Consider the following 251,243-nt stretch of genomic DNA (forward strand, 5'->3'; position numbering starts at 1 on the left):
AAACATCTCTCCCAGACAGTGAGTATTGACTAGCACTTCACATTTAGCTTCTGATTTCCTTTCAAAGGGCTCGTCATTAAGCCCTCCTTACAACACAATATTTCACTCAGATGGATCGAAGCGCTTGACCGTTCTTTATGTCGAACAAGGTGCCCCTCTTGCTAGAAAGTCATTTCATTTCCACAAATGGCTGCATCACACTGTGACGGCGGGTTAAAAAAGATGTTTAAATGGAGCTGAGTCTGTATTGATCCAGGAGACGGCAGAGCTTTCACATGGCCTCGCTATGACACCAGGAAGGACTTGGAGACCACTCTATTGATTAGCCTTGAGTCAGTGTGTGGTGGTTATATTGAAACGTTTTCTTTAGACTGTCACCTGACAGGTGCCACACTGAGGATAATTAACCAGAAAGTGCTAATGATTTGCCTGAGGTGAGTCTGTACACAGCATGACCGTACTATGCACATGTTTCTAAACTGAGCTCTTTAGGTTTATTAAACTGAAAATTTAATTATGTAAGCACCCAGAGAGATCTGGATATATGTAAATGACTCAGTTGTGCTTCTTAATTTTTTTTTTTGGGAACCTTTGATACTTTTTACAGGATCCTTTGGTGAAAAGTAGAAATAGAATGATATTTCTTTTTAACAATATAATCACTTTTTATCAATTTAACATATTTTTGCTGAATTTAAAATATTAATAACTGACCCCAAACATTTAACGTTAGCGTATATTGTTACAGAAGATTTCTATGTTAAATAAATGCTGTTCTTTTGAATATGATATGCAAATAGATATGATAGATTAAAAAAATAAAGAAATAATAATTGCATCACAATATGTATGTAAACAGAAAACCGTTATTTTAAATTGCAAGAATATTTCACAATGTTACTGTTTTTTTTTCTGTATTTTTGATCAAATAAATGCAGCCTTGATAAACACAAGAAAAACATAAAAAATAATATTGATCCCATACTTTTGCTATGTACAGTATATCACAATATAATATATTATTTAAATATCTAAAATGTTATTAAGTTACAGAATAAAAGAAGCCTAAAACATGAACATCAATATTATAGCTAATATTATTCTTTCTTGTGTATGTATTTTTGTTGTATTGAAACGTGTATAGCAGATCCCACACATTTCTTTCATCTAGTTTTTCTCCAGGTTTGTGTCTTGTTAATGTCCAGTGTTTTGCGGTCTGCTAATGTGAAAGACACAAACCAAGAACATACCAGACCCCCCTTTAACATCAAAGCTGCATCTCAGTGATGAAAGAGCACAGAGGGGGCCGGGGGGACGGGACCATTTATGTGGCAAGCTAAAAAGAAAATAGAAAGCTAGCAGGATGGTGACAAAAACGATGGATACATTTATGTTTGAAAAAAGAGAGAGACTGTGTTTTTGTAGGTAGGATTGTGTGATACTGGGGGCAGTTGACCATTAGAAGTGACTCACCGCAGACAGAAAGACATCAAGAAGAAGAGAGGATCAATTAGAGAGAAAATGTCTATAATGACTAGCAGGAGGGAGGAAGTGGAAGGCAGGAAGAGGAGATGGGGGTGAGGAAGAGCAAAGAGAAAACAACAAAAACAACAGAACTATTTAGTGTCTCGCTGCTGTCAGATACAGGGACATGAGCCAAGAGGAACGGCGGCTTTGTTTGTCTGAATGTGCGCTTAATGGCTTCCTTTCAATTGGCTGTCGTCATCTATACTTTTGATCACAAGTGTCTGTCAAATATCACGGTACAGTTTTTGCCTCTAATTGCAGGTCTGTTTAAAATCTAGCGAGCCGTCTGCTTTATATTCAAAAAAAGGACATTATGCTGGCTTTTACAATTTGTTCTGTCAAATACAAAGAAAGTACCGTTCATAGAGAACAGCAATCCCAAAATGCACTGCAACAACAAGTGAGAGAAATTATTATTATAAACTGATGCAACTGATTCAAACGAATCAATTTAAAATAGTTCTATAGTCAAAAATGAAGTAGTGTATATGGCTCATTATTTCACTCAATATTTATCAAGTCAAATAATTATTTAAAAAAGTACCTTGGTAAATGTGTAGTTCCCTTTCAGTCGGTCACTCTCGACGCCACGTCGGATGACCGACGAATATGGGATATCGCTTCGATAGACCAATCTACTTCGAGTGTAAACTAAACGAGCCAATGCACATTGGCATGCAATTATTGCATCCAGCTGCCGCTGATCACTGCGTGAGTATAAGAGGGCAGCAGGTGCAATGCATACCAGCTTTTCAGAGAGAGGTAGCTGCTTTCTGGGGGATGGTGTAGGCACCTCTCCCTCCCCTGGAGGAGGGCCAGGCGGAGAATTTGGAAATCTCGACAGGAGAGTAGTTTCCTCCCTCTCTGGGTCCCAGGAGGGCATGGAGAGTTGCGGACGGCCAAGCACCGGACCTCACTCATCCTCCTCCTTCGCCAGATGGCAGCTGCGGGCGGTTCGAGAGCGTCAACAAAGGCCCTACTCACGCACCCTCTGCCAACCCGTGGAACCAGGTGAGCCCTGCACCCCACACTCGCACCACACTCCGGCCTGCTCACAAGCCGCCCGAGTTGGGCCCCTGTGTTCCACCTCGCTGCCCCACTGCGGGTACGGCTGTGGTTCTGCTGGTCCCGCTTGTACGGTTCTTAGGCGCCTGGTCAGCGCTACCCAGCCCGTCTCGCTGGCTTCTGCGAACCATCAGCCTCGGCTATGCGATTCAGATCGCCCGGCTTCCCCCCAAGCTCTGCGGTGTCCGCTTCACTACAGTGGAAGCGTCCGATGCCCCTGTCTTGCGGAAAGAGATCGCAGTCCTACTGGCGAAGGCCGCGATAGAGCCGGTCCCTCCAGCCGATATGAGGAAGGGGCTTTACAGCCCGTACCTCATTGTACCCAAGAAAAGCGGTGGGTTACGACCGGTCTTGGATCTGCGAGTTTTGAATCGGGCCCTCTATCGGCTACAGTTCAAAATGTTGACACAGAAACGCATTTTCAGGTGCGTCCGTCCCCAAGATTGGTTTGCAGCGATCGACATGAAGGACGTGTACTTTCATGTGTCCATACTTCCGCGCCACAGACCTTTTCTGCGGCTTGCGTTCGAAGGACTAGCATATCAGTACAAGGTCCTGCCCTTCCGGCTGTCCCAGTCTCCCTGTGTCTTCACGGAAGTCACGGAGGCAGCTCTCGTTCCTCTCAGAGAGCAGAATGTTCGCATTCTCAATTGGCTGATACTAGCACAGTCTCGAGATCAGTTGTGCGAGCACAGGGATGTGGTGCTCTGGCACCTGAGCCTGTTGGGCCTTCAGGTCAGCTGGGAAAAGAGCAAACTCTCACCATTGCAGAGGATCTCTTTTCTCGGTATGGAGTTGGATTCGGTCGAACAGACAGCACGCCTCACAGAGGAACGTGCGCGGTCGGTGCTAGCCTGCTTGAATACGTCCAAGAGCAGGACGGCGGTCCCACTGAAACTCTTTCGGAGGCTCCTGGGGCATATGGTGGCCACAGCGGCACTTACACCGCTCGGCCTATCACATATGAGACCGCTCCGGCACTGACTTTATGGCCGAGTCCCGAGGTGGGCGTGGAAGCGCGGCACTCACCGGGTCCAAGTTACACCGGCCTGTCGCCAAACCCTCACTCCGTGGTCAGATCTGGCATTCCTATGGGCAGGGGTGCCCCTAGAGCAGATCTCCAGGCATGCTGTGGTTTACACGCATGCCTCCACTACCGCCGGGGGGGCCACGTACAACGGGCATGCAGTCTCAGGGGTTTGGACGGGCCCGCAGCTGCAGTGGCACATCAATTGCCTAGAGTTGTTAGCAACGCACCTTGCCTTGAACCGTCTCAAAGGTCTCTTACGAGGCAAGCCTGTGCTGGTCCGATTGGACAACACTGCGACTGTTGCGTACATCAACCACCAAGGTGGTCTGCGCTCTCGTCGCATCTTGCAACTCGCCCGCCACCTCCTCCTTTGGAGTCAGAAGGTTCTGAGGTCACTTCGTGCTGTTCACATTCCAGGCCTGCTCAGTCGTACAGCCGACGAGCTGTCTTGAGCAATGCTCCCGGGAGAATGGCGACTCCATCCCCTGACGGTCCAGCTGATTTGGAGGCGGTTCAGAGCCGCTAAGGTAGACCTGTTTGCTGCTCCAGAGACCTCTCACTGCCAGGCTTTCTACTCCCTGACCGAGGGAACTCTCGGCACGGACGCACTGGCACACAGCTGGCCGCGGGACCTACGCAAGTATGCGTTTCCCCCAGTGAGCCTTCTCGCACAGACGTTGTGCAAAGTCCAGGAGGACGAGGAGCAAGTCTTACTAGTAGCGCCATATGGGCCTACTCGGACCTGGTTCCCCGAACTAGTGCTCCTCTCGACAGCCCCTCCTTGGCTGGTTCCTCTGAGGAGGGATTTACTGACTCAGAGACGGGGCACCATTTGGCACCCGCGTCCAGACCTTTGGAAACTCCATGTTTGGTCCCTGGACGGGACGCGGAGGTTCTAGGTGACCTACCCCAAGAGGTAGTCAACACCATCACTTCGGCAAGAGCACCGTCTACGAGACACGCCTATGCCTTGAAGTGGAACCTGTTCGTTGAGTGGTGTTCTTTTCGCCGAGAAGACCCCCGAAGATGCCCGATTGCGGCCGTGCTATCCTTTTTGCAGCAAGGGTTGGAGCGAAGGCTGTCTCCCTCCACCCTCAAAGTCCAGGTTGCCGCTATTGCTGCGTACCATGACCCTGTGAATGGGAAGTCTTTGGGTAAGCATGACCTCATCATCAGGTTCCTTAGAGGGGCCAGGAGGTTAAATCCATCCCGGCCCCCCTGTATACCCTCTTGGGACCTGTCTCTAGTGCTTAAATCACTACAGCAGGGCCCATTCGAGCCTTTGCATTCAGTTGAGCTAAAGTTTCTTTCATTGAAAACTGTGCTCCTGCTTGCACTGGCCTCCATCAAGAGGGTAGGGGACCTGCATGCATTTTCGGTCAACGATTCGTGCCTAGAGTTCGGGCCGGCTGACTCCCAGGTAATCCTGAGGCCCCGGCCTGGCTACGTGCCCAAGGTTCCCACTACACCCTTCAAAGACCAAGTGGTGAACCTGCAAGCGCTGCCCCTGGAGGAGGCAGACCCAGCCCTGGCTTTGCTTTGTCCTGTTCGAGCATTAAGGTGCTACGTGGACCGGACGCAAAGCTTCAGGACCTCAGACCAGCTCTTTGTCTGTTACGGAGGCCGGCAGAAGGGGAATGCCGTCTCTAAGCAGAGGATGGCCCACTGGATTGTGGATGCCATAACCCTGGCTTATCAGGCTCAGGATGTGCCCTGCCCGTTCAGGCTTCGAGCTCACTCAACTAGAAGTGTTGCATCCTCCTGGGCGCTGGCTCGGGGCGCCTCGCTGACAGATATTTGTAGAGCTGCGGGCTGGGCGACCCCTAACACGTTCGCTAGGTTCTATAGCCTTCGTGTAGAGCCGGTATCCTCCTGTGTTCTCACCTCAAACGGGTAGTGGCACTGAGAGGCCCCGGTTAGTGTCGGCTTGCTAAAACTGCTCCAGAGTGTCCGAACTGTAGACCCTGTTGAGTTCCTCCATCACCCTAGGCAGCTGGACGCGGCGGAACGTCCGGCGCCAGGCCTTCATGATGAATCCGTGAGAACCATGGAAGGCTGGGCTCCATATTGAGACCTAAGCGGTACTCGTATGTGTATAGTCCACGGTATAGCCTTAGAGCCCGTGTTTCCCCGGCAGACTTCTGCCTTCCCAAGAGGGTTTTAATCACCTCAAATTTCTCCGTATACTCCTAAACGGATGCTATATGTGTATTTGCCTCCGAGACCTCCTTCGGGAAGGATGGGGCTTCCGCAGCGTCCCGGCTCCAAGCGGACCGGGTACGTTTTCCCAGTGTTATCCAATCTCACCCAGTGAGGTAGTGCTTTGACAATGGTGAGTGGAGCTACTTGTTCTGAGCCCTGGCCTACACCTAATAGGGGCGCAGGCGGCTCGCACAGGGCACTGGAAGGGGCAGCACCCATGGCGCTTTGATAGGGATCCCATATTCGTCGGTCATCCGACGTGGCGTCGAGAGTGACCGACTGAAAGGGAACGTCTCGGTTACGTATGGTAACCCTCGTTCCCTGAAGGAGGGAACGGAGACGCCACGTCCCGTCGCCATGGTTGCTGTACCGCCGCTGAGCTGCCGGGTTCCCGGCTCGGCTCCTCAGCGAAAAACTGGTATGCATTGCACCTGCTGCCCTCTTATACTCACGCAGTGATCAGCGGCAGCTGGATGCAATAATTGCATGCCAATGTGCATTGGCTCGTTTAGTTTACACTCGAAGTAGATTGGTCTATCGAAGCGATATCCCATATTCGTCGGTCATCCGACGTGGCGTCTCCGTTCCCTCCTTCAGGGAACGAGGGTTACCATACGTAACCGAGACGTTACTGTTACTGTGGTTAAAATATTGAAAAACTCTTTTTTTAACCAAATATTTGAAATTAAAATAGATTATTTAAAAAATGCAATTATTACCGTTATTTTTTTTCTAAATTAATAATAATAAAAAAATCACTGTCTGTCTCCATTATTTATGTGATTTCAATAATTATTTAAAAATATTATTTTGGTAATGTCTAGTGTCAATATATATATATATATATATATATATATATATATATATATTGACAGAAAAACACAGAATTGTTGACATTTATGCAGATGTATTAAAAATATCACATGGTCCTAAGTATTCAGACCCTTTGCTGTGACACTCATATTTTTAACTCAGGTGCTGTCCATTTCTTCTGATCATCCTACACCTTCATTTGAGTCCAGCTGTGTTTGATTATACTGATTGGACTTGATTAGGAAAGCCATACATACACCTGTCTATGTAAGACCTTACAGCTCACAGTGCATGTCAGAGCAAATGAGAATCATGAGGTTAAAGGAACTGCCTGAAGAGCTCAGAGACAGAATTGTGGCAAGGCACAGATCTGGCAAAGATTACAAAACAATTTATGCTGCACTTAAGGTCCCTAAGAGCACAGTGGCCTCCATAATCCTTAAATTGAAGATGTTTGGGACGACCAGAACCCTTCCTAGAGCTGGCCGTCCGACCAAACTAAGTTATCGGGTGAGAAGAGCCTTGATGAGAGAGGTAAAGAAGAACCCAAAGATCCACTGTGGCTGAGCTTCAGAGATGCAGTCAGGAGGTGTGGAGAAAACCAGGCACTGCTCATCACATATCCAATACAGTCCCAACAGTGAAGCATGACAGAACTGGAGAGGATCTGCAAGGAGGAATGGCAGAGGATTCCCAAATCCAGGTGTGAAAAACTTGTTGCATCTTTCCCAAAAAGACTAATAAAGATGGCTGTATTTGATCAAAAGGGTGCTTCTACTAAATACTGCGCAAAGGGTCTGAATACTTAGGACCATGTGATATTTCAGTTTTTCTTTTTTAATAAATGTGCAAAAATGTCAACAGTTCTGTGTTTTATGACAATATGGGGTGCTGTGTGTACATTGAGGAAATGGCTGCAATATAACAGTGAAAAAATTAAAGGGGGTCTGAATACTTTCCATACCTACTGTGTGTATATATGAATTAAATTACTACTTTTTAAATTAAATGTATTTTACCCAACATTTGACATTACAATAGAACAAGAAAATGCATTACTGCTATTTGTAAATTAATTATTTAATCATAATTAATCTGTATTAATCATTATTGGTGTGTGTGTATATTTTTAATATATTAATTAAAATGGTTTATCAATCAGTTATTTTTTTTATAATTTTAAAATGTTTAACCTTTTTTTTTTTTTTTTTTTTTTTTTTTTATACACACACACACACACACACAACCTGTAGTATTATCTGGTTAATGTATGGTTAAAGTGATATTTTGAAATATTGTTTTCATTATTTACAAAGTTACTAATTGGAAATTGCTTGGTTTATCCATATTTGTTCAAGCTGTGTATTTTTATGCTTATTAGAGTTGATAGAATTAGATCTTTCAGTATCTCACATCATGATTTTAGATGCTGTGTCCGGTTTAAAAAAAGGAACCTAAAAAAAAAAAACTCTAAACCAGAGCATTTTATTCTATTCCACTGCACTTTTCTTTTTAGCACATATATGCATGCTGTGTGATCAGCCCTTTTGAGGTGTAGGGTTGCTCACTGGTTTTGTACCCGTGTGTGTGTGTGTGTGTGTGTGTGTGTGTGTGTGTTCTCATCATTAGTGAACTCTATTTAGTATCTCTCCTGACAGATTTGTCAGGTTTAGGGGGCTGGCTGTCCCCCTTTTTGTGTTCATTAAAAAGTCCCATCTATGCTCCACTACGGTTAGTTCTCTGTGCTGCTCAGATGACTGCATTAGGCAGCACCTTTAAAGATAATTGCTTAATTGGGGCCTTTTTATTTCCTGTCAGCGTATGAGAGGCCATGAATGGCTAAGATAAGACCGTAATTATGTGGCCAGCTTCGATATCCACTTTCGCCAGAGAAGGATGCTGACAAGTGGCTCTCGTGGTCCAGGATCGCTCGCCGTGGCCTGTCAGAGAGCCCCAGACACAAAAGAAGATGAGTGGGAGCGAGAAGAAAGGCTTCAGGGAACATTAGAGAGAAAAGGAGGAGGAAAAAGGGAGAAATGTGGTTTCGTAGACGTATAAAAACACATGTGATTAGTGAGAGGACAGACATGCTATTAGCCGAGATCATAAAAGGCAGAGGGATCGTATGGTCAGACAAGCTATTACAAGGGATCGGATGGTCTGAAAACACGCTGTGATTGATTAAGACTGCAGGAACGGTAAAGGGTTGCATTTAAAAGAAAGAAAAAAAAAGTGGAGTCTAAAAGTACTTTTATCCTGACAGCTGTTAAATTGATGGAGGTCACTAAGTCATTGTCTTGCTGGATGCTAGCCGATCCAATTGGTGGCTGCTGCATTGCACCACTGCGCAAGTCATTTTTAAGACATTTATTTAGTCGTTTGGTTGGTTATTTAAAGCTCAATAAAGCTTAAACAATCAAGGAAAGAGTCACTTTGTTTGTACATTATTTATAGAAAAACCTTAAACAATATGATAAAATAATAATATATATATATATTTTGAAAAAAATGTATACTCTTTTTCAGGATGCATTACATTGATCAAAAGTGACAGTAATAGCATTTGCAATGTTGCCAAATATTTATATTTCCAATAAATGCTTTTTTTTTTTTTTTTTGAGCTTTCTATTTATCAAATAATCCTTACAAATGTTAGGGTTAGATATAATTATTTTATCCAACATTTGTGTGATTTTTAAATCATTGTTTAATACCAAAATTATTATTTTTGTATTATCTGGTCCCTTTGTGGTTGAAATTTTCATTATTTGCAAACATAATAATTGAAAAGATAAAATTTTGCTGGTGCTGGATGTTTTGATGCTTATTAGAGTTTAGAGAATCTGATCTTTTAGCATTTTCACATTATGAGTGCTACAATTTGAGATGCTTTGGAAGTAAAAATTTAAAAGAAATTAAAGTATTTGTTCTATTCCATTGTGCTCTGTCCAGTTTTATTTAAACGCATATTATTAATATGGAGAATATTTAAAGTAAATGTTTTCTATTATTTCTATTTATTCCACATTATTCTTTCTTTTTCAATATCTATATGTGGTAATGCGTTTTTGATTTTTTTTTCTTCTACATGTATCAGGCAGACATCTTTGGCTCCACTAAAAACATCAATTTTGTCTAGAGTTTTAAGCGCCCTTATAACATACCAAAAATCAACCAGTCAACAATCACCAATTTAAGACCGTCAAATTGAAAAATATATATATTGCAGGGGATTTTCAGGTGGTTTGGCCATCAATAGACTTGCACGAATTGATTTGCAAATTGATTGAGCAGCTGGATGGTGACGGGCTTTGGGGATGAGAGGTGCTTTAAAAAAGCCCAAAATATGGAGGTGAATTTACTTTGTTTAACCAAAGATGACGAATGCGGAACAGGTTCATAAGCTGTTTAGGTCACTGATGTCATACATGTGGAAGGATTAATATACATCGAAGTATGAAAGTTAATTCTTTAATACATAACATCAATTTATTTTAAGAACTTACACACTTTTTAAGCATTTACAATTTTTTTTAGTTCAGTTTATAATCAATAGTTTTTGGAAATTAATGTTTCTGAAACTATCACTACGTCTGGAATATCATTCATACTGTGAGAGCAGAGAAGAGGACGAGGGAAACTGAGAGATAAGGGTGAAGAGAGAGACTGATGCGCAACACAGGAAGTGGATGGGGGCAAGATTAGTTTTGCTCTGGTACTGACAGATCAGAAAAACAGGAGAGGCAAGAAGAGAGATGAAACCAGGAGAAGAGGAGGATTAGTGCCACTTGAGGGATGCTATGTGTGTGTGTGTGCACATATGGGCTTTACCGGGTCGGGGGATCCTGGAATATGAGGAATTCTGGGAGTTCAGTAGGGATTAGTCTTGCTTGAGGAGTGAGAGCTTGAGAGGAGGATGTGAGAACATTTCTTGATCTCGGCTTGCATCATAACGTGGAAGAGCCACGTATTCTTACACTTCCAGGGTGGCACAATACTGAAGAGAAAAAAATCTTTTGAGCAAGACCAAAAAACTTCAGGTCACGTACAAAGCACCTGATATTGATTACTGTTTCTAAGTTATACCGGAAAAGTGGAACATCAATCAGTTGATGGTTTGGTTTTGTTCAAGCAGTTGTAAGCAGCCTATCACCTGAGAGATCTGAGATCTATTTTTCTGTGTTTCTTGTACTAGAATGTGTTTTTCTTCATTCACCAGCAGGGTGATAATGTTCACATCCTTACACAGAAGCACTAGAGATTTTATGTCTGTATTGTGTGAAATGGATCATCCAGATCCAGAATTGAGATGTTCTGTATGTGGGTGCCAGTCTGGTGTTAGTGGTTTATTTAAAGCTTTCTACAAACTGGATGATTTTCGGCTGTCCCAGATGAAAGATTGGCATCGTGAAACAATTCCTGTGATCGTGGCTCCTAAACTGTGCTCCTATGTTGTACTGTATAGGGAGAGAGGTTCAAAGACACCTGTTGTCACGGTCTTGTGACCAAAAATAGTCTGCAATCATTTTCTAACAGTAAGTGGGTTCAAAACCGGATATATCGCTCTCTAAAGGGCATTTCGGAGTGAAAACAATCATGGCCGACACATTATAGTGTCGTTAAAAAACCGAAGTGCTCCAAACTGGCCACTTCAATTTGTCCTTAGGAATGAAGGATTTCGAAGAGTACAACTAATGGACACTTTGGGCCCCCATGATCCTTTGCGCTGATTCTTTCAATGATGAAGGCGCCTCCTTATGGGCATGGGATGAATGGCACTTCAAGAAACAGTCGTTTGGTCCCCTACACCCCTCAACCCTCTCACTCCAGAGGGTAAACCCTTTGAAGGGATTAGGGCATAGAGATGAGCCCTTCCGAATGTAACGCAGGGAGTGTCAGAACTTCAGCATGATCATCGCGCAGTTTGTTTGCTGTTACGATCCACGTTTACTGAGCAGCCAATAAAAATGCTAAAATGAAATGGCTTGTTGATCAATTCAACATGGCGCTAAACTGCTAACCACAGTTTTTTTTTTTTTACTTCCTCCTCCACAGATCTTTTTGAGAAACTGATTTTTTCAGTAAACATAAAAAGCACAACGAGCAAACTGTGAAAATTCTAATATGCTGATTTGGTGATCAAGAAACATTTCTCATTATTATCAATGTTGAAAACAGTTGTGCTGCTTAAAGTTTTAGTGGAAAGGGTGATACTTTTTTCAGGATCCTTTGATAAATAGAAACTTCAAAGAATAGCTTTTAGTTTAAATTAGTGCTGTCAAACGATTAATCGCTTCCAAAATAAAAGTTTTTACTTGCATAATATATATGTGTGTTCTGTTAATATTTATTATTTATACACACATAAATACACACATACAGTATATATTTTGAAAATAATTACGTGTATTTACATGTCTATAATTATATTTATATAATTTAATATATAAAAAACATATTTTTCTGAAAAATATACATACATACAATGATTAATCGCGATCAATCGCATCCAAAATAAAACATTTTGTTTACATAATATATGTATGTGTGCTGTGTATATTTATTATGTACATATAAATACACAGTATTTATATGTACATAATAAATATACACAGCACACATACATATATTATGTAAGCAAAATGTTTTATTTTGGATGCGATTAATCATTTGACAGCACTAAACAGAAATCTTTACTGTCTTTACCGTCACTTTTGACAAATAATAATCTGTTTGATGTATCCATGTTAAATAAATATACTTATGTCCTTAAAAAATAAAAATAAAATAAAGTTTATACTGACCTTAAACTTTAAAATAGTAGGCCTAGTGTATTTTCTTTCCTATTTATTTGCCATTTAATTCGGACTGATCATTCATGCAGAAGAGGCAAATTAACACAACAATAAATCAATAAAGATATATTAGATTTAAAAAATATTTAAATTCACTGCAATATCATAAAGTGAGTTTTTTTTTTAGATCAAAAAGATCCACTTTAATATGGCACTTAACATACAAAAAAAAAATGTTGACAATAGTTTACATCCCCATGAGACACAATTACCGTCCGAATAGAGCTTAGCTACCAATGTTTTTTTACATGTTATTTTCATGCATTTTATGATGTTATTTATGGCTCCATGAATCACCTCATCTTGATTTCCAGATTACTCCCTCAGTAGTAGACGGAAAGCTGTGTCTGTTGTGTGTTTCCATGGCAATGTCCTGTCTGTCTTTTAACTGGGAGCACTGGAAAGGAAGGAGACAGGTTGACATGATACAAAACAACTTGCAAAACAACAGATCAGTGTGTCTTGTTTATTATAATATATTCACACAAATGTGAAACTGATGGAGAGAGTGATGCCGAGGGGAAAAATGAGAAGCCAGACAAACGGAGATGGGGGAGGGGGAGGAGGAAAAGAAAAAGTGAAAAGAAAAGAAATGGCCTGTGTTTACTGAGTGACCCTTGAGAGGCACAGAGGAAGACTGGATGGACTTTAATTGGCCCTGCACATAAAGGGGGCGGGGAGAGAGACAGGAATGAGTGCAAATGAGGGAAAGGTTTGATGGAGGATTGTACAGCAAGAGCAGCCGAGAGGCAGCGCCGGTGTTTGTCATCATTTTAAAATGGCAGGGGAGATTAGAGAGGAAAAAAACAGTGATATCTCATTAGTATTCACAGATATTTCTACCTCAAGTATGCTCCAGGCCCACATATGCTTTTGCACATGTGAGTAAAACCTCAACAATACCACAATATTCACAAAATAACAAGTTTTTTTTTTCAAAATTTCAAGTTTACAACTTAATAAATTAGATTAAATGTCTATATTTACAAAAAATATTACTTCTATTTACACTTTGTATAAACACGATGCTATTTCTTGCTATGTTTACCACTATTTATACTAAGTACAAATGGCATGAATTTTTAAAATAGTCTCTTTATCAAACTTTTAGTAGTCTCAAATTTGGAAACTGACACTTTTATCTTTCTGACAGCATATAAAACATGAACACTTTTACAGTTCACAATTTACTAACTAATTTCGTATTAGCATGCCTGGTATTAACATATTGGCTGTGTATTAGTACTTACAAAGCACATATATATATGACCATATTATACACCCATAATCCTACGCAATACCTAAACTTAACAACTAGACCTACCTTATTAAATATTAATAATTAGCAAATTAGGAGATAATAGAAGCTTAAGTCAGTTAAAAATAAAGTGTGACCTAATGCAGTGATGTACAGTATGTTTCAATATCTAAGCATATCAAATAAAAATGTTAACTTTATGATACCTACAAATGCGAATGAGTTCAGGCTTAAAAAAGACATTCAAGAGAACGAATTAGGAGGTACTGGCAGAATAAAGCTTGAGCACATGGGAAGAGAAAGATGGATGATGGTGGACAGAATGGAAAGAGTGAGACAAAGATGGATGGATTGGGACTAGTACACCCACACACACACACACACACACACGCACACGCACACAGAATGAATGAGTGACCAAAGGGAGGGAACTTCACAGATGGACTCAATAAAGCTGCTGGAGTCCTGAAAAATCAAGTGGAAAAGCAAGAAGAACTTAGAAAGGGCTTATATAATGAAGAAACAAATTTTCCATGATGTTCCACATACATGCATCAGATGAAAACAGCGTCAAAATTTATTTCCCATTTATTTGTTCTGAAATCTTCTGTGGAAGGTGTGAAGTTATTTCGAAGAATGTGGGTAACTAAAAATGTTTGGTTCCCACTGACTTACATTTATTTATTTATTTATTTTTTTGATCAATGGAAGTGGCAAACAACAACATTCTTCAAAATATCTTCTATGTTAAACAGAAGCAAGAAAGTCATATAGGTAAAAAATGATGACAGAATTTTTATTTTTGGGTGAACTAACTACCCTTTTAATGTGCAAAACAACAGAATAGATGTAACGGGGGTGAATAGGAGAGAAGGAAGTATCAACAGAGCTCGGCAGAATTCCCCTTCCCGCCAGGGCTGACAGCTATTACTCCAGCCAGAATGAGCTTCAGTCAATACAGGTGACTGGCTATCGGTGATCAATTACAGTGCAGGGACAGCATTGATCATGCTCAGTCAAATGTGACACAAACAAGATGCCAGCGATCAATAGCGCTTCGCAGCGTTCGGCTCCGGACAATCGCCGTGCGTCTCAATTAAGCGAATCCTGAGCCACCGTGTGCGCTTTGATAAAGAGACTCATTTAGCTGCATCACTGTAAGACAATAGAGCACGCCGCCATCGTCCACTGAGCGTGTGATACCGCCGCTGTGCCTGCAACCATCAGGGAGCCTGCCAGATCAATCATCTTTTGTTGCTTATTGGAACAAAGGGAAAGAGAGAGATAGACAGACTGGCAGAAAGATGGCGAGACAGCCTGATGAATGTTGTGGCAAACAAATGAGTCAGTGTTCTGGCTCAAGTCGTGGTTCGTAGTGGGGTTTATTATTATGATTATGTCAGTTTAGGAGTCATAAACATCATATTTTTAGTATACGTCCACACTACTTGATGAAATAGCTCATGGAATGATGTAATACAAAATAAAAGAAAAACTAATTCAAATCTTATATCAGGGCCAATTACGATCCCCTCAAATTGAAAAAGTGAAAATGTTTCATGAATCCAGCTTGTCACATTTGACAATCAATTACTGATGAATTTATCCACTGACCTATATAATCCAAAGACTGGCAGTAGCAGAATGAAGTTATCAAATGAAGTATGTCACAAGTTCATTTGAGCAGTTGAATTAGCTGTCAAGCTTGATTGATCCTTCAAATCACTGGGTAATGAGAACATCACTTACATCAAAAAATTAGTGACCAAATTATTGAAGTTGAAGATTGTTTTTTCTATTTGTATTTTATGTTACAATACAAATATACAAATATGCATGATATGAAAAATAATGTAGTTTGGGGTTGGTAGGATATTTTTAAATATTTTAAATATTTAAATGCATGTTTCTAATAGTATTTATTTTATGTATTTTTGTATTTTATATATTAATCTTATCCAAAAAAATAAAAATACACAAACAAAAAAGTTGTTTGGGGTTGGTAGGATTAATTAATTAACTTTAAAAATAAAAAATAAGTCACTTATGCTCACTTAGTCTGCATTTGCTTGATTGAAAAAAATAATAATATTGAGAAATATTATTACAATTTAAAACAAAATTGTACATTTTATTCTAAAATTTATTAAATTAATTTATTGAATTTTAAAATGTAATTGATAGGTGTGAAGGCAAAGCTTAAATTTCATCTTTATTCCATTAAAATCATTATTCCAGTCTTCACTGTCACCTGATCTTTCAGAAAAAAAAATAATATGCTGATTTGTTGCTTAAAAAAATCAATTTTCATTATTATCAATGTTAGAAATAATTGTGCTGTTAACATTTGCGGAAAACATGATGCATTTTTTCAAGATTCAGTGATAGTTAAGTTTAAATTAGTTTGATAATAAGATAAATTACTAACCTTTAGAATGGTAAAGTCTAGGTGTGTATGTATGTGTATATGAATTATGAATGTTTATGAATATAAATTAAGTTTATATATATAAACCTAATTTCTATTCATGAGCTAAGCCGTCACCATGTTGTGACCTCACAACTGTCTCCTCCACTTTTTAAAACAAAGTGACACTCATGATGATTGCAGCCATAGTGGTCTTATCCTCACTTTCTAGTCTCTGAAATCTCTTTATTATTTCTAGTTTATGAACGGCACTCACTAATGAGGTCCTCTCATCTTGACCCGAGAGCTGGAGGAACAATCGACTCAAACGCTGCTGAATAGAGCTGATGAAGTGGGAGTCAGTTAGTGTGACTTTTGGACAGTGCTGCAATGGTGATATAAGTCAACCACATACAATACTAATTTCCATATGGCATTATCAGCTCTGCTTTTTCAGTTCAACTTAAATCTATGTTTGTTATCTGATATGTTAAAATAATCACAGTCCAAAATGTCAGAGTCCGAGACCCAAGTAGCCCATCCCTACTATATGCTGATCCTAAAACTTGATAATTACTTTTGATGCATTTAAATTCACATTCCCTTCTGAGCACATTTTGTCATAACATTTGAAATAACTTCAGAAACTCTTGAAAATATGAGATTACTAGCGTCTTTTTCTCAGGAGGAAAACCTGACAAGCAGCTGACATGAGAAAAAGTCTCCATTTGCTCTTCGTTTAATCTCACTGCTGTCAAGGAAAAACAATTGAGGTATTAAAGAAACTATTTTTCCAATGGGAACGGTTAAAAGAGCTGCTCTTCACCCGCCTTCACCTGTACACTGAAGTACAGCACACATATGCTGACGGTCTGATGTACTTATGTGTGTCTAATGGTGCACTCTGATCTGATGATGTCCACTAACACATATTTCAGCTCACCTCCTTCAGCCAGACCTCAGGCACCCATAAACAGCTCCCCAGCTTCATCAAAGCCAAGCCACGGAAAGAGAATGGCACTTTAGCAGGAGATGCAGTATTATCTCAGCTAATGGCATTGTGTCCCTCAAATATGTTCTTGCATGAACTGTGCTCTAAAATCGAAGCTTTGCGTGTGCAGTGTGCTTTCATCTCTAAACTCTTGTTTGGGGATCACCATGGTATGGACACATCAGGAAGAATGATTCAATTGTTTTTAAAAGGATTGTTCAACCCAAAATGAAATTTTGTCTTTATTCACATATCTGTATGGGTTTCTTTCTATCATTTTAAGAATATTTGGCCACTCTCATTCCTCTACACTCCTAAAAATAAATGTTCCTTATTGGCATTGATGGATGAAGATTATTATATTTAGATTTTTTTCCATACTCTTAAGAACTGTTCACTGAAAGGTTCTTTTGGAACTTTTATTTATAGGAGTGACTTTGAGACCTAAAAAGTAGCATCTGAACGAATTATCTTCAGCCGATTCTTTCACTGTTTACTGATCCATATCGCTAAATAAAAAAAAGATATATTACATTTTCCACAAAAAAAAAAAAAAACATTAAGTTAATATTATGTTTTCAACATCGATAATACTTAAGCCAATTAGAATGATTTCGTGAAGGATCATGTGACACTGAAGACTGTCATGACAAGAAAAAAATAAAAATAAAAAATATTAAAATAGAAAACTTATTTTAAATTGTAATCGTATTTTGTAATATTACGTTTGTTACTTTTCTAGCCATGTTGCCTTATTGAGTATGAGACACGTTTTCCAAAAATACAAGAAAATCGTACCTACGAAAAATGTGCATGTTTATAATTTTACTTTATATAATGCTTCTTAAAAAAAAAAAAAAAAAAAAAATATATATATATATATGTAATATTCTTCATAGCATATAAAAAGTAAGCAACCAGTACATTATTTCTCCAAATAATACAGGCTTGGAATGATGACAGAATTTTCATTTTTGGGTGAACTTCGGGGTCCTTTAGGCAATAACCTAATGCAGAATTTAAAAATCCATCTGGGTTGAACACTCTGCCAATAAATTTGATGCTGTGAAGTTATCTGGAGCCAGTGGATGGCAGTAGAATTGAAAAAATCCAAAGCCTGACCTCAGCGGAAACTAACAGCTGGAGTGCAAGTAGCTTATTATAGAAAATATAGAAACTTATCTAAAATCTCTAAAAGTTGTATTTTTCAGACATTTATTAGTAGCACAATCAAGCAAAGAACATGCAGGCTACAACAACCTCATGCCCTTAGCATCAACCATCTAATTTATTCATTATCCTGATTGCCCACTATTAAATTCAATTTGCTACGTATAAATGACCTCCATACAGAAACTAAAGCCATCACATTGATTGACTAGTAGGGTTTGCCCATACACAGACACCATTAATCTTATTTAAGCTGAACCTCGATGTTCTCAATGTGAATACTATTAAAAGCCTGGTTTTATTAAAGTGAAGTGCTCTCAATGAGAACAAGCAGCAGTAAATGGCACTTAGAAACAAAGAAGAAAGCGCCGGAAATAGTTAGAAACCCTGACTTCGATCACAGAAAGTGTGCTTACCACGGGACTTTTGTTTGTTTCATAAAAGGTGAGACAATTACTGATTTCTCTTCTGAAAGGACTGGAACAGGAAGATATTACTTATAAGCATGAGTCCATGCAGCACAGTCACATACTGTAAAAAAGAAGCTTTTATGAAGTATTTCTCAGAAAGACTGATCGTGCGGCATCACAACATGGTTCTATTCATTTACATTGTTAACATGAACTATAAATGGAAAACTAACAATTAAGAGTTGTATTTTTATTAACTAACATTAACAAAGAAAACTTGGTACTGTAGAAAATACATTGTTGTTAGTTAATGTATTAACTAACATTAACTTGCTGTGCATATTTGTAAAGTGTTAGCATACAATATTTAAAAACAGTGTAATACTTATTTTCAGGAATTTAGAAATGGATAAATATTGCCACCCTTATCTTTAAACATAAAACACAAGATTGTGTCCTCTGTGTTTAAAATAAGAAATAATGCATGTGCACTGAGACTTAATAAACTTAATATAAGATAAAAATAAAAATCTGTTGTTGCTTTGCTTTTAAAATAAAACGATCTATTTTTAAGTATACTAAAATAATCCCTTTTTTGTCTTTTTTTTCTTAATGGAAATTAAGAAAATGCTTTTTATTCTTTCTTTTCTTTTTTTTTATTACTGAAGCACAGGCTTGAATACAAAGTGATGCACATTTTGTCCTTGAAACCATTCTGTAATTAGCTTCATCGCTTCTCAGCGCCAACTGCCCTGACCTGGGAATGATAAAAACACAAATTATATCGGTTCAGTCCCCTGACACAAGAACTGCAAATGGACACACATGAAAAGATGAGAGCAACATATGTTTTCATTTCAGTAAGTGCTAGCCGGTTGTCTAGTGCTTCAGCTCTGATTAAAGTAAAGTTATTAGCCCCTTTGTGGTCAATGCTGAAAAGCCACTGCTCTCATAAAGCCGAGAATGATTTATCCTTGACCTACAGGACTATGATGAGGACATGTGCCCAGTAAAGCTCCATTACGGTATTAATTCTTAACCCAGGACAATAGCAGATGCTAATAACAGTTAAACTCACAGGGGAATGATAGCGGAAGCTAAGTCTCCTTGCTAACAGCTGCTTTCTGAAGCTTAAGGCTTGGGCAGGTACTGTTAATATGCTAAAAGGTGATAATGAGACGGATAGAAAGAGCTGGCAGCACTAAACAGCTGTCACTTCCTCTGGACTTTCTTTTAATTTGTCTTTGTTATGGGTTAATGAGTATTAGGGATGTCTGAGATGATGAACAATGTTTGAAAGCAGTGTTTGTTGGTTTGATCAAGTGTATTATTTTGATATTTTCTATATGCATGACCCTCATTAATACCTCTGCCACAGTTATTAGTGCCGGTAACAATGTTGAGAAAATATCAACTATTAGTTAACATGAGTTCTGCAACAATGTTTGGATGTGACCCAGTTTTGCCGGCATGAGCTATCTAACGCTTGCAGTTGGCCTGAACACCAGCGCTGCGTTTGACTGACAGCTCTAAATACTGTTATCTGAAGCGCCATTTGTCCATGTAGCAGTACATTTAGCTCAAATCAATGCAAGCAAAAGATTCTGCAAATGAGGAGAAAAATCAAGGTGCTGAATAAATTCAATTAGAGTGATAGGACGTTTGTTTAGAGCCGAGGCTGATGAAAGTGTAGCCGAGGGCAGGAATCATGTGGTAATCATGTTTACCGAAATGATGATGATGGAGTCGGGCTCATGGGATTTAATTGCTGGAAAACAAAACATTATGGAGGTGTGGGTTTAATTATAATTATAGTAACTTAACAAATAAATAGTACTTGTTAACAAAAAATCTATAGTTAGGTAATATAAAACAGTCAAGATATCCACTTTTTCTAACTAACACTAGGGTGTTGTGATCGGTTGCCATGGTGTTGCTATGCAGTTGCTAGGGTGCTGAGTGGTTCTAAGTGTCTAGTCTTTAGGTCTAGCTTGGATCATCATCATCCTCATCATCATCATCAAAATCAAGTGATTCATCACTTGAGATTCATTTTGTGTGTTGTAAAATAGCTCTTTTCACAGCACTCCCAATGAATGGCGCTAATTGAAAACAATAAGATTATGATGAAGATATTCTTGTTCACATGATTTTCACAATCATTTAGATGAGGTTTCTTATTCAAATATGTAATGTATTACAAAAATATTTGAGTAAACCGAGGGGCAGTGTGTGTTCGATTTTTGAGCAGTCATACATCATTTGTAGGTGCAGTAGCTGAACAGTGATATTACACTCATGTTGCATTCAGGTGATGAATCCACCGTTATATTCATCACACCCCTGTAGAGGACAACTGATGAGAAATGCATTAGAAATCAATAGACCAGTGTTTTAATGCATGCAAAGGACTAAGAATAGGAATAAAAATAAGAAATATATAGTATTTGCAGTTTCATTCAATACTGAAACCATTATAATATTACAAAATTAATAAATTTATTAAACATGGGTCTGTGGCATGATTTTTATTTATTTACTTATTCTTCCATTTTTTTAATAGATTTTCAACAATTACTGTCATTAGCTTTAAGTTAAATGAACAACAGTAATTGTAAGGTTATTTGAGTGTTGTGATTTTAGTTTGGTGAACGCTAGCTGTCTATGACAGCAAGGCAGTTGCTAATGTGTGTCACACCTTCAAGAGGCCATTTCACGTCACTGCTCCCCCATTCCACAGGCTTTCTCTCCATCACCATGTCAAAGAGCGGAATAGACAGAACTGCCTAAAGCCAGCCGAGCAGTGGAGTGAAAGAGAAACACTGACAGGAATAAAAGAGAGTGGCAGAACGAGGAAACAAGGAAATATAGCAGGCCGGCAGAGGGATATAGAGAAAGTGCAAACGAGAACAAGGACGAGAATGATTACACGTGACCGTGGGCCAGGGTCAGAGAGGTCACTCTACGCCATGCTTTCACTTACTGCATTCGTGTCAGAGTATGTGAGTGGAATAGAGCACCAGCAATTTCCCCTTTCCACTAAAACCTGTAACCCGTAACCCTGTAATCCCTCCGCTCTGAATCCAGTCCAGATTTTCCTGCTCCGAGTTCACTCTATAACAACATTTGCACCGTCACAGCTCCAGTGCAAAGATCTGTAAATTTCGAAATGGTGTTATGTTACAGTCCATGCTGAAGCCCAGAGGCTTATGTCAAAAAATACAACAAATTTCACAGAAGGCACTGCATCGGAGCTTGGTTTGTTTTCGCCAGAAGCATATGAAGTCTGTGTAAAAAAACAGATTGCAGGTTTCATGTGTTTCATTTATTTTACTTTAGTGAATATACTGACACAAATTGATCACTTTGACAATTAATAAAATTAAATAAAATAAAATTAAATAATAAAATTAAATAATCAGTTGTGAAACCAGATTTGAAACCAGCATTTGTAATGGGATAGAGCAGACTGATAAGTTATTTTGTCCACCAGATCGTTTTGACTACAACAACATACACTGTTAAAAAAAAAAAACGAACCTGTTTACTGTAAAGTGGAGAGAAAAGCCTTTGTGCTTTTTAAAGCCTATATACATATAATTTAGAGCTTATATAAATGTATTATCAAAAACGTTGGTAGTCAAATGAAAGTGTAACAATTTAACAATTTTACTGAAATTTTAAAATGTCATTTTAATAATTCATTTCATTTTTGGTAAACCGAGTATACCACAGAGATTTACAGTTTTAATTAAAACATTGATGTGTGATATACCTTAAAAAAATTAATCTATTTATTATTATTATTAATTTGAGAAGTACATTTGCTGTACTTTAATAATATATATATATATATATATATATATATATATATATATATATATATACAAACACACACACACACACTTTATATATATATATATATATATATATATTTTTTTTTTTTTTTTTTTTTTTTTTTTTTTGTATACAAAACTTTACTTTGGAGTTTGAAGAGCTTTAGTTTGGGTGTATTTGCAGATATTTTCCATAAATTAAATAATGAAATGCTATAGTGAAAGTGACTCATCCATACAGAGACATGAAGAGCATGCAGACTTGACTTGTAAGTATGAATATTAAACAATTTGTGGTTTAATATTCATAAACACTAGTACATGTTGTGATTTGTTTAAGTGAACAGTCCTGCTTTTGATTTATTAATCCAAATTTTGCCAAATACCATGATATTCCAAGTTACACAACAAATTTAATTTTAAGAGTGCATTTTTGAGATTCTGTCAGCATTTTACACATTGTTAAACTCGTAGGACCCTAATTATAGTATTAGCAAATAGATGCATATTTTATTGTCTTCCTAAGCTCCACATTTCTTACATTCTGACTGCTGATAATTTATGAACACACATGGGCTGTTAATATGTTCATGATGGAGCAACATCATGGAGTGGGAGAAATCACCAGTGCTTTGAGTGCCCAACAAACTTCTCCTCGCTCCAGGCAAAATCTCATTCCCCAGCTTCATGCATACTCCAATCCATGTTCCTTGCTCCGGAAATGAAGCTGTCCCTTAGCCCTCCCCATCTCCCCCTGACCTCATTGTCATTGTCTGTCAGTCTTTTTCTCTCTGCTCTGATGCATTTACACAGAAGACCTGCCCGACCGCAAATTTAACACGAGCTGTGTGTGACAGCTGTGGCTTTGACCCTTGACCTATGAGATGTACATGAACCACAACATGGCCACACATTCTGATGTGCGCAGCCAGACACCAGCTGGAGCTTATAAGTTAATTAACATAAACATTTCTCTGTGTATTGCTATGCATGTTTGTATGCGCAGCGATGAGTGAACAACTTCTCATAATATCTTTGTCTGACTGTATCGCTCTCTCAGCCTAGACTGACATTTTACTGCACATTTCTTTTCATTTTATGATGCCACGAATCTAATTTAATCAACACAATTCAGTGACCACAAAAACGATACATTTTGTAGTGTAATCTATCTTTTTTCCTTTTATTTCTTAAATAATAAAAAAAAAACTGTAATGCGTTAAGCTAACTGAGACTTGTTATGTCCCTTGCATATCATTGATCTTTTGTTGATTTTGATTGCTTCCATTGTCCTCATTTGTAAATCGCTTTGAATAAAAGTTTCTGCTAAATGACTAAAAGTAAATGTAGCTAATATTACCATATTTTTGGACATCTAGCATGATAATTCATGGCAAATGAAGACAGTAATAATATCAATAAGAATATTTCTAAGTCTTGCACCATTTTATATATATATATATATATATATATGTATGTATGTATGTATATATGTATATATATATATATATATATATATATATATATATATGTATGTATGTATGTGTATATATGTGTATATATGTATATATATATATACGTATATGTACAATAATTATATTGTACAACAGTGCTGTTGTACAATAGGTTGATGTGTGATGCATATTGGTTGAATTATGAATGGTGAGAGACTATAGTAAATAAAAAAGTACAATAAGTTTATAAAAATTGTAAATTTAATTTCAAAAAAATTATTGTAAATTTTTTTTTACTATAGTGTCTCACCATTCATAATTCAAACAATATGCGTCACACATCAACCTACTGTTCAACAGCACTGGCCATGCCTCATCCAATCAGATTCTAGAGCCATAACTATCTGTTTCAAAAAGCTATTTTGCCGCCATGGTAGCAATTTCAGAAGTCCCGAGAGTGCTAAATTTAGTTAATTGCAGTCCAGTGAATTGGTGGTGTCACCATTTTCAAAACGGTTGTTCCATTAACATAACACATTTGCCTTCACTTGGTCTAACTTCCTCTCTCCTAATTTGTCCAGGCCGTCGCTGTTATTCATTCCGGCCAATATCTGATGATCAGTCTGAGTGTTACAGTCGTGTTTGTATTTTCTTTCTCTTCCCTCTCTCTCTTTACAGTCTATTGCTCTGTCTTTTCCAACCCCCTGGCTCAATTTGCTGGTTCATCTCTTTATCTCGCCTGCACTCTCTTTTCCTCCTCCTCCTGCGCTTCTCCTCTCTTGCAGTGTTTATTTAAGCACTTTCACGGTCACTGCACTGTGCTCCCTCTCACAGGACAGAGCCGTCCTTTCTCTTGTTCTGCCTCAGAAACATGCTTCTCTCATGCATTTGCACACCATCCCTTTGTTCCTCTTATTTACCTCCCCTCAACTATCTTGAAATCCTCTCTGACTAAATGTACATCCACTCCCATTGTCTTTAATGCAGTTTCCCATTCTTTTATCCCCCCAACACCTTTAATGTGGGTTGCACTCTCTCACTTTTTCTTTTTCTTGCTCTCATTTCATTGGAAAAAAGAGCTCTGAAATTCTGTCATGCTTCACAGACATCGCTGGCTCTCCTCTCCTCACTTTTGAGATCTAAGGCTGAATGTGAGCCAAATATAACTAGAAAAAAATCTACTACTTACACATTCGCTGCCTCGTGGTTGTTTAAATGAAAAGAAGACTTTTCTAGACAGCAGATGATTCAATTCAGTTTTTACCTTTCATAATAACTAGTGCTTTATTTAATGAATGAACCATTATCAAGTAAAACACCCAAATTGCAGATATAGTCTAATTCACAATTGGAAATAATTTAGTTTGAATATGTTTGAAAATCATATTTCAAATGGTATGCTTAAATTTAAACATATTTTCTATGTATGCATGTGTCTTATAAACCAACACATAAGTAAAAAAAGATCAACATTTTAGTTTTGACAAATTTGAATATAACAGCTGCCAGTATTAATGATTTCAAATATTCATTCTGTGTGCGTATAATCATATGTACGCATACACACACACACACACACACACATGCATCTACAAACAACAATAAACAACGAAATACTGAAATAATAGATAGATAGACAAGACTGCGAACAAGATTGTGCCCAAAGAACATCGATATTTGCTCTATTCAGTGACCCTATGTAGGCCATCACACAGATTAAAGTGAATCACAGTGTGCCATTAATTCATTGTTTTCATCATTAAATATTGAAATGCATCAAGAGTGATACATAATATACAAATACATAAAATACACTGTCCAATTTTAATGGCGATGTAGGGGAAATGTCTCAGGTTAAATATGTAACCTTGGTTCCCAGAGAAGGGAACGAGTCACTGCATCCTCTAGAGGTCATGATGGAGAACACCTTCAGCGATACCGGTGTCTAAAGAATACATCTAAACTTGACAATAACATTGGCCGGGGACAGCCTGTGACGTCATCATCTGGCATGACCACAGTATAAAAGGACCCCAGGAGAACACCACATTCATTTTTTTGACTGAAGCTCACATCTAAGCATTGCTAGGGAACTAGAGGACACAGTGTCTCATTCCCTTCTTAGGGAACCAGTTTCCCTTCCAAGGGAATTTCAAACTGCATTCTCTAGAGGTTGCTATGGGGAACAGTATACCCCCAACCATGCTGACGGGAGAGCTTGCCAGAAACCATGGCGATCACTAAGTACCAACTCTACCATAGCTCACAGATGCCCAGAAGGAAGTGGTGCACTTGCAAGAAACGCTTCATGGTGAGGGGAGCAGAGCTAGCTCTCTTAACAAACAATCACCAGGGAGACAGGAGATGGCCCAGCTGCCTGGCATGACTGGTATACAGAGCTCAAAAGAACAGAGGCCCAACTTCAAAAATAGAAGGGGGACTCAGATGCTCAAATCGAGAGGGGCATGCTCATATGCAACCCCCAAGGGCACTGCTAAACTCAACCCACTAGAAGAGTGGCTCAACAGGCCCAACTAGGCCCAACTACCTGATGTCACTGCCGTGGAGCTCAAGAGCAGCCGTAGTGAGGAGAGAGAGGAACCCAGCTCGACCAAAGTGATTAATAGCCCAGGGTCAGAGGACCTAACTCCCAAGTTGAGAGGAGGACTCACCCAGTCTGCCCAGGACCGGCGAGCTCAAAAGGACCCTCCTGCAGTGAGGGGAGCACAGCCAAGTCCGAGGAGCAGAAGATCGCAAATGGGACATCAGAAATGGGATCCTGCTAGAAGGGTATCACACATTTCTACAGGGAACAACAGGGTTCCAAGATAGAGGCAACTGATCAAGGAGGTGACAGAGACGGGCCTAACACTCAGTTTCATGGCAAATGTAGTTTTTTGGGAGCAGTGCTCTTGGCTCTCAAACTGAACCTGCCTGATTCTCAGATCGAGACAGGCCAGGACCATTTTGTTATTTAGGCTCAGACCTGGACGTTCGTGGAGTGCAAGATTTAAAGGCAGCCGAGCACGTCTTGGCCTCCTTAAACTTCTCGATCACCATCTCCACAGAAGTGCTGAAAAGCACAGAAGGGGAAACTGGCGCATCAAGAAGAAAGCCTTGCATGGAGCGCAAGATCTGTGGTGTGACGCAACTCAGTCACCTCATCAGGGTATAGACCCTGACCTTTATCCAGGTCTTTCAGCAGATCAGCCTGATAAGCCTGAAGCACCGTCATGGCATGCAACGAGGCTGCAGCTTGACCTGCTGCCACACATGCCCCGCCATTCAAACGAGATGTATCATGAAGGGGTTTTTATGGGTGGGAGGGAGCCTTAAGAGAAGATGTCTCCCCCTTAGAGAGATAGCAGGCCGGCGTCTCTTCAACTGGGGGCATCTTATCTCAACCATTCTCACACATCTCCTCAAATTTGGCATAACTAGTATGCTGGAATCTAAGGATGTGAGACGAGAATGGATTTTTCCAAGCCTTGAAATGGAAAAAGAAATGTAAGGCTCACCCGAGCTGGGGGAATATGGCTAAGAAGAAAATGCTTATCGAGGTGGTCTCGAAGTATCCCTTTCTTGGTCTGCTTCTATGGCACATCAAGCCTCGCCATAGCGGGATACATAACCTCAAGCAGTTCATCATACGTGGGGCAAGAACATTGGGAGGACTCAGTCTCAACTGCTCTTTGTCCAATCTAAAGATGCAAAGATCATCAGAGCTTGTCATCAGGTATCAAATAATGAGAACACAGATTCACACACTTCTTAAACACCTTCCTAGTGCTCTCCATGGTTTAAGAAGAACAATCTTTCTCACCGGAATGCTTCAAACAAAACAGTTCTTGAAAATGAAGAAGAGGATGACGTTTTCTCCCGGCACTCTTTTATACTGTGGTCATGCTGAGTGATGATGCCATAGGCTGTCGCTGGCCAATGTTATTGTCTTGTTTAGATGAATGCTTCAGACCCTGGTTACACTGAAGGTGTTACCCATAGCGACCTCTAGAGGACGCAGTTCGAAGTTCCATCGAAAGGCAACTTGGTTTCCTATCCAGCAATTACCATAATGTCTCCAAGCATGCCTTTCTACACACTCTGCCTTTAAAATAGTAAGTCAACAACAACAGCAGTGAAGTCAAGCCCCATGCTCTCTCTCTCTCTCTCCGTCAATTTTCCTCTCTCATTCCCAAAGGACCTTTTTAGTGTTACGAGAGTTCTGGTCTGATGACTCGCCCTCAACCTGTCCACCTTCTCTCATCTCATCTCTAATGTGTTGTCTTCCCTGTTGATCCCACAGGTGCACATATACATGCACATAGACACATAGTTCCCAGTTATGCTTCATAAATATAGACTTTTGTCTCAGATGTTTCTCCTAAAGAAAAACAGAAACAAATAAGACCATTAATCCTTCATTAACCCTACTTTATTATAGTTTAAACTCACATCTGAGGTCTCTAAATGCTCAGATAGTCTGAATGAATTTTTTTTTTTTTTTTTTTTTTTTACACTTTTAACATGTAAAAGCCTTTTAGTATAATTGTAAAATTGTCAACTTTCAGGTCATATAAATGAGCTTTTTTGCAGTGAAATCTTGATTGATTTATAGAAAATCAACATAAGAATATCTTGTGTATATTAGTAATATTTCAAGATGAACACTGAATGAACTAAAGTTTAGTTCATCAAGTTCTTTTGCTTATTTAAATTTTCTTGATTATCCACATATTTTTTTATCCACTGATTTTTACAGAATCAGATAGCATTTTATGTTTATTCATCCACGGTAAAAACTACAGAGCTTTGATCATAAGCATTTAAATATCATCTTAAGACATTATTTGGAGATATAAAATGACAACTGATATTTATATGCATTTTATACAAGAAATCTGCTATACTGTTAAAAAAATCTATTTGGTTTACATTATAAGCACAGAATTTCATCTTTTTGGTCATATTATTATCAGAAACTGCTATACATTGCATATTTTTGCTCAGTTTCAGCCTCTGAATGAGGTGTTTTTTTTATCTCTGCAAATGTAAGCTTCTTTTTATGACTATATCATACTATATGCCATAAATCCATAAAAGTCAAATGAATCAAATTTGATGCAGAACAAAAAACATCTGCAAACTTTTGCCAGAAGTTTCATTAAAGGATTCCACTAAGAATTATAATTTTTTGACTGTTAACAATATGTCAGACTTTGCAGGGTTAAGCTATGCTGCTATTGTGGTTTACAGTAAAATGTGATGATAAAATGGTAAAAATAAATAGATTTTATTCTTACATGGGTTAGAATGAAGGTATAGGTCAGCTATCATTTTCTTGGAAGAGCTGGAAGAGAAATTACTTTAGCTGTATTGATGTCTAAGAGAAACATTTGTAATTTATTCAGTTGTTATTTATCTTTACAACAGGCAGGCTTCACTAGTACATGCACACACACACACGCAAACACACACCTTCAGTTCCCTTTGTTGAGCTGAGAACGTGTTCAAAATGTGGATGAACTGAGGGAATACATGTATGTGGAGATACAGGAAGACTAATGAAAGCATTTCTCCCCTCACTCTCTCTCTCGCTCTTTCTTTTCATGCCAGTGTTGTTTCCTCTGCCCTGTGTTTGTCCTCCAAATTGAATTATTCCTTTGACGTGGCGATATGGGACGGCTTTAGTCCATTATACAGAGACCATCTGCATTTCTGAAATATGTTTTGCTAAGGCACACACTCGTACCTGAGGGGGATCTTATGAATACACACACACATACACACACAAACACTGAGCGGACTCTCTCTTCATTCTCTTACTAGCTCAGCATCACCAAATGTTAGTCAAAGTATTCCCAGATCCATGTCAAGGCTTTTTTCAAAAGACAGCAACCTGCAAACAGCCAGAGGGTTTAGTAATGTTTCCAACCAACAGTTGAGTGCATCTCAAAAAAACACCATAACATCTCAAAACGCATCCGAAAAGCAGCATCTAGCCAATGTCTCCCTCCCTCCTGGTGGACATTACCTCTGAAAGCTGCACAGATGGTTTTCTGTGGCTCCTCTGTGTCTTCATTACCCGCACAATTACTAAGGGAGGACGCCCGCAATTATAACCAACAGCCCGAGCCTGTGCCGCAGCGCTCAGTATTTATTACGGCTGCACCTGCACCAGCGCGGCCCAGGTGTTCCCTCTGTCACAACACTGGCCATGTCATTTTCAGATTTTAGTCTTTGGGTTTATGGATAAAATATGAAAATCTATGGCAGACCTTGACATTCCAGCATTGTTGATTTTGTAGAAAGTATTGGTGCCATAATTTGGAGATTATATGTACTGTTAGTTGCTGATTAGTTGACAGAGAGACATAAACTTCACTCTATTGGGAGGAGGTTCTGCTTCCTGCTGATTTATTATAATTATTGATATTACAAATGTGTGCTAGTATGGCAGCTAATTAGAATTTTGAATCACCTAAAAGCTCATAATTTTTGTGGGTAGTGCATCTGTTCCTCTTAAAAAGAAGAAAAGTAAAGAAAAATTGAATAATATTCACAAAGGCAGTAACTTGACTGCATAAAACTGATCAAAAGCGACAGTAAAGACATTCAAAATGTTACAAAAGATATCTGTTTGTTATGTTCTGTCCTTTTCAACTTTCTACCCATCCAATTTTCTTTCCATTATGTATTTAAAAATGTACAGTTATATACATATATGTCAGGCTCATGATTGTTAATTGTGAGCACTCAAATCACATCTGACATAAACTGGATTTCATATCATCTAGAGGGCTATATTAGGAAAAAAAAAAAAAAAAACGACAGAATAGCAGACAAACTAATTAACTTTAAATTAACATCAACACCAACAACACCGTTATTAACACCTGAATCCATAAAGCAGTCTTAAATAGTATCCTATCCCTTCAAGAATGATTACCAGCAACGGTTTAGCTAATGACTCTGCAGTTGTGTCACTAATGAGATTCCATTGAGTCAGACCTGAGTAGATCATTCAGTTGTTCAGCAGACAGACAGATCTTGAGGTCTCGAGCGCTCATATGGAGGAACAACAAGTCCATGGAGTGCTTCTTCAGCAGCAGTACTCATGACTTCAATATGCTAATGCAGTCACATACTCATGTTTCTAAGTGAAGCAGATAGTACAGCTCAAACACACACATACACCAGCACAAATATTCACAATTACCAGACTGGGGAGTAACTTACATTGTGGAAGATTATTGTTTTAACACCAATTTTAATAAATTAATGATGAAAATACTAAATCTGGGATACATTTTTCAGTCAATATGTATTCATATTCCCACTTTCAAAGTATACATCCATTGGCACTACTAACAAGTTACAAATATAAAAATATTTTTTGCGTTTAATTGTTCATTTGTCCATCTATTTCCACTAGTTTGATGAATTCAGGTCAGGCAGTGAGCCTGTTGCAGGAATGAGAGATAAGCATTATCTAACCAAACCTCACCTGACTTTTCGCCACTGTTCCCCTCTTCAGATTTTTGTTGTGTAGACTATTTTCCCATTCGAATTTTGAGATAAAGCACTGTCTTCCTTGCCTCCTCAGAGAAAACGCCCCTGGAACAGGGACAGAAACAGAAAAAAGTGAGAGCAGAATAACACAGAAGAGAGTAGCTATCTCTTCACTCTAGAAAGTTGGTGTCAAACTTTTCACTTCGATGGAAACAAGAATCTATATTCATGCAACTTGAAAAAAAAAAACACCTAAACAAGCTTTCCCATGTTTACTTTACATGGCATCTACTGTAAATGGAGACTATATTGTAACACACACACAAAAAAACGATGACCTGCAATTGTAAGCTATTTCTACCCGATTTAACCCATAACATGTAGTTATATATATATATATATATATATATATATATATATATATATATAAATTAATGCATTTAGGTTGATTCCACAGTTTTAGATAATATTTTGACTTAGAGAAAAAAAAGTGAACATACTAATTATAGACAATTAGGAAAAATTAAGAATTTTTTTTATTTTTTAACTTTTATTTGTTTTTCCAGATTATGAAGTACTCGTATATCCCCAAAGGAAATCAAACTTCTGCACAGCAAAAAACTATTGTATTCGTACTTTTTTCTTGCCAGAAACATCCTTTGCAAAAATCATTGAATCAAGATCAATTTACTTGAGAACATGAGAATGCATTATTATTATTATTATTATTTTATCTTTTTTTTTTACCCCAATTTTTATCTTACTTTAAACAACTTCACAAAATTTTGTTCCGTAAGAAAAATACATCTCTCTGAAGTCTTAATATCTCATGCAATCAAGCATCTTGCTTAAGGTTTGTTTACATATTTCTACTCAATAACAAGAATACGATTAAGGAAGTAGAAAACACTGAAGAAAAATTACTTTTTTGTGTGTTGCAATGTAGTGAATTTAAGCCTAAAGCTAAGTAAACCAACACGCATGCCTCACCTCCACCGACTGGGCCTTTCTTTTTGGTCGAACCATGTCTTTATACTCTCAAGTCTTATAAACAAGTTAATTTAGCAAAAAATGGTTTGCAGTTACACTCTTGAGATGCAGTAGCCTTTGTCACTAAGTAAAAAAACATAACGTCTGCTTATTAGGCAAATGAACCAGGGGGTAAATTTAGTGGACTGAGCTGAAAAGAGAAAATTATAAACCAAACACACTAATTTCGCTTGAATATTTAAATAGGCAGTGAAGAAGATGAAAAAGATTTTTAAAAACTTATTTTTTTACCCTGAAATATTAATGAGTTGTTTAATGAATAACTATTCAAAGAATGGCAATGAAATAAAGGATCCAAGTTTCTGAAAAATGAAATCATCTTAAGTTGAAGTGGAGCATCTTAACTGACCTCAGAAAACAGATTAAGTCCAGACGTTTATATTTTTGCGGTGTGTGTGTGTGTGTGTGTGTTTGAGTAGGTGTGTGAGTGGGTGGATTATTGAGTGTTGGAAGTACGACTGCAAGCGTTTTGTCTTCATTTACATACTTCACCTCAACTTGTGGCTGCATTCGCATATTCGAAAACAAATGGGATTTCCATTCAAGTGCTTGATGTCAGGCCAATCAGAACAACAACAACAAAAAAATGTATAACTCCACACCAGAGTTAGAAGTAAATAGCTATTTTTGGTTGGCCCAGCCAAGAAAGAAATATTCCAAGGTCATGGCGAATGTGACCCGAAGAAATGCTCTCCTAACATGATTTAAATACTTCTGTAGCCAGAAGGCACCGTCTGCCAGTTTCTGCCTCTCCTTGTGGATCATTGGAGGGGTGTTGGAGCCCCAGCCTGAGCTTCAGTGACAGGGAACATGTTGGGATGGCTTTTCTGCAGGAAGCAGATCAAAGCCAAGTAACGAGATTCCAAGAGCCGCATGTGGAGAGATGCTGGATTAGCAGGATTAAGTGGGAACGCACCACTGCTTGGGGAAACGCTTCCTTCAGGACTCGAACGGGGAAGCCTGAACTCACGGGGGCCAGCCAAGAGCCAGAGGAACCAGGGCCAGGGCCACCTTCTCCGTGAATTTCATCACGGTTTGGCGGGGGACAATATAAGTCTTGCTTTATCTCAGCTCTCCGGTGCTTATGTTTGGGTTTTTTTTTTCTCCTTCTGGGGAAAAGAGGATTGTATTGCTTTTCTTTCTTTGTTGCATTTCTGGTCTGCCTCCACTTTTGTTCTGCTCGTTCCAGAGACGGCCAATAAGCCATCCGAGCCATCGCGGGGTTCTTAAATTTGGCTGAGACGATTGAGAGCGATGTACAAACACACTCGTGCACATAAAAACTGTGAAACGGCACTTTATTTTTTCCATTCCACCGAGTCATAATTGCCAGAGGAATAGAGTAACAAGTCTACGAGGGCGTTTAGAAATGATCATGGCTAAATAATGTCGATATTTCTGCGAGGCAACAAACACTGTGAGAGAAAAGGCTAAAAGCATTATCTGGACACATTTAAGTGTTGTGTTTCACGAAGATTGGCATCACTGGGAGCTATTTGGACTGGAAGCAGGAACAAGAGTTGGCATTTCATCTGCTACAAAAGCGAACAGAGTACACATAAACTACTGCTGTTGCTCTATAAAGTGTTATTGATTGTTTTTGAATTGAAACTTGCTAACCTCTTGCTCAGGAAAACGAATTTGATAACACTCTACACTCAGAATTAATTCATTAGCACTAGTTAATGTGTTAGATTTCACAGATTTCAGAACATTAAAGTGTACTATAATAATCAAGGAAGGCATAAATGTTAATTAATTAAACAAAACGATGTCAATTACATTTGTCAATTTAGAATTTAGTGATCTAGTTAATTTACAATGTTAATTTGTATAGTGTACTACAGTAAAAAATACATTAAATGTAGAAAATAATTTACTTCAATTTGATATGCTCAAATGTGGCAAAAACAGAAGCAGAAACAAATCAAACTTTTTGAACAAATTGAACAATTGTAAAGTGATACAGAGAATATGTTCCTTAAATCCGGGGATAAAACACTTTCTCCACACTTTTAGTATCATTAGTGCTGTCTTCTTTGGAGGAACAACAAGTCTATACTTAAACAATGGCTCTTTATGACAGCTTTATAAATATAACAGTTGCAGTTACTATGAGTGTCATATCAGACAACCATTAGTTTCCCATATATTTCCCTATGGGCCTTTCCTACAATGCAACAGTCAAAACATATAAGAAATGTGGTACCTCAAGGCGACCTCTGGTCAGGGCACATACAGGATGCATATAAGTAGATTTGTTCTGCCCATTAATCTTGACAACGTGCCTTTATAGGTCCATGGTACCCTGCTGGGCTGGGATGTGTTTTGTTTTGCTCACTGTTAGTGATATTAGTGTGACATTGGGTCCCATTCCACCTTCTCCAGCTTATGAATTAGGGAGAAAACTCCCTTTAGAGGGATCCACCATCACTCACAGAGACAGTGGTACACGGCTGTTAATACTCTACTCACTGTGGTTCAACCCTAGCAGTGCGACCTGGCTAGTCCTGTGGGACTGCATATGTGATTAATGTAGCATTCTAAGCTGGGAGTTTTCATTTTCCCCCATCAAGGGAACCAGTCTCTGGGGGTCTAGCTGGTGCGGGTGAAACTGTGTTCTTTTCTGTTATTCTCAGGTGTCCCATATGTAAGACACCCAGAAGGAGAAACAGCACCCACAGTGTATTACCCCAGTGTGGTTGCCATGGTACATTGACGCCGGGGTTGAGAAGCTACAAACTACTCATAATTTAAAGCCACTAATAATAAAAACTGCTTTTAAATGTATTTTTTTATTTTCTCTTAATTTCTTGCCAACTGGGTAATATTTATCTATATCACCAAAACACTAGAAACATTTAATACAAGCCTGTCCTTGAAAAAAAAAAAAAAACCTACCATATAGGTAGTTTGTGCAAGCACCTTATTACTACCTACATTTATGTTTTAAAGTTAAGTGCCTTCTAGCGGGCATAACAATAATAAAGCATCATGTTGTGTCTGTTGTCATGAAATGAAATATAACTGTCATTACCAATCAAAATGCATGTTTATTTAAATGCAATGTGTGGACTTTTTACACCGATCTCACAGTAATTCGTACATATTTTACAAGGTGGCTTATTCGTTCGAATGACCACACCTAACCCCACCACTAAACCTACCTAAATTATGATTTATAGAGCATATACATTTTATGATCACGTGTGTTCTCTGGGATCAAACCCATGATCGTATGATTACATATCGTCGTACAACACAATTCTCTACCAACTGGGCTACACAAAACCCAAATTACAGCTCCAATAAACATTAATAAGAAAATGTCCTGTTGCCAATAGGGGCGAAATTGTAGTATACACTATGATGGGTCGTATTTCAGGGATTTGGACAAACGACCTATACGGGTGTATTCGTTGGAGTACAGGTTGAATAATACTGATGAATTGAAAGTAAGCGAATCGTTTTATTCGAACAGTATAAAGAACCGGTTTAGTGATTCTTTTACATCTTCGTTCTTTGAGTCACTGACTTGAGAATCCTTTAGACTGATTCAGTTTGTTTCGTTAATGAATCTAAACATTCATGATGCTTATAAGTAAGACCCTGTCCCAAATGGAACACTTCATGTGCACTTGTGGTCTTATGGACTTACAATGGCCACCGTGTGCGGGTGTCCGTTAAGTCCACAAGACCATAGGGTGTCCCAATTGCACCCTAGAGCACCCCCTTTGAGGCCGTTTTGCACCCTCGATCCACACTTCTGCCGAGCCCGCACTGGAGAGCTCCGCAGCAGACTTCTACACGACATTCAAAGCGGCACTACATCATGAAAGTGCGGACTCAGAGGAAGACCGTGAGGGTTTAGGGTGCCATTTGGGACTGGGCCTAAAACGCAATCCAGACGTGAACTGGTTCACTGAAAAGATTTAACCCAATTCACGAAGTGGACATTGCCAGTACTGATGAATAATATGATTTAGCAAAAATACTGTGCTATACTAATTTGCAATGTTAAAATAACAAACGACAGACATCTGAATCGCATCATTTTAACAAACTGTCCAAACAAACAGATTGACTAAAATGAACTGGCTCCCCACTACATTGTATAAGGGAATGAATGCATAGGCGTATTTTAGTCAAACAAAAGTTATTATCAAGTTAATATGCTTTGCCACAGTTAGGACTACAGTGTACCATTTAATACTGCTGCATAGAAGATTTCAAATACAGTACAACTACTTTGATATACTCCACCTGCAGAGAGCATGGTGAAGGGATAGTTCACCTAAAAATGCAAATGCAGTAGTCATCTTTTATTCACCCTCATGTTATTCCAAACCTGTATGCATTTCTTTTCTAAGAATGTTAGTAACCAAACAGTTGCCCGTAGCCGCACTTATGTTGTAAGTAGGCAATTTTTTTATTGTTCTTTTAGGATAACTATATTAACTAATCTTAAAGGAATAGAACCTTGTACTAAAGTGCTGCTTGTCTTTTTACACTTATAAGGCAAAGTCCACTGGTTATCAAATCCAAAGCCACAAAACACGAAATATGCAGGAATAAAGCAAAGCGTGTGTTTGTATCTGTGTGATGGTGCACAAAAGTATGGAACAAAATCACTTTGGCACAGAAGAGGTCAATTCCAATACAATTTTGAAATTTGGGGCAGCAATTGGCTTGGAAATTGAAGCAAAAGACTGTCCAATTTACAGACCATTTCAATTCCATCCCCATCTCCAGCTGGAGGGCTATTCTCAAACCAGAACTGCCACAGAATGCAACTTCCTTGCGAGACTTGAGTATGTTTATCACGTAAAGGATCTACCACACACAAGCAAACACTAACCCACCTCAGTGGTGTCTCAGCAGAGCAGGCCCTATTATCGGCGCTCTGAAGCTTGGTCATAAGTGCTGGTGATTGTTCACACTGAGGCAGAGAGGGCACAGGAAATGTGTCATTTACTTCACTGTCAGAGACATGATCGCAGCAAAACTTCCCAGTGACAGAGAATGTAGCCACTATAGCCACTGTGCTTCTGATTCCTTATATTCCTTAAATTATGCATTAATGATTCTTGGGGAAGCACCAAAATACTTGATCGTAACTATGTTTTACGCTCTAAATTCTAATGCCAAAGTGTTAAAAAAAATTAATTATTAATTTGGTTACACTTTATTTTATGGTTCAATTCTCACTATTAACAAACCATTAACTATGATCTTGCCCCAATAAACTCCAAATTTGCTGCTTATTAATAGTCCGTAAGGTAGTTGTTAAATTTAGGTTTGGGTTAGGATTAGGAATGTAGAATATGGTCATGCAGAATAAGTGCTTTATTAATACTAATAAACAACATATATGTTAATAATAGACATGCTAATAAGCAACTAGGTAATAGTGAAAATTACAATTACCAAGCGTTACCATTTATTTTTGTTCAGTATTTACCATATTTATCAAAAGCACCATGGCTGTGTTTATTATAACACAAACTGTGCTTATAATGTGCATTTTTAACTACAGTACATGTTGTCAAATGAACATTAATTGCTTTAATTAACAATCACAAGTACCACAAAACACGGTAATCGTTCTTAGTTTATGTTTAGTATACTACATTGCATTACATACTACATTATTATTTGTGAACTTTTAAAGCAGTTTTTGAAAACTGCTTTAAAAAATCAGTGTAAAGATGTTTACAGTCTTTAATATTTAGAAAGCTCATAACGTATGTTGCACTTTATTTCTAAATTATTGAACTGAATGTTAGATTTTTTTTCTTCTTTTAAATAAATAAAAACTAGCTCTTGATTTCCAACCCCACTGTACCACAAGCAGATTTGTACTGAAATAAAAATAAACGGAATTTCCTTAGATGAGCACAGTAGAGAAACTATTTACCCAAACTGATGTTTTTCGCTCCCTTGATAGCTCTTTGTTTCTTCCAATTGTCAAATTTGACAAATTTGATTGGTCTAACCTTTACATAGTGACTTAAATCAGATAAGCGCTTTCTGGGGCTCAGCGCTGACAGATCTTGAGGACCATTGCAATTTGTTTGATAATCTCTTTCTCCTTGTTTTTTCCACCCTTAAAGCTTGTCTGTTTGTGTCCTATTACTCACCTTCATTTGCTATTCTACGCTCTTCCCCTTTTCATTAATGCAGCCCCTTCTCTCTATCCCTCGTTTTCATATTACCGTCTCTCTAGCCTTGTTTTATCCCTTTATTCCTGGCTCTCTTTCCCCTCTCTCTCTGTAATAACAGGCCTATGGTAAATGCTGCTCCCTCATGCCCTCCCTTGCTCTCTCCCTCTCCCACCAGCCAAATTACCAGTTGGTTACTATAGAGACGTGTTTATAAATGCTCTTTCCTCTTTTTATGATTCCCAATCTCCCCTTTTTCTCTCTCCACCTCCCCTCCTGATTTTCTCTGCCAGCATTTTCTGCCCTGCAAGGCGCCTATTCTTTCCCTTTTTTCCTTTTGCGTTCTCTTATTATCCTTTTTTTTCCCATCTCCATTCAATTTTTTGCCCTCTCAGTTCATTTTTATCATTATTCGGACTGTGTTTTTCATAAGTTGTCATCATCGCTTGAATCTCCCCCATAGTTCCCGGAGAGACCGATCGGCTTCTGTGACACATTTTGATTTGTTGTGCAGCTCTCGCAGTCTTTCACTGCAGAGAAGCCCTCGGTCCCATCTCAATTAAACAGCTGCGTCAAATGACTAATAATCTAAGATGTTTACCTCACAAGCTGACTTTCTGTACTGACACAGATCTCTTGAAAGAAAGAAAAAAGAGGACTGTGTATTTGCTAAAGATGTTAGAGGGAGATTACAAATTGAACTGTATATCATTTATCAAATTACACTGAGGGGACCTTTTCACTAATCAAGTTAGGAAGAAGGGAATAAAAATGATAAATACCAAATACTGCATCCATCAGTCAAATTTTATCTAGAATGCACATTTCAAATGCAGCTTAATATGTTTAGAGCAAAAGGTCAAAACAATTTAAAACAGCAAAACGTATAAGTGTCACGGGAGACAAGTAGGCCTGCAGTCTGCTGTAAATTCAGTCAGCATTTATTCACCTATATTCGTTCCAAACCTTTAGAAAAAAAAATTATGTTTTGAGGAAATTGACATCTACAGGTGCATCTCAATAAATTAGAATGTCATGGAAAAGTTCATTTATTTCAGTAATTCAACTCAAATTGTGAAACTTGTGTATTAAATAAATACAATGCACACAGACTGAAGTAGTTCAAGTCTTTGGTTCTTTTAAATGTGATGATTTTGGCTCACATTTAACAAATTCACTTTAACATCTCAACAAATTAGAATATGGTGACATGCCAATCAGCTAATCTACTAAAAACACCTGCAAAGGTTTCCTGAGCCTTCAAAATGGTCTCTCAATTTGGTTCACTGGGCTACACAATCACAGGGAAGACTGCTGATCTGACAGTTGTCCAGAAGACAGTCATTGACAGCCTTCACAAGGAGGGTAAGCCACAAACATTCATTGCCAAAGATGCTGGCTGTACAAAGAGTGCTGTATCCAAGCATTTTAACAGAAAGTTGAGTGGAAGGAAAAAAGTGTTGAATAAAAAAATTCAGAAAACCGCAGCCTTATGAGGATTGTCAAGCAAAATCGATTCAAGAATTTGAGTGAACTACATAAGGAATGGACTGAGGCTGGGGTCAAGGCATCAAGAGCCACCACACACAGACGTGTCAAGGAATTTGCTTAACCACAGACAATGTCAGAGGCGTCTTACCTGGGCTAAGGAGAAAAAGAACTGGACTGTTGTCCATTGGTCCAAAGTCCTTTTTTCAGATGAGAGCAAGTTTTGTATTTCATTTGGAAACCAAGGTCCTAGAGTTTGGAGGAAGGATGAAAAAGCTCAAAGCCCAAGTTGCTTGAAGTCCATTGTTAAGTTTCCACAGTCTGTGAGTGGAGTGCTTTGACTTGATTCAGTTTGTTGACCGTTCTACACATAACAAAGTACATATTTTAGACCTGGCGATTTCAAGTGGATCCCTTGTGTCTCAGTTGTTTTTTTATCTGTATTTACCTGGTGCCAGTATCTCCTCTTCTCCTATTGTGACATATCGGAAATGGAGATCAATTGAGCTTTCTGACTTTTCTGTTTTTATTGATTCCACATTAAGTGGTTTCTCTTCATCTGATCCTCTGGAGACAAAAGTTTCTGTTAAATGTTAAATTCTGTTATCTTATCGGAGCTGGACTCTTTTGCTCCTCTAAAGTCATGCTTTGTTTCATTTGTACATCCTGATCCTTGGTAAAATGACGATTTGCATATGATGAAGACATCTTATCACAAAATGGAGCACAAGTGGCATCTTACTGGTTTGACTGTTAATTATGAAGCTTGGAGAGATTGTTTGCAACAATATAAGGCTAGGATTGTTTCTGTTAGATCTGATTATTTTTCTAAGATGATTGGTGACAAACAAAGAAATCCGAGACAACTGTTTAATTCTATAAACAAATTGCTGAACTGTAATACTTTTTCGCATGTTACTGCTTCAACTCAACTTTGTAATAACTTTTGAGATTTTTTCGATACCAAGGTTGATAATGTACTGTATGCAAGGTTTTTTGTGCTTCTACTTCACTTTCATCTTTTTCTGTTAAATGTTTCTTATTCTGGTACTCCTTTTTCAAACTTCTGCACACTTGATTCATACTCTCTTCAAAAGGAGGTTTCTCAAATGAAGCCAGCCACTTCTTTACTTGATACCATACCTACTAGTCTGTTTCAGTCATATTTAGTTTCTTTTTGTCCAGTTGTTTTGAGTATTAGAAATGACTCTTTGTGTACTGTGGTTTGTGTACTGTGGTTATCCCATCAGCTTTTAAAATTGCTGCAGTTACCCCAGTACCAAAGAAGACAAATATTGTATATAAAAACCTTTCCTCATTTTCGTCCCATATCCAATCTTACTTTTCTTGCTAAAATTTAGGAGCAAATGGTAGCTTCTCTGTTAATTTTCACTGGTCAAGGTTACTAATGATTTGTTAATTGCTTCAGATTCTGGTTATCAATTTTGATCCTTCTTGATCTCAGTTCTGCTTTTGACAGTGTAGATCATTCGGTTTTAATTACTCAGCTAGAAACTGTTTTTGGGGTCTGTGATACTGCACTTAATAGGTTTAAGTCCTACCTCTCTGATCGTAGGCAATTTGTGTCTATGGGTGGATTTAGGTCTAAAACTGGTGCTGTGCAATCTGGAGTCCCTCAGAGATCAATTTTGGGCCCCTTGCTTTTTAACATCTATATTTTTCCACTTGGTCAGCTTTTGAGATCTCTTGGTCTAAAATGTCAACTTTATGCAGTCGATACTCAGATATACATACTCACTAATCCTAATGACACTGTGCCTCTTGATTTTATTTCCACATGTATTTCTAGGATAAAAGAATGGATGTCACAAAATGTTCTTTGTCTTAACATTGAAAAAACTGAGGTTATGCTTATTGGTTCACCCCACCAATTACGTAAAGCTGGGTCGGTTACTTTCCCTGTTGATGGTTCAATTATGGAGTTTAAACTAAAACTAAAGAATTTAGGGGTGATTTTCGATTCAAATTTAACTTCTGAGCTACATGTTCAAAACACTGTTAAAACCTCCTTTTTCATCTTAGAAATATTGCTAGACTACGTCCAATGCTGTCTTTTCCTGTTGCTGAGAGTTTGATAAACACTTTTGTGTTTACCAGGATTCATTTTTGTAATGCCTTGTTGGCGGGGGTGTCAAAAGCTAGCTTAAACAAATTGCAGGTAGTGCAAAAGTCGGCTGCTTTAAGACTGATGGGCGATAGGGATTTTTCTTCATTAGCTCCAAAACTGTGGAATTCTTTACCTATTGAGATAAGGCAAGCTAAAACTCTTAGCATTTTTAAATCTCGCCTTAAAACTCATTTTTTAGGGTAGCTTTTAATTAAACATTTGTATTGTTTATTTATTTTAATAGTTTTTATTTGTTGTTGTTTTGTTTTGTATTTCTTTTCATATCTTTCCTTGTTGTATTATTTTATACAGTGTATTATTTGTTTTTGTTCAGTGCTTTGAGATCTACATTTAAAAGGCGCTATAGAAAATAAAGTTTATTATTATTATTATTATATGGGGCGCAATGTCATCTGCTGGTGTTGGTCCATTGTGTTTTTTGAAAACAAAAGTCACTGCACTCGTTTACCAAGAAATCTTGGAGCAATTCATGCTTCCTTCTGCTGACCAGCTTTTTTTTCAGCAGGATATGACACCTGCCCAAACTGACAAAAGCAGCAGAAGTTGGTTAAATGACCATGGTGTTGGTATGCTTGACTGACAGTAATTAAAGCAAAAGGAGCCCTTACCAAGTATTGACAACATGCACAGTAAATGAACACACTTTCCAGAAGGCCAAAAATTCACTAAAACCTTTTTTTTATGGGTCTTATGAAGTATTCTAATTTGTTGAGATTTGTGTTTTAATTTTTTTTTTTTTTTAATGTGAGCCAGAATCATCACAATTAAAATAACAAAAGACTTAAACTACTTCAGTCTGTGTGCATTGAATTTATTTTATACACAAGTTTCCACAACATTATAATTTATTGAGATGCAACTGTATATGATTTTCCTTACAATGTAATTGGACTGTGATTGTCACGACACACATCTTTACAGAGCGTATTTAAATAGGTGACCATAAAGAGCATCTGAGATCTGTGGAAATGACAAGATTTTATGTGAATAATGACTTGAGCGAAAAAAGTCAAATAAACCAACCGGCTTTTAAACAATACAAAGATGATTAAATTGTGATAAAAAATAAACTAGCTTGTTAAAGATCCATAACTAAAATACATTAGGTTATGAATAAATGCATTTCAATTATTTCAGCAAAAGATGTACCCAAATTAGTTTTAAAAGGAACCATTGAATAAAAAAAAAAAAAAAAAAAAATACATATAGGGTGTATACTAAGGTTATATAAAAAAAGAAATAATATTATTATTACCAAATGTCCTGTTTAATCTTTTTGTCAGCTCGTTTTCTCCTAATTAGCACAGGTGTTGTATTTCTTTTTTGAGACTGATTGATTGTAGGCCGCATTGATCTAAGCTTTGTACTCAACAAATTCCAAAATAAATCACAAATAACTTTTTTCCACTCAAGAACTGAGGTGCATAGAGATCAATGATGCCTGTGATCAGTCCGTTCCAAAAAATAAAAATAAAAACCTGTGCTAATTGAAAGAAATCAAGTTGACAAAAAGATGGAATCCAAGATTTGATGTTAATATACCATAGTGACAGATTTATAAGCCATTTTGAAAAGGCCAGCCATTTTTCATCTAGGAACACCAAATTAGGTAAAGGATTTTCAGCACAGCACAAGGATAAATATTCTGTCTGTTTGCTAATTGTAGTTAACTAGCTAAGAACAGAGTATAATTGTCTTTGATTCTTGTAAAAGAAAGACATGTTAGCCAGTAAGGTTATTAGTTCAAGTGCTGTTGGAAATGTCGTACCTTAGCAACAGTCTATAGCACTGGACCTGATGAACTAGTTTTGCCTCATTACGCAAGGACATTTAATTTGTGCTAATGGCAGGGTAATTTAGTGCCTAGGCACTTTTTGTAAGTGCATTACAATAAGGTCTTATGACTCAAGCAAAGAAAGTCAATGATGAATTTGTACAAATCAGACCAGAAATATTCAAGGACAAAGCAGGGAACAGGTAAATGACCGCACCAGGCTTAACACCCTCTAAGATTATAATTTTTTTTTGCACGGGAAAATCAATTCAGCCAAGCTAATGCACACTGAGCACGACATATTCAGACCAGCAAGGGTTGCACTGCACAAATGACTTGTCATTAAAGGCCATTCAGGCTAAAAGACAGATTGATTTAAGCACCATGACGCACTCTATTGCTGAAATGTGTTCTGACGGGTTGTAATTGGCGTTATTTACTTTGTGCAGCAGGGCATCTTAAATTCAAGTAAAATTGTTTTTGCATGCTATGCAAGCAGATTTCTTTTTTTGAGTGCATAACATAATACCTAGCAAGTTTAAAAGAAGTAATTTATATAATAGTATAATAATTCTATATAATAAATTAATAAATTATTTGACAAATGCAGTTGAGAATGTTACCCTTTTGAATATAAGAAGAAACGGAGATAGCACTTCCACTCTGGAAGAGAGAAAAGTAACAGAAAAAGTCATTTACTGTGTGTACAACTGAACTGCAAAAATAAACAGTGTTTTCACACTCCACAATATTGAATCAACTAGAGTTGGGAACTGGGAATAAAAGCCTGTTCACACTAAAAACAATATTATTAAGATGACTATTTTAACATCTACAAAGGACAGTTTTGTCTGCCACATTAAATGTTGGAGCCCTTTAAAATCTGATTGACTGAAGGGAGGAATGAAATGTTACGATAATTTATCATTTTACATTTATTCTTTAAATAATCCCAGCTTTCGTGCAACAGAATTGCATTTCTGTATCCCAAATCATTCTTACTTTATAAAGTATCGTTGAATAGAACTATTAAGTAACCAAAATCGTTCAGAGGATCGTTAAACTTGTTATGAATCCCAGCCCAAGAACCAACACTGGTGTCTTTCACTCAAAGTCTGTTTGACGGCCTTGTTGCCGCCTTCAGTCACAGCGTGTCTTGCATCAATTTTGCAGCCCACTTTTTCTTTGTCCCAATCTGCATGCAGCAGAGGGAGGAAAAACGATTTGGACGCAGAGCTAAACACATTCACACACCTTCTGTCATCCTTCTGTTGCTCCGTCGTTCTCCGTGCCTTGTTACCCGGCTGTGCAGAGCCAGGGACGGGAACGCTCGTGTGATGTCATAGACACGGGGAAAGAGATGATGGGACGCAGAAGCGTGACACTGAAGATGTAAAGCTAGTTTCCTCCTGCTGCGTTTCCAGCGCCAGTTAACTGTCAAGTGCCTCGTGTACGGCCGAGGCTTTCTGTAAAAGCTTCACCTACTGTAAGACCAGAATTCGTGCAAGCACATTGCGGATGTACAGTTTGAATCTTGTGTTTGTGTGGCCTTCATTCTAGGTTAACGTAACAGTACTCTGTCAATTGCTCCTCTAAAAAGCCTTGGGGATGCATGAGTGCTTACCTGGTAAACATTAATTAAAATGCTTACATGCAATATGAAACAAGAGCTAATGAATCACCTCAGAAACAAATACAGATTTCCTTGAGCAGTTCGGTCAGATTAAGTTCAATATATGCTTAGGTGCTTTTGAAGGCTATATTTATTATATATTACCTGCAGATTTCAGGGTTGCAAGCATTAAACATTTCCTTTTGCACAGATGACTCATTGCAGAACCTGTCATTGAGATCGTGGGCATCGGGGGCAAACAACAGCGCTCCACCGTTGTGGCAGAGAGTTGATTTAAAACCTGAACTTGTCCTTGAAATAGAGCAGAAAATAAATCCAGTAGTGTTAGTGTGAGAAAGTTTCCATTTTTTTTAACATCTGAGACTTATGTAATACTACTGAAAACCAAACTTCTTTTCTACTTTGTGTTAACTCAGCTTGCTAGATGGATGTCAGTTGCACCGACGGATAAAAATGGTCTGTTTATTATAAGCGTGAGCTGCAGTCATGTTGTCTGCCATGCTCTTTCATCAGCTAGAAAAAAAGCATTGTGAAAGTGATCCCAACAATAGTTTCCTCTGTGTTGTTATTGTTATAGCTGTAGACTTTAACAGCTTTTACATATCTGAATTCTGATTTTATATCTTACAATTCTGGTTGTGCCTTTTTGTGTTATCAGAATGATTATAAATATTAGTTTCCTAGTTGGAAATTGGACATATATGGCCTCTCTACGGTTGTACATGTCCCATTTCAGATTAGGAAACTCATATTTACAATAATTCTGATAGCACATGAAGGCAGCATGATTTTACACCTCGCAATTCTGATATAATATTTTGCAATTCTGACTTCCATAAGTTGTCATACTTGGCGTGAATGGGTTAATACAAGAATACAGAATACCAGAAATGTGTTACATATTCGTCTCCTGATGTGGATGGAACATCATCCCTAAACTCTGAAAGTGTTCGTTGTAATGCTTTTCAGTGTGTTTGCGCAACCAGTTAAGTCTGATTTTTGAGCGAATGGCACTTATGAGACCTTTTTTGTTTGTGAATCATGCATTTTAATAGAGATTTAACCTGAATTAAACTTGAGCTTGTTCTTGAAATAGAACAGAAAATAAAACAAATAGTTTTAGTTAAGAAAATCTCCATTTGTGACATCTGAAGCTTAAGTAATACTCCTGACAACAACTTTTGTTGTACTTTGTGTGAACTCAGCTTGCTGAAGACTGTTCTGAGAAGGATGTCAGTTAACACCTTTCCTTTGTGTTGTACACAGAAAAGAGGACAGAGCGTTCTATTTTGAGCGCCATGAAAATGCAGACGATCTTATTAAAGTCCTTATGAAGTGACAGGAGAGCATTTTATATCAAATTTTGTCATGACATGGTGTTATGACAGAAATTTGTATAAGTGCTTTATTATGTCAGATATTGCAAAATTTGCCAGCGAGCTCAAACTTTTTCTGTCATGGTTATGGAAATTTCAAGGGTATGGGTAATTTAAGTCATAGTTATATCTGGGATTTGTGTCAATTAATGAAGTATTTTGGTGAGCTGCAGGTGTATTAGTCCTGACGTCCTGCCGTTGTCTCTCAATAATTGAAGCCTATAATAGTTTGCACTAACTTGGCACCAGAAAAGTCCATTGCTTCAATACCAAACCGCTTCCTCTGACCGACATAGCCTGTCAGATATCCGTGCAGGCGGCGGTTTATTAGCCGGGCCAGGGCATTGGGATGTGCCAGGATACTGGCACCGCTGCTGTAGGTAAGGAACATTTGGTTTTTGTTACCAACCTCAGCCGCCTCCAGTTGAGTGGAGACACTTCTCCATTTCTTTTCCACTTCAGAGAGGACACCTGGGGTGAGAAAAAGTTTTTATCAGTACAATTTCAAAAACATGGTGATGGAGAAAAAACTCACTCTGATGGATTTCTAAAAACAGTTGACAGATGAAGATTACACTCTGGATACTAAATATAATTAGTCTCCTAAGGATCTTAGTAAGTCTGTTTTCCAGAACCCTTTGAAATGACTCAAACATTTAATTTAATATTTTGTCTCCCACCCCATTGCTCGTTTTCCTGGGATTGGCTACTTTTACAGTATGTTCCAGCAGTTGATTTATTATTATTATTTTTTTTTTTTTCAAATTTTGGTTATATGAACATGAAAACACTAAATATTAAGACTGAATTAAAAACTTGGAAGCTACCTTTCATGGCAAATAGTTATAGAATACATTTTAATATTTTTTGTAAAATTATAAAAACCGTGTTAAATAGTTTGGGATCAGTAAGAGTTTATAGATTTGGTCTCTTGTGTTCACTAAGGCTGCATTTATTTGATTAAAAATACAGTAAAAACTGTTATTTTGTGAAATATTATTACAATTTAAAATAACTGTTTTCTATTTAAATATATGTTAAACTATAATTTATTCCAGTGATGAAAAAGCTGAATTTTCAGCCGCCATAACTCCAATCTTCAAGTGTCCAATGATCCTTCAGAAATCATTCTATATATGGATTTGCTACTCAAGAAATATGTATGTATTATTTTTATTATTATATTGATGTAATTATTAAAAATTGATCAATCATTGTTATTAATGAATGATAATATATTTATAATTTTTTTTATACACATTGCTTGAGATATGAAATATGATGTGTAAAAAAACAATGAAAAGCACTTGTAGTCAATATCACTTGTGAATAGAATATTTTATTTGTCATTTCCAATCAAGTCATAGTTTTATCAAATTATGCAAAAAAATTAATAAATAATGAATTATTTAAAATGCACAAAGCAACTGTCAGCTATTTTATTCCAAAAGTGTGTAAAAAGCATTTCCATTACCATCGTTTATTGAATTTCATTCAGTTGAAATGACATTTGTTGGATCAGTAGTGTCTTCTAAGAGTTAATTTTCTCCAAAAGCTGAAAAGTCCCTCCCATATTCACAAACCCATCACTGCGTCCTTACCTTCCAGTCATCTGCTAGTTATAGCACATGCCCAGTTTAGGGCCGGTGAAGTCTTGAAGTACCATCAGCTTTCCCTGCGCCGCTCCCATGCTGGGCATCTCCCAGTGTGCATAATCATTAATATAGAGCTCCACTGCATTGTAAAAATACTGCGTGCCGCTCAACTCCTCTTTCAGCCTCATCAACACCATTTCCAAAGGACACTTCCTTAGGAAAGCCACCACGTCCATTAACACGTCCCCAAAGTGAGCATACTGATACGAGATGCCATGGAGGGTGAGGGACCAGGAGTTGCATTCGGCCAGTGTAGGGGCCATGATGTTGTGTGTCCCGGCCCCCGGGCATTGACACTTCTGATAGGGAGTAGACATCAGGGATAGTGGCCATCCAGGAAGGGTTCAGGATCTCAGGCATGGAAGTGTCATCATAGTAAGGGGTCTGGATGACCCTGGGTCCCGGGATGGTTGAGCTATGAGATCAAACAGAAGTCAGATCATCATCAGACAAATAATACATCCTTATCTGTCTTCCTAAAAAGATACAAGATTACTGTGAAAACCCTCACGCTTATCTATAATGGATGGATATAATGAAATTAGATAATTGGTTCATTTGCTCATGATAATACCAGGTAGACAAAGAGACACAGCTCCATTTGGGCAGTCTGAGATAAAAGCACTTGTTCAAAAAATAGATAACAGATGGAGGACTTTTCTTTCAGTGAAATGGATTTTGCTTTACTATAAATGGAATAAGAACTGTAATTTGTTATATAAGATACTATGAAAGAGGTTTGGGAATTATGGATATTACGAATCTCACCCCAGAAAAATGCCCATCATCATTAGCTGCAAAATGCGTCTTCTGGTGCCTTCCATAATGAGCCTTTTCAATGGCCTCTGATCCTTTACTATAAAGATAATCATTAGAATAATTCAATTTTTTGGAATGACATCATCCTACATAAAAACCAGACACTTGGTAATTATTTTATGGGGTCCAAAGTCTGCTTATGTTTGGAGTCTTTTGTAATGTAATCATTTTTCTTCAATACATATTCTATTATCCAGAAAAATATAATTGAATTTAAAAAAGATGAACATCTGTATGAATTCCAGATTTCCCAGTATTTGGTTTATCACCCTTTTGCTTCAAACTATGTGAACGAAATCTGATGACCATGTTCTCCAGCATAATTTCAGATGTTCCAAAGAACATTTTGTGCCTCAGTTGGAGCAAAACAAAATCTGGCCGCCTATACAAAAAAAATTAATATAATCAATGTCAAAAAGTTGTTTATTTGATTAGTTATTTAGTGCAGAGTCTGACATATTTCTACACTGTAAAAACAGATTTTTATTTCTTTAAGGTTATTGTTTCAGATGTTACTATTTAATTCTTCAAAAATTCATATTTAATTCAATGTGTTACTTGCTGTTTCTTAGTTCTTGTGAAATTTACTAGCAATCTCTGAGTGAAAGATGTTTTCATGTTATTCATTTTGTCATTGAATCATTTGATTGTTTTGTTTTTTAGGTTAAAGTGAAAAGCATTCCAGATTTCCAGACTCCACATGTATGACTTGTTGCACTGCAAATAGCTAAATTAAACCCTTCTAACATACATTTTGTTGGTAAATACAACTTTTATATGCAAATTTATCTCAATCCCAGCTGGAGAAGTCATCTCTTACCGTGTAAGCTGGGTTTGCAGTTGAACCTGAAGAGGTCAGACAGAACCAATAAGAACAAACAAATCAGGATAGCTGAACGGCTTACTGCTGTTTTTGTACCTTTTTTCCATGAAAGTACACAGTTCTGACTTGGGCTTGTTGGAGGCACCAATGCAAACTGACTCTTTTGTTTGAGGGGTCATTGTGCCTATTAATAGAGTACAGTAAAAAGCTGACTCAATGAGAGTGGACAAAATGTAAAAGTGAACTCCAAAGCTCCAAAGCAAACTCAGCTGCCCTGCACACCAGATGTAGTTATAGTACATTATATTCCCAAATCTTCAGTACTCTACTTTAAGGTTCCCTTAAAGTTTACTTATGTTTATTAATGAGCAAACAAAGAAAAAGAAAGGCAGAAATAGAAAAGTTCTACATACTGTAGAATAAAATAGCTAAAATAAAATACCCTGCAGCTGTATACTGTCTATATGTATTTTAAATATACATTATCTACCAGTATATACAACTTAGGTACAGTGTGAATAAACATAAGCCTGAACCTACAATAAACATGGTCAAAGTTACCTTTTTTCCAGTGTTTGTGGGAAAATATAAGTTTACATTTTCTGTGAGCTATCTACAGTTCTGTATTTCCCCCCCAGGGATGAAGAAAAAAAAAGGCTCACTTACTTCCAGAGCAAACATCTTTGTTGTTGTGTACAGTACATCGTTAAACCTTGGAAAGTTTCATTTTCTGAAAAACAAAACTGCCTTAGCATTAGCATACTGCATTTGTCATTTGAATGTAAAAGCGTCATTAGTTTTCCACAGAGTTGCTGTCTTTATTCTTGCCATGTATCATGGAGAGTTTGTGTGTCCAACCAGCGAATGCCCCTAAAGGGACATGATGATGGAAGTTACTGTAGGTGGGAAAATTATATTTCAGTGCTTTTGCGTTGACTCACAAAAACCCTTGCAAAGTTTCTTGTAAGAATGCAGAGCTTAATAACAATATACATTTCCCTTGTTTGAGCTCATCAAAATAATTAAACCAGTTTTTAAGTAACTGTAGATGACAATCAGATGTTATTCAGAAGTAAACAAATAGTTACATGTATTTAACAGACACTTTTTAACCAAAGCATGTGATTTACTTAATAAACTGGCATCAACATTGGAGGGAAAAGCATGTAATCTCGTGTAAACACATTTTTAGCATAATAAGGTTCTAATTAGCTTAATTTTAATTTTGATGTGCATGTAAACACTCTCAAGTAAACAAAAAACACTCCAACAAATCAACTTTCTTTCTTTCATAGCCCTATTTGTGTTTAGCTACAATATTTTCGCTATTGCACTTCACAATAGAAAAATTATTTGTCAAGTTTAAAAGCTCAAATGCAGTTAACAGTGAAACACTTATACTCAGCATGATGTTATCTATGCATCTCACTTCTGCTTCTTCTATTCCCATCACACTTTTGAAATCAGCTGGTTACTTCAACCCCCACACTCCGTGAGCCATATCTTCTGAAATAAATAATAAACATATTTAATTAAAATGAAAATGTGCCTTGTTTCCCCTTTAATCCTAATGTATTCTTTGTAATTGTGCTTCTATTAGCTTTGCTTGTATGGAGTGGGATACTTTATATGTTATTGTTTTGAGGCCATCAAGCATTTAACAAAGCAAATCTTAATACACTGATCTTGACTTCACCTGAATAAACAATATTCAACACAGTCTGCCAATCTGCGATGGATGTCCAAAGTGGTGTTTTGATTTTTCAACAAATATCATCTCTACAAAGTCTTTTGTCCCACCTGTAGCACACAAATTCCCTCATCACATTAGTCAATTAGGATTTCTTTTCAAATCCAGACTGGACTCTGACACCAATTATGAAGACATAATACAGTCCACGAAAGCTGGGAGTTTTGTAACAAACGCTGATAATCATTTTTTTCCTTCATTTGGTGCTTTTCTAAATGAACAGACTTGAGCTTTGCCGTTTATCTTTCCCGTCCCCACGTTCTCTCTATCTGTTTCCCATTAGTGTATGTGGTGACAGAATGTGTATTGTGATGCTTTATATCCTTTTTTTTTTTTTTTTTTTGTCTCAGTCTGTTTAGTAATTACAGGGAAACAGTCATTTTCTATTGGTTGATTTATTCTAATCTGTCTCTCTATGGTGGAGTAATTACAAGTTCAAAGTGTAGCTGTGTCTTTGAGTGTCTTTGGTCCCCACGTCCAATCCTTCAAACAACCTTTGTTAGAACTTGATTTTAGCGCTCTATCCATTGCTCTCTTTGCTTAAACATACTTAGCACAAAGCGAGCGGAGATAAGCATTCATTTTCACTTCATTCTCTAGGAAAACTGAGCGGGGCGATTGTGAGATTGACAGCAGTTAAAGAGACAAAAATGTTATAAATACCAGACGCCAGTCACTGAGAGGCGAAGTCAGTGACATCTGTCAAAATCTGCTGATACTGCTGGAGTTTCTGGTGGATTCACATCATTGCTGTGTATGTTTAATTCAGATTTTAAATGTGTATTGCACACTTTCCTTATGGCTAAAAAGTGTAATATATTTACATACTTTGGGCATTTGGAAATAATTTATAGGATGTCTTTAGTGACAGTGTATTGACATCACTCATAGACCACACTGTTTTGATGCATTTATAGACATGCATCTGGCAGATGCTTGCTGCATTCAAGATATACATTAAGTTTATGCATTCCTTGGGAATCAAACTCATGATATTGCTGTGTCTAGCAGCATGCGCGACTGTTCAAGGTACAGAAATACTGCTAAACTTTTCTAGACTCTTGTGAAATTTTATATTTTAGTTTTACTAATATATAGACATAGTTTTGCTTTGATTATATATTATATTAGTAAAGTTATGACATTGACATATGACAGCTAATTTCAGTGTTTTTTATTTCAAGTTTTAGTTAACTATAACAACCCTGCTTTAGGAACCTAGAACAATGCTGAAGGTCGATAAAAAACCTAATAAAATATAGTGGCATATCTACATTCCCAGAAGGAACAATGTAGCTTAAAGGATGATTTTATGTCAGTTTATATTTATTAAAGTTGAGAAATCTTTGAGAAACCTTTTTTGATCATGTTCTCCTTTTAGGCCTGCTGGGAAATGAGCAGGTGTCTTGGGAGCCTGAGACAATACAAGAGCATCAGATGCTCTAGCTCTGCTTGTCTTATCATTTGTCTTTTCAAACATAAGACTCTAAGGGCAAGTATCAGATGAACATCATTATATTTCAGGAAACAAAGAATTGCATTTGTTCCTTGAATATACATTATGTAAAACAAGCATGTTTAAATTTGGTTCCTGATCTGAAAAAACTACATAGCACCTGAGTTCGGTCAGGTGTGATGCAGGCAGGTTCCTGTACATCAGCTCCTGGAGCAATAGTGCTAGCAACACCAAGGTCATGGGTTGAATGCAGTCTGATAAAAATGCACCTGCAATGAACAGTAAGTCGCTGTAGATAACAAAACCCTGCAAAATGAAAATGATATGCACTGACATAAATGCAATTACATTATAGCAGAAAGATTATGGGTATGGTTTGTGCTAATCAGGCAAGCCATTTGGTTTACATTTATGCATTTAGCAGATGAATTTACTCAAAGCATAGAGAAGCATAAGCGATATACAGTGCCACATTTATTAGACTGCTGGATTAGGTAACAAGTTAGAGCAGATGAGTTTTGGTTTAGGGTTGTGGTACTCGAATGAGCGCCAAGAGAAGAATTGTTGAAAAAAGTGCACAAAAAGGTTTCTCATGTCTTCATAAAATTATGGTTCAACCACCGATGTTAGATGGACTATTTTAACAAATTTCTGGGCCTTGAACATGGTAGTTGCGTCGCTGTCTATTGAGGGCCAGAAAGCAATCTAATTTCATCAAAAATATCTTAATTTGTGTTTTAAAGATGAACAAAGGTCTAGTGGTTTGGAACAACATGAGGGTGAGTAAATTAATGACAGAATTTAGATTTTTGGGTGAACTATTTCTTTAATTGCTAGCGCAAAAATTGTGTATAGAGTTTTTTTTTTTTAAATTTGCGATGGTTTCTGCAGCTCGGGTGGATGTTGGTGGCCCATTTCACCAGCGAGGAGCGGAGAGAGTAAAGGTTCTGGAAAACGTTCTGAAGGAATAACAAGGCACTGCTTTTTCCATAACCACAGCTGGCAGGAGGTAGAGTTAAACATTTTTTTTTAGGTTTGAGCATCCCAAACAGCAATATCAACATTGCAACCAGTGGTGCGAGTTAAGGGGTTTTATTTTAGGGAGTTTATTGGGAAACCAAGCAATTATCCTTCCAATTATGTCTTGTAATTTCACATTTTACATTTAAAAAAGGTCCAAGACTCCAAGGGTCTTCATTGGTATCCATGACCCCTATCATGGTGCATCATGTGAACATCTGGTGCCGGTTTGCTCCACCCTTCCATTCAGCCTTGGGCGATGCATCTGCAACCGTGAGAATCCCCCATCGCCTCGTTATCTTGCACTCAGCATCTCTGTGATTTACTCACCTGCTTCGAAATACGCCGCACAAACTACAAGACGAATGAGGGGGGAGGGTGTGGGAGGAGAGGAGAGGAGCAGAGATGCTGGGAAATGTAAGAAGCTGACAGCAGCAGCAGAGCTTTTCAAATGGAATTGTTTATGGAGATGGAATATGTGAAAGACAGGGAGAGGGAGAGGGAGAGGGAGAGGGAGAGGGAGAGGGAGAGAGGGAGAGAGAGAGAGGGGATGATAATGACCAGATGTCAGATTGAAATCTAATACACTTAATGCGTAGAAGCTCCATGCTGAGCTGTGCATGTAGCTCACACTGTGGAATTAGAGATTTGACACGCATTTGCAATGATGTGAGACATCTACATCATAGCGATACATAAGATGTGCAGGTATATAATAGAGTAGGAATACATCAGAATGCATTCCACTGGCTTATAAATTATTAAAAACCTGCCCGGTGTCAAGAGATATTTATAAAATCATAACCGTTTTATTATTTTACAGTTACAACTGTATATAATTTATTATTTAAACAAAGCAGTTTGGTCAATTCAATCAAAAGCATAAGCCACTCATAAGTTTTGCAAGACGAAACTCCCAAAAGAAATGTCAGTACTGAACATCAAAATATTAAATGTATGAGATCACGAAAAAACAACAGCAGTGAACAAAGAGCTTGCACAATAAATCATAAATAATACTGTAAAAACTTGATTTAGAAGCTAAACAGAAGTCAAAGAGATGCACTGTAATGCAGATTATAATTATTATATTATACTATAATCACATGTATATATGTATAATTAATGGTAATTATGGACAATAATAAAGTTACAGAACTCCAGTTTTTAACAATAAATAAAAATTAAAATGTTTCCAGAGCACAAAAACAGCATATTAGATTTCTGACACTGAATACTAGAGAAAAGGCTGCTGAAAATTCAGCTTTGCCATCAAAGAAATAAATTACATTTGAAAATGCATTCTAGTAAAATAATAATAATAATAATAATTGTAATATTTCACAGTTTTAATTTTTTTATCAATTAAATGCAGCCTTGGAGAGCATAAGAGACATCTTACCAACCCAAATGATACTTTTGTATACAGTATGTAATATTATTACCTATTAATTAATATAAATTATTATAGTTTTTATATATTTTGTTATCTAAAGCAACTAAAAGTGCATTTTATCAGAATGTGCTCCCTGGGCGTTGAGCTTTGTTTGCTATCTTTTTACTGAATATAAATAGTCATACATAGTGTGTAAATGACCATTCGAAATAAATGTGTCCCTAAATAGTTAATTTCAAGTCCATATTCATTATCAGATGTATAACATTTGAGGCAGGGCGAAAAAAAAGCAAGTTGGAATTGAAGTTAAGCCTGGAAGCCTTTCTGAAGTATGACTTTGCCCTCTCTATCAATGATTACACTCACAATAGCCGGAGATCTCCTCCACTGAACTCTCGCCTCGTTCTTAAAGCCACTCCATGTCTCTGTTATCTCTCGGCTTAGCTAACTCATCCGTGTAAGCATGTAGCCCATCAGATGCCACCCACCTCCCCCCTCGACACAAGCGCATAGACGCGCACCTCCCACCCAACCCGAGGTGGTCTCTGAGGAGTCCCTGTCTGGCTGGTTCTCAGAGAGACATCCGTGCCACGCTCTACCAGCCGCAGCAGGATGGCAGGCAGGCAGGCCCAGTGAAGTTGAGCCTCATGCCTCAGCGCCCGCCCTCTCGGCTCTTCCTCCCAGAGTCACTGCCTGACTTAATCTGGGTGGATGTATTGTAGTCCATGCTTCATAGTTTCGGCGACACTGGCCATATTTCAGTGTCGGACCCTCATAACCAATTATGGCTCTCAATCTCGAGTGCTAAATGACCCTCGTAATGTCACCGGAGATAGAGCCCGAGTCGTCTCCCAATTTCTGCAGCTCTCGCTGACTGAGAGAGAGGAGTGATTTCACGGTATTCGGGGAGTCTCGATGCAGCAGGAAACCTGGTGACCTTTCCACGTTCCTGACAAGAGGACTTTGCTGCCCTTTTGTGAAAATGCTAATTCCAAACGTTTGCCTTATAAAAGCAGGTTCCTCTGGGACAGGCCCAGCATGTCAAACAGAGGCAGGAGCAAAGCCCTAGTGGCATGTGAGGTCGGCTGTCTGATTGGTCCTCAGCGTGAAGTGTTGTGCTATCGCACGCATTTGTCACTGTGTTTGTGTACCTCTGGCCTTATTTACATGTTTGCTTCTGGAGTGATATTTACAGCAATGTTTGAGTTTGACCTTTTAGTTAGAAACAGTTTGCTCTAATCAAATGCAAAATGTTTTGATTCAAAGGATGAAAATTTGGGAATAAAGAACACAAAGGATCATTTATAATGAGTGAAATTCAATAATCGTAATATTGCTATTCATCTTCAAAACAGGTCAGTGAAAAGGTCCAAAATTATTTTTAATATATGCTTACTACACAACTAAAAAAATCAAAAGCGTAACTAAAAATTACTATGAAAATATTTATCATAACTATTTAGCAATGACACTACTTAAAAATGGCATGTCAACCTCACAGACACCTAAACAGCATTGGTTCTGGCATATGTTGTAACTTTCAATACCATTTTAATGCTAAAATATTGTGTTAAAAAAATGCCTGTTCATTAATAAACGCTGTTCTTTTGAAGTTTCTTCAAACAAACAAAAACAATAATAATCATGAAATAGTAATAAAAATGAAAAATCACGTTTCCACAAAACTATTAATATTTCAATAATAAGAAATGTTTTTGAGCAGCAAATCAGTGTATTACAATGATTTCTGAAGGATCATGTGACACTGAAGACTAATGCAGGAGTAATGATGCTGAAAATTCAGCTGTCAAAAGTAATAAATTACATAAAACAAATACTAAAATAGAAAATGTGTTGTAAATCGTCATATAAATTGTTTTCACTGTATTTTTGATTAAATAAATAGAAATTGGTGAGCATGAGACTTGTTTCAATCAAACATTTTAAAATCGTACCAACCTCACACTTCTGAAGCTTTTGAGGAAAGCAATAATGACTTTATTATAAGATAATAGTCTTGGTCACAATGCACCATAGTTGTTTGATAAAATCTGCGTAAAAAATATCCTTTTTTGTTCCTCTGAAAGAATAACAGCTTTTAGGTTTAAAACAACATGATGGCAAGTAAATACAGACAAAATGTCATTTCCTAGAACTGTTAAATTAAAAGCACATAGGTATGGACATCAGTTTTTTTTTTTGAGTTTCTGACTAAACATTTGCATTTTTATCCGGTAATGAATTCTGTTTATGTTTGCCCCTTAGGGCATCATTAGGCCTGCGTATCTTTTTGCAAGGCACCATCATCAGCATTAAAAAAGGACAGAAGACAGTTTTAAACAAAGGAGAGACATTACTGTCACTGTTTATTCATCGCCAATGCCAGGGCTGATGCGACATGTGATCCACAACGCAATTATCGTAATGGAGGACCGAGCACCGGCTCTCGTTGCACAAGGACCTCTTCACAGGCCAATCAATAGCATGGTACGAGTCGGCTCGCTGCAAAACATCGTCCTCCTCTGTGTCATCGAGCACTCCTTGTAGTAATAAGCAGCCGTTGTGAGGCTTTTGATATCACTGCATAGCCCACTCAGTTAAATGAAACAGATTTAGTTTTCTCAGTGTGTCACTATGACAACTTTGAGTGTTGAGGTATCCGTCACAATTTGCGACCGAACCGCTTCGTATTTGCAGAGTGCACGAGCAAACCTCTCCACTCTTCACCTCTCTATCTCTTAGATAAAGCAGAGATAAGCAGTCTCAAAAGAAGCACTTTCCCTGTGACACCGCACTCAAAAACTCATTAAACCCAAACAAACACCAAATTCTCTGTGGAATTGTTCTGGTTTTCTCTGCCGGGCCGGTCTCTCTCACACTACTTCTTTGCTAAGCAGAACTGTTTATCCCTGGCTGTTTATGTGATTAAAGTCTGAGTCCTTATGTCTTTACTTTGCATTTTCATTTGGCTCTAGAGCCGCCGTGGCAGAATCACTGAGGTAGATTTGGATGACCCTCATTCCGATTAGCCATTGATTTCCCATAAGGTTAGAACGACACTGCTACAGATCAGAGCTCTGCTAATAAGCAGCGTAAGCAATAGAGGAAGTGCAATGAAGGCAACGATAAAGCCACACAATCTCAGCACAAGAAGTGTTACAATTGTGGGTGATGTGAGGGTTTTAAAAAAAAAACTGGGAATTGACAGTTTACGAATTCTGGTTGGATACAGAATGTGACTTTCTAATTACAGAAAGACAGATCTCAAGCCTCAATCCAATATGATCGATATAATGGATCACAACACAAGCCGTTTGGTCTTGAATGCTGCCAATGCTGGTGGCAGTTTCTAAACTTTTATCAGTACGTGGGCACAAGCCCCCCCCCCATCAAAAAAGCCTGTATTTTGAATTGTTTTGGATATACAGTAAATGGAAAATGATCATCTTTACCTTCATAGAGTTGTTCACAAGCTGCACACGCAATAAAAGCTGCTTCATCAATGAAAAATGATAAAATACTTCTGCAGGTTTAGTTTCCTACGATGAAAATATCAAGCTCAACCGGTGCTCTCTTTGTTTTCCGTTTTAAAAAACATCCCAATATTTCTATGAGAGAATTTACTACAATCGATTCAGTCCGTGAGTGAACTGTCCTAACAAATCAAGTTGTGAACAGTTTTAGACCCTTTAGACACTAAATCTGTTTGACCGATCAGATCAAAAGACTGATTCATTTGTGAATCTGGCATTGCTAGTTCTGATATCAAACAGCTGACAGAAAACACACATGACTTGACTGAGAAAATGATTCTCATGTTGATAGTCACATTGGTATTTCACTGGGGCTCTTGTCCGTAAAGGGTCTATAAACAAAGAGGAAAAACACTGGCTCATCTTCTTTAAATTTACCAGCTAGGTCCCTTTATACTGTAAGTGAAAAAATAAAGGGTATACTATATTAAGCACTCTTGTATCAAGACACATGACTGAATGAAGCTATGCATAGTCCCTCATGAGGTAGCACAAATTCACTACATTGCAACATTTTTGCTGCACTAACAAGTGTGTAAATGTCAGTAATCCACCCAGGAAAACACACAAGCTCTGTTATGCGACTAATCTGATATTTAGACTAATGTCAAAACATTGCTCAATCCTAATTGCTGTTTTTCTCACCACCAGAAGCACCATGCCCATTCAAACGCGCCCCCTCAGAGTTTTGAGCCAAGCGGATTCTGAATGCAACTTCCAAAAATACAGTTACAAAAGCATGTTTCTTTTTCTAAAATGTCGTGGTGGAAATCACATTTTACTTGTATAAATCTGGTCAGCCCCATATGTGGACTCTCCACAGATCATTTGCTTTAAATTGAAAAATCTGCCATCATCTGCCCACCCTCATGTTGCTCCAAACTTGTATGCCTTTCTCTCGTAGAGGATGTCAAAACGTCAAAGCTGTTCTTTTCCATTCAAAGAAAATGCATGATGCTCACTGACAGTCAACTATGATACATTAGAATACCTTTTATGTTTTTTTGATTACTATTCTTAATTTGTTCAAAAGTATATTTTTATGTGTATTTGAAAACATTGCTATGACAAGTCGAGAGCTTTGTAAACAGCCATTCATTTCCAATCTTTGTGAGCAGGACAACTAGCACACTCGATTATCCCACAATTAATTTTGGGGTTAGCAAGTAGCTCAATTCAAAACACAGAAGCACTGTATGTAGACTTATTGAGTCAAACATTGTACTTTCCATTTGATTTCATAATACAGTAATACCGTTTGAATAATAGATGGATTCTTTTTAGCTGAGATTGTCACAATGTATTATGGGATTGCCTTATCCACAAAAAATATATATGCAATCCTGCCTCAGCCAAAATAAGGTATTTCAAAAGCATGTCTAATGTTCAAAAATTGTGTTTAGGTCAGCAGTACACACTAGGTTTTGAAGCACAGCCTAAAGTCACAATCTGATTCTAAAATTTCAACTAAACTCCCGTGAGAGACACGGCTTGGGAAGCCGGACAATCTCAACAGGTGGGCTGTAGGCTTACTTTTCTGATGCAATAGCGAAGCAGTTTTAAGAATGAAGCCATGAGATATTACACCATAAAATCTGTGCGGTTCCACAATGGCAGAATTGGATCAGCCACACAGCCTGAAGCTGATGTTTGTTCTGCACCAGAATCGGGTTAAAAAATGGACTTATGCGTAGTATCTCACTACTCAGACACACCGGCGGCGCCAGGGGGGGTCCTGGGGGGTCTCAAGACCCTGCCAAAAAACGCCTTGACCCCCCATTTGACCCCCCACCCTCTTCCTGATTATATATATATATATAATATAATAAATAATAATTATTCTACATTTATTCTTACACTGAACGAGAATCGTTTCTGTCAGACGCGTCCGATTCGAGAACCGAGGAGCTGGTGATACTGCGCATGTGTGATTCAGCATGAAGCAGACTGACTCACAGCTCGCCTGAACTGATTATTTTGATGATTGATTCTGAACTGATTCTGTGCTAGTGTTATGAGCGCGGGTAAATCGAAGGCTTGAAAGAAGGGCAGTCGTCGCGAATGACATTACATCGAGCGCAAAACAACCGGTGAACCGTTTTTTTTCCAACTAGTTTTATTTGATCGAACTGTCCGAAAGAACCGGTTCACTTGAGCACCTGCTCCTTTGCCCCTTAAGTGCCCTTTTGTCAAAGCAAAATCTCCTCGATTTTTTTTGTAATAACATTCCCTTTTGTGAATGCCTGCCCACGCCCAATCATAATATTAGTACAATTTATTAATAATAATTTAGCCGTAAATAAAATGACCAACATGATGACCTTTCACCTTACGACGACCTCATCCGACGCGCATTTTTAATTGCTAAAGGATATTTTCAACACAGCGGCAGCTGGTAAGCGGTGTTTCATTCTCAGCGAAGCGATTTTGATGTTTATTTACTTATTATTATTTTACAAGAACGATGTGATGTGAGAACATGCAGATATGTTGCTGTGTGTAGAAGTAACGCTAGCGTGCTGTTTGAGGGAGAAAAGTTTCACAGACATCGAGGGGTCTGGTCTTTTTTATGTTATTTGACTACACTATTATTATATTACACTAACGTTACTTGTTTATTTTTTAACAAATAGAGTGCCTTAAAAATAATTATCACAACACTGGTAAGGCTTATTCAGATTTTCTCATTCTCTGAATTATCATTATAAAAATAAAAACTATTCAGAAATGAATTAAAATATAATTATATTTTAAATGTGACGCAAATATTATTATTTTTTCTACAATAGCAACAGTGTTTACAACAGCAAGACCACATTAGCCTGTAAACTCAATAATATCTATCTGGAAATAAATGTAAAAATATCAATGGCAATAAAAAAAATGCATAATATACCTGACATCAAAGTGCAGTGTGAAGGATATGAATAACAAATGTAGCCAGTCATTTGTTAACATTGCAAAGGTGTTCGATTTTAGGCAACAACAACTACAACAGTAATAATAATATGAATCACTATATTCCAGTGTATCAGTTTTTTATATTTTGTATCAATATTTAAGGTGGACTTATTGATTAGGTCCAACCCTTTAAAGTTTGAGCATATTGTTTGCAAACTGCAATTGATTAATTAATTATAAACAAAGTAGTTGATGTGCTGTGTTGTTTTTGTTGTTTAGTAGCAGTAATATGCAGTTATTAGTCGTGTGCACTGTATTTTTTGTTGGTTTTCATGAGACCCCCCTTGAAATGACCAGGACCCCCCATTGCCCCCCCAATCAAAATTGTCTGGAGCCGCCACTGCTCAGACATGCTTCCTTAGGCCTAGACGGTTGGATGACTCCTGCAGCTTTCTCAAACACAGCTGTCTACCAGGCTGGAAGAGAGATAGAAATGGAGGTGGACATCATGGCTCCAATCCAAATCCTAGTGAGCTGCCGACATAGACTAAGGATCGCACTTTTGGTCAAATTCTAAGCCAGCCTGACATGAATCCTTCATGAAGAAGATTCAACGATTCAATAGAAGTCGCATCTCCCAAGATGGGGGGTAAAATGAGAATTTTTTTTATTTTTAATATAACTGAATCAAAAAAATAAATAAAATAAAAAGATAGAATACAATACAAATTAACTATTTTAACCAAAAGCTGTTTATGGCATGTCATTTTATGCTTATTAGAGTACATGCTTACCTAAACTACTAAAATCCAAACCAAGTCTCACAAAAATGGAATCATAAATCTTCAGGTACTATTCCAGTTGAAAGATTGGAAAAAAAATATTATATGCAATGATATTTTTAAATAAATGCAGACTTGGTGAGCATAAGAGACTTCTTTCAAAAATATAAGAAAATGTAATTGTTCTAACCTTTTGACCGGAAGTGTAAGTATAAGTGATTATATAAGGTTTTATGATCTCCCTTCCTGATGATAAGAGAGATAAACTTCTTTCAGGCTTTTAACTAGCCACACACACATACGCACACATAACTGACCCGCTAGACCTCATGCAGACTTTCAGGCAATTATTCAGACAGCTAATTAGGTCATTTGCCTCCTTTAGGCCCCGACAGTGCAGAGGTATGAGACGCTTCAGACTGACCCACTGACCCTCCTGGCCCAAAGCTCAACAACAGAAGCCATGATTGGTCCAGTGCTTACCTCAGCGGTGGATGTGCCAGCCACAGAAAGCTCCTGAGGTGGTCGCCAGTCTCTAGAGTTCTCTATAAATACCGGGAAGCTTCTGGAACCTTCTGGAACCGTGGAGTGAGATCTAATACTCATATTGTGCAGTTAAACATTTGATTTGGTGTGTGATAGATAAATCAATCAAGATTTTCACATACTTTGGAGGAGCTTATGAAATCAATACTGACTTTAATTAGTAAAGTGTATAATAATTTATTTTTTTTTGTCAATAATGTTTTAGCAGATTTCAGTGGTATAAAATATAGTAAAATTTACTTACATTTTAAACATAATACTTAATAAAGTGAGTGAATAAATATTTCTAAACTTTAAGTTCATAGAATAAGTTTTACTTGCAGATCGAATGCACTAGCACTTAAAATAACCTACAACATTTCACATTATATATATATATATATATATATATATGAATGATAATGTCTGGCAATGTCCAAATCTGATGATAACAGAAAATGACAGGTACCTTTTCCATTGATTGTATTGGAAATGGAAAAGGTACCTGTCATTTTCTGTTCATATTAACAGATTTTTACAGATTTTTTGTAGAATGTTTTAAGATACTTCATACCATCCAGTTGAATATATGTTGTTTAATATGTGAAATATGTTTTCTTTTGCTATATAAGTTTAGGAAACATATACTTAGTGCACAAAACACAGTAAGGGTAACACTAACTGTATATTTTTTTTATTTCTGTACTGTAACACAAACAGTAGAGACAGCAATGCCAAGGTAATATTTTTGATTCCCAGGCAACGGAAGAACAAACAAAATATATACCTAAAGATACCTAAAGGCTACCGGCAAAATGCATAAATGTAAATGCAATGTAAATCAGAGAAAAAAAAATTATTCAGCACAGAAAAACAACTTACCAAACTTGGTAACAACATCAACAATGGCAACAGTGCAAATAAACCTGGCAAAAGTGGAAAATATGCAACCTTATTAATTATTCATGTCCCACCGCATCCTGGGAGCACCTGCATTGTAAAGCATAGTAGATTTTACTCAACTTATATATTTTATGTTTACTAAAATCTATGCATCTTGAAATAAATATTTGAGAACTCCTAAATATAAAGATTTTAAACACTAAGATAAATATTAGCAGTTCATGCTTTAACTTACTGACAGAAGTAAAACAGATTGTGGATGTCATTTCATATTGGCTTCAAACCACAAAAAAGCCCAAACGGCTGCCTTACCTCATCGATAATGAGGTGTTACACAAGCATACGGGATAAAAGAGGCTGGTGACCCTGCACCAGCATTCACATACTGTACAATACATACACACACACACACACACACACACACACACACATACACACACTGATTGAGTCAGTAGGGGGCAACGCGCTATGCCTACCTCAATCAGCACCTATTGAATTCTCCTATTCCTTTCAGGAAGGCAAGATGAGTTGCCCTTTGCACAATGTTTTGGCATAACTGAATATAATTCTTGAAAAAAACACCCAAATGACCACACACGCCAAGTGAACAAATGGGGTTTCTAGTTCACCCAAACTCAGACACTAATATAATTTCTCAGACTTATGAAAAGAAAGAAATATATAGTCTACGGGAACACATCTTCCACATAAAGTGAACCCTTTCTGTGATCGCCGATGTGACATTTCATCTATTCTTCCTCAGGGTTCTGTTGATCCGTTTTGTTACCTTTGCCTCTTACGCAGGAGTCTCTCTCTCTCCCCCCTTCTGCCTTCATCTATCCATACCAGGGCAAAAATGTCAAGCGCACCATTATTTTATCCTGAACCTTTGGCATAACATTTATACTGAAGGCAAAAAAATATCCACCAAAGTGAAATATGAAGGGAGGGCAAACAATGAGAGAGCACTATTGGTTAAGGCCAACTGAAGCTTTGAAGCTGAAGCTAAAGAGTTCAAAAACTCATCGTGCTGTCTGGCAATTGCTTTGAAACACTAAATATAATTGGAAATCAGGTCTGAAACTTTCCTTTCCATTTTATTGAAAATAGAACACTAAAAAGGTTTATGAAGTTATATTTTGTCAGTACAAGAACTAATCAGTGTTGAGTAAGAGTGGTCTGCTGGCCTGGGCCCAGTGTGAGAGATCTGGCACTGAAAAAATTTACATTCATTGATTTTGTGCATTCTTTTTATCCCTTGCAAACATAAATGATTGGGTTTCATGTGATGTATTTTACATATGAAGAGTTTATATGCTAAATGTTTTTTATTATGTTATCATGTTTTAATTGTGATTTCTTTTTGTGTGTGTTAGCTTGTATTTTTTAGTTATTTTTCCTTAATCAAAATAACCCAACTGTAGTTTGATTGAGATTAATTAGAATGCACAAAAAATATTATTTTTGAGAGAAAAAAACATTTAATTATTATGTTGCGAATCAGCTCAAATGGGAAATATGAATAATCAATCATAACTAGTTATGAGTAATAATAAATATTTAGATTCGCTGTAAGTTTTTACTTGACCTCTCAGTGTCATCTGTCTGTCAATTCTAAGAACGTTAATTTCCTGGTTAAGGAAAATAACTTCCTTACTGTACAATATGACTCAGAGCATGTCGCAAAAATATGCATGATTAGGGACTTCAGTTATGAGCAAACAATGAACAACCTCAAGTGTGATACAAATAAGACACACACACACACACACACACACACACATACATAATGTTGTCATAGGAAAAAGGTTAAAGCTTAAGCAGTAAAAAGAAAATAAATAAAATACATGAAGGTATGGTACAATTTGATATTCATCAGATCTACAGCCTGAAGGAAACATCAGTTTCTTAGTTCAAACACACCTTTGTAAAAGGTGAATATGATACATAATGTATCAATTAATAAGACCAAGTTTGATACTTGCAAGTCTCGTCTATTTGATAAAGAGTCCTGATGCACTTTGGGGCTCCAGTTGGTCTCTGCTGAAGTGAATAGATGAGACCAGTTCGAATCAGAGGATCTTGATGAATGAATTGTCAAGGCCGAAGCCTGGCACAAGCTTAGGGTGGTTTTTAAGGCTCTTAGCTCAGCATCTTCTCCTGAATTCCTGAATCTAGAAGAACCGCCTGATCTGGTGATCAGTGATCTATATACATATGGGGATGATGTCACACCCTCAGGGTTTGAGTGAGCCAATGAGGAATGCTACCTTTTGGAGGGAAGTTTTACAACTCTGTCTCTAGTATGGTGTCTTGCATATGAAATTAGACTGGGGGGTTCAAGAGAAGAATCTTTAAGATTCTTATAAAACGAATGTGTTGCATAGGCATCAACATATAATGAACTCATAGATACCAAACATCATATAGATGAGGTTATATTAACTAGTGATCCATCATAAGCATTTATAAAACATATATGATACACAAAACACAATATATACAAGAACAGTAACAGTTTACAGTACACAATTCCCTAAAGTAAATGTGAATTAATTCAAAGATAGGTTTTCTATGAATTAATTAGAGAAGAGTCCCTTTTTTGTGTGCATGATGTGTCTGTTTCTGAGAGACTTGAGTTAAGAGTGGCTTGGCCACTTTTTTGGGCGTCGTAAACCTAGTGTTATCAGATAGTGGGCCTTTGGTTGCTAGGGAACCAGAGGCCTGTTCTGTCCATTTTGAGGATGATAGCTTCCTTTTTGGGGGAAGGGTCCATAGACCCTTTGGTTAGATGAGAAGGTGTTAGATATTATTTGTTAAATGTTACAAATAGTTGTGAGTCTGATTGGTCCAAATGCTACATTATGATAGTTTTACATCATTTGTTAAAGGATCAGTTCCGATGTTACAGGATTATTAAAATGGGCTAAAATCAGCCAAATATAATCAGATAAATTTTCTAAAATAAAGCTATGTTTTTGCAGTGATGCTTTAGAAAAATTTTGGTTCCCCCCAAAAAATGTTTCTTTGAAAAAAAAATTTTTTTTACATGTGATAAAACAATCGTAATAATATGAAGAATTTATTTTTTCACTATCAAGACCTTTTAGTGCAAAGGTTTGGATGTTAACGATTCTTCATGAAACCATCAATCTCATTAGGAAACTTTATTCTTTTTAAGTGTGTACATACAAACTATTTTTAAAATTATATTACTTTTATTTCTACAGCAATAATTCGGAGGGCTCAATGACACAAACAAAACAAAGAGCAGTTAACTTTAGTTAAGGCTCACATATTGTGCTGCTTTGAGCTTTAACCTCTACAAACTTTCTTTCAAAAATCAAGGAAAAATCACTTGAAAATAAGTGATTCGGTCAAGTTAGCAGACTACAGCTACTTTTGGTCTGAAATCAACGGAGGGCATTTTCCTTCAAGTGTTCACATCTTCCTGAGCAGACAAATCAACGTTAGTGCATTGTAGTACAATAGCGTGACCTTATCAATCAGTGCAAGTCATCAGTCACCCTCAAACACATCTCAGACTAAATGCTGAACCAAGTTCAGCAAAGTCATACCAGTCTGGTGTGTGAGACAAGGCCAGACTCAAATGTCTTTAAATCCTTTAGGACTACTCTGCTTATCTTATCAAAGCAGGCAAAAGGAGCAAACTCAGTGTAAGAGATAATGAAAAAGGTAAGGAGAAAGACAAAGACGTACCAGGAACAACAAAACAAGGGATGACCACCCATGGATTCATTTGGGGGTCTTACTTAATTACTTCCCTAATCGATCGTGCTCGTTGCTGCTTGGTCAGTAAAGATGCCTGGTACGTGGCCATTTATTGACCCGCATGTTGATTGTGCATTTGCTTTGCTGTACATAACAAACATGTATGGCTTATGGCCCCATGTAAACTCCATAATACAGTGGATTTAAAGAGCTGCTAACCTGACGGTCTAAGTTTAGTAGCTAGAGATGCAAACATATTGCGATGATGGAGGTAAATGATATTAACAAATTCAGTCAATTAAGGCAAATTCAAAGGAAATATAATTATAGAGTGAGTTTCAGGTGGCCACTTGTCCTGAGCTTTACTTGCCTTGCATTCATTTTCACTGGCCTCACCACAAAAAAAAAAAATATAGTTTTTTTGGACAAAGAAAATATGCAACAAGGTAAAAGATTATACATCTATAACTTTTTTCTGGAAAATCATAGCATATGAAAAAACACTACTGAAAGGTTTGTAGTTTCTTACAATTTCACCGATGCTTTCAAGACCAGTATGTGTTTTGTAAATATATAAATAAAATAAATCAATAGATTTTGGAACAACAATGTAAAATGCGTTACAGAAAACCAATGATTACATTTGCAAGTCATAAAAATAGATGTAAAATGTAAAATATTCAGGGCAACACAGCACTGGTTTCAAAATCTTTGTGGGCAATTCTTAATGTAGGTATGAAGTGAAAGTTATGGTCTTTTCTTTCCTATTGTGATGCATGTCCAAGTGAAACGGCATCTCAAATGCGAAAGAAAATGTTGGATGTGACTTAATTTCATCAATCGGAATAAAACACTCTTATCCAGAAGATTTTGTATTACAGGTTACTCATGACCATACTTATTTAAAACAACTCATTCCCTCAATGTCCTAAATGTGCACACGTTTACTATTACGTTCCCTCTATTTACTAATTAGTTCACTCAATTTATAAATTGTTGGCACAATTTAGCAAATCGAGGGAACACAATAGTAAATCAAGGGAACAAAATAGTAATCGTGTGCACATTTTAGTACATTGAAGGAACGAATTAGTAAATCATGTGCACAATTTATTGATTTTTCTTGCATGTCATGTGCAGGGCTCCGTACTGGTACAACTTGTTTTCTGAAAAAAAAAAAAAAAAACAGCATGCAAGTTTAAATGTGGTAAATTTTGTAGAGGAAATATAATTATGGAACCTAAATACAGATGCAGTCCTCCTTAAAAGTGTTTGAAAATTGTAATTTAAAATATGTCTGTATTTATGTTTTAACATTGTCCTTCAGTCTCTCTGAAAAGCTATAAAAACACACTTTACAACTTTTTACAGCCTTGGAAACACCAAATCCAAACACCTTTCTCTCTGCTCTCCCCAAAACCTTCAATATCAAGTCTTTGAAAGAGCATTTATTCTTGGCCTTGCCATCTTATGCAAAGACTCTTCTGACCGTAGAAAATTTTTATGCCATTGGACTGCATCATCATACACTTTGAGTCAGCTTTTTACAAAACTGCCTCAGTCATCTCATACTGAATAATCTGAGCAACCTGCCAAAGACTGAATTTCATTTTGGTTTCTTTTCTTGTTCTTCTTGATCTTATTTGCTTTTACAGATGCAGTCTATTTCTTCTTCTCTCCTTTAACTCACCTTTGTCATCCATCTTTGTAATTCAATTTTAAATGTCTCGCTACATATTTCTTTTTCACCATCTTCTTTCTTCATCCTTCACTCCACGCTCTAAATCAGTCTTTAAGTCGTGACACTGCACAATATTGCCAGCGATTTGCCTGGCAGATGCCTTTATCCAAGGCCTCGGTTTCCACAATCACATTAGCCATTAGTACAGCTGGGGAGGCATTGGAGCGAATCAGGTTAAGTAGCTGCTCAAGGGTACAAACAGTAGAGGCCCACCTGGAGTTCAGGCTTGTCTGACTCACTTAAAAGTACACATACTCACACACTTGTGCATTTACATGCTTAGATATGCACACTCATGCACGCAGACGTTTGCTAATTCATATCAGATTGCCTGGATGAGAAAGTAGTTAAAACGGACAGTAGAAAGAGAGAAAGAGTGGACTGAATGGAACGTAGCTGCCGAGGTGGCACTGTCAGTTCAGTTTAATACACTTATGTAACACTGAACATGATGGAGTGAAGAAGAGAAAGCAAACCCCTATTGTCTATAGCATTTCAGATGTACTGAATAGGCCCTAACTATTCAGTACAATTCAGCAATTCAGCACCATGGAACAAGACAATTCAGCACCATGGAAGATAGAGGAAACTTCAGGACCACGGATAGCTCTCTAAACTAGTTCAGAGCATTCAAATCCTTCGTTAAGACACCCTTGCTGTCTTGTTGCCTGTTCAGAAAAATCTGGAAATGCATTAGATAAAAGTGAAATTTTGGACATCCACATATATGTTTCTAAAAGAAGACATTTTTGATTAAAACAAGGGTGAGTAAATGATGACAGATTTTTCGTGTCATCTAATAATTTAGCATAAATGCATTAAAATAACTGTCACTGAACACCAGTGATTATGATTTATTTTTGATTACACCTTTATTTTAATTACAGCAATAAAGGAATTGTTTGACAAAAAAATAGAATTTGCTTACTTTGTACTCACCCCTCAGGGCATCTAAAATATATTGAGTTAGTTTCTTCATCGGAACAAATTTGGAGAAATGTAGCATTACATCACTTGGTCATTAGTGGATCCTCTGCAGTGAATGGTCGCCTTCAGAATTAGAGTCCAAACAAACAAACCAAACTAGCAAATAACTGTTGTTCCTATAGCTAAAATATGAATTCTCTATCCATAGTATTGCTTAATCTAGTAAAAAAATAGTGTCATCTTGATTTTTAAATTTAGATTTTTTTTTTTTTTTACTAGAGGAAGCATTATTATGCTTGCCCAGCATTTTACCCAGAAACAACAGTTAACATTTATTGTTAGATTTAGATTTGTTTCATACAAACACACTTATTTTCACTTCACAAGATAATAATTGATGGACATGAAATTTGCTAACTAGTTATGGGTTATTGTCATGATTTTATCAGATGCTTCGATTATAATTCTGGTGGAACCCATTCACAATTTTTTTTTTTTATTAGGTCAGGCACTTTTAGAATTTCCATGATTGATTGACAGAAAAATTGACCAATCAGAATAGAGATTAAAAATGGATTATAAATAGCTCCAGTATATTTATGTTCTGAAGTTTTACTTTTTTTACTTTTTTTTTTGTACCTTATCAAAAAGTCACCATGATTTCAGAATTTACCTAGAGTATTTCCTAACTTTTGTTGGGCATAATAAGAAAATAATATTGAAAATATTTTTCTTTTTTGAAAATATTTATTTTCATTCTTTTCAGAATTGCTTTTTATATTTAACCTACTGTCAAGAAAATGTAAGCAAGAAGGTTATGTCCTTTGCTTTATGTGTACAAACATAAGCAGCTCTTAATAGGCTTGCTAACCAGCAAACATTCAAATAAACTGCTATTTAAGCAACATCTCTTGCACTGACTGAAACTCATTTTGTTTTTTTGCATCCGAGTCTGTTGAATATACAAACTTCATATTGTAACAATAAATAAATCATTGCTATAATACGACGAAGCAAATAAAATTTGTGACCAAGATTGAAACGTTCACATAAATGGTGTGACAGCAGACGGGGAGAATATGGGAGGAAGAATGAATTAGTTGACATAGAAAACGAGATGGATGAGGGATGGGTAACAGAGGGGGGAGGAGAACAGAGAACAGAACGCACCCGTCTCCGTGTGATCTCGCATGCCCCGTGAATAAAAACCTTGGGAAAAGCAATTAAACACCAAACAAGGATACATGACTGCAGCTATTCACATTGATGATAATGGATTATCTGGATAATCAATGTGCCCATAGCAGGGCTACTCATGAATTAATCACAACCAACACGTGAAAGCAAAACGACACAGCCTAGTTTTACTAATGTCTCCCGCTGCCTAGCAACGTCTCAGCCACAATGTGCACATCAGCACTTCGCCATCACTCAAAACCCCAGCCAAATGTATCTGATTACAGAAGACACATAAAAGTACATGCAAACATGCACGACAAATATGATGCTGAGGCATATATAAGGAAAGCTTACTTCTTATCAATAGATATAAAACCATTTGAAGGGTCAGACTTAGAATAGACATTACTTTAACACACATGTTTGGGAGAAACTTTGATTTTGGGACAAGACGATGATAAAATTAGAGTCTTGAAATACAAAGATATGGCTACGGCGATTGAAACAGTCTAATACTGGATAAAATATGGACTTTGGGGGGAGAAAAAAGAATGTGATTGACACCAGAGGCAATTGATGTGGCATAGTATGCACAGACAAGTGCAGGGACGGTAGATACAGCGAGTTAAAGAATTGATAGTTCTCCCTCTCTCTCATCCCTTTTACTGCTGTCACCACAGCAACATGCCTGGAGGGGACACAAGAGAGGCAGCATCCCTGAGAAAAACAACAGAGAACGGGAGCAGGGATTGAAAGAGGGAGAACACAGGAAAGAAAGAAAGGCAGAGCGGGGAAGAGTGATGCTGGGAATGACAATAGGCCAACATACGAGATGAGAGAGGAGGATAGTGCAATTAGTCATACATCACTGGTTCATTTTCAAATGTGCAAACCTAGAGGTTTAAAGACCCTGAATGGTGTTCACAGAAATTCCATTTATTTATGATAGAAGTAAAGTTTTGTAAAGTCTAAATCTATAATTTATTAAAGTAGGCCTAAACAATGTATACACATGAGCATTGCTACCTACTCAGTAAAAGACTTTAGACTACCAAACAAAAGTTTGGAATAATTCAGATTTTTTATTTTTCTATTATTTATTTATTCGTTTTAATGTTTTTGGTTAGTCTCTTATGCTCACCTAAGGGGAATGTATTTGATAAAAAAAATACAGTAAAAATAGTAATAGTGTGAAATATTACTGTAATTTAAAAAAACTTTTTTCTATTTGAATACATTTTAAAATGTGATTTGTTCTTGTGAAATCATTCCATTTATGCTGATTTAGTGCTCAGTTATTGTTAGTTTATTATGGGTGCTCAATTATTAATAATGGCTGTGTTAAAAACAGTTTTGCGGCTTAATATATTTTGAATTTTTATTTGAAATAGAAATCTGTTGTAGCATTATAATTGCCTTTACAAACACTTTTGATGTATTTATGCATTCTTGTTTTTTTAAATCTTTTTTTTAATTCACCCTAAAACTTTGAATTGTCATGCATCATGAATCATGGGCATAACTCTTTTCAACATTGATAACAAAAAATTGGGGGGAAGTTGTGGCATAATGGTTAGAGGTTTGGACTCGTAATATAAATGTTGCGAGTTCGAGTCTTGGGCAGGCAGGAATTGTAGGTGGGGGGAGTGAATGTACAGCGCTCTCTCCACCCTCAATACCACGACTAAGGTGCCCTTGAGCAAGGCACTGAGCCCCAACTTGTCCGCCTGTCCCTGGCGCCGCAGCATAAATGGGAGCCCTGCTCTGGGTGTGTATTCATGCTGTGTTTGTGCACAGATGGGTTAAATGCAGAGCACAAATTCTGAGTATGGGTCACCATACTTGTCACTAATAAGAAACGTTTCGCGAGCAGCAAAATTGGAATGAATTCTGAAGGGTCATGTGACACTGTAGACGCTAAAAATTTAGCTTTGCATTAACAGGAATTTATTATATTTTCAAATATATTTAAATAGAAAATATTTTAAATTGTAATAATATTTTGCAATTTAGTAGTTTTTACTGCATTTTTGTTTAAATGCAGCCTAAGTTAGCATAAAGAGTTAATTATTCCATAAAACTTATTCCATTGTGTTTTTGTTTTACCAGTAGTGTGGGTGCATGCAATTTGCATATTTATGCAAATTTTATGCAATTTTGTAGTATAAATAACATGAGTTTACACTGAAAATCCAACAAGTCTACTTCAAATACTTAAATGAAGGTACTGTTATCTACCTGAAAAAAATAGTTTGGAATTTTGGACACTTCATGCACTTAACGTCGCATTTAATAATGTAGCAGAGGTGGATGGGCTCCAATGCTGGATAGCAAATTACCAGTCTAAATGTCATACACTAGAGTACATAGAGTACAGTAGAGTACATACAGTAGTGCACACTTCAATATGGCAAACAAGCATTTTTTTTAAAGCTATGTCATAAGGAAACAGAAGGTCTTTTCACATTTTGAACATTTTACCCTGGTAATTTTAAACTCTAGTAAATCCTGTGTTATCTTGTTTCACATTACACACTGTTCATACATAACCCAGGTTTTAACAATTAATCCTGGGTATTCATAATCTGATGCTTCACAATTTTTTTATGGTAGAAACAACCATTATTGGATAAATACATTGTGTAAAGTATAGTGTGACTTTCAAGTCACTGTACTGTAACATCATGTCTAATGATCCAACAATAAATTCAAATTATATTTAGAAAGAACCAAGAAAATATTTAGTGTAGTATGTAATATTTCAATACCCATTTTTCAGTAGAAACTGAACAAAATGTATTTATATAATCACATTTTCTTCTTGCAGTCAGCTCAACAGATCAGTTAAGGAAATATTATATGATATCACAGGCAATAAAGCTACAATCTGTTTTCCAAACGTTTCCCAAAAGCAATAACTATAGCCACAAGTTCCTTCATTACCAATAGAGCTCAATGGAACTTGCGACCATGTAGCGATGTTGGGAAATACACCCCAGGTTAAGGTCTCTTTCAAACATTGGATCTGAATGTGCATCTATGCCTTTTATATAAATTCATTCAAATAATTAGTTGATTACACCTCTTCTATGATGAATACAGTGGCCACAGAACATGTGTCCATGAAAATAATAGGATTGGAGGAAACTGATATATTCAGAGACTTTGAATAATCTGTCTCAAGGGAAGCCCAAAAAATTGTAGCCGATGAGATTCAGATTTTGAATGATGAATTTTAACTTCTTACTCTCAGGCCGACGGTTTAGCATCCCACTCTTTTGTGCCAATCTCAGTCAGACTTTTGAATAAGTTCAGCTTTTTGTGTCCTTTGAAATTGTGTTTATTTTAAATGAAGCTGTTTTTGTATGTTTTATCATATGGTTTTGCTTGTCAAAAACATCCAGTCCAAGAAAGATTTCCCTAACTGAGACAATTTTGCATAACCAAAGAAATGTCATGTCATTTTAGTTTTTTATTTGGGGGGTTGCAACAACATTTCGATGGTGTAACTGTATAGAGATTGTATAGAGATTTTTTTTCAAAGCTCCATAACTTGTCATTGACCCGCACTCTGTTTATAAATGTAGTGGAGGAGAAAAGCTCAAAAGGGGCAACATTAGTCCACAACATAAAAAAACTGCTCAACCAAACAGTTAAACAAAACAGGTTTATTATATATACACTGTACATGTCTTATTAGGTGAATGGGCGGTGGGGGCGTGGCCACCACTCAGGAAACGCAACCTGTCAATCTTTTACTGTGGCGGGAGCAGAAAACGAATGCCAGTGAGGACGCCTATGATTGCCTTACTTTTTCTATTACTGTTTGACATCCTGTGTGCGTTTGGACGAACCCTCTCCTCTTGTAATCTCGACCGTCCATCGACAGTTTGTCCAACCATTTTTCTTCTCGAGGAGGATTTTGTCTCGGAAAGGAATTATTCAGTAACTTGTTCAGAAAATTCCAACAGACCTGCTCAGGATGACTGGGATGAGCGTCTCTCTGCCATGGAGTTGCATTCGGGGAAGCGCGAAGCTCTGTGACTGAACAAACTAGCCGTACTGCGGCACGGCTTCGCAAAATAAACGCTTTGCGACTGTCTATCCACTTGCTAAGTCGCAGAAATGTTGTAAAAACCTCTAGTTTTGCGTGGGACTGGGGGACTGAGAGTCGAAGAAGGCGAAGAGACCACAGCAGGTGCACGTGAACACAGGAATATTATAATGGCTCTCGCGGCGGTTTCCCTCTACCTCCTCGCGCTCGCCTGGACGAACTTGCGCCCGGTTCACGGGAACAACCGTCACGCCGTTTACTGGAACAGCTCAAACATCCAGTAAGTGGGTTCATAAGTTTTCTTCGGCGGGTGTGGGGAGATTTAGCTTCCGTGCAACGGTAAACGCGTAGAGAACGAAGGAGAAAAGACCGGTGAATCTCGCGGATGAAATGTCCGGGTCTTATTTAACCAGAAAAGCTATATATATATATATATATATATATATATATATATATATATATATATATATATATATATATATATATATATATATATATATATATATATATATAGATAGATAGATAGATAGATATATTGCTTAAAGCTGTTTAAGCACAATTAAGATTTTGTGTTTACATTTATTTTAATTGCAAGTAAGCACATTTTCGTCCCAGATTCTAACGTAATTTGTTTGATTTCACACTATTCTTTATCAAAATGAAAATATATTTTTAATCAAACAAATGGCGCGTTTATTTTAATTGTGGGGTTGATTCATAACCCGAACACGTTCTTGACAGGTTGCACGTGATTCACCTGAGAGTTTTGATTTAAGTGACAATTGTCTGGTCACGTGCTGCAAATTTCGACCGCTGAGGAAGAAGTTGATGAAGTGGCTCCTGATTGAGACATGTTTGCTTCAGCCTCCAGATTGATTTATTTCTTTTAGTGTCACAGGACTTGATTGTGTGCTGACAGGTGATAATTCACATTACCTGACATCCTAGACTGGATCGTTAAATAACATGGGAGTAAAAGCAGTGTGCTTTTCTTCACTTTTTATTTTTATGTCTTTATATCTCACCATATATATTTTTCTCCTCCTCCGCTGCCCTGTTCTCTTGTCTAGAAGTGTTTCTATACTGTAGCTTTCTTCAGTTGAATTTCTTGTCTGTAATTACATGAACTGTAGTGATGATGAATGAGAAATCTTGTGCCTTTAGTGTTATTATCTTAAGATTAATCACATTTATCTCTCCTCTGATAAAAGGGAGGGCGAGCGGCTCCTCCCCGCCCCCCATGTCTATTTGTATTCATCTCAGCCACTTATCTCCTGGCTATATTCTTCTTACCCGTTTTCCTCTCATTTCTGTATCACTTTCAGTAGTTCTTTTTGCTGTATTTCCACTCTTTCATCTTGCTATTGATATGCATTACTATATGTGATGGAAATATTACTCGTATTCAAGCTGAGGGTCAGAGTATGTGGCATGAATGTCAGCGAGCATTGCACTCCAAACATGGCTTTAGCATTACTCAAAAGCCTCTGGAGCAAGCTATGGGCCCAACAAGCACCAGCTGCAGAAGCAATTAAATGTGTAAAGAGAGTTTGTGTGTGTGTGTGTGTGTGTGTGTGTGTGTGTGTGCGTGCGTGCATGCGCGCGCGCGCGCGAGCGAGCGTGTAGAAAAGATGAGAAGAAAGCCTCATTAATACCCAGGTCCTCATTATCTTAACCACAGCATCTTCAAAGTGCTTCTGTTGATACTGTTATCTATTACCTTTTAATTATCCTTTTGAACGCAAGTTTTGGTTAGATGTCTACAGATGTCTGCTTATCTGCATTTATACAACAAAATGAGAAGTAGGCTGTATGGAATAATTCATTTTGTAACATCAGTGATGATTATGCATGGTTCATGAAATATGAAGTGGAGAAGAGTGAAAGGTTTGTGTGTCAGGTATGAAAGAAAAATAGCAAAATATACTTTTCGTATGTTTTTGTTTTTATAAACCACAATTTTTTTAGTTTACAGGAGTGAAATCTGCATTCTACAACTGAATTAACTCTGCATTAAAAATGCAGGTGGCAACAACCACATTAACAAAAATTCTATGCAATGGGGACGGAAATTAATTGAACAACTAGTTAATAATGTACTTAAATGCGGATCAGAGCTTTGTCTCGCTTCTCGCAACAAAATCGCCGGGAAAGAGTGAGGTACGAGCCTTGACTCATTTGGGTTGCCAGGTCCTCTTTAGAACAAGGAAAAGACTAATAATCCTAAATAAATCCAAATGATTATTTGGGAAATAAGACCAAAGCATTGATTTGTACCTGCCCACTTTGAAAACTCCAGGAACTGGATTGCTTTATGAGGCCAAGGCCAAAGACACTTATACATGTACATTTAAAGATACACTTTATTTCAGAATCAAAGGTCCATATCAAAAGACATACAAGCCTATAAATTAAAAAAACTTACTGAAAACCATAGTGGGTAAGTGGATGTGGCAAAATTGCAAGAACATGCTTTGTGAAACAGATTTCTGAATATAAACAAAACAAATCAACTCTGTAGATGGTGATTTGGTTAAAATCGCTGAATGTAAGTATTTGAAATTTCAGGAGTGAGTTGTGTTCCTTACACACACGGAACAATATTTTAAGAGACTCATTCCTGTCTTTAAATGCACACTTTACAGTGTGTACATGGCTTTTGTGTATTGTCAGGTGCACTTAAAAAAGTACCATTTCTGAGAAGTAGTGGTATTTTTTTTGCTGTTGTTGTGCATGAATGTTTCTTAGAGTTGTGCTTGTTCAGAATTCAGTGTCAGGGCATTTCTACCTGCATGTCTCTGTTAGCACTAGTCTATTTCTACTCCCACACTGGGAGAAAATCTGTAAAATAATGCGTAAACTGACCCAGATTGCAGGTAGCCGAGGAAATCTCGGAGGCCTTACGGCATGAATACTGATCCCAGATCAGTCCTGAGAGGCTCTAAGCTTCGAGCCACACACTTCTCAGAAGCGCATGCAGGCATGGTACAAACTGGAGCAACAATCTCCCAACCAACGGGTTCCCATGAGCCCCTCAAGGGCATGAGAGTGTTTATGGCATAGTAGGTTGTCACAGTTCTAGGTGAGACCCTTCTTTCACTATCCAGGAGCCTACATCTTGGTCCAGCTGAGGTAGACAAGGTAGCGCTCTAACGCTTTATGTGGGCTAACGTAACCGGGCTCATTCTCACGCTGCATCCCAATGTTCACATCGCCAAGACAGATAAAAGCACAGACTGATAAAAGCTCTTTCATGGATGCTGCGAGAAAACCTTGCTCACTGAATCTGTTTGAAGTTTAACTGTAAAGTCAAGTGAATAGAGGATCATCAATCATGTGAGATGATGTGTCTGGGGAAAATGCCAAATCTGAAGAAGCCAGAAAGAACGCGACTCCCAACACAAATTTGCATGGAGTGCTTGAGATATGTACTGTACAAACAACCAAAACGAACACGTATGGGCTGTTGATTCGGATGGCGAGGATGAGTCAGTAGCACACGGCTGGGCTTTGATTGCATCTGCACGGCCCCATTAGGTGGCAATGCTCTCAGCTTCTGCTTGCACTGGCACTGCAACCCAAGCTCATTACAGCTGTCCCAGCTAATGGAACACACACTCACACACAAAGTCATTTAGTTGCGTTCTGTCCAATGCTCATGCAAAGTCCCTCGCAAACAAGTATGCATACTAATGTACTTTATGCGGATCAACTGACTTGTAAGCAGAATGAGAAGAACATTCATGCACATGTGTGACAAGAAAAATCCAACCTTTTAACACACACACACACATCATTGCTGCTCCCAGATTCTCTGCTAATTAGTGAATTTTGATGTGGAACGTGTAGCTGAGCAAGGTGGCCGTAGGGTACATTTCCTGTGGCGCCGTGGCCTCTTACACCCCACACCAGGTTGGTGTCACGGCCTAGTATCAGAGCAGGGCCCTTTAATTGGTCAGCCTCTGTCAACATGATGATAACAAAAGAGAGCCCTGCTCTCAGAGCTCTAGGCCACAGTGACGTGCTTATGTAAGGGGAGATTTATCTTACAAGAAATACAAAATGAAATGTAAATGTACTGTGAAAGAATGAGCATGCAGTCTAAAGCACATTGCAACCTTTAAGAGTTTGGTCAAATTAATTTGAAACTTGCTTGTAATGAATTTATACTCTCCTGTGGTGCGTTGCTAAATTCAATTTTTGTTCCTGTAGTTGTTTACCCCTGAAGTAGCTGTGAGACTTGATGACTTGATTGCTTCAGCCAAACCAGCTGTGGTCCTGATTTATTAAAGGTCCAGAAAGCAAAGTAAGATTATTTTCTAACAAAAAATCTGAAATTTGAACACTTAAGTCACACCTAAATGTGTTCACCTAGAGTTCATGTTAAAATGAATGAAGACTTAAATATTTAGTTATATTTAGTAAATATTTTGTTACTACAAATTATATAAAACATCTCAACATCAGTTGCTTTAAGAGGGCTAAGAATCAACAGGTTTGAATGTATCATAATTTTGAATATATTTGTAGATGGACTTGTTTGCAGATGCCCTTGGTTTGATATTTCTAATCAAGTGATATTCAATTATGCATTTTTAGGTATAACCAAAGTGTCACTATGGCTTATATATTATTGCCAGATTGAAACCCTAAAATGACATATTTAAAGCTGCAGTCCATGAGTTTTGCCTCTTTGTCGCCATCTCTGTTTGAAACCTGCAATTGCAGTTATTTGCGTAATAATCATCTTTAATTGGGTTGTGCATCAGCACGGCTCCTCATTTGTTTTGAGGAGAATGTATGGCTGTTAGTCACCGCACTGGTGTGGATACTGTACTTTGGAATAGGGATGTAACGATTACCGGTTTGACAATAAATCATAATAAATTTCCCCACAGTTAGTATTACCATTTCATCTTTTAACTATCATTAAAACAGTATTAGATCCAGCATAAAGCACAGTTTTCAGTAAAAGTCTCATGCGTGCACAGCAGTTTTTTTTTTTGTCAAAACAGGGCATATATTCAACTGAATATATAAATTAATTATATGAATGTACCTCTGAAGGTTCTCACTGTCTTCAGAAATTATTCGATGGCATTTTGTTTTCATTTTTGCTCCATGTAATAAGCAGCGGTTATCAATTCCAGTCCTCGCGTCCCCTGCTCTGCACATTTTGTGTGTTTCACTTATGGCGTCAGAAGTTTGTTCTATTACAAAAAAAAAGTGCCCAGTGAAGTGGACACCACAGGATATTGTGCCATGAATCCAGTTCGAATCGAATGTATACGCTCCATTTAAAGTGCACTGAAGTGTGCGAGACTTGAATTTAAATTTAATTTATTTACAGAGGTATATATATGATGTCACACTTGTCCATGTGTGAAGATGTTGCGCAGCGCAAATCTGTGAATTAATGTTACGAAGTGAGGTAAACTTAAACCGATTTCCCCTGCTCAGGGAGTAGGGAGCAATTAACACTTTAGAGACCATGTCAACGGGAACACAGTTCATGCACGGAGCTCACTTCTAACAAGCTGATTATCTGAATCAGGTGTGTTAACAAAGAGAGACCTACAAAATGTGCAGAGCAGGGTGTCGCGAGGACTGGAATGGAGAACTGCTGACCAAAAGGAACAGCAATGCTGTTTTTTCCATAGAGGTATGGGAAACAGCTGTAATTCAGCTTTTCCATAAGCGCCACCTGCTGTCAGAGAGTGGATTTACAGTCTATTCACAGTTTACTGTTTACAGTTAGCATCATTGGTAATGTTACTGTTTTAGTGCAAAAAGTCATTTTATTTGTTGTTAGTTGATTTTTAAATATAAGACTTGAAGTGATCTGTGTGTCGTACTTTTTTTAACATCTCCAGCACATTTTAACAATACCGTGATAATACTGATAACCCTGATAATTTTGTCACTATAATCATAAGAAATTTTCATACTGTTACATCGTTAATTTGGAATCACAGATTCTACATCTTAGATGTATAACCCAAATAAGAATTTTCCTCAAAAAATGTCATGCCGAACAAGTAACATGTCTGCCACTTTTGTTCTGACCAACAGAACAAACAGAGGAAAAAATAAACCATTACAATACATTGTGCTACCAATGGTGATTAAATTATAACAATTATAACAATTATTATAACAATTTGATCTATATTTAAGCCTGGTATTCTATATTCTAACCTGTACTCCTCTGAATAACCTTGTAACTTTATTACAGCACTTCTCATGTTACTGCCTGCTTAAGATGAATCGCTTTGTTGTATTTCGCATTGTAAGTCGCTTTGGATAAAAGCATCTGCTAAATCAGTGGTTTTGCTCATTTTGTACGTCTCCCTTTTCTGACAGACCAAGTTCAGATCATGCAGCTCTCTGTAACAAGCTGATTATTTAAGTTGTGTAAACATAGGAAATAAAAAATGTGGTGCTGGGAGTACCCACAGCTGTTGAGCACCATCATGCTAAATTAATGTGCTAATATAATTTATTATTATTATTATTTTATTTTTTTATTCACTTGAAAATGATTGACACAAACATACTGAGGTAGTTAACTTGGAAGTGTTAAAATACTCCCACTCTGTTGGCAGTTGATGTATTTGAGCGACTGGAGTGTTCTCATGTTTTTCTGTAATGGTGGTATGATTCCAGGCATAAAGCTTTGATTTTCTTTTCTTTCTTTTTTTTTTAAAGCATGAAATCAAATTATAGAGGTGACACTGCGATGATGCTACCATTATGGATTGTTTTTTTTGTATTAGACCAGACCAAATGTATTCTTCTTCTGTTCTACTAGATTAAACAGGACTAGGGGTGGGAAAGACTAGGAAAGTTTTTATATTTAGTGCACAATCTTATGTGCTACAGAGCAAATTATCATCTTGACAAATGGCTTTCCTGGGAAATGGAGGCATTGGGTGGAGTGATCAATGACCAGCCAAGCAGGAGGCTTCCTCCTGCAGCTCATTACAGTCACATATCCTATTAATAAAAAAAAAAAAAACAGACAAAACTCACACAGAAAAACAAGGTCACATGCAGAGTACAGTTGCTGACAACTAAAAATGTCCGCTCTGGTAAGCAATGCATATTAGCACTTGCGTTATTCTGACTGTAGCTTTGCTTAGTACGTTTCCAGAATCATTTTAATGCTGTGACATTCTTCTAAGATGTCAGTTTGATTGAATGCTTTCCTTTACAATACCCTCAGACACAGGTCAAAAATACATTCACTATACTGAAGATCAGGGAAGAGTACAAGCATGATTTTAGGGATGTGTATTTTGGTTATTTTGAATGCTTTTGTATAGTATACTCATACAGACGAATCAACTGCAGTGGGATGTTGGGCAAAGAGTAAGTTCTGCCTGAGCTATTTTTATAACATTGGTCAATGTAGATTTGCATCAAATGCACGCTTAGTTTCTAACACCAGGGGTATTGCATATTGAAGAAACTGTTGAGTTAAAATGTTTCAATTTTAAAAGCATGTCTCAGGACCCCTGCATGCCTTCCATTTCATCAGTTTTACTTCATTAACTATTAAGCTGTTGTCACATGTCTCTCCAAATTGAGTCTTTAGTGCTGTGACCGTCCCAGACTGAAAGTCACCATGTAGAATGTCAATGTACTATAGCTGGCCACACATAATACCACCATAATCAATCACAAAATTAATAAAGAATTATAAACAATTATTGTGTTTCCATGGATTCATTGTGTATGGGCATTTTGTTTTATTATATGATTGCTTGTTTAATTCTGCGATTTTCTGCTTTGGATGATGTAACTTTAATTTAACATATGTAATATCAAAAAAATCATGTACGTGTATTCTTATGCCCTCGAATGTCTTACTTGGATGTAAAAAAAAAAATGTAATGAATTCAAACCTTGGCTCTTCAAGTCAGTCCTCATGCCAAGGGACTTAATTTGTGCAGGTAGATAAAATCTATTTCAGTCTTTGAGCAATTTTTTTGTGCCCAAGAACAAGAGGAAAGTCAGTTATTGATGGAATGGAACGAGGAATAAAAATATTACTGGAGCAAGGAATTATTCAAAAGATGTTAAAAGAAAGCGAGACTGGCAAATTAATTAACACAGAGAAATTAGGAGCAACAATGAAGATTAGAAAATTAATTGGAAATGGGGGCTATAGAATGGGAAGTTTAGAAGTATTTTGTTCCCCTGGAAAAGAAGGTTAAATTGAGGATGGTTATTAAAACCACATGGTTTTAGTCATGTGGATTGATGCACTGAGGTAAGTGAACATGTGCTGTGCTAGTCTGTTGCCGTTATTCGGCAGCTACGCTCTTAAGGAAGGAAAAAGACAAGTGGATTTGCCAGCTGATTACATGCAAGCCTGTCCATCTGGCTTGGCATGATGGCAAAGTCTCTGTGATTCTGCATATCAAATGCACCTTTTTCCAAGCATTCAGTATTCAGTCATTCATTGCCAGTGAATTACTACGGATTCAGAGGAAGTAGGAAATGCCTATTTAAAAAAAAAAAAGATTTGAATGTATATGTACAAATTATGTTTTTTCTTGCTCACTAACAAAATTTCTGGAAAGCCCAATCAATTGCAATGTTAATCAATGTGTAATGTACTTGAGTGAAGCTTTAATGAGCTGGAAGCATGATAACCTGTTTTCCCATTGCCCCCAACAAGGCTGGATCATTCCTGTAGCAATGACACATCTGTGCTTAACATCCCCCTGGTCCTGTGCCTGCTGCATGCATAAAGAGAAAGACTGCCTCTGCTGTCTGAAAGAGCGTACGCAGAGCGCTTTGGTGGATGTATCTGTCCAACCTGTTCCTTCTCTTTATTTTCGGCATGGAGGATGACAGTCTGTAAGGACTTGGGTGAATTCCCTGCCACTGTGTGACTCATGCCTACAGCCTTTGCCAAGTAAAACCAATGGCTCGCTGCATAATTTCTTGGCGTTCCCTTGTGAAAGTCAGATTGAGGAAAGGGAAGGTGATCGATCTGGACTGAATGCAGGAATGGCCTCTAGTCTCCAAATAAATATATAACCATTAAATATGAGGCCTTTGGTGCCTGAAGAACGGTCGATTTCAGGCCTTGTGATAATCAATGTGCAAATTCATTTTTGCTTGAATGTGACAGTGTGAGAAATACCAATTAGAATTGTGAGCGGAGTGGGAAGAGGGGAGGAATTGATTTGAATTTGAGAGGAGAGGGTGTAAAGCTTGGCTCTCTCAAACCCTCTACCCTGAGGTCAACCCCTTCAGATACCCAAGGAATAGAAAGTGAGAATGCTTGAGAGGTGGAAAGCTGGAAATTATGGCCAAATGGAAGTCATCGGAGGAGTGGATGCATCGAAAGTGTAAGGTTTTCACATATATTTTATGTGTGTTTGCCAAGTCAAGCACCACTTTTACTATTACTCATACTTTTGGGTTAAGGATTAGAAAAAACCTCTAAACCTAAGTTTTACAGTAAATTCAAACGATATCTCAAACAATGGAGCTTGAGAAGTGTGTTGTTACTTTCTCAAGTGATCTGGCTGCCAGACAATAAAATTGTATTGAAAACTTGGCTACATTATGGCAATGCCTCAATCACTGAGCGTTTGGTATTGTGGCCAGCCTAAGGCACACCTATGTAATAATCATGCTGTCTAATCAGCATCTTGATATGCCACACCTGTGAAGTGGATGGATTATCTCGGCAAAGGAGAAGTGCTCACTAACACAGATTTAGACAGATTTGTGAACAATATTTGAGAGAAGTAGGGCTTTTTTGTACATAGAAAACATCTTAGATCTTTGAGTTCAGCTCATGAAAAATGGGGGCAAAAACAAAAGTGTTTATTATTTTGTTCAGTGTATATAACAGCAATAATTATATTATAGCATTAGAAATAGGCTACTACTGTAACTCACAGTATTACGCATGTTGGAGGACTAACCGATACATAAAGCTAGCTAACAAATGATTTTGGTAATTACCAATACTTTTAGTTAAGAGCAGCAGTGGCACAAACCTTACAAAATTGGTTAAAAAACTTTTTATAAATTAGTTTTAATTAATTTGTTAATCACTGTAGGCAATATAGTTTAAATCTCTAGATCAACATTTTTTTATTAATAAAGATAATTAAGACATAAAATCACAGTAATGTTCTACAGGAATTCGCGTCGCATACACTTTGATCACAGTCAGTCTCCTCTTAAAGGGGGGGTGAAATGCTCGTTTTCACTCAATATCCTGTTAATCTTGAGTACCTATAGTGTAGTACTGCATCCTTCATAACTCCAAAAAGTCTTTAGTTTTATTATATTCATAAGAGAAAGATAGTTTGTACCGATTTTTCCCGGAAAAACACGACCGACTGGAGGCGTGACGTGTGGGCGGAGCTAAAGAATCACGAGCGCCAGTAGGCTTTTGTGTTGAGAGCGTTTGGAAGCTGTGACATGACCCAGAGCCGTTGAAAAACATATTTAACGGCTCTGACATTACCTTGAGGAAAAACCATCATCCAAAATAAACCATGGCTAACAGTCAGATTCAGCCGTTTATTTATGATCCAGAATCAGATCCCGAGGCTGAAACTGAACGAGAGCAGCAGCAGCAAGGACTCGCTCCGAGCGGGGCTCGAACCCGGGTCTCTGATGGGAGGCGGACGCGCTAACAAGGAGGCAGAGATATTTTAAGAAGTTTTACTCACCGCCTGCGGTTCCAACACACGATCGTGACCCTTTTTCGTTGGGATTGCATTATCCTTAAGAAATAAACGATATGCAAATCCGTCGTCAAACTGGGCCTTGTTTGTAAAACAAGCATCTTCGAAATGCAGGGAACAAACACAAACACTTGCACAACTCCGTTGATGCTCTGTAAAAATAAACTCCATCCACTGGTCCCTTAATGCTGTTTTTTCTTTGGTAATCTGTGCAGGGTTGTCTTGCCCTGGCAACCAAAAACACTCCTTTTGTGACATTTCGCGACGCTTTCGCTCTGATCAGTGAACGTCTGATGTGCTCTCAGTGCTGTGCTATACGGGAGCGCGCGCTCTTCCGGGAGAAGTGCCCTCAGGACCCATATAAGGAAATTCCGCTTCATCTAACGTCACACAGAGCCATACTCAAAAAAAAACTTTCCGAAACTTGTGACAAACCGGAAGGAGTATTTTTGGAACAGAAATACTCCTTCAAACGTACAACCATGTTTAGCATGGGAATCCAACTATTTAACAGTGTAAAAAACTCAGTATGCATGAAATAGCATTTCACCCCCCTTTTAATGACATTTCTTTATCCTGTAAAAATGTCTGATATTTATATTCAAATGAACGCTGCTGTCCAAAGGAACCAATCACATTTCATTTTGTGCCACGTCAAGTTTAGGGCTGTGGAAATGTTGCCACAATAACAGGCCTGTGTAAAAAATACATATTTTTAAGAACCTATGCCACAAACTTTAAATATTTCACATACTTTTGAAAAATCAAGCGTTTAGCGCTCATCATCACAATTGTAAACATGACTGCTTTCTTCTTCCATGAGGGGATTTTGCGTCACGGCATCTTTGTTAAAGAATGTGACACACACGTCTCATAGAAGTCTTGTATTATTAAACCAATCCAATGACAACTTCGAAACTCCTGAAGTGTTTGCAATTTTGTGTGCCGTATGCATTAGACGTTCAGCCAGCAGTCTGTGGGCGTGACATCTGAGGCTGAGACAACAATTCATGTTGCTATAAAACACACAGAAAAGCCAAGTGAAGTTTGTTTAGGCTCAAATATATGAGCTCATAGCCAGGATTTTGTCATCTGCAATATTTTGCTGTATTTATGCTGAAGTCCACCAATACCTGTATATCTCTTTACAAACTCTGTGTTATGGTCTGTAGTGATACTTTATTTTATTTGAACAAAATTTAATCCGTGAGGGATAGAAATGCATTATGTTGTAGTTTTGTGTAGTTTTAGTGTTGATCTTTCAAATCACAAATGGTTGAAAAATTCATTTTTAACAACAGCAGCAACAACAAAAAAGTCAATACTGATGGTGAAAATTTAGTTTTTGACTATTTGTTTTACATTCAGTTCTATTTTAAGGCAAGAAAAACAAAGTGTTTATGACTTATTTTTGGCAGTTTGTGAGGATTTAGAGTCGTTATTACGGTATTTCTCCATCGTTTACTGATGCGTCATTTACCTGGCTATGGGATAATTAGCTCAATTAATCATTCACAGATAATCTAAAAGTGTTAAAGGCTCTGAATTAGCTTTGACAAGCTTCATTTTCTGCCCTGTGTTGACAAAATTCCTATTCAAACAGAAATCTGGGGTAACATATTTCAAAATGCTAGTCTATTCATATATTTATTTGTTTTTAATTTACATCACAGCTGTGTACGAGCTTTCTTACTATTGCTAGTCAGAACTTGCTGGTTTTGGCTGGAGGGACACTCTCATTTTAAAGAGCATTTCATTAGACATACATTTGGATACAGGGGTGCACGATGAATCATCAGTATTTCTGGTCCTAAAGAGAAGAACTGCTTATTACAGAAACATATTGCTGAAATATATTTGTATTAACTTATATAATGTTAAATAGAATGTAATGGCCTCAAAGCAAACAGAAATGGACTAAAAGAAACAAGATTCTGATTTCCCGCCAGGGTCTATATCAAAGTGTTTTTAAGGATTGTTTTGAACCATATCTTTTGTTTCACTTCAGGTGTGTTATGTGAAAGAGAAAAACATGTTCCAGTGGCTCTGTTTGTTGTATGAAAGGTACCCATGTGTGTGACATCACTCCCTTGAGTTCTCCTGATTGCCTCCCTGGAGAGTCACTGTCAGCACTCTGACCTAATCACTGAACTTGTCACAAGGTCAGGTGATCTGTATGCCATTACCATGGTGACCACAAAATAACAAAAGAGCCACATGTGCCTTGCACTTGTCGTCTTAGTCATCTGACAACTGTAAAGGCACTGTATTCCACTACTCAGCTATAAGTGCAGAGGAATGCTTGAAAAAGTCTGACAACGGAAGTGCCATTGGACGTTAATGGCGGAAGAATAGCAACAAGACGAGTGAGAGTGCACACGAGTGCACAATTGACTTCAATCGCCATCACAAGCCATTAGTATTCCATCAGCTCCAAGGTTATGGAGTGTTCACTTAACCGAAGCGCCAAATCCTGTAGAGATGAGTTTCCCACTGCTGACAGGTAAAGCCAATTCCAGACTCAATGATTTGAATGCAAATGTTGTAGTGGAGAGCCACCCCAACTTCAAGTCCCATTGCATTGTTGTACAGTATGTCTGTGACACTGAAGAGTTACCTATTATTTTCACTGGCTAGATAAATTGCTTTTGTTCTCAAGATGCAAATGTTCATACATTGTAATGTGATGGAAGTCACCGGTACGTGGAGTCCAATCGGTTAGGTTCACTTGAGGAAAACACAATATAATATTCTAATATATGTTCGGTATGTATATTCATTCTCTTTTATTCACACACACACACACACACACACACACACACACACACACACACACACACACACACACATATATATATATATATATATAATGTACATGTTAAGGTTTCACAATCAGTACCATATATAAAATACTTGTATTTAATATTTTTAAATATACATTGATTATTTCATTTTGCATGCTCATTTTAGTTGTTTTGAAGTATTTTAAATGAGGAAATAATCTTCAGTTCTTTTAATCTTTCAATTATAAGCATAGTCTTTTAATCTGAAAAAAAAATGTATGCTCTAAGTTATAATGTTGTGATGCTGAAATTCACTTGTGGAATTTTAAATAATTTTAGTTTTTAGTAAATATAACATGAAAATAATTGACAATGTTATCAGACAGAATTTTAATATTAGTGCATAACTAGTATTTAGGTTAGTAATGTTTGACAAGATGAGGTGAGATTGTGAAATGTCTTGAGGAAATTCGATGAGTACATAAAATGTACATTTAGAATCACATAAAAAAATCTTTCATTTTACATCACCAGCAAATTCATTCCAAATGTATTGTTACTATCAGTAATATAGGGCTTTCATTTGTTAAGTCTGTTTTTGGATTGCCAGAGCTTAAATTCAATGACTGTACCACTGGGTGCCATGTCTGAGATTTTCTTTGTCCTGAAGTCAAAAATATTTGATTTTAATAAAGAGACAACCACCTCTGACTCTCCCTTGAGCACAGTTAAAATGAGCCATTTCAGACAATTCATCAAGAAAACGCTATTTTGAATCTGGACGTAATAATTAGTTATTCTGTTATAATTGAGAATTTGCCTATTGATGCAGTAATTATAAGATCTCAGACCCTTTGGCTGCCATCAGCACAGTAATGAGAACATCAGAGAGAAATTGAAATCTCTCTCCAGTGTTTTGCACATTCACTCATGCAAAAATGTAATTCGACTTCCCTTCAGTGGCAGTCAGGGGCAACCAGAAGTTAAATGCAAATACTTCAAACATCCAGGAAAGTTAAAATCAGCGCAAACTTCCAAGCGAAGCGAATCCATTTCATTATGGCACGAGGCCCAACGTAGTTCGACTCCAGACGCTCGGATTAAGTGGTGTGGACGGGACGACATTACATAGGAAATTACATACAACGTTACTACTCAAGGGCAACAGAGTAGGAAGCCTTGGTGGAACTAATGCCTACTTCATTTCTTAGGTCTAAAGAGCCTTCATCAGTGCTCACTCCATCGTTCTTATCACCCTACATTTGTTCGGTGATTGAAAAACAAGACTGCAATTATCCTCAATGTGTCATCCTTGAGCGAGCGAAACGGGAAACGAAACCTTCATCTCCATTGATTGAGCTCAAGCTGCCTTGAGTCTCTCAATGTTGCCCCATTTCACGGCTAAACTTGGACCAGAAAGCACAAACGGGGATCGATACTAACCCCCTCCCCTCCTGACATCGACATGGGCAGCTCGGGATTGTTGTGCCCGCTGCTCCTTGCACATTTCAGCCTCATCATTTACTCTTGTCTCGTGTAGGCCTGCAGAAATCCATTTGGCCGCCTTGATGTGTAAATTTCTTTATGGTTAATAGATGAGCTTAGGCATCATCTGGCTACCTTTTACAAACATTCACAAGTTTTAATCTCTGCTATTTCCATTGATGCCGCCGTTGCCATACGTGTCTGACCAGTCATTTAGCTTACATGCCTTGCGCCGTGCATCTTGATGTGGACGGCAGAGAATTCGGTTGTTTGTGCATAATAGAGCATCATTCATGGGTTCATCCCAATATGTTTGTGGGGGGAGCGAAACCTGTTTGTGTTTACAATGCGCAGAGCAATTTGGTTGGGAATAATGCCATGTGCGCTTGAGTAAATCTGTGTACATTGCGAGCGAGTCTGCCTAATGATGATACTGCGGAGTACTGCGGCGTGTGTGTGTTAACTAGGAAACTCTCGGAGAGTCCAGATCTCAGATCCCAACCACACTGTGTGTGGGTGTTCTGAATATCAATGTCCTGCTGTGCTCTCTTTTCGTCCGCCCCTGAAAGTGAGCGAGAGAGAACGTGTGCGTTGTGTATTCTCACACATAGGTAGCATATGCAGTATCATTGTTTATTAAGCATACATGGATTTATTGTTTATTTTGCTGCTTATTGTGGGTTTTTTAGGCGCAGACCTTGTAGGTACCTCGGGCAGGATGTGTGTTGGTGTGCGAGTAGGTGGATGCATCACCTAGTTGAGTGTTTACAGTAGCCTGTGTGGGTGAGGTAGTTTGTACGCAATGTCAGGGAGTCATTTAGCTCTTGGTCTTTGTAGTCGTCCACTGCCCACAGATAAATATGTGTGAGTGTTTCCCGTTAAAATACTCACTTGATACTGGATACCTAATGAGCAATTCTGTGTGGGTATGAGAGACAGGAAGTGGTTTATGCAGCCTTTTAGAATAGTACTGCTGAAGCCCTGCGTCAATGGAAAGTCCCAGAGGAAAGGGCATGGATGTGGGAGGTGTGTGTTTTATCAGCGTTTGTGTGTTGGGAATTGGCTTTTATGGCCAATACAAAAGGCTATGTTCTGAATTAAATATTAGCATACTGCTTGCCTCATACCACTCACATGCAAGGTGGTTGCAATGTGACAAATGTTACTTACTTTTGTTTGATCATTGTCCTTCTATGCACTCTTTCTGGAAAATAACTGTAAACCTTTTAGACTGTAGTATGCTACGCTGTTGCGTGTTGCATCCACATTCCATGTTTAGGCCTAATTCAGGAAATTAATTCACTTAATAAATACAGGTATTTTGCATTTTCATTTAATTTTGGCTACCCAGTTAAATAAACCAAGTAGATTTTAAAACTTGCAGTTGTTATTGCTACCAGTTCATTTCTCAAACTGGAAATGGAGGGTCCAGTTCAGATGCAATATCTCAAATGGTTTGCCTCGGTTGTACCCTGCAAGTTTTAGCGATTAGGTAATCAGTTTTTTCCATGCATGCAGAATGGTATGCTAGCATACTACTGTCTCGTCAACTTTTCTTAAAATAGTACAGTATATAAAAGTGTATGCAAGGATAAAAATTTAAATAAATGCTGCATTGTCACATGACCTTACTGTTGTTTTGTGTGTGTGTGTGTGTGTGTGTGTGTGTGTTAAATTCAGCTGATATTGTAGGTGCTAATGGGTGTCCAGAGTTTGAATCCTACCTCATGGACCTTTCCCAATACCCCCCATTCACAACTGCCATTCAGCATTCTGAGCAAATACCATCTTTCTTTATTGACAACCATTCAGAAGTAGCTATACCCTTATGAAACAAAAATATATTGCAGTATATCGGAAAATATCATGTAATATATTAGGCATATATTCTTATATATATTTATTTTTTCCAATATATTGCAATATATTGAAAGCGGCAATCATTTGTATATTTTGCAATATATTATATAATATATGTGTCATCAATATATTATTAAATGTATTCAAATATATAAAATATTAGAAATAAAAAGGGAAAATAATATATTACGATATATCACAATATATTTTAAGAAATATATTGGTAATTTTGTAATCAACATATTGTGAATTTTTAAATTGAGATGAGAAGGGGAATGCTAGCAGATGGCTCTCTCTAGGCTTTGCAAACTTCTCAGTATGCAATGCAGAGTGCCCAGGTTGAATACAGAACATTTTGGGAAACTTACCAATTCATCAGGGTATTCCATGCTTACAGATAATTTCATACAGTACCTGTTTCAAAAATAGTAGGCAGCGTGCCGTCCATAAGCCAGTGCATTTAAATGTAATTCAGAAATGCAGGGGTGTGCAGGGTTATGATGCATAGATTTGCTTTTACAGCAACTTAGATATTCAAACCAACTTCCTTAGAGAGGGTGAGTGAGAGAGACAGGATAACATATAAATAAAAGTAGGGGAAGTAAGAGAAATTGAGAGAAAGAATACAAAAGGGAGCTATAAACACATTTTTTTAAATAATGAGAGGCAGGAGGTGGTAGGATTTCTGATAAGAGGGAAAGAGAGGAGATACAAAGATTGATGGAGAGACAGACAGAGCGGGGAGGGAAAAAGACAACGCAGGCACTGAGAATATTAATGTTGTGTCAGACAGTTGAGATTCTTCATAGGCCACAAGCATTTCTCCCTCAAGACATCCACAACACACACACACACACACACACACACACACACACTGAGAGGTACTCAGACAACAAGGACCACCTATCCTCATGCATTCATAGACAGACCTTCCAGATTCACATTGTAAAATAAATCACGAGCGCGCACACACACACACACTTAACGATGAAGTATACTCTGCCTAATGCACAATTATGGAATATTTTAGTTGCATCACCACTGCAGTAGTCTTCAATTTGAATTCATCAGCATCTAAAACTCTGGGTGCCCTTCACTGATTGTGGATCATTGTAATTGTAACAAACAAATCTCCATATTCATCGGGAAGAAGGAGGCGGGAACCGGCGCACAATCAAAAAGCATTTTAATAATTCATAAATAAATACAAAACGGCGCACCAGCCCCTCACGGACGACTGGTGCGCATAAATAAAAACCAAACCATAAAATAATGTCCCAGGCCTGGTCCTCTCTCGTCCTTCACGGTCGTCGCTCCAGTTTTATATCCTTCCATCTCCTACGTGGGACTCGATACTAGCGGTGGGGCTCAGGTGTAGCTCATCTCCAATCACTACACCTGGCCTCACTCCTCGTTCCCACGCCTCTCGGCCCCGCCCCACTCGCCACATACCCCCATCGCCCCTCGCAGGCCGGGGGGTACTCCCGAGACTGCGCTCTACTCCCCCCCCCCCCTTCCCTCCGGGGGAGACCGCTCACGGGGACCTGCGGGAACCTGGGGGTAGGACAGACGAGGCGAGAGAAAAGGAGATGGAAGGAGGAGCGACAGGGACGAGAGAGGGGAGAGAGAAAAAAAAAAATAAAAAATCCGGTTCCCAGACGCACTGCTGCTCGGCCCTCCACCGGCTGGGTGATCTCCTCCGCGGTGCCCGGCGGTGGCACTGGACGGCCCTCGGCGGACGGCACGACACTCCGCCGCCCGGTGGACGGCGACGGCTCCTCCGATTTTGGGCAGCGGCAGGAGTCCCCCGTTCCCTGCCCCTCCGGATTCCGTCACGGAGGCGGCAGGCTCCGGCCCCCTGGCGAACGGCGCCGACTCCTCCGCTCCCTCACGGACGGCAGCCGCCCCTCCTTGTCGTGGGCGGTCGGCAGCGAGCTCGCCCGTCCCCGGCAACTCGCTCCAGCCCACCGCCTCGAGCGTCCATGGCGGCACACACCTCGCCAGCTCGAGGGCACCGCGGATTCACCACAGCGGCGAGGGATCTTCAGCAGCGCGTCCCTCCTTCTCCCGGGTTTCGGCACCACTGTAACAAACAAATCTCCATATTCATCGGGAAGAAGGAGGCGGGAACCGGCGCACAATCAAAAAGCATTTTAATAATTCATAAATAAATACAAAACGGCGCACCAGCCCCTCACGGACGACTGGTGCGCATAAATAAAAACCAAACCATAAAATAATGTCCCAGGCCTGGTCCTCTCTCGTCCTTCACGGTCGTCGCTCCAGTTTTATATCCTTCCATCTCCTACGTGGGACTCGATACTAGCGGTGGGGCTCAGGTGTAGCTCATCTCCAATCACTACACCTGGCCTCACTCCTCGTTCCCACGCCTCTCGGCCCCGCCCCACTCGCCACAGTAATCAAGCCTTGATGGTTGTCCATAGCCTGTTATGCTGCCATCACGCAAACCTGCTCATACGCAATTTTGTTATGACATACACACACATCCATTCTTACAGGTGCTTTCCAAGTTAACGCTATGTCAGGATTGTGAAATCTCTGACAAGACCTGTCACAGGGCACATTCAGCTCACAGACAGAATAAAGAAGACAAGCAGGAGAAATAGGAGGCGAGAGAGAAAGAGGAGGGTAAGAAAAAATAGATTTTTTAGATTTTCATGATTGTAAGAAAAGAGAGAATGTGTCCCATTGTTCATATATAACTGTGTGAATGGACAATGACAGCTAAGGTTATATCCATAGAGGAGAGAGGGAATAAAGCAAATATAGAATAATGGAACAGGAGGGGAATCTGGATATCACATCATGGGGAATACTAAACTTAAAAAAAAAAAGACTTGGAAAGAATACGGAGGAGATTTTCAGAACAAAACGTCAATATTACCTCAAGCTATGAATCATCAGTAAGCCTACGTGGATTGTATTCTTAAAATTCAACATTGGGGCATTCTGGAAAATGCATTTTGTTCACTGATCTATATATGATTGAATCGCTCATCACATTATAAACGGCCAACAGGCAGTGAAGCCACCGGAAGTGTTCGATCTGCCAACCATTCGATCAAGAAAACCATTGAGACACATGCACACCGCTGACCTAAAATCACCCGAATTAAAGCAGATCAGTCTAACGGGATTATTTTTGATGTTGTGTGTAGGTAAATTCATTTTAACTTCAGGTGTTAGCTGCAATGTCTATGGTCTTTTTGGGCAGGATAAGAGATATATTTAACCCGTTTAGGTGGGTCTGTCTGCTGCGCACTGACGACACCGGTAACTGATCCAACACAAAATATACCCAATTTCTTTATGAACATAATTATTCAGGAATTATTAAACATAAACGTATTAGTATCAGAACTTGATTTGAATATATTACAAAGAATAATAGAATAGCATCTATTAATATTGCTGTCTACTGAAATGAAAAGCTTAACTTACTATCTTGGAAATAAAGCCTTTAAATGTCTTTAAATCCGTACTGTATATAGTAAGTTATTTCTCTGAATAAATTATGATGTGTATATTTTCAATGTCCTGATTGAGCAACATCTATTTCAGATTAAGATCGCAAAAATATGTTTACTAGCATTACCGTTTCTATGTAAAATATTGTATGCTAAATTAATAATTAAACCACCATTTAAATCATTATCTGCTTCAAAATGAATGCTGTTAATGAAATCATTGTTGAAACATTTGCACTTAGCACTAAATTACAAATAAAAACACTGTAACAAAATTATATAAACAATGAATAAATGTACAAGGCAAATAGAGGTATACAAAGCATCAATCTTTCTTCAGATTTCAGACTAAGCACTTTTTTTGTTTGTTATAGGCTATATGTTGAGGTTGTGTCCGTCTGATGTTCATCATGTTCATGATGTTCACTACTGTAATGAACATTAAACATTCCTGACATTAAAAAAATAACCGTTTACATGTCTAGGGTGTGTGCATTGTAAGAATGTACACGGATACTAGTTTGAGTTATTACATCTAAGACATACTGACTTGGTTCACACAGGGTATAACAATTGTATAAAGTTTAGTTCTTGTTCTTTTTTAGTACTTTTTTATTCTTTTATAGTAACGTATAGCGTACGAGTCAATAGGTGTCCTCATCGCACAGTCTACATGCATGTCATAACCAAGTTTATTAGATCCATGTTGCACATGTGTGATCTGCAAAGATTTTATAGGATTGCTAAAATCGTTCAATGTGTAGAAGGCTTTAGGCCTGATTGATCGTAGGCTTCATTAATCTGTGTTTATATTGCCTAAATTATCCACAAATAATGCATTTTTCACTCAAAAACTAAGATGCACAAGTTCTGATCATTGTTGGCTGAATTCAGTCAGTAAAAAAAAAAATACAAAACCTGTGCCATTTGAAAGAAAAAAAGATGACAAAAAGATTAAATCCATGATGTGGTGGTGATGTAGCATAATGATAGATCTGTAAGCAATTTAAAAAAAGTCATTTTTTTTCCGGGAACCCCAAATTAGGTAAAGGATTTTCAGCACAGCACAATGGTTAAGATGATTTATAAATAATGTTTTTTGTAAGAATAAAATGCTCTGTGTTTAAGAATGTACTTATGTGTACCTAAATTGCATTGTGCCATCTCATAAATTTCAATTTATATTGGGACATAATTATGCCTTCAGACTGCTAACAGGGGTGATGGTTTTATTTGGCATTACAAGCCTTGTGCTCAAGGTTGTAAAACTACAAGGTGCTTGTTAGGGAATTTAATTCTGATATTTCCACACGTATACTTTTTAAAAAATATATTAATTATAAGTAATGTTAATAGGGTTGACATTTTAAATCCCTATTGAGAAACCTGACAAAACATCATGTTAAAAGAACATTAATTTGTTCTTGAAGCCTCTTTTGAGAGTGATTGATTACGCTCTTGAAAGGATGATGTTGTCATTATGGCAGTTTTTATTTTTAATTAACGTGTTTTACTTAGATGGGAATCGTTTCTCCTTTATATGGTACTAATTCTTTTAGCTGTCAGCAACAGCTTATGTTTAAAGAATTCAATGCAGTAGTTTCCCCCTAACTAGTTAAAATGCTTCTGACTTAGTTGTTGTTAGCAACAATATTAGCAATCGCCAATCGTCCTTCATGTCAACTTTGAGCCAACACCCTAGCGATTAAAAAAAGATACAAAATGAAATTGAAGGGCATTAAAACTTGAGACAGCTGAAGGAAAATACTGGATATCCATAAAATGCTTTTCTCACAAAGTGATTTGATGGCTCATCTGTATTTCGTTCTCAGGCAGAAGTTGAACAATATGAGTTTGCAGTGAAGGTGCCATCACACCATCTTGTTTGTGAATGGAGAAATTTAGTGCTGCCCTTTCTCAACTAATCTCAGTTCATCTTAACACATTTTACTGTATTTAAATCGGTTCCACAAAATTCTGGACGTGTTTTCCCAGGCAAGCCAAAGTTTCTTTTTTTGTCAACTTTAACATGATTTTTGCATTTCTCCACTTTACTGCCCAAATCTCTCAACTACCCAAAGGTGCAGCTAATATCCATTTAAAATGTGATAACCTGAGGCATTATGCTTTAATTGGCTGGTTTTATTAACTAATTGGCTCCCGTTTGGCTGTAATTTGTGTAGGTAAATCCAAATTACTTCCGAATGACTGGAGTTTGCAGAAATCCCCGTTTAGAGTGTCAGAATTGCATTATTTTGCACTGATTTTTAGCATGTGGGTAATGGCAGTGCAGTATGAGCGATGGAGAGATTAGCATTCCCATTGCACAGATTGCCTGCGTAGTCTCACTTTTTAAACCCAACACGAAATGAACTGTTGTCAGCAGCCCCACCCTCTCCCCTCATTAGACATCTCATCAGCAGTCAGTCGTCTCATGGATAATTTATGAGTGCGGCGTTTTGGTTAATTTCGCAGGCAGCGCAGGTTTGCTCTTTAGCTCTTGCGCCACACAAGGGAGGTTAGCATTAGCTCATTGTCTGCTCTGATTTTACAGCCCAGAGCAACAGTGCCATTTAGAAAATAAAATCAATCCCAACAGATACTGATGAGGTTTTAGTCGCAGGCGCTTGATGGCTCCAAGATACATGTTTCTAAACAACCTTTAGCAGGATTCGGTAAGCCGCTGGGTTGCTAAATGATTTATCCAGCTTTCGACTGACCCACAGGGTAACCCTGTTAACAATCACGCCTTTAATCATTGCACTCCTGTTGAGATTGTCTGGATAGACTGGTGATCGGCTGAGTGGATCAGTGTCGGGAAAAAGAGACTTGATACCAACAAACCACAATGCTCCGCTCACACGCACAGAGCCGCTACGAAAGATGGTGTTCTCTGACAGTCAGGTGAATGGTGCTGAAATCATTTTACAGATAGAAAGTAAGTTAAGAAAGTACACTTATCCTTGCTCTTAAAGGGTTAGTTCACCCAATTTGCTAAATTATGTTATTAATAACTCACCCTCATGTTGTTCCAAACCCGTAAGACCTCCGTTTATCTTCGGAACACAGTTTAAGATATTTTAGATTTAGTCCGAGAGCTTTCTGTCCCTCCATTGAAGCTGTGTGTACGGTATAGTCCATGTCCAGAAAGGTAATAAAAACATCATCAAAGTAGTCCATGTGACATCAGAGGGTCAGTTAGAATATTTTGAAGCATCGGAAATAGAATTTGACAGTTCAGTCAGTGTACTGTTTGAGTAAATGAATTACTCCGGGATATTGGTTTGTTTAATTCAGAGGGAGTGTCAGCCAAATTAAACAAGTTAAAAGCTTCAGTCAAGTCATTTGTGGATTAATGCGTATTGGAGACGCGAACCGTTTAAAACGATTCAGTTCGATTTGGTGACCTGGTTCAAAAAGTTCCGGTTACATCGAAAGATTTGTTCGTAAACCGGATATCACAAACTGCTTTGTTTTGAACTGTCTTACAACAAACACGGAAGAGAAGACAATTCTGAATAAAGTCGTAGTTTTTGCTATTTTTGGACCAAAATGTATTTTCAATGCTTCAAAATATTCTACATTAACTGACCCTCTGATGTCAAATGGACTACTTTGATGATGTTTACAGAGTATTAGAGCTTACTGTACAGAGTATAGATTCAACTCAGGAAAGATGTGAATGTAACCATTGTAAACAATGTCACGTAATGTCACATTTACCTATAATTTTTACTCTTCTTCCCTGTTTACTTTGAACAAATCTGGGTAACACTAAAATAATGGTCCGTTGTTAATAAGTAACTACACAGGAAGTAATAGGTAGTACTACATTAACACTTAACTTAATACTATTAACTAATATAGAAGCAAGATTAACTAAGCAGTAAGTAATAGCTCATTTAGGACATAGGTAGTTCCTTATTAGGTATTTGATAATTACTAAAGAAAAATATCGTCATTGAGAACTACTTTGGAACTATGGCCAACTAATGAAGAATAACTAATTAATTACTAATCACAACAGCTACGTCTATAAAGTGAACAATTAGCTTCTTTATGGAAACGTATATATATATATATATATCCATATGATATATTTTATGAGCTCCATTAAGTTCAATGTCTCCAACTCTAATAACTTTAACACTAGTGATATTATGCTGGGGAGGGCTTCTCTTTAGGATGTGACAATAAATAATGATGTTCTCTTGTCAAAACATATTTGCATGCTTCATGAAAACATTGACTGCATTTACAGTGTTAAGCACAAAACAACATCTTCCAGATTACAATGTCTGGTAGAATATCACTAGTTCCTCACAGAAATATATGGCTATACAGTATACAAGTAAAATGACTTGTACTTTCTTAAGTTAATTTCCGATGAAAATGTTTTTCCTGACATAATGTAATGCAATACTTATAAGGAAACTTATAAGTAAGAATTTTTAGATTGATTCCTTAAAGCAGGGTTTCCCAACGGGGGTTCGCGAGTTAATGAAAAGACAGTAATTTATTAAATTGGATGTGAAATTAAACTAAAGTAATGCGGCTGCACAGTTAATTAAAAGACACTAAAGTCACAGTATCATCATGAAAATACTTTAATTAAATATGCAGTTTGATTTTGATGAAGGTAAAATCTACAACTACTTTGTTGGCATTTTGCTCTTTTTATTGACTATAGCTAGATTTCCATCCATACATGAAGCGAGTCTTTTCAAAGTTCACAAAGACCGAAAAACAAACAAACTAATTAATGAATTGGGTGTGTCCATCATGTTGTTTGAGAGGATGGCGGTGGTATTGATAACCTGCTAACCAACAGTTATGGAGAAACCGGTGAAACACCATCAGTGCAAACAGCTGTTTAGTCACATGGGTTTAATGTTCTCTACATCAGAATTTATTCTGCAAATGCATTTCCATACATCATTATTTGGATTAACTCTTTTCAAAAACCACCTCAAGCAGGTATATAAACTTTTTTGCCACTTAAGGGAATTTGGCATTTCCTTCACTCATTTACGATGCGATGCTTGAACATGTGTATAAAAAAGGTGATGGAAACATACTGTGGACAGTAGAGTGAGGACAGGGAAACCGGAAAAGTCCAAGTCGCACTCAAACCTGTACTGCCAGTATATATGAGCATATGCGCTAACCTCAGGCCACAGCTCAAGTCTAGACCCACTTTTACATAAGGCACCTGCACCTGCAGCGGAGCACAGAGGTGAAGAATTACAACCCATAGCTTGAGTATTTCATCAACCTGCAAGCTCATTCATCTTCCCCTGCAGATAGCATATTGCAAGCAGATTGTAAGGGGTGCATGTACCTTGCAATATACTAATGCATGAGTAGGTGTAAATCCAGCAGGACCTCTGTAGTTCTTTCTTCTTGCATCTCTTCCTCACCTAGATCTGGCACGTGTGGTCCTGACCTATGAAGTGGGGTGATTAGCATTAGCTATCATTGGTATTCATTTCCAGCTCTTAATTCCCCAGTCTTACTCAACCTCCCACTCCCAACTTGACAGAGGGCCGCAGGTTAAACGCAAGGGGGAACGCTCCATCACGACTAGATTTGATTCAATTAAGTATAGATTTAATCAGGCTTTGTGTTTCAGGAGGTGAATGCGCAATGTGATCTGCACGGTAACCGCAGACTCCTCCACATGGGCTTTCCGGCTCAGTTTGCCATGGGTACTGGCTGAGATTACGGGTTGGTGTGTTTTTTTTAATTTTTTAGTTACAGTTTTTGACAAATGTCCAGAGTTCGTTAGCTCGCTAGAGAAATTAAGTCTAGAGAAGAGCATTTTGAAAAATATTAGACTCATTATGTTTCACTTTGCCTGTCTTAGTTATTTAATGTAGGTTGAAATAAATTTGTTATGAAACAAGTTATGACAGCCACTGTGTAAAAGAATATATTGCCATATATAAATATATATATATATATATATATATATATATATATATATATATATATATATATATATATATATAAAACCATACCGAACCATATGAAACTATACCAAACAAGTTTACAACAAGATACATATCAAACTGTCATGTTTGTGTACTGTTACACCCCTAATACAGTATGATAAATTTGATGCATTTATCAAACATGGTTCAGTTTATTTCAGTCAGGCCAGTTCCAATATGCTTTGAATGGATTATTGAATCAAAATGTATTACTTTTTTTTTTTCTGAAATATTGTTACATTATTAGTTTCCTGTAGAGTTGTATCTTCTTGATAGATCTTTTCCATCTTTTATTTGTTATTGATGAAGAAATCAAAACACAAAACAAATACTCTTGAGACTTTAGGCGTCTTGTTCAGATGTAATGAATGAGGAAGTTGGACAGAACTGAGCTTAAGAGGAAGATGATTGAAATGTGAATGGCAGGAGCAGCCGGGAAATGACATCTGTAATTTTCTTTCTTTTTTTTACTTCTGAGTGGAAATTAGCCTAATTCACTTAGCAAGCAATATCCAATCTCCCACTTTCGCTATTCCAGCAAAAAAAAGAAAAGTCTGTGCTAATCCTTTCATTTTATAGAGAGAAGGAGCATGGGAATGATAAAGCGTGTTATCGCCTGACTCTCTTCGCCTGAGTTAGCACATCTAAACACAGCGGGTGATTATGCAAAAAGAGAGAGACGAGCACGGATTCTATGTTGACACAAACACTCGATTATTTAAATAATGAAACGATTGAATTATCGGCCAGCGAGAAGACAAAGGAGCGGCTCATCTTTCATTACAGGCGGTGAATACAAGCCTTTGTAATTGAGCACAGAAAGAGGAGACATGTTTGCGTGTGAGGTATTGCTAACGGTTGTGGCGAGTTACGGAGGGTCTGTGAGCTTCTCAAAGTAGAAACTGCATCGCTGTTTGAAATATGGCTCCCTAGTGGCACATCTTTCCCTTGCTTTCTGTCTCTACTAAAAGTGCAGCGTCACCTTTACGGTTTCTGGACGGGGTGTCTCATTAATGAAGGTTGAGTGATTTAAAGGGATATTTCACCCTAAAATAAAAGTTGTTTACGTTTACTCATTCTCTAACTGTAAGACTTCCTTCTGTCGACCATAAAGTTCCTAGGGTTTGGATGGGTTTAAAACAACGTGAGGGTGAGTAAATGAGTTTTGGGTGAACTGTTCCTTTAAATGGCAGAATGTTGAGATCATATTTCGGCTCATCCTCAACTCTGTGAGATCATCAATCAAGACAGACCAATGTAACCACACTGGACTTAATTAGAGTATCTGCGATATGAGTGTAAGCAGTTTAGAGAGTTCTTCTTTTAGTGCCATCTGTATTTATGGATGTAGTATGGACTTTATGTAGTCTTATGGTGATTAAACCTGACCAGAAAACAATGGAAAGATGACATGATCTGTGGAGCGATATGTAATGATCTTGCAACTTGTATGGGATTTTAGGAAACTCTTTTAAAATTGCAATAGTTTGGTGAACCCTTCAGTTCTTGTTCACTGTGTCTGTACAGTATATAGTTAATTGGGTCTGTGCCCTTCTGTCGGAAAGCAAGCATTAATTTTACTCGAAATTCAGAGTCAGTTCCCTTCCGTGTATTTTTAAATTAAGGGCTCAGTCTTTTAAAAGTCCTCAGTTTTCTTTTGGTCCCTCAGGTCTTCTCTCTTTAAGAAAATGACACAAAGCACATTCAGAGTGCTTAATTTTTGCCCTCAAGTGAAACAATCATTGGAGAAATTGTATTAAACGTCATTGAGCTCTCAGTGAGCCAGTCAACAGTATCCAATAGCTAAGAGACGAAGACTTTAATAAATGTTTTGAAACTGTTTATCAACAAAATATTTGTTTGTTTCTTTTTTTCCTTTCTTTTAATAAAAAAATAATAAAAATTATATATGCTGTCATTCAGGAAGAATGCCTTAAATTTAACACAAGCGACTTTTCCATTATAACAAAAGATATCTATTTCAACATTCATAATAATAAGACATTTTTCTTTAGCAGCAATTATTTTAAAGCCTTGGTAAGCATAAGAAACTACAGCACACAGAGTAGTTTCGTTTTGAGTGAAAACAGGGCGGAAAAGCTGGGAGGTTTTAAAAGAGTATTAAGGGAATTATTCAAATGAATGTATATGAATTATATGAATGTATCTCTGAAGGTTCTCACTGTCTTCAGAAACGATTTGATGGCATTTTGTTTTAATCTTTGCTCCATGTAATACCTAAAGGAAGTGTTCTTAATTACAATGCTGTTTTGTCTACAGAGGTTACAGGAAACAGCTGTAATTCAGCTTTTCTGTAAGCACCAACTGCTGTCAGAGAGTGGACTTATTTTTACATTCAGTTTGTGTGAAGATTCTGTCTGGCCAAAAATGGACCAAATTTGCACGGCCTGCTTTAAATTTTGACTGGTTGATGAAAAACAGGCTTATGTGGATTCTACACATTTAAACAATTCAGATACATTATCTAGAATTATGTAGGAGTGATTTATGAGTGGTACTTAACATCTCCAGCACATTTTAAGAAAACCGGGATAATACTGATAATACTGCGATCATTTTGGTCACTATAATCGTGATAAGAAATTTTCAGACCGTTACGTACCCAGTTGAATATATATATATATATATATATATATATATATATATATATATATATATATATATATATATATATATATATATATATATGTCACCAGAGCTGTTGCCGTGAATTGAATGTTCATTTCTCTACCATAAGGCGTCTCCAAAGGCGTTTCAGAGAATTTGTCTGTCTGTATATCCAACCGGCCTCACAACTGCAGATCACGTGTAACCACACCAGCCCAGGACCTCCACATCCAGCATCTTCACCTCCAAGATCGTCTGAGACCAGCCTCCCGTACAGCTGCTGCAACAATCGATTTGCATAACCAAAGAATTTCTGCACAAACTGTCAGAAACCGTCTCAGTGAAGGTCATCTGCATGCTCGTCATCCTCATTGGGATCTCGACCTGACTGCAGTTTGTCGTAATTAATTTACTTGATTGGGTAAATGCTCACATTCAATGGCGTCTGTCACTTTGGAGAGGTGTTCTCTTCAAGGATGAATCCCAGTTTTCACTGTACAGGGCAGATGGCAGACAGTGTGTATGGCGTTGTGTGGGTCAGCAGTTTGCTGATGTCAACGTTGTGGAACGAGTAGCCCATGGTGGTTGTGGGGTTATGGTATGGCCAGGCATATGTCATAGACAACAAACACAGGTGCATTTTATTGATGGCATTTTGAATGCACAGAGATAAAGTGACGAGATCCTGAGGCCCATAGTTGTGCCATTCATCCACGACTATCACCTCATGTTGCAGCATGATAATGCACGGCCCCATGTTGCAAGGATCTGTACACAATTCCTGGAAGCTGAAAATATCCCAGTTCTTGCATGGCCAGCATATTCACCGGAAATGTCACCCATTGAGCATGTTTGGGATGCTCTGGATCAGTGTATACGACAGTATCAGTGTTTTCCAGGTCCTCCCAATATGCAGCAACTCTGCCACAGTCATTGAAGAGGAGTGGACCAACATTCCACAGGCCACAATTGACAACCTGATTAACTCTATGCGAAGGAGGTGTGTTGCGCTGTGTCAGGCAAATGGTGGTCACACCAGATACTGACTGGCTTTCGGACCGAGGAACCTAAAATAACCTATAATACATTCATTTTAATGCAAAGCATCAAATATACATTGCATAATACATGGGCATTTAACACATACATCCAAATTACATACCTCCTTTTAAAATACCCAGGTTAACCCTCTGGAGTTGATTAACGCGTATACACGTTATGAGTCATTTTCTCCCGATAACCCCGAAAAGAACTTAAATTACACTTTGCTGCCTCTTTCGGAGAGAAGTTTTCCCCTTTGTCCAATATGAATAAATTACAATAAATGGTTACATTTTAACATTACTATCCCTCCATACTACACAATAAAACCCCACACTTAAATGGTCTTAAAACAAGTCAAAGCAGCACTGTTACCTGTCTGATGATATCTGGTACTATTAAGCCATCAATTTATTTGTTACACCTCCTGTTCTGGAAAGGGCTTTGCATCTGCATTTAGAAACTGTAGCAACACAATCAACTATTAATTTTTACCTATATCCCGCAATTATACACTTCAACTCTTAAGACTATAGTGCAACATCTTTACCTGATAAGTGACACTCCTTAAGAATGGCCAGTAATCGCGTTATCAAAAGTCACTAACTCCAGCTAATTGAAGAGGCAGAATATCTACAGCAACCTTTAAGGCACACGCATACCAGAGGAAGCGAAATCAAAACGATAGTTTTTTCCAGGATTGTATAGCGAATTAGTCACAGCAGCTCTTCCAACGAGCACATTCTAGAGGGAACGAGATCAAACGATAGTTTCTCCGAGTTGCGAGACTTTAAACACATGTGTAATGATCCTACCCACCCTCTTAAAGTGGAAGTAGTCTCATTCTGGTCTCACATAGAAAAGGTCTTAGATATTTGAGTTCAGCTCATGAAGAATGGGGGCAAAAACAAAAGTGGTGCGTTTATAGTTTTGTTCAGTGTATATATATTAATAAATTTAGATTTTTTTTGCTTATTTTATTTTTGTATTTTTTTGTAGAACATTTCAGTTGGAGGAGGAGCCACATGTGTTTTGATTGATTTTATTGCAGTTTTCTGAGGTTGTTGGAAGGAGGACAGAGCCACAAATGATTAGAGAAGGGCAAACTTCAACACCAAAACACATACAGGAATATTAATGCTGCTGCTTAATGTTTTGATATCTTATAGAGCGATTTGACACCGCGTCCTCTACCCTTGGGTTGGCACCATCAACTTCCACCATGCCACCCCAGAGTCACGGTCTATAATTGTATTCAAGATGCGATGAAAGCACAAACAGCCTTCCCTCCTGTTGTGTTCAGGTGTGAGCAGTGGAGGGAAAGGTCACCGGGAAAAATTTCTCCCCTAGGATCCGCATCTCTTCAGGGATGAGCTCGGCTCACCTCCTGCCCTAGCCTGATAGCTCAGACTCGCTTTCTTTTTGTTTTTTGAAGTGCTCAGTTGGGCGTCCGGTGCACCGTTCGCATGCCGCTCAGCTTGAGCTGCCAAGCACCACCCCCTGCACATACATAAACACACTCTCATGCTCGTTAAGCATCTCCTTTCCTGCATTTGCATACGGAACAAATAGGAAATTGTGTTCATTTGTATGCAAATGCTTTTGTCCCCAAGGCAGCGCTTTTGAATTAAAAGTTTTACCATACCATTAATTCCAAATTACAGTCAGGCACAGACACGGACGGCCATCTTCGCTGTGACGGAGAGGATAAGTACCGAAGGAGGGTCCTCATCCCAAAACAGCCGCGTCTGGCTGGGCCACGTTAGTATGCCATCTGCACATGACGTCACTATTTGGTCCCCTTCCAGTGGTCCCCAGATTGATTGGTTGTGCTCTGTCCTAGTCTTCATCTAAACTATCCAGAGAGGAGTATGTGCTGATCAGGCGTGATTGATATTCCTCAATATCCTTGGGGACGGGTGAGCTGAGACCCTGCTGGAGGTTTGATGGACAAGTTGTGAAGTAGACAAAGAATGGTGAAGACCAAAGCTCAATATCTTGGGAGAGGGTGCATTGACATTATTGATTCATTAACATATATGTAGAGCGAGTATGAGCTCTATATTTATATATCTGCACCACTACAGACACATGGGAAAACTGTGCTTCTGTGTAAATATAAACAGAAAAAAATATATAATTTCAGTTTATTTTGAAATTTTTTGGGGCGGGGGGTTGGGTTTTGCGCTAGCCAGATCGACTTTTCTTGATAAACAGAGAAATAGGAAAATTAAATCCCAGTCGAATTGAGCTGCATTTATTTATCTCCCTGAAAGTCAATGGGCTGTGAGAGCATAAATAAGAATAATAAGATTAAGAGGATTAGTTAATTAATTGATTGGATTAGACATTTGCTGTTTGTCTCAGCACAGGTCATGTACAGAATGCTACTCTTTCGTTACTTGCATTTCTAAACTTTTCTTCTCCCGTCAGAGTTGCAGTGCCTTTCAGCTGGAATTGAGAGGTAAAAATAATCCTAACAGCATTATTGCATAATTCATTTATTCTGTATATAGGTCATAAGCTTCCTTGAATGAAAGCTTCTTAACTGCAGACACATAAATAGGCTGGTACTTTTGTAGTATTTAACAAGCTTAAAAAGAGTTAAACTGGCAAGAAACGAATCTAAGCCATAATCTATACTCATTCAATTTGAGAGATGTCAAAAAGAAGCATAGAAAGCTGCAACACCAAGCTGAAGAGGATAGGGAAGATGACACCTAGAGTACACCTGGCAACCTTCAGTAAACATGGCATCTGTCCTAGAAATCCGGGTAGTGTAGTAATGAGGGTTGATGGGGACACGGTGATGGAAGAGCAGGCAGTAACAACACAGCATGCTAGCTGCCACCACTGACACTTTCACAAGTCTGAAGACGGACAGCAAGATGACCACATGCCTGAGCACACTCAGACAATAATCAGAACAAAAAAAAACTTTCTGATTTGACAAGATCTCGTAATGAGTGAGAGAGACTTGAAAATTCTTTGAGGGTTTCCAAGGAACAGTTCACCCGTATGTGAAAATGCAGTCATCGTTTACTCACCTTCATGCCATTCCACACCCGTGTGGTTTTGTTTTTTGAGGAACATAAAAGGATTTTTTTTTCAAAGAGTAATGTCATACAGCTTTCATACAGACAGACACAAATCTCATGGTCATCTCAGTATTTTGGCCAATATTGAATATACGATTTAGAAACAATCAGCATGTATGCTTAAACTATTGTAGATAAAAATGAACCCTGTAAAGCCTACTTTATCATATTTGATTTGCAAATTTCTAATGCCTCTCAATTATAAACAAGATCAAACCTGAAAAATCTTTTGTACACACCTTCTATCGTCTGATTGATAGTTTATAGTTTTTTATTAATTAAAAGACCTTGTAGTATCATTCAAATACGTCCTTTGATCCCAAAACCATACCACGGGGTAAAAGGCGTCACTAACCTGCTTTTAAGTGTAAAATGTTTCTTTACCTGGGGTTAAAAGCAGTGTTAGAACGACAATAACCCAGGGTTAAGCGCAGTGTGAAATGCCCTATAGAGTGACAAAAGATATTTATATGCATTTTCTGCAAGTAGTCTTCTGTAACGTTAAAAAGAACTTTCATCTATAAATATAAGCAACTGCACCAAATTGCATATATTTTAATAATTTATTATTATTTTATTTTATTTTATTTTATTTTATTTATTTATTTTTTTGTCTAAGATTTCAATAAACTCTTCCATTTAAAAAAATGTACAACAGATTTTTCTGAATCTTTTGTATTTCAGGCTTTTCAGGTTTAATGACATTTAGACACAATAAAAGAAGTTCAAAGTCAGGAGAGAGAGGCGAAGGGTTAGTGTTTGAGAGTGGGAATGTTTTGATGATTGACTATTCCAGACCCATTTATGATTGTGGAAGAGATGGAGAGCTAAAAGACTCAATTTAACACACAAGACATTTGCAAAGCTAATCGTAACACTTGAAATGCTCCACTCTGCCTTCCAGTGTGACTTTATCCTAACCTTATGCTTGATGCTTTTTGATTAATGTTTTAAAAGCCTCCCTGCCCACAAGAAAGTCATTTGAGAGCTCTCTCATAACAAAGGGAAGAACATTGCGTCTAGCATAACAAATGCACTATATTATGCTTTGTAATAAGCCTCACCGCCTTCGCACAATAAAACTGAATCCACCTCTAGAAAATATTCTGTAGATGGGACTTTGTACATGTAAACTTGATAATGAATGGATTTATTAAAATTTATCGTTATATCTGAACCAAGCAGCTTACTTGAAAGCATCATAAAGCAAACTTGCGATAGTTGAGATGTTATAATAAGTCTGGAAGTCCATTGTCTTGGTTTGCTTCCATGACTGTTTAATCTTTGTCTGAGTTGTTAGGGAAGTTATTTTGGTGTTCTGATTTTTGTCACTTTTTGCTGTTGTTAAGTCATTTATAGGCAAAAAATGTAGTAAACGAAGGACAATTACAGTTTAGTAGATGAGGGCCGAAAGTCTCCAAAAGTGACACAGTCTAGCAGGGAGAACAAAAGGTGAGATCGTGGCTGTGAAAGTACAAGACGCATTATCTGGCATGCTATAATAACCTCTCTCCCTCCCTCATATCCCTCTCTTTCTCTTCAACTCCTTCCAAACAGAGGCAGCTATTAGTGCTGAATGGAGCGGAATTGAATTAGCGCTGCCCACCGTTTCTCTAAAAGCGCCAGGGCCCAGGGGCACCATCGCCATGCTAATAAAGCCCAGGCTCTTACTGTGTGAGGAAAAGTGGCCGGAATTGCTGATGGGAGGACGTCAGGTGTGGGCGGGGGGCTTTCTTCATGACTCAAAGGCGGACATGAGCAGAGAGCAGACGGAGCTCGCTTGAATAAGAGCGTTCACCCCTGCGATCCCATCGGCGTTCTGCGGGCCTGAGTGACACTGCAACAATAACTCACGCTGCAGCGTCCGCGACGCTTCAGGCCGCCTAGAATAATTTTAGCTGCTCACGGCGCTTTTGGAATAGTGGGGCGCCGCAGTTTAACTGTAATTACATTCATTTTCCCTATTCTAGCTCCTGCAAAATGCCAAGACTGCACTCAAAGTAAGAAAATGTGCGCCAAGGGGATCCAAACTATTTGCTGAACGTATCATCATCCATATTCACTATTATAACTTTGTTACCGGTTCACATTGTAGAAATTGACTTCTATGCGTAGGACGGCAAGGTCATGGGTTCAGTTCCCTCACAAAATGTTTCTCCCAAATGCACAGGGAGTAATTTTGCATGAAAGCTACTGTCAAATGCTTTATTGTAGCTTGGCTTCTCACAGTATGACTATTACAGTGGTTGATACTATAGATGTGCAAAACTACTCAACTAAATGATTGGAAATATTAGACGTCTAATAGACCTGCATCGCTTCCTTTTTTTTCACATTTGTTTTGCTTCATATTTTTACAGAAGCTGTGTACATTATTTTGAAAAGTGTATATCTGGAGTCAAAAGGCAAGTGAGGTGAGTGTGGGCTATGTCAAACTGGCATATAACAATTGATCGTTCCCAAAGAGCTTGGTTGACAGGCGATCTGACCAATCAGAATGCAGATATTATGTGCCGCTGCTGCTATCTGCCATCTTCCCCAACATCTACGGCTGGTCCCCATAGAAATCGGGGTGAAACTTTTTCAGTATAACTAAATATAAGTGTGTGCGGAGGGTTAAGTTTGTGTAAGGTGCTGTTCTTGGCTTCCACAGAAACAGCAATAAGTTAAGGAATTCCTTTTAAAATACTTGTCATGTACAGCACTGTACAGTAAGCCTTGCTTGCAGTGCTTAAGTTAAAATATGGATATGCACGTGCGCTCATCTGTTTTTTTAGTGCAGCTAATATTAACCTTGCGTCACTTCTTGTCATCTTCCCACTCATTAAACTATTACAAGCCCCCCTAACCAGCCCCCACCCCTTTAGTTACATGCCAAACAAAATCAAAAATGTGATCAAATACTGTATAAAGATGTGCACAATTTCAAGATTTTAATAAAAAAATAAATGAGCACAATGTGCACATCATAATCCCGTAGAAGGCAAAAATAAAAATGTAGCCTACCTAAGTTAAACAATATTATCAACTAATAATCATACAAATCAGCAATAGCCCAGCAAATAAAATTAAATATCACTCACCACTAAAATGGCTCCTTTCTGCTATTCTCATAATCCGCTACAAGTTATCGAAATTTAAAAAAAACATCTTCCCAATATTTGTATTTGTGTTTATTAAGCACTGATAAACACAACATCAGTTGACCATTGTGCTGTACAACTAAAATAAAAAACAGTAAAAAGATTAAATAAGTAAACTCATAAGTTAATATAACATACAAAGTTTAAAAAGCAGAAAAAGAAGAAAATAAGATTTCAACTTTGTTTTAAACTCATATACAGAGTTCGAAGCTTTAAATATAAAAGAAGGTTTTTACATAGTCTCAGTCCAACTATTGCAAATAGTAAAATGTACATAGTATGTTTTCTAGCTGGATGTTGTGCTCACGATCAATACTTGTGTATTTGCATTCGAGCAAACTGATTTGCAGAAATCAAAACACTAGTCCCACTCGCTCTGAAGCGGGAACGTCTAGGCGGCAGAGGATTCCTCTTGGTCTTAAATCCTTCCTTGACCAAAAAGCTGCATTGGAACACACCACACAGACTACAGCCAAACTAACACTTCTGTGCATGTGTGAGAGAAACGAACCTTTCATATATGCAGTTGTTAATAGTATATATTCGTCATTCAAAATTAGAAACCGAAACAAAGATATACATGATAAACGCAGATATACAAAATGTAAACAAAACAGCACTTGCTTACCATTTTGAGTATCAGTTACATTGATTACTTTAAACATTTTAAGCGGCTCATGTTGTTATGAAACATTTGTGTAGTAGAATGATTAGGAAAGATCACAAACAGCCTTCTGTCTGTACCACCTTCATTCACATGCTTGTTTTCATCCCTTTTGCTTTAATTCTCGGCACTGACTCATTCGCTGAACTGAACATCCAATCAGCACTCTCACTTTCGCAGACGGCCCGATGCCGATTCAACATGTTGGATCGGGCAAACTGGCGCAGATGGGAGCCCAACGAGAGCCGATTAATGGAACAAACCAAACAAACTAGCCTATAGGAGATTTAGTCTGATTTTCATGCTCTTTAGATCATGTTTCAATCCATTTCCATTATCACAAAATCCACGACACACAACAAAAACAGCTAAAATCACTGCATCCTCCATTCACCGTTTTTTGATGTTTGTAAATGTTGTGAATAAAGATGTCACTTATGGCCTCTTCAAAGTTCTTGCAGCAGTGTGAATGCAGCCAGGAAAATGGCGAGGGAGTGAGATTTGGTCTCTTGGAACTACCCTGCTGGCTAAAGTTCCTATAATTAAGTTCTTAGACCTACACCGTGTAAAACCTCTTACACAGACTGTTTTTTTTTCTTATCTTATGGGGCTTTTTATACTATTGTATACCAATAACTGTGAAAAAATGTCTATGATTCTTGATACTACTGAAAAAATCAACTTGCTACTTAAGTACCGGTTCTTTTGACATCCTTAATAAGAACAGTAGTTGACTTTCTTTAGAACATACAGTTAAGTAAACTGTGTCTGATAGATGGATTTTATCCAAAGTGACTTGCCATAGACATACAGTATTACAGTCCTTTTGGAGCATCCATGGGTGTTCAAGGACAAAATGGTCAAGGGTTGCTGGGGATTCAGACTGTCAGCCTTCTGATTAGCACCTGGAAATTAAGAAATCCTTAAGCCATTGGGTCTCATTCTCTAATAACTTGCATATGCTCTTGTTTTTGTTCTCAGAAACATTCTCAGATAAACTGAAACATTTGCAAGTGGTGTTGATAAATTTCTTTGTGCAAAAACTTTTGTCTAATGTTGATGAGTAGCTTGTCTTCCCAGAAGAGGTGGTGGTGACTACACTTCGGCCAGATATGGTTCTTCTGTTCAGTAGCACAAAAACCATCTTAGTAGTCGAGTTGACTGTGGTCTGTGAGGACAGGCTAGCGATCTCTCATGAATTAAAGAAGGCTAAGTATCAAGATCTGATCGACAAAGCTTCTATTAAAGGATGGAATGGAGCTTTGTTACCTATCGAAGTAGACTGCCGTGGCTTCCCAGCTACATCAGTGCAGTATTTCTTACAGAACCTAAAAGTCTGAGAAAAGCTTCTGGGGAGATAGCAGCAGCAGCAGAGACTAGCTCAAGGTGTGTTATGGTCGATGAGAGATCGTAAGTGGTAGGTGCACTCTGAAAGTGAAGCGTACAGGTTAAGGGGCAAAATGCTCATGACCCTGAGGTATCTGGTGAAGATGCAGATGGATTCACAAAAATACCAGATCATACTTCCACCAATGGCTACCAAGAATAATGCATACGTAGTTGCTCTTGCAGTTCCTGCTTGTGGCAAAGCATCATTGATGTTTAGTTCACCATTAAAGTCATTAAAGTAGGCTGAAGTCGGCCTTGAAATTTTATCAAAAATTTTGAAACAAATATTTCAGTTATACCATAAGAATGTGTGGCACACACAAGATACACGGTTAGTAAATGAGACCTAATGTGTGCCATTGGTCCATGATGATATTTGTATTAAGCTGGCAGTTTCTTTTTCATGCTAGTTTGAGGGAATCTGTATTTCAAGGCAGACTATTGACTTCTTATTAGAGAAACTCCAGAGAGGGTTGAGCAACCATAACAACAACATTACTGAAAGAATTATGGTAGAATTAAGAATTGAGCCAGCTGTGAAATATACCCATCAAGGTGCTATTCAGTGATCAAAGAATCACAGCCATAGCAGCATAGGAAGGAGGAGGTTAGAAGCAAGAATTGTAATGCATGTCCATGCAGAGAACAAGGCAAGCCGAGGAGTATATAAAAGACAGCCTTGCTTAATTCCTGTATGAATAAACCGATAACATGCCGAGCGGCTTGCTGTGCATCTAGGAAAGAAAAATCTGTGGACTGAAGCGCTTCCTCTAATTACATACTCTGGTAGAGCATAGCACAGCACATTTGAGAGGCATGGACTGGTAATAGTCCACACAAGTTCTGCATCTTTAACGGTATCTAATTGACGGCCATGAGAGTAACTAGTCAGTGCCAAAAAAACATGACCCAGTGGACCCATCACTTCAATCTAACACAGTGTGACCAAAAGTTGTAGGATGTGGTGGAACCAATTAACCCTGTTAACCTTGATATTCAAGATAACAGGACAGTGTTGGCAGCTAACAACCAACATATATAATGTATCCTATTTGATTGACTTTCTTTTTCAAAATAGCGAGTGTACATTTTGACCTACTGAAAAGAAGACCTTGAATGTATTCTGCAAATTATATGGACCACTTTTATGGTACTTATCTGATGCTTTTAGCTACTTTTAGCTTGAAATATCTGGTTCTCTTTCAGTTCAAGTACATGGAAAAGCATGGTCATCACATTTCATCTTGTTATCTTTTGTTTTCCAATGAGGAAAGTCAGTTTTTTTTTTTTACGATTTATTTTTGGCATGTTCTGCATTTTCCTTTATTATAACAGGACAGATCAGAGCTAACAGGAAGCGAAGTGGGAGAGAGAGAGAGATGAGGGCAGGATCGGGAAAGGTCCTCAAGTTGGGATTCAAACTTGCACCCGTAGCGCAGCGGCGCTGTATATCGGCATGCTACCAACAAGGCTATTGGCACCAGTCAAACACTTTTATTAATTAACTCTTTCCCCACCAGCATGTTTAGTTTTTTTAAGTTGGCAGCCACTGTCAGCATTTTTAATCATTTTCACAAATATTTAATTGCTTCCAAAATATTTTGTTGTATGAATATTTGAACATACAATATGTCAGAACAAAGAACATGGCCTCTGCTTTAAAAAAATTTTTTTTTTAGGTAAGTTTAAAAAAAAAAAAACAATTTGCACAACATATAAGAAAATCATGTGTTTGTGAAAGACTAAGTCTCGATCAGATTCAGAACGATGATCAAAACAGATGAAGCTGATCGCTTCCATCAACACCAGATCAGTTTCATATAAACCAGTTGTGATTTATGTGCTGTTTAATGCTTGATGATAATTCTACATATGGTATCGCTTGTTTCTACTTCTTCGCAGTGTTTTGATCCAGAAGTTCAATACTCTTTCAGAAGATGCATAATAGTCCCTCCTACCTTACACCAGTTGAAACACGGAAAGCTGGAAAATTCCATCAATGATGGGGTATGGGTTAATCTTACAAAAAAAATCTGTACTGCCAATAAAAACTCTCTAGAAAGTCTAGTGCCGTCTGGAGGTGACCTGGGAATCTTACTACAACAGGTACTTGCACTAGGGTTGGGCAATAAAAACTGATATCACATTAAGATCAAAATAAAATAGATGTTGGTAAGCTCTAGGCATTTTTGCTCTGTATTAATGGATCAGTCTATCACTCAGTAAATGAATCTGACAACAGCCATTAAGTACGTCATTATAAGTCTGTGAATGAATGACGCGGTTTCCATCTTGATATTTGAGGTTAGTCCACATTGAACTCTGAGAGTCACTTCACAAGCTTTCTGCTATTTCATTTTTAATTTATAAAATGAAAATACTCCTCATTTAGCTGCATGAAGAAGTATGTAGACACTGGTAATGTAGTTTAATAAGCCATATTGGCAGTAGTTACTAGTCTCTTGAACATTGCAAACCATTTTTGAACTCTAAGCAGCAACTTCCAAGAAGGCATCATTAATCAAACGCCAACTGGATATCCTTTCCTTTGCATTTCTGACATTGATCTGACTACAGGGGGCACAGGGTTTTCCCTGTTGGCATAATCATTGCAAGCAGTTGGCAACCCCTAGCTTTGGCAGAATTTTTGTCACCTTTAGCATTTTTCATCTCACCCTCATTGGCTGACATAACACAAAGGTCTGCCAACCTACTGGAGCGCTGCCTCTTGTCTTTTTAGAGGCACTAAAGGAAGCATAGAGCCATTTGTGCTCAGGATGGCAGGGGAGCCAGCAACGTTTTATCTTCCTGCTTGCAGTTGCCCTACATCTATACAGGACACAAGAGAAAGCATAAAGTCTTAAAGTTAACAAAAAAAATGAATTTTTAAGATTAATTTGAGAATTGTGTTTGCGCTAGCATGGTTAACAGTGGTTAAACTGCACCAGAGGCCCTTGAGACTAGTAAGATAGCTAGAGTTCCCTGGCTTGTTGAGGGTAAGAACATTGTCAGAGTGGCTTTGTGCATTTCAGTGCTGCTCTGTGAACTAGCTTGATGTATTACGTAGCACTCAAACCGCCCATCTGCTCGCCACCTTTGTTTTGTGATTTTTTTGCTTATTTTAGCGGTCTGCTAAAGTTAACTGTCTTTTCCCATGGCAAGCTTTGTTTTAGTATATAATCTGTCTTTGGCAGAGTGTGCAATAAAAACACTCATTTGTTTACAGGACACAGTAGGCGTCCGTGAGATTTTATGTCTTTGGTGGCGTAGCTACGTTGATATTTCCCTGAGCATCACACCCTGATTGTTTGTTTTGTGGCTTGGTTGTAAAGTAAAAAAACAGGCACTGACACTGATATCTTAATGAAATCCGCCTCATTGTCAGTAGTTATTGTCAGAAATTAAGTTAAGTAATCATGTTGATGTTGATATAGTTGGAACCATATGGATCATCCATATTGATGCGGATCTCTCTTGGCTGGAAGTGGATACCCTCATCATTAACATGCACGAAAACCTGCTTTTTTCCGTGCTCAGTCATACGTTCCCAGACCGAAGCTCCGCTAACCTGTTCGCTGCTAGCTGTTTTCACACTGCGAACAAATGTTGTGTGATTTTACCGGTAATCTGCCCCCTCCCAAGAGAGGTATGGAGGTGTGCTGTAATGACAGACCTGTTTCACCAGCCACCTGTCATGACCTACCTCGCAGCGGGGCCGCACGACGCTAACTCAACGCAGCCATTCATCTCCCCACGCTAATTGTCATACACTTATTCATCGGATTAGCTGCGTAATTATTCCTCATAATTACCACTTATTGTTCTCACTCGTTGTTTCCTTGCTCAATTTGTTTGTGTGTTCACGGCTTGCCGACGAAAAGAAAGAAATTCATTGTCATGCCGAATGAAACAATTTGGATTCAAATGAAATAGATTTAATTTAGAGTGTAGGGGGTGATCTTAAACCTAAGAGGCGGAAAATTGAAACAACGGGTGAACGAAGACAGATAGAGTACAAAGGAATAACAAACACCTAAGTGCTGTGAATCTTAATCGTAGTCTACCTGAATCATTTTAATGAATTCAAAAAGATCCCTCAGAAGGTGAAAGGGGTCTCCCCAAATATTTTTATAGTAGTAAATATAATGACAAAATCAGTATGCTCTATTCAGTCAGCAAGACATTAGTGAATGGGATATTTAGAATTGATGCATATGTTTTTCACAGGAAGTTATCAGCCGTAAGTTTTCCTATTAGTAGTAGTAGTATTTATTTTATAGTGTATTTATTATGCTACATCTTCTGTATTCATTGCTTTCTCCCCACCAGCTTGAAGCCAAAAGGAAAAATATATGGTGATGTTAATTGCATCGTTCAGCAGAGGTTAAGTTTATAAAATCAATTCAGTGAAATCAATTGAAAAATCAAGCAGTTTTTATTTAATTTAACTGCGCCTATTCTGTGTATTTTAAACTCATATTTTGACATGTTTTACTTTATTAAGTATTATTATTTATGTATTTAATCTATTTTGTCTTTTTTAGTTAGTTTTTTGCTTATTTTGTTTGGTTTTATTTGATCAAGAAAGGCACATTCACATGGAACATTCATATTCAAGCCTAAATTATTGAAAAAGCTTCTCTTAGACCCCTGAAACAAATTAAGTGTGAGAACATGTTCTGTGTGGGAAGTGAAGCCAAACCAGTGCTGGAATAGTGCAGTGCAGTTATGACGCTGAGAGGGTGAAAAAACCTCGGCAGAAGCATGGGTTTGAACTATATGCTGAGAAAGTATCCCCGCAGGGCTCTTCTTGGAAGAATTATATTTGGTGCTCTTTGGGTCTACTGCGTATCTTTACATCAAGATAAATCCAAGATTGTATTAGGCCGCGCTCTGTCTGAGAAAAAGACTTTTCTGTTCAAACTGCTTTTTGTTAGCAACACTCACAGATGCGTTCTTAGCTTTACCTTAATGATCGCTGATATTAAGTGGCTGTGCTTTCAAATGAAAACAGATGTTCTTAAATCAGCTGCAGAAAATAGAGAGGGAAAGCAGGAGCCGCCTGGAGCAGCAGAGTCTCTTGATAAAGTACATTACATTGACCCATTTCTGTCTGTTTGCTAACTCAGTGATGCAATGATGATCGTGGCTAAGAAAAGTCTGCAATTTGTTCTTTTATTTCTTGTCAGTCCTTTCACAGGTCATGTCTGTCATCATCTCAGGCAGCTCTTCATCACTTTAAAGATTTAGCTAAAAGCAGTCTTAATCGGACCAGATTAGTTTTATAGAACATGGGGTAATGCAATAATTATCAGAGCGTTTCTTTTCAAATTGACCATGTCAGTGATTTTAAGAGTTTCGTCCTTTTATAAAATGACCTGAAAAGATAATAGTAGTCATATCTGAAGTGACACCAGAAAATGGAAAGATGAGAGAACGCATTTCATGTTTGGACTTAAAAGGGATAGGACCACTGAAAATTTAGCTTCCCTTATGTCATCCCAAAACATCAGGACACAAAAAACGATATTTAAAAAAATGTCTATAAAAAGGAAGTCGGTGTGGTCCAGTGTTGTTCAGTAAACGGTTAAAACTTTTTTCATAATATATTTTATGTTAAACGCAATAAAGTCAGTCATACACGTTTAAAACAACATGAGGGTCAGTAAATTAAGACAGAATTTTCATTTTTAGGTGATCTTTACTTGGATGTGATTTTTTTTTTTATTATTGAAAAGATGGTGCATGGTGTATGACTTTGAACTTCACTCAATTTAAAAGTTGTTGAACTAGAAAAAAATGGGAAACAATAGGGCTTTGATATGACCAATAGCATATCAAAGAGTCAAAGATTTATTATTATTTATATTAGTGGCATTTTTGTTAGAATTTAGCTAAATAAATGTCACAAAATCATGGATGGTGAAGGGGCAAAACTTAAGTGATTCAGAACATTTTTCAGTTTTTCCAGAAAATAAAAAGAACAATGGAAATGATTGTAATTGCATGCTAGAAAAATAAACACCTAAATCAGTTGTTAGTCATTTAAACCTCTGGAGTCGATCCCCGCATATATGCGTTATGAGGCATTTTCTTCTGATAGCCCCGAAAAGAATTAAATTACACTTTCAGTCTTGATCGTACAGATAAGAGCAATACATCAATCGAATCTGTAAAGGGTCTACTTTTATTTGTATGCAGATATAATAACAACAAAACTTTGTGCATTCATAAAAAAACACAATATATATTTATAAATGTTTGTAGTGTGTGATTGGAGTAATAATGCTAAAAATTCAGCTTTGAAAGTCAGCTTTGATTGTTCCTAATAAACTGTTTAACTGCACTCTCAAGTGAATATTATATTATTTTCTTGCCCTCTCGCATAGACCCTTTCTGCACAAAAAGTGTCTTTTTAAATCAATTTAAATCAATATATTGTTTTCTGTGCGTGAGTAAACAAGATGATTTTCACATCATTTAGAAAGACAAATCTAGTCTACAAGCTCCAGTTCTCAAAAGTCCCGGGAACCAATGTTCTGTATGTGTTTTATGGCCTTATTCAAGTGATTTACAATTTTTAGTTTTTCACTAACCATGCATAAACATTGTTTTCTCAAAAACACAATTATGTACATACATGCTGCTCACATATTATTATAGCCCGGTTTGTTCTGATACAGTGATATTAGACTTTAGCCATTTAGATGTTTATAAGCAACTGAAAAAAAACACAAATGTCAGGGCATGACAAAACTTCTCCAGGCCCCCAAACCCCCTAGACCTCAGAGGGTTAAGTGACATAATTTTACTTATATAAATAGTTATGTTACTTTTTGCTTGATGTTCTAATCAGTCTCCTAAGATATATACAATATTGATTTGATATTTCCAGCATAACTAATTGGCACAGCAAAATACATTTTGTATACAGTAGTTCTAGACCCATTGCTTATCCTGTATAAATTGACATTAAACACATGTCAGCAGTAACTATTGCTTTACATACATGTGTCCTCAAATTAATCCCATCCAAATAGGACTTCTGCCTGAATGATTCTTAGTGCTTGCTTCTCAGTATCCAGGGAGCAGAGCGTGAAACGTTGTAACTGGACTATTCAATTTGTGCAGAACATTTTTGACAGAAAGCAGAGAAATCTTCCCAGCAACCCATGCAGATTGTCAGTGAGCTCCCCATGTTTGCGGTCAGAGATCCCACAGGCCCCGTGTGCGCACACACACTTCAGTGGCCCACTGATGGTAGACGCTTTCCTGAGCTAGGATTACTGTGTGGGGTGTCTGAGGGCTTCAAACTCCCCCTGAAAATCAATGCTGAACTCAACTGTGTCCAGCCAGCTGGAACTGGCTCCCATTTCCTACCCGGATTCAATACACTGCTCGGGCTCTAAAGGCTTTGCACTGTGGAAATGAACAAACTCCATTAATGTCTTATTAGTATGCAACAATGTGTACTTGAAGTGTACGGCTGTGTTTAAACTGCGCCTTAAGAGTTGAATTTGTAATCATTTTGTGAGCACAATTTGGTTCTTGACAGGAATGAAGCTGACTATATTCACTAGATACTATGCACTTTTCTCTGCTGTACTATAGTATACTACACAATAATTTAGAAGATATACACATAAATTAGGGTTATAGTATATGTAATTATATATGTTGTCTATAAATTACTTTTAAATCTCTTTTTAATATTTAATATCATATTTAAACCTACAAGTATTTTGTGCTGTCTCCTTCTGATATGGTGTCTAGAGCGATCAATGTACTTTACTTATGTAAACAAAGACGCTCTGGCATGTATAATTAATGCGTTAGATTTGAATGGCGGAGCGGAAGATATAATGTGGTTGACTGTTGTCTGCTCCTCTCATAAAGCTATCATATGGCTGTAGAAATAGTATAGTGCAGGGCGTATTTTTATGATATTTCTTGTGTTTTTTGGAGCTTGACAGTCAGTTCATATAAACTACTGTATTGTGCCATACAACGCTGTGCTCTAACTATTTTGTGCTCTCACACCTTTCTTTTTCCTTTGCCCGTGTCTGTGGTTGTGGTTGGCTGCCCTCTCCATTTCTCAGGCTCTGTATTGACTGGGAGATTGTTGGGTTGTGCTAAAACAGCGCTGATGTATTAGCAGGCTCTACTCTATCTATCGTTCTATCTATTGATCATTCTATCGTATTATTGTTCTATCCTTCTGTCATTCTTTTGTTCTGTCTATTAATCAATCTATTGATTATTGTCTGTTGTTCTATCTGTCATTTTATCATTGTCCTTTTGTTTAATCTATCCATCTATCAATTATTCTGTCTCTGTTTTTGTTGTTCTTTCATTCATTCTTTCTGTCTATCATTCTTTCTATTGCTCATTCTTTCCTTCTCTGTTGTTCTCTCATTCTATGTGTCGTTTTGTTTACCCATTTGCTGTTCTATAGTTTTATCAATACGTCTTTCTGTCATTCTATAAATTGTTCCATCTTGTCTGTTTATCCGTTGTCGTATTGTTCTGTCTATCATACTTCCTATCATTCCATCAATCTCTTCCTCACTCTATATTTATCTCCCTCAGTGTCTAAAGTGTTTGTATGGGTATCTAGTATCTCTTTGTCAATGAGGCGTCTGTGTGTGTGTTTTTGTGCTGTTGTAATGACCTGTGTGTTGTTTATGGCATATTTCCCTCATACAGCTGTAAGAATCAGCAGCACTGTAAATAGAGCTCTAATTAGAACGGAATTTGAGGAACGCTATTGATCATACATTTCACCCACTCTCTCACAACTACAGCGTTTAATATCTCAGGTCTCGCTTGTTCCGTCTTTCTCTCTCTTTCTCTCCCACTCGTCTCCTTCCTACAGTCTTTGTGGTTTATGTCAGTCATGTTCAGTGGAGCGACTCTGAGGAACAAGCCCTCCTACCAGCCCCAGAGCAGCAGGGTCAATGTGCATCTGGAGAAGAGGTGTCTTCGGGGAAGAGTGTGTGCGAGAGAGAATATTAGTATTACAGCAAAAAATAAAACTGAATTTGTTAGTAGAGAAATTGGACGCGATATGGGAGAGATTTTACAAATCATGGATCATTACAGAGGGAAAAGGTTGGAAATTTCTTAGGAGCAACCCTTTGAAGTTAACTATCGATGGGAATAAGACATTTGACCAACGGCATACAATCTGGTCTTCATTGCAGCTTACTGTGGCCAAGAACAGGCCACTTAGAAGCAGACATGTAAAGTGACCAACTACAGATGGTTTTGTTTTTATGTGCCATTTGTCCCATTTTGGAGATTTTCAAGATGTACAGTATGACATTAATAAACAGGAATTTGAAATCACGAGTTCCCTGCTGTTGTATGGAAAACAAAAAATGTGCTTTGTGATTGTACATGGAAACATGGGTTATCACAATATTTTGGTTCTTCAGGTTTAGTAGCACAACAGTTATTCAAAACTGATCCATCGCAGCCTTCCCCTTAGTTGTTTCTCTTCCTCGGCATTGGACTTCAGTGGTTTTTGCAGTTATATTATAACTTTGCTCTGACTAATGTGCATAATTGAAATAATTGCTTTTTATGTTTTACCTACATTCAAGTCATGTTTTTACCAAAATATTCAGGTTAAAAATGAAAAAGTATAAAAACAGCAGATTGTGTCATGACAACATTGCCACAGTGTCGTGAAGAAAAATATTGTTGTTAATGTATTTAATTTTAGGCTCCCCACTGCATTTTTATATTTGCTGTGTTGAACAAAAGCTACACTTACATGATGGTATTCTTTTTGGTTTTCACATTTATGGTTTTTACCCCAGCTGGAGGCATCTATTCATTACAGGTTTTTTTTTTTTTGATGGAGTTTACTTTCCACTTGTATATAGCACACTTGCGGTGCGGTGCCGCATAAAATCATTTCGAGGTCTTGTCCACAGCATGTTAGCGACTTGACATGGTTGTCTGGTGTTGGAAGGGCCGGAGAGAGTGAAAGCATGAGAACAGATGAGGAGAGAAGGAAAGAAAATGTCTTTATTTGGCTCCAGAAGAGTGGAGGAGAACGCAGAGGAGGTCAGGCCCACTGAGTGGGGGTTCCATCGCACCTGCAAGCTACAATAACAGCCGGCGAGGAGCATGCAGGCCGCTGATTGAGTTTGATCGGAGAGAAATAGGTGGAGAAAAAAGCAAAAAAAAACGGGAGGGAGGGCTATGGAGTGAAGTGAAGGAGGAAAAGGAGAGAACTGGCAAACCAAGCAGGGTTCAAAGGAAGCAGAAAACAGAAGCAAACCTTTGACATCATCTTGCTTTTGTATGTGGGGTTTTAATTAAATATTCAGAGAGAGCAGTTGCGCAAACCCTTTCACATCAATCATGTCTTGCCTGTGTCACCTCCAGATTCTCTCGTAGATGGTGGCTACAAAACCTCACAGCTGCTCAATTTGCACACTTGTTCTAAAACCTCAAACGCAGTGGTCTCTAAAGCCATGGGGTTGCTCATGTAAATGAGCTAATCTTTTGTTCATTTTCGGCAGACCCGGAGCACGCAGATGTGCGCTTCCTCCATCACCACCTCCGGTTCAATCTCTTTATCTTCTGATTGCTTTTTGTAGAGTTTATCTGCGCTCATTTTTGTAGCCTTCAGCATAGATGCCAATGTCCACCATATCAGAATTTCTGTTATACTTTTTTCCTTACCTTTCTAGTTAATTCGGCATTGAACTTAAAAGCTACTAAAAGCCTCACTTAATTTAGTTCCTCATTATTTCGAAAGTTAAAAATAGGCATGATTTTTGAAAATTTCCCAAATGAATTATAGAGACAGATAAAGCGAAATCACTCTAAGACAGTCCGCAGAGGGGACTTGGAAGAATAAATAAGTTTATTATAAACTTTTAATAATATTTAGACTTGGCAGACTTCAAAATTCCCTCTTGCCAGGCAAGAACATATTGTATCAAACACACATCCACACTGTTCATATAGACCAAAATGTTCTTTCATGAAACTATCGCATTCTGCTGTTCATTCACATTCTTTATCAAAAGGGTCTGAAAATAACATTTACTAAAGCTAGATTTTACTTTCAATTCAAGTTCCAATTCAAGTTTATTTGTATAGTGCTCTTCACAATACAAATCATTGCAAAGCAGCTTTACAGAAAATTAAGTTTCTACAATATATACATTATGTCAAACTGATGTACATATGGCAGAAATGTACAATGCAATTCAGTTAATGATGTAATCAAACAGATAATAAACTGTTAACATCAATAATTATATGTTACAATCAGACTTGTAGCAAAATTTGGTACTTTATGTTGTTTCAGGGTTGGCATCATCTGAGGTCCTCTTAAGGGATTGGCATCATCTCTTCTCAGGTGTTCGGTCATCTCAGGTCTTTGTAAGGGCTGGATCCAGACTGAAACTTGTGTAATTCCTAGTACATCCCGTGGCAGAAACAGAGAAACAAATAGAGACATTATTAGCGTAGCTGCTGTTCCAACCAAGCAAAAATTATTTGTTCAACCCAAGCTAGGGAATAATAATGTAAATTTGATCAGATATAACAGCAGTACAAGATTATGAGATGCATTATTTAACTGCTTGGACAATGGGATGTGTCTTTAATCTAGATTTAAACTGAGAATGTGAGTATCATCAGAATAAAAATGGAAACTAACTCCTAATTAATTAGTATTTTCTAATAATATTTCCAAGAGGCACCATGCATATTTGAAAATGGAAGAGGATCTAGGACAGATCCTTGTGGCACTCCATACTTTACTCATTGTATTGAGTCTCCCAAGCTCCTGAGATCACCGACTAGAGCTTGAACGTGTCCTCACCTGCATTCAAAGGTATACACATGTGCCATTAAAGCAAGAAACAGTGAGTAAAACACTGGTAATGTGTGGGAATGGAGTATTAGCAATGTAAGCGAGATTAGTGAAAACCATGCTGGCTATGCTAACGGGATATAAGCTGATAGTGGGCTCTGAAAATCTTTATAAAACTAGTGATAACAAGGCACTCTGATTGTTTTTGTGGTAGAATATAATAAGGGATATATTCACACATTATAGAAACGAAACTGATGGTGTATAAAATTGATTTTAAGATAAAATCGACAATGAAGAGTTTACTTGACAGAGCTCAAATTCTACTTGATGAATGTTAACTATTTTTACCATTAAAATTAAGAAAATAGAGGCAGTAACTAGCAAGTGATACAATGTAGACTTTAAATACCATTGCAAAAAAAAACTAAGTGACTTTTACCACATTGAAAAATTTACCCATCATTAATATACCTAGGAAATGCATCTTTAAATGTCATAACTGCAGAACTCCGTTTGGAGACACATTTCCTACATAATGAACACATGAGGAGCAAAATAACAATAATTTTCAATGTTTTATAACAGGTGGTGATGAAACTGGCTAATACCGTACATGCTGCCTTGAATGACAATGACATGCATTGTTTGTTGGGTAAATCTCACGAAATTTGTCAAGAAAATGCCATGTAATATTTGAGGGTTATACTGCATGATTATATTCTGCATAAACGGTCTTAGATGGTCTAATTTTTCTCAACAATTATTCTATTTAGACTGTAGAACAAAAAATTCTAATTTTTTTATTAATATTTTCTTCAAGTGCAACATATGTTGTATTTTCATTTAATATGTTGCAGTAATAACTTTTTTCATGAAAACAAAATCTAAATAGCCCTAAAAATTGGCTTTGGTAAGCAATTGGGAAAAGCAGCTATAGGAATTATCATGAAATTAAATGGTGCAAAATAGACAGTATTAAATGTTTATGACCAGAAATACTAGCATTTGATAGGAACTGCATGAAAAAAGTTTTTTTTTGACCTCACATTGTTTGAAATATATGGATGCGTAGTTATGTATGAGCCATTTGTGTTTTATACAATATGTTTTAATACAGTTCATGCAATCCAATACAATTATTTAGAAAGTGAACAATTGATTCAAGGTGAGACGACAGCAGGAAGTGCTTAGCAGAAATCCAAAGAAACAGCTGGAAAGGATTGGTGGAGGGAGGAAATGGCACGGAATACAAGTCAGCATGGATGAAGAGAAAGAATGAAACGAGGTGAAAGACACGGGTGATACACGGGCTGGTGGGAAGAAAAAGGGAAATGCATGGAGGGCGAACCAATCATGTAAGAGAGAGGGAAAGGGTGTGTTGTCAAGGGAAGGAGGAAGAGAGCGAGGGGTGAAAAGGAGAGGGAGAATAGGAGGAGTCTGTTGTTTTAAGATCAGTACGGATGAATGCGTTCCCTATCTCTGGGGAGGAGGCCTGCTGCCTTTCTCTGTCTGTCATTCCACTCGTCTGTGCAGAGCAAGAGAGGGGGACGGACGGCTGAAGGCACGGGCCTTTGCTTTCAGAATTATTTCGACGTGTGGTTTTCTGGGGATGCTGGAGCGAATTTGGCAACCGTTTTTCCCATTTCTGTTGGGAATATGCAGTTTACTGTACTACTTTGGCATGCAGTCACTGGCTGATTGCAAGATTTCTACTTTATAACTACGGGAAAAAAATATACGAAAGTTAAATGTGTGAAGTGTGAGATTAAAGTTGACAGCGCTGTGAAGAACTCATGCATAAAGGTTTTTATAATGAACTAAAGCTGGCAAACAACAGCACTTTAATATGTGCCCTCTGTGTATAGGGTTCGTACCTGAGCTTGATGAATGACTAAAGAAACGACTCATTCAGAAATTGGCAAGGTATTGGCATCAGAACTGTAAACACATTAACATACTGCCCACATTTACACATCAACACTTATTCAGTATTCAACCACTTGGCTGACCCTGATGAACAACAGTAAGAGCTATGCCAGTGCATGGAGTTAAGCCAGTCATAACAGAATTCATTTACTTGTAGAACTAAAGACAGTGTTGGAGAGACAGAATTGTGATTAAATAGAATGGAATGTGGAAAAAAGGTCATGAAAAAGTCTAAAACTACAAATTAAGGGAACCACAACGTAGTACATAAAATGTAATATTTTTTAATATTCAAATAAGACATGTGTAAGTCTTGTTTTAATCAGATCATTCTTTTTTTGTGTGAATGTTATTGCATTTATTTGCAAATGTTGACTTTTTAATTAAGATAAAATCTGAATGGTCCTAAAAATGTTTGTTTATAGGGTGAAATATAACCCTTAAAATAAAAAGGGGACACGTTAAGGCTGAGCCAATAATATCTTCCATTGGATAGAGTGTAGAAAATGGTATAATGCTTTTTGTCACTCGACAGTGCCTGTCTTGGCTTTTCATTGAATGAAGAGAAAGCTGCATGAATATTCTCTCTAACATTATCTTTTGTAATCTACAGAGGAAAGTCGTGTGGTTTAAGATCGACAGAGATTTCATTTTGAGGTGAACTATTCCTTTAAAACCAAAATTGTTCTCTGTGTGATGAAGCCGGAGCGCAGAGGGCATGCTGTGTGTATGAGTGTTATTATCTGGTGTTGGTCATCATCAGCCGTCCACCAGGCTCATGGAGAATCACCCTTCAGTGTCTCACAGTCACCTTCATTCTCTCGCCCTCTATATCTTCTCTTTCACCCTCTGCCCTCTCACCCGTTCTTCCCATCTCATTACACCTTATACTCTTTTCCCATATTTCTCTTGTCTCTCTCTTTATTTCTGGTGCTATTTTTCAACTTTACCTACTGTTGTCTTGTTCAGTTGGGATCCAATTTTTTTTTGCCTATAGAGATAAAAAAAAAATAATAATCTAATAAATATAAAATTATATTTTACATACATTTTTATTTTGCCTTCATTACAACGGAAAAAAAATATATATACACACACTTAATACACATAATAAAATTACACACACACACACACACTCACACAGGGTATGGAGTGATTTAGAACACTAAATTTAATACATAATGAAACTATAAAATATGGATTAAATGAAGCAAATGGAAATGTGGTAAATGTTTAACATGAATGCACTATGAAATAAAATAAAGCAGTTCAGCATTACAAAAAAATTGATATGTAGTGAAATGTTGCATTTATTAAATACAAGTCTAATGAAAAGCATACAAATTATTTGTACATCATGTTTATTGATACAACATGAAAAGAGACTGAAAATACAAGTGTTTTGAAATGAGAAATGACATGAAATATTCAGTGTAAAAAATATATAAAAGCAAATTGTAGATATATAGATACATGATAAATGCTAGATAGTTTTAATTTTGTTTGCATAAAAGTGTTTATTTTGAACCCTATGTTTCACTTTATCTCGCTCTTCCTTGTTCTCTCTCTCTTTCTGTTTTCCTCCCCATGAGTTTGTCATTTTTCATCTGTCTCTCTCACCCTAATCTTTGTCCTCTCTCCTGTCTCTGATTCCATTCATCATCTCTGCTGTGGCCTCCCGGTGAAGGTTACTGGCACAGGATGGAAGGATGAAGAAAACAAGAGGGCGGAAAGATGACCGCACGGAGTGACAGAGAGGCCTGGGTTCTCTCCTCTCTCTCCACCTCCTACTCCTCTATCTTCATCCCTCCAGCTGCACATGCACACCTCTCTGCATCTTTCTTTTTGCCTCATCCCTGTCATTCTCTCTCTCTCTCTCTCTCTTGTCCTCTGGTGCGTTATGATGCACCTGAAGGGAAGGGTGACAGCTGTCAAACACCGAGCCAGCGATGACCCATGAATTAGGTTCTGAGAGTGAGTATGGGTGTCTTGTAAGTGTCACGTGTAAAGGAATAGTTTAACAAAAAAAAGTAGATGATGTACTCACATGTCGTTCCAAACCTATATGTTTTTATTCTTTCTGTGCATCACTATGACAAGATGAGGCTCGTACTTAAAAATATAAGTCTTTGTGTGAGGAACAGACCAAAAAAGTAACTAAATACCACTGTAATTGAGTCAGTGAGTTGAACTCAAGAACTGGATCAGTGAGTGAATCATTCTTGTCAGCTGGTTCTTTTCACTGAACCTATTGACCTGGCTGGAACGATTCCTTCAACTCAGATCTTTTCATCATGAATTCAAAGGGGCATACAGGAATAGAGTATTGTCATATTGGGTACATTTATGGTTCTTAGTTAGTTTTTCTAATAGTTTTTTAGAAATGGACAACTATGATACAGTAGCTATGAATTGTTATTATATCAAAAATACATACAAATTTTATTCTGCAGAGGAAAGGCTTACTGTTTTGGAATAACGTGAGGGTGAGTAAATAATGGTTGCATTTTCATTTCAAGATGAGCTATTACTTTAAATATAATAATATAGAAATGTTCTAGTAATTTTCTTGCAGTCGATGGATCTCAAATACAGATACCGGCACCCAGCACAAAGCAATTAAATAAAGCAATGGTTTACATTACTCTCAATTTGTTTCAGAAAAGAGGGGCACTCACCTTAATAAATTATGTGATGCCTGCTTTTGTGTTGAGGTAATACTCCGTGATAAGGCTTGGAGTGCAAGAAAAAAATGTTGCATTAAAAAGCCATTCACAGTTGATGAAAAACAATAACAAACATAAACCCTCTGTGACGTATATTATGGTACATTAGGGAATGGTAATAATATTTCAGTTTAAGTGCATTATTCAACTGCTCAGAAAGAAAAGGTACTGATAAGGCCTTTTCGACAAATCACAAGTTTTTTTGACTATTCATATCAATCGTTTCATATCTGGAATGCCATTTTGGGACATGAATGGATAGAAGCACTTGGAAATCGGTTTCCAAAAACTGTAGCGACTCTGACTCAGTGTTCTGTCCTCACAATCACTTGGTCATGAATCTCTGTAAAAACCTGGCGTTAGTGTGTCCGCTGGCACAGATGCCTTCCGCTCGCCTGGGCAGCTGCTCCCATTCACTCAGCTCATCACAAACAACCCCAGACGTTAAACCATTGCTTTCCTCATCTAAATTAGCAAACAATCATTTCCAATCGTCTCTGCGCACCTGGAAAATGCAAATTGCCATCAACTCCCTTCATGGATTCAGTCCTTTTTTTAAATCCTCAGGCTGACTTGGAAGTGAGAACTAGGTTTGAACAAGGTCGGCCAAGAGTGAGTACAGTTCAGCATGGACACCAGATCGCCACCATATCCATCCAAATCATGCCTTTTTGTGGTTATACAATTTTTTTTTTAAATAATTTAACCTCAAACTGTCCTTTATAGGGGAGACCAGGGTAAGTTGCCCCCTTTTTTTTTCCAGGGAATGTTTCTCAGGACAGGTATATAACATGTGTGTGTGTGTGTGTGTATATATATATATATATATATATAGCTTCATAAAAATAAAAAAAAAACGTACACTCACTTTTTCTGGAGGTGAAGCTGGATCATTGATATTTTTCAGTTCAAATAACTTGTAAAAGTGCATGTTGCATCCGTTGACCCTTTTAAGTAATATTTCTGTCACAGTTTCTGTAAGTTAAACCAAACTTTTATTTTGAGGGGTTGTTGTGAAGCCCTTAAGTTTCTGTTTGTATATGATATACGGGGAAGTTGTGGCCTAGTGGTTAGAGAGTATGACCCTCACCCTAAGGTTGTGGGTTCCAGTCACGGGCCAGCAGCACCACGACTGAACCCCCATCTGACCTATATAACCTATATATATTATACAGTACAGACCAAAAGTTTGGACACACCTTCTCATTCAAAGAGTTTTCTTTATTATAATGACTATGAAAATTGTAGAGTCACACTGAAGGCATCAAAACTATGAATTAACACATGTGGAATTATATATGGAATTATATACATAACAAAAAAGTGTGAAACAACTGAAAATATGTCATATTCTAGGTTCTTCAAAGTAGCCACCTTTAGCTTTGATTACTGCTTTGCACACTCTTGGCATTCTCTTGATGAGCTTCAAGAGGTAGTCACCTGAAATGGTCTTCCAACAGTCTTGAAGGAGTTCCCGAGAGATGCTTAGCACTTGTTGGCCCTTTTACCTTCTGTCTGCGGTCCAGCTCACCCCTAAACCATCTCAATTGGGTTCAGGTCCGGTGACTGTGGAGGCCAGGTCATCTGCAGCACCCCATCACTCTCCTTCTTGCTCAAATAGCCCTTGATGCCTTCAGTCTGACTCTACAAGTCACCTGAAATGGTCTTCCAACAGTCTTGAAGGAGTTCCCCGAGAGTTTTCATGAAAATAAAGAAAACTCTTTGAATGAGAAGGTGTGTATATAATACGTGTGTGTGTATGTGTATGTATGTTAAGGGGTATGTGTGAGTGTGTGTGTGTGTGTGTTAACTAAAAAAAGTTGCAATTGACAGGCATAAATTAATAATTTTTAACACAAATACAATATGTGACAGTTATGGGAGAAGTTGAAATATGGGCATTTATTATTTGCATTTTGAGGTAAAAATGGTCTTCATTTCCACCAATATTATATATAGTTTTCCCTTGGAAAATATGTAGTTCATTATGCACACATTGACGTTTTGTCCCCATGCCCCAATAACTTTTTCTGTACTTGGCTAAACTACAATAAAAAATTTTTTGAAGATACATGTCATTCACCTTAGTTTGCATTTGTACTATATATATGTTGTGATTTGTCAACATTGATGGCAGATTAAAAAAATAATAATAATAATTTAAGCCATTATTTTTACATTCCATCTGGCTGGAAGTTGCTTTATTTATTTGCCAAAGTCAATTTTCATTCACATTTGGTGCTCATCAAGTGTGACTTTTGGACCATAAACAGTTTTAAACATGAAGTGTCATAAGGCTGATCTTGACCAATTAAGTCAGTAAGCAAGAAAGCAGCGTGGCACTGGAGAGAAATTACATGCTGTCCAGCTCGCAGCATTTAGTGTGTTACATTTCACTGCGTTTCAGTTTTAATGTTTCAATTTACAGGCTCAGAGCTCTCCTTCCTCCCTCACATGCATTAAAATGGATGGGTGTTATCTAACGTAAGACACGTAACCTCAAACAGGGGGTGACTCTGCATGCATCAGTGCCCAGACAGTCTCCTTTAGACTTCATACACCCTCCTGCATACTGGAGTAGATCTGGTTTCTTTGCCTCTCGCTCCTTTTCCTCTCCTTTCTTTTTCCCTCTCTGCAATACTAATCGCTCCAAACACCAGCAGTGAAGTTCTCACCGTGCTGGTAGGATCTCTCTTGGTGAAGGTCATGGGCATAACATGGCACACACGTTCATTATTAACATTCACCTCCTCACCCTCCTTCTCCCGGTTTTTCTTCGTCTTCACTTTTCTGCAGTCTTTGTCTCTTTTGTTGTCTCTGCTAACTTAAACCCACCCTCACTCTTCCTCTTTCTGCCATGTTTCCATGTCCAACAGACCACTGATGTGCCGCTGCGGCATTTATACTAGCAAAGTGGTCGTTGTAAAGCTGCTCCCTGACAGGAGAGATGCAGCTTTTATTTACAAGAAGTGTGTTCACCCTTAAAACTGGCTCTCTGACAGTCTTTTGGTGTATATTGAATAGTGGGCGAAAGCGCTGATGTCTGAGTGAATGAGTTCTTGGTTCTTAAAATGTTGAGTCCGACCGTTTCCACCTGTATGACCAAACTGTGATGTGGACCAATTCTGAACATCAATGTGTGCTAACCCTTTGACAGAAGCATTGCCTTCTCTTATGTGATACTTTGACTGGTTACAGTTCAATACTTCAAAACATTTACTGAGGAAGGATGCCTGAAATTGACACTATTTCAAAGAAATACTGTTCAGTGACATTTTACTTAAAGCCTCTATGTATAATGCATTAAGAAAATATTCATAATGTACACTGTGATGGTGTTCTTTTCATAAATTATTGTAACCAAAGTTAAACTGCAATTGTAATGTTTGAAGGTTTTTAATAATGCATTTTGCTTTCTAAATGTATGCCAGTGAATAGATATGTATTATAAATGTATTATAACAATTATCATGAGATTATACAATGCATTATAAGGCATAATTAGTAAATTCAGAGTACTTTTAAAATGCAATTTATTTAAAGGCTTTAAGTAAAGTTTTACCAAACTTTCTATTCTGCAATAAAGTCATTTCCACTTTTTCTTTTTACATTTTAACAATATTTCCTAATGTATTGTTTTTACTGTATTTTTGTTCAAATAAATACAACCTAGAAACAACTATGAGAATTATAAAAAATAAAATAAATCTTGCTGATTCAAAACAGTTTATATGTATTATTTATTATAATTTTTTTTTTTTACTTTTTCTTGTTTTTTCTTCTTTCTTTTTCTTTTTATTGTGTCATCAAATTCAAAGTGTTCTTTAGAAAGAACATTTTTAATATCTGGAACTACAGTACTAATAAATGTATACATTTTTTGCGTTATATGTTTAATAAAATGAACCTTTTCAGAAATCCTCTTTCCTGTTCCTGCAGCTCTGCTGTGTTTAAACAGTATTCATGTCTAAATAGGACCATTATCTTTCACTTTCCTTCTTTTTCTTCACTTTTCCTTCCATGTTGTCCATATCTGGACACACACAGCTCTTTTTTTTTTACCTCTGACTTCCTCATTTCCATCCATCCCTGGGCTTATCCCTGAATCCCTTCATCTTCCCCCTTCTGTCTTTTCCTAGCTGCTGTTTCCATGTGTTCCTGTATCTCTCTTTGTCACTTTCTCTCCCTCACCCTGTCCCTCCGCTGTGTCCCGTTTTCCCTGGTGTAATGAGATGGCTGTGTTGGGCCAGGTCAGCGCCTCTCTCTCTATCTCTCTCTTTGAGAAACAGTATAGCAGAGTTAGGAAAGGGAGATTAGGCACATCAAACCTTAGTAGCCTCAGTGCACAATGGGCAGTCTGGGTATTTTTAGATGACTATTTCACATTCTGCAGGTCCCACAGATTGAGTGTCGACTGCAGGCTTACACACACACACACACACACACACACACAAAGTGAGAGAACGAGAAAGGTTAACCTGCATGCCAACTCACAGACATATACAAACACTTAAAAAATAAAAAACAGCTTCCTGTGGCTGGAACAAACACCTATGTTTATATCAGTGTAGCCAGAGACAAAAACAACACATTTCTCACAGAATGATTCTTTTTTAACTCGGTCTCATTAGCTGTGTTCCAAACCCTAGTGAGCTTCCTTGTAGTCTACTATCTACAGTACATAGGCAGCTGTCTTTTAGGGAAGCATCCAACTAAAATGAAATCTCATAAGTAGTCGGAATTTTCAGATTTTTTTTATTCTTGAGAAAATGGGATTTTATCATGTTAAAATGTTAAATGAAGCCAGTTTCACTTCATTCTTATCAGCAGTCAAAGGTATAGCATAATTATACTAAATATTCCATTGCGTAAACAAATGGCTGTTCTATTTCTGCTGAGTTCTGTGTTTAGATTCCATAAGGGCCTGCTCATAAGTGACTGAATTGGAACGCTCTACATAGGCAGCAAGTCAGCACACAAATAGCCTCACAGACTTGACTCACTGTTTATTCCATTTGTTTGATATTAGTTGAATGCTGGTATACAGTAGCTTTAGCTAACAACATGATAGTCTTATAAACATAAATGTGGAGTGAACAGTAGCATAGCCAGAAAAGAGACTCTGGGTGTGCATATGAAAATCTGGGTGTGCCACATTTATTGTCAGATTACTGTGCAAAATTATGGGATGGTATTTTTGTCGCACTGCTTCCGTCCAACCATACTCCTAGTGGTAATTTGCAGGTCGTGTCAAAATGTAGTTAATTGTTAAATGTAATAATTTTCTTGCTTATACGATAATTTTGAACTTCTGGTACCATACTTGGACATTTCCAATCTGGCAACACTGTCTGTTGATGTTGGGTCTGGGGAGGGAGAAACATCCTCATCAGGTGTAACGTTAAGGCCTTGTGTCCGGCTGTCCATCAAGCCAAGGTTTTTTGCTAAAAAAAAATTAAGAAAGGAGCTCTGCGACATATTGCTAGCTAGCAATTTGCAATCAAAAATTATCTGTTTATATATTGGATTCTTATTTCTGTGCCCCTAAGAGTATGATTTAGAATGTTCAGTGACGTCACAGAACTACCAGATTCAAACAGCTTTCACGCGTTGGCTGGCGCTGAGCCAGAGACAGATGCGCTCAGCCCTTGTCATAATTAATATGCAGTGTTTTCAACCACATAATGTTTATTTTAGGTTTCATACATTTAAATATACATAATCACAGTAAAACAATACATTGGTAGTTTGTAAAATACACACTGATGTCTATGAAAGCAGCAAAAACTATCTAATCAAATGTAATTTGGCGACGCGTTTTATTCATAAATCAGACACACATAGCAGAACAATAAATTTTACTTTATTCTTCGTCCAGTTCAACAGCTACTTACTTTCATGTACTTTGGGAATTCAAGTGCTGTAGGCTACGTTAAATATGGCTGACAGGACTCTGAACTGCAGCGCTCATCTCGTTATAGATCAAGATAATTTATAAAGGTTTTTAAACGAAGAATCGGAATATCACATAGTTGACATGGTAAGCAAGTTTGTGTATATATTTTAATAAAAAATGAAAAACTAAATAAAACGAATACCGATACATCTGGCAGTGATCCTCAAATCTGGCTCGCGAGAGCCACTTTCCTGCAAGTTTAGCTCTAACCCTAATCAAACACGCATGAGTTTGCTAATCAGTGTCTTAAGGATCATTAGAAAATCACAGGCAGGTGTGTTTAATTGGAGTCGGAGCTAAACTCTGCAGGAAAGTGGATCTCGCGAGCCAGATTTGAGGATCACTGTGTTAGTGGCTGCAGTGTGTCACGTGACAATCATGATGCGTCGCTATGGAAACAAGGGGTCAGTTAAAATATTTGTAATTTACGCGTGAAAGGATTGATTTAAAAATATGTATATTTTCTAAGTAAACAACAATAGCCCAAGTTTAGTAAACATTTTTTATTGAGACTATAAAAAATAATTCTGCATCTATTTTTAGGTGTGCCCGCTGCCACTGTGGGTGGCACCGGCACACCCTGGCACACCCGTGGCTACGCCACTGGGAGTGAAAATCAATTTTTTGTCATAGTTTTGATATTTATTTAATTAATTAATTTGTTAGTAGTAGTAGTAATAGTTGAAGTAGTAGTATTTTACATTCACTTTGCACATTCACAAATATTTTTTTTCCATTATACTTGCAATGCATTTTTGGATTTTTTCATCTTTCAAGAATGGACAAGGACATGCTGCCTTCCATTCTGGCCAATACAAATGTGTTTGTGTTTGACCCTGGACCACAAAAACCAGTCATAAGATGTATTTTTATACATTATCTTAAAGCTTTCCATTGATTTATGGTTTGTTAGGATTGGACAATATTTGGGATGAGACAAAACTATTTGAAAATCTGGAATCTAAGGGTGCAAAAAAATAAATTATGAGAAAATTACTTTTAAAGTTGTCCAAATGAAGTTCTCAGCAAAGCATATTACTAATCAACGTTTAAATATGTTTAAGGTAGGAAATTTACAAAACATTTTCATGGAACATGATCTTTACTTGATATCCTAATGATTTCTGGCAAAAAAGAAAATGTATACTTATAGAATGTATTTTTGACTATTGCTATAAATATACTCATGCTACTTACAGTATGATTGTTTTTTTGGTCCAGGGTCATTAAAATATACTATATATTAATTTACACTATACATTTATTTCAATTATATTATATTTATTTTAATTATATGTAAATTATATATATATATATATATATATATATATATATATATATACAGTATATCATGAAAAGGAAATATAGTACTTAAAAGAAAAAAAGAATGCTAAATAATCTCAAGAAAGGGCATCAGTCACAATGCTTTTTGCACCTTTAATTTGAAAAATCTCTAGGTTATGGGACACTGGTTCATGTTGTACATATTGGACAAAACAGTGAGTGGGTTATGGCCAGTCAAAACAGCAACAGGTATATTAGTGGAACCAATGTAATCTATAAAATATTGTAAAGCCTGAAGAACAATTTATTATTATTATTATTTTAAGTTTATTTGCATTTTTAAAATATTTCTGCATTTTTTTCACACAGTACAGTAGAGACAAAGTGATCATACCAAATGAGGAAAGGAACTGAACCTGACACCCAAAAGCCATAATTGAACATTTTGGAAGTCAAAAGCAGTTGAGCACCACTGTCTTGATGCTATTTTAAAGGCATTTGGAACAGCTTTTACGTCGTGAACACTATGATGTTGTCTAGGTAGGCAGCTCAGTAGGTTTTTGAACAAGACTATTGTTTGACAGGTGGGACTGTTGGTAAGTAGAGTAATTAACACTGATTAGATGAGCTAACGATGCTTTCACACATTGTGTGTGTGTGTGTGTGTTTGTGTAGCATATGTGAGGATTATCATTTGTTCTTTTGTGCAGAAGTGAAAAGGGGGAAGAAACAGCTGTGGCAGGGAAAACAAAGAAACTGGCAGAAAGTGGATTTGTGCAACGCATCTAAAAATCTATAACATTCTTCTTTTTTTAATTTCTTAGTGTATTTATAGTTAGTACTGTGGCATTAAGTAATGAACACATCTAATATACCTGTATTTTCTTAAAAGGACAGTTCACCCAAAAATTAACATTGTCACTCGCTCTCATTTGGTTCCAAACCTGTATGACTTGACTTCTGCGAACACGAATATGTTTTCCCTTGTCTGCTGCCTTTGACTTTCCACAAAAGAACAAAAGTCATACAGTTTGAGTAAATGATGACAGAATGCTTATTTTGAGGAAACAATTTCTGTAAATCCAAGCAGATGATGTTAGACTTACACAGACACAGAAAGCAAGATCCCGACAGTGGAGCTGAGTAGACAGATGAGTTTTTTTTTACGAAGACACCAAGCCCAGCACAACACTAACTCAACAACCCACTAGCACCTTGATTTATGTCTTCCTGCCTGATATAGTGCTTCAGAAGTAGCCACCCAAACACAAAGCACCCAGATTACATGTGTTTCTGTGTGGAGTGTCACCCATGTGATTATAACCCTATGGCTCGCGATTCTTCACTCAAACTGGCAGGAACCGCTCGTGTGCTTCTGGAGGGTCTCTAGCAAGGCTTATGCTGCTGGAGTTACTTGCTGATTAGCCCTTGGGCAGAGACTGAACACAAATTGCTTTGGGGTTTCTATTGGCTCCTGAACTAATAACCCATTTGCTGGATCCTAGGGTATGTGTATATATAAATGTCTATACACACAGGTGCATGCGTGCTTTCTCAAACTGTAATTGTCATCAAAATATATCCCAAATGCCCAGCGTGCACAGAGGCTGCTGTTTGATGTGAACGTATGCGCTCAGGGGGCGGCAGTCATTTGCCACGAGCAAACAAACATAATGCGCACTGCAGCAGCTGCTCGTATATAACGGCCCATGTGAGCGACGAGGTTTACATTCAGTAGTCGCTGAATTTATGGGCCATTTATGGTTTAGTAGCTTGATTCATTGTGAAATCCTGGCGCTAATGCTCCTGGCAAGTAATGCTCCGGCCCCTGAGGTTCCCCTTAGGGTGTGGGTGGATGACAACACACCAGACAAGGATTCACTGTCGGCTCCCACTCACACACATCGACACAGGAAAGCAGTATGTTACATTAATCATCAGAGATGGGACCAAGTCACACATGTGCAAGTCTCAAGTAAGTCTCAAGTCTTAACCTTCAAGTCTCAAGTAAGTCCCAAGTATTTTTTTCTTGGGCAAGTCAAGTCAAGTCAAGTCACAAGCTATGTCAAGTCAAGTCCAAGTCAAGTCACCTTAATATTGTTATTTTACCTGCAGAATCTGATCTTAATAAAGTTAAAAGACAAGATATAAGTAACTGTCAGTAAATTAAAATAATTTGGATTTGCATTGTAAATACTCATGTTCAGTAAAATACATCATGGAATCAAACAAAATTGTAACTTCCTAAAATTATTTATTTTTCACTTCTGCCAACAGTGTTTGAAATGTTTTACATTTTCAACATTGAGTCCATAAAACAAATAACAGCTAAACATCCAACAGACTCCTCTCTGAACACCTCTCTCTCTCTCTCTCTCAAACACAGTTTACATACAACATTAAACTGTTACATTTCTCCTCTCTCTCTCTCTCTCTCACACACACACACACACACACACACTCTCTCTCTCTCTCAGAGTATAGAATATAAATATGACGTATTTTCAGTTGTTTCATACTTTTTTGTTATGTACAGTACAGACCAAAAGTTTGGAAACACCTTCTCATTCAAAGAGTTTTCTTATTTTCATGACTATGAAAATTGTAGATTCACACTGAAGGCATCAAAACTATGAATTAACACATGTGGAATTATATATGGAATTATATACATAACAAACAAGTGTGAAACAACTGAAAATATGTAATATTCTTGGTTCTTCAAAGTAGCCACTTTTTGTTTTGATTACTGCTTTGCACACTCCTGGCATTCTCTTGATGAGCTTCAAGAGGTAGTCACCTGAAATGGTCTTCAACAGTCTTGAAGGAGTTCCCCGAGAGATGCTTAGCACTTGTTGGCCCTTTTGCCTTCTGTCTGCGGTCCAGCTCACCCCTAAACCATCTCAATTGGGTTCAGGTCCGGTGACTGTGGAGGCCAAGTCATCTGGAGCAGCACCCCATCACTCTCCTTCTTGGTCAAATAGCCCTTGATGCCTTCAGTGTGACTCTACAATTTACATAGTCATGAAAATAAAGAAAACTCTTTGAATGAGAAGGTGTGTCCAAACTTTTGGTCTGTACTGTACATAACAAAACAGTATGAAACAACTTAAAATACGTCATATTTATATTCTGTACTGTATATATATATATATATATATATATATATATATATATATATATATATATATGCACTTCTCATGATTGGGTAATCGCGGCAGCTACATTAGTTTTTCTGATTAATTGTTTTGCTCTATGAGAAAGACAAGGTAACAAAATATTCGGGGCCGTTCACATCACGTCTTTTGCGCGCGCAAGTTCGTTATTTCCAATGTAGGCGCGCGGTATGCGCGCTCATAATGGAAGCAACGCGCGCGCGTCGCACCGCATCCAGTTAAAAACATCTAAACTTTTCAGAATGCCGCAAGCGCACCGCAGGTCATGTGACAATAACTAACCAATCAGCTTCATCCTTTCCCGTATCAACGTTGAAAGCTCAGCTAAAATGAAGGAACAGCTGTTCATAGCTGTATATGGATTGCCATTTTGAAACGAATTTAGTAGCAGAGCTACTGCGAGCGATTTTTAGTGCTGCAAATCCATTTATACTTTGCTGAAATTTCCGCATCTTCATTGAGAGAGAGCGTGTCATGGATGCTTAGCAACGACAGACGCCCCAGGAGCACTTCTGTCCGAGCGCTTTGGAAAGAAGGAGAAAGCGGCGCGACTAGCGTTTTCCACGCGTTTTTAGGCGCGAACTATTGAAGACAAAAGCGATGACCCTCGGTACCTCTCAGGCTGACATGTTGATGTGATGTGATATCTGATTTAAGTGGGCGTGGTGTGCGTAAGGTAGAGAGGGCATGACTGACGATAGTGTCCTGATCCAGTCACGACGCTATTCTCAGCCTGCGCTCCAGCTGAGTAATCAACTTTATTTAAAAAAATAATTTATATATTTTATATTCAAACTGAAAACATGATGTGATTAACACTCAAGTCATTCAAGTCATCGTGTCTCAAGTCAAGTCAAGTCCCGAGTCTTTAACTTCCAAGTCCGAGTCAAGTCTCAAGTCCTAAAAATAGCGACTCGAGTCGACTCGAGTCCAAGTCACCAAGTCACAAGTCCCCATGTCTGTTAATCATCACAAATGTGATTCAAAGGGATTTCGCCAGTCTTCTGTTTGCTTTTGCTTCTTCAGTTTTGTTCTCGCAGAAATGAGGCTTGCATTTCAAATGCAAATTCTTGCTGAAGGGTTTTATTCTAAAATCTTGTCACTTTTTTGACTGTAGAGAAAAAAAAAACTAAATAGAATAATAGTGATTGTGAGAGCTTAAAATATGAAGTAAAGTCACATTGTGTAAGATATATACATATACTGTATACGTAGGTAGAATTTAGAGAAAAGTTATAGGCTATCAAGTTGCAGGAAGAAAACTGTAGTTATGAGATATAAAGTCATAATTTCTAGATATGAGGTAAATTTAGAGAACCAGGCACAACTACAATTTAATTACATTTAAAATAAATAAAGTTGCAATTGTGAAGTAAAAAAAATATATATATAAACTACTGTTTTTTAATAAATTATTATTTTAATTCACCAAGTAAGCATTAAATTAATTTGAAAAAAGTTACATTTTTATTATATATATATATATATATATATATATATATATATATATATATATATATATATATATATATATATATATATATATATATGTATTATTTTTTTTCTTTTTTCATTTTTTTCCCCAAATAAATTCAATTTCTATTCATCAGAGAATCCTGAAAAAAATGTAGCACTTTCCATAAAAATATGAAATAAATGCATTTTAAAAAAATCTTACTGACTTCAAACTTTGAATGGTAGTGTGTAAGTAATTAATTTTAATGATTAATAAATAATTGCATATACAGTACAGTCACATCATGAGATATATAGTTAAAACTGTGGTAATGTCTTAATTATGAGAAATGACATTGCTTATGTGAGATATACGGGTGCAGTTACGAGAAATAAAGTTAATTTCTAAACTCTAAATCTAAACTTAATCTTTTACATCTAAAGCACACACGCTAACCGCATTTGTCTCTCCATGGTATTTTCTAACACACACTTAACTTTTGGCATGAAACCTAGTTATGCCACAGCTTCGTTAGCATACAGAGAGAGCAAATGTATCCTCAGGGATATGTAAAACAAAGCATCCCTGGATGGCGTCCCAATACGTCCAAAGAAATCTGCAATAATAAGACAGGATTCGCATTTAACTCCAACATTGCAATCAAGCTACGGAGCTCTCACTTGATTTCACAAGGTCTTCAGAAGCCTCGCATCTCCAGCCGTCCTAGTTACAAACTAGCCAAAAACACCCCGTAATTTCAAAGTTGTAGGTGTCTAGCTTTCAAACCCTGGCTAATTTACAGCACCATTACCAGTTTAGCAGGGAACTAAGAGGAACAGTTGCACCCTCTGACATTTCGTACCTCTGAAGAGCCATTAAGACAAATAGCCTCTCCCACTCTCCGCTCACTTGATGAAGGACACTGACCTTCTGATGGGGGCCTTATTTGATGTGAACCTGATAGCACCATCTTTCCAGCAGACAGATCCCACCTCTATTCCCAGAATGCCTTTGGGAGACAGTCTGATGTAATGGGAGTTATATAAGTTAGCTGTACATTCTCTTCAGTGCTGAGAGAGAGGGAGGTGACGACAGACAGAAAGAGAGAGAGAGAGAGTGTGTCGGAGATTGTTGTAAATTTTTAATTTATTTGGTGCAGCGGCAGCCGCTGTGTCCTGCACCTCATGCACTAACGCTCCGGCTACATCAGACTCGCACCACAGCGCCATCAGATCCGTGTGTGTGCGCGTACACACGCATGCGCCTTTGTTATTGTGTACAAAGTGTAAATAATTACACAAGCTTTCTGGTTGGCTGCTCTAGCTCAGGGGTGTTTGAACAGTTATTTTAAAAGGTTGGTTATTTTTATGATACAATCAAATATTCATGGGGGATAGAGGTTTTACAATGATGCACCCATTCGTGGAAGAGCGGTTATGTGTGTGTGTGTGTGTGTGCATGCATGAACAAAGACATTTAAGCACATTAGATATGTGCGAATTACTTTGAATTAGTTTAAATCATGTTAATCTGTAGTTTTAAACACTCTCTAAAAGGTCAAGTGTGTAATTTGTGTGCCGCTAGCATAATTAAGCTGAATTTATAAACAGGTTTTTGGGTTTCTACCACTTACTGATTTAAAGAGGTGCAGATATAGGGAAGATTTTTAGAGGGGAATAGATCAGGTTCAAATCTTCTTCTCCAATGTGATCACCAAGGCCTAATATTTTATGAGGACATGTCGCTCACTATGAAACGAGTATAGGGTTGGAATAAGGTGGAACATTTCCAGCAAATTTAGATTTTTTGGTATATCCCAGGAAATGTTCCACCCCTTTGCAACTCTAAATGAGTATGAAATTCAACAATTTATTTTATTTTCTGTAGAATCTCACAAAAATGAATCCAGATCATCAGATTATATTGTCTTTTGTAATTTTCTTAATTTCCCTGTTTAATTAATTAATTCATTTATTTTTTATTTATATGGGAATTCATTTTCTTTTTGAGTAAAATATGACTAACACTTTCCTATGTGACTCTGACATTCACTATGGGTGCACCATATATTGATATGATAATGGTTATTAGCTAATATTAAGGTTTTGGTTGTGATTTTTGGTCTATATTGGGTATATCTGTCAGTATTTGGCCATTTAAATATGCTGGCTAATTAAATGCATATAATGCTTGGTCTTTAAATCTGTAAATAGGTACATTTAAAAAAAATACTAGCAAATTAATTTAAGTTCAGCAAGTTTCAGAATTAATATCTAATTTTCATACTTTACATTATAATGCTGTAATGCCTTGTAGCATTTAAAATCATTGATTTTAGTTTTTAGTGTTTTATTTTTAATAGAGATGCACAATAATAGATTTTATCCGATAGGCCAATATTTGCACATCATTTTGCCAATAACAGATGCCGATACCGATAGTTATATCCTTTTGTTTTAAAACAAGAAGTCTCTCCTTTGCAGAAATTATAAACAAATTATTAGTAATTTCGGTTAGTTTTGAGCAAAAAAAAAAAAAAAAAAAGCTTGTTAGAACTAATAAACATTATTAAAGTTATTTTTATTTGTATACATTACACACACTGCTGACGTGATCTTATTGTTTGCTTACTGAGAGCACATGTGAGTTATTTGTCATATCGGCAAGGCATATCGGCCAAATATTTTTCAAATCGGCTGATGCTGATGTTTACATTTTAATCCTTTATCGACTGACTCCGATAACATTCCGATATAACGTTCCAAAATAGTATAGAATTTAAGCATACAGTCAGCCGTATCAGCAGTTATCGGCCATAGCATGAAAATAATATTTTAATAATAGTGCACCCCTAGAAAATCACATTGTTCAGGGTGCAGAGGTTAGCATCATCATAATGCCTTTTCTTTAACATCTGAATCAGACAGTCTCTCCATCACCTCGTCTCTCACTCTAGAAGAGGAGAGGTAGAGCTAACACCTCCGTGTGTCAGACTTCCTGAAGAGAGTGGCGGCTCCCCATCGCATTGTTCACTTCAAAGACAGTGCTGCTCACTCTATGCTCTTTGAACAGACACAAGTGGGTCTACTGTAATTTGTCTGCCAAATAAAGCTCTTGGAGAGCGATGCGTGTATGTGCGCTACTGTAAGAGCTCAGCTGGGGATGAGACGTCTCTCAAGCATGAATAATTTACAAACTTATAAATGTTTGATACAATTGATTAGCATGTAATTGTTCTCATAATGACATCTCTAGTCTACAAGAACTGGTATTATATTGATTTATGTGTGCATGAGATGTTTGTCACTTATTTATACAGTATGTTCTTATGCAAGATTTATTTTCCTATTTTTCATACAAATCCACCGTTCAGTGTAAGATGCTTTAGGTCCTTTTTCAAAATAAATACAAGATATCAAATCAGCTGGATATGAAGTGAAATGCATCCTATTGAAAGCACGCAGATCTTTCTAGATCTCACTAAGAGGAAAAAAAGTGAAGAGGTTGAGGGTGGTAGAGGTGTATTTCCATGGCCTCTGTGAAAAGCTCTGCAACCATTTCTTTAAAACGAAACGTGTCGAGGTTAGAAACCCGAACTATCGTCCACACAAACAAACCTGAAAAGGTCACATACTCATACACTTTCAGTGTGGGTGGTTTTATCGGGAAACTGTACTTATTCACTTACTTAAGTGGCCAATATGAGCCTCTATTTCAGTTTTCTAAAGCCCTGTCTTCTGAATAATGTGTGAATGCAGTCTAGATAGAGTGGCAACAGAGATTCTTTAACCTGCTGAAGAAGAGCATTGTTCACGCAGAATAAAAGAATGTCCTTGATGTTGCAATCATCTGACAGTGTTCTGAGAAAAATCATTGAGTTCATATGAAAAAAAAGGGCCATTCGGCAATGACAGTGACTTTGTTGTGAGGTCGCTGTATTATTGATAGTCCTAACAAATAGGATGTATTGCTGTAAATATTTGATATATTTTTATTTTTATTTTATCAGATGTCAAGATGTTTTTTTTTTCGTTTGAACAACAAATGCTTCCAAAACTTAACAGACCGGAGGGCAAAACATGTTTATGCCATTTATACATGTGCAGCAGTGCATAATGATATCGTTTCTTAAACCAAATGAATATGAATCAAACTCAAGTTACTGTATATGCTTCAAGGCATCTTCTAGGCTTCATTATACTGGGAAAGACAGCACATGGACATTTCTAATACAGATAAACAAATATTGTTTTTAATAGTAATAATAATCATAACGATGCTTAGTGTTATTTAAAACATTTATGATAATGTTTTGTTTTTACGAGAAAACGAGAATTTTTTTTATACTAATACTTATATATATTTATATATATTTACATATTTATATATAATGTTTTGTCTTTTACCAAAAAAAGTTTGATTTTTGATTTTTTTATACTAATATTTGTTTTCTGTTATCACTATTATTTTTATAAATTGTTTTGTGATCTAAATGGAAACAGATTTTAATAAATTATTAATTTATTTCTTTTTTGACCTTATTTACCTATCAAGCATGAAATGCAACAGAATTCTCACTTGGTAATAAAAGGCAATAAAAATAAGTTGGTAGTCACAAGTTGTTGTTTTTATTGTTTTGTTTTTATTTTTTATTTTTTTTACCATTGGTAGTAACCATCTTGCATCACTACTTATTTGCATATAGTTAAACAGCTCAGATCTGCTCAGCCACACTGATTTGACATTGCTGTGGTCCCTCAAATCACCAGCTCTCATTGAAAATGAATGACTTATGGTCACTTTGTAGCTGCAGATCGCTATAAGTATGAACACCGACACTTAGAAACACATTTAGGTGCAGTTAAAAGCAAATTTGAACAGAGTGTTGGGCTTTATACTCAAAGCGTTTTAGCAGAACGATGCGGTTCTCAAGTTTCAACCATTATCACTGAAGATGTAAGTCTTTTTTTAGATTCTTAAGATAATGTACGGGAGATACTTCGAGAATCTCCCTCTCTCTCTCTCTCTATCTCACTTTCTCTCTCACGCTGTCTCTCTATCCACCCATGTGAATCATTCGCGGATTGCCCCCGGGAGTGAATTTTCTGTGTTATAGCTTTAACCTTTTACAGGGAATCCATCACAGTAATAGCCAGCCAAGACTGCGTCAGATACCATTTTTGCAATGTTTAAAGCTCTGAAGCAAACTGTGCACAGAGCTGCAGTTGTGTGATAAAAAACATATAATGATGTGTGGAGCTTGGCGTGGGCTAAACGAAATAGTTTGGGATGGATATCTGAGCGTTATCAACTTTTATAGAGCTGTTAAAAGGCTGTTAGATGTGGCGAATGCAGTTTTAAGGGTTGGCAAGGTGCTAATCATTCAGCTGTATGAAGCTTGTATGTACTGTAATTGGTAGTTGTATAGCATGTAATAGTATGTGGTACTTGTTTGTCAGACAAGTGAACAGCAGTGTAATTTAACAGACAGGCAGCAGAGTAATAAATATCAACAATAAGGGGCAATGTTTGAACAGTACGTTTGATACATTGAAGTTCAGCCAGAAATATTTCTTCCCTATAGTTTTCTGATACTGTATCTGTAAAAAAAGAAAGAAAAAAAAGACTTAAAATAATATAATCCGGAATTTAATATAATTTTATTTTATTATGTCAGAAATCAGTGGAAAGTAAAAAAAAAAAAAAAAAAAAAAAAGATAGCAAATAAAAAGGCCAGTAATTAAAAAAAAAAAAAAGGCATGCCACTTGATTATATCAGTTACGTGTCTCAATGAATAAAGTGTGTATATTGAAGATTTTCTTTAGCAGTTAGTGTGAAGACTCTGCCCCTGTAGCTTTTTATGCTGACGGCTGTTTATTGTATCCTCAGATGATTATTAGCTGGATACTTTGCTTCTATCTATCACTTTTATTCCTCATCTACCACCATTCTCTCCCTCCCGCACGCTTTGCCTTCTAACTAACAAGGTTTCCCTTCCCACTGAAAAGAGAATGATGATGAGACAGCAGAATGGGAAAGTGAGAAAAGAGATGAAGAGGGAAAACCATTACTCCGTTTTCACACTTCAATACATGTGCACATCCCTGGAGAGCGCTCCATCTCTCTCTCTCTCTCTCTTTCTCTCTCTCTCTCATCTGTGGGTGTCATGGGACAGACATACAGTTGCGTAACACTTATAAACACCTATAGAACATGTACATACACTGAAGAGCATAAACGCACACAGATGTGAGACACAATGATACTGTAATGTATTGTACTTCTTCAGAAAGAAAAATGCACATGAGGTTATTTTTATTACAGGAACTGCACAATCACACACATATGGATAGTTCACCCAAAAATTCTGTCATCTGCTCACCTTCATGCTGTTCCAAATCTATTTGGACCACTTTTTTTTTCTATGCAACAGAAGAAGAAGATACAACAGTTTTAAAGAATTGTGCTGGTCGCTCTTTCATGTAATTACAGGGAACTGAAGCTTTCAAGCTTCAAAATGGATGGTAAAGTAGCATAAAAGTGGACTGGTGCAAGTGTTCTGAAGTTTTATGATAGCTTTGTGTGAGGTACAGGCAAATTTAAGTTGTTCTATTGAAATCTTGGCATCTCTCTTGGTTCTCCTGTAAGTGTTCATGCGAGTTTTTGAAAGAAGTGGTGACTCAAATTTATTATTTTCAATGAATCGGCTGATCCAGTTCTTCTCGCTCATCCCTTCACTGCTAACAACACAATAGACTGACTCATACGAACGTTTTTTATGATAGTTTTATGGTGCTTTTTGTAATTTTTAATGCTTCAGTTTTCATAGAGAATAATCGTGTTTTAAGTCCCATTCTTTCTATTTGATTTAACAGAATTCGCCTACAAAAAATGACCCATTTGGACTACACCCCTCTAATTCCTGCAGTAATGACGTCACTAAAACAGTTTTTTGACTAACCTCCGCCGCCTACATGTATACACAAAAAAGGGGGCGTGGTCTTGTTGCGCTCCGACGGAGAAGAAGGAAGTGCTGCGTTTGTGTTTGTCGCCATGTCATCGAAATGCTGTTATTTTCATCTTGGAGTACAATCACCTTTGTTTGGTCTTCTCATGGACGCTGTACTTAGATATCAATGGTTACAATTTATGTTTAACTCGGTTCAAGAAAATTATAATCCACATGTAAAACTATGTGCAGCTATTTTGCTGAGGACAGCTTCTTCAATCTCAATCAGTTTAAAGATTATTATTGGAAGATGGAGCGGTTCCCTCTTTGTCTGGAGGAGGCGTTGTTTATGGACCACAACCGGTACGTGTTTTTAAATCTTTAAGTTGGTGCGTTTAAAAGTTTCTGTAACATATTACACAAAGGGCAATGCTGTTTAGCTTTGTTAAATAGATGTTAGGGATGTGCAAAAAAATCGAATGCGATTTTCATGCGCATCTCGTCAGAGATTATAAGTACATCTCCAGCAGTTTTCAAAACAAATCCTGCCCACTTGCTTCTCAAAGCTAGCCCAATCGCGTTTCCAGGAGGGCAGCGCGCGCTCAGCTGCTGTTGAATCACAACACAGGAACCGCTGGCACAATCAGAGCTCGTTACGTATTTCTGAAGGAGGGACTTTATAGAACAAGGAAGTCATCAGCCCATTTTTATGACAGTGAAAACAGCGGTATACAGATAGGTGAATTGTGTGAAAAATACTGAACACATAATGAACACGTTTTACTGCACACTGTAAACACAATCAAAGCTTCAAAAAAAGCACGAAAAACGGGACCTTTAAGAAAAATGACCAGTATACAGATTTTGCAGACATCTCATATGCTTCTGTTTTTATATGATACGATATTTTTATATGGTTTTGATGTTACGATTCGGAATGGTTTCAGTACAGCAGGCGGGAAAAAACTAAGCAAAATATATATATATGTACATCGTTGTACTATGACCTGAAAATAGTACTGATAACAAGAAATCACACTTAATTCTGTAACAGCTCTAGACTTGGCAAAATGGCGAGTCAGGTGAATGACCCAACATTTTTGGCCGATCAGAAAAACTCACTGTCTTTTTTGTGTTTGAGTTTGATGACATGACATTAGAGGGCAGAGAATTTGACAGAAGTGTAATTCAGTGTAAGTTAGCAAAATAGACTTAACTTAGTCTAAATTTACCATAGCAATTTTTCACATTTTAGAATCATAATAAAGTCATCGCAGCTATGAAATAACAAATGAAGGTTTGGAATTACGTGATGTTCAACAAATCAAGAGGTTTTTTTTCTAAATTTGAGTGTCTTTGTCTAGACATTCAATCAACCAACCCTATGAGATGCATCCTGGGACATTACTTTCATATCTTTATTTTCCTCATGGGAGCTATTGGCTGGTGCTCACACTGTGACATTTTAGTCTTTATTCCCCTTTTGGGGACATTTGGTCCCTGCAGTGTAGATAAAACCTGACCAACACACACACACACACACACACCTATCTTAACATCATCATCTTCAGGAGTGTCAAGTACATCAGTGTTCCAAATCTGTGCCTCTCCGTACCCATCTCATCCTTTGTTTTCCAACACTCTCATTTCATCTTTCCTCACTCTTTCATCTTCTCCCTTTATCTTCCTCTTTTCCACTCCTTGCCTGCTCCCTCTCCCTAAATATAGCAGCTTTGAAGCATCACTCCCCAAAACACACTGCATGACAAAAATCTTTCATTCCGTCTGTGTGTTTGAGAGCAAGAGAGAGAGAAAGCCCTAATCAAGGATGTGATTGCCATCTGTTGTGTATTGATAAAAGGCTAAGAAAGACACTGATTAAAAAAGAGGGGGGAAAAGCTGTAGGAAAAAAGAAAGCAGATACGGTGAGCAAAAGAGGAGGAGCAGAGCTATAAAGAGGACACGTGAATAATGCGCATTTTAGAAAGCAAAAAAAGAAAAAACAGCTTGCATGTGTAGTAGTACAGAAAGTGTTTAAAAAAAAAGAGAGAAAGGAAGTGTGAAGAAAGACACAGAAACCGAGGAGAAAGGGGTTAGCTGAAGAGGAACGGAGAAGGAGTGGGTGACATTTCTGATCCTCGTTTTGTAATTGAATAATAATCTCCTGTGGGACCTGGCCTAGAAGAGCGCGAGTGTGTGTATTAGCACGTTTTTCTGTGTGAGCTTGTGCGAGACAAAGAGAATCAAATGAGTAGGGCCGTCGTGAAATGAAACACTGCCCCCTGTTGTTTAATCGGTGCCTCGCACGCATTAAGCATGAAAAATGATCTGGTTTAATGTGCTGTGACAAAGCATTGAAATATAACTGCTTTTCCATTTGAGCAGAACTTAAACGTTTTAAAAAGGTCAATGACATAAATCTTCCACTATTCTTAATTTTTCCTATCCATAAGAAAATCCAAAGGATATGACACTGATTCCACTAGAATAAAAAAACACAGTATTCTTATGATAATGTTTTGTTTGTTTCTCTTTTCCCCTTCCTTCCTTCCTTCCTTTCTCTTTCTTTAAGCTTGCGGAGAGAGGGCTACACCGTACAAGTCAGTGTTAATGACTACCTGGACATCTACTGTCCACACTACAACCAGAGTCAGCGGGGGGCGCTGGAGCGTGGTGTGGCTGAGCAGTATGTTCTCTATATGGTCAGTTACCGAGGCTATCGCACCTGCGACCCGCAGATGGGCTTCAAACGCTGGGAGTGCAACCGGCCGCACGCCCCCCACACGCCAATTAAGTTCTCTGAGAAATTCCAGCGTTACAGCGCCTTCTCTCTGGGCTATGAATTCAACGTTGGTCATGAGTACTACTATATATGTGAGTATTTGTCGCTTTCTAACATTTTTTTTCTTTTTTACAGTTTGTTATTTTGTATGTTTAGTTTTTAGGTTTCATCAACAGAGCATCAGGGTCACAAACTCAAAAAGTTCAATGATTTATTAAGGTTCTGATTATTATGAAAATGAATAGTAGTTTTCTTTAAATGTCTGAAATCATATACATTCACAAGTCATATCAGTTACCTACAGTAATAAAAGCTGTTTTATTTTACATGAAGTGGGGCAACTCATGGAAGTTGGTATGCATTGTTATTTTAGTGTCATTTACATACTATTACTAGAAGTTATAGTGAGTTTTTGTCTTTTTTTCAGTTATTGATATTTTAGTGCATTAACTTAATGTTGCTTTGACAACTCACTGAAGAAAGTAAAGTGGTTCCCTTTCCAACATTCACTGTCGTTATGTATGAGACAAATCCTTTTTTCGGATCTGCTGAAGCTCCAGCTCTGCTCACCGCCATGGACGAAGCAGAGGCAGTGACGTAAACGATCTCTGCAGGCATCTGGCATCCAAAACAAAAGAGCAAATTTCTAAGAGCAATTTCAGCGTGCGTTGTTGCAAATGTTGCATCGCGAGTATAGTTCATGCAAGGAGCTCTTGCACAATGAAGACGGACACAGCAAGTACGCCGCCTGCCTCGGCCACGCCCATGAAGAGTCTGCGCTCGCTGATGGCTCATGAGTCTCTCTCATCTACGCTCATGGGTCACCTTGTTTTTTCAAGGAAATCCCCCCGCCAGGCCCTCCTGTCTTTCTTAGGGAAAAAAACAGCATGCCCCACCCTCCCAACGACCTCTCACACCACTGTGCTTCACAAGTGAGTGAGGACCAGCGCCCCTCTTCAACTGCGAGCGGACTGGTCTCATTCAGCGCCTCAGAAGAGGACATTATTATTGACAATGTCACTGCCGCCAATTCTGTGTCATTGGCGGCATCAGAAACGGAGGAATGGAGCAATTCCGACGAGGAGCCCGAAGCAACCTCTCCCCCTCAGGTGCTGAAGCCGAAGCAAGACACGGAGCTTATCCACGTCCTCACAAAGGCTTTGGAGGATCTGGGTCTCAAGCGGTCAGTTCTGGACGAGCCCACCCATGGTTTATTAGATGAGTGGTTCCTGGTTCCTGAGTGAGTCCCCCCAGCAATCCTCTCACCAGCGCTGAGCCCCGTACTTGGAACGATGAGCTTACCAAGACATGGTGCCCCTATTCGGCACAGGTAAACCCCTCGACTGCAGTAGCTCTCACCACTGTTAACGGCACTGACGAAAGAGGGTACGCCAAACCCACCATCTGCCCTCGGCTTAAAGGGCCATCCAGCGCATCAATCTAAGCCCTACAGGGCCACCTCGGCCATCGCCCATAGGGCTTATGCAGCAGCCGGACAGTCTGGTTTCACACTGTATACAGTGGTGATCCTTCAAATGTTTTGGACGAGTCTGGCCAAGAGCACCAAGAGCACCAGGAGGCTTTTGAGAAGCTGCATACAGCAAAAGATATAGCTTTGCGTGCTACAAAGGCCACAGCGCAGGCGATCAGCAGGACCAATAGGCAGAAACAACTTGGTCATTACATTTCTGAAGGCACGAGGACACTGAATCCTCCTCGCCCTCAGACTGTGCGCTTCCCTCTGCAGACGGCGAGCAGGGATCGAACACTCTCTGCCCTGTTAGGGCTCTGAGAGTCTATGTGGAATGTTCTAAACTGTTCAGGCAGTCTGAACAACTGTTTGTATGCTTTGGAGGCCATCAGAAGGGTCTGCCAGTTACCAAGCAAAGACTGTCTCTCTGGATTGTTGATGCAATAGCTCGTGCTTACACATCAGAAGGATTGGAATGTCCTATTGGTGTGAGAGCCCACTCCACAAGGGGAATGGCCTCCTCATGGGCGTGGTCCAGCGGCATATCCACTTTTGACAGATTCTATAACTTAGACATCCCCGCCCTGCAGGCGTGGATTCCATCTGTGCAACCTTCCGTGTGGGAATTGGTTTCTCATGCCCTCTGCTAAGCTTGGGGCGAGATAATTCCCAAGTCCCTTAGGGCCCTTAGTAGTGCTCTAACACTGGGCTCATGTGATTGTAGCAGCATGTGATTGTTGCTTGTATTGTTGGCGTGATTTTATTCGTTCCCATACCAAGTGACATAATGCTCGTTCCCTTATCTCAGGGAACCGAGGTTATGATAAGTAACTGAAAGCATTCCCTTTCGAATGTCCACTCTCGTTATGTCACTTGTACATGTACAAGCTGCATGAAATCGATGATCGTCACTTCAGTCAATTTGATCTGATGGATGGCGCTACTGGCCGACTTATATAGCGGTCAGTCCCACCCCTTCTGGCAGGTTGAAGCGCCATTGGTTTGTGCAGCTACACAAACTTGAACAAATCAGGCTTCAGCAGAACGGGGAAAAAAAGGAGTTTACCCATACATAACACCCGTTCCCTTATCTCCGGCAATCAAGGTTACATTAAGTAACCAAAAGCATTTTTTTTATATTTGATTTAATTTCAATTAACATTTATTCTATTTCAGTTTTTTTTTCTGTTAGTTAATAAAATATAATAATAACCCTGCTAGTATATTCACATGACCAGCCAAATATGAAAGTAACCAAGTTTTTTTTTTTTTTTTTTTCAAAAAGTTTTGCAAGTAAAGCAACTTTTCAAATTGCCTTCAAAGAGAAGAAAAATCCCCCATTTTGGGGAAATTTGCTCAAAATAGAAATGTAAATTAGAGCCGTTGCAGAAGCCCTTTTTTCTTTTTTATAAAACATTATAAATCACACATTGTAGAATTTAATCTTTGCTAGCAATCTTAGGCAGATGCTTCATGCCTTAAACAGCAGCATACTAGAACATTTTGGAAAGTGATACTAGCCAACTGTGAGTAAATTAATAAGTCACATGACTCAAGTCTCTTTTATTTTTGACACACGTTGGGGAATTTATTCAGCAATTGGGGTGCAGTTAAATGTTTATGAAGATTGTTTTCTAACTAAAAAGTTTGTAAAGTATGTTTGTGTGCACATTCTGCAAATATAAGAAAAGAGGAATGCTTAATGCTTCTATTCACAATTTTTTATGCAGCATCCCTGTATTTGCATAAGAGTATGTGGATGGAAATCTGGTGGCACGCTATTATAGAAAATACTTCAGACTTGCTCCTCAGTTTGTAAAAACAAGCAAACAGTAGAATTATCTGGGGCAAACGTTTGCACAATTACAAAAGGAATTCTGTCAACAAACTCAGGTGCAAGTCGAAATTGCATGCCACAGATGCTGTTCATAGTGCTTAACTTGTATTTAACATAATCATCCTTTAAAGTGTTCTTTAGCTGGCAAGTTGCAGGTTGCAATAAGCTTACTTTATCTAAACTCCACTGACAGAAAAGGTTATTACACAGGGATAGGCATACTGCTGAGCATATGGAGGTTTAGTGCTTTGTTCAAGGGGACATTGTTAGCAGAAGTGCCTTGGCAGGATCCTCCCTCATGATGTGGCGATTGTAGTGCCGAGCCAATCATGGCACTTCCTGTCGTGGAGTTTTTTGAGTTAGGAATAAAAGGAGTGAGAACTTTCTGCGTGAGGGTCATTATGTTTACGGTTACAGATAAGTCATACAGATGTGGTTAACAAAAGAAACTTGTGAAGAAAACAATTTGTGACCCCCGTGATCGTCTTTAAAAGGCTTTATTATTACGAAGCAGTGGTTTGAAGCAAGGCGGCGAGTTATTTCAAACAACCATGTTTCATTCATTTACCAAATCACAACTGAGAATAAAAAAAGCTCACGAGGACAGGCACAAATGCATCTCTCGCAGCAGTCCATTTGCTCTCAAAACTACTTTGTTGGTGAAAAAGGGACGGCTTCGTCATCCAGAGGAGCTTGTTATCGGGATATGGGCGTTATGAGTAGCCACCGATCATCAGTCTTTCTGGCATTTGGGTCAATCACTACCAATTAGGGCGCACTCGTTTTGATTGAAAACTTTTTTAATGCAGGCTATAAACCGAGTGTTAATAGAGCATTGCTAATGATGATTTTCTGATGCATGTCCCACCTAATGCTAATAGTCGTCTTCATTAGTGCAGTCTGTAGGCAGGTTATTAGCGATAGCATGACAACTATTTGGTAGTGAAAAATGGTATCACACTCAAACATTTCTATGATAACGTGGCCCATGTGTATATAAACCTGAATACAGGAAACGTTTCCTTGTCTGAGCTCAGGGGAGTTCATTTGGGGCCAATTCATAAATCACAGATGGTATCTGCAGCTTGTGGAAATTGATAATTTAATAAACGTACACCGTATCTGTTTAGATCAATGTTATTTATTTAGTGTTTTATCTCAGCAGAAGGAGCTTTACCTTGGATACCTTAAAGGGACTGTATCATTTGCTTTGCTCTTTTGAAATAAAGCGTAGAGACACTTTAAACCAGTTTGCTACTCTATTCATATGCTATGGGGGGAAGTCGTGGCCTAATGGTTAGAGGGTTGGACTCCCAATTGAAGGGTTGTGGGTTCTAGTCTCGGGCCGGACGGAATTGTAGGTGGGGATAGTGCATGAACAGCTCTCTCTCCACCTTCAATACCACGACTTAGGTGCCCTTGAGCAAGGCATCGAACCCCCAACTGCTCCCCGGGCGCCGCAGCATAAATGGCTGCCCACTGCTCCGGGTGTGTGTTCACAGTGTGTGTGTGTGTGTGTTCACTGCTCTGTGTGTGTGCATTTCGGATGGGTTAAATGCAGAGCACAAATTCTGAGTATGGGTCACCATACTTGGCTGAATGTCACTTCACTTTGACTTCACTTTCACTTATGTTAGTTATTCTGTGCTCATTTACGTACGTAAGGAAGATTTAAAGGTACAGTAGCAAAAAAAAACTTGTTTAATTCAAGTTAACAACTTGAGTAGGGACAGAAATGGTCACAAAATATTTCTGCCATCATTTACCCACAAGTTGTCTTCATTTTGTCATCATTTACACTCAAAGTTGTTCCAACAAGTTTCTGGTACCCATTGACTTCCATAGTAGGGAAAAATACTATGGATGTCTGTGGCTACCAGGAACTTTTTGGTTAACAAAATTCTTCAAAATATCTTCTTCTGGGTTTAACAGAAGAAAGAAACTTTAACAAGTTGGAAGAACGTGAGGTTGTGTAGTTAGTTAGTATTGCATTCAGATCCTAAAAGTGATGTCAGTGCATGTAATTGTCCAGTAGGTGGCAGTAGGTTAATGTTTGTGCTGTCATGTGTTGTTGCAGCTACACCAATCCATCACCACGGACACAGCTGTTTAAGACTGCGGGTGTTCGTCTGCTGTTCTACAGGTGAGCGACATCACACACACGCAGAAACAAAAAGCATGCAAACCACAAGAGGAGGTCATGATGATGGGTTTAATGTGTGTTTGTGTGTGAGCAAACTATTTTCAGAACTTGATGCTTGAACACGTTCTGTGGCCTCTTTGATCACAGCCATGTGTTGAGAGCTCCTCTCATCTGCTACTCTCTCTTTCAGTTCATCTTGTTACTCTTTGCTTTCTTTTTCTTTGATATCATAACAAATATCACAACACAAGTTTATTTACTGTACATTAATCACTGATAATTCTCAGTTACATATGTGTATGTTTTTGTAAATACTTTGTGTTTACATACTGTACCGTGTATTATCATTTCAATTTTGAATGAGTTATGTGTATAATTATGGAATAGCGAGAAAATGTGAATTCAGTTAAAAAATGTAAACTCCATATTAAGGCAGTAAATGTATGCACCTTGTAATAAGCAAGTTTTTTTGTTTTCTTAGAGTATTATAAGAATATACTATAAAGCTAGAAAATATTTGCCCTAATTCCCTCTATTCAACAATTCTCATAAATGTATTTATTTATTTATTTATAATACAAAGAAAAACTTCTACGGCAAGCTTTTTTTAATGCAAAGTGTATGTAATTTATTATCTAAATACAGAGCTTATGCATCACTTGTTCGAGCTTCTACAATTTACCGTGATTTTATTGTTGTTGTTTTGTTATTTAACACAAGGACATTCATACATATTTAAAAGAATTGTTCACCGAAAAATTATAATTGGTAACATTTTATTGTAGGGACCAAGTCACACTGACCTAGTTGCTTATAATCAAGCATAATACTTGCACACTGGCTATTTATTAATACTTATAAAGCACACTGCATGACTGTAAAATACACCCCTAAATGTACCCAATACCTAAACTTACTAACTACCTTACTAAGCAGGGAATTAGGAATTTCAAAAGGAAAGTCAAAAGTCACTGTTAATATTTAATTAATAGCGAAAATTGGACCTTAAAATAAAGAGCAACCTGAACAGTCTCTTTATAGAAACAGATTTGGGGAAGTTTAGCATTACGTCACTTGCTCACCAATGGATCACTTGTAGTGAATGGGTGCCATCAGAATGAGAGTTCAAACAGCTGATAAAAACATCACAATAATCCACAAGTAATCCACATGATTCCCGTCCATCAATTAATGTCTGGTGAAGTTTGCTTGTTTGAAATAAACAAATCCATCAGTGAGGCTTATTAAACAATTTCTTCTGGCTGTAATCTGTAATAAAACTTCTTCCAATGAAAATAGTACATCCCTTTTGCTCTCAAACCAACAAAACCCACTGGCGTATTTGTTTAGAACTGATTTTTGACTATTTTTCACATGTTAAATATGATTGATTTGTACATATATCTCTCCTGATTCAGATGAAATGACTCATGAAATGAATATTACGAATAATAGGACTCGTTTGAATTTAAAAACATCTCATGACGAATTTGTTTATTACAAACGCAGCTTTTCGTTTCACGAGTTTAGTTGATGGAGTTGTGTGGATTACCTGTGGATTATTGTGACGTTTTTATCAGCTGTTTGGACACTCATTCTGACGGCACCCATTCACTGCAGAGGATCCATTGGTGAGCAAGTGATGTAATGCTACATTTATCTGTTCTGATAAAGACACAAACTCATGTATATCCTGAATGGCCTGAGGTTGAGTAAATGTTAAGACGATTTTCATTTTGGGGTGAACAATGCCTCAAGTGTCCAAATATTCTTTGGGGCCACTGTCTACACTCAGATCATGTGTTTTCTCTACTCCAGCCTCTAATGCAGATGACGACTCTAACCAGAGTCCACCTGACTACACTGTCACACCCAAACTACATGACATTGGTAAGTAAACACACACAAACATGTGAAACCTGCACACACATTGGCATTTAGTATTTAACACAAATGGTCATTTGCTCTCAGAAATATGTGTGTTTTAATCTGTCTCGTGAGCATCTGAAATTCCTCATAAAAGCCAGGATGACCATTAGGCCAGATAACGTCCTGTGACCAGGGGATGATCAGTAACAAAAAAATGAATGCATTTATTCATTCTCTCAATTTTTCCTCCCTCGTCCTCCCTCAAGTATTATATTTATTCTGAGAAATCGAGCTGTAAATGTTCAGTGACCATTATGAATGCATCTGAAATGTACGTCTAGCAAATACCCAGAAACTCAAGTTCACATCAGTTTCACAGGAAGGATCATCCGGACACACTGCAGGATGCACAGCTTGGCTCAACGTCCATATGCTCTTGACAAAACACATAACAAAACAAATAGCTGGCACTTTACACTGCCCTAGGCATCCAAAAGCACTCTAGCAGTAGGTCTGTGTGTGTGTGTGTGTGTGTGCACAGGCCATTAAAATGGAAACTGATTCTTGTATCCATTTATGAAACACACAAACCACATGAACAAATTACCCTCTGTTTGTAGGTAGACCCTCCTGCTTCTAAAGCTGTCATCATGTTCACTTTCCTAAAACGTATATATAAAAAAAAAAAAACACACATTGCTGACAGGTCATCCACCCTGTTATAAGAAAAAAATGGCATGTGTAGCAGTCTTGGAAAGCAAGTTTTACTTTGTTTTCTGTCAACAGCTCCATAATACCATCATTTGTGCTGACTGACTCTGCATTAAAACATTCATTCTGCTTAAGTCTGTGCAGAGCACACATTATATAGTGCGTTCCAGTCAGGGATTTTACTCAATGAAACGGAAATGATAAGATAAGGTTACGGATGTCAAAAAAGCAAAGGATAATCATTCTATTCTCAAAAGACTTCCAATGTTTAACACTGCCTTAGAGACCAAGGAGACCTGATGTTTCTTGCCAAGTCACAGGGAAAGAGGTTGAGCGCTAGTTTCAGCCAAAAAGGTGAAACAGCTAAAAGATAAAGAATTTTTTTTTTTTTTTTGTGGCTTTATCCTCTTTATTTGGCTAAAAGGCTGCTGTAGACATACCTATAAATGATTGGCAAGTGGTCGGGGGACCATACAGGCTTTTTTTCCAAGATGTGTTTTTTTTTAATATGCTGTCTACAGTCCCCATATATGCATGTATTTGCATTGCTTTAATCGTTCTCTGAAGATTCCACCTTCTTGCACACCTCCATTGGTCAATTATGTAAAAAGACTTCACACTATTTCTCAAATGACTTTTCAGTCATTACCTTCAGCAAGTATGAAAACAATAGCAAAACAAAGCCAAAACCCAGAAGTTTTAGACAGTTTAGAAATCCTAGCCAGTACTAGTGTGTGGAATCAGACCATGGATCGCTTAGGTTTTAGTTTATTTTTTTTCACCCTTTTGACCATTGTTGTGAGCCCAATAATTGTGGTTTTACACTGGCAAATAATGCTTCATATTTTCCTGTGCAGCCCATGCCACATTATTGATTTTGCTTATTGTTATGTGGTCATAGAAGTTTAAAAAACAATGGACAAAAAGCATATTGGTGTCCATCCAGCATTTTTGTATGCAGTATCACAAGATTAGCACAAAAATGAGGACAACTGGCTACTCAATTAGACTATCGATGTGGTATTGGTTTCCACCTCAAGAGTACAACATAAAAGCAGTAATTGTGAGAAAGTTTGAAATAAGAAATAAAATCATATTGTAAAAAATTCAGTAAAAATGTAAACTTTTTTACAGAAAATTTAAACTAGTCAATCCATCAGCCATTTTGTGCTGAATTGACACAACCTGTCCCGTCCCAGTAAAAGGTGTAAAATAAACAATGCGGCTTGGATTCACAGTTAGAACATTCTTGTTTGCTTTTGCACTTTAAACAGTTCTGGTACAGTGTTGGATCAGCACTTGTTGTCCAACGTCAAATCTGTGTCCTTCAGCAAAACTAATTAGGGTATATATAATAAAGAAATATATATAAATCTATATTTTTTTTTTGACAGGAATGTTGTTCCAGACCTAGCAAAAGATGTTGATCCAGGAACACATCCTACTTTGTCGCACGCAGAGCAGAACCAGTCCAGTTGAATTTTTCAGCTGCGAGCATCAAAATAACAAATTGCAGACATTTCCATAATGTGTTGACCCGGCTGTGCTGATATGTCCATTGAGCTGTGTGTCTATGTTCACTCACGTCTGTTATCACAGCAGACTGTTTAACCTCTAACGGCCCGAGCGTTCCTTTATCAACATCCAGCATGGCTGCTGCAGATAAGAAATGTCACACATTCTTTGTTTATTTCTGTCTGATATCCTTCCCAGTCTTCTCTCTACAATTACATCTCCTGTTTTAATAGATAAGATTTCTCTCTCACTATCTCTCCTCCTCTCTGCTGCTTTTATTTCCTCTTTTCTCGGTCTCTCTCTTTCTAAGTGATTATTTTCATCATCAATAACCCTTGTAGAATGTTATAGAGCTTTGGGGCCAGTAATAATACAGAAAATGAATGGATGAGTTTTATCTTCTTTATATTTGGAGAAGACTGTGGGGAAACCATTACAGTTGCTGTAGGTAATGACATTACTCATAGAGGAATCATTATTTCCCCTGCTCCCTTTTGTCGTTTGCTGATGTTTAGTAGGTGATAATTTAGCATCTATGTCAACATCTAACTTTAAGGTACACCTTTTTTTCCTTTGGTTGCTGTGGCTTATTGGTAAATGCATGTGTTCTTGACTCTGAGCCATGGTGCTCATGTGAGGTATGCAGGTTTGATTCCAGTCTAGAGTGATGTTCCCATCACATTCTCATTCCCTCACTCTTTTTTCAATCATTTCCAACCTTTCTCTTGAATACCCTGCTGATAAGATTAGCCTAACTTGATGGAAATAGAAATAAACAGCTACATTTAACCATTGCTCATTGAGATTTGTATATACATATCTGTATGATGTCAAAGTCTTTTTGCAATATATATTTCTTTAGTCTTATCAAACATAATGGAATATTGTTAGTTTTGTTTTTGAAACATTTCAATTAGACTATCGATGTGGTATTGGTTTCCACCTTTGGGTTCAACAAAAAAGCAGTAATTGTGAGAAAGTTTGAAATAAGAAATAAAATCATACTGTAGGCTATAAAATCACATTTGGAGTCAAAAGTTTGGAGTCAGTAAGAGTTCAGTGTCACATGATCCTTCACAAAGCATTTTGAAATGCTGATTTGCTGCTCAAGAAACATTTCTTATTATCAATGCTTCATATTTTGGTGGAAACCAAGATACTTCAGGATTCATTGAATAGAATGTTCAACATTAATTTAATTTAAAAGGCAAGTTGTATAGTTTTGTAAACTTTTAAAAAAAGGTTTTTGATGCTCACTAACATTTTTCCTTCTTTCTTTCTTTCTTTCTTTCTTTCTTTCTTTCTTTCTTTGATCTCTCTTTCTCTCTCTCAGACGAGTTTAACCCTGAGATCCCTAAACTGGAGAAGAGTGTCAGTGGCAGCAGTCCGTCTGGAGACCGACTGTTAATCACTGTGGCGACGCTTCTCCTCGCTGCTCTCCTCGTGTCCTAGCAACCGTCTCTCTCTCTCTCTCTCTCTCTGATATTTCTGAGCCAGCAGTCCCGTGCGCTCCAAGAAAAAGATCGTCTTTTGTTCAACCTGTGCGGGAGGTTATCCAATCAGAACAGATTAACCACTAGTCGAGCCCTAAACGTGGGAGCTAATTGTAGATCTACCACACCCAAATAGTGGCCTTTGTCTCCACAATTTTGGACCTTACGAATAAGGATGACATGCATCGATTTCAGAACTTGCCTTTGTGATGGAACGTCCACTCTTCTCAAAAAAAAAAAAAAAAAAGTGAATCCGGTTAGACAGTGAGGTCTCTACCTCTAGCTAGGTCTTTTCTCTTCTTCAATGAACCCATCCAGACTGGGGCAGCTCTTGAAGTGGACATTTTGGGATTGACATGAGCTCAAATGCATCGTAGTGGTCAGTGCTTTGACCGCTGGATCTCAGCTGAGGGGAATGGAGGAGTATTGGAGACCTTTGATCCTGTCTTAACATTCTGTCATAATCCATACCTGTGTGACTGCGATATGTGTCAGTCATTGATAGTTCTGCAGAAGAGATCAATAAAACTCATTTGCCAGTCACTAAGTTCAGGTGTCAGGCTTATGAATCGTTCACAGAAAGGCACCGCTGATGTTTCTGCTAGCTGCTGGGCTGGACTCTCGTCTGCAAGCTGTAACACGAATGCTTTCCATCTAGTTTCCTAGTTCCATTGCTGAACTTGGAAACTAGAGGCACGTTGATCGGGTCAAAGACCATCATTTTTGTACATTGTGTGACCGAAAACGTTTGGTCATCAAGTAGTGCACATAACAAAAGAGAATCGGACCGAATGAACGGTAGATGATAGATATACTTCTATTTGCTATAATATGTACGTGTCATCATCGGGAGGTACTGGATTGCCACTGATCAGCATAGTGGCTGTTTTTGTAAGAGCGGTTGAGTAGTAAACTGCAATTCGCTGTTTTATATCGATGAATTGCGATGCAGAAGTAGTTTTTACTGTATGATACATATATAACTGCTCTTTGAGTATGTTACTTTATATACTTAATTTATTGAGTTATTTATTGATCATTTGATCCTTTTTTTAAAACTTTGTGAGTTTTTTGTCTGCTTTCTTGAGGGAACTTTCCTCATCTTTGCTAATGCCAAATTATTTAGTTGGTTTTTGTTTGTTTCATCGCCTTTATTTCTGCTCACGTGCCAGCAAGTTCATGCAGTAGTTACAAAAAAAAATCCTCATCCTCTGCTCTCAATTGAAATAGGTGCATTTTCTTCATAAGGAGAGTCATTATAGGACAGTGTGAGATTGTTGTTGTCTATATTGGTGGGTGGGGCATTTAGGGAGGGGTTTCTCAAAAAGGGCGGGGCTTCAGTGCAGTAATGGAATGCGTAAGCGATCCTCAGACCGCTGCAGATAATGTCAAGAGTGAATGTCTATGTAAATGTGTCTGCGTATGTGTCTTAGGAGTGTGCACTTTACAAGGGAATCGTATGAAAGTTTTGGCATTTTCATATGCATTAAGATACACATTTGTAGGATTTAAATACTCAAGCTTGCGTGAGAGTTTCGGCTGGTAAGAATGGGGCGGGCGAGAACGAAAGCAGTTATCATTGTTGGAAACAACAGTACCAATCGTGTTTACCTTAGAATGATTACAAACATGTAAACGAATCATGAATGACAATTACCAGAATGAAACTTAATAAACCATTCTTATTTTAACAGTCTTGACTGTTTTTCTTATTGTCTGCAGGTTGCCTTCAGAGCATTTCTGAATCGTAATCGGCATGACATGATTCTGACATGATGTTTTGTGTAAATAAGTATTGCACTGCTGACTGACTCATCCAAATATATTGTTTGTGCTTTTAGGGTTTTGCTTCATTACAATTTAAGGACACTCTTTTTTTTTTACCAGTACATCTGTCTCGTTTTTCTCTCTCCATCTGTGTTCTGCCCTTTGTCTCTCTCTCTCTTATTTTTTCTTCTCTGTTTCACACCCAGACATACTCATTCACATTCAGCTAGACCAAACACTGGTCTGTCTCCTCAGGTAAAAGGTTCCATGATGAGAAAACTCCTGCGCCTACGAATGCTACTTCTCTTACGAAACACAAATCAAAACCTTCAAGGTGCCCATCATTAGAGAACACACACATAGTCACAAACACAACATAAAACACTCCACTGACAGTCCCTGGAAGATGCAGTTGTTCTTCTCAATTTCAGCCCTTCCATCTAAGGAGAGAATGCCTCGAAGCAAAACGTGTTTGTGCACATCTGGCTGTCTTTTATTCTCTTTTTTTCGTTGTGTCGTTCTCTGTCTCTTCTGTTAAGTGTTGTTCATTTCCAAGGACACTCCACGTACAAGCAAAGATAATGGAGACCCTCGAGATTCAAGGGTGATCAAGGGTAAGCAAGATTAAATCTCACATCAAACATGCCTGTTTTGATCCAACTCAACTCCATATAGTAATTGTGCAATTAACCATTCTAACTAATAACATGGCACATTGCACATTTCATAAAAGCCATTATTGGCTGTGTCTTTTGTGTGGATTATCCAATTTTGCTATCACTAAAAGTTGTAATGGTGATAAGATGTCTATTCTGAGGCCTGTAAGCATGACCGGAATCTGCGTAACAGCATTACTTGACGTAACTACTTTACTTTTGGTAAAGTAACTTCTAACCAATATACTAACACACAAGGGTGTTGAATATTGGGAATTTGCAATTAGTGTGGATCTGCCTTTAAGCAACTTGTGTAAAGGAGCTCACAGCTGACTTCCTTCAGGCGACACATATGCTGCTCCGCGACCTCCCAGATAGTGGTTTCATCTCACTCATGAGTGCTTTGTCTTGCAAAGTCTATAGCAGGAAATCTTTAAATAGATAAGAATTAAAAATCTAAATATATGAAAGGATAAGTTGCAGAGGGAATTATTTTCACTGACTAAACACTTGAATTTGGTGTTGCTTTTTTATATATATTCAACATATTCAACATTGGGAAGTCGTGGCCTAATGGTTAGAGAGTTGGACTCCCAATCGAAAGGTTGTGAGTTCGAGTCCCGGGCTGGCAGGAATTGTGGGTGGGGGGAGTGCATGTACAGTTCTCCCCCACCTTCAATACCATGACTTAGGTGCCCTTGAGCAAGGCATTGAACCCCAAACTGCTCCCCGGGCACCGCCGCATAAATAGCTGCCCACTGCTCCGGGTGTGTGCTCACAGTGTGTGTGTGTGTGTGTTCACTGCTCTGTGTGTGTGCACTTTGGATGGGTTAAATGCAGAGCACATATTCTGAGTATGGGTCACCATACTTGGCTGAATGTCACTTCACTCACTCACTTTTTTTCATATATTTTTAATATTTGTATTTCAAGCTATATCAAAGGATAAGTTGCTTTTTATGTAATTTGTAAATTATAAATAAAAATTTGAATGCAGGTTAAAATCTAAAATACACCTTTATAACACTATTCCACACAACTCATTCAAAGTCAAAATGTGATTGCTGTTTATGAGGAACAGATAAGAATTGAAGCTGAAATCCATCTACTGTAGTTGTTGAATCAAATATCAGATGCACATGGAAATATGAGAGAAGCAAGGCATTTGGCACTGATTTTCATCAACACACCATTTTATTTTATGTTTAGAAAAGAACTGAGTTAATATTCTAATAAATTCTCATTTTGTGGCTCACTGGAAAATAAAAAAATAACAGCATATGGGTTTGGAACAACATGAGGGTGAGTTAATAATAACAGTTGTTTTTTTTTTGTTTTTTTGACCCATTCAGTTTGGTTTACCATTAACTTTCACTTTCCCTTCAAAACTTCACTCCTGGAACTAAAAGTCTGGTTGTGCAATCAGCAGGCGTGAATGAGCTGATGATCTCAGTCTTTGGCCTGGCATTGGTCCCGGGCACTGAGAGCTTCATTACCCTGTGGTGCACCACCAGAGGGTGTCAGGTTCATATATGGTCTCCAACTCCCAATTATCTTGTACCATTAACAACAATAATACTAATTATGTCTGACATTAAATGGTACAATGTCACCGTTGTATCACTTGCTGCAGACTGAATCATTTGGACAGATGGTGCAACTAGCAGTGGCCACTAACAGGGATCCTGTTGTTCATTTAGATATGGAGCAAGGTCCAGTTTGAACCAGCATCCCTAATTACAACAAGATAGCTGCCAGATTTTGCCCATATGGATTTGGGCAATGCTTTGTTTGTCAGTTCATGTTAAATGCTAATGACATGGTACCACAATGATTGTTGGCAATATTAGCACTATTGTTTAGTGAGCTAAGATAAAACCATAATGCTAGATTTGCTTTGCCAACAATTTTCAGTCAGACAAGGTTTAGGGAACAAAGAGTTGAACTTTATTGTTGTCCGCTTGTTTATAAAGGCAACCTTTTTATTTTTGCAGAGCTTAATGCTAACTTGCTAATTCCCTCCATCATTGTCCTACTGTTGTATTCAGAAAGAGCTAAGCCTGACTTAGTCTTAGCTAATCATTTGTGTGGCCAGATTTTTGTTAGCAAGGGGTTACGACAAGTTTCAAAGTGTTCGAATTGCATGCTGATTGACTAGTGTCTTCATGAAGACGTCTTGTGGACTTCGACTTCAAAACAACCTACAAAATGGATTTAGAGTGAACACGTTTTTTGAAAATCCAAGACTAATAGTCTTAAAGTAGATCTCTGTGAGAATATAAATCACTTATTGAAGCTGTAAGGTGTAAATCAGTCTCAATGTGGATGCTGGCATGTTCCTGAGGTGAAGATAAACCCCACTCCGTCTCTCCTAGATCACTCCGTCTGAAAGTGTCAGTATTAAATTCCCTCTGGCTGACACTTGGCTCCAAACTGCAGCTCAGGATCAGGTGTTCCAGCTCTCCTCCCTGCTCGCTCATTATGAGCTTAAAGATGACACCCCTCCCAAATCAATGCCTGCGAGCGCCACTTGAGGAACACAATATGAACCACTTCTAGAGTTACGGTATGTGGTCTACTGTAGTAGAAGTTTTGATCGCATTGTAAATCAAATCATCATAAAAGCAGCAGGTCACCCAAAAAGTTTCAGAAGAGGGATAGATTTTTTTAATTTACCCTAATTTTCAATTTGTTCTTTGTACAAAATTATCACTACCGGAGACTTGGAATTTGTATTTATTTATGTATTTTTTTACATACAAGAAAAAATAAATAAATTGTGCCTACAAATTAATAATTTGTTCCCTCAATGTACTAAAACGTGCACATGATTACTACTTAGTTCCCTCGATTTATAAATTGTGTGCACAGTTTAGCAAATCACAATTTATGCAAAATTTATAAATCAAGTGAACGAAATAGTAAATCGTGCACACAATTTAGTCTGCTAAACTGCATGCCATGTGTGGGGCTCCGTAATTTTTTACCGCTAGACAAATTAGTTTTTTATTTGTGGCTGCTGAACCTTAAAATAATGAATGTGTGATGCTTAATGTACATTCATGTACTAATGAATGAATGTTTAGTGGTTTCATAGCACTGCTGTTAGTTTGATTGAAAGAAGACAAAGTCATAAATTGGAAGTGGGACATTTTGTTTAGCAGTCACTTTGAGTTCATTCAACATTTTCAGCACCATTAGTGCAGAGATAAACCATCTGTGCGTGTGTGTGTGCGTGCATGTGTGTGTGTGTGTGTGTGTGTGCGTGTGTGTGTGTGTGGTCGGGTGATTCCCCAGTCTAGCTACACCGTCTGGACTCGTCACAGATACAGATGCAGCCCAGAAGCTTGCCAGATCTCATGATCTGTCTGTCTGTTTCCCTCTTTCGCTCTATCTCTTTCCCTCCCTATGTTGCATCCTGATCTGTTTGTCTTCTTTTTCTCATCAACTCTAAATCTTTTTTGTTATCTCTCTCCTGCTGTTACTTTCATTCTCTCTCCCTCATTTCCTCAGAACTTCACAGAAATGTATTCAGGTCATCAAATTACATTCAGATGTTTCCTTATAAAAACAATCTGTTTCGTGTTTTTTTACTGGAAGTGTGTTGATGGGTGATTTGAGGAATGAGCCTTAGTTGCAACAATTATATGGAACGAGTCTTGTAAGTTGTTTTTGGCTTTTAAAGAAAATGTCTAAGATGGGATTAGAATGTGAATTGTGTCAAAGCAAAGTTATTGTGCTCTTTATGAGCTGCCAGCCCTTAAATCTAGAAATCTGGAAATACAAGTCAAGTCAAATTTATTTGTATAGCACTTTTCCTTATACAAATTGTTTCAAAGTAGCTTTACTGTCTGTTAAGTCTACTGTGCCTAAATACTTAAACGTAGTGCGGTTTTACAGTAGGATTTGGTGATATGTATAAAAAGGGCATAGATGATCCCATTATATTGTATTTATTTTATTTAGCAATATACTAGTGCTGCAGCATCTCAGACAGAGATTTTTATGTAATTATAGTTCAGATAAAACAAAAAAGGTTTCTTTCATTTTCACCAAATGTGGTTTTAAGTGAGAGTAAGCAGTTATCAAAAAGTATTAAAAAGAAATATGATTGGATGCAGTAATTAAACTATTACCAAAATGACCAAAGTTGAACATTTTCCATTTTAAGCAATCATTTGAGAAACAATAAATAAATTGATTATATAATAGTCTTGCAATTTGTTAAAATATATTTAAAAGTGTGCTCTTAGGATTATTTTTTTGAAACTAAAAGTTAGTTTTCTTTCTTTTGATGATAAAAAAGACAAAAAATGAAAAAAAGAGCAGCCCCAATCCACATAGAAACCTGCTGTTATAGGGCTCTGAGTGAGTTTTGACTAGATTTTTGGATTTCTTTTCTAGTGCAATCTACTATTTAAATCCATTAGATAGGCTACAGTATATGTGATATAATAGATATATTATACAGTACAAACATTGATGTTTAAAGCTGTTCTTGAGAGTGTCAGTCATGAAATTCCTCCCACATTCTCCTGTGGAATAATTCATGCAGAGGAATTCCTTATTAGGCTTATATTATTGGAAAAAAGCTATTTTGCGTAGGATATTGAAGTTTCCGGCTTGCAGAGTTGACATGGAACTTTTCCATAGGTTACAGTATGAGTTTCTTAATGATAATCTATTGAACAAAAAAGTAAAATGTTTTAACACATGTAATATTGAGCTGGTATGTTATTCCACTGTATATGTTTCCAGTGTGTTTACTGATTAAATTGAGGTCAGTTCTTTTGCCCACAGGGGGCGCCATATCATACACCGTCTCCCACTCAAAGGCCCTAGGCAACGGCTGTTATATAAACCCGTCCAAATGCTTATCAACAATGTGTATTACGCAAGAAGCTTAAGAGTGCACACCAACTCAACATGCATCTGCTGCTTGTGATAGAATTTCCATGAATTTATTTGCCTTAGTCATGCAGAAATCTTCATATTCATGTAAGTTGATTATGACATATTTCTCATACTTGGTTAGCACTCATAGACATGATTTGCCAGACATACAGTGGCGTCCAAAGGTCTGTGACCACATTGAAAATCTGGGATACAAAATCTGATTTAATCCCAGAAATAGAATAAAAACAAAGAAACAGCTTGCTGTCAATAAATCAAAAGTGGAACAACTACTGTTATCCTTTTTAAAATAATAAAAATGTGATTAAATAAAAAATCCAAAGTAGAAGCATTTGTTATTGCTTCTCAGATATTTTGATCCCACTGTATATTGTTTTTTATGTGTCACTTAGTATTTTTAAAGTAAGCAAGCAACATTTTTAACATGCATTTATTAATAGGTATTCTTTGAAACCGGTGGACACTGAATATCACATACTGTTCCTATATACTTATGTATAACATTTGTTCTAGAAATGAAATCTGTGATTTATATTCATCTATTTTTGCATCTTCACCTTCCCCCACAGCTCAGAGGTGAGAGATGTAGATCCATGAATATTTTAAGTGTAGAAGAATCTTATTCTTTGTTTGTTGTTGTTGTCAAACTGTATTTCAGATGGCTCATGGGAAGCTTTCTTTCAATCACAATTATGTGACCAGAGTAAAACTGAGAAAGGGATTAAAGATGTCCTCTATACTGGAAGGTGAAATATCCCCATTCAATAACATGAACTACTTGGAAATTCTTATAAAGAAATTTAACAAAAGAAAAGAAATGCCAAACCAGAGCCGACTGGCAGGATGGAAACACAAAGGCTTATCGTGAAAGTATCACAGTGCAGTTAAAACTGAACTGAACACACACTCAAAGAATCGTTTCAGACCAGCAGGTTTGGGCCTGTGTTGCAAGATCAGTCAGACAGGGTGTTGGATAATAAAGACGTATAACAAAACGCCTAAAAGGACTGATAACATTGAGCATGTCAGTATGAGATAATCTTACTGGAACTTTCTCTGGGGAACAATGTTTGTGCATTTAATATTTCACTTTCAAGCCCTTAGTACGTTACGTAGTGGGGTTCAAAAGTCTGAGACCACATTTAAAATCTGGGATTTTTTACATTTTGAATTGTGAATGTTAATAAAGATTTTAGAAGAAAAATGTGACAATACAAAATTAGCACTCTTTTGCAGACACTTGGATGATTTTCTTGGATGCAGGAGAACATGATCATCGGATTTTGACAGATGTTTATCGGTGGTACCAGACTTTTGGATACTGTGCGTATGTATTTATTTCCTGGACTGTCCATGCATATCGTTCTCATAAACCAAACAGGTTAAACAGGGGTGATCCAAACATTATCTAAGGCAGAACTGGCTTGGTTCTGACTAATTTACTTCTCAGTTACTTGGCCACACCACAAACTACTTCAATTCAAGTCGCAAAGTCCAAAATTGCTGCTGGCCGCTATGAGGTTGAGTCGCTGCTGGCGTGCAGACGGGTCGAAACACATCCCGCAATTAGAGTCTTTGTTTTTGAAAAGCAGCACAGCTGGAGGTGGGGTAAGTGTCAGCGTGCATGAGCGGGAGCAGCGTGAAGCTCCTGGTTCCTCAAGGGTTTTTCAGCAAGCGCTAATTTGGGGCCCAGCCAGGCCTCTGTGATTCGCATGGCCCAGCAAGCTGACAAGCATGAGAAACAAAAGAAAAAAAAGTTCTACGATGAGAGACTGAGCTAAATTTACTGCAGGAAAACTGCAGAGAGTGCAGAGAGGAAACAGTCTACCTTTTACAACTTAGTATTAAACTTTGATATGTTTGTGCTATGAACATGAATGATACTGCACTTTTTTGATCCAAATGACTGATTTTGTCTATAATTTGGCAGAAAATTTGGTTTGTGACATTTTTTATTATCTTTGTATGGTTTCTGAAAAGGTTAATTTACCTAGAAACTAAAACTTTAGTTCATCCTTTGTCCATGTATTGAAAATCCAGGTAATCAAAACTTGAACTCTGAAGGTCCAGAAAGGTTTAAAGCCATCAGGAAACTAACATGTAATTGAGTGGTCCGATCTAAAGGGGCCGTTTAAACAACACACTGTAATGCATTCAGCTTAAAAGAAAAAACTTCATGCGTTTGGCCATTCATTTACACAACAATGTCATTTTGGGGGGTTAAAACTTTGGAAATAAGTTTTGAAGTGCCAGTTTTGAACAGAGAATTTGGTAGAACAATGACCTCATGTGCTTGTGTATTATGTGTTCAACGTATGTGCAAGTTTCTTTACAAAGTGACACCACCAACGTCTGGCCTGGCATGAATAATGCATTGCTTTAGTGGTTTTGAACAGGAATCGTTTTAACAATGTTGCCATCTATATGCAAAACTTAAGGAAAAACATTTCCATTTTTATAGTACATCATCGTGGTGTCTAGTACAAGAGACTTTATGTGATGAACCGATTTCATTTCATAGAGCACATAATATGTTACGCACATTTGAGCTAGTGTTTAAACTGATTGATTCATATGGTTTCATTATACAACATCTTGATGACCTTTAAAGTTTTGATTACTTGGATTGTTTAAGGAGGGACTGAACCATCTCAGGTTTCATTAAAAACTGTTGTAAGTTTAGATTTTCTCCAGAAAATTAAAAAAAATTCACTTTTTTTGCAGTTCTGTTTACAAAAGCTTCAAATAGGCTCTGGTTTCCTTGAGCCCAAAATACACAATTATATGAGTTTTTCCAAAAAAAAGAAAATGCAGTATGGCTGTGGTTACTAGGCTATATGTTCATTATACAGACCATACTCTTTGCACTATACATTTTCACTTGGCCATAAATTAGAGAGAAGCTCTACACCAGTCTGCTAAACGCCTCCATTTCCTCTACGAAACATATATTTGTAAAGAATAAGATGCTGAAACATTATATATGGGCTTTTGCGAAGCCTTGTTCCATGAAAAACTGAAGAGTAACATCTCTTGCGTAATCACAGAAAAGACTGCATCAAAAGGACGTTCTTGCACTACACTGCCTCTTGTAAACTTTGATCTTTTTTTCGGGCTTGTCATCGCTCTCTTAATCTGACGGTCCTTCTCAGTAAATGTTCAAATCCATTTTGTTTGCTTAGTGCTTAAGAATTCCTTTTACCCTTTCTGTCTCATTTCATCTAGTCATTCTTCTTCATTCTCTATCCGTTAAACGTCTGTTAATCCTCGTTCTGCTGTTAATCCTTTTCATCCCTTTGGTTTTCCTTATGGTACCATCCTTCAGTGACCTGTTCTTTTTTAGTCATTCCTTCTTCCCTTCTGCTTTCACCCTGCTCTCCTGCGCTCTCCATCTTTTACCCTATATTTAGTCGTACCCCCTATTTTTGTTTCTGCATCTGAACTGTGCTCAACAGCTGGGGCTGAGTTTACACAAAGATCCACACCCACACGCTCACACACACTGCTACAAACACACAAACATGTACACACCCCAGTAAACACACCCACACACAAGCCTCTGGAAACCCACATACCCCTGTAAACATGCTGTGTCCACATTTTGCTCTCTAACACACATGCGAACCAGTGTTGGGGAGCTACTTCAAAACTGCAGCTTGTCAAGCTAAAATATAGATATAATTGGAAGCAGTTACACTCCCATTTTGATAATATTTATTTTATTTTGCAGGGTGGAAGTATGCTATTTTTTGTAAATGTGCGAGACTTATAGGCACTAGTAGACGAATAACAAAGTGTAGTAAAATAAAAATAAAAATAATTTTCAAAAATTATGTTTTTGTTGTGTTAGCTATTATTTTTGTTTGTTTGTTTTGTAATTTTTTTTACCTAATAACATTTAAGTTACATGAAGTATGTCCTCTCTTAAGGTGCATAAGCTACTAGTAAAAAGTTGCTCATTACTAGAACCGGTTCAACAGAAGGATTAGTTTGAGAACCGGACATCACTCTAGACTGTCTACCTGACCATTTATTAGTTTGTGAAAATTATTTTCTAATTTTTTCGTTGTGTTCTAGTGGATTTTCTACACTAACCAGCATAAATCTTCTTGGTTTGAGAGCTTCTTCTTCATTCTGGTTATCAAGAAAGTCATACAAGTTTGGAAAGACATTTTTGGGATTGCCTACTAAGTTGCTAATGTTGTTGCTTCAGGTTAGTTCCTCCTCAGCACTCATTCTAGCACACACACAAAGAGCCGCAGGCAGTGTAATCCTTATCCTTGAGGCCTGGAGACGTTCAGCAGATTTTCTGGCTAACTACAATCGGGCCGGCACCCCTGGAGCTTTTAGGTAAAACAGTGGTTTAATTGATCGCAATAAGACAGTCATTAGTTTGCATCCCGGAGAGATGCCCTGCAGTGTGTGCACTGGACAGCAACATCTGTGGAAGAAACTCAAACGAATTCATCCCGATTTAGCTCTCTCATTACTGCTCCAAATGAAGGGAGGGAAAATGCCTGTAACTTTGAAGACGCAAACAAAACCAGTTGCTTGTGTGTGTGTGTGTGTGTGTGTGTGTGTGTGTGTGTGTGTGTGTGTGTGAGGAAAAATTGTTTCTTCTGACTTTCTGCTGCGTGAAGGACATCCTTTGATGGCTGTGGTGGTGAGAAAAAACAGATGTAGACAAAATAGCTGAATAAATTAGTCCTGAGGGACATTTCGTGTGCACATGGTGAGCAAATGGTGTTGGCAAGTTGAGGTACAGTCCTGGGTTGGTAGTGTTCAGGTGAGCACTGGCAGTCAGTAGAGATTCCTTACTGGAACATTAGCGCTCCTTTTATGCTGAACTGCCGTTATGGTTGACATGATTCAAATCACCTCAACCTGCTTGTTATGTTTGAGTGTTTACCGTTGTCACTGGTGACCGTGGCTTGTGTTCTGATAACTCCTTTTGAATCAGTGTAACCGAAATAACGACATGGGAAAATAACACTGGATAGAGGCCCTGAACTTTGGTTTCCATTATTTTTCAATTAATTGTCCAGCCCTACAGTAGGGCATATTTGACATGAAAATACTGTTTGGCTGTAATGGACAAACTAAAAAAGAGATGTGAACACTTTTAAATTTGATGTTTTTCAAAGCCAAAACTTTTTTATTTTCAGGTTTTTAGTGTAGTCAGACATTTTAGACCCCACTGTGTATGTATACAATTTTTGTATAATCTTTGTAATCTTCTTTATCTGCCATTTCACAACTGAGGCCTTAAAAAAAGTCTTAAATCACAGTAGAAATTCTTGAATTCATAAAGTCATTAATTGTGGCATGCACAATTAGTGCATGCCACAATTAATAAGAAGAAATATCTGTTTATATTTAACATATTTAATTATAAATTCACAAATGACCTGTCACTTTTGCATCTCGATTTAATTCCAGTCCAAGTACATCCTTAAATCAAGTTTTTTTTTTCTTTGTTTGGTTTTTTGAGAAATGGAACAAAATTAAGTGAGTTTATGTTTGAAACAAGAACCAATATCTGTTTATATTTAACATTTTTAATCACAAATTCACTTAAAATACTTCTCAGAATACAAAACACATGACCTTTCACTTTTGCATCTCAATTTAAAAAAAATTCCACTACTAAAAAACAAGACAAAAAAAATGAAGGTGACAGTATTTAACAGTACAAGTTATTTCCATATTTTACTTAAACTTTTTTCCAATTCAATTAAAAGTAATAGAGAGATATGTAGGTTGGAAGTTGTATTTTCAAACCTTAAGGTGCTGCTAATACAACTCGTGTTCTCCTGAGAAAATCACACTTCGAGAACCTAGTGTTGCTTTTAATTTATTTGTTACATGTTCTTTATTTGGTCTTAAAAACAGTTATTTAAAATAATCTAAACTCGCAGAAACCAACCGAATGTCCCTAACTGCCTTTATAGACATGAACTTAACTGACCCGGAGTTGATTTGGCTTACCTAGAACCTCCCCAATAATATGGTGAACAGCTAGCACAAATCAAATGCAAAATCATGTACTTAAGAGTAATCTAGCGGTTATGCCAGGAGGAATACTAAAAATGTATTGGCAAAAAGCTTTCAGGATTATTGACTAAGCTAACACAGACAGATTGATATCCGCACAGCATAGGATCAAGTCAAAAACGGCAACATTGTTCGAATGTTGTATAAGGTCCTTTGTGTCACACTAGACTAAAAACATGGAAACCGATGCTGTCAGGATACAAATAATGATTTTAAGAGCTGAATGTTTTACAAACCACTCAATTATTTCATCAAATGATCCTAAAAGGTCAGATAGGGATAAACTGTTTACTCAATATAAACTGTACTGTGGCTACTAACTGCAAACCATCTGCCCTCAGAAGAGCAGTTCTGAACTTTACAACATGCACTATGTCATAATCTCATGAAAGCTAATCCACTTTAGAAATATGCATATTGTAAAGGTTTAATATTCGCTAAAGGCCTCATTTAATCCATGAACTCTCATTTACGGATCAAACCAGAAGGACACATAATGATTTAAAGCACAGCAGAAGAGGAAGTGCCATCAAATATGGAAAGCAGAGTTATATATGACCTTGGTTATGAAACAGAGGTCTGTGTGCCATTGAGTATGGAGTATTTATAGGTAAACCAATGGATGCAGGCCGTTCCATCTGTCAATGAGGACAAACTGATGTGGAATTTCTGATCAGAGTAATGCTTTTTAGAACAAATGGATGGTTTTACACATAATCCAGAATGACACAGAAAAAAAGGGAAAGCACAGCACAGGACTATTAAAGACGAATGTCTGCCACTGATTGAATAAAAGAGGTTACAAGCCCATACAATTCATATGCTCGTACATTCTCATAATGAAATGACCCTTTGGTCTCATTGCTTGGTGGCCACTTCAGTTCATTTTGTAAGTAAAAAAAAAAAAAAAACACTTCAGTTCAAAGATAAGTTATATTTTGTTTTTATATTATTAGTGTTATCTGGATATTTTCATAAAAAAATATTGGAAGGCATACTTTAGCAGATTTTGTCAACCAAAACAAACTACTTATGTAGTGTTGTGACAAAAAAAATGAAATATGTAACAGACTGTGAATGGGACAGGTCAGAATGAAAGAAAAACACTTGGAAATGAAGGGAAAAAATAATGTGAGTGATTTGTAAAATTAGCCCCTCCAGGGCAAGTCAAATTAAAGTACTTTACGTCAAAAGTGTGGAAAATAATCTGCGATAAATTCCATTCCATTCAGACTGAAAAGCAAACATACTTTGCAGATCATGTATCAGCATTTCATATACTTTATATGTTTTTTATTTTATTTTTTTAAGTAACGTGTGATGATTTTTAGTAATGTGTGTCAATATAAGTAGTGTAAGTGTAATGGTTTGTTTAGTTGTTCACATTTCATTTGCACCTTATATTGCAGACAACCCAACCAGCTCTGTAGGTCTGGCTTTTGTGCTTTCCTGGAATTCAGATATGTCACGACATTTTTTACTTTGTTTATTAATTGTAATAATTTTTGGTCTGGATTAAAATCACTAGTCTCAAACTAGACTTAATCTGTGCTCTGGGATTTTAGGCACATTGCTGTCTTTTTGTCTGTGTTGCCTTAAATGTGCAGTGTCTTACTGAATTTGTAGTATGTTGTTGTTGTTGTTTTTACTTTTGGGATGTTATACAATTGTTCCATGCCATATTAGTATTTTTATTAAGTAGGGCATATATATGTTTATTATTATTAGTAGTAGTAGTAGTAGTAGTATTTTAATCAAAAGATGACAGATTTCTGAAAAAGTTTGTGATTTGTTTACCTTTTTTCAAATATAGGACACACCAGAAGTAAAATGATTTTTTATTTAATAAACCAAGCAAACTTGCAACTGAACTTAAACAAAAACAAAAAAAAATTACTCAAATCTCATATTTTAAAAAAGATACCCAATTCATCTTTTGAACAAACAAACAAACAAATAAATGAATACATGATACATAGATATATATATATATATATATATATATATATATATATATATATATATATATATATATATATATTTTTACTTATTTATATATTATAAATCATAATATTATTAAAATAATCACTGAACAGACCTAAACAATCTGTGATTTCTGCCACTGTTTTACACATTTGTTTGACCATAGTAATTGTGCTTAATTTTGTGAAACGTAATTTTCAATTACATTTAAAGTATTGAAGCATATAAAATCCACTTGGCTCTTTTCCCCTGTGATAAGAACCATCACCAAAATGCCTGAAATACACTGCGGTCTTGTGTAAAACCATTAGCCGAGACCCAGATCCAGACCAAAGCCACATTTATGTGGTCTTGAGAGATCTAAGGGCCAGAAACACAAGAACAGGACTCCTAATTCCTGGCACACACTGAGAGTACTGATAGTACTCAGTCCAAGCTGCTGACTGTCCCTGCCATTTGTTTATTGTAAGTATAAAAAATTCTCTTAAATGGCAAATAAACACTTACAAGATATTTACTGTATCATTAGATCCTTATGACTAAAAGTGTGAATGTTCACAGACCAAGTTCATTTGAGGTATCTGGACCAAAGAGGTATTAGTAAACCATGTGGCTTTATTGTATAACAAAATGCTTTTTTATGGATTATCATAATGCCATTGTCTGACTCTGAACATATAGGCATAAACAGAGTCAAGGATTTAGATTGAGGAATTTAAGGTTATCCAAAGAGGATCATCGCAGTCTGTTTTCTTCTGCTTGACTTTTTGTTCCATGCCACATGAGTTTGTTCCAATCGACTCTTGCAGTCAGTGTTCAGTCTAATGTAATTGTTGGCTGAGGTCACTGGCATTATTTTTGGTTTGAGTCGCTGTTATAAAATATGCCATTAGAACATACTAATCCATAAATGTCCTCATGTTAATAGCATCACTTCCTCCCATAAGAGGAGAATTAAAGGGATAGTTCACCCCAAAATGAAAATTTGATGTTCATCTGCTTACCCCCAGGGCATCCATGATGCAAGTGACTTTGTTTCTTCAGTAGAACACAAACAGAGATTTTTAACACAAACTCTTGCATTCTGTCAGACGTATAAAAGAGGTGAATGGGAATCACAGCTAAAACATACAATAAAAAAAAAAAAAATCGAATGAAACCCTGTGGTTCGTGATGATGGACCATAGCCTATATACATATACAGGGCCGTCGCTAGTGGGGTGAAAGGTGGTGATGATTATAGGAGCCCACAACTGAGGATCTCAACCGTCTAGCTGAGGCCAGCCTAAAAATACGATCAGGACAGTTGACAGGCCACTACTGCATGTCGTCATGAAAGCTTATCATTTTCACGTGTTTTTAAGCCTTGCAACTTGCCAATTTAAACATTCAAAATGGTTTAAAACATTCAAACACAAGATGCGGAAAAGCTCCACTAAGTAGCTGGTTACTCGTGGCCTGTGTTCGGTGTGCGCACAGAGAGCCGCGTCTCACAGACAGCAACATTAAACCGAGCTCTCTTCTGCGAAGTTCTCCTCGAAGTTCCTTCTGCATCTGAACGGACAAATACAAATCATAGTTTAAACAAACAGAAAAGAATGTGAAAGAGCACAATTTAGCACCCGCGGTGTTCTGGTGTTTAAGACACACGCAGAGAGAGGTGTGTCAAATGCTTGCACCGAATTATCCTCTTTACCGACTATGCTCTTGTACCTAAAAATACATAAAAATATGTCAAAATACCCATCTTGGAAAGTATGTTCAAAAAAACTGTTGGTTATGTCTTGAAGTGAAAGTAAACAAAAAAAAACAGATGTGTATTATATTGGATGCATTCATTGTCTCTTAAAGTGACCGTGCCTAATTCAGCTACTAGCTGCTGTAATGTTAATCCAAGAAAATTAAAGAAAGAAAATCACTCACTGCTCTTGACTGAATTACTTTGTAGTTTTAAAAATAATGAATGCACATTCAAACCAACAATTATTCAGACACCAGAAAATTATTGATATTTCTGTTACGAGTAGGTGCAGGATACTATAATTCATTTATGTAAGTGAGTATAGCTAAATACAGTGACATATTATACCCAAAAATTCTTCATACAGGGGAATGCTAGTAAAATTGATTAAACAAAAAATACAAATAAAAATCGGGACCAAAAATTATTCAGACACTTTGACCTCACCATGTTTTGCTTACGTGTTTTTTCCTGAATTGCTAATGCAACCTTTTTATACCACAGACTGACCAAAATTAAGCATTGCTTGGTAATTGGTCAACAAAGTATTGATAGATGTATAAATGTTGTCATACTGTTAAATATTGTTATACAGTTGTCTGAAGTTTTGGATATTTGTAATCCATTATATATATTTCTATCAAAGTTATCGGACATTATCAAGATGAATTTGTTCTCACAGTTCTTGTCATATTTTATTACCATTTCCTAAAACATAGCAAATAAACTTTGATAATGTGAGAAAGGTTGAAGGTTTGCATTTTTGTTGTTGTAAAACAGTATATAATTCCGTTATGCTTAATTATTTTATTTTTTTTAACCTGAAAAAAGAGAGATATGGCAAGTAAGGACTGACATTTCTGCATCCATTTACAGAACTAACAAATCCCTCCAGAATCTCTCCAGACACAGATTCCCAGCTACTCGTTTTCTATTGTATATCTGATCCTTTAAATTCAGGGTCATTACCAGGAGATTTTGCAAAGGCCCACAGATGTCTTGAGTTAGCCTCTCTAATTGAACACAATATGTGATCACTTGAGTTTTTCAAACACAGGCCGTACCTTGTCACCCACCTTTCTCCTCTACCTAAGGTAATGATTACTGATAATGGCATCAGCTCTTTGGCAATCTTATTCCCTGCCTTTTATGCTCAAAGTCCTGCCTATAGGGATGGAAAATATGGTGCTTTAAAAATAGGAGATTAGTTTGGAGAGGTGCGATTAGCAGACCTTGTTTGGCTCTCTCTGCTGTTAGTGATTGTCCTTCCCCAGATCATTAACCCTGGCACTGTTCAACAGTGTAATGAGCAACCAGAGGAGCTCTATAATACACACTGGTTATGAAACACTCATATTGTGAGAGAATATGATGGCATAATTTTTCACAGACACACATGCGCACACACGCACCTATTATGAAACACTAAGCACTGAGATTCAGCAAAGGGAACAAAGTATTAAATCCCATGAATCAGTGCCATAAATTTGCTCTAAAATAGATATGACATGATAAAAAGAGCAATGATGTTATAAAATCAGATTTGCAGAAAAATTATAGTCATGTACAATTTGATTATATTTAAGAGGTCTCTACAACTACTGATTTGAGTGCAGCATTTGACACTGTAGATCACAATATTCTTTTACACTGACTAGAATATGTAGCTGGGCTTTGAGGCTCTGTACTGGAGTGGTTTGCCTCTTATCTCAAAGGTAGAATGTTTTCAGTCGAAGTAGGGAATTGTTTTTCTTCCCATGCCCCAATACATCGCGGTGTACCCCAGGGCTCCATCCTGGGTCCTCTTTTGTATGCATTATATATGCTTCCACTTGGCCATATTATACAGAGACACAATTTATCTTACCACTTTTATGCCAATGACACTCAGCGCTACATTCCTCTCAAAAATAATAATGGTTCTTTTTCTGGTCTGTTTGACTGGCTGTGTGACATCAAATGTTGGATGGACATGAACTTCCTACAGTTAAACAATGATAGAAAACTGAAATAGTTATCTTTGCCTCACCAGATAGGACCTTTGACATACTTAATCAGTTTGATTCTTTATCTTGATTCTAATTTGAGTTTTGATAAGCAGATTAGGCCTATTGTTAAAAGTAGTTTCTTTCAGCTAAGATCTATTGCCAAAATCAAGATGATGCTCTCTAAGAAAGATCTTGAAACCGTTATTCATGATTTTATTACCTCAAAGTTGGATTATTGCAACTCTTTCTACCTGGGATTGCCTAATTCAACTGTAAATCGTCTGCAGATGGTTCAAAACACAGCAGCCAGGCTTTTGACTGGCACTAAAAAGTGTCAGCACATAACTCCTGAGCTTGTCTCTCTTCACTGAGGTCCCAGATTGGTTTTAAAACTTGCTTTTTGTTTATAAACCTTAACATGGTCTTGCCCCTCAGTATATCAGTGATCTTCTTGTCCCATACAATGCTTATAGATACTTACATTCTTCCAATCAACTACACTGTGTTAATTTACATTAGAAAATGGCATTAAACACTAAAATTGCTGTCTCCTTTTTTTCTGTTAATTTCATAACTAGCATTTTATGTATCCTAAAAATGCTCAATTAATGATAAAAATGTTCACAGAATTGCAACTTAGAAATCACACAATATTTAAAAATAGAATCATACTTCATGATTAATAAGTCATTTAAAAAGTTGTGAAAATGAATAAAGGCATGCTAAATAATCACAAACAATGATGTATTCATGCATTTTAATTTTAACTAATATTTGCATTTAAAAATACTAACTTTTGTCTTGCTTAATTTGATAACTAGCAATCAATCCTAAAAACATTTAATTATCATTTTACTTTAATAAAATTACTACTTGGAAATGGCAAAATACATACATACACAAGTGAAACATGATATGGAAAAAAAAATATATATGTAAAAAATAAAAACGATAAATGCCACTTTCCCAAAAATATGACGTGCATATTTATGCCACTTTCAAGTCATAGTGAGTTAACGTTTTACTGCAGAAGCCAGCATGCGCCCTCGTTGTTTTTGAACAGAAGCCGATAAGTCCATTTGAGCGAATCAGCGCACTGTATTCATGTCATGTGACAAGGCTGCTTTCACTTTAAAAAGATGTGCTATCTGAGAGAAGTTTTGTCAAAGCTGACTAAAAGGGATCGAGGATGGATAATTTCGACAGACTTGATGAACCTATGATATCTTCTTCAGGGCATAAAGGAAAATAAAAGCAAAAATGTTTTCATGGAAACTTGATAAAGCAGTGCGTTACAATGGTGAGGGCAAGTAAGCCTCTGTGTATTGCAATTTTACAGTCTATGATCAGTCTATGTTAATCACAATCATACAATCTATGATCACAACAACGTTTGTTGGCCTCTACATTGTCATATGAGGAGATTACAAAGTTTAAATGAGTGCTTTTATTATTTATTTATTCTTTAAATGAAATTGCATTAAACAATAACATTTCTGACTATATATATATATATATATATATATATATATATATATATATATATATATATATATATATATTCTAATGTATGTGTGTATGTGTTAGCTATATTAAATATATATTATCTTTAAAGAATATATATTTGAAAAAGGGTATTTAAAGTATTTAAATAATTTTAAAAAAAATTATGAAGGCATGATTTAAAGAGAACATCAACCCCTAGGATATAAAAGTGCACATAGTTAAAGAAACACCCTTATATGGCTAATGAATAGCAGTCCAAAAATGTTTTAAACATATTAAAAAAGAGGTTACCATAGAGGCTGAGACCAAAAGAGGCATTTCTTGATTGTTTAAATGAGTCAGACGTTTGGCAGTGGTAAAACCCTGCTTTTACTTTTGAAGTATCAAGCTTTCTTAGTCATTATTTTTACCCAAACAGCTTGGGGGTGTAGTTCTTTGTTAGCAATTGTATAATGTACTGTTACTATAGCATGTTGGCCACTCTTAAAGCTATGTGCATTATATCTGAGGTTTAATGAGCAAGTATACGTGTGTTGATCTTTCTCAGAAATCCTGCATTCGTACTGCATGACCTTCAAGGCAATAAGATACAGGTTGCATTCTGCTCTGTTTTCAATGATGTCTCTTAAAATATTTTATAGCAACGTTAGCATCTGGATTTTCTTGATCCAAAAGATCTACCTTTCTAGACAAACTCGAGGTTGTGAAAGTCAAGGCTATCATCCAGCTCTTAAACCTTTCCCAAGTCCAAAGGCCCTCTGGAGGGAGATTTAACAGTTAGCTCATCACGCCAGATGTTTAACCCACACTGGATAAGGATTAGCATCCAGCCTAGCACTTGAATTAATGATTTTATGAGGGTGGATCTGACATTGATTGTTTATATCCTCTCTAGGGTCCTTATGGAAAGTCTCGGGAGGAACAGGAAACCCATGAAATGGTAACTGAGATTAATCACAATTTTGCATCACTGATGCAATTGCATTTTGGGATTGAGTCTGGTAAATCCTGATGATCTGTCTAAGTCAAACACTTGAGTGTGTTTTTTTTTTTAGGATAAGTATATAGAGTTGGACCAATAGATTCAGTCATCTTTCATCATCCCTGCGGGATTGAGATCTTTTGTCAAGGACACAGTGGTGTTTCTCAACATCCCAGAAGGAGGATGTTAGCACACTGAGACTGAAACCATGGCATTATGGGAAGCTGTCCATTTTTCTACCCAGACCCCATAATGTTTATTAGCTTGGAGTGACAAAATCAACATTTCTCAGTTCAGACTTGAAAACAAATCCACATTTATAGTGTTCAGCAGATGCTTAATATTAAAACAAGTGCATTTAATGTTTTTTTATGTAAATCACATGAACATTTGTCTTTTGAAAAATACTTTTACTGTAATTATGCAGATATCTGCAGTCTAAGTTAGACAAGATATGAATAGCATGAATTATGAATAGCGCTTTTCTGTGATTTACCAAGATTACCAAGATTTCAACATGAACTTTAAATAGACCAAATGATCTGAAACCCGACCTTAATTGTATAGCATTATATTCTTACTGTATGACAACAATTGTCTCATTTGCATCTTTTTTTAATTTTAGGGATATATGTTTTAAACATGGGAATTTTAGGAAAAAGAAATCTGAGACAAAATATGTTCATATCAGGATGTATGGATGGACATCAGGATCAATGAATGATAGATGGATGGATGGATGGATGGATAGATGGATGGACAGATGGACATCTGGGAGGTCAGATAGGTCAATTTAATCTGTACTGATCTATCCGGCGGGACATGAGCTAGCATACATTTGCTGCACAACTCATAAAACTTTCAAAAACATCAACGTCTTGGAGTAAGAGTAGAGCAGGCATATGGGTAAATATGAACAATGCAAAAGAGAACTCCGTTTGGTTTGGTTTTCTAAGTGCCCATAACCAAAATCATGCACACAGGAAAGCACCTCTCAGCACAAGAATTCAGTTCTCTTTTGCATCTTATCACAAATGAATGGAGAAATATACACAAGATTATGTCAAGTTCTCTGTTTTGACAAACTACATTGCATTTTCGTCAAAAGACTAAGACTAAAACAAAGTCAAAGTTTGCTGTCAAAATTAACACTGATGTACAGACGGACGGACGAACATCAGGATCAATGAAGGATTGATGGATGGACATACAGATGGATGGATGGATGGATGTACAGATGCATGGATGGATGGATGGATGAACATCAGGATCAATTAATCGCAGAATGATGTAATGATGGATTACAAAGAAAACTAAATCAAAGGTTTCTGCGAAATTAATCACTTATGTTTGGATGGATGGACGAATGTCAGGATCAATGAAGGATGGATGGATGGATGGATGGACGAATGTCAGGATCAATGAAACGCGGAATGACATGATGGATGGACGAATGAATGTCAGGATCATTGAATCAAGGAATGATGGAATGATGTATAGATAGGTGGATGGATGAATGGTTAAATGTCAGGATCAATGAAAGAAGGATGGATGGATAAATATTTTATTAGGTCTGAGAACAATGTTACAAAAAATAAGAGGAGGAAAATAAAAATTTTGCTAAAACTGATATTATCATTTTTAATAATAGTAAAGTTTTTATCAACAAAACCTAAAGGGGTTAAATGACACAACTGAGAACTCCAATAAGTCTCCTGAGCTTTGAAAGAGTTTTCTTCAATGGGACGCTTATATGACAGTCTACATTAACAGGAATTATCTAGAGGTTTCAGCACAAAAGAAACTTTTAGTTTCAATAGTGCAAAGAAACTGAATATATGTCACATCTGACAATCCTCCAGGAAGGACACAATAGCAGTGGAGAGTCTAGCACAGGAACACTGATTCACTCACACACACACTCACACACACACACACATATGAAACAAGAGAAAGAGAGCAGGGGAAGTGGCTCTCTGTGAGGCCTGTACTCTGTAGCCTTTTGTTCTTATTGTGCTGTTTCTGGGGCTAAGATGGTGAGGCTGCTCTGGGTTGTATTGTTCACACTGGACCCCCTTTATTCTGCCTCATTCATAGAGACTCTATTCAGAGAGGAAAACAAAGAAAGAGAGAGAGGATGTGAGACACTGTTAAATATATAATATATATAACTGAACTGTTAACTGATGAATTAAATAAATACTAAACTGTTAATAATAAAACTTTGACATTTGTATGAAAAAAGAAAAATCCAGATCTCTTTTTCTCTATCAGTCTTCCTGTGTGTGTGTCTCTCTCTTTCCAGCTGTTTGTCCTTTGGCCACCCATGTGACCCGCCTACTGCTTTCACTGAAAGAGCTAAAGCACCAAACAAACCCATCATCCAACCTCACAATCCTCTTCCGCTGTGACCGTTCAGCTCCTCTTCTGACAAAGTTTTGTTCATATTTTAGCTGCTGACACACACAATGTGTAATCGCTAATTTAGCCAAAAGTCCAGGACGTAAAAGTAAATAGACAAAATAGCAGTCGTGTCCCAAATGATGTACTAATACACTATGTAATTATACATTTTAGGCCGGTAATGTCATCTCTAATGAACCACTTATGTTTATTTTTAATTACAGGATGTAATCATTGTTTCCTAGTTGAAGGGAATTAGCATCTTCTCTAAGACTGCTTTTAGTCCCAAAAAAAGTGTCTTCCAGGTACTTGTAGTGCAAAGATACACTTCAGCATTGTACGTTTGGAATATAATTTTTTAATTATTATTATTAATACTTTAATTCAGCAAGTATGCATTAAGTTGGCCAAAATGTTTATATTTCAAATAAATGCTGTTCTTTCTATACATTAAAGAATTTTGTTTCCACAAAAATAATAAGCAGCACAACTGCTTTCAACAATAACAATGTATAAAAATCAGCATATATATATAATTTTTGTTTTTTTTTTTTTAAGTACTGAAATTTGTTTATTTGAATTTTAATACTATTTCACAGTATTTATGTTTTTATTGTATTTTGTTTAAATAATTGCACTCTCAGTGAGCAAAAAAACAAAAACAAACAAAAAATAAACCTTTGAGAATGTACATTTTTCACAAGATTTGTAAGTTACTAGTAAAATAACTGCTAAGGTGTGCATAATATACAATTGTGATATCATTATTTTGACAGCATCTGAATGACTCATTTTTGCTTCTTACTTTCCATAAATGGTTTGATTGGACATTTGAAGGAGCTTTGCATTGTGATCATTAGCTAGATTAAAATGAACTCTTTTATTTCAAATGTACAAGGAGTTCTGTATTATGACTTCCATGCTGATTCATTACTGAGTAGATGTTTAAACATCTTTATTTAAAAATAAAGCTACCTATTAGTTTCCTTTATTTTCCTATTAATGAAATAAAATGGAATGTGTTCTTTGTTCAGTTTAAGATCTTGGTGGATCAGTATGGAACATTTGCCAGTGGTTTTCAATTGATTGCTCATGCATAAAACCTTTTCCTGTGTCTTAGTAGTTAAATTTTACTAATTGTATATGTGTGTTACTTTTGTGCTTATACACAGAGAACAGGCCATGACCTCAGCAGATTGGTAGTGCTCAACATTTCATCAAAAAAAATCTTGAGGCAGAGGACACAACGTGATGTTCGCGCATGAGAAACGTGAAACACATTACCTTATAATCATATTCTAGCAATTAGTCATTTTACTTCTAGATTTATGTTACTCTCTAATTTAGAAGGTTTTTTTTTTTTTTTTTTTATCATCAGAGATGACCAAAAGAAGTCAAAAGTCAAAGACCTTCCAAAGTCAAAAGAAATAGTTTGTATTTTGGGAGATTTTTAATGAGTATTTTGGCACCGCCGAGTAACCGCTCTCCATGTCATCCTCTTCAGATGACACTTGCAATGCATACAGATTATTTATTTGTGCCAGTAACCATGACACTGGAGCAAACATGTCGCTGTGTGGTGCAAGGGAGCACTGGCAGGCCAACTACATCCTGAAAAGAGACACTACGTATGTATGTTTGGATGTGTGTTGAATACACAGAGTTTAGCTCTGCCACTTCCTCTGGGTTTGGCCCTTCAGCTCCATTCTCTCAACTGCTCGTCCATCCATACAGCACAACTCAAGTGTGTGTGTGTGTGTGTACCCTTGGATGCTCTGAGAGCTAAGACGAGGTTTTAGTCTGTCCATGGCCACAAATTTTAAAAACATGTTAAAACTCCTGGCTGAGGCATAATTTAATACAAAGCATTGCCAAAAACACAAGAACTGCTGCAAAGCATTAAAACAGAGGCATGTACGCAGGCAGAAGTTATTTTATTAGTTTCCTATAAAAAAAAAAGAAATTATGAAGTTGACCAGATAGTGGAGAAAAGGCATCAAACGTGCCAAAATATTTGAATAATAATCTCGAAGCAAGATATATATATAAAAAAGAAAATGAGTCTTGCCTGTTTAAAGCTCACCACAATGCTACAGTGTTATGTCTAGTTGCCAGGACTTTGCTCTGTAGTCCTTAGGGAGTTCTGAATGGTTACGAAGTCTACTGTTTTTGATTGCTTGATGGCCCAATTTTAAAGACCTCATATCCAGACATTGTAATATGGCACCCTGACGATTTGACAGGAAAATATGCATACAGTGACAGGAAGTGCAAGTTATAGGGTCTATAAACACCACAAAACACAAGTCTGAACACGTAGCTCAAGTACAGTAATCATATCACATCACAAGGACTGGGCCCCTTTCCCACAACCTAAATATATTATAATTTGTCCAAAGATAAAATGCTTATAAATCTAAGGCCACATACACAGCAGCAGAGTATGGTTGTCAGTCCTGTATTTGAGCCTTTAATACGGTTGTCTGTTTTGCGGGTGTTCTACGCACTTCTCAACTGCTCTGCTCTCCACCCAAAAAGCTGCTGTCAATAATGAAGATTTGACGAATTAACTTGATTGGACTCTTGTTGTGTGAAACAATGATAAGACTTTTTATGAACATCAACATTTTGGATATTGCTGTTTCTATGGTTACTGGTACGGATTATGGGCTTGACTTTTGTTGCACATACATACAGACAGGATTCAAGATGCTACTATAAGTTGCTGTGTGCATGGGACTTCACACCTGTAAGTAAATGCAGTTGTCAATCCCAAGAACTTAGAGTGTGAGTGTAGCCTGACAGACTGGGCCGCACTGTACTACTTGCGTATTTCTTTCCGTAACATGTCAACAGGAAATGGGTTGGCTCACTCTTTAAGTTGTACCTCCATCCCGCCAGTTTGCCGTGTACGCACTATAGTTATGGATCATGTGGCAACACTGAGGGAACGCTGATGTTTCTGTCTGAAAGCACTTCCTGTGTCCAAAAAAGGCATTCACACCATAGTAGAAAAATGTGTGTGAACCGGTGACCAAAACACAGGTCATAAAACTGCCATTTGCATGTAACATTCTGAGTGAAATAATTGATTTCAGTTATGCACATGAGTATATACTGTTCCTCAAAACATGACGTTCAAACACAAACACATACCCTTGTGGTCGTGTTCGTGAATGGCCTACAGAACTCTTAGAGAGATCCATATGGTAGGATAGTAATTAAGGAACGTTTGGAACATTTAATGAATCACAAGACAAAACAAATTCGAATGTAAAGTGTGTGATGGAAAAAAGAAAGAAGAGGGGTTTGGATGTGCAGATGAGTGGGGTAAAGGTTGGAGGAAACCCCTGTGAGACTGGGGGAGAGGAGGATGGAGGAAAAAAGGGGAAAACTGTATGGAGGAGAAAAACAGTGATTGAGAACCACACATCCCAACCACACACTGACAGACTGTAATTTGGAACTCCCCGGAATAGCCGGTAAACGAGAGAGGAGGAGACACACTATAACATAAACTCCTCATCAGCACGCAAATCACACACACACGCACAAGATCACGGGTCACGGGAAAAACACGGAAATTGACCCTGATAAGATGAGCAGGGCATAGACAGGTCACTATCTAAAGACATTCTGACAAACCTGCACTTTTAAAAGTATGATTTCTATTACAGCATCAGGTGTAGAGATTAAACAATGTTTCTATTTTGACATTGTGTTCATAATAAAGGAAGACTTTCAGTGCACATACAACTCTTGCTCAAGGACATGTTCCTGTCATCCAGTCAGATTTTAAAGATAGGGTTTTGCTATTTAGGACACATCATATTTATTTACGATTTTTTATATTATCTTTATAAATTATGCTTAATGTATTTAGATGTATATCTACATTTTATTTATATGTGTACAATTTTAATAAAGTATTAATGTTATAAAATAATTTATTAATATTAACATTATTAATATATTATAAATATATAATTTCTATACAGTATATATACTGTTTCTGTGTGTGTGTGTGTGTGTCCAAATTATAACCCTAATTTATAATATATAAGGTATATATGATCTAAATAATTTATATAAAGTAATACATACTTTATAAAGTGTGATTTATAATGATTTTCTGATAACACAAATAAAGAACACAAATAATGGTACTATATTTTATTGACATTGTTCTAGAGAATTATCTAATATATAATTATATATTATTATTATGGCAAATATTGGTCTGGAAAAATGTTCTACTAGTAAAATATTTTTCTACCCACTGTTAATGTTAGGTGTACAGTATAAATTACATTTTAATTAAAATTATTTAGACTTGAGACACCATATAAAACACATGTTGTGTTAGCGGGTGTTTGATATAAACTCTGGATTGATCTATATTTCATGTCATGGGTAAATATCACAGTCCTGAAGCATCAGTGCTTTTTAAAAGAAAGCAAGTTTCTGGGCATCCTCCACAGGGGAGAACACAGTTTAGGTGAACAGACATGTTTCTTTGACTTAATTATTGTTTATCCTGACATACACACAGTTGTGTATACTAGACACAAAATAAATGTTTTATTCTGCTTTTTGGCAGTATTAGTAGCTTCTACTCTCTCAAATGAGATGAAGCTGGATGAACAGCTTTGTAGTCAGTTATGCAGCTTGGGTTGTCTTGTATTTCATCATCTAGATATGAGTTTCTAGGAAAATCCTTGGAAGAGCTCAAAGCTACTGATGTTCTACCTGGAATTCTGCTGTCAAGAATATCAAGATTTTCTTAGGCATGTTTGTGAGTTCTCAGATGTGTTCAGGAATGTGGTCTGGGACATGTTGCCTGTCAGTCAACTCTTATACAACCATACAACTGTACTGCGTACAGTTCATAACCACCCTGGCCATTAAACATTGACAGAGTACTACTGGAGTCCTAGCGTTATTCTTTTATTTATTTATTGTCTTTTTTCTGATTAATGATTTCAGAGGGTTTTTTTCTTTAAGATTATCAAGCATTATTAAAGGGATTGTTCATAGGGGCCCTGTAATACACAAGGCGCAATGCGACGCAAGGCGCAGCACAAGTCTGTTAGGTTCAGTCCGGCGCTGTTTGCATTTTCCCGTCCAATGCCACAGCGTTTAATTAGCAAATGCATTTGCGCCTATTTGTTCCCCCATGGGCGTGCTGGTCTAAAAAAGATGTGTGTTCTGGCGCATTGCTATTTTAAAGAGCTGAAAAACTCTGCAACATAGACCAACTCAAACCTGGTCTAAAGTCTGGCACAATGTTTTTATTTCTTTGTTATTTAACGAGAATGTTAGTATAGGCGGGTCTGCAATGCGCATACACGCTGCTTATTTAACACTGGGATTCACAGCAGAACACAAACATGGCAAATATAAAAAAAATTTAAGGATTGCAATGCATAAGATTTGTTTGTAGGCTAATTTTATATATATATAGAGGTGTAGTGGTAAAAAAAGAGGTGGGTAAACTATAAATTCTGGGTGACCACATCGTGGTCACGGTAATTTGGGCCACTGTCTACCGGTGTATGTGTATCCCGATGACATCGTTATAGGCTATCATTTGATACTACAAAGGGTATCACTGGTTGTTCCCTCATATAGGTCACACAATCACTATTCAATTCATACATTAAGTTCTTATTAAAGAGGCTCAAGAAGGAATAATAAAGATGTAGGATGTAGGCTATCTATTTGCTCGCACACGAGCAGCTCCGTTTCATCTTGGTGACGCGTTCTGTCTTCGCGCTTGCCAAATTCTGCTGTGTAAATAGCAAATCCGTCATGGCACGAGCGCAACTGGCTCTTAAAGGGAATGGAGGTTAAGACTCTGATTGGTTTATTGCACGTTACGCCCAAAAACACCCTTTACTCATTAAGAGAATAGGGACAACCTGTTAAGACCATGCGCCTGGGCGCTGTTTTTCTGTCGTTAAAATAACAAAAGTGGATTTAGAGACGCCCTCAGTGCACCTGCATGGTGCGCTTTACACTTTGTGTTTAGATCATTAAAATAGGGCCCTTGATGTTTATCTGCTTACCCCCAGGGCCTCCAAGATGTAGTTGACTTTGTTTCTTCAGTAGAACACAAACCAAGATGTTTAGCTCTAACCATTGCAGTCTATCAGTCTTATAATGTAAGTGGATGGGAATCACGGCTAAATCACAATAAAATAAAATAAAAAACATACACAAACAAAACCAAATTAAATCCTGTACATCTGATACATTGATGTGTAAAGACACAAATAGATCAGTCTGTGCAAGAAACTGAACAGTGTTTCTATAGTTTTTTACCTCTGATTCACGCAAACTGTTAGAACTCTCCTGAGCACGTCCTGTTGTGCACGTTCTCAGCAGCAGGAGCGTGTGGCGTCTTCTTCTTCTTGCTTGCTTTACAGTAGATCGCAGACCTATAAGTAAGTGCATTACTGCCACCTATCTCTCAAATGGGCCATTGACGCTCCTAATTGAGATTGATGATAATTTTGTGTCTTTAAATGACGGTGAATGTATCATCACGAGGCGCAGAGTTTATTTTGGTCTTGTTTTGTGTATTGTTTTTGTTTTGTTTAATTGTATGTTTTAGCCGTGATTCCCATCCACTTACATTATGAGACTAATAGACTGCAACGGTTTGAGCGAAAAATCTTGGTTTGTGTTCTACTGAAGAAACAAAGTCACCTACTGTACATCTTGGGTGCCCTGGGGGTAAGCAGATAATCATCACATTTTCATTTGTGAGTGAACTATCCCTTTAAACAGCAGTATCATTAGATGTTTTTATAGCTTAGCTGAGCATGAATTATGCATTTAGAAAAAGTGATGAAGCATAAATATTTAAACAGAATTGATATATCCTCAGAAATGGTATATGGTTTGAAAACCAAAAAAAAAACAGGTGTTTCATATTGTTTATTTTTCATTTTGTACAATCTCTGCGCCTCACTTCTCAAAAATACCATCCAATTTCAATTCCATTTAGTTATTGCAACACTTGCACAAACCCTTTCGTGTTTGCTTTCATGCTTGATTTATGATATTTGACCTGAGCTAAAATAGTCTTAGATGTGACATGTTACATTATTCTTTGCATGCATGGAATACAATGAATTCACTGTTAAAAGAACCTCTTCAACAGCTCGGGTGTGAATTTATACTTTGCACCAGTCTGGCAATAATTTCTCACCTAAATTCACTCCTTTTGGACTGAAACTTGTTCCATCTGGTTGCATTTCACTTTCTAAGCAATCTTAAACTCTTTTTACTCGCAGTGGCACTTCTCATATCCAGAGTCCAGCATGATGATGTAGATTTAAGCCGGCATGGTGCAAAAACATCACGCTAATATGTCAGGAAGGTGATGATTTTATAAATGCATTGCTCTGTTAAGTTGTGTTTTCACAGCACTCACTGTGTTTGGTTCACATCATAACCAAAGGCATGGCAATGAGCCTCAGTTTCGTCCTAGAGATCCGGCCTCCGTCTCTCATAGAGGCAGATTTCAGTAGATCAGCTTGTGTGCCAGTCCAAAACAGTGGGAACCAGGTCCAGAGCAAAACAGTCTTTTTGTATAAGGTTACTGAATTACACAATCAAAAAAGAAATTTCCATATCCAGATGGCATTCAGGTCGAACCAGCTAACTTCTCCTGACACTTTAGAAATGCTTGAAGATTGCAGTCAGGATTCATTCACATGACCTCTTCGCCTATGTAAAAGGAAAACAGATGCTTCGTTCGGGTCTAAATATTGTTCAGACCTATACGTGCACATAAAACCACCGTTGGACTCTCTGGTTCCTCTGTAATGTTTGAATCGCATTCAAGAAAACCACTGACACCCACTGTGATCTCTGCTGTTTCCACTACTAAGCCTGAGCACGCAAGCAAACGGTCTTTTTAATAGAGATCTACTTTTCCAAAAATCCCATGCAAATTCCAGAGAGCCGGAGGGTGACCGATGTGAAAATAATGGGATAACTAACAAACGTATAGCAGCAATTAATCCGAGACGGCTGTTATTTGCAAGGGGATTCCTGAAAACCATGCAGTCTAATTGCATTTGCTTTTCCTCTCACAACATCATGTGTTCGCAAAATACGACAACTGCGGTAGACTCTCTGTGGTCTGCTTGGCTTTCTGCACAAAATATAGCTCATATAGCTCATACTCAGACTCGGATGTTACTATGGGAACAAAAGGGAAGGCTGTTTATATTGCTTATTCCTATGATTGGCTGGATTACATTAATATGCTTTTCCTGATTTTATTTTGAATGAAATAGGTTGTCCCAAAGATCATGTTTAAATATTTTATTTTTGAGAAAATATACAAAAGTACAATATTAAGTCAACTTCAACCCAAGATAAAATTAAAAGAAAATGTATTTTCACATCAATACTTGATTAAGATGATTATGTAAATGCCAAGTTTTTTCTTAACATTTGTTCTTAATATAATTTATTATATTCAAAGCGTTAAATGTCTTGGCACAAGCTGATTGGTTCACGTTGCATATGCAGCCAATGAGCTTACTGCTTTACATTTAAATAGCTGGTTAGCATCCACTTGAACATTTTGCAATGCGCTTTCAGAGTTCATCGGAAACCCTCCACCTTCCCCAGCTCCACCTGTATAGATCTGCTATGGATTATTTTTAGGGCTGGGACTCGATTAAAAAAATTAATCTAATTAATTAGAGGCTTTGTAATTAATTAATCGAAATTAATCGCATTTTAATCGCATATAAATATTTGACCTGAGAACAGTGAGAAGTAATTTTTTTCACATGGATTTATTGTATACCATTGAATAATGACTGAATACATAAGCTTAAGCAACAAAATATTGTTTATTTTTGTTCAACCAAGTCTAGCAGACCAGTGCAATTTTTGCCATGAAGTGTAGCAATAGCATATTTAGAAACAATTTAGAAATAGTACATTTCAGAAATTCAGGTAGCTTATAGGTGTTGGAACCTTCTGTAAAGTGTTTTTTAAGTAATACACAATACTGTCAATTACATTCAGAACATTGGAAACCCTGACTATTAGAACACATCTCTCTGTTGCTTCAGAGGCCATAACATACTAAGTCCAACTCTCAATAACCTTAAAACGATAGAGTTCAACATAAACTGCCAGTTGCAGCAACAAAATAATACATAGTTCAACATAAAGTGTAAAGTCCACGCTAGCTGCTATATGTTTTGCGTTGAGGTGACACTTGAGACTCGGATGTGCTGCGGTGATATGCGAACGCTAGTTGGTGCTTCAGTATAATCGGTCCCCCGAAACGCATCCAGTGAGAAACGTTCTGCGGTGCAAAAATAAGTTATTAAAAAAAAAAATTTCTGTAATTAATTAATCTTAGTTAACGCGTTATTTTTTGTGTAATTAATTAATCTCAATTAACGCGTTAAAGTCCCGGCCCTAATTATTTTTATATTATTTTATTTAAGTATCTCTTAAATATTCACAGCACTGCATCACCATTTGCACTGGCAGTAGCAAGTGCCTTTATTTACTTTGAAGGAGCATCAATAATCTAGAACCACCAAGAACAAATACATTAACATTGTCATAGCCATTGCAATGATACAATCTTAAAAGAGTTATTATTATAGAACTACATTAATATTGTACTATACTGTACCGTAATATATTGCAATATAACAGATGATGCTTAAAATGCAATGTTGCAATATGTAAAGTTGAATTAAATAACCTAACTTTTAAGAATCTGAACCCATAAATCCTTGACTTTTAATATCTATAATTTTATCGGTACACCTAAATCTGAAACAAATGTGCTCATAGATAGTTTATTATTTTGTTAAACAACCCCCAAAAGCCAGAGCAACAAGTTAAACAAATACTCTGTTTATTTGAATGCTCTTTTGGACATTAAAACTGAAAGATTCAGTGAAATGAAGCTTTGTGGGTGTCCGCTGGGCAAATGCCTTTGGCCTCTTCAGGAATCAGGCCATGAAGAAAATGGGTCAAGTAGAAATGAGGGGTCAGCTGTTATGAATGCAATATGAACTTGTACGTACTTGATTAACTACCCTCGGGTCATTCTCATGAGGAACTGAGGCCCTAAACTGCTGCAGTCTCAACATGAATGACTGGTTCATGCACAGATTAGATTATACAAGTCAATGAATTGATTTTGTAAATTTAAAAAAAATACAGTTTCTGCCAAAATCAGTATTGTTTCTAGTCATTATTGAAAATATTTTTTTTATTTTAAGCAAAATGCGATATTCGCAGAGTTATTAGGTCATGTTTTCTCCCTTTTTTTCCAAAACGCGACAAACGCCAGTCTCCCTTTTTGAAGAATGCGATATATCTGCTCAACCATTCACAGCAAACCATTCCCCGCACTCTAGACACTTTGAATACACTCCGCATCTTAGTTTTACTCATCTACTTTGTAGATGATAAATCACATGTGATTGTCATGTGCATCTCATCAGTAAAGCCGATTCTGTGATTAATAGTACCGGTAAAGCCCCATTACGTGCTCTTAGATTGAGCGACATTTAATACACAGAGCCATAGATCACTGACATGCTGCGCTATATCACGTTCATTAGATGAATTGCATTCGATTATGAACATGATACTGAGTAGCTTGTCAGTGTTAGTGTCTTTATTAATGCCATTAATGTTTTTGTTAATACAGCACATAGTCCGCTAAATGAAAGTAACATGGCAAAGATAAATGCACTTCTTGAAGTTGAATGTAAGGGAATTGTCATTTTGGAATTCCTGTGGTCTGATATCGTTGTTCATGTTCTTCTTCATGATTAAATTTTATTTTATTGCTGTAATTAATTTATATAATTAACAAAATAATCCGCTGAATTCATTTTGGAAGCGATGACTGATGGTTGTATTTTTAGTCCATTGCCTGTATATATAAGTATTTATAATGATACAATATAATTACTGTAGTTTCAATATGAGTTAAATATAACTTTCATATTGATTCAATGGAATTGTTGCATTATGAGAAAAAAACATTTTTTAGCCTATCATGGATTTATTGCATTTTGGGGGGGAAAAAATATAAAATTTTAAAATAAATCTTTGAAAATCAAAACCTGGATTTTAATCTGTTATTCTGTTATATTTGTCTACTTTATTTTTAATAACTTTTCATTTCTCACTTAAAAATCTTTTTCCTATTTATGAAATAGTTCCTTTGTTTTATACAGTAATATAGCTTACACCTTTCATTTGATCCAGTTTTTCCAAATCGCTTTTTTTTTTTTACTCTTTCCTTTCCAACATCTCTCTTGACCTCTGTTGGCTCAAGATTTCTCCTGACAACCTGAACAATCCAAACAAGAAAATCGTTGTGACCGCTGTGGATCTGAATGTGCGCAGCAGCCTGGGTTTGATATGATCCGTGTTGAAATGTTTTCCAGCATGTGTTCGGGGCCTAAAGGCCCCCGGTTCTCTGAACACCACCCAACCTGTCAAGACCAATCTTCACACTTTCATCTGATGCCATTGTGCTCTGCCTTCACATACTGGTAAGACAAAGACTGACAGAGATACAATGTGTTTTGCTACATCTTAGGATGTTTTCTGCTTTCATGAGTGACAGCAAGATTACTGCATTTCATTACTTTGCCATTTTCTCCTTTGTCAATATTTTGACAGAGGTTGTTTAGTTTTTTTCTTTTGTTATAACTCAGGTTTCAACTCCCCAGCTCAGAAAACCACATTATCTCCTTCATTATTGTGCTTCTTACTGCTGTATATAAAGTAGAGGTTACAAGCAGGAAAGAACACTTCTAAAACACACTGATGTGGTTGTTTTAGAGGGCAGGATTAATTATTCATATTTGTATTATATTTCCATATAAATATGCTAACTAGGGCTGCATTTTATCAAAAATAGTAAAACTTTTAAAATGTTATTTATTCCTGTGATGTCAAAACTGTATGTTCTCCTTCAGAAATCATTCTAATATGCTGGTTTGCTGTTCAAAAAACATTTCTTATTATTAGTGTTGAAAGTACTGTTGCTTAATATTTTTGAGGAAACGTTGAAAAATGTTTGATGAATAGAAAGTTTAAAAAAACTGCATTTATTTATTTTTATAAAGCACCTTAGATTAATATATTTTTTTTTTTTTTTTTTTTTTTAAACTTACTGACCTCAAACTTTTTAATCGTTCTTTATAACTGTTGGGAAAGGAATATGTTTTTTTGTAATCTCATGCTCCGATAAAATAAGTACCCAAATAAAAGTAATTATAAATATAGCAGCAAGCAGCAATTACACGGCCATACACTCCAGAAGCAAGCATCTATAAGTATTTAAAACCATTTTAAGATGATTTTAGACAAAATGGCAGAAAAATCATAAATACAACCACTAGTAATATGATTTAGTGGCTCATCACTTTTGTTATCACTGCTGTTATAAAATATTTGTAGTGTGTTCTATGTGAGGTGACAATGGCACACGCAAAGTTTGGTGACAATGTGTAAGATCCATAGACCAACGATCAAGGAGGTGTTTCGAAAAAGTAGGTTTTCAACATAAATCAAAATGGCGGACATGAAGTTTGCCCCACAATGGCATAATTGGTGTAATTCCATTCCAAAGGGAAAGAACATGTTAAGTTCGAAGGCCACTGTGTACGGCATAGGGAATAAGAGAACATTGATACATCACTTCACAGGAAGTGGAGAGGGAAAAAAAACAACTGTCATTGCACGCTACGTCACCAGTCAGAATTAAGAAATAAAGCAGAGCCGTTAGAAGAGCTTTTATAAAGGCTCTTCAATGGAGGGTTTGCAATAAATGTTGTTATTATACAAATTAGAGTATTTATGAATGGTTATGGTGATGAATGTTAAATTTGCATATTGTATTGTATGAATAGGTGAAACTAAGTAAAACCAGGAAGAAAGACCAGAGGCTCTGTAATTTTAAATTTTACTTTATTTACGGTGCTTCAGGGGAATTCACTTTGAGGCTGTGCATGGGAAAGAAAGTGCATGAAATGAGACCACAACAATCTTTGAACAGTCTAAACATATATATTTTTACAATATTTATTAGATACATGATTGTAAATGTATTTTATATGTATTTAAATTTGAAATAAAATAAATTACAATATTTATTTATTTTATACAATAACCTGCGTGACCCCATCGTTGCCTTTCTTTGATGACATTCAAGGGTGTTCCTAATGAGCGGTTATTGTCAGAAGTCCACTTCAACGGATATCCCATGCTTAGGGAGTAGGGAGCAGTGAACACTGTGTAGGGACCCTGTCAATCGAAACACACCTTCGGTCTAGGAGGAGTTCGAAAAAGTAGGTTTTTAACATGAATCAAAATGACAGACAGGAAGTTGCCAATTATGGCAAAATTGGTATCAATATTATCTGCATGATCTCATTACAATACAATCATAATGATACATCAATGTGTTCTAAAAATATAGCAATTTCTGACCAAATTTAAAATGACCGACGCCCAAAATGGCTGACTGTTACCAACGCACACACAAAACGAGAGATCTATCTGGGGGGAATCCAAAATTCTAATCCAGAAACAGGCAAGAGGTCAATAACAACAAAAGCAGTCCAAAAACAAGAAACATGAAAAACACTAGGGAACACGAGAAAGCAGGGTGACATGAAACAAGGACTCCATGAAACAGATAGAAACAGACCGGTTTATGGACAGGTGAAAACGATGAAAGTGAGGACAGCTGAGTGCAATTAACAGATGTGCTATTAAAAGTGATGAATGGGACAAAGGCTTGTGGGAAATGTAGTGCCTGCAGTGGGGTGACTATGGGGAAGTGAGACCACTGCAGGGGCGTAGCAAGCTTTTCAAAAGTGTGGGGGATGGATGTGGTTTGTTTATAAACAATAAAAATGATGAACACATTGACAGAGGGGTACAAAATGCAGGGCTTAAAAGTTCTCTGGCACTGTGCGGGATTTCCGGCTTGCAGCATTTGGCTGGGAAAATAACACCCCAAGAGAGGCAGGACTTAAGGCAGAACAACCAATCATCAGCCGATCACACTCAAAGCCGGTGTCAAGTTTGAGGGGGGGGGGGGAGGCAGCCGCGGCAAGCGCAGACACAGAGCGGTCAGAGAAACGGAGGAACGACTGTAGTAAGACGTTTGTGCAAAACTGCGGAAAAACTGCAGAAAATGTGCAGGTGTCGAACCCTCTCACCGGGAAAAGTGTGGGTGTTAAAACCCCCACATCCCCCACGGGTGCGACGCCCCTGCACTAGTGGACACCCAGGGAAACACAGGCCAGACACTGACACTCACATGGGAAATTTGATCATGGCATGATCCATCAAATCTAAAGAGACTAGTTTTATGGTTTTTGACCAAACCATTCAAATGTTCATGACCACTAGGTTGCACAGTACCGAAAAACTGCAGGTCAACTCAGGTCATGCTTGTTATGACACATACTAAGTTTGGTCTCAATATGACAAACCATTGATATAGATATAGGTATAGCCTCACATCCATTTTTGCATGCTTTTTATAGAGTTCGTTCACACGCTATTCAAGAATGGTTGAAATATCAGCTTGTATTTCATAACTTTTTGCAAGCATAGCCTGAACATGATCTGAGCCAATTTTGGTGAAAATCTTTGGTACCTGGCCCCTAATTAAAGTAAAAATAAATGAAAGAATTCTTACTGTATGTGGCCAGACTTTTAATACATGAATTGGCCCCAAAAGTATCAAGACACTTGTAAATGTGTGGCTGTCATTGTATTAGATAAAATATTTCACCAATTGGCTTTGAGCGTAGATAATTCATTTGGAACCTGAAGTAAATATTGGCAACTGGATATGTTTTTATACATTTCAGGAGGTGAGTTTGTGATGTTCAGATTGTTTGTTAGTCATACTGCTTTTCGTAGTACAAATTCTTAGGTCACCAAACTTGAACTCTGGTATGCAGTAGAACATAAAAAACCTTGTGCTTCCATTTGTTTGAGTGACAAAAGTGTGACCGCACCTTAATATGTCAACCAGAAGGTGTGCAATTACCTCTGTCATAGTTGTGACTTCATTTTTAAAAATGTGAATATGCTGTATTTGAATCAAATTTCACTTGGTTTGACATTGTATTTTTTGATGCAGTGGAGCTCAGCCATTTTCAAGTGTAGCTTAAGTGTCCAAATACTATTTGAAGCCAATGTACTATTCATACAGTGACCACATAGAACTTTCTCCAGCTTTGAATGATTGAGTGTTCAAATTACTTATGAATAAAGAATTATGTAAAATGTTCTTCATTCTTGCTTCTCTTTCTTTCATGCGTTTCCTCACTCTCACCTCAGGTTTGTGTTTGCACAAGGATTTTCATTCCCTAAACTATTATTCTTAGTCTATGTTCATAATTTTTTTATATATATAACAGTGGTCTGCACGCTATGGCAAGGGAGATTTACTGTTCTCAGGACTGTTGATTCAGAGGATTAAACCTGCTGACATGTTTATACCTGTTGAAAATATGCCCCATAGACCCTCTTTTGACTGCTATGCTGAAGCAGGATTAAGGTGTTTTATGCAGAATTGTCATTTAATGCTACTTCTTGTAATTTAATAACAAACCAAATCCTTTTGCATAGACTTTAAATGTGCTGTTAAGTTCAGTGGTTTGTTTGCTGGAGCACCTTAAGGTGCTTTGTTCATGCTATTCATGTTGGTTTTATACTATTTGAACTAAACATTTGTGCTATTTTATACCTTTACTATTATACTAATAGTGCAAAAATAAGTATGTTTGGCCTGACTGTTTGACTGGTGGTGTAAATGCGGTGCATTAAAGTCTCATTTCAGGGCATCATAGTATAGAGAAGATTGGCCTGATTTTGCCCTCAGTTTTCTGATAGCGTTGATGGTCATGGTTTTGTGGTTCAGTGCCTCATGCTCCTCTTTGACTTGTCTGTGTCCCCCGCTATGAGGTCAGTCCTGTGCAAATGACACTAAAACAACACTGGACCAAGTCATAGTGACTCCGGAAAAACATCAAGCGCTTCCCCTAAATAAAGTGTTGGCAATCAATCGGCTTCCTGGGTTTCCACTCAGCCCCCGTCCAGCCCATAAAATGCATTTAGCCAGGTCATCTTTTTTGAGGATTCTCTGTAATATCAATAAAGTCTGATGTGGTTTGAAAATGGTATGTGGTTAATGGCTTGTGGAAATGGAGAGAGCATCATCTCAGTTCGATGACAAGCTGGCAGACTAATGCTAATGTAATTTTTGCCTTTATAATGGGCAGCATTTTTACAGGGTCCATGATTCAAGGAACATCTGCCAGAAGTTCAGACTTTAAGCTTAGACCTTGTCTAAATGTCTTGGTTACATATGGTAACCCTCGCGGAGACGTTGTGTCGAGTGTACGACACTAGGGGTCACTCTTGGGAGCCCAAACACCTTTGACATCTTAAAGAAAATGCCAATGAAAATAGGTGTGCAGAATTTGCATAGCTGGCCACGCCCAGACAACCGGGTATAAATAGGCCAGTGTGTATCTGCTCACTCATTCTGTTCTGAGGAGTCGAGAAGCATCTCAATCCACTCAGAGTCAATTCAGAGTTGTGCTATGAAGGACACAATGTCTCCATTCCCTCCATCAGAGAACAAGGATCACCATACGTAACCGAAACATTCCCTCTCTATCGTTCATTATGACATTGTGTTGAGTGTTTGACACTGGGGTCCCTCTACTAAACGTCACAACTGCCAAACTGCGTCATGGATCCACGGGGGCACAGATGTTGTCAATCCAACATGTCATAACCAAATGCACCTCTCCTCCTTGTAACCTTCCAACACCCAGACTTCCAAGACTTAAGACCATACTCTCCAACATCCAGGTGAGCCACCATAGAGGCAAAGGTTCCCTCAGTCAGAGACTTTTCCCATAGTAATACTCACCATAATATAACAGCTGAAAAGTCTTGGTAGTAACATTGGGACAGTGACTATTCCCCCTAGAGCAAAAGGCACTACGGAGATCACATCCTACCAAATGGAGAGGTAACATGTGTAGATCCACCTATGGACTTGCAGAAGAAGTACCACATAGGGAAGGTACTGGGGTGAGCGCCGTCTAAGGGGAGCACTAATCCAGTACAAGAGTTAACTTGAGGGAAACTACCTCGTAATGAGTTCTAATAGCAAGTTCCTCCGTCAACTTTGCCAAGAAAAATTGCTTATACAATGGAAGTATAGTACAAAGTTCATGAAAGGAACCTGAGCTTGACTGAATAAGCGCATATTTACCTTGGGGGAGTAGCACTGGTAGCAAGGTAGCTACACCTTGCCAGTTTCCTGAGTCAAAGAACTGATGTTCAGAACTCTAGAAGAAACTGGTTCCATTCGTAGATTATAAAATCTAGCAAATTTATTACATGTAGCCCAATCTGAAGCTCTACAGATATCTGCTAGAGAGACCCTGTTTGCCATGGCTGCTATTGCAGCCATGCCCCTGGTAGAGTGAGCCCTCACTCGCAATGGGTAAGTTAGACATCTTGCCTGATAGGCCGTTAGGATCGCATCCACGATCCAGTGGGAGATCCTTTGTCTGGAGACAGCATTCCCTTTCTGCTGCCCTCCAAAACAGATAAAAAGCTGTTCAGAATGACTGAAACTCTGAATGTAATCTGACAGGTGGCTGTCCAGTCCTCCTTGGAGGAAGGAGAGCACAGATCCAATCCCACAGCTCTAAAGTGTCCTTCCCCTGGTAAGAACACCATTTCCTGAAAACCTGCCACTTCAGGTCATACATCCACCTCGTCTATGAGACCTCTGAACTGAGTAATGGTATTTACCTCTGCTGGTGAAAGGTCTCCGAGTTCCTCCTGGTCGCGTCAAGGGACAAAACATGAAGGTTCCAGAGATCTGGGCACAGATGCCAAATTGTGACCTTCCCCTGAGAAAGGAGGTCCTTCGTCAGGGGATTTCGCCAGGGAAGAACTGATGCCTGTTCTCCATCTGCCCTGACTTTGCACTGTGTCTGTGCAATGAGGCTTACTGCGGGAAAATGCATAATTGAGTAGGCCCCTGGGCTAGGTGTGAGCCAGTGCATCCGTGCTGAGCGGAGCCTCGGTCAGAGAGTGTGCCTGGCCGAACCGACTTCAAATCAGCTGAACCATTTAGGGGTGAAGCCTACACTCCCCCTGAGCAAAACCTGTTGCAAGAGGAGATCCAACGTCGCTGTGTGGTCCGTCTGGACTAACATGTGCTTGCCTTGGATCAGCACTGTCAAAAACTCCAGGCAATTGATACGCCAATGCAGCCGAGGGCCTGTCCAGACCCCTGATGCTGCATGCCCACTGCACACATTGCACCAGCCTGTCTCGGAAGCATCTCTTGTAACATCAATGCATCTGGACACCTGTTCTAAGGGCACTTCTGCCCATAGAAAAGAGATATCCTCCCAAGGACTGAAGGTACAGAAACTCATCCAGAAACCCAACCGGTAAGCACAAAGCAAGGGAAGAATGGGAAGCTAGTGGGCATTGCCCTGGTGATAGTTTTAAAGGTTTTTAAATATGTTTTCTTAAGAATATACATACACACACACACATATATATATATATATGCACACACACATATATATATATATATATATATATATATATATATATATATATATATATATAATTGACCATTGTACTGGAAATTTCAATGATAATTGTGCAATAAAATTATCTTGACAACATCAAATTTAGTTTACCACAATCTGACCTTAAACCTGTGGGGTAAAGACTTGATAGTTCGAGGAATTTTCTGAATGAAGACCAGTTATGTTCCCCTCCATTTCTGATTTAAATTGGTGTTTGGCTAATCAGTAGAAATGGCAGAGCTGGAATAAATTATAAAGAGAAAAGACAGATTGGAAACAGACAGAGCCAAATAAGAGACATTGAAAAATGAAAGCGACATGGAGTAAGAGAAAAATGGCTATGGTGAGAGAGAGATTTGACCGTGTTGACACTCTGGAGACACTGAGCTTGAAAACTGTGTAGGACTGTGGTCTTGTCTGAGAGGATTTTCTCACACACATATTCTTGTGTTTGCTGAAATGGGATGAGGACATACTTGGCCCAAGTGTGTGTGTGTGTGTGTGTGTGTGTGTGTGTGTGTGTGTGTGCGCGCGCTCGCATATCCATTGTGTTGGCTTTTGTTTGCACATCAGAAATTCAATTTTCCAGTAAGAATGAATGTTTCCATCTCTTTATCCAGTTGAAATGTTTTTTCAGATTTGATTTGTGCAGATAATTTACATCCATATGGAAGCTTTTTCCACGTGCAATATAAAAAATAATAAAGGTATTAGTGACTTTTAATCTCACAATTAATTTTTTATTACTTTTTTCCTCAGAATTATGCTATCAATTTGAAATAAACATGATGTCTTTGTGTTGATTTAAACGTCTGTGTTTGAGTGCGTGTTTGACAGCTGAGAGTGTTTAGCAGCAGTAATTAAAACTAAGTGTTCTAAGGTGTAAGAATGAGCCCTTGAACCCCCACTGAGACCCCCAAGTCTGTTCAGCTTGACTACAGCGGACCCTAAGGGTGTCCCAAAGGCCTGATCTGGAATCAGATGTCTCACCTTCATTCCTGACTGCAGTGATCATGTCACAAGGCCAAATTTGCACTGGTCCTGCTTCCAGGCAGAATTTCTCCCTGTAGGCGGGCAATATTTCTAGCTCTTTCAGCATGGTCTGATGTCTTGTTATGTTTTGCTGATTTCTGGAGAGAACGAAGTACTAATAATGTAGAAAACATCATTCTTTATTATATTTAAACTGTGTTGGTTTTGTTTTAAGAGAGAAAATCACTTTTGCAATGACACTGAAAGTCTCCTGCTTCTCTTATATTTCTCGGGAGATGAAGGCTTCAGTAATCTCATGTGTTTCCACTCAAGTTTCAGAAAATATCTCAAACTGTGCTCAGATTTGCTAAAACAAAAGTCTGTAATCAAACATCAGAGATCTGGAACATTTCTCATCAACTTTTTCCATGCTCAAATTACCTAAACAAATGTCTCATTCCTTCAAAGGCATTTATGGCATTAAAGTTTGTCAAATCAACCTCTGAGCAATAGATATTTAAAAATTAAAAATTAAAATACATTTTTATAATTCATGAATGAATTCATTTTGTAACATGATATTGAAGTACCATTTACAGTACATGGTAATGCAATGTCTGATTTTAAAATGGGTTTTAAAGGATGAATTTTGAGATTTAAATTTTTAAAAATGGGACTGCTTATTATTTTTGTGGAAAACAAAAATAGAATTTTTTAGAATCCTTTTTTGATCAGTTTAATTAACTGTCACCCTGTCCCATATACGGGACGCCTACATTTACTTCACTATATTACAATTAAATCCAATCTAATCTTGACAAACTATATATCGTTGGAAAGGTCTAAGACTCCCAATTATATATGTTTTTTGTTAAAAAGTTATGTAGGAAAAGTAATAGATTAATTTCTGACAAGAGTGCACCCTCAAAAATCTACATTATAACAAGAGTTTTGAACTTTGTTTAAAAAAAAAGACTTCTTCGTTGCCTTTTTCTCTATCAAATTTTAGAAATCATCCGAAATTATATATCAACTGAAAAATTTAAATCTCAAAATTCATCCTTTAAAACCCATTTTAAAATCAGACATTGCATTACCATGTACTGTAAATGGTACTTCAATATCATGTTACAAAATGTATTCATTCATTCTGCCTTGCAAATACTGCAAATTCTTTCAGGAAGTGCAGATCTACTAGGAGAAACATCTGAGACAGTGTTGACATTGAAAGGAAGTCCATATATACTAATTGTGAGCAATAAATCTTCCTCTGGGTTATGTGGTTTTGATGTAGTGTGATGTAGACACACTAGATGATTGTTCTGTACTGTACAGGTGTGGATGAAGGTGGCTGGATTTTCCTGTTCTGTGTAATACTCATAGGTAGTGCATGTATGGAGTGCAGGTGGTGAAGTGTTGTGCGTGCAGCAGCGGGCCTGTGTGTTTGCCGTGCGGTTGGCCGTCTGCTGACTGACTCTGTGGGCAGTATTTTAAATGCAGAGGTCCGCTGGGCTTTCTACAAAAACGCGGAGCAGGAAAGCCAAAATGTTGAGTTGCGGGAAAGATCCCTCCGACGCAGCAGTTTTTGAGTGTGTTCTTGCATATGTGTAGGCCTGGATTATTTTGAGGAACATACTACTTTGTATGCAGTAGAGAAATCAGTGCTGTTTATGTTTAATATGTGAAGTTATGATACACAGTCCCAAAACCCAGAATCTGATTTATCATTAAAAGACTGAAAAAGCTTTCTTAATGACAAATTTAATTTGAAGTCCAGCCCAGAATGGGCTTCTTTTTAACAAAATTGAAGTACTGTACTTGTGTTAGCGCTGATAGCCTTTTGGGCTGTGCGCCAACATATAGCGTTTTTGTGATTTTGGCGACCCAAGTTTGAGTCCTGGCTTGTGATCCTTTCCTAATCCTGTCCTCTCTCTCTCTCTCTCTCTCTCTCTCTCTCTTTCTCTCTCACACTTCATTTGTTGTCAATATATAAACTGTCCTGTCCTTATAAAGGGCAAAAGTGCCAAAATAAATATAAAAAAATAAAAATAAAGTACTTCTTACTCCTTGCAAGGTAGAATTTATTGTCAAGAGTGAAATGCAGTTGACAATACTTTAATGAGAAGACCAACAGTAGACTGCATCAGTGGAACATGTTTTATATTTTTGTTATTTTTTACATATACATATACAGTACAGACCAAAAGTTTGGACACACCTTCTCATTCAAAGAGTTTATTTTCATGACTATGAAATTTGTAGAGTCAGACTGAAGGCATCAAGGGCTATTTGAGCAAGAAGCAGAGTGATGGTGTGCTGCACCAGATGACCTGGCCTCCACAGTCACCGGACCTGAACCCAATCGAGATGGTTTAGGGGTGAGCTGGACCGCAGACAGTAGGCAAAAGGGCCAACAAGTGCTAAGCATCTCTCGGGGAACTCCTTCAAGACTGTTGGAAGACCATTTCAGGTGACTACCTCTTGAAGCTCATCAAGAGAAAGCCAAGAGTGTGCAAAGCAGTAATCAAAGCAAAAGGTGGCTACTTTGAAGAACCTAGAATATGACATATTTTCAGTTGTTTCACACTTTTTTGTTATGTATATAATTCCATATATAATTCTACATGTGTTAATTCATAGTTTTGATGCCTTCAGTGTGAATCTACAATTTTCATAGTCATTAAAATAAAGAAAACTCTTTGAATGAGAAGTTGTGTCCAAACTTTTGGTCTGTACTGTATATATATTTATATATATATATATATATATATATATATATATATATATATATATATATATATATATATATATATATATATATATATATATATATATGCGCGCACACACACATACACACACACACATACACACACACACACACACACTTTTTCCTGCCTTATAGGAACTGCATATCTTGTAATCTTATTTTATTTCATTGACAGCTTTATGTTTTTGTATTATGCAAGGATGACTTAATCATAGGTACTCTAATGCGCTGAACTGTCTTGGCAATATTAAAAATGTGTTTTTGTACATCTGTGAGGTGGAAGGTGTTTTATTGTGTGCAGGTTCACATTAATAAAAGGTTGATGATATTCTATGCACCATGGAAACAACAGGCAGTGGGCTCCGCTGGAACGGAGAGCTGTTAGCCTGAAACTATATCTTCACAGATTCCTTCTCTCTGTTCTCTCCAACACTCTCCGTTCCCCAGTCACAGGAAATTCTATTCCACTGTATTGTGTGTGGGTGGTATGGACTCATAAATTCACTTATATCCACACATACTGTACCTTTGGATGAGGGATGCAGGGTGAATTTCCTTTCCAAACCAGTGACATCCTAATTCAGCAAATGGGTTGTGGATGTAGTGGAAATGTGCAGCATCACAGCTCTTCTGTGTACAATGCTAATTAGAAACCGACTGTGTCATTTCCTGAATGCACACAGTCAAACCACACACTTAATCATATTCACTAGCTATTCAGACAAGCCATCCAACATCACTATACAGAAGGGATTTACACATGGGACAAAAAAATCAATCATTGCGGCGGATGTATATAGCAATCACACCAGCATTTTACATTACAGTTGCCTTAGTATATGATGCAGTTAATGAAAAGCATTCACAGAAAAGCTTCAATAGAGAGAGAGAGAAAGATGGAGTGGTTAGCATCTGGCCTGCAGATATGTTTTGGGCTTGTGGTCTCTGAGAATCTGCCTCCATCTCTGAGAAACAGCCACACACATACACACAATCCCTTTCTCCACCGTTCCACAGTATTCTGGAGCTATCAGTTCAGGCAGTAAACCTAAAACCTCAAGAAAAATCTTCCAGGCAGACCATGTATACATTCAGCAGGTTTATATGGTTGACATGAGTCTATATGACATGCAGATTTGAAGGTGAAATCTTAACTGTTTGTGTTCGCTGGTAGACATATCTAGACTTGAGTTCCTCCAGGCCAGAGATAAAGATGGAGAGATGGGATCTGTGCATCGTGTCTCGCTCTGATAATTAAGGTGCAACTGTATATGGCTTATTAAACTTCATATGTTTTGCAGTGCTGTGAGGCACACTGAGCCAAAAGACGCCTTGAAATCATATCATATAGTATATATATTTGTTAGCTATCCAACCCTAATAAAGTTTTCCATGGTAACCATAAAAATACTATAGGTGCTACAGATATTGTTACCACTGAAAATAAAGAAGTAACTGACTTCCAGAAAAAGCTGATTTGTCAGTCAACTGTCAATCAGTTTTTAAGCACTTTTTTTGGCATTGTTTTACATTTACGAAATTGCCAAGAAAACAATACAAACAAGCAAGTAGTGCAAAGGACAAATAATAATAAATGAATTATATAAAATAAATGTATGTATAAACTCAAATCTCCCTTTTTCAGTGTTATTGTTTTATATTATTTGTGAATAATTTGAATTAGCTTTTTTTTGCTGAATTAGTAATTTTATGTGTGTTTTTTTTTGTCATTTTATTTAGTTTTCTCTGCTTTTTAGTAATTTCTATATTTATTTTTTTTAAATTCTTAATTTGTTTTGGGTTTTTTTTTAAAGCTTTTGTTTGTTTATTTGTTTCAAATTCTCAAAAAATATTTAGTTTTTATATTTTTTAATTTCAGTTTTGTTTTAATATTTTTAATTAGCTATAGCAACACTTGACAGATTTAAAAGAAAATATTTAAAAGAATAATTACTATTATTCATAATAATAATTATAATAATGAATAAAAAACATGCAAGAAAATACATCTCTCTTGTTTAGTTTTATTATATTATAGTATTTGTAAATATTTTGAATGTTTTTATTTTTGTTTCCAATTTTAGCACAAATTTTTGTAATTTTGTTATGTGTTTTTGTCTTTTTAATTAGTTATTTGAATACTTAAACTTATTTTAGTACTTTGTTTTGTTTTTGTTTTGTTTTCAAATGTTAGTTTTTTCAAATTTTAAAAAGAATTCAGTTTTGTTTGTATTTAACTTCAGTTTGTTTTGTTTTAATATTTGTAGTTAGATATAGCAACACTTGACAGATTTAAAAGGACAGTTTTGAAATCATTATTATTATTTATAACAATAATAATAATACTCATCATGAATTAATAAAAAATATGTTTAAAAAAACAAATCTCTAATTTAGTATTATTATATTATAGTATTTGTTCATATTTTGAATGTTTTTATTTTTGTTTAAAATTTTAGTTTAAGTTTTAGTAATTTTGTTATTTGCTGTTGTCCTTTTTAATTTACTTTCAGTTTTGTTTTAAAAATGTACATTTATTATAACAACATTGCAAGATTCTTTCAGGTCAGATGGTATTTTTTCATTTTCCATGACTTAAGGGATTTTTCCTATATTTTTGTGATTTATTTAGAATCCCACTAAAGAGGGAGCAAGTTTTAAAATTGTTACAATTCACTCCCAAAGTGTGTCTGATTTAAACCACTAATTCAGGAGCGAGTTTCCCAAATCTTCTTGACTGACTCATTATAAAGAATCTGATATCACAGCTCGCTCACAAATGCTAACAGCATGATCTCCTGCAACCGATTACAGACACAGATCAAGTTTTACCAACTTTTGCTAATGGTGACTAGATATTTATTGTCAGATGTTTTCATTTTTTGTTGCAAGTAGACTCGATTTTTCTAATCAAAGTTACATTGTTTGTCTCAGGTAGCCCTGAAATATTTACCATTGTATTATTTGCAAAGGAAATTGCTATATGGGATCTACATTTGAAATGCAGAAGGTGACTGTATAAAAATACAGGATGAATGGAAAACTTTCTTCCACAGGGATGTGACAGGTGCTAAAAAAAAAAAAAAAAAAAAGCTGTGGAATTGTCTTAGCAACCTTCAAAAGCTCTTCTTTTAAACAATGCCCTCAATTCTCCTCAACACTGAACAGATCAGAGGAAAGTGTGCCTTACACTGGGACAGAGCACCTGTATGGTAATGTTGTGTGGGTGTTTTACTGATGGTCTTGTACCACAGCGGATTACAGTGGTGTGTGTGTGTGTGTGTGTGTTTGTGAATGACCACTGAGAGAAATGTATTGATCTCTCTGAAGCTTTTCTTGAGGTGGAGGGATGAAGCAATAGTGATTGATGTTGGGCTTGTGCCTCTTGTTTTTTGGTTGAAGTGGGATTGTAAAGTTAAAGTAAAAAAAAAAAAAAAAAGAAGAAGAAGTTTGAAATGTTCCATGGTTGGAGGAGAGGTGGAGTTACTAAATCGATTCTCTTCCCTCTTTAAAGGCTGTGTGAAAGGAACGGTCATTTTAGGGAAGACCTTTAAAATGGATTTTCTGCCTCTTTACAAAGAGTAGATGAGTGAAAGGGTATAAAGGGCCAGATGGAAAGAGGGAAGCTGTAAAATTGATCTCCAACTTTTAAGTGATGTGTTGAAGGTGGAAAATAGAAAGTGCCATTCTTTATAAGGTCATTTCAATGGGTGTCATTGTGAAAAACGGCGAATCGGAGTTTGTAATGATCCTGATAGGATTCATTCTCCAGGATAGATGGACTTAATGCTTGAGAAATGTAAGGAAGTGTTGAATTTTGGGGGGATGGGTCTGACCATTTTTTGTTATTTTTTAAATCCGTATCATTGCTTACAGCTAGAGAGGAAGAAAAAGATAGATAGAGGAGAAATGAGAGAAATAGACTGAGAGGTAAAACCTATTGTTACATGGGTCTGGACTGTCAAGGAAGAAAAGAAGCAATAAAACTCTCTTTTCCTCTGTTTCTTTTCTTTAACCCACAATGGTGCAGTGCAGCCATATGGCAACATACTATTTCCCTTTGCTTTCTAGAGTTTCAGAAAAGACTATAACGAAATGTTGGAATTAAAGTGGAATGTGCTGAATGTGGAATGTGGAATGTGGGTTAGAAATATGCTATTTTTAACCCTCATTACATTATATTTTCTCATCAAATTGCACTTTTCTAATACAATACTACTTTTGTTACATGTTGTTATTCTAGTTATTAGAACTATTTTATGTCAAATCTCTTTGTTATTGAACTATATATTTACTATGGTAAAATTTGCATATGATAATTACTTTTTTTCTTAAAAATCTGTTATTCTTGGTATTTGAGCTATTTGATGTAAAATCTCACTGTAATATTTATTAGGTTAATTACATGATGTTGTTCGCAGTTTCTTTTCTAATTTTTTTTTTTTTTTTTACATAAAATTGAGAAAATGAATGTTGTCATTTGGCATCATCATACCACAAAGAATTATAATAATGCATTGCTCGTTGGTCATTTTTAAACATAACTGTATATTTAAAAAAATGTAATAGTATGCATTAATAATATATTTTTGATTTCTTTCTTAGGAAATGTGAACATCTGCGTTCCATGGAAGAGACAAGAAGAATTGCAAACCAAGAGGATCAGGTACACAGAGTTTTCACTTGTGGTACAAAAATGCCACATGATAATTTTTTTTTAATCTGTTATTTTTGTAATTCGAGATGTTTTATGTAAAATCACATTGTAAAACTATTCCATTTGTTAGAACATAATATGTACCATTTTTTATTAATCAAAAGAAAAGTAGACAGAGGTAATTGCAGAAGTGTGCCGCAGCAGGGCCTCTGAAGAGCAGTAATATGCAAGTTTCCTCTTAAGAGAGATGTGAAAGTGTGGAGTGTGCCGCTGGAGACGCTGGTGCAATTAACTTTCCCTTTTCCGGTCCAAAGTATAAATTAGCATATACAAGAGGAAGGCTGCACAATTTACTTTAACATTCTGTCTTGAAGTGTTCACCTACTTTTAGTTAATGAAGCAATGCTCAAACTAAAATAATAAATCACAAAAGCTGAAATTGCATTATCTATCGTTCTATCATCCATTGCAGTGGTGCTGAACACTTATTAAATTTGTGCAAATCTACACTTTTTGAAAGATTTTATTAAAGGGAATTTCAGTTGTCAGAAGCCCCTCTGTGCCCATCTAGCCATTTCTATCTTGTTGTATTTTAGCAGAGGTTAATGCTGTGTGATATTAGAAAGAAGGAGGAGGAGAGGACAGTATGCGGTTCATTTAGTGATCAGCAGAAGTGTGGCAGATGGGGGGGTTGACCGGGTGTGTGATGGATTGAGGCAGTAAAATTTATTCTCTCATTCTCTTGAGTAGTAAGGAACAGTGAATGCAGAAGTGTGCCATTATGGATGAGGAAAGAATGGACGCAGAGGTGGAACGGAGGGATGATGTCCATTAAAGTGCTTTTTATTAGCCCACACTAGAACCCAACAGAGCAACAGCCGTCAGTTTATCACGGCATAATGGAGGCTACACTGTAAAAAGTTTAACTATTATTTACTCAATTTTTTTGGTGAAACATTTTTACACTCAAAAAAATTGAGTAAATTTTAAAGCTGTGAAATCAATGAAATATACTGTTTAAATTGAGTAATTGTAAGTAAAAAAATTAAGTAAATCTGAATAACTGAATAACTTTATATGAGAAATAAAATTAATTAGATATAATCAAAATTATAAAACACCACAACTGTAATTCTATGTAAAATAAACAAAAAATATTGAGTAGATATAATTGAAATATTGGATGAAATTTAACCAAACAAATGTGCTATGTTTACTAGATGTAAAAGTGAATTTAACTTAATATTGGACAATAAATGATCAAAATGTTGCATTCACTTTTTTTTACACCATTTACCCTTTACAATTAATATAATAAAACCAAATAAAGAAAGAAACACATTTTTTATTAAACATTTATTTATCAATTAAACATCAGACAAAGTCTAAAATCAACCTTTGAAACATTTTATCCATTTTAATATTCCAGTAGATTGCAAAAATTAAAAACTGTAAAGCAGCCATAAGGGAAATGATTAAACCTTATGAAACATTTCATCCATCTTAGTATTCAAGTAGATTACATGTAAAATATGATAGCCGTAAGAGAAATGACATCTTACTTTGTTCCTGGTGCATACCAGCCATTTGCAGTCACACTCATTACCACTCATTAAACCATAAAAAAAAAGCAACACTTACATCAATATTAAAGGGATAGTTCACCCAAAAAGATGATGTTGTCATAATGTACTCGCCCTCAAGTTGTCCCAAACCTGTAGAGTTTCTTTCTTCTGTTGAACACAAAAGATATTTTAATGAATGTTGGTTAACAGACAGTTGAAAGTTGCCATTGACTTCCATGGTAGAAAAAAAAAAAAAAAAAAGGCTACTATGCAAAGTCAATGGCAACCTTTAAATGCGTTAACCAACACTCTTTAATACTTGGCTGAATGTCACGTCACTTCACTTAAAATATCTTTTGTGTTCAACAGAAGAAAGAAACTCGTACAGGTTTGGGACAAATTGAGGGAGAGTAAATTATGACAACATCATCTTTTTGAGTGAACTATCCCTTCAACAGAATTAATCCGATAACAAAAACACTTCCATCAGGAATACCCATTCTGTGGGATGATCATGAACCACTACTGTGCAAGAAGATAATTTTTTAACCTCTGAACATTAACAGAGAGTTTTGGAGGATCCAGCTCAAGAAACAGTTTTTGGAACAACTCAAGTGAGTACAGGTCCTTCTCAAAAAATTGTTATATTATGATAAAAGTTCATTATTTTCCATAATGTATTGATAAAAATTAAACTTTCATATATTTTTGATTCATTGCACAACAACTGAAATATTTCAGGTCTTTTATTGTTTTAATAGTGATGATTTTGGCATATAGCATTATAATATAGCATAAAGCAAATTTTGCATGTCATTCGGAAATCAAGGTGCCAGAGTCTGGAGGAAGACCGAGGAGAAGGAAATGCCAAAATGCCTGAAGTCCAGTGTCAAGTACCCACAGTCAGTGTAGGTCTGGGGTGCCATGTCAGCTGCTGGTGTTGGTCCACTGTGTTTTATCAAGGGCAGGGTCAATGCAGCTAGCTATCAGGAGATTTTGGAGCACTTCATGCTTCTATCTGCTGAAAAGCTTTATGGAGATGAAGATTTCGTTTTTCAGCACGACCTGGCACCTGCTCACAGTGCCAAAACCACTGGTGAATGGTTTACTGACCATGGTATCACTGCTCAATTGGCCTACCAACTCTCCTGACCTGAACCCCATAGAGAATCTGTGGGATATTGTGAAGAGAAAGTTGAGAGACGCAAGACCCAACACTCTGGATGAGCTTAAGGCCGCTATCGAAGCATCCTGGGTCTCCATCACACCTCAGCAGTGCCACAGGCTGATTGCCTCCATGCCACGCCGCACTGAAGCAGTCATTTCTGCAAAAGGATTCCCGAAGTATTGAGTGCATAACTGAACATAATTATTTAAAGGTTGACTTTTTTTTTTGTATTAAAAACACTTTTCTTTTATTGGTCGGATGAAATTTGCTAATGTTTTGAGAATTTGGGGTTTTCATGAGCTGTATGTCAAAATCATCAGTATTAAATCAATAAAAGACCTGAAATATTTCAGTTGGTGTGCAATGAATCTAAAATATATGAAAGTTTAATTTTTATCATTACATTATGGAAAATAATGAACTTTATCACAATAAGCTAATTTTTTGAGAAGGACCTGTATTTGTGGGTCTTGGAATATCTCAAATCCAATGCATACGTGACTCCCAAAAGATAGCAGCAGGCTCTGCTGAGATTCCCAAGACTGCGGAGGACAGTGATGCCCTCAATCACAACTCCTACATCGCTGACTGCCCCATCATTGTCCCGAAGGATGTAGATTTTTATGACCTCCTATGCCAACTCTGCGTGTACGAAGACGGGTAGATCAGCTGAACCCTACAGGCAAATTTTAAAGATAACTGGTTAGAGCTAACATTCAAACCTGAATGTTACAAGAAAGCGATAAATACACAAAACAAATAGCACCTGAAGAAGCAAACATTCTGTTGGACCGTATGATAGGTAAAATCTCAAACAAAGTTTACTAGGGGGAGGAGTTGCAAAAATGAACAGCATTCTTCTTAACAAGAGGACAGGTTAATTTTCTACATAGGGACATTTATTTTTAACAATAAACCTAAAAGAAAAATGAAAAGAGACTAACTGTGAGCTTCTATGCTTTAAATAAATGCTATAGGCTTTTATTGAGGTCCGCATTATTTCAACCAATTTCTTTATAAACATGTTTAATATTTAAGTAAAATGACTAATGGTTTTGAAACAAAAAAGCTTGTTTAATTGCACTACTTGAAAAAAAATATGCATTGCATTAACCCTCACACTCAACCCTTAACCCTCTAAATAATTCTGTGGCTTAGTAAATATTACAGTAATATTTAACTTTATGAACTTAATAAAATCTCTGAATATTATAAGATTGTAAATGTGTACCTTGAAATGCAATGTAGTTGCTTTGGATAAAAGCGTCTGCCAAATACATAAATGTAAACATAATAATTGACTAAAAATACAACAGTTAATTTTATCTAAAATGTACAGTTATATTTTATCTTTTTTTTCCACTAAAACAATTTAGTATTTGACTAACAAATTGTTTATTTATAATACACATAATATATTTGTGAAATTTCTATCAAACTATTTAAGGATGCAAAATTAAACTGATCTGTTTCAGGGAACAAAAATATTACTTTAATTAAAATTAAAACAATGTACCCCTCCCCCAGCCTCCGCTGTCCTTCAATACCCACTAGGTCTGGATTTGTTTTGAAACAGCTGCGGTGACTGGAGTAATGGAATGAAAATTCGGCTTTAATGTATATATGTATGTATGTGTGTGTATATATATATGTATGTGTGTGTGTGTGTGTGTATATAAATATTATATCAGTCTGGCGAGTAACCCTAAAAAAATGACCAGCCAAATAGCCATAGAGGGTAGGGGGGGATAATAGACGGTTGTTTTTTCTGCATTATTTTTTTTTTTTAATAAATGCAAGCTTAATGAGCTTAAGAAACTTATTTTATAAACATTAAAAAGCTTACTGTTTTCAAACTTTTGACCGATATTGTATGTGATCTAGGTTTCAGTGCACTAGAATGATTTTACAACGGAGCAGGCCTTAAACTGGCTGACTCCCTATAGTGGGAGCTGATTAAAACGCACCAGTCTATGTTATGTCCACGCCATTTTAAATACTTTTGCATGGCGTATTTTTAGTGGTTATTTAAGAGCTCATACTTGAGTTCATGTAGTAATTATGATGTTTTACAACAACGTGACAGCTTTTTACAAGACAGAATGTCATTTGAAAGTTCATAAATGATGTGTTCCCTTTTGACAAGCCACTGACCCCAAAGGGGAACCTGTACAAAATCGTTTTCCATTGGGCATGTATAGTTATAGTTGCTGGACCACGGTTACACTTATCGTTAGACTTTCAAATGGCGGTTATACGGTGATCCAAATAGTACGAAAGTTAATCCACTCCAAAAAAAAACCCCTAACATACATATCGCTGCCCCACTAACTAACTTAGAAAACTACACTGTTATGTACACGTACACACGGTCAATGTTTAATCAACTTTTGAATAAAGTATTGCAAATATACATCGTTATAAAATGACTACTTACAGGAAATTCGAGTAATGCTGTTCACGTCGTTGCTGAGAAAAGCAGTCCTTCAGTGACAGGTGCCTCTTGCTTGAGCCGCGAAACTCGTTAAACTTCTTAAGATGTCGCAAAATACAAACACAATTGTTAGGAAATCCTTAATAATTAACTTCTGAATTAAACATCACAAACATATTTAGTTTAAGCTGGCTAAATTACATAACGTACCCCGATATGAGAGGAGTGCGGGTCTTGCCGTTGCTGAGGAAACTCAGGAACGCCGTCCTTCAGGTGACCTCGATTAAGTTACGAAACTTGTTGAAGATGACGTAAAATACAAAGACAATTGTTAGGAAATGCTTAATAATTATTAACTTTATAATAAAGTGTTACAAACGTAAGTAGGATTAGCTGACTAACCTTACTTAACCAGGAGTTGTGAGGAGTATGGCTAGTCGACGTCTCTGCTGAGGAAAGCAGATTTTTTTTTCCTGCGGAGCTGCACACGTGATCACTTTAGCCGCGAAATTTACTTAATTTATTTAAACCGTTTTTTATTAAGCTGGAACTTTATTTAGGAAAATTGATAGGAAATACTTAATAATTTTAGTTTCTAAAACAGATCAGTACAAGTAAATAATTATCAAATATTTATATTAGAATTCACCAGAAATATTGAGGGTATGTTAAAAATATAATTAGTTAGTTAAATACTTATTTATTTTCATTAAATTAACTTAAATAATATATGTAAATTTTAGAGAAATTATTTGTTGGATTTTTAATTATTATTTTTAACCTGACCCACTCAAAATATCACTTAAATGATTTCAAAAGATTTTATTAAGTAAATATAGCTCTTTATTTTTGTGAAATTTACTAAGCCACTGAATTATTTTTTACAGTGTAGACCACACACACACTGTAAAACAACAACTGGACTGACCTCTCAAGTGTATATTTACCCGCTTTATTTGACCTGGCTGGCAATGTGAGTCAAGTGCCTTTGTTGAGGAATTCTCCTAAACAGAAAGGTTCTTCAAACTTTGCTCCAACTCAGGATCAACAAAGAGCTCAGAGTATCAGGTTCTTGAGGTGTCTCTATTGTTCTAGTTTTTTAAGGTATCTGCTGTTTTATCATTGTTCTGTCTGTCATTCATCATTCTGACCATCTATCTATCCATCTATCTATCTATCTATCTATCTATCTATCTATCTATCTGTCTATCTATCTATCTATCTATCTATCTATCTATCTATCTATCTATCTATCTATTTGTCTCTGTCTATCGCTTTCTATCTGCCTATCCACTCCTCCGTTCATCCATCAATTCATCAATGCATCTATCCATTCATTCATCTATGCATCCATCCATCTGTCCTTCATCCATCCATCCATGCATGCATCCATTCATCCAACCATTAATCCATTCATTCATGCATATATTCATTCATTCATTCATTCATTCATCCATCCATTCATCTGTTCATTCATTCATTCATCCATGCATCCATCCATCCATGCATTCATCCATCCTTTCATTCATCCATCCATTAATTCATTCATTCATTCAGCCATACACTCATCCATCCATCCAATCCAGGTTGTATATTATAGAAGTATTCAAAATACTTGCATCAAGCATGAAAAGTCATGTTTTTTATTAATTTATTTGTTTTTTTGTTTGTTTACTTTTACATTTGATGGTAACATCTGGTTTTCAATATGGTAACATCAGTAAAGTTTGGTTGTCATCACAACAGAAACATGCCTCATGATTCCATCATGACATCATTCGTACAATTTCTGAGGGAAGTGCTGTCAAATGCGATTTGTCTCACACCTAATTACAGTACAGATCCCGTGTCAGTGGTGGAAGATTGTGGTTCTGTCCCCAAACTACCTCGATTTGCTCTAAATGACTCAAGTTCATGCTTACAAACAGCTTGTTTGTACATCCAATGGAGAAATGAAATCACTTTTTAGAGCTTAAAAAACACCCAAAGCTGTCTCAGAGTATTGCCTCTGTCCGATAACATAAGTCTGAGAAGCGATAAAACTGTCACTAGAACCCGTTTACTGTGACATTTTATCAGAGAGTATGTGTGTATTTTTTTTCTTTTTTTTTTTCTTTTTTGGATTAACAGCATTTAAAACAGGAATCTTTACCGACACTGATCAGTTTAATCCATTCTTTCCTAATAGCATTAGTTTCTTACTTAATTAATTCATCATTAATCATTTATTTTATAATAATTTGATGTTTTGATAAATAAATATATTCATTTGAACAGGGAATATGTTTAACAATCACAAAATACAAATGCATGTCAGTAAAGGTTTGTACTTCATAGTGATGGAGCTCATGCTGCCCTGAAAATAGTGACAGTTTCTTGCCTCTGTGTGTGGATGAAGGTTCTGACAGGTTTAGACAGCCATGCGTGGTTGTTGTTTAGAGAGTGTGGATGGTGTGTTTGGGTTAATGAGGACACCAAGTTTAGGCATATGTGGAGTGTACACTGAGAAACACTTATCTCTGATATCTGGCCCCTGGTGCTGTGAGAAGTGTTAGACTGTGTGTGTGTGTGTGTGTGTGTGTGTGTGTGTGTGTGTACGCACATGCTGCAGTGGGGCTCAGGAGCTGCTATAATTTTAGGCAGGCTGCTGGTATTGTGCTGTGTTGGGAAGCCAGCTTGCTGTGTATCTGTCCGGGTGGTCCCCCCTCTGTTTAATTTGTCTGTGAAACAAAATGAGAGTGGGTTCTTTATGTGTCCACAAAGACCACTGCATAATATACACCGCTTCCTCGGCCGCTTCCTCTGTGTTTTACTTTAATGCTGTTATCAGCAAGATCACTGAAGTATTGACTCTTTTTTTCCAGAAGCAACAGAAATTAGCTGTGGTTTTGTTATATTTTTTCTGAATTACATTTGACCAAAATTACATTCACAGTTCTATGTAAAAAAAAAAAAAAAAAGAAAAGTCACTATGTAGGAGACTACTTGCACATGGGTTTAGTTAAAGACATGAGCTCTTGTGGTCACTTTTTGTGGGTTGAATCAATGCGTTTAGATGACTTCTCTTCTTGAGAATGTCATCTTGTGCACTGCAGGCTATCGGGTTGTTTTTGATTTTTTTTTTTTTTTTTTTAGATTGAAGAAAAATACTTGGTTTCATTAATGTAACAAATAAGAGGTAAAACCATTAACATTTGTGGATTGGAGAGTTTTATCTATCTATCTATCTATCTATCTATCTATCTATCTATCTATCTATCTATCTATCTATCTATCTATCTATCTATCTATCTATCTATCTATCTATCTATCTATGTAATGGTGTGGGGGATATTTTCTTGGCATACTTTGGGCCCTTTAGTATCAATTGATCATTGTTTAAATGCCACAGCCAGTATTGTTGCTGACCATGTCTATCCCTTCATGACTACAGTGTACTCATCTTCTGATGGCTACTTCCAGCAGGAGAATAAGCTCACATCATCTAAGACTGGTTTCTTGAACATGACAATGAGTTCACTTTACTCAAATGGCCTCCACAGTCTTTGTACATGTGTTTGTTTGTACATTCAAAAGAATTATATTTGGTTGGATTGGTGTATCTTAATACAATTTCACTTATTTGCTTGTTGAAATATTATATTATTGTATATTAGAACATTTTAGAAATATTACAATATTATCATATATTACAACTTATTAGAAATACAGCAGTCAATCATGGCAGCTTATAAGAGCATAAGTCATTTGTTTCCTTAGGGAGAAGAGGATGTTGGGAAATGTTAAAGTCCATGACTAAAAGAGATACAACCTGGGTGTGTTTTGCATTAAGTAAATCAGAATTAGATTTTGAATGGTCTTATGAGAAATGACAAAATTGTCCAGCAAATAGCAACTCCACTGGCCAGAGCTAAACATGCATCTGAAAGTACCTGGCATGGATTATCAGTGTTGCAAGAAACAAAAGAATAGCCAAAAGAAAATATTGTGCAATGCTGTGCACTGGCACAAAACAGGGTTAAAAAAAAAGTTTAAAAAAAAAGCCATAAAATGACAATTCTGACATTATTTGCTCACTTTCATGTCACTGCAAACCAGAGTGGCTCAGTGGTAGAGCATTCCGTTAGCAGCGCAAAAGGTTGTGGGTTCGGTACCCAGGAAACACACATGCTGGCAAAATAAAAATGTGTAGCCTGAATGCACTGTAAGTTGCTTTGGATAAAAGCGATTGCTAAATGCATACAGTGGGGATCGAAAGTTTTGGCACCCCTTGCAGAATCTGTGAAAATATGAGTAATTTTCAAAAAATAAGAGAGATCATACTAAATGCATGTTATTTTTTATTTAGTACTGTCCTGAGTAGGATATTGTACATAAAAGATATTAACATTTAGTCCACAAGACAAAAAAATTGCTGAAATTATTCAAATAACCCCACTCAAAAGTTTGGGAACCCTTGGTTCTTAGTACTGTGTTCTGTTACCTGATGATCCTCGACTGTCTTTCTGTTTTGTGATGGTTGTGCATGAGTCCCTTGTTTGTTCTGAACAGTTAAACTGAGCAGCGTTCTTCAGAAAAATCTTTAAGGTCCTGCAGATTCTTCAGTTTTCCAGCATCTTTGCATATTTGAACCCTTTCCAGCAGTGACTTTATGATTTTGAGATACATCTTTTCAGACTGAGGACATTTGAGGGACTCAAACACAACTAATTAAAAAGATTCAAACATTCACTGATGCTCCAGAAGGAAACAAGATGCATTAAGAGCTGGGGGGTGAAAACTTTTGGAATTTGAAGATCAAGGTAAATTGTACTTAATTTGTGTACCGGGAAACATACAAGTATCTTCTGTTGCTTACGAAGGGCAGAACTAAATGGAAAAATCAGCTCTTAATGCATCTTGTTTCCTTCTTTACTCGCAAATTACTCGCATTTTCACAGAACCTGCAAAAGGTGCCCAAACTTTCGATCCCCACTGTAAATGTTTAAGAAGATTAAAGTATATGTATTTTGGAGGATTACAGCTACAGATCATACCACAGAAGTTAATCTATAGGCAAGGTTTAAATTAGTTTCATTAGTATCCATCCCTGGATTAAATGCTACACTGTCCGGCCAATTCTCATGCCTCCAGATATCTGGCTCCCTGGGCTTAAGACTCTTATATCACATATATCAGACAAAAGACAATGCCAGCAGAAGCTGTCTAGGCACTCGCAGCATTGAACTAAATGTGGGCGAAACCTGTCTATTTGTATTTTTATTTAGCTGTTCTGAAAAAAGGTCAAGCTTCAGTGGTCTTTTCTGCTTTTTGTTGGGGGGAGAAAAAAGGTGCTTACCGGTACTTTAATGCCAAGAAAAAAAAGAATGTAGATTTTGTGTCAGATTTTGTTTAAGGAAACTTTTATACAGGTATTTCTGTACAAGTAACTTTGACAGCTTGGAAAAAGATATAGTACATTGTGACAATTTATAAAAGTCTCTATTCACAGATTAAACTTTGCCCAGGGCTAAAGGTCACTTTTGACATTGATTCTCCTCTGAATACCTTTTATAGTCCAGGAATCTGTTTCTTGGAAACAAAACCTTTGGTATCAAGGTTTTATAACATTTCTCCCTAGAGTATATTTCCTTTCTATAAATGTCAGGATATTACCATTTTATAGGGTGTATGGAGTGCATATCTATTCACGTCATCTTTATGTAACAATGTTAATATATAAACTCAGATATCATCCATGCAAAACATTGTGCCAACATCAAACTATCATTTGTGCATGGCTGCCACAGCATTGTTTCAGCAGTCTATCCCCTCTCTCTGTCTTTGATAAATGTGAGTAGTGTGTATAAAAAAGTAAGTAGAAGAAAAGGAAAATCAGTTCCATGTTACATTTTCAGCAATGCTCAACTTTATGATGCCAAGACGCTGGCCCTGATAGATTCCTATAAACAAACACTGACTAATTACTGGGTTGACATCAGGAACCTGATTCATTTGTTTTATGTTGTGCAATATTAAATGCACATGAGGAAGTCGCTGTCTGTTTAGACCTGTCCTGTCTGGCTCACCTCTTAGGACATCAGCTGTTGCAAACATCACATAGCTCACATTCTGGACCAAACTGGATTGAACTAGAAGACTAAAGGTGGTACAACAACCCAACGAGATCCTGATGGATGTGTTTCATGCAGCTGTTTCAGAGCAGTGAGGAAAGCTAGAGCGTGTTTATGCAATACATAAATGAGTCTATGATACTGGGAGTTTTTCATTATATAATGCCATTTTGACAGTGATGTAAAACAAACAGAACTTATAGATCTCAAAATAAAATTTTAAGACTGCATGCAAAACAAAAATATACCGAATATGAACAATGACCATTTGTTTCTAGGTTTATGTATTGTTTTACCATTTTTTTATCAATTATACATGATCTACAACACTATCAAATCAAGTCCAATTAGAGGCAAAGTTTTATCAAACTAAAGAGGAGGCTTGAAAAGGAACTGACACGCCATAAAACATGATTTAAGAGTACATGTCAAAAAGGAAAGAAAGAAGGAGCAGTGAATGAAACACTAACACTGACACGTGACTGAAGGGGTTTACACAAGTTTATTGGTTAGGTTACGTAAGAGCAAGATGTAAATATTATATATTTTAACTATACCTTTAATATATTGACAGAGCATTAAAAACTGATCCTTAAAAAATCTTAAGGTGTCCTGGGGAAAAAAAAGATAAGTATTGAAATTAAAAGATTAAAGATCTTGCCTGAGCTTTATAAAGTTACTACCCATAATTTTTTTAAATGTTTCTATTTGTTGGTGGGTTGAGTAGATGCTGGTTTTGTCTCAATTTTAAAAGGAGAGATAGAGGAGACTTGAGCCCCACGATTTGCTCCATGAGAGGTGCATGAATTATGCATTAGCATTCAGCAGAAGTAACTGGTGTTTTGACAAGAGTGCTAAAACGCCTGCTGGCTCTTCTTGAATCTGTCAACAGACAGTGTGTATTGTGCAATACACAGTCAAGAGTGTGTATGTGTGATAGTGAGCAAGTGGGACTACACTGAAGATGCTAGATGCACACTAGACATTTACTAGAATAAAAATTATTTCCTAAATAAGCACAGACAGCAAACAGCAGATTTTTTGTTTGTTTGTTTGTTTGTTTTTAACATTATATTATATCTAAATCTGAATATACATACTTATAGTATGCAAAAAGCAGCATGTCTTGGATGTTCAAATGCACAGTGTTTTTAACACCAAGATGACCTGCATGTATGTAAAAATGTACTTCCATTCCATGTTTAAGAAGAACTTCATCAAATTCAGCACATATTCTGAAAGTAGATATGCTTATCACTTCATATGATTTTCTATTAGGAGCATGTCATTTGTTTGACTATTCTCTGATAAATCAATTGTGTGTATTAATCTGATTCATCAAATACCCTTTTTAATTGTATAAGATACAGAGAATAAAGACAGACCAAACTGGACTGACCAAAGACTAGTTGTTGCATTTTGAGTCTGTTTGAAATTTTCAAAGCCTTGTTCTTTATATAAAAATAAAAAGTCATATTTAAAATAAAACCTTTGTTGATTGGAGGAGATGAAAGCATTTATACCCTATGTGTAACATGGGGTCCTTTTAAGAAAGCTTTAGTTTGTACTTGGTACTTGTACTTTGACTGGCCGGAGGGAATCGACACAAACTGTTTATTTTAAATCATATGATGTTCCATAACCATGTTGGATTTCTAAGTATAGATCCTATTCGTAGTTTATTCGGAAAATATGTTAACAATCAATTCCCCAAACTCAGTATGAACTGCAATGCATCTGTACTGTAGAGGGCGATCGACTGCTTCTCCGATGTGGGGAAGGACTCCTGTGTGCTGATTGGATGTTGGAGCGTTGGGGCGTGGCTTGTGCGGAGGTCTCTCAACAAAACCAAAATGCGACGCGCATAAAGTTTCATTCAGTACTGACCAGAAAGATAACAGACACGGATATTTTGATTTATTGTCAATCTTTGTAGCGCTTAGTACAAACAGCATATTAGCATCTCAAAACAGCTTAGAGCTACAGGGCTGAAGAAGAAACTTTACCTATAGCCGGTTAATTTCTTCATTTGGATTGAATCACAGAGACTCTATAATAATGGATCTGATGTGGCTTTTATACATCGCAGCGAGTATCTGCCCTTTGCTCGCCTCTGCTGAGAGACACACTGTTTTCTGGAATAGTACCAACCCTAAGTAAGTCAGTTATTTGTTATTTATTATATTTTTACCATTCTTTAATTTTCCATTCAAATTAATATCAAATTAATAAATTGTGATGAGTATAAAATAATTTAGGCTACTTAACGCTGAAACGCTGCTAGTAAGGCTATTAGTACGTTTTTGCAAACTCTAGCATCATATGGCTTTTTTTCATAGTTGGAGTTAATTATTAAAACTTTTTTCTCTTTGTGTGAATGTTTCTTTGCATTTTGTACGGTTCTTATTTTATGGTGGGAGTAGGAGACTCGTGCTTGTTTACTTTGTGGCAGCGTTTTGACGTTGTGATGTTGTTACATCTTTACCTGTAACAGATTGCATAATTCAGACACTCTTATTGCTTCATAATCTGTTGCCATCACTTTATTTGTAGCCTACATGTGATGCACAAATCTGCCTCTTAAGAAGAAGTGATGTTTGCTGGGTGTTTGCATGCTCGTTATCGTACACATCTTAACAGGAATAGTAGAAGTTATGGTTACGACCATATTGACCATAGTAAGCCCAACAGCAGTCCTGCCAAGTGGTGCTGTTAATTAATGTTGGGAAAATCCAAAAAGCTGAACAGAAAAATACGAGTAAATGTAATAATAAATACGAGGATGTGTTGAAAGTGTTGAATGTTGAGTAACTTTTCCGAATAAAACGCGCAGCGCAGAAAACTCAAATTGCCGATACGAGAAAGACTCGAACGAATCAGTTCTGGATCTTTATAATGATTCAGTTGAACCGACTCACCGATCGCTCGATGAATGGAAGAACTTTGTTTCAGGGGTGCTACTGCTATGTAAGGTGGTACAAGGTACAATTATTTTTTTTCGAGCATTGTGGGAAATGTTATATGGCAAAACATAAACTGTAGCGCATGTAAATAAATACAGGAGTATTTAACTAGCCTACTTTTTTTTTACATTTGTGTGTGGCCTTCTAAGAATAGTTTTGACTGATAATACAAAATAGGTCTACGTTAATAAAATTAGAAGAAAGAAAAAAATCATTTGAACCGGTTCACTGAAATGAACTGATTTGTTTCAAATGAATCAAATGTATTAAGGCTAAACCTAACAAATACAATGTAGGATCATTCTCAATTACAGCAGATTTTGTCATCTCTGAACAATTGGTGTTAAAATTTCCAAGACCCCAAAGACAGTGAATTAGCAGAAAACACTGACAACAAAATTAAAACTGATTAAACAGCACACATACACACACACACACACATACATACATTTAACCCATCGACACTGCTTAAAACAATAAGCATTTGTTCCAGCAGATTTAATGATTACAGTACGTCAAAGTCCAAACAGCAGTGATCATTTTATTGCCTGTGTAATCAACATACTTGCTATTTTTATTCAATATCTTAATCTTTCCCTCTTTCTATATCTCCCTTTCTCTCTTTGGTCTAATCCTGTTTTCATAGAAATACTAGAGGGGATGGGGAGGTGCTTTTTTCATGCACTTCTTTCTTTATGCGTTTCAGCATTTTTCTGCACTTCTCTTTCTTTCTTTTTTTTCTTTCTTTCTTTGCACGATACTTTTTGGCAAAAAAAAAAAAAAACATTTTTTTGCAGTTCTGTGTTCATTTCTTTCTTTTAAATAATTCCACTAATGAAATATAGTCCCTAAGTGTATAAGGAGGTTGCGTTTATATGCATTGATTTCTCTGATACACAGGTCGACTGTGTGTGTGTGTGTGTGTGTTTGGGTGTGCATAAGTCTTGGGGGAAGGTTGAATTCAGGGCCGTCAGACCATTGCAGCTGAGCTTGTTTTTTTTTTTTTTTTTTTTTTGTTGTTTTTTCAGCACGAGAGGTGATTCTGAGTCTGGTGGTGTAAGTGTGCATGTTTGAATTTGTTGGTGTATGTTTTTCATGTGCTTGCAGCTGCTTGCTGAAACACATGTGTTGTAGTGTTACTCACAGTCAATAGCTGATCAACTGGAAGGTGCGAGCTGATTAAGGAGTGTCCTGGTGAGCAGTTGTAATCCAACCCTTGTTTATGATTTACTGACTCACTCATATATTTATTAACTAAACTTCCTCTATTAAAGTCTTCACTCCCGTAGAGGGTGTTTTTCTCTGTGTTTAACCATTTGGAAGTACCACTAGTAATAGCTCACCCAAAATTAAAAAGTAAATTATTTATTCACCCTCATATTGTTGAAACCTAGAAGTGAAAATAAGTAGTGCATCATTAACCTATCATAAAAGAGCTCCAAACAGCTATAATCCAAGATTTCTGACGTCACATGGTAGTCTTGTGTGAGGAACAGACTGAGTCATTCTTCACTGAAAATGGTGATATACACTCTAGCTTCCTTCTCATGAAAGTTCGAGAGACACACACAAAGTCCAATTCATGAACGAATCATTCAAGTGGAACATTTTCAATGAAACCTTTTCTGTCAGATTCGATCATGAATCTCATACTTCCCGAATCTATGATCTGGTTTGTCACTACATGAAAGTCAGGAATTTTGGAATATAGCACATATGAATCAGTTTTATTATCTTTTATTTATGCCTTGCGAAAGCAAACATTTATTGTAATTGTACAGCAAAGAGTAGCTTGCCCATTATTTACTAATCCTCCTTTTATGTTCCACATAAGGAGAAAAAAAAGTTTTGGTTTTGGAACAACATGAGAGTGAGTAAATGATGACTGGGTGAACTAATCATTTAATATCACTTATGGATTCTAAAACTTTTCTGTAATTGTTGCTGTTGTTATTTTATCAGCACTCAAAGGCTTAGAGAGATTTCTTCTCTTTCTTTGGCCTCTCTTTCCTACCTGTTCTTCCCAAACCTCCTCCCTTTCCTCTGGCTGTGTGCCCCGTACCGCATGGTTAACTGGCACAAAGTTCAACCTCTCCTCTGCTCTTTTTCTTTAACTCTTTCCCTTGATCGTTTTGCTCTTCCCCTCTCCCATCAGTACCCCAAAACCCTCTGACCTCCTCACATTTTTGTTTCTTCTCCGCTTGTCCGCGATCACCCCATTGTGTTACTGTCTCACCCTGCAAAAAGGCCTTTTACATGGTTTAATTCAGCCAGAAATGGGGCTTTCTTGGTTTTCTACCCAAAATGTCCCATTCACTGGTGTTTTTTTTTTTCTTCCATGGAACAGGGCTTTTTTTGCTTGTGGGGTTTTGCCAGCTAAGTGCTTTTTTGTTATACGTTCCAGCCAAATTAGCACGCTCCCACAGCAGATCTGCAGGGGAACAAAACCAGGGGCTAGTGTGACCAATCGCAGGCCAGAGTTCACTGCTGAAATGAAGTGGCATTCATGCAGTGTGTCTGTCACTGTGCGTGTCTGTAAATGTGTGCGGAGAGGAGAAGTGGAGATAGAAACCGGTGATAAAGTGCCATTTTGCTTTTGTCTGCATGTCACTTAGCATTAAACTCATCAGATCTTTGCGTGCATGTTCGCTGACAGTGAGAGAGTGAGTGATGAAGTGCCATTCACTCTATGTAGCCTGTCACTCTTTCTGGTGGTCTTCAAATAGGGAGGCCACCACTCGAGCCCACCTCTCTCCCGATCTCCCGTCTGGCTTCTCCCTCGTTCCCTCTACCTTTTATCTCAGCCATAGACGCCAGCGCTTTTCATCCTTTTATTCAGTTCCTGTCCTTATTTCCTTTCCCTCTGTGAAAGAAGTAAGAAAAAGAGGTGTTAGATTTTTTTCCTTGCCTTTCTTTATTGGGTTTGGCAGTCATTACCTCCAGAGCCTGTCTCACTCCCCTTTTCTCCTCCCTTTCACCATCTCCAAGCCTATTCCGACCATTCCCTGAATCCGAATTCTGGCGATATCTGCAGAATTCAAATAGCTGTCATTCACAAAGCTCTACAGATTCCCACCCATAAAGAGTTTGTTTTTCATCTGGTTTAGTACACATTTCAATTTAAAGGATTAGTTCATTCAAAAATGAAAATTGGCCTCGTGTTGTTCTGAATTCAAAAGACTTCAATTAATCTTTAAAACAGAAATTAAGATCAAGCAAGTGCCATATTTGATCAACTCTTTGTATGTTTGTCAATCAGTGTTTATGTGTGAATAAAAGTCTAAATTAAATCTGTTCATCACATAATGATCTGAAAATAATCAGCTTGATTAATTTTGTTGACTTTTTATGAAATTTTCGAAAGCTCAAAATGTTAAATAATTTGACTTCCTAAATGGAAGGACAGAAATCTTCATATATATTCCATAAAAAAATAAAAGATGAACAGAAGTCGTATGGATTTAGAACGACTATCTCTTTAAGACATTTTTAAGCTATATAAACCCATTCCACAGAATTGACCTCTTCATTGCCTTCATCCCTTTTCCAGATTGTAATCAGCTCTTTATCTTTAGTCTTGTGAATTGAATTTGGCTCTTTTTTGCCGATTGCTGACCCATGATAATCTTCTCCAGCAGTCCTTGTTCATTTAAGCTCCTACATACAGTCCTATCGGCCTGGAGTGTTTTCTTTATATAATATGTGAAATGTGTGATATTTGTCGGATCCTAAGAGATTTACCGTATTGCGATTTCCAGACATGAGTGAGAAAGTGAACTCTGGCCAAAGGTTGAGGAGACGGTCTTTTCCCTCATCAAGCGTGAGTTTCCTGGCCAAGTGTTTTCCCGGGAAAACGGCACATCCTGCGCGTACAATAAACAATACCTTTCTCACACACTTGCGCACGCAAGCGGGCCACATCTTACACAAGTCTCAGATACACACTTCCTTGTACGCACGCATACTCTGTAAATTATTATTCTCACGAGTTAAAGGGCTTGCGAAAGTGGTCGTTTTGTCTACGGCTCTCTCTAGGGAAATAAACACGTGCCTACGCGCCCATCTCGCATTTGTCACTCATTGCTTCAATCGCACTTTGTTTCAAATATGATTTGTTAATAACAATTTCAGTAAACCAGTTATCTTTCTGTTTTATCATGTCTTTGACTGCCTCAGAATTCCCAGAATTGTTCCTTCATTCCTCCCCCAGCCCCTTCACCTCAGTTTTAACATCTTTGATGTTTAATCCATTCCTCTCATATTTAAGAACACAGATTGATCTTTTAAAAGGTATTTATCAGCGCTTTACAATCACACGCTATATATTTGTCAGGGATGTGCTGTTAAGTTTGTGTGCGTGTATTTGTTGATCTTGTTTTCACAGTCTTAACCCCATGTGGTTTTGTCTCCGCACTCTCGTTGTTTGTACTGTTCTTGAATGGACTGGTTTTTTAGATGAAGGTCTATTCCCACGACGCATTGCACGCATTTTATTACGGGACGTGCGAGAGGCCACTCCCCTTGCAGGATGCCTTTTTCCTAAACAATGCTAGGAACTACTGAAGCCATTTTCATAGCGATATGAGTCGCCTTGTATACTTCTCATTTCCCTTTACACCGAGTGCTCTCATGTTTCTTATTTATGTAATTCGTTTATCTTTGAGAGGACATCAGAGCTGAGCAGAACCGGTTGGTATAGTTGACCGGTCATGTCTGTAATTAGTTTGACAGATTGGACAAACAAGGAGTTAGATGGCTATTTCCTAAATCAGCTCTTAAGACACTGTATGAATTAAGAGTTTAAAAATGTAGCTCTTGATATTATACATAGCTTAGATGGTCTTAATAAAAAAAAAATGAAGGGACACAAACATTGCATTTCTGAGTAGATCTTTATCACACACCACCATTTCTTCACAAAAGAGGAATGAGTTCAGTCATTTGAGAAAGCAAATCTGACAACTTGATCAATGGTGCTGAGGGACAAAAGATTGAGCGGTTTGAAGGGAAAGAAAAAGATTGATGGGGATAAGATGTATGTAAACAAGATATATTGAAAAACCCCAGTGTGGCATATTGTCACAAATGGAGGAACCGGTCGGATTTGGTTGCCGTGGCAATCGCAAAGGGACAGAGTTAGTGTCCACAAGCGTAGGTCACTAACCAACAAGCCTCGAATTCCAGCGAGCTGCTCTCTGATTGGTTGAGAATGCCCTGAGGGCGGGGCTACCGGGAGAATGAATGGGGGATCAGACAGGCTTATTGAGTGCTGAGAGACGAACCGAGAGAGTGGACAGAGATGGATGGATTGAAGAAAAGATGAAAGAGTTGGTCTGGTCCGAGTCAGGGCGAGGACAAGCATAAGAGCGGCCCGCTCTGGTTTATCAAAGGATTCCTCGCTTTTTTTCCATTCTTTGCATTCTTTATCTCTCTTACACCTGCACAGTACAAAAGTTTTTTTGTGTGTGTGAAAATATAGGCAAAATCTTCCTTTCCAGGCTGAACCACCTCTCCTTTTTCCTTCTATCGCTCTCTTTCTGTCTCCCTCCAGCCTTTGTTGCATTTCCAACCAAACCACTGCACTGTAACGCTCCAACAGTGTTTCAGAACAATAAAAGAGCTTGCTATGGGCACCTCATCTCTCTCTCTTTCTGCTTGCGTTTAAACTGAATGAGGCCCCTGGCCCCTCGGCAACCTATGCTGGGTAATCCCGAGCACAGAGCACACGATGATCCTGCAGCAACTGCATTCCAAACCAGTCACCCAGAACAACGCCGCCTGCATTAGCGCTGAATTAAAACGACTGGGGCTAATGACATAGTCGTTTAAACCAGCGAACGCAGGTGTGCGGGTGAGAGTGAAGGATGGATATTTAAACAGATGCAGGGGCAGAATTTCATTAATTACCGTTTAGACTGTAGTATCAGGTGGTAAAAGCTACAAAAGATCACAGATCAAATGACAGGGACCTATTGTTGGAGCGTGTGTGTGTGTGTTTGTGTGTGTGTGGGTGGGCGTTTAAATACCTCAGATCTTCCCTTTTTAACAGGTGAATATTGGAAGAATGTTTTCTAGTTTAGTCTAGTATTAACCAACTTCCCTATATCTGTGTGTAAGTGTGTGTCTGCACTGCTGACTCCGAGTATTTCCTCACCCTCTCACCCCCCGCTGATTGCCCCCACCCCTTTCTCTGAGCGCCGACATTCCAGCAAGTGATAGAGTGTTGAAATGAGAGAGGGAGAGGGTGGATAGACAGACTTAGAGGGGCTAATAAAGAACAACAAAAACAAAACTTTGAACTAAAGATTAAGAGACCTGAGATTAACCCAGTCACCCATTTGGCATTAAGTCAATTCTTCCTACTGAGCTTTCCACTGATATTTACTGGAAGTTGAATTCAGGATGAAAAACTTCAGCTATTCATATTTTACGGTAAGCACGGATATGACTCACAAGCACCCACATTCTTTATCTGCCAGGTTTCACGTTCATAAATCAAACACAGAATTCATTCATTCTCACTTTTATTTACTCAAGTGAAAGAGATAAGGATGAAACTGGGGTGTCATTTTTTTTATATTAATTTATTTTGATATTTTCTATATATATATATATATATATATATATATATATATATATATATATATATATATATGTATATGGGTGGAATATTTTGTTTGTTATTACTACTTGTTTATTCCGTTTTAAGAATTATCTTTTATTTTAACAATGTATCACTGCTTTGACAATATAGTAGTACTACTAAAATGATTATACTAATATAAAAAATATAATACTTATAAAGCATAGATAATAATAATAAAGCATAGTCATTTGCAATATTAAAACTGAGATGTCGAGAACATTTTTAATATTTCAGCTGTTAAACCTTAATACCATTATGGAGCCTGATCTGAAGTCTGGAACTAAAAATCAGAGGACAAAACAGAAAGCCTAAATGATTTAGGTTCATCTATGGATGATCAATTTGAAGTCTGGCCCAGTATTTGTGATTAATGATGCAAGAATGAGCAAATGGCACTACTGTATGAATAAAGGCATTGATAAAGTAACTGTAGCGTTTGAAAGGACACTGACATGGGGAGCACCCGCTGACCCCTGTATTGAGACGGGGTCCTTCCCCCACTGCTTTCTCCCACCCTCCCCACTGACTCCCAGCCCCCGGGGGCTGAGGGGGGAGCAGCAAAATTGCCCCCCTCTGGGACCACTTTAATTCCAGTCTTTGTGTTTTAATTGCCCCCCCTCCCGTCCCCCTTTTGATGAACACATTGGGGCCATACCACAAACAGATTTTAATCAGGGCTTTAACAGGGTGTGTGTGTGCTGGTGTGCCAGATGACTGCTCCCAAGCATCTGGTTACAGCAGTTAAAGAATGTGAGACATGTAAATTATTATTGGTGGTGAGGTATATTTGCTTCATTCATCAAACAAAGATGCGGCAGTGTGTGACTCCCGTACACGGCCTCCAGAGAATTGAAGTGTGTGACTGGGAGTGCTAAGTTTGACTTTAAGTGTAGCTCTATGTGTGTGTGTTTGGATCAGCAGTGAGTGAAAGCAGCAGGCCACTTTAAAGGGCTATGTGTGTGTGCAAGACTAGAAGAGGTCTGGAGCCAGATCGTCTGTCCTAAGACCAAGGGGTCCCCCCACCAACAAACAAGAAAAAGAGAGAACGAGACAGACTTTGGAGACTTTGATCATCGAGCAGACGTGTGGATGTTGTCACACACCGACCGAAACACCCACTCTGGGAAATATAGCTACTGCTGTTTCCAGCAGACAAGGAGGAAAGCTGAAATTCTCCAGAAGTTAGGAGCATTAGGAGCATTTAGGCCCTTGAGAGGTTTGTGTTCCAATATTTCAGTGTCAACTGATACTTAACTCCATTAGCAAGAGTATTACACTTTCGAAAGAAAATCTGAGTGGTGATAGCTTGAGCAAGACCCACTACCATAACGCTAGGGTGTTCTGGGTGGTTCCCAAGGTGTTGCTATGTGGTTGTTAGGGCCTTCTAGACAACTACAAGGGCATTTTTTGTTGATAACTTACTAGTCCAAGTGAAGAGAGTCCATCCACAAGTCTTTATGATATTCTAGAAATGGCTTCTTGGTTTACTCCTTTATAATAAGTAACCTTTCCTGGTAAATTGAAAGTTTTTGAAATTGAAATGAAATGAAATTATTATTTTTTATTAACTATTTTTGTGAATGCATGTTATTGATCTCATTGTGAACAATTAAACAATGCATGTTAGAATCTTGAATCAAAAACTCCTCTCTGGTGACATATGCATGAATTCTCTAATCATTTAGTCCACTTAAACCCTTTTTTATTTTTCAGTCAAGTGCAAGCTTGTGACAACAATTGAACTGAACCAAGTATCCTTTTGGATGTACATCAAAAAATGAAAGAAATTATCGCTCACTTTTTTCCGCTCCTTTTAATCGCAACTTTAAGGGCTAGCAAGCCTTAACAAGGATCACTAATAAAACTTGAACTTTAATAGCAAATTTCAGACTACATTTTTAAACAAATCAGTTTTAGAGCACAAACCTGATCACCATCCAAAAATTTGTGCCCGGGGAACCCAAAAAGTTTTTATAGCTTATCTTAGACCTGCCTGATATTAAGCTCGTAATAAAAAAAAGTCTGAACCTGAGCCGACCTCAGAAGCGAACATATGGAAGCTAAAGTGGCATACGATGATAGACGGATGCATAAATAAGTCGAGAGCATTCTTTCTACCTCTGGCATTCTTCTATCATTGGGCAGCACATAAACAGAGATAGCATACTGCCAGAAGAGCTACAGGAGCAGAACCAAGAATGAAGCAAATGCTGGCGAGAGGTAGGGCGTGGAGAGGAGCAGACAGGCAGACTGTCTCCGTCGCCTCCCTCCATATGTCAAATGAAAGAGAGAAGTGTGGCGTAGACAGAGTGTGTATGACTCCGTCAACTGGAGTGCATGTGTTTATCTGTAATGAGTAAGGGAGTGTTTACCAAGCACAGATTTATTTCTCCATTTGTGTTTGTGAGGGTGAGCGTGTTTCTGCAGATAGTCAATAATCATCAACTGGTGATGCAACCTGACAGATTGCTAATGTCTTCGCGTAAATAAGACTCTGCTCTCATAAGGCAAACAAGATCAATACGTTGCACACATTCACGCCAACACATCCATGTTCCTGTCGACTCTGACCTGTTCTCTGACTACGGACTGCGTGAGGTTCGATCAGTGAACCGATGTTCAGAATAATCTATATTCATGCATCTGTCTGGGCACTTCTTCTACAAAGAAATCAACATACTCATCTGTCTTTCCATTGTTCACATTTTTTTGTCTTTTCTTCCCTGCCGTCGTCCCTTTGTGATTTGCCGTCTGGTCGTCTTTGAGATGGTATTGTAGATCAATGCAAGTGCAATTGAAAACGTGATTGCATCAGGCTTGGCATTCAAGTCAGACGTTCCGTGAAAGTTCTCTGAATGAAGAATTCTTTTCACAGATGGGATGGACATTGCTGAAGTTTTTCTCATTTTCTGCAGATCTATAGTGCTAGTTGGTCTTGTCTCATGGTCTTGTTATTTTGCGTTATCTATATTTTAATACAAAGTATTTATCACTCATTCTTTCAGGTTCCAACGGAACAGCTATGCGGTTGAGGTACGCCTGAATGACTACCTGGACATCGTTTGCCCTCACTACCCACTGGGTGAAGTGCCATCACAGGACGCCGAGCGCTATGTGCTCTATATGGTGGAACGTGAAGACTATGACTCCTGCCGCCCACAATCCTACGACCAGATGCGCTGGGAATGCGGCCACCCTTTTGCCGCACACGCGCCCGAGAAGTTCTCTGAGAAGTTCCAACGCTTCACGCCATTTACTCTGGGAAAAGAGTTCCGACAGGGCGAGAGCTACTACTACATCTGTGAGTACAGGCCTAAGCTATGAATGTAACATTTATGGTTGATCATTTTGAAGGATGGTTAGGGGTGGAAATGCTTTTGAACATCTGAAAACCCGTTATAGATTTATTGCCCCACAAACCATGCACTGAATGTTAAGTCTGTGAGTCATATTTGAGCCCTCCTTTTGCACAACAGTAATGAATACATTTCATTTCATGTTGTGGACTGCTAAACTGGCAGCAAAACCGCTACGTGTCTTTCTGGCATCTCCATGGGCTATCCGTGGGGAGTCGGAAACACAAGGAGCACAATCCAGCCAGCATGTGGACTTGAATATGGAGGTCTAGAATTAACAATGGCAAAATTCGACAACCCAATTTAGACCCTTCTAGGAAAGTGTACTGCTAAAAAATCGAATTGTGCAAACATTGCGCAGTCGAAGGTGGAGCGTTTCATGGATAAAAATGCATGAGGTCTGTTTTGACTGTGTGGAAAGATCAATGTCAAATGCAGATACAGAAAAACTAAATCCAGTTTTCACTGTTGCAGTTAAAGACAGTGGATTTGCAGCTCTGACACACTGTGAACTCTAGTGGTAGTGTGTGCCTTAAAGAATCTGAGTACAGTTGCACCACTGTAATAAAAGAGATCAGACACAGGTCACAGGTCCAGATGGCTGCTAAAGAGACTACTACATGTCTAACACTATTAACCTCCTTTCTAATTAGCCTTACCTGTCTGCTACTCATTTACTTATTTAACTCTCTCTATACTTTTATCTCCCTCATTCCTGATGGTCTTCGTTTTTTTTTTGCTTTATAGCCAAACCACTGCACCACCACGGACAGGAGTGTCTGAGACTGAGAGTGGACGTAGTTGCCAGTGATGGTGAGTATCGCCACCCTGGTGGTGTGTAGGTGAATTGGCAGGTCTTAAAACTGCAGATTTCAGTTGATCTGTGTATTTACTGGTGTTTGTTTCCATTCAGGTTCTCAAGAAGCCAGGGTCAGCACAGGAGGCGGAACCAAGGTGGGCACAGGGGGAGGAGCTCACACACCGTCTAATCGGTTACCAGCAGGTACGGTCGCGCCAATTGAGTTTTTACTGTATTTTTGATTAAATAAATTCAGCCTTGTTTAGCATAAGAGTATAAAATTAAATTAAAATATAAATGTTTGTAACAATATAAATATATATAATATATTTCAGTAAAATGAAAAACTAAACGTGAAAAATGCGTACATCATGGTCTCTGGCCTTGTCATTGTATACCATCTACAACTACTAATAACAAAATATTTATTGCTTCGCTGTTACAGATGATCCTGTTGTGGCTCTTCCTGAAGTACAGAAAAGCATGCGGACAAACTGCGCCATTTCCGTAGCATCCTGGACTGTTCTCACAACTCTACTCCCCATTTTATTATTGCTGGTCTTACAGTGAGATGAACATTGGACTAAATGACACATACAAAAGACTATAATGACGGCAGCCTGTGTTGATGGAAGCACACAGGGGTAGCTCTTTACATCCCAGTGCTGGCCACTGGGAGACGTGTACAGGAAGTGGAGCGCTCTCACACCGCTGTTTGCTGGTGGAGAATCGTAACTGGAATAAAAGGGCTTTGACCTTTTGAACACTTCTAAAGAAACAAAACAAGACGTCAGTATTTTTCTGGAAATAATGTTCATGCAAAGGGATTCCCTTATCCATTTTTTGTTCCTCATATTAACGCCGGACTACACAAAACCAGGATAAGAACAAACTGAAACAGTAATGAAGGATTTTAATTAGCACGTACTTCAAATATGGACAACCCGTTTATTCGAGTGTCATAATGAGGGGACGCAAGCCAAGAATGAGCCAAAGACCTCAACGAAGGAGCAGAGCGATCAAACCATTTATTGTTTTCTCCTGTTTTGTTGATCCAGAGAAATAATTGAGTTTCGTATTAATTTATGTAGCATCAGCTCAGAGGGTTTTATTCTCACGATTTTCTCATGATTTTACAAGACTGTGTGCTGTACCTGGATTTAACCTGGAAATGCAGCACAGAACACACACAAAACCCTTTCCCACTGAAATGGTGCTGGTTCCTGTGACGGGACGTCTGAAGAAATTAATAGAGTATGTCAGACTGAGGGCCGGCACCCTTTCAGCGGAAAACAGGGGCATCCGATACTGTTTTCCAGACCCACTGACACACTTCCATTCACAAATGCTGTGTTGTTTTTGTACATTCATTGTTTAAAGAGTTTGTAAATTATTAGTTGTGCTGCAGAACAAATTATTGTATATAGTGAGCAAAAATGTTTACTGTGTGATGAATGAGAATGAGACGTGAGAGAGGAGCAACTCTTTGGATTTCTGTGTATGTAAGATGAAAGAGAGGATGAAATTCAGAGGCGATGTGATAGTCTGTCCCGGGACGGTGGTACCCTGAGCATTTAAACTGCCAAGCACAATCAATGAGAAGTGCAGACACACACACACACACACATCTCAAATGGACAACTGGAAGGCAAAGAGTTTTATCACAGAAATCAACTTAAGTAATTTTTGATTTGTATCGGTAATTGGACAATACTAAATAATGCAAAATATTAATGATGTTAATTATATATATTACTTACCCAAATTATATGGATTATGGGGGTATATGGGGTTGCCCATGTCCAATAAAAAACAATATAATTAAAAAAAAAAAAAAAAAAAAAGAAGCAAAACACAAATTAATGTTAGAAAATGAGACACTTAAAATCATTAAATTGCAATATATATACACAGTATGTAATGCAATTTAATAATAGCAAATTATTTAATTTATACCATTTATCTTTACCTATTATTTAATACAAATTCTCAAAATTAGCCACTGTTATTGTCTTATAAATCTCAAAATGACTAGATATCTGCTGATTACTTCACCTGCATGATATATCAGTCTGTTACTACAATGTAAGTCTGCGATTTTTGTTTTAATCTACATATACTACACTACCAGGAACTGTTTGTGTGGGGAAACTGAACCGGGGTTATAATTTGAGAAGGACACACGTTTCTAACACTAATCCACTAAAGCACTATGAACAGCAGCACATACTGTATGTACACTGACTCTGACATGATGGAGCTGTCTGAGCTCAATTCCAGGCAGTTGTTTGTTTCATATACAAATAACATTAGATCACTACCATTCTTTTTTTGACTTCATTTTTTCCTCATATTCTTATTTTGTACATTTATTGTGTAAAATGTATATTATGTATATAAAGAGGATTATATAAAAAAAGAGACCTTTGATTAAAAAAAAAAAAAAACTAAAAACAAACAGTTAATGTGAAGATTCTTATGTGAAAATAAATGATATTTTTAGAAAATGCGACTGTCGCCAACCTTGTATTTTTTTTGCAGAGATGTGATGTCATTTCCTGTGACATTCACACAGTTGTCCTGCTTGTATTTATTTAGTGAATACAAAACAATGTTGTATTGGTATTCCTTCCTTTTGCCAACCGTGTCTCTTACTTTATTGTATATTTTGCTCACTCAGCATCATAGACCAGAACTATATGAGCTCATTTAAGACAATGATAATTCCCAAGCCGAGTGAAAGCACATATTGTCCTGTCTGTGTGTCAATAGGGTGAAGGATTTTGTCTCTCAGGGTTTATGTTTCACTGGTGACAGGAAAAAGATCACAATGGTCGGAGGTCAGAGGCATCAGTTTGACCATGTTTGTGGGATCCAGGAGGATAACGCACAGGTGTGACTCTTCCCTTTGTTTTCTGCCTAAACTTGGGCTTTTGCCAGATGGCTCAGTAAACATATGCACACCTCTTCTGTTATTGTCTTCCATTTTAGAAGATCTCATTCAGTTCATTCCTGTCTTTCAAACATTTTTGTGTTGACTGTGTGCTTCAAGCTCAAAACAGTATTAAATAGCCTATTGTTATATGGTTTTAAATTTAGTTTCAGTTTTAATGATAACCCTGTCTTTAATAATTGACATCTGTCCTACACTTATGTGGAATATTCTGTACGTTTTTAATGTTTAGTATTAATAACTAAGAATCAACATTTTGTCAACTAGCTACCCTCTACTAAATGAGAGATTAATTTGATCAATTTTGCAACCCATTTTTTTTCATTATAAACATTTCATCTGAGATTTGAATGTATATTACTATTGTTATAAAATGACAAATCCACAAAAAAATTAATAAAAAAAAATGACTGAGTTGCAAATTTTGTAAATATCACAGAAAATTGATAGGATAAAAAAAAGATAAAATGGTTTATCTCAACACATTCTGAAGTTAAAACTTCTCTATTTTATGGAGCAATAGATGAAAAAAAAGTTTTTTCAGGTATTTTATACCCTCCTCATGTACAGTACATTCCAGCATGACCTTTTCTTTCACACCTTCTTTCGTTTTATTTACCTATCATTGTCTCCGTCTCATTCTGTGCAGTAGCATCTCATTTTCTCCCTCTCTCTTCATTTCTTTCAGCCTCGGTTCTTCGTTTACCTTCCCTAAAGCTCTCTCTTTTTTCTCTCTCCGTCTCTCTGTCTGTCTCTGTCTCCTACACACTATTGTTCCTCCCTTCCTCCTGCTCATCTCCAGAGGCCTTTCTTTTCTTCTTTCTTCTTTTTTATGGTCTGTGACCGTAAAAGCAGCTGTCTCACTGCAGCTCACACCCTGACCGTGTGTTTTCAGAGCTTTGACCCTCCGACTGTAAATCAGCCCCTCTCTTAACCGTTTGACCTCCTCAAGAGTTTAGGGAGTTTAAAAGGAATAAGTGGCACTTCACTAGAGGACTTTTGCTTTAAATAGTCATTATTGCTAAGGAGAAACCACAGAGAGTCAGTCAAATGAGCGACAAAAGAACAGGAGCCGTATGAAAAATGATGTCTGAAGACAAAGAGTTCAGTATGATGCGGAAAAAGGACATCTGTTTATGAACAGATAGCAGAAAAGTTTGTAAAAAAACAGTAACAAAATACTAGGGGAAATTATTATTTTTATATATATCTTGTTCCTGGAAAATTCTAAATAATTAATGAGAAATATGTAAGTTTTTATTGTATTAATACAAATTATAACTCATTTTGTCTTGCTGTATAGACTTCCATTGCAAGTGCATTACTGAAAATGCAATTTTCACTTTACAAACTGAACGGAGGAGTCAAAATAGTTTTCTGTTATTAATGGGCGGAATGTATTTCCACAAATCTTTTTCATTTTAAAAAATGAACTGCACTTGAATTGAATGAACTTCAACTGGAGTGTCAAAGAGACTTAAAAAAAACAAGAGGCCAAGATCTCTCCCTCCTTCCTGCATATTATTCATCTCACATCTGGAAAAATGTTGGCCCTCTCTTATCAGCTTTTAATATGTCCTGAAAATTGAGAATGTTACTTCTGCATTTTTCTATTTTCAAGATAAAGCGTTCAGTTGGTCCTGCACATCTGTTTCTGTGCTGATGATAAATATGTTAAGCTTTGTCCTTGAGCTACAAATACGCATTGTGAGAGGGTCTGCATTCACACACACACACACACACACACAACTTTGATCAAGAAATATGCTTAGCATCTTTTATCCTTGCGCAAGTTGAGACAAATACTGTGGCTTTGTATCCCATTTCTGTTACTCATCTGATAAAATGTGCTGTAAAAGACAAAGAGCATTCATTCTTTTGATAACACAATTCATTTAAAATGATGGGGCTGTATAGTCACAACAGGAGGCTTGGATCAAAGCCACATAATGTAACAGTATATGCTGAAATCAATACAGGCTGTTCATGTATGCGTTTTGTCTAATATCACATTTGCTTCTCCTCATATTCAGTCATCGGTGCAGGAAGCAGGTTGGAGAACAGCAGCTACTTGTCTGGACGCAGCATGGGCATCATGTGGAGAGAAATATGACACAAGTCTTCCTCAGACAGCATATGTCTCATACTGTTATCCAACATGAACGGGGGTTGGAGAAACTGTACAGAAATGAATGATGACATTAATGTGTAGGCAGAGAACAGGAGCTCTTTATAAAGGTATGTATTTATGTGTATTTTAAAGCATATATATCCATATACGATTCATATATGTATTAACGATTGATGAGATTTTTAAACCATTATTGTTGCTTGAATGGGCATTTGAACAATCAATTGAAATCAGCTTAAAACTTTGTACAACAAAAATTATTTTAGTTCCTCAGTGTTAAAGCCTCATTAAATATCACGTCGAGAAATTGGGAAATCAGCTTTCGGACCACATTTGGCCTGAAAAGCAGACGGCTCCGTGAACCCTGAGTAAACATGGGACACTTCCAACAAGTTGTGGTTCCTAAAACAAAGACAATAACATTATGATGTCTCTGTGAGTACTGGGTAAAACCTGGATTTCTTATGTTTTTTTTTTTTTTTTTTTTTTTTTTATTCATTGGGGATTGAGCACAAGCGAATATTTTGATGTATTTTAAAAAAATAATAATAATACTCCATTTTCACTGCTGAATGGGTTATCCTATTTCAAAGACACAAAGCCAAAACCAGAGATATACTATACCAGTCCAACAATATCAGAAAAATGAATACATAAACCCCATAATTATTTTCAAGCCATTTAAACAACAAAGACTGTCATGCAGCTTCTCAGAATGGGGTCGGGGACCGCTGCATCTAGAATTAAGCTCTGCTTGATGGATTGCGCATAAATTCTTGTTCAGACAATGAAAATGTGATTGAATTTCAAGCTATGCTTGCCAAAAATTTCAGAAGAAATCAACCTCGATACAGCTTTCAAAAGCACAGACCACCCTACTTAGTTTGATACAACCCATTTTCATTCAGAGCTGCTGATTTCAGACATCTGTTCAACCGTTCATTATGCAGTTTTGAAAAAAAAATGTAATAAAGATTTCGGTTTAAGAGGTGAAAATGAGTCACTCAGGCCAAAACCATAAACACTAGTAAGATTTTGATCGGGCAGTGTAATAAGCTACTGAGTCAAACATGTTACACAAACTCTTGCGGTGAACACCAACTGAAGTTAGCCATTTTATAGGAGCTATTATCTTCTACATACTCTTAGATACATACTCTTAGATTAGAGATAGGGTGAGAAGCTCGGTCACTCGGGAGGAGCTCAGAGTAGAGCCGTTGCTCCTCCACATCGAGAGGAGCCAGCTGAGGTGGCTCGGGCATCTATTTCGGATGCCTCCTGGACGCCTTCCCAGGGAGGTGTTCCAGGCACGTCTCACCGGGAGGAGGCCCCGGGGAAGACCTAGGACACGCTGGAGGGACTATGTCTCCCGGCTGGCCTGGGAACGCCTCGGGGTCCCCCCGGAAGAGCTGGAGGAAGTGGCTAGGGAGAGGGAAGTCTGGGCGTCTCTGCTTAGACTGTTGCCCCCGCGACCCGGCCCCGGATAAGCGGAAGATGATGGATGGATGGATGGATGGATACTCTTAGATGGTCTCTACTGGTTTCTGTCCGAATAAAGGCATAATTGGATATAGACTTCTGTGTCACGGAGAAAGAAAGCTGTGAGAGTTTCACAGCCTTGGATTCTTTGACAAACACACCTTGCTAGCACATGTTACCAAAACAGTGAGCTAATTAGCTTAAACAATAAGGTTTACATTCACTGACGCACATACCTTCAAAGGAGCTGAAGATTTCAGGCATTAATCTACACTTCCACTCATTTTTCCATTCGTATTTATTTTAACAAGGCTCTAGAGAAAGTTTGGCAGCTGGCACTCCAGATAGGATTTCTCTTTGTTCATATGCTGGCAGCACACTACTCTGACATTTTTTGACATTTTAGGCCATTCAGACGCTTGGTGTGCGTGAGGTTTCGCTGAATGTCATTTCAAGTCGACAGAGAATCATAAATTAATGCTATTTACATTATTGATTCACATTCCTAGTTCTAGTGTGTATGATTCATCAGTGCATGTTATTCTAAAGGGAAAATAATGTTAGTCTTTGTAATCTTTGTAATCAAAACGTAATGACTCAGAAATTAATTTTTTGGCGGACATAACTTTGGATTGACATGCTATTGGAAAATGTTAACGGATAGCCAAATTGATTTTTTTTTATTTTTCGTAGCCACTGTCCTCTAAATTTGCCACAAGATGCCTAAATACTTAAACACTGTATGTACTATTTACTTTATACAAATATGCAGAATTAGAGAATATAATTTATTTAGTAATATATTTTATTTGTAGGCTATATTTTATTTCCTTAAAACACCTATGTGAATGTATAATTATTAATGTTAAATTTGTATATATTTTATTAAATTAAACACCATTTTATAATCAAATAAAACAACAACATTCCAACTTTTCTCTTCTTAAGCATCCAGATCCGTTTTTGGGTCACTGTTGGTTTGAGTTTGGACCATGTATTCAATCTAAATGAGGAACATACAGTTCATTCTCCCAACAATAACAGACCAGAAGAAGTATCACGTTGCATAACAGACAAATGTGAAGTATGGGGCATAAAGGTCTCTTGACGTACAACAGCAGCATGACCTGTCTTATATTTCACAAAATGTGGCGTCTCTAACCCCTAAAGGCAGTTGAAACAGGTCAGCTGAGACAAATGTGCTTGTTTTTAAAGCCACGTTGCACAAAATCTTGTGTTCAGTGATTCTTGAAAACCAATAATGAAAATAACTACCATTCATTTTGTTTACTAGCATCTATTTGTTGAACAATTCCTTAAAGTAATGGTTCACGCAAAAAATATATATATACTCACCCTCATGTCTTTAAATCTGTAGTTTTATTCCTCAATGGAACACAAATGTAATGCATGTTTGTTTTCACTTGTAAAAATATATACTCACCCTCATGTCTTTAAATCTGTTTGTTTTTCACTTGTTTGAATGTTTTTCACATGCCCTGGCTAACAATTGTAGAATTTCAGAGAGATTTATTGATCAGGACCAGAAAATTGTCGTGGAGAAGAAAGCAAAGCCTGCAATTTTCTCTTTCTTCTCAATAATGGGTCATTGAATCAGATCACCGAATCTTTCTTAATCCCAGCACAGAGAGTCATATTCAAAACTCTGCAAGAGAAAACATTTGCTTAGCTTCTCGGCATACTGCATCTCAAAGCATAAACATGGTGTTAATCATTCTGTGGTTTCAGGAGAAAATGCTGATGCTGTTCTCTCATATGCTACTATGGGTTTTGTGAAAACAGGCCTTAACTGACATCAGCTTGTAAGAGACTGCAGGGGGTGACATCAGAGATTTGAACAGGTGCCAATCAGCAGTCAGGCGGAGCAAGAAAACTGCAAACTTGTGAAAAAACTACTTTTTTCTGCAAACAGGTATAGGCCTGTTCACAGGGCCATTGAAGAGCCCTAAAAAATGAAGGTTACAAGAGCCTACTTTAAGCTTGAAGAGAACGAATGAGCTTTCCTTGCCAAAAACATCAGATTAATTCAGCACTATATACAGCGCCCGTGTGCACTTAGTGGCTTTGGGATTAGTGTTTTAAGAGCCAACACATGGATGTGGATCACATTTCAGAATTTATATGCGCAGAAGTTCATTTTTTGAGATCAGAATCTAAGGAAGAGTACAGCGGAGCAAAAATTAAACACAGTTGAGAATGAATCACTCTGTATTTTGTATCAAACATTAATTTTCATCATGGAATGTCTGAGGAAATGCAAAAAATGCTGAACTATGGAATGGTGCGCACACATGATGGCTTTTAACACTGTGTTTAACCCCAGGTAAAGGTAGGACTAAGTGTCCCATGTAATTTAGAAGCGGGGGTAACGGCGCTTTTTACCTGGGGTTATTAAAGCAGTTCTTTTCTGGCGTTAACCCTACATTGCTGTGCCAAACTCATGCAGCGTGAACCGATGTGCTCATTGTTACGGCTCAACGCCAATCTCTTGACTCATATTCATGCTTTAAACCCTCTGTTATTGTTCATTTGGGAGTCACACTTATGTTGTTCGCGGTTAAAAGTAACAGGGCACCTGAAATGTAACTTTTTTTGATTTTCAGTAAAATCAAGGTAATATATTTTGTTCAATAATATTTGTTTTATTTTGTATTTTGAGAGAATTTCTTGGTACGAATTAATATTTATGCAATTATTATTATGATTTCATGTTAAAATAGAGATAATGCCTTTAAAATCCAATTTCAGACTAAAGTCAGATTAGTGGCATCTGTTTTGAGTAAAAAAAAAAAAATCCATGGTTTGGCAACTACAGTCCTGTACAGCTCAATAAAAAAGACTTATAAATTCACTAGTTGTTTTTTTTTGACATAATTGTATTATTTAAGTTGTGGTTTTAGATATTTAATCACTCTCAAAGACAACTTTCTGTAAAGGTTTAGAAAGTATTTATTTAAATATTGGTTTGAATTGCCAGTTTTTGCATTAATTTTACTACAGTCAAACCTGTAAACAGAGAAAGAAATTTCCAAGTTTTAAAAATATTTTTTTGTGTGTGAGTGAGTTTGTGTGTTTCTGTTTTAACACTCTTGATATTTTTGTTTGTCACCCCTTAATTGCTGTGCACACAAAAAATATATATATATATTTGTATTTGTATTGTTGAGTATTTCCCATTCATTTCCAGTGGTGGTCATTTTTGACCACGAACAGCAGTGTGTGTGAGTGTGACTATTTTTTTCAACCATTAAGCTTTTTTTAATCAAGTCTAGAATTTTTGTGTGTGTGTTTAGACATAAAAGTCATTACATTTTAATGCCATTTCGATGAAGTAGCAATTAAAAAATATTTTTTTTTACCCTAGTCTGAAATGACCAAACAACACCAGAGGGTTAAACAGTCACTAGCATACAGAGAGGTATTTTACCATTAAATGGTAAAGGAAAATACATGATTTTAAGTGAAGAGAGACAATAGTATTTATACCTTTGTAGTCCTAAAAGTCCATTCAGGAAAAACTTAATACATTCATCCAATAATATCTACTAACACGAGGATGCTGGAAAAATGTTGTGTGCTGCGTTCATCCAATCATTGACAACACAAATAAGAAAGTTAACCCAGGAAATGCACAGCGTGACACATCAGCTTATGAATAAGCAGCATTCATTTATAAACCGGGCAGGTTATGGGACTTGTGAAGCGTAGAGAAAAATGACCATGGATTTCATTTACCTGAGCTTTAAAATGACCCAGGGTTAACCAGGTGTGAAAAGCCTGATGTAGGCCACTTCTTTTATCAGGACCCTGTATTCACATTATATGTTTGTTCTTACAACACTCCAATTACACACACAAGAAAAATTATCATAACCTTAATTTAAGGTAAAAGGGACAACAGTTTGGGAGCCTGAACACAGTCACATTATTTTATATTTTAAATCAAAATCTAAGTCATTTGAGTTTCTGAAATGCTGCCCTTGTGCAAGCGCAAATCTACACAGTGGGTTTGTTTCGAAGTCGGACTCAGAATTCGGACTCGCTAAAAAGAACTGGTTCAAAAAAGAGATGTATTAATTCTCTGGCCAATGCAAATACAGACAAACTAGAGGTTGACAGAAATAGCACTGTTCTCCATTGACAATACATGCATGTGCCTGTAATGTTTAAAATAAGACTGTCATAATCCTGGAAACAGATCATTCAGGTGTACAGGTGTTTACATTTCAATCGGTTATTTACATCATGTTGAAAAAAGACTTGAACAAACTTGAAAAGCTTTGAGCGCATATTGTAGTACAGACATCACAAAGTGTGTGTGTGTGTATATGAAGCTATGATGTAATTCTCACATCTTCAGTCCCTTCTTCTTTAAATCCACTTTGGCTTCTTTTATTTGGACTTGCAACTCTTTGGCCGCATCCTCACAGTCATTAAACGTGGCCAGACGGTAACCAACAGTTGCCAGTGAATAACACCCAAACACCACCAGCAGATATACAGGCATGGGCCACGCCAGCTCTCTATACTGGGGAGGAAACTGCAGATCAAGGAGGTCAAAGGTAACGAGTCCCCATGCCACACCAATCAGTGACACACCAAGAAGCCACTCCAGAAGCTTGGTCATTGTGATGAAGATTGTGGGAGGAAATTATAAATGAAAAATCCACCTGTGAGGACAAATTTGTTCATATTAGACAGTTTTGTTTCGCATTTTATGCTTTATTGTATATAGCACACTCTGTAAAACTT

General features: G+C 37.3%; 3 protein-coding genes, 1 long non-coding RNA gene and 1 pseudogene across 4 annotated transcripts in view; 2 read left to right on the forward strand and 3 right to left on the reverse strand.

Moving 5' to 3' along the window:
• Positions 1–47,363: 47,363 nt before the first annotated feature.
• Positions 47,364–49,637, reverse strand: LOC113120297 (1-phosphatidylinositol phosphodiesterase-like; annotated as a pseudogene).
• A 26,358-nt stretch (positions 49,638–75,995) lies between these two features.
• On the forward strand, positions 75,996–165,475 carry efna3a (ephrin-A3a). The gene is made up of 5 exons (XM_026289783.1): positions 75,996–76,634; positions 152,542–152,843; positions 158,137–158,202; positions 160,021–160,092; positions 163,631–165,475. Exons 1-5 carry the CDS (start codon positions 76,525–76,527, stop codon positions 163,747–163,749), a joined length of 669 nt encoding a protein of 222 aa, XP_026145568.1. The 5' UTR covers positions 75,996–76,524; the 3' UTR covers positions 163,750–165,475.
• Positions 165,476–220,054: 54,579 nt separating this feature from the next.
• Positions 220,055–220,587, reverse strand: LOC113120298 (uncharacterized). Its single transcript, XR_003294583.1, has 3 exons — positions 220,443–220,587; positions 220,241–220,326; positions 220,055–220,128 (listed from the first exon to the last, which is right to left on the reverse strand). It is a non-coding gene; the product is annotated as an uncharacterized LOC113120298 (long non-coding RNA).
• Positions 220,588–228,008: 7,421 nt separating this feature from the next.
• On the forward strand, positions 228,009–241,751 carry LOC113119989 (ephrin-A1-like). The gene is made up of 5 exons (XM_026289784.1): positions 228,009–228,299; positions 238,758–239,053; positions 239,856–239,921; positions 240,022–240,111; positions 240,353–241,751. Exons 1-5 carry the CDS (start codon positions 228,202–228,204, stop codon positions 240,475–240,477), a joined length of 675 nt encoding a protein of 224 aa, XP_026145569.1. The 5' UTR covers positions 228,009–228,201; the 3' UTR covers positions 240,478–241,751.
• Positions 241,752–249,422: 7,671 nt separating this feature from the next.
• The window catches only part of dpm3 (dolichyl-phosphate mannosyltransferase subunit 3, regulatory), a 2,249-nt gene continuing 428 nt past the window's right edge, over positions 249,423–251,243 (reverse strand). The window contains exon 2 of the mRNA XM_026289785.1: positions 249,423–251,161. Within this exon, the coding sequence (XP_026145570.1) occupies positions 250,840–251,118 (279 nt within the window). The 5' untranslated portion in view covers positions 251,119–251,161 and the 3' untranslated portion in view covers positions 249,423–250,839. The remainder of the gene's footprint in view (positions 251,162–251,243) is intronic.

The sequence above is a fragment of the Carassius auratus genome, chromosome 19 (genome assembly GCF_003368295.1).
Source record: "Carassius auratus strain Wakin chromosome 19, ASM336829v1, whole genome shotgun sequence".
Taxonomy (NCBI): domain Eukaryota; kingdom Metazoa; phylum Chordata; class Actinopteri; order Cypriniformes; family Cyprinidae; genus Carassius; species Carassius auratus.

Coding starts and splice junctions, on each gene's coding strand:
- efna3a (XM_026289783.1), top strand. CDS start 76,525: ATGGCTCTCGCGGCGGTTTCCCTCTACCTCCTCGCGCTCGCCTGGACG. Junction 76,635..152,541: donor TGGAACAGCTCAAACATCCA/GTAAGTGGGTTC, acceptor TCTTTCTTTAAG/CTTGCGGAGAGAGGGCTACA. Junction 160,093..163,630: donor ACCCAAACTACATGACATTG/GTAAGTAAACAC, acceptor TCTCTCTCTCAG/ACGAGTTTAACCCTGAGATC.
- LOC113119989 (XM_026289784.1), top strand. CDS start 228,202: ATGGATCTGATGTGGCTTTTATACATCGCAGCGAGTATCTGCCCTTTG. Junction 228,300..238,757: donor TGGAATAGTACCAACCCTAA/GTAAGTCAGTTA, acceptor TCATTCTTTCAG/GTTCCAACGGAACAGCTATG. Junction 239,054..239,855: donor CGAGAGCTACTACTACATCT/GTGAGTACAGGC, acceptor TTTGCTTTATAG/CCAAACCACTGCACCACCAC.